A 288,358-nucleotide genomic window follows, 5' to 3' on the forward strand; every position below is an offset into this window, starting at 1 on the left:
AGGCAGCAAGCTTGCTTTATTTAAAGCAGGAGGGAGAGAGAGAAAAAGAGTGAGGGAGAGACACATAGAGAAAAAGAGAGCGACAGAATGAACACATGATATTCTGACCCGGTCATATAATTTTCATGTTCAGTTAAGTCTATTAATATTATAATTTACTTGTACCGTTCTATTACTGTACTAATATTATAATTTACTTGTACTATTCTATTCCGTGCTTCCATGATTTTTTCATCTTTGAAATATTTTCCTTCCTTTGGTTGTGCTCTCCTTGCTTACCTGGTCTGGAGAACACGGTGCCTCCGGTGGCAGGGACCCAAGGACATGACGATGTGGCTTTTGCAGACGTAGAACACTGTGTTACACGGTATCCTAATTACTGTCCCCCAAGATTCAAGTTCTCCCAGTCACATAGAAAATATCAATGAGAACATAAGATCAAGCTATGGTTGGTCTTCAAATGTATCATGCCCCTACAGGCAGGCACCGCCCCTGGGGGGCCAGTGCCTAAGGCCTGGCTGCAGACAGAGCTACAAGAGCCCTGTGACTGTGCCTCTTTTCTTTCTCTCGGCACAAGGTCATCCAATAAGGCACCTGCAAATCCAAAATGCTGCAATTCAGGGCTTTTCATGTAGTTGCATCAGGCTCTCTTGCTGTTTCAGGTTGGCACATTTACACTAACCTTCGGGGTAGAATTGTTGTAAGTGAGCCACTTAACACCTGTGCTGTGGGGGCCTGTCAGCAGGGAGGCTTTCATCCGGGCCATCATGTCTTTTACTTTGTGAAGACCCATCCACTCCACCAATTGTTAAGTGTTTTGTCGTGATTGCCCCTCTTTGCCACAGAGAAATATCCATCACACCACAAGAAAAATGCTCAAAGTTGACAGGAAATAAAGAAAGCAGAACTTCCCTCTGTTTCCACCCAAAGGGACATGTTTTCCAAAAAAAAAAAAAAAACACAGACAAAACTGAGAAAGTGATATGTCAGGAAGCCCATACTTCCCCTCACCCAGTGGAGAGCAGACGCCAGCACCAGGAGCCCAGACTCCATATCACATCAGCTTGTCTATTTTAAAGGCTTCCCCGTGGGAGTGTCCACTCTCTGAATAGCCACCTCACAGAGAAAGTGCTCCCTTTAAGAGAATGGAGCTAATTACATTCATGTCTTATTCAACTGACTTCTTTTATCATGATGACAGTGGACTTTGAAATCAGCCGCAGATTCTGTGGGGATTTTCCTAGAAAGGAGCATAAAAACCTGACGGAGAAGCAGACCTCATTTCTCTGTCCAAATGTTGCCCCCTCCCTCCCTTTACGTATTGGAAGCATTGAGAGAACTAAATAGAACACCTTCTCTGTAGAGTTTCAAATTTTCGAGGAAGTAGCAGGGACTCAGGATGGAATCCATCCTGTTTGGTCATATTTTTATATCTGGAGATTCTCTGACTTAAAGAATATAATAGAAAAAATTCAAAAGTTTGGATATGTGGAACCTAAGAGGTTGTTCTTTGTTTTTAACTGTGCCCTTCCGCTAAAAATAAGGTAACAAACACTTTGTTCATCTTTTTTTTTTTTTTTTTAACTCTTGTCTTCTTGCAGTGTACCCTCGGAGCACATGGTGGGTACAGAGCCCTTCTGTTTTTTCAGCTTTCCTAAACCTCTTATCCTCTGCAGCCACAGCAGCCTCAGGTATGAACACTTAGGAACTTAGCAGGGTGGGGTGTGGGCAACTGTCATTAGAGGGACTTGGCTGTGTGACCCTAGAAAGTGGCCACTCTAGTGTTGGTGACTCCATCCCTGTCCTCATGCTTGCACCTCTCTATCCCTGCTCACACCTTTCCCTGCCTCCTGCCCTAGAGACTATAAGAATAGGTTTCTCACAGGGCCACGTGTCACTCCATGGTACCATTCCCATCCTTGGCAAGGGAAAAAGATGGGGCTGATTTTGCACATAGGCAGTATGGGAGATGCCTACACGGCCTGATTTCGTAAGAAGCCCAGGAGAGCTAGCATTTTAAAATTCATCCATCCAATGGGTTCATCAGATATCTTAAAAGACATGCATGATGAAAGGAACTTGGAGAAAAGTGACAGGGACAGAAATACTGTTAATTCAAGAGGACAAGGATCCAGAATTTTGCTCCAGGCCATCTTTCAGAAACAGCTTTCTCTCACCTTTGTGTCTACCTGAGTGTAAGACAGCCTGCTCGCCTCCACTGTTCCAGAGAATCTTTCTAGGAAAATCTTGATACCTAGTTTAATATTTATTACTCTTGATGAAGGCAGGAAATATCAGAGACTTCCTCATTTACAATTCACTCTTGAATTTTATTAATTTGAATGAAATTCAGAAACTTTAACTTAATGTCATTGGGCTTGATTGATGGGTTTGATTTGAAGAAAATGCAAAGTAATACTTAATATTTATTTTTTTTCTTCGGTTAGTTATACCTAGAACTCTTTAGTCTATTTCCATATACATATAATAGTGATGCATTATGTATGCTTAAAGTTATTATGAAAATTTAAATACAAACATCAAGAGCTTCTTTAGTCAGCAAAAACACTTTGGACCTTAAAGCTTGGTAACCAGAAACAAGGGTTGGTTCAGAAAACCTTAGTGTGTCAATTGTCTGAATTAAATTATAAGTATTAGTAATAATACTTGGAAGTGGTGAAATGGTTTTCTAATATCAGAGATGTGACAAATTTGTGACTGAGACTTAACATTTCAGGATTACTCTGCCATCCCAACTGTCAGAGACCAAGCAGTGCACAAAAATAAATATTACAGTTGCCACGGAAACTGAGATCACCTTGGAGATGATTAATACCGGTAGGGCTAACAGTGGAGGTTGCAATCACATTATTTCTGGCTGAATTAATCATGACCAAACAAAGAGCAGCAAACATTCTTTTCAAGGCATAATAAGAGCCAAAGTCCTATTTTTCTAACCATTTCAAATGATTACTAAAGTTTGTTTTCTGTGAGTAAAGAAGCCTCCTAGTAAATGCTTATATTATCAATTACTGAACAACTTTTTACTAAATCAACTGTAGGGGTCTTGAATGACTCTCTGAGGGTGCAGTAGAGAAGGTTTGTTTGATAATGGAAGTTTACCTTATAAACTTATAAGCTTTTTTTTCTCTCTATTTTTTTTTATTATGAGTCTTCATCTTCTGAGAATCTTGTAACTCTTTGAAGTTTTAAATGTTCGTGGCTTTTACAAAGATGGCCTTGCTTGAGAGAGCTTTGCCAAACCATCAAATATATGATGCTGTTATCAAGAAAGTCTATTATTGGACAGGAATAAATTGCTATTGCTTAAACAAAAGAGTTCTTAATAGAATGTAGAGATAGAAAAAAATCTTTGTTACCCAGTGTGGCTGTGTGGAGATTAGGCTGTCCTGGTTTTAAAAGACAATAAAATCATTATCGACAAAGAGACTGTTCCCATCACATACTTCTCTCAGAAATTTCAGTATTAGAGGAAGAAGTAATAAAAATAGTCACACTTTTCAAGAGGGTTACATTATAAAAATGTTATTAAAAATTGAAAAATGTCAAAGATGATGTTTCTGATGCTTACAATTTACTTAGCAATACTTTCTCCTGGACAAAGTAATGTTATTATATGTTTATTAGTAATGATCAGTAAATTGGCTGCTGTTACAGAAAATCCTGGAAATCTTAGAGGTTTAATTCAATAAAGAGTATTTCTCAAACCCAACACAATCTAACATCCTACTTATCAATCTTAATATCACAGAAAGAGACCATGGGTATCATATTCTTCCTAAAGAGATCCAATGAGAAGTGTACAATATCATCTATAAAATGCTCTTGCCGAAAACCCAATCGCCTCAAACAACCCATATGCAGAACCCATGGGGCAGAGAAACTTACCAAACAACACCAGATGGATGCAATCAGCTAACTCCAGAATGTGGAAAATGACACAGGACAAAAAGGTCTGGATTTTTCAACAAAGAAATTTCAAAGAAATAAAGGAACAGGAGGAAACTCTTTAGAGATACATTAACCAATTGATCTAATTGGATTTTGTGTGTGTGTGTGATTCATGAATCAGGGTATTATCTCCTTTAAAAATTTAGAAAGGGTGCTCCCATGAGCCAAGCAGAGGAGGTTGGCTTTATAGGCAAAAAGGAGCTAAAGTAATCAGAAACAGAAAACAAACAGCAGATCGGTTATTTCAAAGTCACTTTCCTTATGGGGTTAAAAAAAGAGGAGATTTCCTTATCACACCGGCTAAAACTGGCCTCTTTCAGGATTTGGCTATTATCTCTGTCCTGCTTTCTCAGAAGATCAGATAAACAACTTAGTTTCTGTCTGTTGATTTGGAACTTTAGTATGGGTGACTCCATTTGGGTTTGGTCTCTTGGGCTCTAATTCTAGTGCAAGAGCTCAATCCAAATCAATGGCTTCCTATAAATTTTATTTAATATAACCTAGTAGCAAGGTAAGAAACCAGCTACACCCATCTGTAATTTTTAGTGAGTATTATAATCAACTAAAAAGAACCTAATGGTTATTTGTGACCAAATTGGCTTACATCACTTTGTACCAGAATGAAAACCATAAAGCATAAGCTCAAGAGACTTGGAATAGAGGGTTAGAAAGTGGAAGGAGAATTACACTAAAGAACCAGAAGATAGAATGGAGTCTGAGCTTTGGTAGAGAAGAGAGGAGGAGGGGCTGGGGAAATGTTTGGTATGGAGAAAATATACAGGTTCTAGGTCCTGGAAAAAGTTGGTGACATGAGACTTAGGCTCCTCCATTTTTAGCAGTTTCTGAAAATAGTTCTCTGGCAGCTGTCAAGGCCAGCCCTGGTTTCCCTTCTTGAGAAAGGGGTTTTCCAAAATGAAGTGGAACCTGCAGGGGTATAATTCCCTCACCTCTGCTTGCAAAGCCTGGGATGATTTACTGGAGAACAAAGACATTCATTCCACAGTTAGAGATAAAAGGCCTAAAATCAAGCAGAATCAATCCATCAGTTAATAAGACTGAGTGGTCATCTTAGATCTTTTTTCTCTTTGGAAGCTCAGGGGATGGAGGATGCTCTCAAAGAACCATGATAGAGAAAGGAAGAGGAGAGTAGCAAGGCTGTAGTGCAAATGCACAGATATTAAAATTGTCCCTGGGGCCTCCTCCAGGCTGGGTCAAGTACACTTCCTGGCCTGGGTGTTCTTTTTCAAATGTAGCTAAGAATATATGCCACTCTGCTTCTCAAGTTTTGAAAAGACTGGTTTAGCCTAAGGGAATTCTTCTTTCTTTAATTTTTTATTTATTTTTTTAAAATAATGATTTCAGTTCTCAGAAGATCTTTCATTGAGAAGGCAAAAGAACTTAGAATATACTCAAATCCATTCATTTACAGGTGACATGACTTAATAATTTTTGAGTTTCGGGATCATCTCAGAAACAGTCTTTTCAAAATTGTTCACCTTTGGTCTTCATGGCCTTATCCTGCCTCTTCATTCTTAGTCCTGGTCCCTCATGCTGTTGGCAGGGGGTTCTCTGCATCTGTGAGGCTGGAGCAGGCCCCTAAGGCAGGAGAATGACCCAGGCCAGTGTGGATGGGTAGTGCCCAGAGTGGAGAGTGAACTAACAGTCACAGCACAGTGGCCATGTCCGTGCAGTAGAAGAGGACTTGGTTATTTAAGTCTTGTGAGCTCCTTGAAGGACAGGGCAATGTCTTATTTGCCTTTGTTCTCTCAGCACCTTACATGATGCCTGGTTCCCAGTGGGTTCTCAAAAAGTGATAGTGACAGTGGCTATCAAGGGTGGGCTCACGGGTCATTTCACTTTCTAAGTCATACAGTTCCATTTTGTTTGAATGTGTTTTTTCCATAAGGATCGCATATTATTTCCATGACTAGTAAACTCATGCAAAATAATTTTATGTGTATGAATAATAACTGAAGAAAGTCTTGAAAGCAAAGATGAAGTAATATCTTGGGGCATCAAATCCAAAAGACACAGTTGAAAGACCAAATAGACAGGGAAGAGTCAATGGAAAAGATTGGATGTGGGAGGTGAAATAACATCTAGAGTCAATGAGGCAAAGGCTTTGGGGCTGAGCAATTGGAATGGCGGAACTGTCATCATTAAAATCGACCAAACTTAGAGGGAAATGTCTGGAGTTCAGTTTGTGATATGTTAAATTTCATTTGTCTATTAGACATCCAATTGAAAAAGACAAGAGTCTGGAATGGAGGAGTCATGAGCATTAGAAGGTTTTTAAAGCCATTAGAGGGAGGGTAGATTCAGAAGAGAGAAGCAAAGACTGAGCTCTAGAGAACTCCAATGTTAAGGAAAATACCAGCCATGGAGACCAGGAAGAAGGGATTTATAAAGTAGAAAAAAACCCAGGAGGATGTGGTGTACTGGAAACCAAGATGGAGGGACAGAAAAACAAAGGTAGTTGGTAGATTAAGTGAGATGACTGAGAATCAAGCATGTTTCTATCTTTCTTGTTACTACTTTAATCCAGGTCCCAACTACTCTGTATTTTTCTCTTTGCTTCCAATATTTCCCACATCACTGTTCAGATTATCACCAAGTTTATATTCCTAGAGAACCTTTCTCACTATATTTCTCTTATGCTTAGAAAGTCTCACCACTACCCTAGGGCATTGTTCCTTACCTGGCTTTTAAAGTTATTACTAGTCTGAACTCCAAGTATCTTTCCAACCTTATTTTACATTCCTCCCAATTCAAACTTGATACTCCAGGCAGGCCACATGTCCTGCAATCGGCTTTACTTCTTCCCAATTCTGGGTGTTAACTTCACCTGCTGTTTCCCTTCAGAAGATTGTCCTTGAAATATTTCCTTGATTCATAGACATCCTCCAAAGTTGACCTCAAGTTGCTTCATGCAGAGAGCATTACCTTCTTAATATTCCTTCAGCGTATCAAGGATAGTGCAGGTCTCATAGATGGTTCGCAATGCTATAAACAGAAGTCACATGAGTGTGGATAAGGTATTGAAAGTCTTTTTAAAAATTCAGTTCTTTACCTGTTTAATAAAATTAATAATGTCAAATTTTTTTCCTATTTAACTTGGAAGAGTGAATTTGCCTCTAAAATTTCTATATTCCCACTCTACTGGTATCTGCTGTTACCAGAACATGTAAATGTATAAAATTTCATTAAGAACAGGTTTCTATTTCAAGTTTACATCTAGGAAATGAAGATAATTTGCATGCACAGGTAATATTGGAATTCCTGGGAGACTAGAGAATGAAGAAAATGTGCTATACCATTTACCTTTGTAAATGGAACGTAATCTACAACTCTCAAGAAAATAACTGAAGATTATCATTTTGATTTATAAAGTCATGAAATTGAATTATTATGTACATCTGGGTAATCGTTTCATTGATCAAATGGAGATTTCTCCTTTATTTCAAATAGGACTTGGTCCTTAAGGTTAAAAGCCAAATATATGGGACAAAAAGATAATACAAAGTCAATGTTTCAAAAAAGGCCATTGGTCAATTCTAAATGTATTGAATTCTTTTTGCATTTCTGAAATAGCTTTTGTATTTCCTATGGTTTTGAAAATATATATATAGCCTCTGAAATTACTTTCCTCATTCACTCTAGGATCAAATGTTCACTATGCTTATCCCTCCTCTAACTTTCTGAAATTGGAATATAGCCCAGTAAATGCCTTACATCTTTGTAAAACTTAAAATTTTATAACCAGCCACATATATTCTCCCATTATTATAATAGCCTCTTTGGCAAACTGACCCACAAGAGTAGGACAATACAATTTGGCCTATATTTTCAACCATGAACTAAAAAGCAAATAAATTTCATCAACATTCATTGGGAACCCAATATGTACCAGCACTGTGTAAGACCTCTATATGTTAAAATTAATTCCAGAATTTCCTGGATTTTGCAGTATCCAAATCATTGAAGGACATACCTGGAATGCCAGTAACCTCCACTTGGACCAATGAGCCAACTCTTAGTGGATTATGGCAATGGGAGTGGAAGAACAAAAATAGAACATTTAAAGAATATACTTAGAAACACCTCCTCCGCCCATCACACCTTCTCACACATTTCTTTCTTCCATTGTAAGCCCAGAGCCAGCGTCACCATTACATTGCAGAAGGGCTAATAATCAAATTTATCTCTCCTTTAACGTAACAATCAGAGATAATAGCCATAAAATTAGGTTAACAAAACTATATAAATAAATAAAGTTGAAAGAGAAAGGCCTGAATAACCCACAGATTAAACACTAAGTATTTAAATATTTGAGAGCAGGCTGTACTTTCAGAACTAGATGATTTTGTTGGAATTTTGTAAGCATATAATAATTTTGTATCAGAATTTTTTAGTGTATAACATGGCCATAAGAAGTCTAGGGTAACAAAAGAATGGCTTATATTAAATTTACTTTGTAAGGTGCTAAACAATATAAAACACAATGCAGTGTTCACATGCCCGAGAGAATGTGTTTCACTTATTGAAATATTGGAAATGCTTTAGGGAAAAATACACACCTAATGAACATAGAAAATATCTGAGTACAGAGAGAAAGTAGTTTTATTTTTTAAAACAAGAATCTCTGAATGGCTTTGAGCTATTGATGACTTATCAGTTGACAACTTCGAATTAATGATTAATTCACTAACCCTTGGGGTGACTGACTCAAATGAGCTGGATAATAAACACTGTTAATACCTACTAAAATGTATTTTAAAATCAACTAAGAATATTTTCTCACTGCTTCAGTGATTAAAAATTGTAAGCTTGGTTTTATTCCAAAATAAAGTATAAATGGAATGCCTTTTGCTATGCATGGGTTTTCAATAAGCAGGAAAAACATATGGCATTCTCTCCTCCCCTCTTACCTCCCAAATACCACACTCCTCTTTGTCTTCCTGCCTTCCTTCTCGTACATGTGGTTTATTGAATATGGATGGATGTGTCTTATTTTAGTTCTGTAGATCTTGTTGAAAGAAAATATAATGGTTCAGGAGGGGTCAATGGCGTAATTTTGATGGCAGTGTTATATAGTCAGTATATTAAAACACAAGAAATCAATGTATAACATAAATACTAAAAAGTTCCATTCCAAGCTTCGTGCCTTCTTCAATGTCAGTCCCTAGAACACCTCCTTACCCCCTAACCTAATGTTTCTAAGATGTATTGGAAATTTTCACACTATTATTTCTGCCTGAAATTATATATACTTCTTTCTTTACTAGTCCTAAGAAACTCAAAATCTCATCATCAGATTGTAAACATGTTTTTAAAAACCTGGTTTGATTCTAATTGATGCAAATACTAAGAAACAAAAGTCCTGGATTCAGGTCCTGATTCTGCTACTAAGGTGTGTATTCCACTGGGTATCAGCTCTAACATCCTTTTCCTTCTAAATTCCAGATGTTTGTGTTTCTATTCACAAATTATTCCATCTTCTGTCCTATAAATACCATGGCCTTGTCTACATTACAAACAATTGCAGTGCAAACAACTCTCTAAAATAATTTGTAAGATACAAATGCTCCTGGGGCCACAATGTATACTAGTTGGTAAGGAGAGGGAACTGAAAACTTACTATAAATCTCAAACTATTAAATTGTGAATTAATAAGGGAAGAGACCAAAGCAAAAGTAATTTTTTTAGTTATTTCTGCAACAAAGTGACTAATTTTTAAATTACTGTTATGGACTGAATTATGCCCCCACCCTCAATTTCTATGTTGAAACTCTAACCCTCAGTACCTTAAAACATGACTGTAGGCCGGGCGCGGTGGCTCAAGCCTGTAATCCTAGCTCTTGGGAGGCCGAGGCGGGCGGATTGCTCGAGGTCAGGAGTTCGAAACCAGCCTGAGCAAGAGCAAGACCCCGTCTCTACTATAAATAGAAACAAATTAATTGGCCAATTAATATATATATATAAAATTAGCCGGGCATGGTGGCGCATGCCTGTAGTCCCAGCTACTCGGGAGGCTGAGGCAGAAGGATTGCTTGAGCCCAGGAGTTTGAGGTTGCTGTGAGCTAGGCTGATGCCACGGCACTCACTCTAGCCTAGGCAACAAAGCGAGACTCTGTCTCAAAAAAAAAAAAAAAAAAAAAAAAAACATGACTGTATTTGGAGATAAGGCTTCTAATGAGGTGATTTGACTTCTAAGTCAAAATGAGCCTGGTATGATGGGCCCGGATGCCATCTTACTGGTGTCCTTATAAGAAGAGGAAATTTGAGTACACAAAGAGACACCAGGGATGCCCAAGACCACGCAAGGACACATCTACAAGCCAAGGAGAGAGGCCTCAGGAGAAACCAATAACTTATTCTTGGACTTTCAGACTCCAGAACTATGAAAAAATAAATTCTGTTGTTTAAACCACCCAGTTTGTGGTATTTTGTTACAACAACCCCAGCAAACCAATCCACCTTCTTAAAATGACATCAACTATTAAGTAATAGACACTTCAATGAAGTAGGCCTTTTTTCTCTTGTGCCATCATCCTGGGAAAAACAGCACATAGAGAGAAATCAATGAGTTATTCAGCTGGATTCACATCACAAAGGACTTTAATCATCAAATTGGGGATTAAAGACAAAGTCTCCCAAGAACCCATCATCAAGGTTATACACTCTAAAACCTTGATATAAGGCCTAAAATAGGATTATCTGTCGGGTCAGGGAAGGGTGACAGGGCAATTCACTGAAAGTAAGAGACAGGATAAGCCATGTACCAATCTCATGGTTCCTACTTAGAGAACAAGTGATTAAGATCTCGGACAATCTGAACATGGCAGGCAGCTCTCTATCCCTGGGCAGTCTTTCCCTATCAATAAGAAAAGTATTGATAAGCTGATGGATCTTTTATTTTTGTTTTTAATAACATTTTACTTCTTTTAGTCATCCATGGTGTGTTTCTGGGGTGGCTTTAGAATAGTTAAATTTGAAGTATAATATCCATTTTGATATAAACGTGTGCTTGACAATGTTTTTCTTTTTACTTATATTACCATTGTTTCTTCTAGGATTACAGGATAGAAACATGTATTTGAACCTGAAAGCTTTTACAAGTGATGGCTGCTCTTAAGCCAACTATGAGGTTTTATATTTTTTATTCTCTATCAAAAATCAATATTTCCTGCTTCAAAGATGCTATACCTCTTTTTTATTTTTTAAAGAAAAGTTATTATATTTAAATTAAGATTATCAGTGCTTCTCTTCTCTTTGCTTGTGTGGTAATATATATATATATATATATTATATATATATATATATATATATCTCAGTTCTGGAAAAAAAAAGACTATCTGTGGTATGTGTTTATTATGTGTTTCCTATGTTTACTATGTATAAACTTCCAGTTGATCATATGTTCTGCTTTTGGCCGCCTCTCATCCCCCAGCTTGGATGCCTTTCACCCTCTTTCTAAGTTTGCTGACTACTGGTTCATTGTTCTGAAGAAGCTTCTCTGGTCTGGAGGGATGTATTAGTTTTCTATGGTTGCTGTAACAAAATTACCACAAATTTAATAGATTAAAACAATACATATTTATTCTCTTACAGTTCCAGAGGTCCACAATCTGTTTCACTGGGCTAAAGTCAAAGTGTCAATGGGGCTGGTTTTTCTGGAGGATGAGGGGAGAAAATGTTTCCTTTTCCAGGTTCTAGAGTTTTATTCCTTGCATTTCTTGCTATAGCCCCTCCATCCATCTGCAAAGCGAGGGGCTTAGTATTTCTCATTTCTTACTGTTTTGGTCACATCTCCATCTTCTTTGTCATCAAATTTCCCTCTTATAAGGACTCTTGTGATTACTCTAGGCTCACCTGAATAATCTAAAATAATCTTTCCATCTCAAGATCCTAACTTCATCACAGCTACAAGTCCATTTTGCCAGAGAAGGTAACATTCACAGGTTCCAGGGATTGGGACATGGACATCATTATTTATTCTATTACAGGTGATATACTTGAGGGTGGGTTGGGGTTGGGATGAAAGATGGAAAAGCTTTCAGTGACAATTTCTGACAGTAATAACACACGTATGTTGAATGCTCACTCTGTGTCCACCCTGGCACCATCCTGGACCCTTTACAAGCATCAGTTCATTTAATCTACAGCATCCTGGCTGCAGGGCTGGCACTTGTTGGCACGCACTGGTGGGCTCGCATCAGCATTCTCAGCATCTATGACAGGTGATTGCCCATGGTCAAGGCCACTCGACTAGAAAGTGGCAGAGCCAGGATTTATACCCAGGTACTCTGGCTCCAACATCCATGAGTCCAACCACTCTACTCTACTGCAGTTCCTGCCCCTCATCTGTTGAGAAGCAACCCGCTGTGAAGAGGTGGGTCTTCATCCAAGGACACCAAGAATGCTGGACCTTTAGAGCTGGAAAGGACTTTATAGTTTATGTCCTTACTCATCTCACTTCACAGTTGAAGAAACCAAGGCCTTGAAATTAAGAAATTAATCGAAATTGAGAGATTAAGTCATTAACTCAAAGTTATATAACCACAATGGCAAACCCACTGGGGTGTGTGCTCTCCCCTAGTCTAGGCTAAGAACTCTCACTCAGCTCTCCACACCCATGCTATGGACTGAATCCTGTCCCCCTAAAATTCATATGTTAAAGTCCCAAAGTCCCATCCCTCAGAGTAACCATATTTGCAGATAGAGACTTTAAAAAGGTAATTAAGGTAAAAGGAGGCTTCTAGGGTGGGTCCCTAATCTGATATGGCTGGTGTCCTAAAAAAGAGACAGGCAGCAGGGATGGAAATGCAGAGAGGAAAGGCCACGTGAGGACACAGTAAGAAGGCAGCCGTCTGCAAGCGGAGGAGAGAGGCCTTGGGAGCAGCCAGTCCTGATGACACCTTGGTCTTGGACTTTCAGCCTTCTGAGAACTGTGGGAAAATAAGTTTCTATTCTTTGAACCACCCATTTTGTTATCACAGTCCTAGCAAACTAATATGCCCCAGACAGGCCACAGGCCTTAGAAACTGAGCTGGAAGCAGCTAGACCATGGTTCAGATTTCTGGAGTTTCCCAGAAGAAAAAAATGAAATTTCTAAATAATTTTCAATATCATAAAAGCCCAAGGGAAATGTACAAAATACAGTCTAACTAAAATTCCAGGTTTCATTGCTTTTAGGTAGCATTATTACAAATCAATGTAGTAACATCAGCTATCTCATACTCATATGAAACTTTAATTAGCAATATATGCCTTTGATTAATTTAAAATGAGAAAATTATTTCTAATTTAATAAAGCAGATTTGTTTGATAAATCAAAACCTCAAGATTTTTCATGAAAAGAAAGTTGAGCAGGAACCACTGCTTTCAAGCCCCAAATTCATTTATGTGGATCATCCAAGACTCATGCTGCTTATTAATCCTCTTCAAACTTCTAGAGCTCTTTCAGGGGCAAACTGAGCAAAGTATATGGCTTTACCCATTTGTCCCATCAGGGGTGTTGAAAGCCACTGTTTTCAAATCTGGGAGTGCCACTGACATTTGCTGGATGCTGGATGTATTTGGTTATTTTCCTGAGAGTCAATGACATTTTAAGTGAAAATGATCTCAAGATAACAAAACATGAAAACAGTCTAACTAAGGAAGTAGATGGACTGAGCTCTTCTAACCTAACAGAAGCAAAAGCAAAAAGTCAAGATATTCAGTATATGTACTAGTGCCCTCAAAAGTGGGTATCTGAAAGTTTGAAAAACAGGACTTTAAAAATGAATTATTTATTTACTTAGAAATGAATTATTTAATTATTTAATTTAAGAGATAATAGCAAAGGTGTGAAAAACACAAGCTTCTATTAATAACAGAAGTTTATTAAATGCTTTATAGTAAAATAGTGAGCCCATCCTATTACAATACACAGGCTGGAGGTTCTAACAAGTAACACTGCGCCTCAGCTGAGAAAGCTTGTGATGCAAATGCAGGTGGGTCGTGGGGCGCTACGCAGCCAAATGTACACACCGCCTTCTGCTCGTCCATGGCAACCGCATCCTGATGTTCAGAAATGCTTAGGCATGGGGGAAAACCTGTAAAATTTCCTGAGTATTCCATCAAACAATTCTTAAAATATGTTACCTTAAGGGAAAACATGAAAATTTTCTGATAGACACATCCATTTTTAATATTTATTATCTTCAATAACTGAGAACCACAAGCCTAAAAGTGTAAAGTCTTTGGAGTGATCATAAAGCTCTCCAGCACAAGGTAAATTTCAAGGCAATTTGTCAAGGCCTGAATTTTCTTGAAACACCAAGCTAGTGGCATGTGAAGACTAAGAGAAACGTCGAGGTTAGCTGATTGTTTTCTAAATACCAGTACCTAAAAAATATTGGGGGAGAATAAGGATGTGGGAATGAGTGGATATTGGATGGTACCAGATGGCTAGAAAAAGGTACTAAGACTAGTTAGCATTAACTAGCAGATAATGTGTCATCGTTAATTGGTCAACATTTTCTTCATGTATATAATTATTTCAAGATCGCATTTCTGCAAACTATCTTGGTTCATTTACTTCTTCAAGTCAGTTTGCAAAGAAATTTTGATTCTTATTATATCTAGAGTTAGAGCTAATAGCATTTTGATACTTATCCCTAAATATATCTGGCATTCTCAGCCATGGCTCTTGAATACATTGTTTCTTGATAAAACATCACCAAAACAGAACTGATGTTAAAAAAAAATACTACCTACTTAAAGCTCAGGATAAGATTCACAACCAACTTAACCAATTCATATTATTGAGTTCATATAGAAACTAGATCTTTTTCCTCTTAAATAATTTAACCAATCCTATACAAGAGCAATTATTCAGAAAATCATATCCTATGATTTGCACTGACACTCATTTATAAATAAATATTGACTATTGGGCCGGAATTTGGTACTTCCGGTTCACACTTTGGAACCCAATGTTTTCCATACTGGACACTTCATTCTATGAATATAACAATCAATGAAAGAACTTAAAAGTAAAGAAAAGGAGTTTTAATTTGGATGCAAGTATTTTGTACTCATATTAATAAAAAAAAATCATGCTTTCAAAGGAATGGAAAAATAAAATCATATGTGGTAACATAAAGTACTGCAGTCAGAAGTAACCCAAACATATAACCATCTCCGTCACAGAACTAAGCAGCCAGTTCTAATACACTACAAACCATCTGATTAAAAAGGCTTCCGGCCAATGCTTTAAGAAGGAAACACTGTTGAAAAGAGTTTTAAAATATATACTCTTGTAAAATGATATGTTTTTCTAAACATTAAAACCTTGTTTCAGAAGTTCCCCGCTTTAGGTTGTTACTCAAAAACTCATCATGTTCAAAACTCAAATTATTATGAGACCTTGAAATCATAAGAAGCTTCTCCTTATTGGTAAAGTCTTTTTTGATTGCAACTTGGGGCACGAGCAACCTGTCCATCGGGTCCTCTTTGTTCTCTAGTTTCACGTATCCTTTGCTGTTGTTTCGATCCAACCTAGGCCAACTTGGATGTTTCCGTTGTTCCGCCTGAACAGTGAGGGTGGAGGGACCCCGGTCTAAGTCTAAGGATTTCGAGTGCGACGAGAGCAAATGCAACGATGTGTTGGACCCAAACTGTCTTCTAGCAGCTCCAGGAGACAAGAGCTGCCCAGGCCCAGGTCCAAGGGCCATCGAGGACTTGTACTGACTGGACAATGACTCCCCAACGGAATTATTCCTCGGGAGCACCATGCTGCCTGCAGCCTGGCATGATTCCCTGGTGTTGGGCAAAGGGACCGGAAGGGAATCCATTGACAAATTCCTTGACCTACTTCTGAGGTTATCAGCATCCTCGGTGATGTTGTCTATACTGGGCTCATCAATCACACAGTTATTCAGTTTGATCACAGGCAATGTGAAAGCACTGATGGACGATGACACAATTGACTTGGTTTCACATTTCTTAGGGCCACTGGTCTTATCATCGGCTGTCTTGGAAGGAGGTGGATAGAGGCCAAAGACAGAGACAGAGCTGTCAGAGAGCAAAGGGGGCATAAGATGCCCCAAACTTTTGCTTTCATTTAGCATAAGTTCATCCTCCTCCACAGAGCTGTCCATTCGAAAACTTCGAAACCCTGAGAAAGAGGCGATCGTATTTGCTGCCAGTCTTGAAGCACAGGAGCTCCCGTTCTGTTTCACTTCTGTTTCTCCCACCAAACCGGTGTACATGCCGTTCATCTGCTTCTGCTCCTTGAGTCTTAGCGTGTGGATGTCAATGACGGTGGAATAGATATCCCTCATGTGTATGATTTTGGTTTCTTTGTCACGGTTTTCATGAAGAATGGCATTAGCACAAATGAAAATGAAAATGCCAATCCCCATGGTGAAAGGGCCAAGCATTTTCATTTTATCGGAATGCAAATGCTGCTCAAAGAAGCGCACCACCACACCGCCCTGGTTCCGAATGACCTGAGTTTCATTTGTTGACAATGTTGTTTCGGCATCTATAAAGTGTTCTTTTTGGGGCCAATATCCAAGGACCGCCATTGCGATTCCTACGATGGAGATAAGCACTCCTAAAATGAGGAAGAAACCAGACGGGGAATAAAGCCGGATTTTGCCACGAACAACCACAACATCGGCCCGGGGCCGACGCCTGACTGGTTTCTTCTCTTGGGCGGCAGGTGACGGGCTGAGGTTGACATGCTGCTGTGACCTGGCAGAGTCTTGCCTTTTTAAGGCGGCCAGGCCGGTTATCACTCCACCAGTTGCTATCATAGCTTGGCCTTTTATTCTGAAAAGAAAGGAAAAAAGATGATGATCAAAATATGTTCCTAGAGTATGCTCATCAATTCAGTTCGAAATTTGCTTACATATAATTTTTGTTGCTGTTGTTTCATATGATGAAATGGAGTGGAAGAATATCTTTTTAATGGACATAGTTTTGGTAGAAGTTTTGTTTATTGACTCATGTAAAAATCTGGAGATTTCCTGTTTTAGCTGAGTGTTTCTATTATTGATGAACTGTGAACTCAAGGTATATTTTATTTAAATAATTTTATCACTTATTATGTAAAACAGTCCCCTGGTTACAAGACTGATTCTCTCTCTTTCTCCCTCTCTTTCACTCTCTTTTTCTTACACACACACACACACACACACACACACACACACACACACACACACAAACACACACACCATCTATGTTATTTTAAGGAAATGGAAAAATTCATAATACTTAATAGGTCAAACAAATAGATCCCAGGGTAATGAAAAGAATACTTTCTAGCAATTCATGGTTCTAAAACCTCTCTTGTGAAAGCCATTGATGAATTCTTCACTGCCACATTTAGTTTCCTCTCTCAGTTAGTATCTTCCTTGCCTCTCCGTTTCCATGGATGTTATTGCCTTTCCTTTGTCAACACTCTCTGTTCCCCAGTTTTCTATCATACTAAGTCTTCCTGGTTTTGCCCTGACCTTGCAGACAATTTCAATAGTCTCACCCCAAAGCAGACCACTGGCCCCTAGAGTCCTTAGCCATCTTCTCTTCTGTGCTCCCCCTTGGCATTCAAATCTCCTCCTACATCTCCACTATTTCCTTTATGCTAATAAGTCACACGTCCATATTTCAGGTGGTATCCTGAGTTTCAATTCCACATTTTCAACTGCCCACGGGATTACACATTCATGCACTGCTGGCAAAACTACACTCACCCTCCCCTACACACCAGCTGTTCCACGTGTCTCCTCTGACTTTTCAAATGGGTCACTGCTCGGGCTTGCTTCTTTACAGTTATCTTTAATTCCCCCTTCTTCTTTCTTATCTCCCAACCAGGTTCTAAATCCTAGATATTTTCACCAAATGATGTCTCTTAATTTCACCCCTCTGTTCCAGTCCTACTCTTCCCAGCTTCATGCAGCTCTTATTAACTTTTACTAGACCATGATATAACCTCCCAACTGGTCGTCCCAATTCCAATTTCTCTTCCTTCACAATCAAGCTTACATGCAGATGGCAGTTTAAATGTTCTAAAACACAGCTCTGAAGTTGTTTAAAGAGTGAAATAATAGATAAAATATTCCCCACTACCTACCAAAGTTTAATCTGGGATTCCAGACCCTTGGAGTGTAACTTTTTCCTCTAACTTTTCCTTTTAACTTTCATAAAACTAAAACCTAACAATTATTTCCTATTTCTCATTCATATTCCATACTGTGCTGTTTCTGAGACTTTAAGAATGTTTCAGCTGTCCAGAATTCCCATCCCACCCCCGACCCCAGTCTTCACATACTGGCATCTGGCTAGTGACCAAAGCTCATATTCCACTTCCTTTATAAAGCCTTCCCTGATTGATACACCACACCCCATGTGAGTGCTCATTTCTCAGAGCATCTTAGCAAGTTTTCTCTGGCACTTAATCATATTATAATGTCATAGTTCTTTTACTTCATGTGGTTAAACATCAAATTTAATTCATATTGTTATTACCAGAAACATTCACTATAGTACCCTCCACATAGCACAAATGCATAGAAGTATTTGCTAAAATGCTAAATAAGGGAGCAATTCTTCCCCTGGGATCTGATGGATGACCATTACATTACTATACTAACTTTCCTAGTTAAAAATATGAACAAACAAAATTGATACCCAAACAAAAAACAATATTTTGTGAGTTGGTAAAATACTGTTTTGATTTGTAATAAACAGTTCTTGAGCTGCCAAATCTGGCTGGTAGGAAAACAGAGGATATTTTAAGACCAGGGCATCGAATCTCATCTTGCAGCATTGAGCTCTCCTTTTGAATTTCTATTTATGATTTCTGAATTGTGTTTAAATACCAGGGTTGTGGATGACATCTACAGTTTTAGCAAGCTGGTGAGTAAATCCAGCCTTCAGTGAAATTATAACTAGGATTAAAATAGTTTAATGTTGGAAGCACAAACTAAATTGTAACCTGTAGCTCTAGTCTGTGAAAATTATCAAAGGGCACATATGACAGCTCAGAACCTCTCCCAAACCTTGGATAAAACAAAGCTTAGTGTCAACCTATGTTTTCTTGAACCAAAAACAGTTCCAAATCTTTGAATAAAATGCTTAGATTAGATAGCAGCCATCTAACCCAGTTATTTCCATATGGCAGGCTAAGGATTTAGTCTGAAATCCTGTTGAATAGAATAGAAACAAGGGCAAATGCCTTTCATTTGTTTTAAAAGCAACCAAGTGAACTGCATTCCATGCAGACTTCTCGTCCTCCCTCACTTTTTAAAACATTTTCTACAAGCACTGCCATTTCCTATCTTGAGGCTGATAGGAGAAAAGTCTAGAAGGGGGAAAAACATATTTTAAGAAGGATATGTACAGACAGAAGGGTGAAAAAGAGAGCTAGATAGCTGGGTTTCTGTGTAAGCATGCACAGTAAGCAGGTTAGACTAGACAGGAAGCAAAAGCCAAGGGTAGCTTAAGAGTGTGAACATTTATAGAAAACAAAGGGAGACAGAAACTTCTAGAGTAGCTTAGAAATAAAGAATAGAATTATGGTGGGTGGGGAGAAAGAGGAATCACACAGTTTCTTCAGCTAGTCTCCGTTGGTCAGTTCCACACAGGGCACCAAGACTCCCAAGGATGAGCAAAATGCCAAGGTCCTCTTTTATTTCAGTTCAAGGCAATTCAACACTACGTGAGCCTCTGCTATGACTCAGGGACCCAAAGTCGATCACGGGGTGGGAGAAGCAAAGGTAAGCAAATTCAGTCACTGCTTCCAAGAGCTTGAAACCTAATGAAGGAGCTAATATATCTACATAAAATAGAATGAGGTGACTCCTAGAATGGAAGTTTCCATTCAGGAAGGACAGGCTTCCTGCGGGAGATTGAACATTGATCAGTCTAAAAGCAAGTTAGCAGCATTTCAAGGAAAGTCGCAAGAAAGCAAGCAGGCTGGGGAACAGGAGCCTGGCCTGCCTTGAGTGCCTAGCTCAGCTCCGCAGCAGGTGAGCCAGGTGAGCCAGAGGGGGAGGGAGGGCCAGGCCTTGCAAGGTGCCATTCCTAAATGCTTGAACTTTACACTCATTCGCCATGGAGTTGGAGTAAGACACAAATACCATTGTCATTATTTTAGGAAAATTAATCTCAACTAGTAGATGAAAGCAGGAAAGAGGGACTGCTACTGGGAAGCAGCATGATAATGGTAAAGGCAGTGTCACAACAAGAAGGCAAGAGAAGCCAGAAAACCTAGAGTGAGTGAATCCATAGGGGTCCACATCTTCCAGCTGCAATGCCAATTGGTCCGAAGTGTTCAGTATATGCCAGAACAGCCCAAGTCTGCTTTTCTATTGATGCTGAAAAGCCACATCTCCACCCTACACTTCTGATCACTGTTGTTTTGGTTTTTTGTAGTGTGTGTGTGTGTGTGTGTGTGTGTGTGTGTGTGTGTGTGGCTTGGGAGATGTAGGGACCCTGTTGACCAGTCCCCTTATTGTAATACATTGTAACATTCATCTAAGTTTTAATAATAACAATAATAGTAATAATAGTTCTACAAGGAGAACTACGAAACACTAATGAAAGAAACTGTAGATGACACAAATAAATGGAGAAACATCCCATGCTCATGGATTGGTAGAATCAACATTGTTAAAATGTCCATGTTGCCCAAAGTGATTTACAGATTCAATGCAATCCTCATCAAAATATCAATATCATATTTCACAGATCTAGAAAAAATAACCCTAAGGTTCATTTGAAATCAAAAAAGAGCCTCAATAGTCAAAGGAATTTTAGGCAAAAGGAACAAATCTGTAGGCTTCACATTACCTGACTTCAAGTTATACTACAAGGCTATACAGACCAAAACAGCATGGTACTTGTATAAAAGTGGAGACATAGACTAATGGAACAGAATAGAGAACCCAGAAATAAAATCATATAGCTACAACTATGGGAGAAAATATTTACAAACTATACAATCTGACAAAGGACTAATATCCAGAATCTACAAAGAACTCAAATAAATCAAGAAGAAAAAAACAACCCCATCAAAAAGTGGGCAAAAGACATGAACAATAGTTTTTCAAAAGAAGACAGGCAAATGGCCAAGAAACATATGAAGAAATGCTCAACCTCACTAATCATCAGGAAAATGCAAATTAAAACTACAAAGAGATACCCCCTTATTTCTGTCAGAATGGCCATTAACAGAAAATCAAAAAACAACAGATGCTGGTGTGGATGCAGAGGAAAGGAACACTTACACACTTTTGGTGGGACTGCAAATTATTATAGTACCACCTCTATGGAGAATAGTATGGACATTCCCAAAAGAAATAAATCTAGACCTACCATTTGATCCAGTATTTCCACTGCTGGGTATCTACCCAAAAGAAAAGAAGTCATTTTATTAAAAAGACTCAAATGTTTATCACAGCACAATTCAAAATTGCAAAGATGTGGAATCAATCCAAGTGCACATCAATTCATGAGTGGATTAATAAAATGTGGGGTGTGTGTGTGTTTGTGTGTGTGTGTGTGTGTATATATACCACAGAGTACTACTCAGCCATACAAAGGAATGAAATAGAGTACCACAGAGTACTACTCAACCATAAAAAGGAACGAAATAATGTCTTTTGTAGCAACTTGGATGGAACTAGAGACCATTATCCTAAGAGAAGTTTCTCAAGAATGGAAAACCAAACACCATGTTCTAACTAATAAGTGGGAACTGAACGATGGGTACACACAGTCGCAAAGAGATCCAAAGGACACTGGAAACCAAGAAGGGGAGGGTGTTGTAGGGGGAGTGATGGATAAAAACTTACCCGCTGGGTACAATGAACACTATTCTGGCAGCAGGCATACCAAAAGCCCTGGCTTAAGTATTATACAAGGTATCCATGTAACAAAAACATTTGTACTCCCTTAATATTTTGAAATTAAAAAAATAGTAATAATAGCAATCCATACTGTTTATGGTCAGGCACTCTTCTAACTGCTTTAGGTACAAAATATTTATTCTCACAACAATTCTGAAGGTAGATGTAATAATTATAATATCTATTTTGCAGGTAAGAAATAGAGGCTCATAGAGCTTAGGTAACTTGCCTAAGGTCACTGGGCTAGTGGGTGGCTCTAGAGCCTGTGTTCCTATAAAATCTGAGATGAAGATGGGTCTCCAAATTTGCTTATACTTGAGGTTTTCTTTCCATGTCTTTTTTTCTTATTCTGATTCTTGTTATCATCATAACACCAGACCTCAAAGAATGCTGCTCTGCCTTTAGAAATATGACTACAGACCAATCAATTACCATTTTTCAAATCACAATGACCTCCTGAGAAAAGCCATTGGGAATACATAAGATTGAAGGTCCAGACTTGGGTGAGCATCTGGCCTCTCGCACCTGTCTAGATCCCTTCAGCAAATGAAGATGCCGATGCAGTACACGCTCCACCTCCACATCCCACCTCTTTGCTCTCTACCATCCTTGGTAGGGAAGGGCTGAGACTTACTTCCTCAAAGGTTCCAGTGAAGAATTTTACTACACTGAATTTCATTTTGTTAACTTGGGCAGAGTTTTTGCCTATCAATCTGTTTGGATCCTGAGTCTGTCTTCCAAAATCATGTTGTCCTTCCTGGTTCATATTCATTTGCAAATATTGTCAACCTGATTTCCAAACCTTCACCCAAGCTTTTGGAAATTGCAGAAAGCATAGAGCAAAACCCTGTGGTGTTCCACTAGAGACCTCCTCCTAGGTGGACCCTGTTAATTTGTTTAGATATTCATTTACTCATGTAATTTGTAAAAATGGATATCTGACATTGCAATAGATATTGGGCTCAAAATATATTTCCTGGCCTGAAGAATACAATGATCAGCAACTATCCTTTTGATAAGGCCATTCAGAGAGTTATAAATAAACCTAAGTAGAGAGTCAGCCACACTCAGTGTTTCCATAGTCCCTAAAAAGATGTCATAATTTTGTCGAAAGCCAATGTAAAAGACATACACACACACACACACACACACACACACACACACACATATATAGTTTTTCTTCTGCCAACAACAAAAAATAATAAATTAGTTTGGGTTAACTTTTGGCTACATATTGATCATCTTATTTTTCCATTCCCAGTGCTCATAAACCACCCACAATTTTGCTAAGCAACAGGCATCAAGATCACCAGGTTAAAATTTTCAAAACACACCTTCCTCACTGTGCAAACCAGCATACTTTGGGGCTATCTCCAGGCCTTTGCCATCTAGTGTGAATCCAAGATTCATTATGGATCTTGAAAATCATCCATAGAAATTCAGTATCATTTGCCACCTTTCTCACTACAGAGAGAGGCAGACTCTTATCCTCATTCAGACACTCCGATACTGTCTACTTGCCTGCCTTGGCCTCACTTTCCTCCCAACCACGTTTATTCTACCCTTTTCAGCTACAAGCTCTTTCCCTTGACTGAGATTTCTCCACTGAGATTTCTGCTTTGTGTGTCACATGGAACACTATACCATACACCAGCCGTTCTAATCTTCAGGCTTATCCTCTCCTGATCTTGCTCTGATTATAACCTTAAAAGCTTTGTTGTTGTTCTTTACCCTTTTTAGAAGCTTAAGCACATTCTGGAATTTTCTTTCTATGGCATTAATCCATACCAATTTCTAGTATTCTCACCCTCACAGAAGTGTATTTCTGTACATGTATGTCTTCCTCTGACCACACTGGCCTACTATTTTGACCACATTTTGAGCCTGTTATGATTTAGACATGGTTCACATACTTGTATCTGAGATAATGGTAACTAAATAGACTTGTGGAGTTGAGAGACTTTAGAAGAATTTTTGGATCCAGACATTCATTTTAACCAATTAAGGACCAGGAATGCCTTTGAAGATCAAACATTGAATTAGCATAAAGAACAGTGTTGGAATTCAAGTTTTCAGACTTCCAATCCAATGTTCATCGTCAGTTTTATGTTCTTTCTATTGTTTTCCATGCTATCCCAGTGCGTAGCAGAGTGCTTGGCATGTAATAAATGCTCAGGAAGTATCTGCTGACTGTGAACTCACTTGATGCTTGTGATTTGAATGTTCTAGGGACACAAGCTTAATCAAACTTGGTCTCTGATTTCAAGGAGTATGGAGTCCAGTGGGAAAGCAGTCAAAGTAAACGTTTCAAATGAAATAATGGCTATGATGGAGCTATAGGAGCATTGGAGAAGCTCTTCTACACTCTCTGGAGGAATCAGGAAAGGCTTCCAAGAAGGGACAGCAATAAATGGGGCTTGGCACGTGAGCAGGAATGTGCCATGCAGATGCATTCTAGCTCATCCTTGTTCCTGATTGTTTCACAAGAGTTATCGCCCTACCATTTTTCATCATCTTCCCAGATGAAGCATTCCTATTATTTTATATATATATATTTGAATACTGTCCTATATATATGTTTGAATTTTTATCCTTATCTGAAGGTTTAAAAATTCACCAGAATGTGGGACTATCTGCCCAAAGGAAGTAAAAATTAATCTATGCCTCTAGGACCAAACAAAAACATTATATAAAAACCCCATGTGGTATCCACAAATGTGACAGATGGAAATATTTTCTATTCAAGCTAGAACAGTTTTAGGACTTTCTTCCCAGTTGAGACATTTTAAACTTTTAGAATAAGATTTTTAATCTATATTTTTATCAGAGTTTGAGAGAGAAAATTCTTATGGGTGACTAATACTCCAATCATACAAAGTTTTAAAAATGAGAATAGAATAGAAATCATCTTTGAATTAAAATCATAATGGTTTTGCATATGGACATTGGAATCAGAGAGACAAAAGATCCATGTCCTTGCTTTATTACTTGATAGCAATGCAACTTTGGGCAAGTTATTTTAAACTCTTCTTCTCTCAGTTCCTCCATCTATAAAATGGCAAAAGCCTTCTTTAAACTATGGTATATAGTGCACTGGATGCAAAAGACCTAGGGGCTTGAATCCCTACACAGCACTTAATACCCACACTTGAACAATTAATCAATCTCTTGGATTCTCAGTTTCTTCATCTGTGAAATAGGTATAGTAACAGTACGTGTAGAATTGTGAAGCAAATGAGATAATGAATACATAGCACAGTTCAGTGTCTGGCAATAAAGATCTACATTAGTGCTGTCAGCTGTGTCTGATTGTAAGGTCTTTTGAAGGATAAAATGAAGTTATATCTAAAGCGTTTACTATTGTGTTGATTATAATAAGTTCTCAATAAACAATAACTATTACTAATTCTTCATGGCTTGTATTATTCTTCCATTGTTTAGCCAGGCAATTCAAAAATATATTTTAACACATTAAGTTAAATAATTAATGATGACTCACTGTGTATGTACGGGGAGGTAGTTATGATGGCAAGTTTACACTGAGACTTAGAATCAAAAACTATCTGAATGATATCTGTGTATTTTAGTGACAGAAGCAATAATTTGGTAGTTGCAAAGAACAATTGTGTTTATATAAGAGAGACAGTTGGGAGATATGTAAATCATCTCTTTCTTTTTAATCCATTCTATTTATTCAGATTTAGAGATTTGTCTTGTGACAAACCTAATAGCAATTACAAAAACAAGGTAGGAAAACCCAGACCAGTTCATCTGATGTTGTTAGTTATCTTAATGATGCAACTGGATCAAATGCATGAGTAATCTGACCAATTCTGCAAGCACCATTCTATTTCCACTGGGACACTTGAGCACAAAAAAGATGGAAAACAACGAGGAATATGGGGCTTGGGAATATGGGAATGAGAGAATGGCATTAGGGTGCTATAACATGGGAATCTACAAAATGTTAATTTTGTGGTAAGAAATTTAAACTATGACTGTATTAATATGTACATTCTAAAAATCTTTGCTGGTCTTCCTTGGAGAGAATGCTTTCTTACCATTGAGTATTCTGTAGTTCTACATTCATACACATGCTGGAAGTAAAAGGAAATACAGAATGTTTAGATAATTAGCAGAATTGATACTCAAGTCATTAAATATAAAATATCTCTCTTTATGGTCAAGTACATCCTGAGAATGCAGAAAATGCTAGAAATAGAGAATGCACTTGGAAATCTATACATGCTCTGCTAATAATGCCTTCAGAACCTGGCAGCCTGACAAACTTAAAATATCGGCCCACACCAATTATAAGCTGTGTGACAATGACACAGAACAACTGCTCTCCAAGGACTAAAAGCCAGAAGCCCACGGAACACACAAGTCTTCAGGAGGCCAAATAACAGATCCATAATGAGCTTAGAAAACACCCTGCTGAGACCCTGTGGGAGACATTTTCCCCGGGAACCAAAGAAATTAGAAGCCTATTTCTCCCAAAGTAGAAATATGCTTTCCATCCGGCATCCAACTCTTCAAATCTGGACAAGCTCTTCCAATCACTGTTGCGCTCTCCATTCACTGCATTTCCTGGCAGGAAGGACACTGGAAACTGGTGTAAAGAAGCTATCACTAAAAAAGTCACACATTTACTAAATTGCAGGAAATTAGCTGAGATATTCTCGGATAAAGACCTGAAGCATTTAAAATTGCAAAATTGGACTTTTTACAGAGATCCTTCTACCGCAGGAGAACAAACATAGTAACTTCATTTAGAGGTACAGTGACCATGTTTTTGGAGACACCTTTGGACAGTGAGACTCTAATAAGAATTAATATCCTTTCCAGTAATTTTAAATGCTTGGAAAATCCAAGACACAGTGTTGGCATTCTACAGGACAAGCAGGAAAGATGGAAAGCAATAGTAAGTTCAATTCTAGCCACTCCATTTACTATTCAATATCTTCTATAAGTCTAGCAGTTTTGCAAGTAACACAGCTGCATCTGTACTGTTAAGACTACCAATGGTCCTAAGTTCTTGTCTACTGAAAATAATGAACCATCCCTTGCCAGAGCAAAATCATCATCTCAATTAGCAGGCAGCTATGCCATCTTTTAATCCACAGTAATATACTTACTGTACATTAAGTTTCTTAGAAAGTTTTTCAACTGATGATAGCTCAATAGTAAAGCATTTTTTAAATCCTACAAAAACATTAGAAAATTGTTCAAATTACATCATTTTTGCTGAAGAATTTTACATTTTGTTCTCCATAAGTAAAATCTAATCAGGATCTTCCTTAAAGCAAGGTAGAAAGAACAGAGGCCCCCCGAGGGATGGCAAGACCAAACTCCCCACCACTCGCAAAAAGAATGAAACTATGAAGCTTGGAAATGTAGATGTTCTTTAGCATTTAAGGGACGTAAGGGTCTGTCAGAGAAGCCCCACTGGTAAAACCCCAATGGTAAACCTACTAGAAAAGGGCAAAGATGCATGTGACTATTTCTGTTTTCTTCTTTCCCCCTCTTTTCTACCTGTATAGATTAGTGGCAGCAAGGCGAATTGAGGAAAATGCAGATTTTTAGATTTCCAGTTTTAAAAAGTATTTGTCCATCAGTCTGTTTTACTCTCATCTATTTCTAGGTATTTGGAAACTACTTGCTATAGACAGAATGTTTCTGTCTCCCCAAAATTCAAATGTTGAAATTCTAGCCCCTAGGTGATGATTATTCGAAGATAAGGCCTTTGGGAGGTGATTAGAGCCAGCATGAATGAGAATAGTGCCCTTATGAAAGATCCCAGAGAGCTCTCTCCTCCCTTTTACCAGGTGAGGACACAGTGAGTAGACAATATCTATGAACCAAGTAGCAGGCCCATTCTAGATACTGAATATGCTGGTGCCTTGTCTTGGACTCTGTGGCTTCCAGAACTGTGAGAAATAAACCTCTGCTGTTTATAAGCCACCTAGTCTAAGATATTTTTGTTATAGCAGCCTGAACAGACCGGGACCCTCCTCCTGCTCATGGTAAAATCCCAACAGTACAAAGTGAAGAGGGAATCTCTCTGACCTCTGGTTTCCCAAGTTTCACTACCCAGAGGGGAAGCATGTTGTTGGATTTCTTACAGCTGTTCCTAGAGAAGAGAGAAGAATGTTTTCTCACTTGGCTTTTAGAATTGATTTATACAAGTTCTTTACGTATTGAAGGAATTGGTTTTCTGGTAGTGATAGGCCTGGCAAATACGTTTAATTTATATTTTTACTTTTTTTGACTGTATCTTTTATCATACAGAAAATTGCAGTTGTATGTGGTTAACCTTACCAGTATGTCCACTGATAGTTTCATGTCATCTTTACAAAGCCCTTCTGGGATCTAAGGTTATATATAAAATGTTCTCCCATGTTTCCTTCTAGTAATTTTATGGTTTAATTCCTTGTACTTAAATTTTTTGATGCATCTGGAATTTCTTTTTTGGGTAAGAATCAAGGTAGAGATCTAAATTTTGTTTACAGATAATCTCTCTCCCCTTAGTTTGAAATGTTACTTTTATTACATATTAATTTCATATTTGTGCTTTATAGGAAACAGTATGTAATTGGGCCAGTATTAAGAGTTACCATTCTCTTTCTTTAATCTGTCGATTAGTTTGCCAGAACCAAACTGCTATAATTACTATTAGTATTATAATACATACTTGAATATCTCACGAAGATTAGCCTATTCCCATCATTCTTCTTTGTCAAAAGTTTCTTATCTATTTTTATATATTTTATGTTGCATATGAAATGTAGACTTCGATTTTTTAAAATCTGGTTAGTTATTTTTTATTGTGATCATGCCACAACTATACATAAATACAGGGAAAATTGACATTGCTATATTGCTGCAGCATTTTATCTAAAATAAGTTTTATTTTTTGTCATTTTTTTAACATAGACCTCATTTCTTGTAACTTTTTATATCCTGGGCATTTTGTCATTGGGTTTCTATTGTATATTGCTGTTTTCTTTCACTATCATTTCTGTTTTTTAATGGTGGTTGTTTGGATGTAGAAAGGCTACTGTTTCGTGCACTAATATTATACAAAATGACTTTGCTAAACTTGCTCACTGTTTAAATAAAAACTTTCCAGTTCATTCTCAGGTGCTCTAGAAATACAGTTACATCATCTACATTCATTTGCCTTCCTTTCCCCATTTCAAAAACACAATTGCTAAGTTCTAACTGTATCACTTAGTACCTCCAGAACAGAGGTAAACACAATTGGAGGAGGATAGCCATCCTGGTTTGGTTCCTGAATTTCATGGAGCACCTATTGCACCAGCCCTGTAGAAATATCAATCAATGCCTATTTTATTGAGTTTTCACCTAGAATTCCAGGGGACAAAATTAATTGACTCAGAGTTGCTGCTGGAGAGGAAGACAGAAGGAGTTAAAGGAAAGAGCGGGAAAGGGCAAAGAGAAGAAAAGAAAGAAGAGGAAAAGGCAGAGGAAGAGAAAAAAAAAGTTGTGTTGGGGGAGAAAATTACAGATTATTAATGACAGTATTAAATATCTGGAAGCATGAATAACAACTCCTATATATTTTCTTAAATGACCTTACTTCTTTCATCTCTTCTTTTGAAAAGCATTTATCTAAGGGCAGAAATTTTCCTCCTGGAGTTTTGGGGATTACTGAATCATTTACCAAATATATTAGCTAAAAGGGAAAAACTGAGAAGAATGATAAATTACATGAGATGCTGGGAGTATAAAAAAGATTGGAAAGAATGCTTTGTAGTAAAAATGAGTTCCAGGGAAGCTTAACAACAATAACAGAGGATAAAACCATGTTTCTAAAAACTCTGTACATGCCCATTACCACTTCCTATAAGGATAGGGTATTTTTGGATGATGCTTGAGATATTTTTAGCTTCAGCTATCTTTTATACTTTATAATGGTTTGTTTCACTGGTAATATCCTATGAGAGAGAGCGGTCCAAGAAAAAAGTGGGCAAAAGACATTGTCAATTCATTAAAAAAAAAACAAAACACGAATGTCCAATTAACAAATGAAAAGAATAATGAGCAAAGAAATGCAAACTAAGGTTATTTGAAAAGTAAAAACAACTTTGCTTGCTAATCGACAAAACCCGGAGAGATTGATTATGCCCATGACTGGTGAGATCTAAGGAAATAAGCTCTAATAAACTGTCAATGAGAGGACAAATTAGTACTTTTTGAGAGATTAATGTGAGGATGACTTTCAAAAATTGAAATGTCCACTCCCTTTGCCCCACTCCTGACTGCTAATTTCCGTTCTAGGAATACGGCCTTCAGAGAGACTTGCACAAATATACGTGAAAGCAGGTATGAGGACAGTCACTTCACTATAGTAAAGGCAGCAACCTGGAAACAACTGAAATGCCCAGCAACAGAAAATCAACCAAATCAATCGTGCTGCATCTATATAATGGAATATTATATGATATTTAAATGGATTCATGTACACTAATTAGAAAAAATGTTCACATCATATTTTTGAGATTTCAGAACAGAAATGAAGAGTAAGATCCTGTTTATGGCAAACATACAGAACGTGTTTAGATATGCACATAAGTGATGTGGAAGGTGACATCAAACTGTCAGCACTGCTTATGCTTATAAAGTGAGATTGTTGCTGATATGTAACAGAACACTCAGTTTATCTATAATGGTATTGTACCTTTTTGCAAGGAACATGCACAGCTTTTGTTTCATTTCCACTATGGGACGCTAATGAAATACAAAGCTAAAAAGGATGTTGAAGCTTAGGAAATATGTGAGTAAGAGGCAGACCAATCTGATACATAGTAGGGTAATTAGGTGCCAATTTAAAAACAGGTGTAGTGTAGCCTTGGAAGCAAAAATGCAGGCCTGGAGAAACTAGAAAATGACTGAAATCACTAACCAGACTAAATGAGAAGTTTAGGAAAGAAAGGCTTACTTATGATACACCATAATCTTAAAGCACAGAAAACAATTCTACCTACTAGGACAATACCTGGATCCACTGGGTGTAAGGTAACAGAGAAGATGAATCATGAATTGGTAGCTGGCTTTATGAAGTTTATAATCTAGAGTCTGTTCAAGGCTAAGGCTCTGCATTGTGAAGCAGATGAGCAGTAGTTAGCCTTTATCAGCAACAATGAGCCTTCTCTGCATCTGGGTCATCCTGACCTACTTAGTCACAGCTTGGGGGGGGGGGAGGGGGGCGTGGCTTTCTTTCTTTCCCCAAAGCTCAGTCGACACTGTATAATGTCTACCTTCATGCCAACCCATCAATGATCTTTGGTTGCCCCAACCTAACAACTGTGTTTCACAGATGGAAACATCTGTAGATGTTTTGAGACCACCCTGCAACTTCAGAATGAACGCTGTCATGAAGCATGCAGCCACCGAAGCTGGACAGAGAGTTTCAGCTTTGTTAGAACAGGAAAACTGAGCTGGTGCTCCAGAAAGGTCTCTTCCACTTAGCCTGATTTACATCCAACTTCTCATAAGGATGATGGAGCAAGACTGAATTTTACTTAATGTTATGCCTTGAAATTAAATCTCCATCCCACCCCTTACATGTACCCATTTCATCTTTCCTGTGTAGAGCCCTATGAGTCATCCCAGCGGGTGAGGGTCTGGGGGTGGTGAGATGTGACTGTCCCTCACACTCAAGGGTTACCCTATTCTGGGAATTTCTCTGCTTAATCTCAACCTGCAGGAGGAATAATTACATCTGACTTTTCTTCAAGGCATCAAAATCCCTGGGGCTTATTTAAAATGAGTTTATGACAAGGAAGAGCAGTCCTATAAATTCAAGTCACTTCAACCAGAGTTTTAAAAATGCTTTCTTGGGTTGTTGTTTTTTCCATCAAAATCAACTACTAATAGTGTTGTGATGAGTTTTTGATATGTGTATGCTTTCTAAGCAAATACTTAGCATTTGTTTCCATTTTTTGATCCTCAATGATATTAACCCCACAGACAGACCACTTAAGTATAATGCTCTAAGTATCTTTTTTAGATTTGCTGTAGTTACATGCAAAACCACAGATTTTATTTGTAGTCTTTTGGAGATTAATCAAACATTTGTTGGGTGATGTATATATTGGCTCATTAAATCCTCACAATAACCCTGCATATAAACATCTCCTTATATCGATGAACAAAGGTCCAAAAGGATGTGATATTTGTATGTAAGTGGTATTTAATAGCTCTTCCAGCTCAAGTTCTGACTATAGAATTTTCTTAGCCACTACATTACTTCTGAACTAGCTGTGTCTTCAAACCGAAAAGGACATAGAGCATTGAAGTAATTACTAAGCTTTTTCAGGCTTCAATATCCTTTGCTTTAATATATTTATAGGGTGTCTGGATTACTTTTGTATTACTTTTTGAATGATGAAGAGGACTCTTCGTTCCTCCTAAATCTGCATAAGATAATGACATCAAGTAATTAGGCAAATCAAATAGCATTCCTAATTCTTTCAGAACAATGTTGATAATTGCTTCAAATTTCTAGTTCACTTTGACTGGAAGGCAGACAGTCCATCTTATCTCTCTTTGGCCCTGCTTATATTGTTTTTAACCCAGAGCACCAATTATAATTTCAACCTTCTATGCTCTTTTATCTGAGGGATCCATGACTTTTATCTTAACCTCCTGTGATGTTTAACATTTATTTCTGTATTCAACTGATATTTGTTGAACACTGACCATGTGACAGACTCTGTAATGGAATCTGACATCCTCGGTCCTCTCATGGGACTGAGTGCCTAGAAGCAGGGGGACAAGTGGGTACCAAGCATTTTAGGCACCATGATGGAAGTATTCATGGGGTACAGAGAAGGCCAAAAGGAAACCTTTGGGGATGGGGCAAAAGGGGAGGGAGGGAGCAGGAGAGGTTTTATAAAGGTGACCCTTGAGCTATTTTCAAAGAAAGAAGGTGAAAAAGCAGAGAGGCAGAGAGGAATTTCCAGCAGGGAAAATAGAGGGAAGATGAGCTACTAGTACAGCACAAATTGACTTCCACAAATTCAGATTGGTTGGGGTTTAGGCCTAGGAAGCATAACTTTCTATCAGCAATCCCCAAGCAGAGGACAGAATCCAGTCGTCACATCTCTAGGTTTTACCTGATGGGGACACCAGTCACCATGACAGCTCCCAGCATTGCCTGCTTACACTTGGTGGTCTTGGGTAGTCATTCCTTCCCATAAAATAAGTTAAGAACTATCTACTGCTTAAAAGGTCATTTCAGGATTTGTTAATATTTAAATGGAATACAGTTGACTAAACTAAGGTCTCCAGTCTTCTTGAGATCAAAGTAAATATTAGTGAAATGGTAATTTTTTAATAATGATGAACTCCATAAAAAAAGAAAAAAATGTTTTATCCTAAGTCTTTCCAAAAGAACTGCCAAGAAGCTCAAATTATTCATCTAGAGACTCTGGGGGAAAGTATGAAAAATAAGAAGGAAGAGTGAATAAAAAAAGAGAAATGAGAAGGGAACTAGTATTTATTGAGCCCTAATTATTTTTTTAGGTATTCAAATATATATATTATTGCATTTAGTCCTCGGAAAAATGAGGGAGGAAAAAATGTTCCACTTCATTGAGGCTCAGAAAAGGTCAGTAATTTTCTCAGTTGTCACACAGCTAGAAAGTAGAAGGGCAAAGTTTCAAATCCAGATCTATTTAGCTTAAAGAACATGCAATTTCTCCTTCATCATACTGCACCTTAACAGAAATAGGATTAGGAGAAGGAAGCGTAAGTGAAAATGTTGAGAGAAAACAAAGAGATGAGGCAAAGGAAGAAGAGCTTATGATTATGAATTTAGAATTCAGTGAGAAAAATTTGCTATTTAAAGAAAATATTAAAAAGATGTTATTTAAAGAAAGATATCATATGCATCTCTGAATTGCACAGCATAGAGCCCTGCCCTCAACAACTTGCAAACTGTTGGTGAGGACAAAATGAGTTCAACTTCAAACCTTTATAGGAACTAACTTCTATAAAAATTATCAAAACTGTATGTGAGAAATAATCAAACACTTCAAAACAAAAACAGAAGCAAATGCATACCACCCAAGGCATAGATCAAGCTCAAATATTCCAAAAAGCAAGTAATGGTGGCAAAACATAATTTATGTAGTTTTTTATGTATCTTTTTTCTTTTGAAGTTCCATTTGGGTTTATTTTTTATTTCAAAATATTATGGGGCTAAAATATTTTCGGTTACATGTATCAATTTTGTTATGCTTAAGTCAGGGTTATAAGTGTGCCCAGCAGTATTTTGAGGCACAACTTATGGTATTTTAGCTCTTTCTTGCTACAGATTGGACCATCTGTCTACAAAACCAAGATAATATTAAAAAAAATGACTCCTATCACCCCAAACTGATTGATAATATCTTTAAACCTAACCAGTTTAAAGATTTCATTTTTCCCCTAAAGTGTCATATGAGAATTACAACCTAAGGAAATATTAACAAACGGTGTTTTTGTTAGCAATGTTTGTGTAAAAGATTTTTCTCTCTTTCTATAGGGTAATCTGGCAACATGTACTCTTTTTTCCTTTCAATTATTTTAACACAATGATTTTCCATCTAATTAGGGTACATTCAAATAAAGAGATATTATGTAATCATTTAAAAATGTAGGAAAACATTTAATGACAGAAAGAAATGTTCAATAAATGTGTTAATTGAATATAAAAAACACAATGTGGTAATAAGCAATCTCATTTATTTGAGGTTTTTACACACACACACACACACACACACATAGGGCTGGAGAATAGATACCAAAATGTACACAACTGTCTGTATGTGGATTCAATAACACAAATGTTCCTGTTGTAACTAAAGGAACATGAAGAAAAGATAGACATAGAGAAAACACCCATTTGGAAAAGAGCTCACTCTATAGTCTAACTAAATATTATTTTAATTTCACTCATCTATTAAGAAACATCCCAAATAGGAGGTCACTTAAAATGTGGCGTTTCATTTCTTCAAAGTCATACGTCTTTATTCTAAAAAGTCAAATTACTTTGTGTCAAGATCAATTTAAGAGCTACAACTATGAATTTATAGCTTGAATCAGCCAATTAACTAAGATTTCTTGTGCAAAATTATATATCCACATTAATTTCTATCTCCCACCAATACAGCTGATATAACTCCTTTTTAATGATTTCAAAAAGGCCAGCTGGCTAACTGGCTAGATATCAGGACTAAAATAAAAACACTCATGTAAGTTTTTAAAATAGTTGGTTAAAGGGGTCCAAATGTCTTTGCTACAATGGAAACCATCCCTTTACTATTCCAACCAAACACAGCCTTCATAAGTACTCGGTAGGCAACTCTCTTGGCTTTCTCTGTAAGGTCTTCTGGTACAAGACAGTCCCCATGTTTAGGAATTCATAATCTGTAACAATCAAAACAATGTCTGTGCAGACAAATAAAAGACAGCACTACTGTTATGATATCAGAAGGAGAAAGAATTAGCATCATTCCGACAGTTCAAAAGCAACATTAAAAACTACAATGAGAGATCAGCTCACACCTGTCAGGATGACAATTATCAAAAAGACAAACGATAACAAGTGTTGGCAAGGATGTGGAGAGAAAGGAATCCTGTGCACTGTTGGCTGGAAGGTAAATTAATGCAGCCATTATTGAAAAAATATGAACATTCCTTAAAAAATTAAAAGTAGAACTACCAGCATGGGTATTTATCCAAAGGAAATGAAAGTATGTTGAGGAAATACCCGCACTCCCACATTCACTGCAGCATTATTTACAATAGCCAAGATATAGAATCAACCTAAATGTACACTGACACATGAATAAAGAAAACGTGATATATATGTGCGTGTGTGTATATGTGTATAAAAACGGAGTATTATTCAGCTTTTAAAAAGAAGGAAATTCTTCCATTTGTGACAACATGGATGAACCTGGAGGACATTATGTTAAGTGAAATGAGCCAGACACAGAATGACAAGTACTGCAGGATGTTGCTTATATGTGAAATCTTAAAACATCAATCCACAGAAGCAGGGAGTAGAATGGTGGTTATTAACGGTTGGAAATGGGAGATGTTGGTCAAAGGGTACAAAGTTTCAGTTATGTAGGATGAATAAATTCTAGCGATCAAATGTACAGCATGAATTATGGTTCATAATACTATGCTGTATGTTTGAGATTGCTAAAAGCAGATCTTAAGTGTTCTTACCCCCCCACACACACACATCCCCGCAAAGGTAACTATGTGAAAAAGAAATGGATATGTTAATTAGGTTGAATATAGTAATCAGTTTACTAGGTATATGTGTATGTATATAGAAACATCATGCTGTGCACCTTAAATATATATCATTTCAATTAAAAAGCAACAAGCAAAAACGCTAAGCGAAACCAATGCCTGAAAAGAAATTAGCATCAGGAGGTCTTGGGACATAAGGAGGGAGGAGAATGAGAAGAGTTCAGATGGAGTAACGCTGCCCAAAGTGATGTCCTCGGGCCAGCAACACAAGTATAACCTGTGAGCTTGTAAGAAATGCAAATTCTTGGGCCTACTTCCCTAAATGAATCAGAAATGCTGGACCAAGCAGGTCCAGGCAACTGTTTTGGTAAGCCCTCCAGGTGATTTGGACACCTACTGACGTTTGAGACTCACAAACCTGGAAGAATTTCCAGCATAGGTCCAGCCTCTGCTCAGATGAAACAGAGGGTGAGGGGACTGCTGACTGCATTTCTTCTTTTTAAAACAGGAAAGATTCTTTTTGGGTCACTGGGGGAGGTGGGGAAAGGAATGTTATCACTAAAGAAATACGGCTTGAGGCAACTGTCTCCAGCTGTGGGATCAGGCAGACTTCTCAGTGCTTCCCCAGTGGTCATGGCCTGGCCATGAAAATAGAAGAAGAAATGGAGTAGGAAGGAAAAGGCCATATGCAAAGGATTTCAGGGGGCCCAGCAATGAGAAAACATCCCCCACGTTCTCCCTATACCTGGAATTACTCTAAATGGGAGCAATGGTTTCTTCTTGGACGTTCATTCAGTTCTTCATTCACTGTTACTCAAAGACCAAGTTATAGACATTGCTGGGCACTGAGGACTCAAGGCTAATGAATGACAGAATCTTCACCCCAGAGGAGCTCATGGGGTGGAATAATGCATTAAGACGAAAATGCCAACTGAAGTGATATATTCAAAGTCCTCTGTGATAAAATGTAATCAACCATCAATCAATCAATCACAATGACTGATTCTTTTCTGTTCAGAAGAAAAAAGAGAGTGAAGAAGTAAGTATGAGAAAAGTCTCTTCCCAGGAGAAAAACGATGAAGAAAGAAGACTCTTAAAACCAAGAAAACTTATTTTTGCTTGAACTTCTTTGACTATGATCTGGTCTGCTCACTATCAACCTTGAAGAAACCACAGAATCCACAAGCCACAAGCAGAGTATTTGAGGCACCCGAAGGACCATGGGGTTTTCAGCTTAACGTTGTGCAAAGGAACATGCAGAAACAGGGTTGTACACTCCAAAATAATGAATTTGGATCCATACAATGAAATGTGTAAGTTCAATCCTTTTTGTTCTTTAGCAGTTTATAAATCACAAATTTCCCATCTGGATACAAAATAATAACTGACCACCATTATACGCAAGTCATCTGAGTCCCTCAACCATTTCATTAGGCTGTGTCTGGGTAGTACACTGGACATTTCTGTCATGCAAGGTTAGAAGTTATGCAGCCCTGTGGTTTTCTGTTTCTAAACACAGGCTTTATACTTCAGTAGTTGCATACTCTGAAGTGACACTACATGCAACAAGCTAAAGTAAGCTCCAAGTCATTGTTATTAATAAAGTTTATAACCAAAGTAAGTCATAACAATTCCTAACATTTACTTAGTTCTTGTAAGCTATCAGGCACTGTACTTAGTGTTTGACATTCACAAACTTAATTAGGCCTCCCAGAAATCCTAATATGGCCAGGTAGCGGTTATTGGGGCTATTCACCAAAATTCTAGTTCTCCTTCTGGGCCCATAGGTTCATTGTGTTAGACTGCAATTTCCTATCCCCATGAAATTAGGCATAGAGAGGTGACTTGCTTTGGTTAGTGAAATATAAGTGGACAGATGTGTGTCCCTTCCTGGCAAAAACATTTAAGAGCCAATGTGTGATATGTCATGATCCTTTCCCCTTGCGATGGATACCAACAACCTTGCAGATGGCAAAGAGTTAATCATCTCAGGCTCTCATGTAAGGATGATGTAAGGAGCTACTGCCCAAATCACAATGTACATAAGTGAGTGAGAAATACATCTTTGTATTTATTTGTTTTAAATCACCCAGATTTGGGTGTTGTTTATTATTGTACATAACCTATTCTGACTGATAGAGGTAGGTACTAGTATTGTTCCAATGTTATATATAAAGAAATGGAAGAGAGGTTAAAATACATTACTAAAATACAGAAAGGCTGTGCTATGGTCTGAATGTGTCTTCCCAAAATTCATATGTTGAAACTTAATCACCGATGTGATAGTATTAAGAGGTGGGGCCTTTAGGAGGTGATTAGGTCAGGAGGGCTCCACCCTCATGGGTAGGATTGTGCCCTTATAAAAGAAGCTTCACACAGCCTTCATCCCCTTTGTCCTCCCACCTTCTGCCACATGAGGATGCAGCAACATAGCATCATCTTGGAAACAGAGAGCAAGACTTTGCCAGACACTGAATCTGCTGGCATCATGATCTTTGACTTCTCATCCTCCAGAGATATGAGAAAAACATTTTTATTGTTTATAAATTACCCAGTCTGTGATATACTGTTATAGCAGCAAGAACAGACTAAGATAGGTGGTATCACTAGGTAAATGCTTTTTTGTTTGTTTTTAATGCCTGATCCTCTGGCTTTAGGAGCCAAAAGAAATCCAATTAGCTCTGATTCTACAAAGATTCCTGCTTGTGGCTCCAGGGCATACTTTGCCATGTGGATATGTGATAATATCACATGACTAATAATTGATCAGAATTGCCCTCATCTAGACCAAAAAATAACATGCTAGCGATGATGTGGAGTATGTAAATTACATATTACATGTACATGTTATACATGTTAGTGGGAATGTAAATTAATACAGCCACTATGAAAAACAGTACAGAGATCTCTCAAAATATAAAAATAGAGGCCGGGCGCGGTGGCTCACGCCTGTAATCCTAGCACTCTGGGAGGCCAAGGAGGGTGGATTGCTGGAGGTCAGGAGTTTGAAACCAGCCTAAGCAAGAGCGAGACCCCATCTCTACTATAAATAGAAAGAAATTAATTGGCCAACTAATATATATAGAAAAAATTAGCCAGGCATGGTGATGCATGCCTGTAGTCCCAGCTACTCGGGAGGCTGAGGCAGTAGGATTGCTTGAGCCCAGGAGTTTGAGGTTGCTGTGAGCTAGGCTGACGCCACGGCACTCACTCTAGCCTGGGCAACAAAGTGAGACTCTGTCTCAAAAAATAAATTAATTAATTAAATAAAATAAAAATAGAACTAACATATAACCCAGCAATTCCTGTACTGGACATTTATCCAAAGGAAAAGAAATCAGTATATCAAAAAGATACCTGCACCCTCATGTTTACTGCAGCATTATTCACAATAGCAAAGATATGGAATAAATCTAAGTGTCCATCAACAGATGGATGGATAGAGAAAATGTGGTAGATATATACTATGGAATGCTATCCAGCCATTAAAAGAATGAAATCATGTCATTTGCAGCAATATGGATGGAAGTAGAGGTCAATATGTTAAGTGAAATAAGCCAGGCACAGAAAGACAAATATTACATGTTCTCACTCATACATGGGAGCTAAAAATGTTGATCTCATAGGGGTGTAGAGTAGAATGATAGACACCAGAGGCTCAGAAGGGTATGAGTGAAGGGCAGGGGAACGATGAAAGGTTGGTTAATGCATACAAACACATAGATGGAAGGAATACATTCTAATGTTCAATAGTGGAACAGAATTACTATAATAAAAAACAATATATTCTACATTTCAAAACAGCTAGAAGAGAGGTCTTGAAATGTTCCCAACACATAGAAAAGATATATACTGAAGGTGACAGATACCTTAAATACCATCACTTGATCATTACACAGTCTATACATGTAACAAAATAGCACATGTGTCTCATAAATATGTATCAATAAAAAAGAAACTGCCCTAATCTAAAGAGATTAAGCATATTGCCCACTGTTACTCAGTATGTGAGCAAAACTCAGATTTTTATGACTATAAATCCTGTGATTTTATCACAATGCTACATTGTTTTTATAGCTTAATGTACCCTGAACCAACCTAGTACCAACTTCACTCTTAATATCTGCAACATTGAGGTAATAATTTAAGCAATGGCTTCAGGTTTTTATTTGTAAAGTGGGAATATTTACCCTCCCTTGCTCACAGGTTGCTATGAGCTAGGATCAGTTTTAAAGGTTTGCAAATGATACATCACTAGAATTAGAAACAGTAAATAGTAAAACTTCAGCTGTGGGACACTCCTGGGGTATGAGTAGCTCTAGAAAGAAGTAGTAATAACTTTGTATTCACCTCTTTTAGAAGAAAAGCTTTTTACTTTCATTATTTGGGATGAAAATATTTCTTAAATATAATTCTTCATTCTAGGTGCTTCAAACAATATTAAACATAATTTAATTTTCTCTTGATGACTCAGAGTTGCTTTGCTTTGTTTTGATTATGCATATCAACTATGACATGGTTTTGTGCCATACTCTGACAGCTGTGTGAAAAGCCCAAATCTTTCTTTAAGAAACTTATGATCATGAATGGGAAATGACTTTTTTAAAGCACAATGGTGCCAACAGTTGAATGTGGTTAGTATGTTCACACAAGCAAAGATCCACAGGAGACTGGAGAAGGGGGAGATGACCCCACTGAGCCAACACCACTATTGGTATTAGTGGGCTACTGAACTGTTCTTGATTGAGGGTCTTAATTTATGGTGGCCCCAGAAATGATATATTAATAATGAGTAAATAGGTTTGATACAATATGAAAATTAAAAGCAAGCAAATTTGGAGGGAAGACTTTATGAGTATACATAAGCTTTGGGCTTTATGACATTTGTTTGTCTTGTTTTTTGACTTTTTGTGTGTGTTTGTGTATCTACTTCTTGGTTTTGCTTCATCCTTTATAAGCAAATTTCTGTTGAGTGTAAAGTTACAATGTTGGAGTAGCCTTTAAGTGGTTACAGAGCTGTTTAGGTATGTTGCAGCATCTAAGTATAAAAAAAATATCTGTTGTAGATTTTACATTCCCTGTATGTTTTCATAAAGAATCCTTTCCACTTGTTCGGGGCTTAGCAACATGTTCAAATTGCTTCTCCTGAAAAATTCTTTCTATATAAATATGTACATTGCCAAATCAATTTAAACCCCAGGTAGACAAAATGATACTTTCAAATAAATTTTAAAAAGCCACAAATTAACTTTTAAAAACCACTCTTTTGTGCTGACATTTTCATAATTTTATTGTTTTCAAACTCAAGATTGTTAGAATAATCCAACACCAAAAGTATCTGAGTGACATTCAAATCAGTCTTTCATTCACTGACTTGTTTCATTTATTTATTTTCATTCATCTAACAAATATTAACTGAGCATCCACAATGTGTGAAGCACTCTGCCTGGGGACCAGACTTGGTCCTCACATTTTTTGATCTAAATCTTAAGTTGTAAAAAACAGACATTGAGTAAAGAATTTTACAATGTGGTATGTATTCAAAGAGCACGTAGGATAGCATAGATGTGATTATTAGGATAGCATAGAAGTGATTATTATCCCTTAAACTGAGACAGTGTAGGGAAGTGAGGGAAGAACAGCATGTGCCAAGATTCAAAGAGTACAACATCTTGTCTCAAACACATGAACAAAGAATAATGTGGCTTGGCCAGGGCAGTGAGTAAAGAGATGGCGGGGGCAAGAGCATATGAGATTTCATAGATCACAGTAAGGGTTGTAAACTTTATGTTAGGAGACACCATAAGTGGGCTTCAACAGAGACAGAACATGATCAGATCTTCGTTTGTAAAAGATTCTTTCTGCTGTATGCAAAGGGGCAAAAATAGATGTAGGAGGGCCATTTAAGAAAACCCTACAGCAATCCAGGCAAGAGGTGATGGTAGCTTGAACCAGAGTGATAGTCACGGGGGTACACAGGGTGGGCAGAGCAGACAGCTATTTAGAAGACAGAATAAAAATACCCTAACATTAGATGTGGGAGAAAGGGAGGGGGAAATCATCAGGATGATGTCTTACTGGCTTGAGGATAGATGACGGCACCTTTTATTGGAATAAGAACGAATGAAAAGAAACTGTTTGAGGAAAGAGTTTAGTTTTGAATATGTTATTGGTTCTTATATTCCTAGAGACTTACTGATAATTGACTGTATGTATAGACACACACACACACACACACACACACACACCCAGAGCAATCCTGTAATCAAAAACTAAAAATTTAATCCACTAATAAAATAAGCATGAGATTTAATAAATATGAATCATAATAATGTTGTTTTTCTTAGTGAAAAATAAACTTTGAATCTTCACAGAGTCAAATGCTAACTGATGAGTATGAATTGGGGACTAATTTCTGTTCTCTTATAGTATTATTTATTTTATACATTGAAGGAGAATTGCAGCAGCAATTAATATGGAAATAATTGTTAAACTTAATTTACTATTTAAGAAAAACAACAAAAAAGTCCTGCTTCCAACTGCTTCCAAAATAAGTGTCTTAATAAAAAGCAATGTAATTATGACATTGAAATTATAAAAAGGAGGAAAAAGCTGCTGTAATATTCAGAAAATATTTGGTATATGAAACACTAGGAAATCCTGGAACAAGAGGGATTTCAAAGTATTAATGTTACCAAATTATTTTGAGTTTAATTTTCAAATGACTCATTCCGGTAAAAATAATGAATTTTTGCTAATAATGCTCATAAATACTATGACAGCTCTTTACATATATACAGCACAGTAACTCATCTGTATATATCAGATCATAGCTTTTTATTTTAGATATGGGCATAACCTCAGACATGCTGCAAGAATTGTCTCGTGGGCAGCAGGAAAAGAAGAGTTTCATGACACTTCGATGGATGAAAGGCTATCTCATGAGCAGGGGAGGGGTGGGCAGATTGATTGTAACTCAGTAAACTATGAAAGTGGGACTCAAAGGGACCCCAATGTCCTTTCAAAATGTAGAAATCTATCATATTATGGAGGCTTTAGCCTTTTTTTTTCCTTCTAAGTACCTACATATAGTTCTCTTTTCATTATAAAGAGCTCATTTCTTCACCATGGAATGATGCAATTCATTAATAATCAAGTTTGCTGTTGGCAAGTCAAGCACACAGAATTGAGGAGAACATGTTAAACAGCGTATCCCTTCGGGTTTGAACTTTATCTTTTTGTCTCTACAGGGTACACAGGGAGCAATCATCCTCCCTCTGCCCATCCTCCTTACTCCTCCAGTCCTGACACCTTATTAAGTGCTCAGTAGAAGAGAAAACCCTCCCATTTAGGCCAAACCCTTCTTCCTTCTAGCCCCTCAAGGTCCCTAACTCCCCCTGGGGGAAGAGTGGGTCCTTCCTCAGAATAACCCCTTTCTTCCTATTTCCCCTGAGGCTAAAATTGCAAGTCCCTCCATTCCATGGAATTCTGCATAGGGTGGAAGGGATGAGTTTTCAGTCCTCCAGGGTAGATTATCTGCAAAACAATAAAACCTTTTATACCATCCCAAATAATTTACCTCCTATGAGTGAATGTGCTAAAGAGTCTCTGACTCTTCCTTTCTTTCTACTTCATATCCAAAGTTTGGTTTGAAGTTCAGTATGTTCCTGGCATAATAACAGTGTATGTAGAGCAAGGAAAAATATCCCTCCAACCAGACATGTATTTGCTGGTTTCCTTGTTTATAATGTGTCCCCTCCATTCGATTATAAACTCCACGGGAACATTTTTTTTTTTTTTTTTTTTTTTTTTTTGAGACAGAGTCTCGCTTTCTTGCCTAGGCTAGAGTGAGTGCCGTGGCGTCAGCCTAGCTCACAGCAACCTCAGACTCCTGGGCTCAAGCAATCCTGCTACCTCAGCCTCCCGAGTAGCTGGGACTACAGGCATGCGCCACCATGCCCGGCTGATTTTTATATTATATATATTAGTTGGCCAATTAATTTCTTTCTATTTTTATGGTAGAGACGGGGTCTCGCTCAGGCTGGTTTTGAACTCCTGACCTTGAGCAATCCGCCCGCCTCGGCCTCCCAGAGTGCTGGGATTACAGGCGTGAGCCACCGCGCCCGGCCCACGGGAACATTTTTGTTCACAAGTTCCTAGCACAGTGCCTGACACATAGTAAGCTCTGAAACAGTATTTATTGAATGAAGGTGGATTCCAGAGAACTGGACTTGGCCAAGTAATGTCATTTAACTTCTCTGTGCTCATGAGGTTGTAAATTTCAAGAGAGACAATGCATGCACATATTCTTGTACTGTATTATGCACATGTGACATATTATTATAGCATTTATAAGCACCACTAATGAAAATTCATCAATTTACTGAAACAAGTCATTTGAAAGTTAAACTAGTAATATTTGGTAACAATAATACTTCTTTTTCTTTTTATATTTTCAATGTCATAATCACATTCATTTTTATTAAGACTGTTTTGGAAGCAGTCGGAAGCAGGTTTTTTCTTGCTGTTTCCTTAATAGCAAATTAAATTTAACAATTATTCCACACTAATTGCCACTGAGATTCTCCTTCAAGTATAAAATAAATAATATTGTAAGAGAACAGAAATGAGTCCCCAAATCATACTCATCAGTTAGCATTTAATTCTAGTGTGAGGATTCAAAGCTTCTATTTGGAAGAGGGAAGATAATGATATTCTAAGCACGCCATGTTCAAAATCTCTCAGGCATCAAAAAGTTTGATATGGTCCAGGAACAGAAAGAAGGCCAAAGTGGCTGGGGCTCAGACTGTTGGAGTGAACAGCACTAGATGAGATTGCAGAGATGCACAAGGGGCTGCTCTTGCAGCCTACATAAGAATTGGGTGACTTGTTAAGTGTGGCTAAGCAGGTTAGTGATATGATTGGATACACAGGTATCACTCTGGCAGCCATGAGGACAATGGATCACAAAATGGCAAGAATGGAAGCAAGAAGTAGACCGGGTAAGAAATGTTGGTGGCTCAGTCTAGGGTTGTGACTAGAGATGCTGAAAAAAACAGAAGAGAGGACGAACTGATATATTCTGCATGGATGAAAGACAAGAATCAAGAACATTTCCAGAGCTCTGGCTGGGGGCATGGCTGTGCCATTTACTGGGATAGGGAAGACAGAGAGGAGGAAGATTTATCCTGGGGAGGGAATCACAAGTTCAGGTGTGGGCACATCAAGTTTGAGATGCTTGAGAGATGTCAAAATGGAGATGTCATGAAGACACTGGCTATAGGAGCACTAGGCCCAGCGGAAAGCCTACTTGCCATCTGTGTTGATATCTCACAAGCATCTCAATAACAAAGTTTTAACACAATTGAGATAAAAGGGCATCCATCCAAGTTGAGGGCTTGAAGGCAGTTCCAGGGCCAAGATCTGGGCTGGCATATAAACTCAGAGTCATCAGTGTACATTCCATGTGTTGAATGAGATGAGCCTTAGACCTTTGATCTGTTTAAAAGACCCTAGATACGATGGAATGTAAATGAGGAACTGCTGGTACTTGATTCTGAAATTTACATCATGGATTACTTTGGACACAAAATATCTCAAGACAACTTACTCCTAAATAATTTATGTACATATATATTTTAGATAAGATATGTTATAAATATGTGTTCATTTCTCACCAAATATGGAATGAATCAAACATCAAAGTTTTGCCTTATTAAAATATGTATCTTCACATTAAAAAATAAATCGATATGAGGACACTTAAGAAATCATTTCCCTTCAATTATATGTTCCAGAATCTTGGTTTAAAAATATGACCATAGATCTTTGGAGTTTGGCAAATCATTAGGTAACTTCTAAATCAACATTGAAAACAAGCATCCAGCTCCCTTCCTAAAGCCACTCTGTGGGGCTGAGCAAGGGAGGAACCCCACCAGAATAGGCGAGCCCTGGTGACCAAGAGTGGGGCATCAGAGCCTGGCTAGCATGAGGGAGACAGTCACTCAGAGGGTGGTAGACCCAACTGCAATGTCAAAGTCTGAGCAGGGTAAAAAGAGTGGGGAGCTGGGGTGTCCAGGCACAGAGTTTCACAGTCCAAGCTGAGTGAAGAGCACTCTCCCCTGGGGCTGTGGGCCAGCACAGGATGTTAGAACCTGAGTGAGGTGAGATGGGACTCCCTGTGGGAGGAGAGGAGGGGATCTGACATGGGTGTCAAGACCCAAGCAACACAAGGAAGGAGTGGTAGTGCAGAGCAGCACAGTGCAGGGAACTGGAGCTCTCACAGTGAGGCAGGAGGTCCTATGGGGGGCGGGGGGACAAGGTGGGGTTGGCAGTGAGGGGAGACTGTTTACATACTGAGAGGGCCCCTGAGTGGCAATGAGCACACCTATCATCCAGACCTTGGCTTCTAAATACCATTCTCCACTAAAAGGAATCAGGCTTCTGGGAGAAACGGTTAATTTCAGAGCTAGAGCAGGGAAAGTACAACATGAGCTCACAAAAACCTGTACCAAAAAACAAAACAAAACAAGCAAACAAAAAAAAGGAAATACTCAAAGAATGATGGAGTATATTTAAAGGACGCAAAAGTCAGCTTGAATTAGCTCCCACTGGCCAAATAGGTGACAACTGAGCATCAAAATAAACAATGATAGTATCAGATTATAATCTACTAAACCATGAGACCATAATAATATAAACCAACCAATGTATAAATCGAAGTTTAAGAAAGAACAAGATATTTTCATAAATTCAAAGCACCATCTCAGAAAATACTTAGAAATTAAAAATGGAAAACAACATGAAACTCTACAGCAGTAGACACCCCTTAATCAAGTGATCAAAGCGAACTTCACTAACATGGGCAAACTGAAACTACACAGTGACACAATGAGAATACAGTACCACTTCTGTAATAATCCTGCCAAACCCAGATCTAAAAACAAGGAAGCATCAGACAAACCCACACTGGGAGACCTTCTACAAAATAACTGGCCTTTCAATTTCATGAAAGTTAAGAAAAGACTGAGGAAACATTCCAGATTGAGGGAGAATAAAGAGAAATGGTCATTAAATCCAACACATGATTCTGGACTCTATCCTTTTGCTAGAAGACATTATTGGGGTGACTGGTAAAATTTGGGTGGGATCTGAGAATTAGATGGTAGTAATATACCAATGTTAATGTTCTGAATTTGACGGTTGTATTGTAGTCATATGGACAATGTCTTTGTAAGAAATGCACACTGAAGTGCTTGGAGGTGAGGACATGTTTACTTTCAAGTGTTTTAGGAAAACAGTTCTTCGTACTATACTTGCAAAATTTCTGTAAGCATAAAGACTAAAAAACACTTTTAAAAATGGCATTGGTTTGCCTTAATGCCCCATCCTACTCATCCCAATGCCGTCAACTACTGGTGTAAAACGAATCTCAAGTGTCAATGTGAGATACCATATTGGTTTTCCAAAACCTTTTTTTCCCAAAACTTCCACTTAAGGCAGGCAGCTTCCCTGCAATAGCTGAGTCTACAACCCACTGTGGTTTTCCTAAATCCACGATAACATTGATAATTTATTCTTAATTACATAAGAAGGTCATGCCCCCTAAATTCAATCTTATCAGAATTAAGACATAAGTCCATTAGCATTTCGCTTGGGCTTTTGAAGAAATCATTCTTGTCATGTTTGCTGATTATCATTTTGCTTTTTTTAAATGAGCGATCTGTCACACCCCAAAACAGCAGCATCTCACGTGTGCATGGGTTCTAATGACTACAAAGTTATGAAATCATGTGAAATCCTTTCACCAAATAGAGCACTGTTAGACAATTTCACAGCAATATGAGGTTTTTCTTTGCATGGTTCTTTTCACATTTAAGCAACTACTATGTATCCCTTTAAAAACTTTCTAGAAAATATCCACAACTACCATGAGATCATTTGAACTTAAAAAATATGTATTTTAAAAAATGAAAATGTTAATGTTAAAGGTCTATATATCACTCCACAGATTTTTCAGTTCATTTGAATTTTTCTTGACCTTTTAGTTATCTCTCACTGAAGAGTTTCTCATGTGTAAGAGGAGAATGAAAGAATGAAGCCAAAACTAGGAGGTTGGTCTTAGGCCCCTTCCTAACACATCCGGGCTGCACAGGAAATTCGTACTCCCAGAGAACTCCCAAAGGAACTCTGATTACAAGAACGCCCAAAAGTCTGCCCAGGAGATAAGACAAGGCTCAATTCCATAACTTAACTCAAATGCATTTATTTTAGTTCCAAAATACATAATATTCAACCCGGCACTGTATTTTAAATAAAAGTAGTGTGCAATTTTGCTGTTACAGTCATAAAAACAGCAATAAATACAATAGATCTTCTAAAAACTAAAAAATGACTTCCATACTTTTCTGACATTTGAAGATTACAACTTGCTTCAAGAACAATATGCACTGTTTTTCCAGTAAATTTTTATTAAAAAACAGAGAGGGAGAGAGAGAGAGAAATTCCCTTTCATACATAAGGCATAATATTCCATAGAGAAAAACTGCTTCAAAAGTCACACAGTGATTCACTATAATTAATCCTGGCCTTCCACATGCTAAGTCACTGGCTTTTAAGATGTTGAATTATCCTCCTCTTTCATCTAACCACCTGCTACTCATGAGATATCAAAATACTATGTATTATAAGAATGATAGTCAGAAAAAAAATCCTATCTGTCGGAAGCATTTCCTGTCCATCAACTCTTTGAATTTGAGCCAATTCTGTCACAGATAGGATGTGGGAAATATTGATATATTACTAAGTAGAACTGAGCAAGGCTGGCACCTCCACACTGTCCCCAGAAGCCTGTCCGATCCTAGGTAGTTGTAGTGATAAACTTGTGCCGAGAAGCCTGGCATGGCCCGGTGGTCCAATCTGTCCTGAGATCATTTATTTACGATCATTTCTGACTTGATAAAAAAAGTTCATTTTATATAAAGGAAGACATGCTAGTTCAAAAGGTAAAACATAAATAACCACTTAAAGATAAATACTAAAGTCTAAAAACAGACTTTGACATACTCTGGTTTTTCTTCAGATCGTATAAATCTTTTGCCTTTACTAAAGATTTCCATGGAGAGGAACAATTCTGAGCCTTATACAAATTTTTTGAGGCCTCGTTTCGGCAAGGCTCTATGAAAAAAAAAATGAAAAATAGACATTGAGGTATCATGTGTCAGTTCATGTCCTATGGGAAGCAGATGTCAAGACATAATTAGAAAAAAGAGATTATTGGGGAAACAGCTGTGACAGATAAAGGGTGAGGGAATAGGTAAAGGACATCTTAGGCCACCATGAAGCCTGGGAACCCGTGAAAGAAAAGGGAGAAAGAGGGAGTAGAAGGCACCTCAGACACATGAGGCTCTGAGAAAATGTCAAGCACAGACTGCCCTTAGAGAAGTCCCACGTGGAGCAGAACTGGCCTGGTGCTAGAAGCCCACCATGCTCAGTCATTGACTGGGTGCGCCCCCGGGGGCAGTGTGACCCTGTGCGGATCTGCCACCACTGGTGCATAAGAAGATGTGGCACCTGCAGGCTGTTGGCCAATGACTCCTACAGCAGTTCTCTTCCACAGGGAGCTCTGAGTAGCACCCCTCATCAGTGGCTTCAAAGCAGAAGTGGTCAAACTAGCAAAACAGTATGCATATACTACACAAGTCTTTTCGTATCATAATACTACATGAAAGCCTTTCAAAGTTCCCCATGACACAGATAATAACATCCAAATCCCTCAGCAAAGCACATACAGTCTTTCAGGCTCTGGATCCTGCTTTTCTGGTCAACCCCGTTTCCTACCTCTTACCCTTAAGCACCCTACCTATGTTCAAACCACGCATATTTCCTCATGCCTCTAGCCATGCATCATGTCTTTTTTGCTTCCCTGACTTTTCCAATGCTCCTTTCTTTGCCCATCCGTATCTGATTCCCCAACCCAGTCTAAGATGCAACCCTGCCAAATCCATTCTGGCCTCTGGGAAGAGTAGAGAGTAGGTCAGGATTAGTGGATGCAGGGTAGAGACAGGAGCAATGCCTAGAACACTCTCAGGGGCTGTGACAAGGTTTATCATAGACTTTTTCCAGCCCCACGTGTGGCTGGAGGAACAAACCTGGAAGGTGCCTACCTGGGCAGAAAACCCAGATGCTCTCCTCTTAGGTCTCCCTGGTAAATGCCTATTCATCCTTCAAAACCCATACTGGGGTCTGAAGCCCGCACAGTCTGTTCTGTGTGAAACATCAGGGTTCGTAACTCCCTCCTTTGGACCACTACAATCTTATGTATGATGGGAAACTTTTAGTACTGTCATGGGAATACCATTTACTTATCTGCTTCCATACTGCTCTGAACTCTTTGACCATGTCTTACCAATGTTTGTATGTACCACACTTTGTAGCTGGAGCATAGTAAGTACTCAACACAGGTTTGATGAGTAAGCTGCATTTATCACAAACGTGAGGATATAGATGGTATGTAAATAATATATCAATACAGTTGTTATATAAAAGTCAAAAAGATAGAGGATATAAAATTCAGAGATCAGGTCTGAGATGTAGTCTCTTAAAACTGCTTCAAAAGTTAATAAATTTCAAAGTTTGTGAGAGTCAAGCCATGACCCTTTATATACTTTTTCTTTTTTCTTAAATGTTATTTGTAGTCTGATTTGCAATATAAATTATTTGTTTACTTGCTTTTCCCCCTCTAGATTGGAGGCAACTTGAGAGCTATCTCCTATTCATTTCTGAATTTTTTGCAGTACCAGTAAATTAAAAATAGCAGGCATTTATGACGCCGACCAAGTATCCTCATGGGCATGGGTGTAAAGGGACATGGGTAAATGATTATTGAGAGAATTGTTCTGAAGAGAGATATCTGAGGCAACCAGGTTTGGGATTTGAATGGCCTGAATCATTATTTTAATTTTCTTTGCTGAATTTTGTAAATGCAGACAAAATACATCTCCTGACCGATTAACAATCCTACTATAGCAAGATCCTTGCCCAAATAGAAGATTGTAATACTGCTGCCAAGCAAATGTGGTATTTCACAATCTGATGCCTGAACCACATTCCAAAGTGAACTAAATCCCTGAATAAAAGAAAACATTAGGTTAGATTTCTTCCAATTAATTATGCTTCTATGACTGTATTTCAGAAGGTGCTTAAAATACAGTTAAGCATTTTCAGATGCAAAGTCAAGTTTCTCCGTCTCCCCTCATCCTCTCATCCACACAGTCTTAGTACCGCACCATGAGACTTGCAGAGCACAATTATAATTCCATGAGCTTTTCACATTATGTAATGTAGTCTTCACTCTATCCATATGAAAATAAAAGGAATGCTGCATTAAAATCAGGTACGTTGTGCTCAAAACCAATAAAACCAGATTATAAATTATTTGAGTCTTACACTTATTATAACATCAGCGGGGGAAGGGAGGAGAACCTGTCATGAGCTTTGTAAAAGAAACGAAAGAAGAAACTTCTAAAAACATGAAAAGGTCAGCTATCAAGAGATCAAACAAGGCCTGGATGGGGGACTAAGACATAGAGACAGTCAGTACAAACTACTCTCACTAAGATTTTAGTCTTGAAGGAAAGGAGAAAGAGCATTAGTCAGTGATAGATACCCAGTTAAAGAGAGGGGACTGGTCTTCTATTTAAGACAGAAGAATTTTGTTTCTGGCAACAAGGCTGACAAAGTGAAACCAAACAAACTATTTCCAGGTAGTGAAAACTGTGAAGTTCCTTTGTTTGGAATTCAGGACGTCATACATCAGGTATAGAGTCTACAATGGTGCAACTGGGGAAAATGGGGACCAGATAAGAGGAAACTACTGTCACACATGTTAACATAGACGAATCTCACAAACACAATGCAGAGTGAAAGCTAGTTTCAGAAGGTTCCACTGATATTTAAAAGCATGTGGGACTAAACAGAAGATTTTTAAGAGATACATACACATAACCAGAATGTACAAAGAACTCAAGCAAATGAGCAAGAAAAAAAACAACCCCATTAAAAAGTGGGTAAAAGAAAGGAACAGAAGCTTTTCAAAATAAGATGTACAGATGGTCAACAAATATATGAAAAAACGCTCAATATCACTAACCATCAGGGAAATGAAAATTAAAACCATAATGAGGTATCACCTTACCCCAATTAGAATGGCTTTTATTAAAACGTCTAAAAACAATAGATGCTGGCATGGATGCAGAGAAAAGGAATGCTCATACACTGTTGGTGGGACTGCAAACTAGTACAATCTCTAGGGAAAACAGTATGCAGTATGGAGATTCCTCAAAGAACTGAAAGTAGAACTACCATTTGATCCAGTACTTCCATTACTGGGTATTTAACCAAAGGAAAATAATTTAATCAAAAAGAGACCTGCACTCAAATGTTTACTGCAGCACAATTCACAATTGTAAAGAGGTAAAATCAACCCAATGTCCATCAATTCTTGAGTGGATCAACAAAACGTGGTATATGTATATCATGAAATACTACTCAGCCATTAAAAAAGATGAATTAATGCCTTTTGCAGCAATTTATGAACTAATGACTTTTGCAGCAGAAATTGGAGACCATTATCCTAAGCAAAGTATTTAAAGAATGGAAACACAAATACCATATTGGAGCTAACCGGATGAGCTCACATGTGCACAGAGGGAAGTAAACTCAGTAGAAATAAACCAGGGGATAGGGAGGAGAAGGGATGGGCAAAAACCTACCTAACAGATACAAGGAACACTATCTGGGTGATGGGCACACTTATAGCCCTGACTCAAGCATTACAAAAGCAATCTATATAACCAAAAACATTTGTATCCCCATAATATTTTGAAATAAAAAATAAAGATCCCAAAATAATAAAAAATAATGAATAAACTATAAAGAAAATAAAATGGGAATACAACATTCAAGATCCTGGAAGAGTGAAGGAGGAGTGACCACAACATATAAGAGCTTCAGACATGTTAAAAAGGATCTAGGTTTAAGCTGGATAGTATTTACTTCACTATTATTCTTTAAACTGCACATATATTTTTATATTTCTCCTTTGTACATATGGTATGTTTTATACATTTTAAAAACTCAAATATAAATAAGACAGAAAAAGACTTGGCTATGTTGTATGTTACTGGAAAGAAGCCAAGACAAAAAGTTAGATATTGAAGATATGAAAAGAAAAGGATCTGATGGGGCCAGATCCCAGAAAAGAAATAATTTATGAGTTCCTTCCTAAGGGACTGAATTAACTTTGGAGAAGAGGGTCATCTATTCCCAGAAGCCAGGGAACTATAGAGGATGAAGATAAGCCTGTGTTAGTTTGAAGTAGATGAAAAGATGAAATTGCTGATTTTGCAAATCATAGGCCGTGTCGTATGGGTCCACTGAACGTGTGGAGAAACAACCAGCCAGTGAGGTGTTAACCATGCACAGTGTCTGTCCTCCGGACTAGGAAGCAGCCCATCTATTGCAAGCCAGCGGAGAATCAGGAGGTCTGGGTAGGGCAGTGAGAGGCAGCATAAGGAGAAGGCAACTGCCGAGCACATGGGGCTGGAAACCAGGACTGTGTAATGGCACCAGTCAGCAAAGTTGCACCTTTTTCTCCAGCAGCACTGAGCAACCCGGTTGCCAGAGGCAAGTGAGGGAGGGTTTGCATGGATATGAACGCACTTAATTCCTCATTCTAAGTTATGACTCCCTACCACAACACAAAGTCAACTCATGGAAAGTGAACTGTAAGAAGAGACCAAAACAAAACTGCTGTCATAGTTGAATTTAAGTAATAAGAGCAATTCTTAAAAGTTTCTGGAATAAGAATTTACTCCAAAACTATAGAATGATCCATAGTTTTCCATTGTAAAAACACGTGTTATCAAAGATCATACATTTTTCATTCCATATTATGTAATTCTAAGCAAATAATTTGCTTATTCTAATAACACCCTGATTATATACATGATCACCAATGTAAATTACCAGGGGAAAAAATACCTCAAAGTTAAAATAAAGAACTAATTCTGGATAGTTTATCCAAATAATTACAATAATAAAAATGAAATTCATTCTTACAATATCTAGAATTTACTTAGTATGAAAGTGCTGTCTTTTCCGGTCATATATTCTGTCTGAACGTCTGGAAAGGAAACCTGTGATGTAGTGCCAGTAAAATTAATTATAAAATGGCATCTTATGAATGTCTTGGTACATTTATCAACAGAGCTCAATTTAGTAATTAGTGATAATTAATGTAGTCACATGTCAGATGCCTTTCAGAATGGAGGAGACGATTCGCATCTATCTATGCGATTTTCCACAGTGGTTTTACCTGGTGTTGTTGCACTTAGAGATATAAGAAAGAAGCAAGACTGCCAATGATGGAATTAATATTGAATTAAGCCAATGCAGATTCAGAGGATGGAGGGTGATAACTAGGACCAATATGCAAAAATTATAGTAAAAGTTAATGGGGGTATATGAAGGTGGACTCTTGCATACATATAGATAATTTAAAGAGGCTTTATTTTTACAATAACTTAAGATATTATATAAATAAAATTTCAAATAGAAGATAGGGGTATTTACTTCATCTAACATATGCACTTCTAATAAACTTCATATGTCAATTTTCTATAAAATTAGATAAATTGAAAACTAAGGATTTTTACACGTTCCTTGAGTTTGCTATCATTTGTTTAAATTACATGCAATGTTATATTTGTCTTTTGCTTCTGAAGTATATTCCATAGATAGAGAGACAGGCAGACAGAAAGGAAGAAAGAAAGGTCTGGGCTGTGTTATTAACATATGCTGAAGGCCTGGAGCCAAAGGGAAAAGGAAATATCTAACGTTTAGAAAAACAGAAATAATGAATGGAGTCAGGCTCTGAAAGAGAAGGGGAATCATGGAATCTGAAGGCAGATAAGTGTGTCTTGGCTTCTTCTAGCAGCTGGGGTGGGATGGACAAGAGGCAGGAGGAGAGAAGGGTGAAGTTAAATTGTTTGGTTGAACCAAATGAAATTGCTGATATTACAGGTCAAAAGTGGTGAAACCAGGAATTTCATATGAATCCATCTAGTAAGCCAAAATTACCACCCACAAATTATTTTTTTGGAACATAAATTAAGTTTATCTAAAGTTGAATAGACCTCCAAGTAACTCTCATAAACACAAAAAGTTCCTCTGTAGATCTTATCCAGTTAATAATAAATCCCTAGTAATGCATAAACAGAGAAATTTACTATGGTTTTTATACTTCTTTCCTTTAGATCCACTAAGTCTCAATACTTTTTCCATTTTTTGCTCAGCTGATTCCCATTGTCCACGCACAGTGCTGTAGTCTCTCCCACAGATATAGTGCTTAAATTTTTGTTCCTCGATAATTATTTGTTGTGTTTCACTTTAAAGTGTTCATCGTTTTAATTATTTTAAGCGTATAAGTTTTTTCCTTATTCTGGGAAATGTTATTTTTACATAATGCTCCATTTGTTTATCATATGAATTACTCTGATGGCAACTTAGAATTTTTTCCCCATGAATGCAATTCATAAATTCTTTCTTTTGAGTCTGTTAGTCATAGTAATAAAACCAAAAGCCATTAAGGTTTTGTTTTTTAAAAAGGTAGCTACAAATATATAAACTTTAAAGCTCCTGTAAGGCAAAGCCACCATAGTCAAATTTAGAGCACAAATGAATTTAAAGACAAACTGCAACCTACATGACCCACAAAGAAATACTTTCCCAACTATATAAAGAGTTCTTAGAAATCAACGGCTTAAACAAAATGGAAAAAAGGACATAAACAAGCAATTTATAAAAGAGAAAAATTGAAAAAGCTCATAAACATACACATAAAACACTTTATAAATAAAGAAATGCTAAGTGAAGCAGTGAGATATCATAAATAATAAATCCAAATACAACAGTAATCATAATATTAATAAAATCAAATATATTAAATTTGCCAGTTAAAAGCCCAAATTTTCAGATTGAATTAAAAATACTCCACAAACTTAAAAAGATAGACAAGACAAATACTAGCCAACAGAAAGTTTGTATGGCAATATTAATATCATACAAAATAGAAACCTAAGGAAAAAAAGACATTATTAAGGATGAAAAGAGTTTCTACATACTGGCAAAAGGAACAGTTTACTGTTAAAATATAGTAATCCTGCATCTACATTTATCCAACAATATGAGTTCAAAATATAGATAGTAAAAATGGACTAAATTACAAAAAACTGGTCCCTGTTAATATGGGGTATAAATTGGTATGATCATTTTTGAGTCCATATTTATAATTATTAGTAAATTTGAAACTGGTCTTAATCTATGATTCTACTTGTAAATATAAGTTCTAGAGAAATCTTACATATATGTACAAGGAGATTGTCCACTGCAATATCATTTATAATGTGGAAAACTGGAAACAAATTAATGACCCATCAATAGGGAGTGGATGATATAATCATGTAATCTAACACGACATAGCAGTCCAAACAATCAATTAGAGCTGCAAGTATCCATCTGGTTAAATTAAACAACAATATTTCATGACAAAATGTGCTAGAAAGAGCATGTGAACTACAAAACCATTTGTATAAATTTAAAAATACATAGACAATGCTCTAAATAATCACAGGTACAAACAGACATAGTAAAAGTATAAAAGGGAGGTGAAGGCCAAGTTCCTCTGCAGAGGAAGATGGAACTTGTGATGTTGGGGGATGGGTCTCCAGCAGTATTTTATTTCTTAAAAAGTATTTCTAAAGTATTTTTAATGACCAAATGTCAAAATAAATTATGTGTGGGTGATAGGTACACAGGTGCCTTCTAGTCTCTGTATATTTTTGTATATTTGAAGTATTTCATTATTAAATATAAAACATTAGCATATTAAAAAGGATGTGGTGACTCCATTGTTGTTAAATATATTAAGTATATAAACATGTATATATCATATGTGCATATATATAATGTATATGTTTTGGGTTTTTTTTAATCAGGAAGACTATGTTCAAAATATGGGTAATCAGTATCTCTGGAGAGAGACATTATTGCTTTTATTTATTTATTTACAGTTTTCTAAATTATCTGATTTATTTTTTAAGGAAAAAATATAATTTTCATAAAACCAAAACAACAACAAGAACAACTCCCTCCTTTCTCCTCTTGAGCAATTTTATTCTTTACAATCTTTATCTCACCAAATTGGAATATTGTTAGTGAAAAAAAACTAAACTGATCATAATCCAAAATAAGTGCTGAGGAATTTGTGAAAGTTCCAATAAACATATAAGCAAACAAAAATACACAAATAAAAAACTGGTGCAAAATGTTTTTCTTAAATTTTTTTTATCTGATGTATCATCATAATATATTTGCAGAGCACCCAATATGTGCAAGAAAGTGTTGGCCCCATAGTCATAAATGTTAGAAACGCTAATTTAATCAATAAGTCTGGAAGTTGAGAAATTTTTTAAAAGCTTTGGTTAATATTTTTAAGCTAAAAATTTAAACCATATTGGCTTTGCACACAAGTTCATAACTAAAGCATGTCCAAGACTTTTCATTGAAATGACTCCAACATCTAATATCCATTTCACTATTTTCATATTTACTCCAGGAAGATGGAGCTGTTTAAGTATTAAGTTTTAACTACTAGAGTCACTACACCAAGCTGTATATCCACGCCCTACTTAGAACTGCCATCACAAAATGGTTGTCTTAAATGACCATCATACTATGGTCTCAGTATGCCATTAGGTGTTAACACTTGCTTTAAATTCAATCGGACTTCCATCCAACTTGAGTTACCTTCTTGGATACATAAAACAATCCCATCAAGAAAGTGTGATGAGGCCGGGCGCGGTGGCTCACGCCTGTAATCCTAGCACTTTGGGAGGCCGAGGCGGGTGGATTGCTCAAGGTCAGGAGTTCGAAACCAGCCTGAGCGAGACCTCGTCTCTACCAAAAAAAGAAAGAAATTAATTGACCAACTAAAAATATATATACAAAAAATTGGCCGGGCATGGTGGCGCATGCCTGTAGTCCCAGCTACTCGGGAGGCTGAGGCAGGAGGATTGCTTGAGCCCAGGAGTTTGAGGTTGCTGTGAGCGAGGCTGACGCCATGGCACTCACTCTAGCCTGGGCAACAAAGTGAGACTCTGTCTCAAAAAAAAAAAAAAAAAAAGAAAGTGTGATGAGCCTGTTCTATCATCGTTACTGGCAAAACTTTCTTCTATGTGACCAGTGACTCTAAAAGCAATTATAGATACAAACTTAGTTCTTTAACATTTTAATTTTAAAAAATAACTTCCTAATTTCGGTTTAATAAAAGCTTTTTAAAAATTACTTAATTGCGCACTTACAATTATTCTCAACCAGAACCTGAAACATTTTCAGGGCTACTTTCACTAAAATTAGTTGTTTGGATAATTATTCCCTCTGAAGAGACAATTTGTGAGATCTGCTGTTTGTGAGCATGTCTTCACAGATCTGCTATATTAATGTTGCAGACAGTATAACAGAACAGACTGTCCAGGGCAGGCGGTTGGAAATGCTTTTCCACAGCCTCTGAAATTACAGATTGATTTTGACACATTTCAGCTGGCTGGGTTTCAACTAAGGGTTCCATCCACTTAGGAAAGGGAAAAACCACTGAAGTGACCCCTTTTCCAGGCAACTCAATCTAGCTGCAAGAATTATAACCAACCCAGCTTGTATGGCTATGGAACTTATTAGAATTTTTTTTGGAGGGGAACAGGGTGTGGCATTCTTTTCCATCCTATATGCAGAAAGAAACTATGAAAATAGATATTCAATATACCTAATGTATATTTCCCGAGTGCCTACTACTTTCAAAACCTTGCAATATAGTGAATATAATACAGGGCAGAGAGAAAAGACCAGGATCCTAGCTCTAGCACTGGCCAACTGGGTGGCCTTGAACAAGTCATTTAACTACTCCTGGTCTCAATTTGCACCGGTGGGAAATGAAAGCAGTAGATCACAGACTTTCAAATCCTTACCCTCATACAAGTTTTGGATTCTGTGAGTCGCTATGCACTAAAGGGCCTTGACACTTTTGCAAGAAAGCAAGTAAATCATGCTCACTCTCCTCTATTTACCCTGTACCATTCCCTCTCTTCCAAGGAGAGAGTTTCTAACATCTCATGTTGTCTACTGGAAGCTCCAGAATGTAAATGCAATCTTCACTTCAATACTTTGTATGTACCTTTTGACGTCTTAACAAATTCATAAGGGATGCCAAAAAATAAATTAGCAAGGGCGCTGTCAGCCAGACATGAAGAGAAGAGGATAGTCCCTGCCAAAAAATGTCCTCCCACATATAAAGAAACTGGTAATTGGAAGTAAGAGGAATCCCCCCACCTCCCGGAGCAGACTGTGCAGAGGCGGGCGCCCCTGCCAATACCTGAGCCTTTGCCAAAAGCAGAAGCAGCGTGGGGACAGAAGAAAGCTCTTCCACTCTGCCATTCTGAGTATTTACAGGGATGCATTCCAGTTCCCGACAGGAACCTGCTGGCAGAGGTAAGTATTCCCTTCTATGGGAGCGGAAAGGAGTTTCAACATGACAGTTGTGAAGCAGCAAAATCCTATCAAGCCTTGATAAAGGTTCTTTCTTGCATATCAGTTCAGCATTTCCCTTTAAGCAGTCTCAGGCTTATGGACTCCAGGCTGCATCCAAGAGAAGGGTGTTGACTCCTTCAACACAGAACAGTCAAGATCCAAATCTTCCAGGGTTGGTATAAGGCTTTTGAGAAGTGGACAAATATTGACTTCAAATCCTAACAACAAAATCACAAGTATAGTTTATTGAATCACTAACTACAATTGAGGATGTGACTCATTGCTGTTCCACCTCTACAGCAAAGCAGTGTACCAACAGTGGGAATGGAAACTCATTCATTATTCTAATCAAAGAGCTACATTCGATACTCAATCTTGTAGGATCAAGACAGGAAGAAAAGTCTTCACCCAGAAGTTGGGATGAGATGCCAAAAGATAAACCATGGTTAGAAATGTTTCAAATGTAATTTTTAAAAACACGTCATTGGGAAATGTGGAACATGTTTCCTAGACTAAAGGGAACAACATGGTTCCTTTGAAGAAATCATGGCTTAAAATGGTTACTGATGTTACTAAATGGTGTTTTGGTCATCTCCTTAGTGCTGAGAAAACGACATCCTGTTTCTCTGCTTTACATGACAGGCCTGAAAAATAATCTTCCCGAAAAAAGAATTCTTGAGACTATTGTTTTTAGAAGCAAGCTAGTCTAAAAATTATGCTTACATAGAAAATGACAAAACACTGGCACCTTCTGAGGCTGAGGCAATGTGATCTCAATGTGACAGCGTGTTTAGCAGTCTGACACGCTAGACATGATCTCTGGTCAGGGTCCTGATGTGAAGCTGTAGTGACACTAGAGGCCTTGAGACTGATGAAGATCATCTGTCCACACTACTCACTTCTGATGCTCCAGCTGGTCACTTCTGGCCCACAGGCAATGATGTGACTCCATTTGTTGAAAAATTACTTTGCTTCTATTGCCAAAACACTAGGTACAGAACTTTTTATTAATAAATAGCACTCTCTTATTAGAATTGATTTTTTTTCTTCAAATGTTTCTCTTGTGAGATCAAGTTCCTTAACGTTATTAGGGACAAATAAAGGAGACAGCACGGCTTAATACCCAGACCCACCTTCGTCTTCCTCCCTCTACCACCTATTACAGATTATCTCACTTGGCTAGGACCTCTAACTGGATTACAGCTTTTAGCTTTTATTTATGTATCTACCGATCTCCTGGTTCTATCCAATAGAGATGCCTGCATGGTTTCCTCATTCCTAATTTGGCTAGTTAATTCCATCAATTTATTCTGATTCAGTCTTGTTCCTATGATTTTGTAAGTCTATACTGCCTGACTCAATCTCATGGAATCCTACCTTTACTCACCTACAAAGTTATTAAACTCCTACTATGTGTCAAGAAATGTGATACCCACTGATGAAACCAAAACAAATGAGAAACCAAAATGAATGAGATGTCAAACACTCACAATTTATTGGGGACACAATTAAGAAACACAGATCATACACAGTATAAGCATCAGAAAATACATAGGTGCAAAGTGTTACCATGATGAGAAGATAGGCACAATGGAGCAATGACCTCAGGGAAGAGCGGTTAGGTGTTGCTTCTAAGATGAAAAAATGCTGGAGCTCTGTCTTAAAGTTGAGTAGATGTTAGCCCAACAAAGAGAGAAGAGAAACAAAGAAGAGGGCACAGCCGGCACAAAGGCATGGAAGCACACTGGGATCTGAGTTGCTAAGGGATGTTGGGATACTATGGATGGTGAGACTGAAGCATAAGGATGCAGGTCACAAAGGGCCAGGTACATCGAGCTTGAGAGGTTGACCTTCACTATAAAGGCAATGGTAGACACTAAGGAATATCTCTGTCCAGGCAGCAAGAAAATGGACAGGTAGGCCCATAGTGAAACTGAAGTGGAAAAGTTGGTTAAAAGAGTACTGTACAGACGGGGCAAGAATGGATCAAAGCCTGTACTGAAGCCATGCACTTGAAATGGCTAACAATGGGCCACACTGCATTGAAATGGGAGACAAGAGTAAGGACAAGTAAAGGGTGAGAGCAGAGAAACAATGAGGGCTGGAGTGAGACATTGTTCTCAAGCATCTGGTTAAAGCCCATTTTTAGATAATGGTAGCATCTACCATTTATAAAGCAGGCCAGGCAGTGTTTTCTAAGTGATTTACATACATTATCTCATTAAGTAATTTACATGCATTACCTAATTTGATCTTCACAACAGTGCTGGGAGATCAGTATCCATTTGACAGATAAGGAAAATGAGGCAAAGAGCGAATAAATAATCTGCACAAGGTCATGAGTTTTCAAACAGCAAAGTAAGATTCTGACTGCAGAACTTCTACACCATTCCTTGGGACAAAGAACCTTGAAGGGAGTTTAAAAGCAGCAAGGAAGATGAAAAGTTGAGTTTTACATACACTAGGTTTCTGTTTCTGGAGCCTGTGAAATATGCAAGAAGAGATCTCTAGCAGGGCTGGGAAATGTGAGTCTGGAACTAACAGGTAGGTTCCAACTAGAAATACATATTTGGGGATTTTTAGGGTATAGATGGTTGTTGGAGCCCAAGTATGGAAGTTATTACAGAGTTTAAGAGAGAGGGAGAGAGGACAGATGTCTTTAATTTCTGCCTGGAGCCTGAAGCCTAAAGTCTCAGATATCCAATCTCAGATTACCCTCTTCTTCGAGGAACACATTGCCTAATTTTATCAAAGATGGGGTATGGACAAAAGAAAAATCTGAGAAGGTGGTGGCATTGGTTGTTTCTGGAAAGAGACCTGAGGTTATAGTGAGTCTTTGCCCTTTAGGTCCAGAAGCAAATAAAATACCACTGCATATAATGAACCTACACAAGAGTTATTACTGATTACTTCCTTAAGTATTTCTTAAACCTTTTCCTCTTTCCATATTATTGCCCTTCCATGGTGAGTAGGAGCTGTGGCTACAACTCAGAGAAAAAGGTGCTGCCCTCTAGGGGCCAGCGGTCTGGTGGGAGGGGCACCAGGACACTGGTTTTACATCTCAAAGCAGTGTTATGCAGCAGTCCTCAACCTGGAGCAATTTTTTTTTCTTTTTGAGGCAGAGTCTCACTCTGTTGCCCAAGCCAGAATGCCGTGGTGTCAGCCTAGCTCACAGCGTCCTCAAACTCCTGGGCTCAAGCGATCCTCCTGCCTCAGCCTCCCGGGACTACAGGCATGTGCCACCATGCCCGGCTAATTTTTTCTATTTTTGGTAGAGACGGGAGTCTCACTCTTGCTTAGGCTGGTCTCGAACTCCTGAAGCTCAAACCATCCACCCACCTTGGCCTCACAGAGTGCTAGGATGACAGGAGTGAGCCACCGCACCCAGCCAACCTGGAGCAATTCTGTCCCCTGGAGGACACTAGGCCGTGTCTGGAGATGTTTTTAATTGCTGCCACTTGGGGTAGGGCACTACTGTCATCTAGCAGGTAGAGGTGACAGATGGACCTTAACACTGTGCAATGCACAAGACAGTCCTCCACAATAAGCAATTTTTTGGTCTCAATTGTCAACAGGTGGAGGTTGAGAACCCCTGTTGGAATGAAGGAGATCGGAAGGAAAAAAGACCACAGCAGGGGAGAACAAATTCAAGGCCTCCCGGGAGGATCAGAGCAGCCTCACAAACATGGAAGCTGATTCCCGAAGAAGTAACTGGCCGGGCTAATGCGTCCATGTTTGATTTTAGTGGATGTTTGTTCCCTGCTGGGCAGTATTTGTTTCTCATAGTCTCAATCTATTATCATTATTTATTAGGCAATAAACACTATTATATGCAATGGCTGCCCCTCTATGCCAGGGTAGAGAAATATTCATGAAAAAGACAGGATTTGCACCTTTAAGTTTCTACAGAATACTAAGGCTTGTCAAGCTTTTCCACCATACTTCATCACTTAAACCTCAGCAATTCTGTCAAGTAAGCAGTTGTAGTTTCACTGTGTAAAGGCAGAAAGGGCTTGCTGAGATTAAATGCCATGCTTCAGACCACACAGGTGGCTCTGAACCCAAGTCTCTCTCCTCCAGTAATACTCCAGCTCTCTGCAAAAAGCACCGTACATAACGTGTGTCACATTCGCATGACGTGGTAAAAGGAGGTGGTCATTTCACCAAATCGCTCTTCAGCTAGAGTTACAGAACTTCAGAATGCTTCGTGGTTACAACTAGACGACTGAGAGGCATAATGAGGTCTTATTTCTCCAGAATTAACCCAACTGAGATAAAATAAAATAAATTGTATGATTTATAATCATATCTATCTGACCCTGAGATTTTGTAAATCAAAGAAAGGTTAAATTACAGTCAAAAATAGTTTGGGGGCTGTTGGACATTCTATTTTTTATACTTTTTAAAAACAGATAAGAATTTATAGTAATTCTCAGTTAATCAGAACATCTAAAAACCCAAAATACTTATTTTGTAGCCATTCTTGACAAGTGCCTGATGCCCTTGTGAGCAAAATAACTTTTATTAGTAACTCCTAGGTGTCAATATTAGCAATTTTTACATGGCTATTAAACCTTCTTAAGTAAAACATTAACAGAGAACTGATGGAGACCCTAAATGCTTCTAACAATGGAAGCCCATGTCATAAAATGAGCCCACGGAATCTTGACTAACTCCCAACTTAGCACAAATGATTAGGAAATTTTACTGAGAAATTTTGAAATTTCTGAGGAAATCTGAAGTTCATTGAATTACTCAGAATCAATTGCTGGTGTTAAAATCTGGCCTTGATCTTTTGTATTAAAATTAATTGTTTCTCAAAATTCTAAAGAGCTATGTCATTTCTTTCCTCCTATTCAATCTTTTTTTTTTTTGGCAGAGGTTCCTGGGATCCATATTAACTTTATATATCACTTTCAAGTTTATAACCTTTTGCCTCTCAAATTGTTTCTTACATATAACGATAGAGTTACAGGTTTAGGGGAAAAGCAACATAGTGTTAAAAAGAACAAGAGCTTTGGTGACAGAAACTTTACCTGTAAGCTACCAAGGGCAAATTTCTTTCACCTTTCTAGAATATTCTTATATGGACTATTGTCACCTCACACAGTACAGTGAGAATCAAATGAGAAGACATGTACAAAGTATTTAGCAAAGTACACAGAGCACATACTAACAAATGTTAGCCATTTTCCTACGTAGAAAGATGAAATTCAAGTTCTAAAGTAACATTCTTATGATACTTCACTTAGTAGAATGGACTCCAGCTCCAACCAGGAAAATACAAAAAAATAAATAATAAATAAATAAACATTTACCTCACATAGCCCTTCACGTTGAAAAGTCTACCTTCCATAGTGGTCACACGGAAAGTAGGGTTGGCAGGTGAACTGTAGGTTGGCAGGTTGGCAGTTCCTGGTCCTCACTCTGCTTAATTCTTTTTGGCAGGGTCACGACTAGCTGCTTCTCTTTACCTCATGGTACAAGCAGAGTGAAGTATCTACTCCCTTCATCAGTATTCCCAGCATGCCCCTGCACTGGCTGTCTCAAAATCTACACGTGGCCTTCTGGTCAGTGCGCTACACTGTTAAGTGCCCTTTACTGAAAATTAGGAGAGCCCTCATCTAGTTCTGCTAGTATCTTGCTGTGTAACTGGTACCAATGCTGAGTCTTCATTTGCTCATCTGTAACATCAGGGGACTACATTCCAAGATCTTCTAAGACTATCCAAATCCAACAATCTATAGTTCTAATCTCAAACTATATTTTACAGTTCAAATTTGTTGAGTGACAATGAAAATATCATTGATTTATCTAAAGATAATGGAGCTGGAACATGGTAGTATTTTTATATTACATTTATTTTATATTTATATAAAATACATTTTATCTTATTTTTATATTCAATAAATCATTATTTGAGAAATGATGAAGGATTTTTTAATAAGTTTTCTTGGCTTCTCCTTAAACATAATAATTGGTGTTAAAATTATTGCCACTTATTGTTGTGCCAAATATCATGAGTTAGGTGGTTTTTATAAGCACACATACCTGCAGTGCTTGATGTAATTCCTATAAACTGCAGGAATTATACTTTCTGTAAGGATATTCTAATGCTTTCTTTTTTCAATCTTAGTATTTTAGTATTTAAAGTTGAGTATTACGTATATTTTTTAAGTGGTAGAATTATTTAAAAAATCAACCATACTCTTACAAATATAAAAATTATTAGTCTTTGTTTCTGGTGACAAGATTGAGAAAACATGTTTATCTAATTAGGCCACTGAGCACAAGAACCAATCACCTTATCAGGAATAGAAAAAAATAAGGACATATGAATTTAGATTATGCAGGCGTGAAAACATACACAAGTAAGAATGCACATGTAACATCAGCAGAAACAGAACTTACCTAAGCAATGAATTGTCACACCCTGAGGACAGGCTTCATGTTCTCTAAGGACAGATTTAATACCCTTCTTGATAATTCATTTGGGGGTTTATCAACTTAGGAGACATTTACATATCTGTTATCCTAATGTTATAGTTTACATTTCCTTTTAACTGGTTTTCCCCTAAGAAGGGAGATATTTGATTCCTACATTTGAAAGCCACTAATACAGACCTTCTCTTTTCCAAAATAATACTAGTTCCTTTCACATTTTCCAACTTCTTAATCTAAAAGACTTATTGCTTGCCTAAAATCTCAACTCCTTCATTTCCTTCTTTATTGTAGATTACTAAAGTAGACATGGTAATCTCCAAATGATTTCCACCAGTGCATATAATAAAGTTACTGAATTTTAAAATATTATTCTCCCCTTTCCTTTGCCATTCTCCCTTCAACTCCCACACTACTCATCATGAAAATTTCCACCTGTGGAAAGAAAACTAGTTTGAGAATTGGAAATACATTATAAAATTTTCAAATTCTCTAAGACATGCGAATACCTACACACTTTGGTCTTCTTTCCTAGCTCTACAAACACAAATGGGATTTTAAAAGCTTCTCAAGAGAAAAAGCCTGAGAAATTGGACAGAGTTCTACACCACTCTAGTCAAAACGTTTATACTTAAATATTCCTAAAGCTAGTTGCCAAAGAGCCTCGTGCATGACTATTTCAGGGAAACATACGTAAGGGTATAGAAACTCAGTCACAGTTCAGTCTAGAATTCCCTCTACAGATCTGTTGGCTCAACCAATTGCAAACAAACTTGAGAAGTCATATGGCCAAGTCCAGAAGATCACACTCAAACAGAAAATATACAGGGTTGCCTGCCCTTTTAAGAACCCTATCCAGAGAAAAACATCCATTCTACTACAAAGGAATTATGGGAGTTTTTGCAAAGGCCTTTATTGTTGTTATATTATTTTTTACTAGAAACATAAGTAAAAAACATTCTTTCTTTTTAAGCATTTTGCTGTCATGCACCACCACCTTTGTATAAGAAAGACACATTATCACAAAATGATAAAGTTGGAAAGGATCTTAAAGGTTAAGGCCCCTCAGCATTGATAATTAAAGAAAAGCCCTTTTCTCCCCACTCACTCAATTGGCATTAAAGGATTCTTACTGACAAATGAGCTGGGTGACCGCCTCCACCACAAAGGTTTAGAAACCGGTTCTCTATGAAGCAGTGCCTGGGAGTACTGAAGGAATACCTATAAAAGGACCTAGCTTTCAAATGCTGCCGGTGAAGGAAAAGGAACACTGTCTTTGAGCAAAGTTTAAAAATAGCAGTATGTTAACGCAAGGCAAATTTGTTTTATTTGAAAATGTTCCAAGTTCATATCTGTCAAAATGACATTCTTTCTACTTTCTTGGATTTTTGTTTTGTTTGGGTGAAAAAAAAAATATCTCAACGATAATCACCTAGACTGGTACCTTTTAAAGACTCGTGGTTTCCTTTCTACACTAAAGGCTGATGTCTGGAAGGGGTAAGGATTGGGACAAGTTTGCAACCATGAGAAGGAAAAAAATGGACATGTAAGATGAGGTGAGAAGGCTTTTCTAATCACTTCCCTAGATTCTCTCTGCTGGTCTAAAAAGGTCATCGATTCCCATGTGCCAGTCTTTATGGCTGACAATAACACAGTTTCCTTTAGTGACTCTAAGAGCAGCTTGTAAAAGATGCACCTTCAGGGTAATCATAGCTTGCTCGGACAGGCAGAACCGTGGTCCACAGCAGTTTATAGCCCTGCCCTAAGCAAACTCAGCAGCTACCCCTTTCAGCAGAGAAGATTTCAAAACACTCAAGTGCTGCACACCGAGGTCACTCCCAGTACTACCCCTTACCCTTCCTCTGAGCTTCAGTGAACAACACTGGCCCCCATTCAAGCTCCTGGATTTATATTAGAGATCATTTACCGTTCAGGTATGGGGCTGGGATTATCTCAGAGAATGAAAACCAAAAAGCGCTTTCAATACTATAGATTATTTTGCCCCCAAAGTGAATGTTACTTGTCTTATAAACCCACATACACAACTAGACACATACACACCAGTGAAATAAAGAACAGAGGAAAATTACAGAAAATTTAAGTTTAAGAGCTTACAATTATAAAAACAACTTAATGGGATTTTCTTCCTCAACTGAAAGATAATTTTCTCAGCTGTTCATTTTGCATTTCAAGGCCAGGCCAAGGGGCAAAAGGTAAACCCTAAAAGCTCATCTGAAAATTATTCCTGTGGTTTATTTATAATAATGTGAGATTACATAGCATTATGAGCTGGTTTAATGCTCAGCCTCTTAGAGGAGGTTTTCAAAAAGAAAAACGGCATGAAAGATTACAGCTTACAGAGCCATAAACCTCTTTTTTTCCAAGCAGACTATAATGTAATTTTAAAATTATAGAAAAGCAAAGAAAATTAATTTTTTCTATAGACAATGAGCTTCTAATTAAGGACGTTTTGCTTTGGGGATTTGGGTAAAGAGGGAAGAACTAGAAGAATGGGAGCAATCCTGTTAAAACAGCCTCCTCTACAAAGTGATCACAAACTTATTTTCACAGTGAACATTTGACCAGGGTAAGTGATCTACCTCTATCTCGATTTAAAAGTACTTATTGATGCCAGTGAGGTCTTTGCTTAAATAAAAAAAAAAAAAAAAAAAAAAAAAAAAAAAAAATAAAAGTACTTATTGCAAAGAATTCTGAATTGGCAAAATAAAACATCTGGTTTATTTAACCAAGGCAAAAAAAGAAATGGCTTGACAGAACCCCAACAATAAACTCTGTTTAGAATTTAAATGAACTCTCTTAGATCACTGGAAGAATAAACAGATTATAAAAATAATCATAAAAAGCCACCACCCAGGTGGCAATCAGTCTCCCAGGGCCCTGACATCATACCCTGCTGTCACTCACCTCCAGGGCCAAGGGTCCCCAGTGGAGAGCCCTTTAGTTCCTCACAGTGGTTCCACATGCTAAGAAATTAAGCATTTTTTATTATGTGATCTCCATAACCAATAATGCCTCAAATGCACACATGGGGCATAATGTTAACAAAACAAATCCCCTTTCTATTAAAAGATAAAGGCGGCTTTTTTCTGACTACTTTCTTCCATATATATATCCCAAATACTGTGTTAAAAATGACCAGCTGGTCATGTGTTTCTCTCTGCTACTAGATGACATGCTAGGAGAGAGATAAATCCTTTTGCAAAAAGACAATAAACAAATGTACTCCAAATGTAAACTCTTCTGTATTAGAAGACAAGCAATCCCAAATTAACACTCTCAAACTTCTAAAAAAGGGAAAATACTCCATCAGAAAATTTTATAGGAGAGTTACCTGTCCATTGACCAGTTCACTGCAGTGTGATTTGATCATCACCTTCAAAGGTTAAGTTTCATAGAAAATACTAAAATATCTGACACATCTGGGAAACATGCTATTCCTTTCTGAATCAAGGAAATTACATAGGAAAGTTCTAAGTGTTACAAGAGTTAACATTTCCTCTTTTATTAATTAAAAACAGTAATTAAAAAACACCGGTAACAGAACATCATTCAGCCTTTACAGAGGTATGCTTACAAAAACTTCAGTAACATGACAAATGCTTAAAATAAACTTTAGCAGAAGCATTTATAAAGAATAAGTTTATTTTGTATAAATTACTGATTAGAAACAACTTAAACTGTTAAGAAAATACTGAGGCAGTTATTTTTTCTTTTCTCATTATTTAAATAAATTATTCCCACAGACTTTTGAGTTTTAAAACTCAAAATTTTCATACTTGTTGGAATTCTTCAGTTAATTTAATACTCATCGGAATTATTCCAAAATTTTAAAAGGGAAAAATAATCCTTTATACTCATAATGAAGACAGTTTTCACCACTTCTTGATATTTATTTTTATCTCTATGCCAACTAAATATGATTTACTAAAACACTAAAAATTGAAAGAAAACTGAAGAGACTTATTGGATTCTAAGCATGACAGCTCATAATTTATTGATCAGTATTTTCAGAGACCCAGAAAGCAATTATCTGTATACACAGCTGAGTTACGATGGCTACAGGAACCAGATTATTTGCCACCTCCAGGCATTCAAATGCTCAACCTTCAAGTTTATTAAGATGACTCCATAAATGTTTCAAAACATCTAAATGAATAAGGTCAAGAAAGGGACTGGATTATCTACTCTCATTGAATACTCCTCACCTCACAGTGTCTCATTCTCTTCAGGATGGCATTTCTGACTTCCCAGCCATTGGCAAGAGAAAAATTCTAAGCCTAGGCTGGCTCTTCCTCTGAACTAGTTAATGCCCTTTGTTTCATGTGACTTGTTCCTCAGTTGAGCTGAAACCAGCCAGACTGATGCTGCAAGCACCTAATTAGAATCCCTTGGAGCTAATTCAATTTAATTCAACAAATTCAATAATCCCTGAGCAAATAGATGGGGGCCATATAGGAGGAGTCATAAACACAATAAAACATCACACCTGGCTTTGGGACCTCACACAATTCCACAGGTGAAGTGGTTTGCTTCCTGGTATAGTGTCACCAGGGGGTCAGAGCAGGTGCCTTGAGGATCCTGGCCACAGACGAATGACTTAACAATAGCAGAAATGTTCCTGCCTCGTGCAGCTACCGTCTCTCTGCCCCAGGAAGACGAGGAGAGAAGTTCTTGCAGGCAAGGGGAAGAGGGCTACATTTTGTGGGGCTGCAGTCTTTCTTCTGGACCCATCCACTGATCTTCAAAAAGTCAGCACAGAGTTCTACATCAATAGAGCTGATACAGGCTCTATTTTGGGACAACATTGCTAGTGGTACCATCACTAAAAGAAAAAGAAAATCATTCACTTTCCACTTTCCATTCAACCCTTTTTGTTGTCCTAAGGAAGATGTTAGGTCCATTTCTATTACTTCTATTCTACACGTGGGTCTGGGCTAGAGACAGAAGGTAGACCAGTCACTGTCACTGCATACAGGCTTAACTGCTGGCGTGAGCAAAGCACACTGGAAGTGCTGGAAGGTGCAACCAAGTCTCCCAGGAGAGACAGGGAAAGACTTCCCAGAAGAGATGCTTGAATTCAAGGTGAATCTAGAATAATGAAAAGAGCCTCCCCCAGTAAGGATTTCCCAGCCAGGCAGAGCAAACGGCTGTGTGCAGAACAGGTGCATCCAGGTGGGAGAGAATGGAGGGGCAAGTGGGAGCCGGAAGGGAAGGGGAGGGAAGGGACCAAGACTGGGCAGTGTCCACTTTGCGCTGTGCACTGTGCCGGATCATTTCCTTACATGACCTTTCATAACCCCCCACCCTTCTAAGGAGGTCTTGCTGTCCCACACTAAACTGCGGCTCAGTGAGGGGAAGTAACTTGCCCAAGGTCTCATAACTCATAGGTGGTCATGCTCAAATTCTCTCGTGATTTTTTAATTATCCCTGGCAATAGGATTCTTTTTTTCCAAACAAAATCTCACTTGAATCATAAATAGCCCAGTTAATCAAAGTTGACTATATATTTTCAAACATATTTTTGAAGGAGAGCTACTTGAGCAAGGTAGCAGACGGCAGTGGGTTCCGGAGGGAATGGAAGAGGACGCAACATATTAGAGTGGGGTCCCCTTCAGACGAGCTCCGGGCAGGTCAGTTAGCCAGCCTTTCAAATGTTAAGGTCAGTTAGCAATTTCTCAAGTCATACTAGATAAACTATGGAATTAAAAGATAAAAACCAAATAAATCTTTCAGGTCCCCCTATACTTAAATTTTTCACTTTTCTTTCCATAAACTTTTTATATGTGCATCTCAACAGAAAAAATTAAAACGGTGTCCCCTTGTCCAGGTGTGGTATTATTCCATCACGTCTGTCTGCCCTGATACAAGGCAACTGTGGGTCTGTCCTCAATGCCCCAGTTGCCACAAGAAGATGGCTGACATCCTCAGAACACTGTACTTGGAAAAAGGTTAGTAGAGTCTCCAGCACAGTAACCCAAGGCCGGTAGTTGTACTTCACTCTACTTCTCACTTCACATACATGTCCAAGGGGAAGTCAACTTCTACAAATACTTATAAAAGTCTTCTCTGAACAGGAAAATAGCCCCAGTCACCTCCTCAAGGGTCATCTTCAGAAAAGTTCACTCAAAGGCACAGATTTGGGGAAAATTTTTTTTCTTTTTGGTTGGGGGCAAGCAAGAGATCAGGCAAGATCATCAAATACAGCAAGCAGTATTTGGCATAGCTTTTTACGAGTCATTACCGATGAAGGTCTTCCGTTACTGATGGACTTTTATACCAGGACAGATAAGACCACTAACAAGTTCCCCCTCTAAGCATTCAGGTAAGAAGAGAAAGGAGCCAAAGGACTGACTGAAGGCTTCTTACTGAACAGGAGACCTTAGTGAGCAGCCCTGTGCTAACTCCCAAAGGATTCAAAACCCAGGAGAGTTCTCATTTTATACTTTTAAAAAATCATAATTTAAGAGAGTACTATGCACATAGAAACCACAATTAAGTGCTATGATAACTTCATTTTATAAATTATTTCTGAATCTTAATTTTTATTATAAAAATATTTAACCCTTTGCATTTGCTTGCTTTTTCTCGATTCCTTTATTCTACTCGGGATTTAATTTTTTAAATACCCCAGATTTTACAAAGCACAGCAGTAGAATAAAAAACTGGAGTTTCTTTTCATACAAACTTATTTATTTGGATTTTTTTTATATTTCATATTATTGATACATTCAAAGAGTAATTTTAATCTCTATAATTTTTGCTAACCGTGTCGAGTCACACTCGACATCCGAGTTCAAAGGGTTAAAAATGAAAACACTATATTAGAAGAATAGAGAAAATGTAAAATAAATGTACTTAATTACCTCTAATTTGACAACACTCACGCAAGGCTGATTTTCAGTTTTTCTGCATTCGTTTCATGGACTGCTGGTGACTCTCCACCGTGTCTTTCCCTGTAGGAAAATAAGAGCAAGGATATGAGGCTCCCTCAGGGTCCACCATCAGTACAGAATGGGCTAAGCTAAGCTCCCAAATAGACAGGCTAAATGCAACCTCCAATAGCAGGTTTCTTTTCTCTTCAATTTTAATGAGCTAAAATGCATTCATAATAAAAGCCAGGGTAATCCTCAGAGTCTTCTGCCAGCTGTTCAAGCACTCGTCTTTTAAATTATATACTCTCTTTATAGTGCCCTGGCAAATAAATGCTCTACTTAGAATAGCTTAAACTTCCACTTGTGTTTTTTAAAACATCTATCATAAAAATAATATATGACCTCGTAGTAAACCTGCAAATGCTTTAAAAAGTATAAAGACCTACTAAACAGAAAGGCAGCAGTGAAGTTGATAGTAGGAATAGATTAGTCATAGGCATGATCATGAAGTTGACCTTCAGATGTGCTATTCTATCATTATTTTATTGTGAATGTATGACTCGTTCTGTTCTAACAGCATCAACAACTATGACATGAAATTTCAAGACAAAGATTTTCAGTAACTTCTAAGCCATTTCACCCAAAAGTTTAAAAGCTATGCTACATAAGGGCTACACTGGTAGATTAAATTGGAAAAAGAAATTGAACCCGAGTCTTCAGAAAGGGCTCAGTAAGGACCATGTGCAAACAGAACTTTATCGCTAACATCATCAGCGACATCACACCCCAGCTTTTTTCCTACTTCTAGGGCTGCTATTTCGTATGCTCTCCCACCCCACTGAAATGCAGGAGTTCCCAAAGCTTGCTCCTAAGCCCCCTACTTTGCTCAATCTCTTTTCACTCTGTGGCTTTATTGCCAACTACATACTAATGAGTCTCCAATTTATGTCTCCATTCCAAACTTCTCATCTGTGCTCCACACCCATCTGTCCAAATGTCTTCTTCCCCCCTATGATGCCTCATGGGCATCTCAAATTTAATGTGTCCCAAACTGAACTCATGATCTGAACTTACCAAAAGGCTTCCTCATCTATGCAAATGCTACCACCACCCATCTACTTGTTCATGCCCAAATCTTGTTGTCTTCTGGACCACAATTTTCCCGTGGGCTTGCAGTTACCAATGTCCACTGATGCTGTCTGCAAAACCTCTGCCTACTCTGTCCACTCGGCTCCAGCACCACTGCCACCGCCAACCCAAGGCCCTGCTATCTCTTCCTTCACACGTTCTCACCTCCCCACCCCCTCACCACAAAACTGCCACGGTGGCGCTAACCATAAACCAGTTTATGTCATTCCTCTTTTTCACTAGCCTTATGTTGCTCTTAGGATCCAGTATCAAATGTTACTGTCGCCATCACGGCACTACATGAATGGGCCCTTCCCCAGACAATAACCTCTCTCCTTCCCCTGCTCTTTATGATCCAGTAACACGCCTTTCTTTCTGTTCCTCAAAAACACCAAGTCCTTCCTTCCTCAGCCTTTCCTCATGGCATTTCTTCTCTGACATTTACCTTCTCCAGACTAGCTGCTCTGGTCTCTGGTCCCATCTTAGCAGATACTTCCTGGGGAAGCATCCTCTAGTCATCTTTGTGGCACTAATCAAATGTATCATGTGGTTATTGATGGTTACCAGTGTTATTTATGCTCTTGCTAACAGATTAGAGGTTCCTTGCCCCTCTGTTCACAGTCTTTCTCCAGGATCACACACACTTAGTGCCGGGAACATAGTAGGTCTACATAAATGTCAACTGACCAAATGAATGCTGCTTCTAAGGAAGCTTTCTGAGCATGCTCCAAGTGTCCAACCCAGACAGCTCTGGCTCTTATCAGGTGGCTAATTCCAGTTCAAATCTCACAGCTCTTCTTTTCCTTAACATACATGTGTCACCCACGTTACTCAAGGACCATGACTGGAAGGAAAAGGGCCTGGATTTTAATCCTGTATCTGCACCTCACTTAGTAAGTGGACTTCAGAAAAGTGAACTGTCACTCTGGATCTCAGAGTTTTCACTGTTGTCTAAAAAATGCTCTTCACAGCTCTCATACTCTGATTCTGTGAATTCACCCCATTTTTAATGCACAACAAAATTTTGTTCACACCTGCTATGGTTTGAATGTGTTCCCCTAGGTTCATATGTTGAAAACTTGATCTTCAATGCAACAGTGTTGGGAGGTGGTGCCTTTAAGAGGTGATTAGGGCTCTGCTCTCATGGATGGATGAATGCTGCTATCACAGTAGTGGGTTAGTTATTGCAGGAACGGGTTCTTCATAACAAGGATGAGTTCTGCCCCCTAATTCTCTCATGCCCACATGCTTTGCTCTTCCACCTTGCACCATGGGATGATGCAATAAGAAGGCCCTCACCAGATGCCAACATCTTGATATTGGACTTCCCAGCCTCCAGAACTGTGAGAAACAAATTTCTGTTCTTTATGAATTACCCAGTCTGTGGTGTTCTGTTATAGCAACACAAAACAAACTAAGACACATCCAAAGTAAAACATCTCTCACCTGGCTTTGCAATTCTCTGGGCTATTCTTTCTTCAAGGTCTTTATATCCATGCCACTTCCATTTGACCATATGATTTCTAAGAACATTGAATGAGAGTTCAGGCCCATCAGACAGATACAGACACCTGGGCTTCCACACACTGCATATTTCCTTCTGAAACCAGTAATGACCGTGAGGACGGGGCCCAGCAAAGCCCACACCATAGGTTAGGGTTCCAGCAGGTGCTTCCTACGTTACTCAGAGTAAATCCAAAATTTCCTCGTGGTCCCAAGGCCCTCTAGGAGCCCCACTTTGCTCTAATCACACTGGCCTCTATGCCACTCACACATTCCAAGCCCACTCCCATCTCACACGCTGCCTCTCAGGCCATTTGTACCTCCTATACCACCACCTGGCACACCCCTCCCCATTCCAATGGCTTCTCCCCTCACTTCATTCTGGTCTCTGCTCAAATGTCAGACTCTCAGAGGGGCCTTCCTTGACCATGTTACACTGCCCACATCCTAATTGCTCCCAGTCCCTGGGCCCTGCTTTACTTTTCTTATTATTCACTGCAACAAATTACATGTGTCCTATCTGTCTCCTCCATCTGGAATATAAGGTTCATAAAGGCAGAAATTTTGTTTTGTTTCCTGTTACATTTCCAGTGCCCAAAATAGTACATGTTAAGTACACAGAAAATATTTATTAAAGGAATAAGTGAGTGATGCTCTACTGGAAACCAAGAAAGCTGCAGGATTGAGACTCTCCCAATCCAAAGCTGCAGGAGTGTGTGAAGGGCAGGGCAGGGTGGAAGCAGCTGAGGGGACTGTACCCCAAGGCAAAGGAGCCCAGGTGCAGTCCCACGTGCAGGAGGCTGAAGAAGGGAGGGCCGGGTTCATGGGGCTGCAGGTACAGATGCGTCCCGGGGGCCTGTTAGCTCTTCTCCTGACAAATGAGCAGATGAGCCTCTGGCAGGTGGGGCAGGAGAACAGGGAATGCCCTGGGCGGTTTGTGTAGAAATGAGAATCAGGACGCAGGTGGCCCTGTTGCCTAGAGATGAATGGCAAGTGCTGCTTTTTTCATCTTTGTCTTCGCTTTTGTAATCTGTTAAAATCACTTAACTAAATTCCAAATTTAAGGCATTTGTGAAATAATTCGTGATTTGACCCGCTACTGTCCCTCTCCCCAACATTATACTCAGAGAATGCCATGTATCATATTATTTCAAAACTCTTCCCCTTGCTCTAAGTACCCGATGGTTTTCTAGCCTGAGAGTTCCTTGAGAGAAGCCTGTTATGCCCTGGCACTTGCTTTTGATAATGTCTGATGATTTAATAAATATGTTTTGAATATAACTCCTGGAACACACTGAGCTAAATATTCATTAGCAAGCATCACTAAAATTATATGCTATTATTGTCTTATAACCAACTATGCGGTGTTGGCAGAAAAGTTCTGAATAGAGATTAGTTCAAGAATTGGGAAACTCACAAAATAAATAAGGAATTTCCACATGTCAAATAAGGTGTGCTAAGACCAAGTGATGCCATGGAAATCTTTATCTAAACTGTGGACTTTCCAGAGATTTCTACCTATACTAGGAGAAAGAATTGTATGCAGGGAAGATGATTACACCTATTTTTTTATTTTTAATAATTCAGTTTTTAACATTTGGAATACAACTTTAAAACTGCTATTTAAAGTATGGTTAACATCTCAGTTTGGTCAAAGAAATGGTTGGTCTTTTCATTAAAATTACTGTGTCTTAAATGTGATTTTATATCCTAGGATAATTTTTTTCTCACAATATAGAATGTTTGATATAATTAATTCAGCAATATTTACTAAATGCATACAATGGACAAGTCACTATGCTAGGCACAGTTCAAAAATATAAGCTTCACATAACAAAAAACTCTGTGGTGGACTTACTAAGCTATGCATATTCCACTGAGATTTATCTTTATTTACTTACTAACTATATTTATATATTGTATTTATATTAAGACCCCTTTGAAGGGGGACACACTATATATGGAATGTCTTTGGCACATGGTGACATATGGCGTATCTTGAGCATAACTACACAGGGAGCCTCTACCATGATTGCTGTTTTTGCTCCCAAGGCCAGTGTCATCATTACCATGAAATACTACTTTGCATTCTTAACCTCAGCTCCTATTTTTAATAAATGACCTCTAACATCATGCTTCAAAAGAACAACCTTCTAATAGCCTTCTAGAGCACTAGGAATAAAACCTACCCTACTCCCCTCTTTCCCAAATGTCCGAGGCTACCTCCTCATTATCTTGCAAGTCTCAGCTCAAATGCCTCCACTATAGAGAGGTCTTCCCTGACCATCTGATGTAAGAAAGCCAGAGCACTCTCTGCAACATCAGATTCCTTGACCTCTTTCAGCACTTCTACTGCCTGAAATTGCCTTGCTTGTGCATTTACCATCTGTCTGTTCCACCTACAATGTGAGCTCCACCACAGCCTTTGTTTTGATCCCTATCCAATCCTCAGCTACCAGCCCATAAGATATATTGAGTTCCTCATTAATTAATAAATTTGCTACCGAGCCGAGTTTACTTTTATATGTATGAGAACTTTGACACGCCTTATCCATAAGCAAATAGTAAATGCATAGGTCATGCTTTCTACACAGTGTTCTGCATTACCGTTGTGTAAGAAGACATGTGTCACATTTGACAAAATGAGTCACAAGTGTAATTGAACAGTAACTACTGAATAAATCTCCCTACATAATTACTTGTTGAACCAATGAATGAAAATAATTTCGTTCTCAATTATCGACTGATATTCATAATAAAGAATGGAGTTACAACAATATAATAATATTCTCCTTCAACTTTTAGAAGCAAACCAAACTCTTTTTTATTTTAGTTATGAATTATTTTTGTGGAAAAATAGTAGTTGTGGAAAAACTGAAATTGGCACTCAGAAACCACCTCAAATTGACTGTTACAGTAAGTTCAAGAGTTCTCTTGTAGTCTCCAGCAGTGTTTTTGGACAACAAAAAACCCTAAGGTGGTTTAAGGAAGATCCAAATTTTTCCTTCTTCTGGAATAAGTCAAAGGTCATCACTATGACAACAAGATACTATGATGTGGTTGGCTTTTCTTTGGAAAAGACAGTAAAAATCAAAAGGTCCGAAATTCAGGACCTTTGTTTGATTCTGGGGAATCAGTGATAATAGAGCAGAGGTTCTCGAGGGAGAAAATCTCAAGCATTTTCACATCCTACCTCCCAGCACAACCTGGTCCTGGGTCCCCTGCTGAGGACACAGCCATGGAAAGAACAGGTGCAGGCCTGCCCTCGCCTGTGCACAAGGCCAGCTGAGCACAACCTGAGCACAACGCCAGCTATAGTTAGAACCTTCCATGACCACTGGGACCTGATCTCCGAGGCTGGGGGGGGGGGGGCGCCGGTTGTCAGAAGGCTAGCTCTGCAAAGTGGGGCTCTCTCCCTGCACCACTGCAATTGCAGGTTGTTCCACACTAGGGTCTGAAGAGTCCTCTCACAGGATAACATTGGCTTTCAAAAAAATCATTCACAAGCTAATTTTCTCTCTGTAAATGGGCCCCAACCTGCATACTCAGGAACTCTTGTAAATAAACTTTTTCAATGGAGTGAATGGCTTGCCACAATATTTTACCTGTCTACATTCTAGAAGAGAGTTTTTGGTAATAAAGGAACAAGATCAACAGTAAGCATAAACTATTCTTCACTTTGAAATGGGAGCTTTTCTTATTTAAAAATAAAAAAATAGCTAGTGAGGGCACAGTGAGGGTAGTTCCATGCACCGTCAGTTACAACTTCACTTTTTGCGAAAATCAGTTTGTCACTACATACCAAGAACCTTAAAATGCTTATACCCTTTTAACAAGGAATTACCCTTCCATGAATCTTGCTTAAGAATTAACCTGATACAAATATATAAAATGGAACACAAATAAATTTGTAACCGCTATTAAAAAGTAATCTGTAATTTGAACAAAAATCAAAGTGCCATTTATGATACCAAATATTTGGAAATTTCCTAAAGTTCTAATATTAAGGGAATAGTTAATAAATTATCTATGTAGTTTATTACGTAATATCCATGTAATCCAATATTATACAGACATTAATGAAGCTTTCCTAGAAGCTGGAAAATATTTAGGACATAAAGTTAAGTAAATAGATAAGGTTGCAATATGTTATTAACTATGTGAAAAAAATTATTATAAATAAAGAAGAAGACCATGCCAAAATGTTACGGGGCACCTTTGGGTTATAGGATTATAGGCAAATTTTCTCCCTGACTTTTTATACTTAATGTACTTCCAAAGTTTGTATTGGGAGCATGTATTGCTTCATGATTAGAAATAATAACCTCTGCAGAAATGCTAAGTAACTCTATTGTATTACAAATTCTCCCACATGTATGTTCGCTGAGCCAGCTGACTCACTGTGCCACGGAAGCCAAAATTTGTGTCCCTCCTATGCCAACGTCAGCTTAGAGAGAGTATTGAAATTCTTCAGATTCACCCTAAATGTAAGCCCAAAGATGCTGATTCTTACAAGGAAAATATTTTCTTTTCTCCCCAGCAGCTGCTAATCTATCAACACCTCTGTGATTCACTCTCTGTTTGCAAAAGAGCCTGCTCCTTCTCAGCAGTACTTTTGTTTCGTGAATCTCTAATATTTTTTTCATATCTCTACCAGCTTTATTTCAATGTATTACCACCATGTGTTTACATCTGGCTCTATTATTAGGAGACCTGATCCCTACCCTCAAGAATCTCATAATATAATGGGAACAAAAGCATGAACATTGACCCCCCAAAATGACCAAACATCCCCCAAGTCTGGCTAATATGAGTAAATAAGGCCTCTTTATCAACCATAGCATTAGCCTCCCTTGTCTTATCTCCTTCTAGATAATATTTATTAACATAAAAAAACAAGATCTTAGGATTGCCCCTACTTCAATCCAGAGCAAAGCCCTGCTTCTTTAAACCCTCTCCCAAATCACCTAACACAAGCCCAAATCCTATAACTCATTGCTAGCACTCCCTTACTGAGACACCTCATGTTTCCCTGTAGTGTTCGTTCTCCCTCACTGTAATGAGTAGCAAAGGCAACTTGTTCAACTACAGGTGAAGTTCCTGGTGGTCTCTGGCTGGAAGGCATTGATAAGTTCTTGGTTCTACCTGGAATGCCCTCTCTCCTCTCTGCCCGTACGTATTCACGAGAACTCACCTCCTCCTTGGAAGCCTCTCCAGTTGGCCTTAGGCATTTTAGATGGTTCTATTCCTGTTAGTCTCCATAACATTTATGTTCAACTGCTACTGTTAGGTCTGGATTTCATAACACTAGCTAATACTATCATCTTGATTACTCTCTAAAAGAACCTTCCAACTCTGAAATCATGTTATTCTACTGTGGTGTTTTAAAAGTGTTATACATGGTTATTTTACCTCCCCAAATAGACATGAGATTCTCACAAATATGTCTATTTTCATATATTTTCTCATTCCTCTTCCAAGCACACATATATACACAGTCTATTGCATATACATCTAGTCATATATGTAAGCAGATATAAATTTGACCTTGAATTTGTCAGGGAAGGATATGAGGTCACTCACATTCCATTAGTAACTGTTTCATTTAAAGCATCTTCAAGAATAGACCTTTATAGCCAGAGAGTGTTCCACAAACCAACTACATTCAGCATGCGCTTGTGCACTCTCTCTCTTCCTCCCTATATTGATCTATTTCTTATTTTTCATATTTCAGGGCAGAGTACCTGTATATATAAAGGTAAATTCAGGCTGTGGCAGCTGGCAGAGGTCCCTTCTCCTTAACTGAAATCAGTGAATAAAATTAAGCCCTCCAAACATCTGCCTTGCTGACGTATCTATCCCAGCAATGACAGAGATCCTGCACTGAATGTGGGGGGGGGGCTACTAGATTACTAAATTTTCTGCCAAAGCCGGCTATAATCCTACTAGACAACTCTCTTCAGATGGCCTGCCCTTATCTTCCACTCAGATGTCTAACAGTGAGCTTACTGTCTTCCTTCACAGCCACACGCCCCTGCTCACTTCCCCACTCCCGTCACTCAGACTTGAAATTGACCCTGTCCTGTTAGAACCCAGGTGACTCCCTGAAGATCCAGGTTGGGTTGAGCTCTGGATTCAGCTAGATGTGGGTTCCAAGCCAGCTCCTTCACCTTCCAATGAAGGCTCTAGGAGCTCAGGCAAGTAATTTAACCTCTCTGAGCCTCCCTTGCCTGGCTCAGAAAAATGGAGGCATACTATTTACCCTTCCAGGACTCTAATGAAGCCTTAGTGAGATTATGTTCCTAAGGCACAAGGCAGGCACTCTGCAAATGTTAGCTCATCTTTCCCTGATAGTGCCTCACAACCGATAGAATCCTGTCTCCCTCTGAGAAGTGGCCCATTCCATAGTCTTATTGACTTACTCCAGGAAGGATATTTAAAGCCAGGGCAGATGGTAGAGTTCCTGTTCTCAGATCAACAATTCACCAGTTCTATTGATCTGCCCACCTGTCCTTCAGTTTGGCCTGATATGGTGGATTCTGACCTTGGGCTTGAGATCTTGTGCTTCAATTATAGCTCTACCACTTAAGGACCTCATAATCTTTTCTTTTCTTTCCTTTTCTTTTCTTTTCACACAGAGTCTTGCTCTGTTGCCCATGCTAGAGTGCTGTGACATCAGCCTAGCTCACAGCAACCTCATACTTGCAGGCTCAAATGATCCTCCTACCTCAGCCTCCCAAGTAGGTTGGACTACAGGTGCACATCACCAAGCCTGGCTAATTTTTCTATCTTTAGTAGTGATGGAGTCTTACTCTTCCTCAGGCTGGTCTTGAATTCCTGAACTCAAGCGATTCTTCCACCTTGGCCTCCCAGAGTGGTAGGATTATAGGTATGAGACACTGAGCTCGGCCAAGGACCTCATAATCTTAAATAAGTTATTTGCCTCCATAACTTTCAGTTTTCTTCTCTTAGAGTTCTGTTATGAGGTTTAAATATATAATGAATTAAAACATGCAATATGGACCTGTCATACTAAGTAGATCCTCAATAAACGTCAGTTCCACACATGCCCCTAGGACTCCTTTCTACTCAATCCAGCTACTGTCACCCTGTCAACCATGCACAGCCATTTTACCTGTGGGCCCAGGCTGTCTTCCTTATCTGATCCCTTCTGATCCATTTCATTTCACAAATTCTTCTGTCAACACAGATGCTCCTTCACTTTGACATATAACCTCACTAGATTTTATATTATTGCTCACACATTCTTGCTGCCAATACTCTAATTGGAGACTTATCATCTTATCCCTCCTAATTGAGAACCCTAACTTATGCCTGCTGCTCCCCTCTGCCAATCTCCAACAAACCCAGAGAATTGCATAAATAATAGTTATGTCTTCATCACTTCACTTCCCTGTTCAAACTTTCACTGACTCTATAATGGCCAAAGTGAAAAAGAAGGTCTCTAATCTCATGATCACCAGATGAGCAAGGTTTTTGAAATGAAATCCCTGGGCTGAAAATAAGGCACAGGGATATTTGCTAAAAGTACACACATATGGATAAATAGTGGGTTCTTCATTCAATAATATTCCAGAAACCATACTCCTTTTGGCAAAGTTTGGACGTGAAGGGATGTCATCACTGGGGTTCACCTTGGTTGATAGGCAGGTCCCACTTCTAGAATTTGCATGGCCTTAGGCACTTGAGCTGTATCCATGTGCAGACTCCACACCATTGTACAAGGGCTATCCCAAAAAAGGAGGGAGCAATTATTCTGGACATGCTGTTTTTGATTGGCATCATCATTCGCTTGGGAGAAACACACCTCTATGTGACAGAACTGCCCATCACGGTGCCCTACCAGCCTTTTCCTTATCCCACTGCCACATCCACACAGAGCTGGGCACCAAGACAATCAAAGGGGCACTCTGCTAGATTTAGTGACACTGACACTGAGCAGGACCAATCAGAGCCCTTCAAGAAGATTTATATAAATGAGACCTGAGGCCAGGTACAGCGGCTCTTGCCTATAATCCCAGCACTTTGGGAGGCCGAGGCAGAAGGAGCACTCGAGCCCAGGAGTTGGAGACTGCAGTGAGCTATGATTGCACCACTGCACTCTAGCCTGGGTGACAGAGTGAGACCTGATCCTGTTTCTAAAAAATTAAAATTAAAAATAATAAAGAAATAAATGGGACCTGGAAGGGATGGGACCTCTCTTTCTCATGTATCAAAAGCCTGGGAATGTAGGCTTAGAACTACCCACAGTCACCTTTCTCCGTACACAAAAAGAGGGCTTCAAGCATAAAGCTGAGCTGCAGAGAGGTGCAGCTGAGAAACGGGGGCACAGAGAAGGAACCCTGACAAAGTGGTGTGAGTCTCTGGGTTCCAGCTGTGACTGGTGCAAGTCCCACCTTTGGACGACCAGTCACATGAGCCAATAAATCCTTTTTTGCTTAACCCACTTAAATGTAGATTCTTCACATATGCAATCAAATGAATCCTAAGTAACTCTCTTCCACAGGAACACACGGTGGGGTGGTGGTCGGGCGACTTCTTCTCTACCCTTGGTGCTCTTACTGCTCAGGGTGGAGTGAAGAGGGAGCTGCAGGAAGGAAGGTAAAGATCCACATCTGCACACCTTGATACACTCCTGCGCCTTCCATGTAATTTCATTTCTGGTGACAAAGTTTCCAAAGCACAACTTGCTACTAGAACACATTCCATCAATTAATAACGCAATGGCCCCAGAATCCTCACCTTTATATGAGAAGTAGATATTTCCTTTTCCAGTCACACTCAAAGCTCTTGTAAGAGTCTTATCAATGACTATGCAATCTTCAAATCCCCAGAATTCCTGCTTCCTGCTGGGGAAGGGGAAGGAAGTGGGTGGGGAGAAAGAACAGAACAGGAGCAATCAGAACAAACATCGGTCATCAGAATTCAAGATTCAGGAGGTAACCTATATTTTCACTCAGAAATTCAACCTCAAAATCTGAGGTGTTCTCTCTCTCTCTCTCTCTCTCTCTCTCTCTCTCTCTCTCTCTCCCTCCTTTACTTAGGTTTCCAAATCATGCTTCAGCTTTCTCCTATCTCTACAAATTTTGCAGAAAGGCAGTATTTGCACAAACATGCTTTGCAGTATTACTGCTTGTTTCATCACCTTTCTGCTCTAATTCACTGAGGGTTGTTATAGAAATCAATTGCCATTATTTGTGAAAATTCATGGAAAACCATCAAGCACTAAGTAAAAGTTGACATTTATTATTTTATTATGTTTTGCCCATTCAGATAATCAGTGATGGGTCAGATCTCTTTTACTTCCATTATCATAGCCATTGCCCTTTTCCTGTACCTAGCAAGGTCTGGAGCCTGTCTTCCTCCAACAGAAGCCTACAAACCACCCTCCCACACACACATTTCTCCCTCTCCTTATTTCTGCCAGAACACATCATGCAGCATTTTAAAAAGAAAGAACATAAAGATCATCCGCTGAAAGCCCTTGTTTTACAGATGAGGGCACCAAGGACCAGAAAGGCCACATAATCAGTGGCTCCGTCGAGATGACAACTTCCCATCCAGTGCCCTTTGCAACCCACCATACTGGCTGCACCAGTCCCCTGGTGCCCACGGACCACCGCAGCTGCTAGGTGATCTGTGGCACATTTACCAGTCCCCTCCCCACCAGCCTATAAGCTCTCATAGGAGAGGCTGAAGGGGTGTCTATCGGCCTGCATGGCACCCCAACAAATGCTCGTCCATGTTTTCTGAGTGCTTGGGCACATATCACATCTTAGCACATAAAACGTATCTTAAGGTCAGGAATAAGTGGATTCACTTGACTAAACTGCAAATTATATATTCCTTAATAAAACAACGGGTCCATCTCATTGCAGGTTTGTTTTTCTGTTTCCACGCAAGTTCTTTTTTCAAAATGTGTTTTGTTTAACAAAGACTCCCCCATCCTGGCTCCTATTTAGGGAGAATAATACTATATGAAATTTGTTTTTACATTGCCTCCTCTTTTAAATTCTACATTCTGTTTGATAAGTAATGTACATTACTGATGACTTATTTTTTTTTTATCTTCTGCTAATTTTGTTTAGGAAATGTAAAATGTGACATTTGCTTTTATGTTTCTTCTTGTCTACCTTCCTAAGCTAAATATGAATTTCTTTTCCATTATGCTAAGAGTCATGATGGGAAGGAGAGGATTTAACCAATCAGTTCAGATTCACTCCCCTTATATGTCAGTAGTTATCTTTCTCTGTCCAATGAGCTGTTGTCAAAATTCCGAAACTACACGAAGTCCAAATATAGCAATCTAACTCTTGGAGCATTCAAAGGCTTCACTAAAAATTCCTCTAAGTTAAAATAACGAGTGCAGCCATCCTTCCTGACAAGGATCTTTCCTGAAGAATCTCTTCTGATGATGAATGTCTTTTGCATACTACAAGCATTTACCTAGACCTACCTCTGAAGCAACAGGTGAAGCCTTTCTGTGCTGTCTGAAAACTATACACAGAGACTTCCCACAAAGCAACTCTCTCTCTTTACCCAAGGCTTTCCCAGCCTAGATACAAAGCCAATTATAACCAGGGTTACAAATTATAGCTAAATTATCTCATAATCATGAGCTGTTTAGTAGGGCTTCATTAAAGAAAAATCATTCAGTATATATTTTTATGAGTGAAAAAAATCTAATAACATTAAATTGTTAAAACATTTAACTATAGTTTCCACTTAATGGAAGCATTATTTCCTGGTCAGAGGGACTCCTATTCTTCACTTGAGCTGTTTAAAAAGCATGAAACCACAATCGGAGGCTCCTACATGGGTAAACAGTAATGGGCAAATAAAACAAGATTCAAAAAGTTTCCAAATGTAGTCTACTTTTTACAAAATAGTAATATGCTCTAGTATCAGTAGCCAAATAACAAACTGAAAGTCATCTTAGAAGTATTTCCCTAATGCAAGAAATGACAATTAAACAGCTTTCACAAATACTGGTAATCTTTATGCATAAAGCACTACAGAAAGTATGCCTCTCAACTGGGTCTGATTGCAAAACAGAGTTCAATATTCTTTCTGACAAATAATAATATTTATTGCTTCTTGATATGTTTTATATGCAGTTGTCTTTAAGTACTTTCAAAGGTTTTCAGAAGGAAGGACAAGACATTTGAGACACTTTAGTCCATCCTATGTAGTTTTGAAATCCACCAGACTAAGGTGTACAGGAACTGATTCCAATTAGTCAATTACATATATGTAAGGCAGTTGCTTTTCTCTCTGACATTACCAATGCTTGATATTGAACAATGAATTGTTTTTATTATACACACACACACACATACACACACTTCTCTAAATCAAAGAGCAGTAAATACACACAGAGAGCTTGCGCCTACACAATGTGAAGTGTTGGCTTGAACAATTAATTATGGCAAAAGAATGATTAATGAAGCAATCTTGCAAGCCCTCGGTCCTTTCTCTTAAGGACAGACTACATAGAGGGAAGAGTAGTGCTGAATTTCGCACATAATTGCTTCGCCCCTCCATTTTGCCTATGCAGATAGTACCACACACAGACACTGCTCCAGGAAACCCCGACCGCACTTTGCTCTACCATGAATTCACGCTGTGGACGTCTTCACAGAGAATGCTGACTCTGGAGCCGAGACAAAGGAGGGTGTTGCTTGGAGCCAGGCGCTCCCACACTCGGTTCTCCGAGGCTGCCCCGCGCGGCTTGTCCTGCGCCCCGGGGACCGAGGAGTCCGGAACCGATGGCGGACTTGGTCTATTTCCCAAACTTCAGGACTCCGCGTTTACCCTAACTCCGGAGGCTGAAGCGGAGCGGAGGGGACGGGGCTGCGGAAGAGCCGGTTTCGGCCGCGGTGGGTGCGCAGCCACCTCTGCCCGGCGGCGCCGTTTCCGCCCCTCTCACCTGTCGGGAGCGCCGGGCCTCGCGGTCGGGCCGCCTCTCCCGCCGTCACTCCGGCTCCCACTCCGGCAGCTGCCGGGACGTCGGGCGCGTCCGAGAGGAGCGAGGGAGGCGGCGGGGTCCCGGGCGTCAGCGGGAATCTCGGCAGCCGCGGGCAGCCGCGCTCTCCCTCCCCATCCCGACGCGGCGCGGCCACCGCGGGCGATGAGTCAGGCGAGGGGGCGGGCGGAGGGGGTGGGGGCGCCCCTATCCCCGCGCCGGGGGGGCGCGGGCGGCCTCGGGGCGGGGGGCGCGTGGCCGCCTGTGCCCGCCGCGGGCTGCGGGGCGGCCGGCCGCCGCCATCGGGCTCGCAGAGCCCGAGCGCTCCTGCCCTCGGAGGGCGCCGGGCGCCGCGAGCCGGGCAGGGCAAGGGACCCGCAGCTTAGGCGTCGCGGCCGCCGCACCCAAGAAGGACAAAAGGGACCGGGTGCTAGCACGGGAAAAGTTTTCTGCAGGGCTCCAGACGGATCCCAGCCCCGAAACGCCCAATGAGGCGGATTGGGGGCGGGGGCGGGGCGGGCTTCCCGGGCGTCGCGGAGCGGTAGGGACCCCGGACCGCGTCAACCTCGCGGCCGCCCCAGACCCGTGGGAACTCCCCCGGCCCTGCCGCCCCCCTCCGTCTGGAGGACGCAGACAGGGTCCGCTCCTTCCCCTCCAGGACCCCCAAACCGGCCGATCCGCGCCTTGGCCACAAAGTTGCACTTCCAGAAGCTGATCACCCGCAGACAAAACCCATCATTGGAAACAAAGTGCCTGCTTGCCGGCGCGCTCCTCCCGGCTGGAAGGCCGGCGCCAGGAAACGGACACGCCCACCCGCGGCCCGCCCGCCGCTACAGGGGGACCCGGGTTCCGGAGCCGGGGACCCTGGCCCCGCCGCTCGTCCGCAGCTGGGGGGGCGCCCCGGCCGACTGGGGGTTTTCGCGGAGCAGGTGCCGCAGGACCCCGGGCTCCACGCCCCTCCGACGCTTTCTAATCGGATGCGGCCCGGGCGGGTCGGGGTCCCCCTGGCGGGCTGCGCGGGCGCTGCGCGAGCGGAACCAGAGCGGCCGGAGAAGCGCAGCCAAGGCCGGCTGTGTGGGCACCGCTCTGGGGAGCCCCGCGGATTAGCCGCGCCCCGCCCACGTCCCCGGGAAAGGGACTCCGGGACAATAGTTTAGGGGTCAAGGATCGTGGCCAGGGCGTCGTGCAGAAACCATCTAGATCTTTGAGGGCTTCGATTCAACTCCAAACACCAAAACCAACGAAGGGTTCAAGTTAATCCTCCTTGCCCTCAAACGTCCAGTGAGTGGAGACCGCGTCACGTTCAGAGAGTAAAATAGGATAGATGCCTCTGATTTCGCAGAGACAGAAGTGATGACTGAATACATGAAAGTCCATTCAGTAAGTAAAGTTCTTGTAAAACTCAGACTACAGGATGTTCCAACCACCTCCCAGACACGTGCAGAGCAGACCACCCCCTGCTCTGGGGTGGTGACATACCTGTGTGTCTGTCCCCTGCATGTGTTTTAAGTGGTGGACTTAAAAGGCAAGTATGGTGTTCTGATGCACTGTATTTGTGTATTTCAGTGTATAATCGACCTGCCAATCTATTTTCAAGAAAAGTTGGTTTCTGGGACTAGAAAATGTATCCGTCAGAAAGAGAGAGAGAGAATCATGAAAAATATTCCACATTAAAAAAAAAAATCTGGGAAATCAGATATGGCACTAAGGAGAGACTGTAGAAATGTGATACAATCCTTTCCTGCGATACAATCTTCCTGAATTTGGAGATTGGGCACTTTTAGTAGAAATGTCACAATCAAAATGTTTCTTTAAAAAGAAAGAAAAGAAAACTAAAGGAGCTGGGGGGGGGGGATGAGTCACCTTTATAAACCATCTGTAGTTTTATTTTTACCCCACCTGCGTATTCTAGCCTACAGCCACCTGCTCAATTCTTTTAGGTTTTCTTACATGTGTTTGTCAAGGCGCCCCATCAAAAGAGTGCGATTCCAGTGGGCCTTACATCTAGCTGTTGCCTCTACATTTTATAAGGAAGCACCCTGAAGCCATATTTCCCTAGAAAGTTCCTAAGAATGGACACAGCCTTGTTACCCTCACTCGCTTCCTAAGGAGTGAGTAATAGGCTCTTAGTCCATAGAGATCATTTAACACGACATCCTATCTAAGATACATGGTGAAACATTTACAATGGTCATCTGGCCATTTTAGTTATTGAGTGACTGAGCCTTCCTAAAAAAGGGATTTATGTGGCCATGAAAAAAGAAATCAGCACATTCTTAAGGCCACAGATATTGACGAGTCCTTGTTTCTGAACTTAGATTTTATTAATTCAACCAAAAGAAGAGGAAAAAAGATAGACTAAAATGACCAAAAGGGAAATGGTTAAATTTCTTTTTTAAAATAGTTAGTATTAGTCTTAGAAAAGACTGAGATATAAATGTTCTATAAATAGAGTATTATCTGCACTTCAGTAGTCCAAGCAACTCTCAAGATATTAGTTATAAATTTTTCCCTGACATTGAGTACCCAAGGCAGTCTCAGGTAAATTATTTAATCTTCACTAATGGCCAGTATCTTTCTATCTGAAAAGTGAATGTGCCAGGCCAGTAATGGATTTGAATGTAGCTGCATATCCGCTTTTGATATAATGGATGGAAGTCAACTATTTTCTACTTCTCGACATCAAGCTGCACTGCACTTCATGCATTTTTTTTTTTGGCTGTGTCCTTGAGATGTGTAAATTTCCACTAGAGCAAGCCTATTTTATAAGAGTGCATAGTAGAAAGAGAGTAATACAAGCTCCCTGTATTCCAAACTCAGCCATCTACCAACAGAAGGACTTTGAACCTCATTTCTCGCATCCCTTACGCAGGAACAAGGTGCCTATTTCACAGTACTGTGAAAATTGAAGGAAATAAAATATACAGAGAGTCTTCTTACCTGTCACGTAGATCCTCACCCATATTTAGTTGAACACACACACACATTCACACCAAACTTGTTTTTAGTATTATTAACATAGTCAAAAAATAAGACTTTTCCTCTGGAATTAAGAATTAACTTGAGAAAAAAAAAGTCAAAATACGACACTATAAATGAAAGTCTAATGGATGGCAAAGGATTTTTAATGAATTAATTTTACAAACATACATTCAAATGAAAAAGAATGAGTATCCTTAAGTAGATCAGATAATAAGGCTAAGGGAAGGCCTGTTAGAAATTTTATGTGGGATTATATTCATTTTCTTTTGCCATAAATGTAGCCCCTAGAATACCTACATTTGAGAAGGGGTCCTCAACCAGACAAAAAATGCATTCAATGGAAAACAAATGAGATTGTTTGCTAGCCTTTTATCTGAATAACTTTGCTCTAGCTGTGAAATAGATTGATGGTCTTATCAATCTGAAGTCTCTCTGCTGGCAGCCATGCCTGCTTTTTCGAAGTAGGGGGTAAGAACAAAGTTAATAAGGAAAATGATCTTTCAGATTTTATCCTTACAATAAGAAAATAGATGGAAGGAATACAGGAGAAAGAAGGTAATGGAAATACATTTTAAAATAAAAATTTAAGGTCATTTTTATTCCACTGTGATTTTGAACAGTACTTTGTTATCCTTTTTATTTTTTCTTTCCCTTTATGTACAATTGACTAATAGTTCAGCGGATTTTGCAGCAAAAAGATATTGCTCATTTCTTTTCTGTTAATTAAATATGCAAGTAAGAGTGCTAGCCCATCTCAAAAAGATGTCTTATAATGTTGAGCTTGATACTACTACTTAAATATTCTATAAATTTTGTATTAGATACTTCCTTATTAGATAGTAAACCTGATTAGATTATTTTTGCCTGAGGGGCACTGGCAGCATACCATTTAGAAATGTGAAAGGAGGCGCTCTAAAGCCCCAGGTTTTTCCCTTGTAAAGCCCCAGGTTTTTCTTCTGGAAAGATTTGTGGCAAGGCTAAGGGAAGACCATTAGGACATTTGCGTAGGATTACACCCATTTTCCTGCATGAAGAAAAGGATCTAGCCATGTATACCTGATTGAAGGGAAGGATCATCAAGTAGCTAATAGCAATCCAAGAATTATTATTTTAAAAAGATTCTGTGTGTTCTGTTACAAGAGTCTACCCATAAAAGACATTAGAGATTTGACTTAAATGACAGATGATGTAGTGATGTCACCTGCTCCACTGTCCATGGTACTGAATCAATCCTTCCTCATTAGCACCTGACTATTCAAAGTGCGTCCCAGGACTGGCAATATTGGCATCACTGGGGAGCTGATGGAATGACAAGATCTCAGGCCCCAGCCCAAGCCTGCTGAATTATACTCTGCAGCTCAACAACTTCCTCAAGTGATTCGTCTGCACAATAATATTTGAAAAGCACCACACTAGGACACAGTTCATATTGACTGCTGACTTCCCTGGTGTTCTACTTATATAAGTTCTCATTTCAGTTCCCTCCAAAGATGCAGCCCAAATGCTGCCTTTTTAGCTGCATTTCATTTGGTGATGGTGGGTGTGTGTTACATGGGAAGCTTAGACTTTGAATCAAACATCTAGCCTAAAATCTCAACTTTACTATTCTCAGCCTCACTGTCATCAACCATAAAATGCCAAGGATTATGACATGTCTTTATAATGTTATTCTAAGTATTCAATGATAATAAAATTGTAGTTGTAAAACACTTGGCCTGGCACATAGATGTTCAACAGAGATTTCTCAACTACTTTGTGAGTGATACATCTTCAACCAAAGAGGGGTGCCTCTCAGCATAACACTCTCAGACACAGTGAAAATTTATCATAAGACCATTTAATCTCTAATATCTGCTCAATCAAGTGAACAATACAGACACATTACATTACTGGATAAAATAAAATTGTAAAACACACCAAATTTTCTTTCAATTTGGGGTTTCTTAGCCCTTAAGTATGATCTGAAGTAAAGAAAGATAAGGAATTTTGACAATTTTATTAGATTCATTTTTATTAAATTAGAACATAATGACTTGGCATCCTAAAACTCTAAAATGTTCATAAATATCTGGATGTCTCAATTCTATAACCAGCAGACATTTGTACACACATACAGCTGACTTTGTAAACAGTAATCATTTACACTTATATATAGATCCAAATTAGGCCACAATTTTGGTAAAATAGAATGCAATTTAAGTTGTGCTATTAGGAGTCCTGGGAATACCATTTTACACATTTATTTTAGAACATCAGAAAATGTTGACACAGTCATTTTTCAAAAGAAACTTCAATCCTGATCATCTGTTTTATTAAAATTGTCATTAAATGAATTTTGACACTAAGGGTCATTGTTCACTGTGTCACTGCTGAACTGGAAATACCCATTTTTTATAAATGGGAATGACCTATAATGAACCTGATTATGCCAGATTTTTCTCATAGGCATCATGTCTAGTTTTTAAAGGTAAGTGAGGAATACCATTCTTTGCCATACCCCCATTTTTCAGTTTATGAACACAAGTCAAGTGCCTGGCTCAAGATCACATAACCAGAGAATGGTAGGGACATAACTATCACTTAGAATCTTCCTACTCCTAGTTCAGTGCTTACTCAACTCTTATAAAACATGACTCGCATTAGCGTGCTTTAAAAGGCCCAAGTGATTGAAAGATTTTAGCATATCCCTGGAAGCATGTGCATTTCCCTGGCTTTACCACCCCTCCACACCTAGGGAAACAGGCTTGTGGTAAACTACAAGCAGAGCTTCAGTTTTAGGTTGCTCACTTATCAACATGGAAAGCATTCACATGATGTATTAAACATTACATTCAGTTAGGGCTATATAGAAAAGAGTGAGTCATGGCCCTTTTCCTCATATTTATCGTGGTCTGGTATGTTTGGCACTTCCATCAGCAAGTAACTATAGCATGGAAAGCCCCCTAACAGGAGTACAAAATGGTAATATAAAGTGGGGTCATCAGAAATCTTTTGGGGAGCTATAGTTCAAAGGAGATTTCAAAGACCTAGGGATATAAGATCTTGGCTTTGAAAGATGGGAAGGCTTCAAAAGGTAGACAAGGATGTAACAATTCAAAGAGAGGGAAATTTGTGTGCAATTTCCAGAGAAGAAAATGGTGTTGTACATTCAAAGGAGTAGATGCAAATCAGTATAGCTGGAGTGCAGGAAGTTAGGTTGGGAGCTATGAAAAGGAGATTGGAGAGACAGGCAAGGAGCAGCTCACAGAGAACCTTGCATTCCAGGTTTGAGTTTTATCCTGGAAAAATTAGGGAACCATTGAAATGTCCCTTTGGCAGCAGTGGTAGAGGTTGGATGGAAGGAGTGGGGGAGGATAAGAAGCAGGAGGCAAAATTGTTAGAATATTTTTATAATAGTTTAGGTGAGAGAAGATGATGAACTGGGACACTGGGAATAGGGATGAAGGGGAGAGATACCTACAAGAAATACTTAGCATTTGCTGATTAGAGGGTGTGGGATGATGCCCAGGTTTCTAACTTAAGTACCTACCTGGGGTTTTCCTCCTCATGTAACCAACCAAATCCAGCAATTCTACACAAGTAAGTAGAATCAAACCATGAGGTTTATTCTACAGTAGTTCCATGGGCAGTGCATTACAATGATCATTTTTATGTTTAAACGTAAAAGATATAATTGATAGTTTAAAACTTCCAGTAGATTGAAGGCTTCCCAAAGTTTACCCCATTCTACTCTACTCATTCGAATCTCAGCATTGGCCATCTTTCAACATGTGCCATCACTGTCTCTGAAGAACTTTATATTTTTCATTATTAATTCTCACTGTGTATATGTCGCTATTGTGTTCAATAGTAATTTTTATATTTTTTTCACTACAATTTGTTGGAGGTAAACCCCATGTCTTCTACTTCCCATGTAGCTTAAAATAGCACCTGGGTTACAGCTTTTGCCTGAAGGTGTGGCCCCACCCTGTACCTGTATAAATTCTCTTTTTGAGAAGTCATGGAGGTAACATACTGGGACTATATAAAAAAAGAAGTTTGTATACATGTGGTAGAGTGAATGTGACCTGGAGTGCTTCTCTGGGCCAGAACCACTGTCTAAAAGAGACTGAACCAGGCCAGACATTAGTGTTATAGGTGCTATGACAACATATTCCAAAGCAGAATTTATTATACAGGGTTTGATGTTAGAACCTGATGACTGTCCCAGAAAATCCAGAAATGCCAAAATTTCAACTCCTGGTGATGGGCAGAGCACAGAAAGTTGCCTTTTAAAATAAGTAAAGTGAGGGGGTGGGTGGAGAGAGATTTGTTAAAGCATACAAAATTACAACTAGATAGAAGGAATATGTTCTAGCATTCTATAGCACTGTAGGATAACTATAGCTAACAAATAGTAAGTTTAATCAGCTAAATAATTTCATATCAATTCAATACAGGGGTAATCATTGAAAGTAGTTATTTTGTCTTATCTAGGGATGAGCTTAGAAAAAAATTTACAAATTTGTTGTACTTAATTTTCAAAAAAGGACTCTTATGTACCTTTTTCAAAAAGCCTAATCTTAGAAATATAAATTAAGTGGAAAAAATACTTTGTTATTAAAACACAGACATTTAGAAAATAAGTATTTGTATTTACAGTTTCTGATACCAGTATTCAATGTACAGAGGGATACACTGCCTTTTAAAATCATCTATTTCTGCTAAATAAGAAATGAACACTAAGTGTTTATTGGCTATTTTCACCAGTCTCCTCCTGTGTCCTCAAACACATTGGATCTATTCAAAAGTTAAAATTCAGATCTATATAAAAACAATGGATTACAGTATTATCTACAGTAACAAAAATATCATATCTAAACTTCATATAGTACTTACTGTGAAGTAGGCCTCATTCTAAGCATGTTATATCTATGAACTCTTCACGGTAATCTTCTAGAGTACGTACTAAATTTTTTCCATTCCAGCGGAAATAAGTGGGACTACAGGAGATCAAGTAATTTACACAAGTAAGTAAATGAAGGAATCGGGCTTTTGAGCCCACACAGTCTGACGCAAAGTCTATGTTTTCAAGAACTATGTTAGCTGCCTCTGAGTGAAAACTGGAAATCATCTTTGTGACCATAAATAGGAGACTAGTTAAATTTTGATATGTACATGCAGCATTAAACAGAAATACCTGTATCCACTGATACGGGCAGATGTCAAGGAGACTCTGTTAAGTGAGAAAATAAGTTGTAGAACATCTTGTATAGTGTGATCTCATATTTTTTAAAGAGAGAGAGAGAGATGGCAGGATACATACCAAAATATTAAGAGAGGCTATCAGTGGAAAATGAAATTAAAGAGTTAGGAGATTCTTCTAGTTTTTATTTTAGACAATTTTTTTCCTTCTAATTTTTTTATATTGACATTGTATTATTTTGATAATGACCATTTTTTAAATAATGTTCTTTCCCTCCTCTGTTAACTGTGGACATAGCAGTGGGATGGATCTTGCTGATAAATGACAAATTTTGAAAGTTCACCTTCACATTTTTAGAACTTCAAATCTGATGTGTATACACAATTTTAAAATCTGGATGTTACCTTGTAATTCGTCAGCTAAAATACAAAATTTTCACATTTTTACTGAGATGTACAATAGGAATTGAAAGCTTCCTGAACTTTTGTTGTGTCTAAACAAAAGTTTTAAGGAATTTTCTAGCAAATGTAATCAATGTGCAGCTTTCTTTTAGATATGTGAGAGAATAATTTACTTCAAAACGTGGGGAAAGACAAAGTGATAGTTGCTTGGTTTTTTACTATCTTGCTAGAAAGAACATTGCTTAGACTCTTCTGCCTTTATGGTGAAGAAAATGCAGCTTTTTATCACAGTATTTTGGATTAGTCACCTACAACTGCTAAAAGAACAGAAATAAAATGATAATTATTGCTATTAAGGAAATTAACCCTAATAACTAGTCTTATACCCAATTTAGCATTCTTTTTCCTAGCGACAAGATAAATCTTTATTCCTCAAGTGCTTATCAAACCAGCTCTTTTGTCTTCCTGTCAACTTCCTTATTACTTGTTTAAACAAAACTTTGTCATGTGCCAACAAAAAAATTGAGAACTGTGCTTTCACAAAGTTTACCCAAACATGCTCAATAACAATGCTTTTCTATGATATTTAAAGAAGTGAGTAGTATACCAATAGGTTTTTCCTTCACAAATGGATCAATCACCTTCTAGAGTATTTGAAATTACTATTTATTTAACCTTGAGAGAGAAGATACACATTGGAATGTTGAAGCTTAGGGAGTTTAACTTCCCCAGGATTAGTAGCACCTAATAAATATCAGGGCTAGGACAAGAAGATAGGTCTCCTGTCTTCTTGCTAAATACCCTCCTATGCAAAAATTCTCTTTTCAGGAAAATGGTTATAATGGAGGTACAGGTAGTTTTCCAGGTGCTACTTCAAGCCAAAAGGCCCAAAGTTAATGTGGGATAAACTCCCACATCAGTAATTTTGCTAGATGATTGAAGGAAGATTTTTTTAAACTAAAATAAAAAAAAAAACTTGCCAAAAAGATTTTTAAATCACATAGATTTTTAATGATGAAACACAAAATATCAAAGAAATTCTGCATTCTCATAGGTTTGACCTATGTGCCCACCTTGTAGCACAGTAAATATGAAGATGAAAGTCTACTTTTGTCATCAAAAGGGATATTTTGATGAAAGTGTTTATGAATCTCTTGCAACAAGGGAAGCCAAGCAATATTAGGTCACTCAGACTTGAAAGCATATGAAATATGAATTAATTACTGCAAGCCAGTTGCTACCTGATTGTCCCCTTATTTCTTTTCTGTAGTTCCAGTGGAAGAGTGACTTCTCTACAAAAAGGTGAACCTACTAGGTCCACAAAAGGGCAGAGGATCGAGGACAGAGCACATTTCATGAACTCCACCTTCAAGGGAAAAAAAGAGGAAAAACAAGAAGGCTGGGCCCTCCGGTACTAACCACCAGAATGTCAGAAACAATAAACTTGGGATAGCAACTATTTGTTCCTGTATTCAACACATTTTTCATCAGTTCCTACTACTATGTCCTAGATCATAGTTACCACCCTCAATGACTTAGATGGCAGAAGAGAAGGTATTAATTACATACATAATATAACCTCTGGAAGTGATAAGTGCTATGAAGAAAAATAAGGTAGGGTAAGAAGCTAGAGAGTGATCCCAGGATGGGAATACGGTTTTGTGTAAAAACACCAGGGAAGTACTCTCTAAGAGGTGATGTTTGAGCAGATTTCTTCAAGGAATAAGGTAGGACCTTGCGAATATCTGCAGCAGGGGCAGACCAGGCTGAGGAAACAGCAAATGCAGAAACTCTGTGGTAGAGTGTTCTGGGCATGTTTCGGGACCAACCCAATGGCCCGCCTGGCTGAGCAGATGAGAAAAACGGTGCATGGGGAGAGGAAGAAGAATCAGGTCGTCTTGGTCATCCAGAACTTTGTAGGACTCAAGCTTCGATTCTAGGGATGATGGGAAACCCAATGAAGAATTTAAAACAGGTAAGTAACGTGATCTTACTTATGTGTTATGCAATCTGATTTGCATCTTCACAATTCTGAGAATTTAGGAAGATTTTTCTAACAATGATGACAACTCATAAAAAAATGCAAGGAAAACGGATTGCACCTCTGAAAGGATATGACAAGGAAAAATGGAATAGATGGGAATGTGCCTCAAAATGGAAAAAATTACACAGAATTTTAATTGGCATAAATCTTTTGTGGTTTCTCCAATATTCGCCACATCATGCTGCACTACACCTTGCGGGAGATGCTTTTCTAACAGCCACCAGGCCGGAGTTCTCCTCGAGGTGTTTCTGGGCTGCCCCTCTTGTCTTTCACCCCTCTGGCTCATATTGCTCCTCCTTCCCTGTGTCTGTCACTCCATCTGGTCTCAGTGAGGATGGATCCCTGGGCTGCCCCACTAAAGCACAGTGTCCTTTCACTGTCTGGTGAACTTAGCATTTTTCTTTTTGAAAATGGAATTCCTTGGTAGTAATTGTGTCGAGTAACCACAAGCTTTTTCCAGTAGGAAAGAGGTACGTGCCTTTCCAGTCTTTGAAACCACATGGACAAGCAAGAAGGACTGGATCAAGGAAGAATCGTGCATGTCATTCAAGACTACAAACACAGGTGATACTAGTAGAGGTCACGTACCCTTTGGAGACATATGCACCCTGGTGTGGGGGCTGCTGATGATGGCACACAGGGTACAAAGTTCTCAAAATAAGTTTACCTGGGAAATCTACACCTCACTGATCGCCAAGGAGACCAGAGTCATTTTTTAAGTTTCAAAATATTAAGGGGTACAAATGTTTTTGGTTACATGGATCACTTTTGTCATGCTTGAGTCACAGCCATAGGTGTGTCCATCACCCAGATAGTGTTATTGTACCAATTAGGTAGGTAGGATTTTACCCCTCCCTGCTGCTTGATATACGCTGACTCTTACTTCCCTCTGTGCACATGTGTGCTCATTGGTTAGTTACAATTTAATAGTGAGTACATGCAGTGTTTGCTTTTACACTATTTAGATACTTCCCTTAGGATAATGGTCTCCAGTTCCATCCAAATTGTTGCGAATGGCATTAATTTATCCTTTTATATGGCTGAGTAGTACTCCCTGGTATACATATACCACATTTTATTTATCTACTTATAAATTCATGGGCACTAGGGTTGAGACCAGAATTTTTAAAGATAAACTTCTAGGTTTTTAATATTAAGTTTAATTCCTAAGGAAGGTGGGATTCTGGAATACCATACTTTTAAGGAAAATTGGTGTCAGAGAGACAGCTTGCAGCCTGTGGATCCGGATGTGTTGGTTGATTTTATATACCTCTATGAGTCTCAGGTTTTGAGGACAGATATTCTGACTTCTTCTGACCTCATTTACCTTCTCCCGCTCTCCCCTTTATTCCTCTACTCCCTAAAATAGTGTATTTCAGATGGCTGACATACAAGAAGTCAAAGCTCACTTTGGATAACTGATTTTATTTTTGTAGTAAATTTGAGGATTACAAAATCTGGACTAAACAGAGGGCAGGAAACCCCGGGTGACACCCTAATTTGTTGCTGAGAGATGATTATGAATCATGTCATTTGGAATTGTACATTTATTTCCTATAATAAGTACAATGATAGAAATTGAGATTTTACTTCTGGAAACCCATTTCAAACCATAAAAATACCAAAATTAATAACCTAAGCAAACAAAAACATATGTGTTAGGTGCTTATGTCCTAAAAGGTTCATCTCCTCCCCTCTAGGTTTGACCAATTGCATACACACAAAAAGAGTTGATAGCCAAGTAGGGATCAGAGTATCAGCTTTTATTAATGGTTATACAAACACATTAAGTAACCTCCAGAATGCAAAGCTATCAACTAAAAGCTGGAATAGAAATACTACAATGATCCAAATCATTCTCCCCGTCTTGGACACTCTGTCTCAAGCAATTAAGCTGGAATAGAAAAAAAGGCCGGCTGCAGAGCAGAGTGCTGGCTTTCCTGACTAGTAGTGAGTTGAGCATTTTAATGGTGAATGGATGTGGACAAGAGGAACCTTTATCAGGAGACCCCAAAGGGAGTCAAGAGGACAAGTATTTGCTCCAACACTTTACTCTTTGCTTTTTGCCTATAGAAACATGAAGAAGTGGAAAATAAATACTTCAACTTCCTCCAATGTTATGGTTATAAACAATTATTAATTAGATAAAACCAAAACTACGTATGCTATGTCATGAATGATCCTTGCAGCTAACTAAGGCTCATTGATAGAAAAGCTCTGAGAATTCAGAATGAAGACACACCTGTTACAGGTAAAGCTCCCCAGAGCAGCATGTGTTTTCTTTGCTGCTCATAGAAACTGTGAATTCCATTCAAAATGGAATTCACAATGTTTAATTTCTAACTCAGTGAGTGTGGAGACCCCAGACCCATTGGAAGGTTAAGTTCTGGGAAAGAGAAATTTTCATATGCTTCAATGCTCTTTACTCTAGGTACCGCTACACAATGAGCTGAATGGTCCTATACTTGACTCCGTATTAGTACTTGTGTTGACAGGATGGTTATTTGGGCTTCCTTTGATTGGAGATAATTTGTAATCATAAATAAGAGAATCAGCAGTTACTAATGGCAGGGGTGATTTTTTTTTAACGATAACAAAAAATCATAAAGTGAAGAGGTTTCCATTCAAAATCCCTTAAGCTGTCAGTTATACTTTGGTTTTAAAACATGATGAGGGAAACTGCTGAAATAATTTTAATAGGCTTTTCTTCATAAAACCTTAATGTCTTGAGTTATTTAATATAGCTCCTTGACCCAAGTTGATCCCCCTTTTTATATAAAATAATCATATTAATCTTTCATTAAGGATTTTCTTGCTTAAAAACTTCTGTGGCTGCCTGTTGCAACAAGACAAAATACAAAATATTCAGCTTTTTATAACAACCTCATATGCCTTTCACCTGGCTAGCCTTACCTAAAGGTCCTCTCATGGGACTAATAGAACCACCTTACCTGGATGTCCTAACAGTTGACTTGGGAATAGGACACAGTGACACATGACCCATGACAGATACGGAGAATTTCTTAGTCCCAGTTATGAGGCTCTGTTCTCTGTCATTTTCTTCTTAAGCTGCCTGTGTTAGCATGTGAAGTCAGGCAGTCTGACTTCTTTTGTACCACTTGGGGACAGCTAACAAATTCTCACCTCCCTGCTGTGCGGCAGGGCTTAGAAGCTCAGTGTCTGTATTTACTCATTCAATAAACAGGTGCCAAGGGCCTGCCGTGTGCCAGGTACTAAGGCTCCAAAGGCACTCCAAATCCTGCTGGCTCTCTGGGGTGTTCCAGGAGACTTGGACGCTCTCCTTATCCCCACCTCGCCCAAACTAATCTCGTTCATAATTTTAACTAAGACTTGTTTTAGCCTGGAGAATTCTTATTCCCCAACACAAATACGCTTCTATTTAGATTAGCACAGCTTCTCCTGTTTTATTCAAAGCACTGTTTTGGGAGGAGTATCACCCTCACAGGCAGGAGAAGCTGAGGAGTTGTTTACTCAGATGCCTGACAGGAAATACCTCAGCAAATGGCATCTGCTCATTTCTGCTTGGTTGAAAAAAGAGCCTATGAGTTGTTGAGGTTTGTCTTTTTCCTCTCCAGGTTCCTTTTTTGAACATCTCTCTCCATTGAGTGAAGCCCTTGCCTCTACCTCCACCTCCACTCAGGCACCTAATGCCTTCCTATTCTGTACAGGCTTCCCCTCCTCCCCCATCCCCCATACCGTGCCCACAACATAAAATCCATCCGACTCAGTGCAGCCCTCGCTTATTAAGGACTCATTAACTGTTGAGCCGCTTGCTCATTGGCCCTCCTTAAGAGGTTTAGAGTATTAACAAATTGATAAATTTGACAGAAATTTATTTACAGCCTAGTTTTAGGTCAATGAAGCATCTCTTTTTCTTTCATTTGTTTACTATTCTATGTGTTTCAGATATAAATAAGTTGTACAGAAATTTTGGTAGAGGAGAGGGAGGGATTAGGTTGAGCATGATAGGGACAGGTGTCCTAAAGTGGCATTAGGAAAATTTCCTAGGGTGAAATAACTAACACAGCCTCTTTTCTCTCCTCTCCTCCTCCCCTGCCCTCCCCTCCACTCCTTTCCTCCTCTCCTCCCCCCTCCCCTCCTCTCCTCTTCCCTTTCCTCCCCTTCCCTCCCCTCCCTTATTCTCCCTACTCACTCTTTCTCTTTCTCTCTCTTTTGCTATCTTTTTTCTTGGAAAATATGTATATAGTGGGAGTGGTGGTATCTTCAGGGAGGAATTGCCCGTTACGAGCCAGAGAAAGTCAGAAGTGAGTATCTCTGGAAAAAATGGTTAAGCATAATACATTAAGAGAATAAATTTGGATTAAAAATTGGATTCCAGTGTACAAACAGATAGGTAGTGGCATATATGTAGAAAAAATAACAAAATGCCAGTAGTAGTTATTCTTACTGGCTGGGATGGTTAGAGGAGAATACTTTTTTATGTGTTATCAAATTTTCTGCAATGAACATATATTAATTTATAATAAGAAAAACAAATTGGTAATAAGATGAGAAAAACAAAAACCAGAAAACTTTTTGTCTCTGAATGTTTCCTGCTGTCTTGGGGGGTCCAGTGGGCCCCCCTCTCATGGGAGCTATTGAGGTAAAAGAGGTGTCCATGACTCTTTGTCAATGATTTCTTCTAGGACTAGTACCTTCTCTCCCGCCATTTTCCTCCACTCCATGGCCACCTCTCAGTTCACCCAGCCCCTAGCTTGCCCAGCCCACACAGGTCCTTTGACCGGGGACTGAGCTCTTCCCTCAGTGAATCAGTTCTCTTGGTCTGACTCCGAGGAGAGGAGTATGTGGACAATGTTTGAATCAGGACAATAATGGAGAATTGGGCCGATAGGACACGTATAGCTTTGATATAATACTATAGAGACGTGCCTTTTATTATGTAAATACTTCTTTCAACTATGCATAAGTACGTCATTTTTGTACTGACCATGAAGTTTGTGACAAAGTTCTGTGTGACTAAAAGGCATCTTTTTCACTTTCGTGGTCATGACTTATGGTACAGGTAGCTCACTTAAGATCCTGAATTGTGGAGATTTAGGGTTGACTCAGGGGACCTCAGGGAGAAAGTCTGAGCTTTCTCAGAAAAATGAAATCTTTTCTAGTTAAAAAGGTTGTTTGAAAAAGATTTCTGAGTTCTATTGATAATGCTTTCCTGAAATTGCCTTCTATACTAGGTAATATAAAATTAGACAAAAAAACTAAAAGTACATAAAAATCAGTAACAATAATCCAAGAAGTGATCAAATTCCATTTTAATGTCCAAAAAGTTGTCTTCTTATTCCAGATGTTTTTTAAAATGATTTACTTGATGCATTCTAGAAAGATCAAGTTTTGTTCTTTGTACAGTAGAATCGAGGCCCCCCAACATGGTCAGAATTTCCTAGGTTTGCCATCTACACTGCTTACTAAATTATGGTCAGTATTTCCTTTCCTTTTGTACCCTATAGTGCCTTTAATAATTTTATAAGATTTGAATAATGTTTCTTAATGCTACCTTCCAAAAAAGCTACTTAGCTTCTTATTGTGGGTCAAGCACAACTAAAATATTGACTTACATATGAAATTTACTATATAATTAAGTGTTGGGTTAATGACTTTTCTTTCTTGTTTTTATTTTAATAACAGAGTCTCACTTTGTAAGCTATAATTAAAGAAAAAGAGGTATTTATTTCTGGTATTATGGAAGCCTGCCTAGATGGTATGGTATTTCATATTTTTAGAAGGGAAGAAATTCTTGAAAAAACAAAAACATGCTATGGTTTACAGAGTCTTTAAAGTAAGTTTTAATGATATCAACTTTAATTATGAATGTGATTATGAGATATTAAAATTAATAGTCCAATTCTTAGCTAAAATTAATTGAAAATGATGCTTAATGCACAGGTTGCTTAGCAATTACATTTTTATATTTTCACATTAATTTTCCAAAAAGCTGCTACTCGGTTTATGCATAATATCTAAAAACCACTCATTATGATTCCAAAACAAATTTTTCTGAGGTTTGTAAGCAACAGCTTGTTAAAATAAAAAAGAGAATCTAAATTTATAGTTTATAGTCATTTTGTTGCTTTTTCATTAGATATTTATTAGGTCTTTTGAGAATCTGGTCAAAGCCATAGCCCCTCATCTCAGAAAAAGACAGATGCAATCATATTAACAATTTTCTCCCACGTTTATGGAGGAGAGTTCACTGACAGTCTGGTAGCTTTCCATGGACCACCCAACTACCCATAAACCCAAAGTTAAGAACTACTTTTCAAAATCCAGGTAAATAATTTATGTTAAAGTCGAGAGACAGATTGATATTTTAGCTTTGTAGGAATTCTTTATTTCCGTACTAAACTTAATCTATTGACAAGAACGACAAGAATAGTTTATGAATATCTGAAATTTATTAGCTAAATATACAAAAGTATTTGGATGTAGAAAGCACATGGTAACACATTTTAATATTTAACTAGTTAGCAGGATCAGAGAAAGTTGAGAAGACAGTGAAATGCTATCCTTTTACCATTTATTTTCTGAAAGGCCTCAAATGATCATGTTTCCATGTGTTTAACAACCTACTACAATAACAACAAACTTCCCACTCACAAGTGCTGCCATCAACACTACTCGTAGTTCACCAATTCCAAGATGCTGTCCAGGTCCTCATATATAGACAAAAAAAGCCACTCCTCCCTAATGAAGTTCTCACTGCAAACACACTTCTGTTGCATGTGCTGTGGACTTAACTGACCCATAATACTCTCATTCACCTTTATATAATGTAAATTATTGTAATTTTAAGCCAGGATGGGCTTCAACTAACTAGAGCAGACTTCATTTAATTTTAAGGCAAGCAAACCTTGATTTTATCCCATTTCTTAACTCAACAAATCTGCTCAGCAGATTCTTAAGTGAGAGAAAACAACAAAGAAACAAACTGAAACCTGAATTTTAAAAAACTAAGAACTAGGCATTCCTATGCATCTATATTCTAAAAGCAATTAAAGTTTGACCTTTTTTGATTGTACATAGGATACTCGAAATCATCAATTAGCTAAAGAATTCTGAATTCATGTGATGTCATGTGTCACAGCAAATTAGGGGCTCAACTTTTGGTTCCAAAGTGGTAGCACAGAAGCAAGCTGGTTTCATTCCCCTCAACAGAAAACCAAACCAAATATACATTGCCAAGGTTATCACAAGCAATATCCCAAAATTCAAACATGAAGATAAGCTGGTACTTAAGGCCACAGAGAAGTAAAAAACACTCTGAGCATAAGGTAAAAGAATTGGATTTCCACATCCACAATGCCTCTCACCCCATTCTGCCTGGCACCAAGCATGCATAAAACTTTCCCCAAACTCATGGTTTCTCTACTGGAAAAAGTGAGATCAAGGTGAATAACCAGCTTGTGTTTCCTGGCAGGAGACCTCTCCTTGTCTTAACCCATGGGAAGCATTGCAACTAAAGGGAGAAATATCCCCGAGGACAGGCAGAAGCAAAGGTGGTAGTCAGGTGGTACAAGGTCTGGTGAATATGATGGATGACAGAATTTCCAAGTCCATCCTCTGTAGTTTGAGCAGCATTGTTTGTATGACATATAGTCTAGCGTTATCTAGAAAGATGATTGGCCTGTCCCCATTGACCAATCTTGGCTGCTTAATTGCAAGCATCCTCATCATTTTGTCCATTTAGTTGCAGTAGACATCCGCTGTAATCTACTGACCAGGTTTCACGAAGCCATAGTGGATAATACCAGTGCTGGACCACCAAAAAGATACCATTGGCTTTTTTTGGTGACTATTCAGTTTTGGGCAGATGAAGTATTTCAGCACATCATCTTTATCCAACCATTGTGCCTAATACTTGCAATTGTCAAAAAGAATCCATTTTCATCACATGTACCAATATGATATAGAAATGATTCACCTTTATATCATGACAGCAAAGAAAGGCAAGCTTCAGGAAGATTTTTCTTCTGACACTTGTTTAATTCATGCAGAACCCATCTACCCAGCTTCTTTACTTCTTCCATTTGTTTCAAATTGTCCAATATTGTTGGGATAGTAATGTCAAACCTTGCTGCTAATTCACTGCAGCTTGAGGTGGATTCGCTTCCCCTACAGCTTTCAGCTCATCACTATACACCTTGGTCTCTGAACACCTACATGGCTCATTTTCAAGACTAAAATCATCAGAACGGAACTCATCAAATCATCAATGTACTGTGTGTTCATTAACCACATCTTTCCCAAACACTTTGTTGATATTTCGAGCTGTCTATGTAGCATTGGTTCCACAATGGAACTCATATTAAAAAATAACATGAATTTTTGACTTGTCTGTAGTTTCACAAAAATTGCTCTGAAAAAAAATTTGAAAGATAATCACAAGCCAAACCATGCATTTGAACAAATGAGGATGTACCTTCACAATAAAAATAAAACAAGAAGTGTCAAAGTGAAATGTCAAAGATAGCAACTGTCAAACAGTACTGAAGGAAATCTGACATTTCATACTATTAAGTTTATATCTTTCTCAAAACTTGAGAAAGATATAAATATCCAGGTACACAGAAAAGTCAAAGAGCAACAAACAGATTCTACTCAAATAAGACTACTGCAGGACATATAATAACCAAATTCTCAAGATCAAGGACAAAGAGAGGATCCTAAAAGCGGCAAGACAAAAGATGCAAATAACACATAAAAGAGTTATAATTTACCTGGCAACAGACTTCTCAATGTAAACTATACAGGCTGGGAGGGAATAGAATGACATTTTCAAAGTAGAGAGAGAAAGAAACCCTGCTGTCCAAGAACACTTTATTCAGCAAAGTTATCCTTCAAACATGAAGGACAGAGAAAGTCTTTGCCAGACAAACAAAAACTGAGAGAATTCACCACCACAAGACTCATCTTTCAAGAAATGCCAAAGGAAGTTCTTCAGTCTGAAAGAAAAAGACACTAACATGCAAAAAAAATTTTTTGAAAGTATAAAACCTACTGATAACATTAAGTACAGACAAACCAAGAATACCCTAATACTATAATTGTATGCAATCCACTTCATAATTCTAGTATTAAGCCCCAATGACAAATCCATCAAAGATAATAATAGCTAAAGCAATGTATTAAGAAATAGGTAATATAAAAACATGTAAATTGAGGCAACTAAAGTCAAAATGTAGGGGGATTGAGTTAAAATGCAGAATTTTCCTTTCATTTGTTCTTTGTTATATTTTTGTGATCTAAGGTAAGTTGTCATCTCTTTAAAATAATTTGTTATATCTATGAGACATTTTTGTAGGTCTCCTGGTAACTACAAGGCAAAAACTTGTAATAGATTCACTAAAAATAAAAAGTGACAAATTAAAACTTACTACCAGAGAAAAATCACTTAACCACAAATTAAGATAGTAAAAAAGGAAGAAAGAAAGAGAGTAGTTACAAAACAACCAGACAAAAAGCAACAAAATGGCAGTAGGAACTCCTTACTTATAAGTAATGACACAGAATGTAAATGGACTCAATTCTCCAATCAAAATGCATAGAGTGGCTGAATGGATAATAAAATGCTCCAGGACATTGATCTGGGCAAAGATTCTGAATGTAAGACCTCAAAAGCAAAGGCAACAAAAGCAAAAATAGACAAATGAGATCACATCAAGCTAAAAACCTTCTGCACAGTAGAGGAGACAATTAACAAAGTGAAGAGACAACCCACAGAATGGAAGAACATAAATATGCAAACTATTCATTTGGCAAGGATTAGTAACCAGAACATATAAGCAGCTCAAACAACTCAATAGCAAACAACCAAACAAATAATCCAATTTAAAAAATGGGCAAAAGATCTCAATAGACATTTCTCAAAAGAAGACATGCAAATGGCCAACAAATATATGGGGAAAAATGCTCAATATCACTAATCATCAGAGAAATGCAAATTAAAACTATAATGAGATGTCATCTTACCCCATCCTTCGGCATATAAACAAACAAAAAGGTTCAAGAAGAGACTGAAGCACAACTTGAAACAACATAACCTTTAATTTCATCACACAGGATTCCAGATGACTGCCACAACAGCAGGAAACCTCACCCAGTTAAATTGGCTTTTTATAAACAAGGCAATAACATATGCTGGCAAGGATGTGGGAAAAATGGAACCATCCATCATACACTGTTGATGGAAATATAAATTAGTATAGCCACTAAGAACAGTATGGAGATTCCTCAAAAAACTGAAAATAGAACTACCATGTGACCCAGCATTTCCACTACTGGGCATATATTCAAAAGAAAGAAAATCAATATATTAAAAATATATCTACTCTTCCATGTTTATAGTAGCACTATTCACAATGGCCAAAATAGGGAATCAACCTAAGTTCCCATCAACAGATGAATGGATAAAGAAACTGTGATATGTATACACAATTGCACATTATTCAGCCATAAAAATGAATAAAATCCTGTTCCTGGCAGCATTATAGGTGGAACTGGAGGTCATTATGTTAAGTGAAATATGCCATGCACAGAAAGACAAATATCTCATGTTCTCACTTATACATGTAAGCTAAAAAAATGTGGATCTCATGAAGACAGAGATCATGAAGACATGAACAAGACTGGTGTTACCAGAGATCAGGAAAGTGCAGGGAGATGAAGAAAAGTCGATCGATGGGTACAAATGTATGGTTTGATAAGAGACATAGGACCTAGTGTTAGATAGATCAGTAGGCTCACTATAATTCACAACAATCTATTATACATTTGAAAATAGCTAGAAGAGAATAAATTGAATATTTCTAGCATAAAGATAAATATTTAAGATGATGCATATTCCAAGTACACTGATTTGATCTTTACAAATTATATAAATGTATTAAATTATCACATGTTCCCTGAAACTATGTATGTCTATTATGCATCAATAAAAATATAAAATAATAAAATAAATTTTTAAAAAGCAAGATATAGTGATAGATCATATTAATTATTATTACCAAGCTTTTCCTTTCTTAACAGCAAACTATGAAACACACACACATTAACACTGAGACTTTGTGAAGTCCAATGTCAATATAGCTCAATTATTAGAGGTACCTAAAATTTCATGTTCCCTAAGTGTAGTGGAAAACTTTAGTGTTTTGGGCATTACTTTTTGCTTCCAGACAGATTTCACTCAAGGATGACATACACTGACTAGAGTCCTCGCCAAATCAGGAAAATCAAATATCCTCAGGTATACAAACAAACAAAAAGTTTCAAGAAGAGAACGAAGCACAAATTGAAGCAACATAACCTTAAATTTTATAATAAAGGATATCAGATGACCAGCTACAATAGCAGAAACCTCACACCAAGGTGTTTATGAAAAAGTCTCAAAATTATATCACCATAAATGCATGATCAGAATGTCCAATTGGATCAGACCTACCTAGTATTTTCCTCCTATTAGAGTTTCCAAGGAATTTTTTTAGAATTAAATGGTGAATTTAGAGAATTCATCCTGATTTCACCTTAACCCCTTTTATTAATATTTTTACTTAATTGATTAGTACTTGTGGTTGTCAGAATAATAGCACCTCAGAAAGGTCCATACCCCAACCCCCAGAAACTGTGAATATGTTAAATTGTAAAACAATGGGGACTATAGATGAAATTAAGATTACTAATAGTTGACTTTAAGATGGTAAGATTATCCTGAATTAGCCAAGTGACCTAAGGTAATCATCGGGACCCTTATAAGTGAAAGAGGGAGGCAGGAGAGTGAGAGTAAGAGAAAAATTTGAAGATTCGATGCTACTGGCTTTGTAGATTGAAGATGGGGCCACAAGCCAAGGAATGTTGGAAAAGGCAAGGAAACTTATTCTCCCCAAGAGCCTCCCGGAGGAACCAGCCCTGTGAATACCTTGACTTTTACCCAGTGAGACTCATTTTGGACTTCTGGATCCAGAACTAAGTAATAAATGTGTGTTGTTTAAACACTAACTGTGTGGATTATTTGTTACACAGCAATAGAAAGCTAGTATAGTATTATTGAATGTATCCACATTATAGATTAGGCATAAGTCATGGCCCCTAACCGCAGTAAGTTTAGTGGAGGGTAAGGTTTTCACTTCTGCATATCACTGAGTAAGTCCTCTGGGGAACTTTCACAATATTAAGAGTCCCCTGACCTCTTGGGGGCTACATTAAGGGGATATACTTGAGCATGGACTGGAAGAAAATAGACTTAGAAATGTACATAGAATATTCAAATTGGAAAGGCAATGATCTTATATTGAATCAGGACTGGTACCCCGATATCCAGACTACCGATGTTATTTCTTCTACACCTAACCAGCTGCTGTAGAAGGTAATTAATTACCATGAGCCCTATTTTCTGACAGTAGGGTCTAGAAAGAGGATTTAGAAAGGAGAAAGAGCAAGGCAGCTATGGTCACCACTATACCACGAATGCCGGCACATAATAACAAGAATCTATCTAGAACTCAAAAGAATTAACAAGAAAAAATCAAACAACCCCATCAAGAAATGGGCAATGGAAATGAACAGACACTTTTCTAAAGAAGACAGAATAATGGCCAGCAAACATGCAAAAAATGCTCAACATCTCTAATCATTAGAGAAATGCAAATCAAAACCACAATGAGATATTACCTAACCCCAGTGAGAATGGCCTCTATCAAAAATCCCCAAAGAACAAAGGCTGGCAAGGATGTGGAGAGACAGGAACACTCTTACACTACTGGTGGGACTGCAAATTAGTGCAACCTTTCTGGAAAAGAATTTGGAGATACCTCAAAGAGCTAAAAATAGAAATACCATTCAATCCAGCAATAGCTATTAGGCATCTACCCCAAAGAGCATAAGACATTCTATTATAAAGACATCTGCACCCGAATGTTTATGGCAGCACAATTCACTATTGCAAGGATATGGAAACAACCCAAGTGCCCATCAATTCATGAGTGGATTATTAAAATTTGGTATATGTTTACAATGGAATGTTACTCAATTCTAAGAAACGACAGTGAGTTAGCACTGCTTATATTATCATCGATTGAGCTTAAGCCAATTATCCAAAGTGAGGTGATACAAGATCGGAAGAATGGGCTCCACATGTACTTGCCATCAAATTGGTACTGACTGATTAACACTATGGTGCTCAAATGGTGGTGGTGCTCACCAGGGATTTGGGAGTTGGGGGGGTAGACTCACATCTGAGGGATGTGGTGAGTATTGTGGAGGGGAAGGGCATACCTCTAACCCTTGCTAGGGAGAGGCAAAGATATAAAATGCAACCAAAATGTTTGTACTCTCATATTTTCTTGAAATAAAATTAAAAAAGAAAAGAAAGGAGAAAGAGGAACAAAGAACAAGGAGAGAAAGCATAATCGTGGGTTTAGGGGCCCAGGTACACTCAGTGCAATGGCAGACGTCGAACGCTGTGGCTCTGGAAGCCAGTGTCGCCCAGCTTGTGGTTTGTGTCGGGCTAGTCTTACAGTCTTTGCTGGTGGTATTAAGCATCTGATGGTCTAGGTAAGCTTTGGTTACAACTTATATTCAAGACTTTATAGCTGAGTCATATATAACACTTTATACAAGCCTTTCACGAGTATACACGTTGACTCACCTGTGAGCTGGCTGGAAACCAACCCTGTGAAAAGATCTTCACAGGATTATCTAGCAAGGTGCAAATTCCACATCATGCATGGAGAGATTGAAATTCGAAAAATAGCACATTGTACATTCAGATTCTGACTTAAGTACAAGGAAGTGATACCCTTCCCCTCAGAGAGCCACAGCTTACAGCAATTACTTTTCCCTTCTGGCATAGAGACCCAAAGGGTCACCGCCTAGCTTTCTGTCAGGCACGATATACAGGTGTGAAGAACAGTGCTGGCAGGTGCTCCCCCACTGCTAATGAGAACAGATGCATGTGCAAGTGCTACTCACACTTGACAATGAGCAGCATTTTAGATAATGAGTTTTCCAGCTTCAGATTCAATACATTTGCATTTTAGAACATTGTAGCACATTACCTACTGTAGCAAAAAAAGCATCCAAAATCCATGAGTACATTTTCAGATGGGAAATGACTATATTATAATCAGTGCTCCTGTAAGGCTAGGACTTTGCAGCATGTAAGAAAAAGATGGTGACTTTTTCCTCTGGATATTTCTGAATAGAAATCATTATGAGGTGCCCATTTCACTTGTGGAAAAAACGTAAATATGGAACCAATTATCAAAAATGTTATTTCCACTCACCCACTATATTCTCCACAGCCGCAATTAGTACTCTCCTTCCTTTCTTAGAAGGAAAATTTCCCAGAAATGATCCCATGCACTAAGTTGAAGCCCTTAAAAGATAGTATTACATAGTTTTTCAGCGCAAACATTTCAGGGTTGAAATCCTGGCTCTGCCACTGTGTGTCCCTAGCAATTGGAACATCATTTTTCTTATCTGTAAAGCCGGGATGCTAGAAAATATCTCATAAGCGTTTTTTGATAATTAAAAAGATAATTCATGTAAAGTACTTAATATATTGTGTTGCTAAATGTTAGCTTTTATTTTAACAACTGAAGCACAGTCATCTACTGACATAGAGTATGTGTTCAATAGTGTTGGTTTACAAAAACTCAGGGTTTGATAATATGGATTGAGTGAATAAATGAATTAATGAGCATGTCTCTGATTTTTTTAAGTCTTAACATGTAATAATAATGAGTACACAGTCCTATGCTTAGCAGGACATGAGTGGCCCTCTATCAGGAAGATCCACTAACGCAATTGTCTCCTGGGTGATGATTCGGTTGAGCTGATCCATCACATTCCTTGGCATGATTGTCCCGGTGGCAGGTCACACACACGGGGAGTTGGTTGGTTGGAATCAGGGCTAGACTCGTTAGTCTTGGCACATTGTTTTTCTGTTTGGGAAAGGTACTTGCCCATAAGAGGAAGCCACAACCTTGGCCTCGTTTCCGTTCACCCTGGAGCATGACAAATCTGCTAATTGGCTGCCTGCTGACCACTTGGCTCATCTGTAGGATTTGGAAAGCCAACTTGAGAAAATAGCAGCTGGGAGGCTGGCCCTTTGCTACTGTCAGGTCTTGGCCCATCCCCTGCATCCCAGAGACAAAGGCGATTGATGTTGCCAAGTGTTTTCGCAAACATTATAAATCTTTCAAATGAAAAGGGTTGATTGGTAAATGACATGTTGTCCTTTTCACACTGAGCACACATGCCGCCCGTCTGCTGGTAACAGATTTGTCTACCGGAAATCCGATCCAGCCATTTGCATTTCCCTGCCTTTCTCAGATAACCACACTTACGATGGAATATGAAAAGAACTGCACCAGAAGTGGGGGAACCTGGGCTTTCGTTCTGGATCTGCCACACATCTTGTATATGGCTTTGAATAATGGGGACGAAACTAGCATTGAGTTGTTGAGTGTCTTCTGTATACTCATGCCTGGGTAAGACACCGTACATGCATGTAACCTCTTTAAATCCTCCCACAACCCTGTAAGGTCAGTATAATGATCCCCATTTTACAGATGAAGAAGTTGAATCTCAGAGACATTTTGTAACTTTGCCCAAGATCACTAAGTTAATAAGTAGCAGAATCAGGAAGCTAACTTGTTTCTACTCATTCCAAAGTTTTTGCTGTTTCCACTATACCACGTGGCCTCTGGAACTCAGTTGCCTCATCTGTAAAATGAAGGAGACAATCAAACAAGCATCCATGTTTCTTTGGTAGAGGAATACACAAGATCAAAATCCAATGCCTTCCCTTTTTTTGTTGTTTTAATTATTTCTCTGATAACATGCCCATGCCTCATGTAGAAGTGTCACAGGATCTTTCATTGAAATAGAAATTTGTTTAAATGTGTTTCGCTCCTCTCTCCTCCCATCACCAATTTCAATCAGTAGGCAGAGCTGTGCTCCTTTGCCTCAGAGGGTATTTGTGGCAGGATGGGACACAAATGCCACTTGAATTCGGAGACTTTTCCTAGTTGTTGTAAAAGCCTAAACTCCTTGATGTTATTAGGATAAGTGTCCCAGGAGAGGAGGAAGGAGAAAGCAGTGGCTTTGGGGTCAACAGAGGGAGGTGGAAAGATTTCTCCAGAGAAGAAAAAGAATGGTGTTCTGTGGGCAGGAATGTAAGCACAGCTCCAGGGCAGAGCCCAAGGGAAATGGCAGTCCTGTCCTACAGAGGGGTCTAGAGAGAGAGCCAGGAGACACTGGGCTGCAAGCACAGACTTTGCAGCCTTAGACAAGATTCCTGGGCCTCCATGTGGCACAGAAGCAGAGAGTGCACAGGCTTGAGGCATGACTACGGATGAGCATGATGAACTAGAGACGGAATGCTCTTCCTTCCATCTGTCAGTACCATGAACACTTCTGTGATTCTTGTGCAGCCTTAATGACTAAGACTCAATTTCTCACCTATCAAATGGTATAGGAGCTTAGATCAGATTTTATGTGGATTTAAAATAATAAATAAATGTGGTATTTCCTGCCACCGGAGCTTGTAGACTGAATCACATCTGCTCCACAATATTGGATGTGACTCAAACTTGAGTCAGGTGCATATGGAAGCTTTATTGAAACCGATCTGTTTATAATCTCTCATAAGGCCCCATTTTCAGGCTTTAATTTTAAAGGAATTAAATATGAGCTACTCAAAATTCTATATTAAATTAGTCTCAGCTTCCAGTAGAATTTCTACTCGATCCGCTTCTATTTAATGATATAATAGCTAGTAGCCAGTACTCATGCAGAAAGTGGTTACGAAGTACTGGACCACCAGTTCATACTGAAGGTAAAAGGCACATCTCAGAATCTCAGTTACTCCTGAGGAGAAGGTAAAGCAACGAGGTCAGGGAGGGCCACAAGGGACATGGGCAACTGTGACTAAGGTCTAAAGTCTAGATCTTGAGTGGGTGGTGGGAGCACCAGTCTTTGCTTTATTATGTAGACTTCATGCCTTACAAGTACACAACAAGTACTCTTTAGCATGCATCAAATATTGCAGTAAAAATTTTTTTTAATGCTGAAAACCTCTAGCAAGCTCAAGGTCATAATCCTAATGCATATCCCCAGCAGATTTGCTTGCCTGCCCTACCAGAAGGCTGATTCACACCGTATCACTCCTCAAATCTGTCACCCCCTTAACACACATGTGCACACACATGTGCACACACACACACACACAGGAACACACTCAACTTTGACCCTGTTTTGGACTTTACTGAGGAAATAAATTATGTTCCTCATAACACAATGATTATGTTCCAATCACAAAATCTACCAGGCTGCCTGCATCTGACTTCACTTTCTCCCTCTCTTCTGCTACAGTGGGAAAAGTGTAGCAGTCCTTCCACACGTCTGAACCCGGCGCCCTCGGCACACAAAGATGTTTTTCCCTTGTTTCAGGTTGCAAGGATGCTCTAGTATTTCTCCCCCACTAAACCAATCACAAGCAGACTTCTAGGGCCTCCCGTCCTCCCCAGCTAATTCTCTTTGTCCTTCACAGCAAAATAACTTCTTTCTAAAAACCCTTCCACCCTCACAGTTTCCATTTCTGCTCTCCTGGTTTCTCCTCAGCCCACCTGGTCGCATATGTCCACTCGAGCCACTTGCGTAGAGATCACAAATGTTACCCATGTTGTCAAATCCAGTAGTCACTTTTCTGCTTGCTGCTTTCTTGATCTCTCAGCATGTTATTCTATACAGTGCAGTACTCCTTCTAAACCACCCACTGCCATGGTCTGCCAACCACCTCAACTGGTACCTCCCACAGTCCCCTTCCGATGCCTTCTCTGGCTGATCCTAAATGTTGGACTGCCCAAGACACTTCTGCTGACTCCACCTCTGACCTCTGCCTTTGGCTCCAGACTCTTGTGTACAGTTGACTTCTTGACATCCCCATCTGAATATGTAATTTATGTCTCCAACGTAACATGTCTACAACATAACTCCTGCTTTCCCCTCAATCTCACCCAATCTTATTCCTTCTCAGTAAGTAGCACCACATCCCAAAACCTTAGCCACTCAAAAGAAAAACCCCTAAGAACTGTCTTTCATTCTTCTCTTTCCTTCCCTTCCATGTCTAAATTCGCAAGTCCCGCTGATTCTACTCCAAAAAGATCCCCAAGTCTATCACCTCTGCTCCCTTTCTACCACTACCATCCTAATTCAGTCACCATCATATTCGTTTTGGCTACTGCTGTAGCCTCCTAACTCTTCCCTTGCTTCTGCTTTCACATCTCCACAAACCACCCTCAAAATTATAGAGAGACTTTTAAACATAAATCCGATCACACCATTTCCATCACCAGCAAGGCCCTCTGGTCTGCTTCTGATCACCTCTGCAACTTCAACCCACTACCCTCCCCAAACTTACCCTGCTGTTTGTTTGGGGTTTTTTTATTTGTTTGGTTGTTTATTTTTCCATTTTTTAAAACCCACTAGGCATTTCTTACCCGTAAGTCTTTGTTCTTACTATTTTCTCTGCCTGGCGTGATCAGCCCCTAATCACTGCAGGGCCTACTTCACCTTGATGTCCAGGTATTGCCTCAAATGTCACCTCTTAAGAGAGGACTTGCCTCTGCACGCTATGTAAGGTTATCAACACATAAACATTTTCATATACATACATTTTTATTTTTTACCTTTTTTTTTTTTTTTTTTTTTTTTGAGACAGAGTCTCACTTTGTTGCCCAGGCTAGAGTGAGTGCCGTGGCGTCAGCCTGGCTCACAGCAACCTCAATCTCCTGGGCTCAGCGATCCTAATGCCTCAGCCTCCCGAGTAGCTGGGACTACAGGCATGCGCCACCATGCCCGGCTCATTTTTTGTATATATATTTTTAGTTGGTCAATTAATTTCTTTCTATTTTTGGTAGAGACGGGGTCTCGCTCAGGCTGGTTTCGAACTCCTGACCTTGAGCGATCCGCCCGCCTCGGCCTCCCAAAGTGCTAGGATTACAGGCGTGAGCCACCGCGCCCGGCCTTATTTTTTACCATTTTTTAAAGCTGGTTATCGTACTATGTTAGTACATAGTAAAAGCTTATACATTTTATATATTTACTTTGTATCCAGTCACTAATATGAATTCTCTCATCAAGTCAAAGATATTTTAAAATAAGTTCTCGTGAATTTTCTAGGAAAAAGTTTTTTTCTGGATATAATATTAACATTGTCTTCTCCTTTATAATTGTTGTATGTCTTATTTGCCCTTCTTATATTACTACATTGGACAGAAAATCCAAAGCAATGTTGAATGTTCGTGATCACAGCAAACAGCAGACTCACAGTTCTGACTTTCGTGGAAATAGCTCCAGTATGACATTTATGGTGGTGGGCTTTATTTGTGGGCTCTTTGCAAACCCTATGATCTCTACTAATGCATTTAATATGTTAATACCTCTGATTTAGTTACAAATTTCTTTCATACTCAATCATGGCTTAAGTTCATTTTTATTTCCTGTTACTACAGTTTATATTCTAAGAAATAGCCCTTAAAATGACTTCTGCGGATAGCTAAACTCATCCATATTGCGTTACTTTTTTAAGTTATCAATGTCAGCAAACAATCTTATTTTCAGATTCTTAAGATGGACAAAGAGCACAGAGGAGTCATTCTGGTACCCAGTGATCTCGAGTTTCCATAAGTGGTAAAGATTGTGATGTTGCTATTTCAGAACAGTTTCTTTTCCTAATTCTTCCAAGTCTGATCAAGGGAGCAGGCAGCACCTGAACAGCCAACAAAATCCAGCTCATCAGAAGAAAATCCCAAGTCATCTCAAGTCCACCCTTTCTGCCAAAGACGTTTGGTACCCCCAATTTGTTGCTACAAATTCCTGGATTTTTAATTCTAGCTCAGGAGGAGAATTACATAATTCTCCTTTAACTACACTTGCCCAATAAATATTTATATGTTCCTCCAACTCAGTGGTCACACAATTTAATTTTTTTCCCTTTCCCTCTTCTAAGCTGTAAACCATCCTCCAAAGACATAGCTACATAACTAAATTTCACTGTTTTTACCCTTTGAGGTCCTCATATTGGTGACTTATGACTATTAATGTAGATTTAAGGTTTGATAGCAACATAAACTCATATATACTATTTAAGTGGAAATTTTTATCACAAAATGTAGCCATTTAAACTGTATCCTGAGTCTCCCATACCAATACCCCAATGTGTCCTTGCATCTTAATATTATACTCCCCATATCCTGCAAGTCTCCTTCTGGTGTCCACCTCAGACCTGGACAATACCTCCCATCTTCTGGGCCTGTCTTCTAGGCAACTGTCCTTACTTCATCATACATGAGATGTGTTCTCCTGCAAGTATTCCTCTTCCCCATGCTTATCAGAGTCACTGGACTGTTTTCATTTGACTTTTTAAAACTTCATTCTACTACCATCCAGGATCTCATTTTGGGTGCTGTTTATCTGAAAGTGGATGGTAAAGATGTCAGGCAGATGTCATCAGTCCCCAAAATGAATTTGGTTTCAATACTAGAGGCAAGTCTAATTAGCAATGCTAAATTTTACCAGGTTTTTTTTTTTTTTTTTTTTTTTGGAGATTTATTGATTCTGTTAATCTCTCTATTTGGCTACTAGAAACAAGGCAGTGGTGATAATGGCAGCCACTATGTCAAATATAATTAGTAAAAATATGGTGTGTCAACTTCAAACAGAAAGCAGAAAAGTGCATTAACAGTAACCAAGGCATATAAATGTAAGGCAGACAGATAACAGATCCAGGTCTAGATCCCCTTCCTCTCTTACCTATGCCCACCTGAAATCAATCCCTTATATTCTGATTTCTCTCTGACACTCTCAACCTTGTCTCGACATATTTGCCATCTTTCCTTTACACTCTTAAACCTGACCCTTACTTATGTCCTTTCCACTTAGATTTTTCCATATTACATCTATCTTCTTTGGATTCCAAATGATGCTCCATGTTTTTTATCCTGAAGATTCCTTAAAGTTGAAAATAGGTAGATGCTATGAATATAAAGTTCTAGCAAACTTGGTCTATATCTGGATGACTGAAACAGATGGAAAACATTCTCAAGGTTCAGGAATTGTAATTGGCTAAACAGGCTTAGTCTTGAGTTATCTATGGGCAGGTGCTATCCAATCCATTGAGGGCCCAGATAGAACAAAAAGGCAGAGGAAAGGTGAATTTTCTGTCTTTTTCGGAGCTGGGACACTCATCTTCTCCTGCCCTTTGACAGCAGAACTCCAGGTCCACCTGCCTTCAGACTCTGGGGCTTGCACTAGTAGTCTCCCCAGGTTCTCAGGCCTTTTGTCTTTGGACTGAATTACATCACCAGCTTCGTTTTTCTCCATCTTGCAGACAGCATATTGGGAAACTCCTTTATCATGTAAGCCAATTCCCAAAATAAATACCTTCTTACGTATCTATGTATATATTGGTTCTGTTTCTCTTGCGAATACTAATACACATACATATACATAAATACATAAAACAGCAATGCAATTTCAGCTGAACTAAAAACCTGCTAGATAGAGCTCTTGTTTATGAATGGGTATAGTTCTTCGGGACTGAATGGTATGTGCAATATTTAGTTTAAGGCTATGCTAATATTTATGGCAATAAAAAGACATTTAACTTAAATATGACAAAATTATAATATTTTTACAAAACAACAACAAAAAAAACCCAAAAACCCCACAAGACCTGAGTCCTTGGCAAGCTTGCACTGTATCCTTACAGTGTGAGACACAAGGAAAGAATTAGTTCTTGTGCGTAGGCTGAACCCAGACCAGTAGGTGATTGCATCTGGGCAAGTTCTATGAATGAATAACATATTTCTATTCCAAAAAATATTCTCCAAAAAGATAGTTTTTGTTATTTTAGTTCCAGCTATTTTCAAGGATGGTGTTCAGATTTCTTGAATTTAGGAATTTACTTCATGCATTTAACAGATCATTTGGCTTCCTCCAAGCCTGCTTTTCCTAATAAGTAGAGTTTTAACCTACTTTCTTCAAGAAAAGAGAAATAACTTTAAGGGGGAAGAAAGCACTCAGTAAAATGGTACAAACAGTCCAGAAAGTGCTTCATAATCTGAAAAGGATCTAAGAACAAAATTTTACATTTTGATGGTAAAGAAACTAGTTCCAAAAATAGTTATGCTTTAATATTACATAAACTGATACAACCATACCAAAAATACAGACTATCAAAAGTATTCCTCACATACATTTCTAAGCAGCAAAATTGACCATAATTAACATACTCATCATGCATATATGGCTTTTGCTAAACTGGGTAGCAGTGTACTTAAAAGAAAAAAGAAAAGCACTGAATTTAAACTCCTGGTTTCTAACTTAAAAATAAGAGGGTTAACCTAACTATCTCAAAGTTAACTTCTAAATTTAAAAGTCCACTATTTTAAATCAGTATTGTGGGATTCAGATCATCTTTCTAAACTAAACTTTCTAAACTCTCTAAACTTTCTAAATTATCAACAATAATTTGCTCTATTTTAATGTTAAGACATATTTTGAAGGCTTATTTATACTTAAAATGTTCTAATTTCCAATCATGCAAGATTAATATGCTATAAAAAATGTTCCAAGACGTTAAATGCCAGAGTGTATTTATTAATTCATCCCTTGTGACTCTCATGTGCATCATCATACTTAGCCATTCATTTATTCATTCTTTGATTTGAATATTTATTAAGCATATGCTGTATATCCAGCACTTAAAAGACACTAATGAAAGGGAACCAGAAGGTATATTTTCTTCCCTTTTTCCCTCACAATCTGCTTGGAGAGCAACTCTTACAGAGTGCTTTACCATGTACAGCAGTAGTCTAAGCACTCTTCCTATATTAACTCCCTGAAATCCTGCAATAACTTTATGAGGTTAGCACTATAGTTAACTCTTTCCACAGATAAAGAAAATGAAGCACAGAGGGGTTAAGTAACTTGTCCAAGGTCACACAGCTTTGAAGTGGTGGTCCCAGAAGCAAAAAGAACAGGGAAATTTTACAATGCAAAATATTACTGTGTCTATGTCCACGATTTCGGGGGAAATACAGATGAACAGAGAAAAGTAAGGTAATTGGATGAGATGACTTATCAGAGATTTGTTTCCAATAGTGCTGCGCAAAGCAGCAGGGAACGTGGATTGGTACAAAGCAAGTGGGGACCTGGGAACTGAAAACCCCAAGATGGAGGGAGCCTGGCTTTCGTAGGGTCTGGGAAAGAGGTATCTGTTGTCCTATTCTCTCATCTGTCTATATTCTAGATCTTTCCAACGTGCACCGATCAGAAGAATCGTTTAAAAACATTGTTATGTTTGTTGTGAACAGCAGACATTATTCGCTATTTTGAATTGTTATAAAATGCTCCATGGTAACTGCTTGCAAAGCTGTTTTATTTATATGTCAATAGCTCTCTGCATGATAGCCATTGTTTGACTTTCCATCTATTATTTCATGAACATTTTCTACTGTAAACTTCTAAATGTCAGGGGAAAAAAAGAGTAGCTTGAAATTCAACTCTAGTTATTCCATTTTCTGTTTACCAGCAAATCACGACCACACTGCCACCTAGTGGGCCACAGCCGCAGCCTCCGCGTTGACAGAAATTGCTCATTCAAGTATCTCAAACTTAGGATTCTTCAAAATTTCTGTTTTTGTATTAGTTGCTTGGAATACTCAATCACCTTAGCATACAAATAATATCGTGAGTTAGGTTTCCAGCTTGTTCACAAAATCCACAAAATGTACTTTGAATGAACACTTCCCATTTTTGTTGACCCATCTGTAGCTACAGTTCCATGGAGTTTTCTCGCATCACGGTAGGTACACGTTCTGCTCTTACTCTCCCTCCAGTCTATGAGAAAATGCCTGACTCTCGGATTGCTCAAGGTCAGGAGTTCAAAACCAGCCTGAGCGAGACCCCATCTCTACTATAAAAAAAAAATAGAAATTAATTGGCCAACAAATATATATATATATATATAAATTAGCCGGGCATGGTGGCACGTGCCTGTAGTCCCAGCTACTCGGGATGCTGAGGCAGTAGGATTGCTTAAGCCCAGGAGTTTGAGGTTGCTGTGAGCTAGGCTGACGCCATGGCACTCACTCTAGCCTGAGCAACAAAGCGAGAGACTCTGTCTCAAAAAAAAAAAAAAAAATGCCTGACTCCCAGCCTGCTACTCCAGCTTTAATGGTTCAACCTGGACTCTGGCTTGGGCAGAAAAGGAACCTCTTTGGAGTCAACCTCTTTCTCTCGGCCTGCTGCTTTCTTGATGCTGTGACTCAATCAATGGCAGATCCAGCCTCTGTCCCCTGCCCCAGCTCTGCATCAGCCATGGTGTCCTGCCTCCACTCTGCCCTTGCCTGCCCCCCTCAGACTCCTCGCTCCAGCCTTGCCTTGCTCATGGTCAGTTAAACCTCACCAGTGAGTTCCTGTTAGTGATTCTCACCCTGGCTGGGTCATGCCCTCACCACTCCTCTCGGCCAGAGAGGTGGTTTTCTCAGCTGCTTAGTCTCCTTTCCAAATATTTCTAAGAGCATGATGAATTAATACCTTGGTTGCCTGATCCTAGGGGAAAAGGGACACAGCGGCTTAAGGTATTTCTCATTCTTCTGGTTTCCTGCAAAGGCCTCTGTCCTTGAGTTGCAATTTGTATGTCCAGAAGACTATAGCTAAGGAAAACCTGCCCTACAGTCTTTGGGAATTTTCCCAAATTCTATGTAAAGGTGTCAAATATGTAATACAAATATATGTAGTTTGGCCAGGCAGTGTTTCAGGCCCCCAATGTACGTTGCTGTTCCCGTGAAATTTACATTTTAGTGGGGGAAAGAGGGACAGATAACAAATACAGAATAAATATAATAATACTTTGGATGGTGAAAAGCATCTTGAATAAAAAACAAGCTAAGGGAACAATGAATACTGGGAATTGTTCGTGTTGGCAGCAGAGTATTTTACATAAGTGTTCTAGGGAAAGTCTCTGGATTAGTTGTCTATTGCTGCATAAAATTACCCAACAATTTAGCATCTTAAAACAACAAACATTTATTCCTTCACTGTGTCCACAGGTCAGAAATACGGGTGCAGGTTAACTGGGTACCTGTGAATCCAGGTCTCTCACAGGCAGCCGTCGTCAGGGCTGGGGCTGCTGCTATCTTAAGGCTCAACTGGGATCTGCTTCCAAGCTTACACGTGTGACCAATGACAGACCCCAGGTGCTCACTGGCTATTGGTCAGAGACATCAGTTCCTTGCCTAGTCCCTATAAACCTCTCCATAAGGCAACTCACAAGGGCTCCAGGAAAAACAGAATGAGAGAGAGTTCATCATGCATGCAAGATGAAAGCCAGAGGCCTTATGTAAACTCATCTTGGAGGTGACAGCCCATCACTTTGGTGTATTCTATTTGCTAGATGTGAGTCACTAGGTCCAGCCCACACTTACAAGGAGGGAACTGCACAAGGGCAGAGATCACTGGGAGTCATGTTGGGTAAGGTGATCTTGAATGAGAAACCAGACTGAAGTAAGGAGCAAGCTCTCTGGGAGAAGAGTGTCCACGTCAAGGGAGCAACATAAACCCTGAGACAGGAGCGTTCTTGGTATGCTCAAAGAACAGCAAGGAGGCCAGCTTGTCTGTAGCCCAGGAAGCAAGGGAGAGAAGCACAGAAGACGAAGTCAGAGATACCTGGAGGACAAACACTGATCTTTCTATCTATCACTATAGATCGGTGTGCATTTTCCAGAATTTTACATAGCTGGAATCATACATCTAAATAAATAACATTCAGCATAATTATTTTGAGATTCATCTATGTTACTGAATATATCAAGAATTTGTTCCTCTTTATGTCATAGCTTGATTGTACCACAGTCTGTTTATTGATTCACCTACTGACGGACATTTAGTTTGTTGCTACTTTTTGGCTATTACAAGTAAAGCTGCTATAAGCATTCATGCCCAAATCTTTGTGTTGTCATTTATCTTAAATAGTTCCACATAGCAGTGGAATAGCTGGATCATATAGCAGGTATATTTATCTTTTTTAAAACTGCCAGACTGCTTTCTGAAGTGATGGGACCATTTTACATTCCCAGTGTTCAATGTGTGAGTGTTCCAGTTGCTCCACTTTCTCCCCCAACACTTGATATGGTGAGTCTTTTTAATATTAACTATTCTAATAGGTGCACAGTGGCATTATGTTGTGGCTTTAATTTGCATTTCCTTGATGACTCATGCTTTCTAACATCTTTTCATGTGCTTATTTGCCATTTATATCTTCTTTGATGAAGTTTCTCTTCAACTTTTCCCCACCCCAATTTCTTTCTTTTTCTTTTCTTTTCTTCTTTTTTTTTTTTTTCCAGTGACAGGGTCTCACTCTGTCACCCAGGCTGGAGTGCAGTGGTGTGATCATAGCTCACTGCAGCCACAAACTCTTGGGCTCAAGCAATCCTCCTGCTTCAGCCTCCCATGTAGCTGGAACTATAGGCCTGTGCCACTACACCTGGCTAATTATTTTTATTTTTTTGTAGAGACTGGGTCTCACTATATTGCCCAGGCTGGTCTTTAAATCTTGGCCTCAAGCAATCTTCCTACCTAGGTCTCCCAAAGTGGTGGGATTATAGGCATGAGCCACTGTGCCCAATCCCCATTATTTTTTGAAGGAGAAGTTGTTTGAGTTTTTAGATTTCTTTATATATTCCAGATTTGAGTCCTTTAACAGATAAGTATTTTTTTCCATTTATTCTTTATTACCTTTTTCCTTTTGTCATCTTGTTTTAGATTAATTAAATATTTTTTATTATTTCATTTCCATATCTTCCCACAATTTTTGAATGTTTTGAGGGGTGTGTGCATGTGTGTGTGTATTTCATTCTTTTTTACTCTTTGCATTTCAGTTTGAGAAGTTTTTACTGATCTACTTCAAGTTCACTGATTCTTTTCTTGGCCATGTCAATCTACAGACATTTTTAGTTTTCTCCTTCTGGATTTTAAAAAAAAATTTTTTTGCTATTGCTATCATACATTTTACTTCTATACATGTTATAACCCCATAATATTTTTTGTTAATTTTGCTTTAAACACTTGATTATATTTTAAAGATACTTAAGTAATAAGAAAAAAGTCTCTATATTTCATAGTTACCATTTCTGATGCTCTTTATTCCTTTGTGTAGAGCCATTTTTCCTTCTGGCATGATTTACTCTCTGCTTGGAAGCCTTCCTTCAACATTTTTTGTAGTGCGGAGTCTGCTGGTGATTGATTCCTTTGACTAAGATGTACCTTCATTTTTGTAAGGTGTTTCCCTGGGCAAAGAAATTACAGTTGAAAGCTTTGTTTATGTTTTTGGGATTTTGGGGGATACTTTCACAATGTTGCTCCACTGTTTTCTAGTTTGCATTTTTGTTCCTTTGTATATAATGTGTCTTTTATCTCTGGCTGCTTTTAAATTTTCTCTTTTCCACTGGTTTTAAGCAATTTAATTGTGGTATGCTTTTGTGTAGTTTTCTTCATGTTTCTTATGCTTGGGGTTCTTCAATTCTTAGACCTGAGGGTTTACAATTTTCATCAAATGTGGACACTTTTTCAGCCATTATTTCCTACATTTCTCTCTCTCTCTCTCTCTCTCTTTCTCTCCTTTGGAGATTCTAAATTCTCATATATTAGGTTGCTTGAAGTTGCCCCACAGCCCACTGATGCTCTAGTAATTTGTTTAGGAATTTTCTTTCTTGCATAGTTTCATTGTGGATAGTTTCTATTACCATGTCTTCAAGTTCACTAATCTTTTTTTCTGCAATGTCCAATCTGCCATTGATCCACTCTGGTTTTTTTTTTTATCTCACACATTATAATTTTCACCTCTAGAAATTAAATTTGGGTCTTTTTTATATCTCCCATATCTATAATTAACATGTTCAATCTTTCCTCTAGTTCCTAAACATATGGAATGCATATGTTCTGTTTTAATAGCAGTATTGCTAGCCTTATCAGTAATGTTTAATGTCTTCAATTACTAATTGTGTTATTTCTGTACTAATTTCAATTGATTATTTTTCACCTCTTTGTGGACCCTATTTTCCTGTGTCTTACCATGCCTAGTAATGTTTTATTATATGCCATACATCGTGAAATTTACCTTGTTGGGCATTGCACATTTTAAAAATTTCTATAAATATTCTTGAGATTTGTTCTAGAAGACAGTTAATTGGAAACCATATGATCTTTTTGAGTCTTGCTTTTACGCTTTGTTAGGCAAAAACAGAACAGAGCAGTAGTTAGTCTAGTCCTGATTTTTGTCTCACTATTAAAGCAAAATAGTTCTGAGTACTCTACTCAAATGCTCGATGAATTATGAGGTTTTCTGCTCTGGCTGGTGGGAACAGTTTCCATTCATGGCTCTATGTGAGTTCCAAGGATTTCCCCCTCTAATCCTACGGTTTCTTTCCCCCAGCCTTGGGTAGTTTCCTGATATGCATGTGCTGATCTGAACTCAGCTGAATGCTCAAGAAAGACCCTCTGCAGATGTGTAGTTTTCTCTCTATATAGTTCTCTCTTCTCTGGCATTCTGCCCTGTGACCTCTAGCCACCTTGGCATTCCTAAACAACTGACTTTGTCTTCTCAACTCAAGAAATTTGCTCTCTGCCTGCAGTCTTGTTACTCTCTTCAGGCAGTAAGCTGAGACACTTGTCGGGCTTACCTGATTTCCCATCTCTCTAGGATCACTATTCTTTGTTGCCTAAGTACAATGTTTTGAGAACTGCTGGTACATATATTTTTTCCCATTTGTTTAGGTGGGAGAAAAAATCCTGTCCCTGTCATTCCATCTTGATCAGAAGCAGAAATTGAAAGTACATTTTTAGAATAGCCATTCCATGTATTCTGCCTTTTTTCTATCTACAAAAACAACTTGTCCTTCAGGTCCAGATATAATATCAGTTTCTTTGAACAAGACTTTCCTGACATTCTCCTATTTCCTGACAAATTCTATTACAGTATGTTTCACAGTATATTCTAATTATTTGGTTATATGTCTATGTCCTCTAACAGGGTAGAGACGTTCATATATTTCATTGCATTGCCAGTGCCTAGAAGAGTACCTAATACATAGTAGGTCTTCAACAAATACTTTCTGAATATTCAGTGAGCTTTTTTTGATTTCTTCTAGAGAAGATGCTCATAGACTGGCCACCCATTCATCTAAATCTAGAGTATCAGCCTTCCATCAGCATTTCAGGATTCTAGGAAAGTGTTGGGCTCTGCCACTGTCTTCCTTCTCCCACTCCCTTATCATCTATTATAATTGCTCATGGTCGCTCAGGAAAATAATAATCCATAGTAACAATAAGAGCAGTTAGGCAGATAGATAGCTGATGGTGGCTGTGAAGTAGAATGAAATTGTATCTCTTAGGAATTCTCATCATTCTAAAAATGCAAATTCTAAAAATACAGACCAGGAGGCAGGAGGCCTGATATGCAGTCTGCTCTGTCACCTGCTGGCTGTGCAAACCAGGGCTGTTAACCAACCTCCTGAAGCCATTTTCTCGTTTATAAATAAGAATGATAATAATATGGGTTTACAATCTCTTGTCTGCAATTTTGAAATCCTAAAAGCTGTGAAAACCAAATGCTTTCTCATAACTCATTTGGCATCAAAATCTGACCTGTATAGAATGAACTAATGTGAAGCTCTTTAAAACTTTTATTGATCCCATTATGATAAACTCTGACTTGCCTGGTATACTGTATAATGGATGGTAAAGGCACAAACTTGTCTTTCTAAAAACTGAAAGATTTTGAGTTCCAAAATGTGGCCCCAGTTAGATAGAATGAACCATCTTTGATAGCACAACAAAGTGACTATAATCAACAATAAGTTAGAGTATACCTTAAAATAACTGAAAGAGTGGAATTAGAATGTTCCTAACACAAAGAAATGATAAATGCCCAAGGTGCTGGATACTTTAATTACCCTGATTTGATTAATTCACATTGCATGCCTGTATCAAAACATCACATGTACTCTATAAAGATATACAACTATTATGTACCCATAATAATTAAAAATTTAAAACAACAATAAATTCTGGTTACAGTATACACACCTTAATAGAACATGCACTCAGGGCAAGCATTTTCTAAAAGGGACTGTGGTTCTTTTCCTACCTCATGGGGTGGTTGTAACGTATAGTACTAACATGAATGAAAGCTGTTATCATAGTGTTGGATGCATTAAGCCCTCAGTGGATATAAGTTATTTTTTATTTTAATTCATTTTACACAAAAATAAAAGCATTTCTCAGTCCTTCTGGCAGGGCACAAACAACCTATAGCACACTCTTCCAAGCAATGTGTTTAAGTTTTCTATTCCTTCTCTTCTTTTTCCTTTTTCTCATGTTTTATTACCCTCTCTTCTTCTCCTTCTAATATTCCATTATTTTAATCTCTTTGAGAATGTGATGAAAGATGTGGATCTTCTTCCCAGAAAATTGCTCTTTAGCACATACACACATACTTTTAAGGAAGTCACAAATTCCCCCAAGTTCATCAGGGGATCCTACTTTGTGGAGTTCATCTTTTTGGAATTAAGTAATAGCCTATGTGTAAGAAAAATACCAATCACATTGTATATTATTGTTTACCAATACATTAAAGTTACTTTCAAAATTATTTTTATACTATAAAAATACTATGCAATATTTGGGGAAACTGGAAATACCATGAAAATAGAAAGAATAACATATAAGTGACTACCCTGAATAACTTAGGCAGGTGAATGAACCAAACAACTTCTTATGGACATTACCAGTTCTATTTTTCTAGGATTCTGTTCTGGTCAACAACTTAAATTCATGTAGTACATGTAGCTTATAAAGTACTTTCACATATATTATCTTCATAAATCCTCATAAGCCTCTTGAGAGATAGGAAAGACAGATATTATCTTCATTTTATAGATAAAAAGTGTAATTTCAGAAAGACCAATGACTTTTATCTGCAGTTACATAACTGGATCTCCAAATGCCTAATCCAGTGATTCTACCATTTTATTTCATTGGCTCTTATGGAAATTATTCCCACAAATAACTTTTCCATTCCAACTGTTCATTTACACTCTAAACCAGCAGCCCCCAATCTTTTTGGCATCAGGGACTGTTTTCATGGAAGACAATTTTTCCACGGATGGGGGTTGGGAAGAGTAGGATGGTTTGGGGATGATTTAAGCACATTACATTTATTGTGCACTTTTTTTCTATTATAATTACATTGTAATATACAATGAAATAATTATACAACTCATCATAGGTTGGGGATTCCTGCTATAAATCTTATTTGCATTCGATTTATATATATTTATTATATTATATATATTCATATTCTATTTTTCCAACATACTATAAAATGGTGACTGTGACCTCTTCTCTGCCCTCCTACATTTTTTGTCCACATCCTTTTAGCGCATTTAGGTTACACAACATGCCAGTGTAAGTCAACAGATATTGCTGTAAAACTCAAGGACAAGCATGCCATAGTATTCTTGTCCTTGAATAATAGGACAAGCTTGTTAGTCTAAAAGCACAATATAGCATGTAATTTTAGCAGGGACCTTGTGGTTTTTCCATATACTAAGATAAAAATAAGTCATAATTCCATGGAAATATTAATTTATATTTAATGAGTATGTGATGACCAATAAGTTTTAAAGTGCACTCAAAATGCACTGATTATTCCTAGGAGTAGCTTAAGAGAATTTTTTTAAATCACATATACTTTTACCTGTAGAAAGCCCAGAAGTCAAATGCCAGGCCGAAGTTTCATTCATATGATACTTACTCCATTTCAGCTGCAATGCTTGGATAATTCCCTCATTTGGGGCATTTTATTCCTGAGACATCTGGTGATTTTCCCAGAGCCAGATGTTTATCTGTGAAGAATTTCCACCTGTCATTTTTATCAATTATTGAATTTAAATTCAATATCCTCTTTGGATACTTTTTATGGCTAAATCGCATCTGATCCCCTGAAGTCAGGAGTTGGGCTCTCTGGACAATAACAGGAGTTACACATGAGCAAGTATGACTAATACCTAAATAACACTTTCAGATTTCATATAAGGGCAAATTGTTAATATTTGGAGAAGCAGCCAAGTGATTCTACTGACTAGGATATTAATAACAACAGTAAACAAAACAAAAAAATCTCCAAATTCTTCAAGGGATTTTAAACTCGCTTTCAAGCTACTTGGATTAATGCCAGTGTGGTTTTCTAAGTAGAGAGCAAGTCTAACTGTAAGAATGTATGCATTTGATTTTGTGGGTAAAATTAAGACCAATAATCTTTATGTTTTTAAGTGAGGAATCACAGCCCAACATAAGTGTCTATTTGAAATTTATAAAGGGTTTTAATAAATACTGTAATGCTCAAAGATGTTTACTTTTGAGGAGGTTCCTTTATTTCAGTGTCTTAAGAGCTATATTTTTGGCTTCAAATGTTGCTTTTATTGAACAGATGATAACAATATAAAATCATGGCTTTAGGCAAAAAATGAATATGAAAAGAATGTTCTGTACCTTCAAATTTCCATTCTTCATCTTCAACCAAAACCATTTATAACACCTCTCCAGCTCACATACTTTCATGCCCTTTCCACTCTCCCTCTTACCAAAACCTAGGTTCAAAAAAGCAGGTTGGAATTCTGTCTACACACAGCAGATTAAACACATATGTTTATTGTTGCTCCTTTGTAATACTCCAAAATGAAAATTAATGCACAAAACAGTATAAATCTAAAAGAACAAAGAGAATGGGAGAACAGATAACAGCAGATGAGAGATGTCAACAAAACTTTGGACTCAGGAAAGCAGATGGATGAATAGTAATTGATTTGGCAGATCAGAGAAAATGCAACTGTGAGCTTGCAGGAGAGGAAGCTGCTTAGCCCTGCTAAATCTCAGAAAGACTTAAATCTTAGGGACAGTTGGTACCTCTGAAAGCAGAACGTCAGGGCAAAGCAGCAAACTGGAGGACAGGTTGAAAGTTTACGTGAGGGTCAGTTAGACCCCAGATCCCCTCCCCAGGAAGCTGACCCTCCTCGGCCTCTAATGAAAAGATTTACCTTTCGGGAAATTTACAACCAAAAATGGACAGTGGAGTGGTATTGGTTAAAGGCAATACAGGAAAAAGGAATTTAATAGAGTCTACCAAATGAATAGTGAGACTCTCAAGCTCCTTTTTCCTTTGTCTCTCAGATTGCTTACAGCTGTGCTTTTATTTTCCAGGCAGGAGTTAGAAGAATTCCTTAAGGCAGACACTGGTTCTCAATCCAGAGTGATTTTGTCTTTCAGCTACAACCCACAGAGGCGAGACCCTGCTCATTAGGAGGAGGCGCTTATTCGCTGTGGCTTCTTTCTCACTCTGCTCCTCCCATCTTTGCTAACTGCGGTTTCAGCCCTTAAGCCTAGGCAGTGGGGAGGGAAGAGGGAAAATGATGCTCTCTGGGCTTGACGGATGCCTCAAGCGTGTTCCTCCTGTCATCGGGCACTTCCTGTGTGCATCGGCGGATCTCCCCTGACAGGAAATGGAATCTTCCTGTAGCTGCCACTCTGCCCTCAGTTCCTGGTTCTCTTATCGTTCAAGCAAATAGAGACCCTGTGCTGAGGGAGTTCCTCTGGGACAGGACTTGAAACTGCCCCAGCCCAGCTTGTGTGGCTCTTCCTCCCGCTCTCCCCAGCATGTATGGCTGTCATGCGGCCACAGAAAACTCTCCCACAGCCTTTGCCCCGTACATGCAGGGCACAGACATGGCGGCACAGCTGCCTCCACTCTGCTGCACGAGCCTCTAAACTCTCTCAGCCACCGAGACCAAAAGAAAGCAGTGGTCTCACAGGTGTCTTTACACATTTTATTTTCAACACGTAAGGTGTTCCCCTTGCTCTAAGTCTCAGCCAATTTTTTAATTATTTTTTTTTATTTCAGCATAATATGGGGGTACAAATGTTAAGGGTGTATACATTGCTCTTGCCTTCCTTCCCCCCTCAAGTCAGAGCGTCAAGCGTGTCCATTCCCCTGACAATGCACATCTCACTCACTATGTATGTATATACCCTTCCCCTCCTCCCCGTCCCACCTGCCGACACCCAATAAATGTTTTGTTGTTGTTATTGTTGTTTACATTTAAGTTAGATTTTAGAACTTTGCCTTTACCTAGCAAGGGTTAGAGGTATGCCCTTCCCCTCCACACTGTTCGCCACATCTCTCAGATGTGAATCTATCCCCCCCACCCCCCAAATCCCTGGTGAACACCACCACCCTTTGAGCACCACAGTGTTAATCAGTCAGTACCAATTTGATGGCAAGTACATGTGGAGCCCATTTTTCTGATCTCGTGTCACCTCACTTTGGATAATGGGCTTAAGCTCAATCCAGGATAATATAAGTGGTGCGAGCTAGCTGTCATTTCTTAGAATTGAGTAATATTCCATCGTAAACATAAACCGAATTTTAAAAATCCACTCATGAATTGACAGGCACTTGGGTTGTTTCCACGTTCTTGCAATAGTGAATCGTTGAGCCAATTTTTAAAAAGGTGGTATGACCGCCCTCTGGAAGATGTCCCCAGTCATTGTTCGAGGAAGGCTCAGAATACCATGCTGTGGGCACGCAGTACCGTAAGAGTGGCTGTGACAGCATCCAGGAAAGGACAGGGGCCTGGTGGGACCCGCCCCCCTGCCTCTGGCCTGTGGGAGGCACACAACTTCTCTGGGCCCCATGCCCTCATCTCACATAAAATGCATCTTTCCTAAATTTCGAATGATTTCTAAATAAATTTCCAGTCCCAATGTGTGGTGATTGTGGCCATATAAATAAAACACAATTTTGGTAACCAGAGGGTAAAATCTATATTCAAAGTAGAAAAGAATTATATTAAAAGACTCCAGATTCTTTTCTTTCTTTTTTTTTTTTTTTTTTTTTTTTTGAGACAGAGTCTCCCTCTGTCACCTACAGTGGTGTGATCATAGCTCACTGCAACCTCAGACTCCTGGACTCAAGTGATCCTCCTACCTCAGAGTAGCTGGGACTACAGGTGCACGCACTACACCTGGCTAATTTTTTATTTTTATTTTTTAGAGATGGGGTCTTACTATGTTGCCCAGGCTGGTCTCGAACAAGCAATTCTCCTGCCTCAGCTTCCCAAAGTACTGAGATTACAGGAGGGTGAGCCATGACACCTGGCCTTAAATCTTTTTAAAATACAGCTCCTCCCCTCTGTTACTGAATGATTTGGGGGGAGGTGGCGAGGCCGCACACAGAGTGCTTGTTCTGTGTCAAGGCTCCTGGCTCAGCTTTATTCATTTGATTCATTCTGGACCAGCTCTTGCTCAACCCGGAGTCGTATGTTGGAAGTACATCTCCACAGTGCCCCAGCATTGGGTTAACTCTGACAGACCCTCCTTCTCAATCACCAGAATATTAGCTGTGATTTTAGTTTATTTTTTTTAAAGATCTAAAAACATACTAGGCCGGGCACGGTAGCTCACGGCTGTAATCCTAGCACTCTGGATCGAGGCAGGCAGATCATTTGAGTTCAGGAGTTCAAAACCAACCTGAGCAAGAGCGAGACCCTGTCTCTACTATAAATAGAAAGAAATTAATTGGCCAACTAATATATAGAGAAAAAATTCGCTGGGCATGGTGGCGCATGCCTGTAGTCACAGCTATTCGGGAGGCTGAGGCAGCAGGATCACTTGAGCCCAGGAGTTTGAGGTTGCTGTGAGCTAGGCTGACGCCACGACACTCACTCTAGCCTGGGCAACAAAGTGAGACTCTGTCTCAAAAAAACAAAAAAAATAAAATAAAAATAAAAACATACTAAATCCAACATATTGCTGTTGAGGGCCTCATACTGGAAGATCCATTTATTCGGTGCAGAAGAAAAAATTAGTGGCTATGTTAATAAATACACATTTACAATCAGTCTTCAACTCATTATTTTTGCAATATAATTCAGATCCTAAGCCTCTGAGATAGGCAATCTACGACTGTAGGGCATGGAAATTCACAGGTGTTAAATTATCTGCATAGAGAACATTTACTATAATTTTGAACTCAAAAGATGTACATTATTTATTGCCAGGAAAAATCACAGCACTAAAATAGAATATAAAAACTATAATGTTCAAAGAAATTGTGTTCCTTAGCTCATAACCAGAACTATATTCATGTAAATGTAATGAAATTGTGTTATGTGGTATGTTATCCCTTGCTTTTTTAAAACAAAAAAGATTTAAATATTTTCACTAACCAAAAAATATTTTTAGAAGACAGAGATAATTAACCTTGGAAAGCTAATCATTCCTTTGGTTAATGATGAAATAAAATATATAAAGTATTTCTATCAATAAAAATTCTACCCATGAGGGTTCTAAAACTCATTATATATGAAATGAAATCTTCTCAAAAGGCAATACAGTATAGGTTTTACTGAGATTACATTCACATTACAGATATTACAATATTCATAAAGATATGGAAGCAATTATGGTGATGATGTTTTGCATTCTTTGAAGCAATTGCAACACATTGAAACTGACCCTATGACCCAATTTTCTGGCATACCAGAAAATTCTGGGAGAATATTATTCCCTAATGTAAGAATGGAGAAACCACATATACACTATTTTTCTCTCATTTTTCTATGCTTCTACAGTCTATTTGGGGTTTGGATTTAGGACAGGAGGTTATGTTTAGAAACAGGTATTATCTTAATTGAATAACAGAGCTGCCTGCAATTTTTGTAAATTGCAGAAAGGTTTTTTTCCATCATATGATATCACTAGGTGATTGCTTTTTGAGCTGGAAGGAGAAAACTGGGAAGGCTAAAGTACACAATTAAAAAGGTGTTAGATATGGGGCTTTGACCTCCCAATGGCGCAGGAGCTTAGCAGAGAATGATCACGGACATTGGTTAACAGATGCAATGGCAGTGAAAATGGATTCTGACTCCCCACTCAGTACAATAATTGGTGTCCCAAATCCCTGGAGTCTCCCTCTTGTCTCTCATATATTATATAAATCAGAATGAACCTGTGAACTTGGTAGATCGAGGAGGTTGACATAGAATGAGGACCCCCCCTTGACCCTCTCCAGGATTCATAGATATCTAAAAAGCTTCTGAGACGATTTTGACTTCTGGAGAGAGAAGCTCTCTCTAATCGCCCAGGAATTTGTTGGTTATGCACACCAGTTTCTGAATGATCAAGACTGCCATAGAGGTAAATCAAACAAACCCAAACAAATAAAGTAAAAAACAAACAAAACCTCGCTTGATAAGAGAGGCCAAATATGGAACAGAATATGAGAGAAACCTCCCACGATTATATCTTATGAAATGTAATCCAAATGGTGTATGTTCTCTAAAAAAAAGTTTAAAATATTTGAAGGGAAGCCCTTGGACTACCTATGACATGAAACTCTTCTGGCTCATGATCCGCCACATACATCTATGTCCAAAGGTGTGATGAAAGCACAGGCCTTAATTGGCAATGCAAAAACTGACTTTTTTACAAATCGTTCGTTCTAAAATAACTGTCTCAAATTTGATGATTCTAAGCCCTTTTAGGCCAGCATCTATCTTCTCATACAAAAAAAAAAAAAATTGGTTAGAATGATTAAATTAAATAAAGTATTGGCCTGCTACATTTTGTAACCAAAGCTTTTTAAAACTTTTTCTAACTTGAAGACATAATCATTAACAACCAATTGACCAAAATTAATTCTCTAGTAAAATCCTGTAAAAATGAACTGATGATCATGGTTATTCAATTTTAAAAGTAAATTTTCTAATGCCCTTGTTTTTTTAAATAGTCCACCTAAACATTTAGCCCTATTCCTCTTTATTAAATTGTAAACCTGGGTTTCCCAAATCAATATGCAATACTCTAATTCCTCTCTTAAGGAATGTTTGAACAATATTTTAGTAAGGTCTTTGAAGAATACTTACTTTCACAGTTAATGAACACTTTCTAGTAATTACCAAAAAAGAAAAAGAAAAACAAAGTAAGAAAGAAAAGAAAAAGAAAACGTAAATCTATCTCCCAATATCTCAACAAGACCACCCACATAATTTTAAGGAACCAGTGCAAAATAAAAATCTAGGACATTTTATTCAAAAATTACTAAGAATTTCAAGACAGTGACAGCAGAGAATTAAATCAAGAGTGGCCTTTCTAAGTATGGAGCCCTGTGGACCCAAACCAATCGCATGCTGGTGTGAGCTCTGCTCACAGCTGCATTCACTCATTTATAATCTCTCCCATTTAGTAAATGCCTCCTTTTTCACTGCATGTGTAAGTTTAGATACATATATGAAGTTTGATCTTTATGAATTCATAAATATCATAGAATACTTCAGATACATGAGACTATGTCCAGTAGCACAGAAAATGCAGGAAAAATGTATTAAAAATAATTCCAAAAAGCTAGGAAACACAGAGAATGAGAGAATAAGTCAGAACAATAGCTAGATCGTCTATATCCTTTGTCACATTACAGAAATAGAACCTCAGTAGTGAATCAATATTGAAAACATTAATCAGTAGTTTAAAATACCTTTACAGAAAGAAAACACCAGGCCAGATGGTTTATCAGCTGCTTCTACCAAATATTTAAAGAACAAATAGTCGATGTCATGAACTCTTCCAGGAGATGGAAAAAGAAAGCATATTCTCTGGCTCATTCTATAAGGTTGGCGTAAATCCTAATACCTGTGATGGATAATGTTCTTTCTCTACTCCACACTTTCCCTCTGTACATTTTCCTATACCTTTGGGGCTGGAAGTCTGCAAGCTATATTTCATAGTCTCCTTGTCATCTAACTTCCTATTAGTTTCTCCTAATACGAGGCACTGCCAAGAGACTGGAAAATCAGAGGGATTTAGAAGCAATTTGTTTCTAATTTCTGGCAGCTTCATCAGCAGTGGTAGGTTTAGCTGTGGCAGCAGCAGCCACCTGTGAGAGTAGGTGCTTAGTGAGAGAGTAACTGTTTAGCTCCCAACTACAGCAGCCTCAGAATTGTAGCAATTGTGAGCACTAGGTAACAACCAATTTTCTTTTGCTTCTTAGCCCTCATTTACCTTTGCTGGGCAACACATTTTTCCTTTTTTATTCTTCTAACTCTTCTAATAACTTTGTAATAAATTTAATTCCTTGTATTAAATTTTCTCTTCTTGCAATGTGTGGAATGGTCCTCTATTTTCCTGGTTGGACAATGACTGATTCAGTGTTTAAATCATACAAGTTTATAGCATCTTATTATAGAAGCCCAAACAGACTAAGACAAGTACTAAAAAAAAATGTTAGCAATTCAATTTGGCAATATATTTAAAAAGATAATATGAGATTGTCAGACTGTGTTTATTCCACGATTTCAAGGTTGTTTGAATATTGACAGATCAATCAACACATTGCACACCAATAATATTTGAAAGGAGAAAGACCATATTTCTTTATAGACTCAGGAAAAATATCTAATGAAATTTAGTATCCATTCGTGACAAAAATTTATATCTAACTAGGAATAGAAGACACTTTCCATAACCTATAAAAGGAATCTACAAAGACCTTATTGCTATAATTTTTCCAAAATGTTATAAATATTCTTTGTAGAATCAGGAAAAAATATCAAAATTTCTATTCACAATTGTTCTGGAGATCACAGCAAGGACATTAAGGGAAGAAAAATAAGTAAAATAATTATGCATTAAAAATTAAGAACAAATACTGTAATTTTTTAGATGATATAGTTGAATGTCTACACAAAAAACCCAAACAATCTGTAAAAAACTTCTTATGATATATTAGAGTTTAGCAGAGTTGCTGAAGATAAAATCATTATAAATATATAAGTTTTATTTCTATATGTCAGCAATAAATAGAAAATGTAATTTTACTATTTATAATAGCAACAAAAAGAGCCATAAAAATATGTAAGCACTTTGTAAGAAAATTATAAAATTTTATCAAAAGGTTTTTTAAATACCTAAATAAATAGAGCAATATGCCAACTTCCTGGAAAGAAATAGCCAATATGGTAAAAAATCAAAATCAATTTTAATCTCATTTACTTAAAGTTTGAATGAAATTCTAAGTAAAATTTCAGCATGATTTTTTTTTTATGGAACTTGGCAAAGTGATCCTATGCATTTAAGTTCAAATAGTCCAAAGAAGAGCCAAAACTCTCCTTAAGCAAAATAATATGTTAGGGAGATCTGCTCTAACTGCAGTAAAAAAGATATAAAGCTCTAGTACATAAGAGGTAAGTATCATGCAAGCATAGAGATGGAGAATTTGCTCAAGGAAACTAAAGAGAGAGCCCCCACAACTAATCCATACATTTACAAAAACTTGATTTATGAACAAATCTGGCATTTCACATCAAAGGGGAAACAAGGGAGTATTCAAATATGTTCAAAGATGAAACAATAGTTTAATCATATAAGAAAAAATTGGTATGTATTCATATAATACACAAATATCAATCCCAGAAGGTTTAAAAACTTAAATTTGGAAAGGAAAATATTTCAACTTTAGGAGAAAATATGGAAAAATATGTTTAGACACTCAAGTTAGAATCTATGAAAGAAAAAAGAGAAATGAAAAACTTTAAAGGGAAAAAATGTATAAACTCAATTGCTTTAAAATTAAAGCCTTATGTTAATCAAAACATAATAAAAAGATGAAAAAGCAGACAGAAACTGGGAGAATATACTTGAAACACACATAAATAATAAAGAATTAAAATGCAGAATGTATTCAAGAGGAAAATGACATGATTTTACATATGGTTTTAAAGGATTACCAGGCCATCATTTGGCCAATAAATTGTATAGGTGCAAAAGTGAAAACTGGGAGAGCAGTTAAGAGGCAAGTTAGGTGAATGATGATGGAATTTTGGACTGAGTAGCAGAGCAGTGGAGAAAAAAGTAGATGGATTCCAGATGTATTTTTGCATGTGTGGCCAACAGAACTCACTGATGAATTGTATGTGAGTTTTAAAGAAAAAAGAAAAAAATCTTCATTTGATTCCAAAGTTTTTGGCTTGATCAACTGAGTAAATGGGGTTCTATAAATAAATAATTTTTTTTCTATTTATGGGGAAAACTAGGAAAGGAAAAGTTTAGGGTTGAAGAGGGATCTAGAGTTCCCTTTTGACATGTTCCATTTCAGTTACCTATTAGGTATCTAAATAGAGATATTGGCTCCTTTAAAACAGACATCAGCTACTTTAGTTTGGGCCTCAACAGAGAGATCAGACTTAAAACATTAATTTGGAGCTCACTAGCCATATATGGTGTGAACGTACCTATTTTTTTCCCCCTGGACTGTGAGCTGAAACAGAGATGTTTGTGACCTCAGACTCTGGAGAAGAAAGACAAGGGAAGAAGACCCCTACTTGGAGGAGACAGGCTGCCCTGGATACTAGAGGCAGGAAAGGTGCTGAAGAGAACAAGGTCCAGTAGGGTTCCCCAGGGGAGGCACTCAGTTGATCTCTTCCAGGAACGGTAATACGTGGTCGTCAGTTTTAAGTTTATTTCCCAAGTTGCAATCCCCTAATGTGTTCACTGTTATGCCTGTGTTTGGGAGACTCGAGCTTGCTGTTATGTCCATGGCTAGAGTCAAGCAGGGGGCAGGGAAGCAGCAGTGGCCTGGAAAGCAGGTATAATGGGTAAGTGACAAGAGTAGAAGAGTAGAAAAGCCCACAACATCAGTCCATAGCAGCATGATATGGGATGACTGACTTCCCAATGCCCACTTTCTACCCTATCTAGGGCTGGAGTAGGGGAGACAAGAATCGCCGATTAATATGGACCCATTATGATAATCCTATTCCCCTTGCTGAAGATTGTTGGTGGAAAGGCCTAGGCTTGTTTACACCGATGAGAAGTGAGGAGAGTTTTGCTGTGATCTCTAGAAAAAGAAATGTCTTAACTCTTAAGGGAAAGCTACAAAAAGTCAAGTTCCTTCTTCCTAGACTTGAACATGGAAGTCTGTGGTCATAATTGCTACTCACCATCATTCTGTGACAATGAGAAAACTGATCCAGTGGATGTAGTGGAGGAGAGACAGAAAGAACCCGTGTCCTTTTCATCAAACCGCTACCTCTGAAGCATGCCTTTCCCTGGAGCACCTTGATGTGAGTCAATACATTCTTCATTAGTTAAGCCCAGTTTGGGTCAGGTTTTATGTTAGTTGAAACTGAAAACATTGTAACTGACACAAACTTTGTTATACAATGATCAGAAGGATTTATTGAAAAATTAAACATTCCTGGAGCTCAAAAATATTACAAGAAGGAAATTCAATAACAAGAAATGAATTGCCTACAGATACTCTGGATGAGTGATTGGGCTGTAATTGTTGCATATTGAAGGGAAAACTGACCCTAGAGGCAAAGGACTTCAAGACATCCAGGACATTCAGGATACTCAATCACGTACAAATTTCTACACAACCAAAAAGCAGGGAGTTATATAACTTTGAAGTCACTTTAACAGTCATATTGTGTAAAAAAAAAAAGAAAGAAAGAAAAATATTGAAAAATGAAAATAAATCCTTGGAATTAGAAATGTTAATAAACATGTAATGCTAATGAATATTTTCTTCACTTAAATGTAATATAAAAATAAAAAAGAACATTTTTACCTTGGCTATTAATCATTAATTCTCCTTTCTGAAGAGTCTAAAGAACTTCACAAATATGATAAATATTAATAAAATATTAATAAAACATTAATAACTAAGGGCTGAATAGCATTCTTTTTTAAAAAAATACAAAGTATTCAAGCAAAGATTCTCTTAGATAGGTTAGTCCGAAATACCCTAAAGAAAAGTTTTTTCAAAGCTCTGACGTGATTTTCAAATTTGTGTAGGTTTGTAAGTTTGTTTTGCTTTAAGCAAAACCTTTTGAAGTCTATTATATATACACATGGCATAACACCCTTAGGGTAACTTAAACTGAAATTATAGAAGAAAAAGAGCAAAAGAATTAAAATTTTCCTAAGTAAGCAATTTCCTAAAAAAAGAAAAAAAAATGAAGCTATGTTTTAAAAATTCATAGTTTACTCTTGCTTACCAGCTCTTCAAATCCATACATTTCAACCCCACTGCAACTCCCAAAGAAACTCTTGGGAATGAAATCTGTGTTCTTTAGAGACTAGGAAAGATAACTTAAATCAAGGTAACCCAAGAGGTTGTCTGCCCTCTTCTAGTCAGTGTTGAAGCCTGACCAGGCTGTGTTCCCACTATCCAAAGTGAATATTTATGGCCGGGCAAGGTGGCTCACGCCTGTAATCCTAGCACTCTGGGCGGCCGAGGCGGGCGGATTGCTGGAGGTCAGGAGTTCAAAACCAGTCAGAGCAAGAGCGAGACCCCGTCTCTACTATAAATAGAAAGAAATTAATTGGCCAACTAAAAATATATATAGAAAAAATTAGCAGGGCATGGTGGCACATGCCTATAGTCCCAGCTACTCTGGAGGCTGAAGCAGGAGGATCGCTTGAGCCCAGGAGTTTGAGGTTGCCATAAGCTAGGCTGACGCCACAGCACTCACTCCAGCCTGGGCAACAAAGCGAGGCTCTGTCTCAAAAAAAAAAAAAAAAAAAAATGAATATCTAGAAAAGTTTGGAGACTTAGGAAACAAACTGTGAAGTCTTTCGCAGCGTGAACCACTAAGAACAAGTTTTCTGGGTAAAGTACTTCATAGAGTACCCCTAAACTCGGTGATATCATCAACTCACTTCTGGAAATAAAACAGTCAGTCTTTAATCATACATCTTTAGGGAATGATTTTTAAAACTGTTCTTTGTCAGGACCATAGAAGCATCACAATTTGGGGGGACTATTCTTAGGACTATAACTAATGAGAACTATATCCTTTTTAAGGATATTGTCACCTGCCAGAAAATTGTGGTCACAGGAAAGCGGCTATCTGTGGAAAAGAGTAGTAATTTGTTGGATAATAATATTGTTGCAATATTTACCTAAGGGAAAGGGGCAATGTATCCTGATGTATCTGGAAACATAATTTTAAATACTAAGTGAGGTTTTCAGAGACTGTGATATCAAGATGAGGCAGTATGGTAGATTAATCTTTGCATGGAAGCAACCTCTAGTGTAACTAAATAAACCAACATTTTGAGTTACACAACAATCATTCCTGAGTTTGAGGCTTGAGCTGTTTCTAAGAACTGAATCACCTAAGGACCTGATGAAATTGAAATTGAGGTTCTAAACGTGAAAAGCCAGGATCCACAGCCTGGGTCAGCGTGGCCCTGCCAACTTACCGCCAGCCTTGCTTGATGGCCAAGTCTTTATCTCTGTTCTGTAATTACAACAAAAATGGACTTCCTACGCATTCATTATTTAGTAAATCTACAGTCTTGAAAACAGACAAGGTTAACTTCAATGATTAAGGTCACCTAATTGATCTTTTATATTTTTAATTCCTTTTTTAAATTTCTATTTTAGCATTCTGAGCTAAATTATTTTTCATCTAAATAGATCTGATGTAGAGACACATTAAAAAACCCACAGATCTGCCCACAAACAGTGATTCTAATGGAATTGGGAACTTTATATATACTTATGTGACTAAAGAAAAACCCACGGCTAAGCAAGTAATTCTGAAAAACCAGTAAAAGTTTGAAATGGTAAAACCACATGAGTGTTAGCAAATTAAATTACATATCAACAAATTGTTTTAGATAGTGTTGGTGTGTTTGGATGCACAGAAATAAATAACCCTCTGAGATTATGGCAAAGAATTAATGAATAACTTTGCGTAATATTAGGAACTCATTGCCAAGATATCACCTACAAAGCAGCAAGGCTTTTCAGCTAACAGATGGCTAACTAATTTGCTCGCTCTCCGTCAAACTACGGAATAAACCATGAGCCTGCGCAGTAAGACTGAGATACCATCTTAAAAAGGTCAACTGTCTTTAACATTCATGGCATGCATACTTTGCAAACCAAACATTAGAGTGAAAGGTCTGACAAATAGAGTGTGCTAATGGAGAGAATGAGGCAGAATACTGAAATTGTGACTGTTCTGGTAAATCCAGGATGATTGGTTATTCTCTTTATACCCAAACCCTGAGAGGAAGGAAAACAACAGACCAACAAACATAAAAAATTGTTTTCCATTAAAAATTTTCATATCGTATTTTCAGATTTAAAAAGAATAATAATAAAGATATATATTTAATAATAGCCATAATTTACTACACATTTATTCTGTGCCTTCCTGTGCCAAACACATTACATGTATCCTCTAATCTCACAACTCTGTAAGGTGGTCTAACTGATGAAGAGAATGAATCACAGAAATGGGGCAAGAACTTGCTCAATGCTCTTAGCTCCCAAAAGGAAGAGCTAGGATTAAATTCAGATAGCCTAAGTCAAGAGCCCAAGTATTAATCATAATGCCGTATTGTGCTGATTAATTTTACATGTCAACTTGGGTAGGCAATTGTATCCAGTTTGTGGTCAAACATTTGTGTAGATGTTGGTGTGTTGGTACTTTTTTAGAGGTGATTACCGTTTAAATCAGTAGACCTTGAGTAAAGCAGATTACCCCGCATAATGTAGGTGAGTCTCATCCCATTAGACGAAGGTCTTAATAAGCAAAGACTTCCCTAAAGTTTCCAAAAGAAGCAAGGTTTCCCTTAAGCAACTTCCCTTAAGTTTCCCTAAAAAGAAGCAATTCTGCCTCAAGACTGCAGTATAGAAATCCTGCCTAACTTTCCAGCATACAGGTGTGGGAGTCAAGACTGCAACACTGACTCCTTCCTTGATTTTCTAGCCTGCTAGCCTGTTCTACAGATTTCAGACTTGCCAGCCCCCATAATCATAGAAGCCAATTCCTTAAAATAAATTTTTCTCTCTCTTTCTCTCCACACACATATATCTCCTCTTGGTTCTGTTTCTATGGAGAGAGAACCCTAATACACGTATATTTGTATAATCTGAAGATTCTATTATACAACATTATTTTATTTAATTTTTATCATAACCCTATGCCCAAGGTAAAACAATATTATTAACACTTTACAGATAAAGGAAACAAAGCCAACAGAAGGTGAATTATTTATCCAAATCATAGCTCTAGTAAGTGATAAAACCTGAACTGAAACATAGATCCAAGATTACAAGAACTGCCAACACAAATGTTATGTTTGGCTGTAGCAAATGTGTTATGATTCTGTAGGGATAGGAGTTTGCCACTGCCTACCTAGGTCTTCTGACTCCATGGTCTAAAAATCTTTTCTTTACCTCTTATTACCTTTTAGATAAACAAATACCCCTTGTCAGATCATTCCAACAAATGCAGGAAGAAAACACTGAATTGAAAGCTGTAGATAAATTCTGTCTCCTAGCCACTTTCTGGGGCTAATATAATAGGCAAAAAGGCAAAGATGTAGAAAATGGAATCCATAAAATCAACATCTCCATTGGTTTATTCAAATACATATGGAGTCTGTATGGCACAGTGTGTTTGTCCTTTGAAAGACAGCAAAAGGAATGAATTATTATTATTGAGTCGCAGATCTATGCTAAAAGCCCAGAAAGTACTTCTAGCATTTAGAAGAGTCCCAAGAACAACATCCCTCTCCTTCAGCTGACTCACCATATCACTCGTGCACCACCTTAAATATTATTAGTTATTATATGTATAGTATTACAAGGCAAACAATAATAAGGTCTCCAAACAAGTATACCACAGTTAACATTACTTAGATCTAACAGATGGAATAAGAGATTATAGGTAGGGTACATAGTGGTTAACTGAAGAATGGTTTTGCCAGCTGAAAGTAAAGAGCAATACTGTGTAAACACTTTAAAAGATAACATCTTAAATAAAGTGAAATAGCTGAGCAATGAGCGTTTATTAATAAGATTGCACCACTCTTAAGATTATAATCGCCAGCCCTTAACTCTGCTCAGCAATCTGACTCTATTTCACTTGACAACTCACTTTCCCACTCACCTTGGTTAATTTTGCAAACCTATGTACTATTTTTAAAACGTCAGTCCCCTCCTCCCATCCCAGAAGTTCTCATCTGCTTCACAGAGGAAATAGAAGACATTGGCTTGGAGCTTCCTAACCACCCACTTCCTAACCACCCATCCTCATTTCCCCATTGACGCTGGCGGAGCTGACCTTCCTCCTGTCCAAGGACAAACTTTCATCTAGTTCTTTGGCTTCCATCCCGTGATGATTAATTTTACATGTCAACTTGGCTAGGCTATGGTACCCAGTTGTTTGATCAAACAACTAGATGTTGCCTCAAAGCTATTTTTTAGATGTGATTAATATTTAAATCAGTAGATTTTGAGTAAAGCAGATTACCCTCCACAAGGTGGGTGAAAGTCGAGTTGAAGGCCTTGAGAGAAAAGACCAAGGTCTCCCGAAGAGGAAGGAATTCTGCCTCCAGGCTCAAGACTGCAACATTGACTTGCCGAAATTTCTAGCCTGCTGGCATCCTTCCCTATAAATTTCAGACTTGCCAGGCCCCACAATCTGGTGCACCAACTCCTTAAAATCAATCTCTTTTTCTCTCCCTCCACCCACTCCCTCTGTGTGTGTGTGTGTGTGTGTGTGTGTGTGTGTGTGTGTGTGTGTGTAGGTTCTGTTTCTCTGGAGCACTCTTAACTAATACCATCTGCTTTCTTGATAACCTCACACCAGGGCTTCCCAATATTTTTCACAAAATGGTCTACTTAAAAACAATATTTGTATAACACACTGGCTGCTTACGGCTGGAAGTCCCTACACCTGAATCTGAAGACGTCATGGCTTAGCGGTGGCATCATTCTAGGGAATCCCTGCTTAACCCCTGGCTTACTTCTCTCTGCCCTCCTTGTATATTCTACCTCTCCTTGGCTTTTATCCAAGACTATGGGTTAAACAATAAAATAAAATAAAATATAGATCTCCACATCCTTCTCAAATTATCACCTTATTTTTCTTCTCTGCTTTACACGTTTTGTGATTATTTATTCTGCTTATCTCTTTTTTGTGCCTCCTGTTCATATATTTCTTAGATGAATGAAGAAATGAATAAATGAATTGTCTACTGGATGCAAGAAAGCTAGGCACTATGGGGACTACTGAGAGACATAAACATCAAACAAGGCATATATTGGTACAAATCAGCATATGTATACAATGCCTTGTGATAGTTATAAGCAAAGACGTAGAAGGATAAAGCATAAAAGGTAAGCATTGTTAACAATATTTCTAGGAGAAGACAAAACTTAGATAAAGATCATTGGCGTAAATGACATATTTCATGAGTTCATTTACAAGGCAGGTGGGAACAATTGGAGCCAAGTAATAAGTGAGGCATCCAAAAATAATTCTGAAGGTAGGCAAAAGGTTGGGAGAGGGAGAAATTTTAAAAGTAAGAATGAATTTCTTTAGGGTGAAATCCAGTTTTGTGGAGAAGCCATTGAAAGAGAAAATTTACGGAAAATGCAAAAGCACCATGGAGAATAAAAAGAGATATATAGATATCTCTATGTATATAATTTTCATTCAGTAGAACAAATATTTGAGGCAGAAACGAGATGACCGTGTGTTAAGGAGGAGATGAGGAACAGAGGCAATACACATCGGTATTCTTCCAAGGAAGGGAAGCCAAGCAGGAGCACTGACATCTGTTGATGCTTTACCACCCTCCACCCTAGTCTGTCACGAAGGCTCACTGTTCCTGTCACAAATACCCACCATCCTGACCCTTTCTTTTCCCTTTCCTCTTGCCTGAATTGGTCCCCTGGACTCCCACTTCTCCTCCCTCTAGGAGAACCATCCTGTGTTGGTTCAATGCAATGGGAACTATTGAGAGCCATGAAAATTAAACAGATAAGGCATATATTGGTACAAATAAGCATGTGTATAAAATGCCTTGTGATGGTTATAAGCAAAGAAAGGATAAAGGCAGCAGGTGCCACAGGAGAGACGGCATAGTGCAGGAGAAAGTGGGTAAGAGCCTGGCCTCTTGAGTTCAGCAAACCTGGTTTCAATCATATTACTCTCTGATCTTAAGTAAATTATTTACATTCCATAAACCACAGTTTCTTCATTCCTAAAACATGGACAATACCTTCCTTATTGATTTGTTATAGGGTTCAAGTGAAGTAAATCTGTTCAATAGGTAGATATATACACCCAAGGTGTTCAAACATTTTTATTGTGATACCAAAGTGATGTTCCTAAAGCCCTGTCTTACTATCTTGTATCCATGATCAAAAGTCCTCAAGGCTCTATGATTTCTTACAGCTTTAATGTAAATGTCTCTTTCCTAGACTACGAATTCTTATGCTGGGACTTGTCTTAGTCATCCTTGCAGTGAACAACTTAATACATTTATTCAACAAACTGCCTTTAATGCAGAAAAAGATGGACTTAAATTGTCACTAGGACAGAATAAGATGCTTTGGGCTTCAAGTAACAAAAAACACAACTAACAATGACTTTACAGAGTAGATGCTTATCTCATATAACGAAATTATAGAGATAGTAAGTTTCTGATTAAACGACTCAATAATGCCAAGTTCTTTCTCTCTTTTTCTACCTTCCTTAGCATTTTATCCTCAAACTTGCTCCCTCCTAGTTCCAAAATGACTGCTGCAGCTTTGGGCATAAATGACCTCATCTGACCACATTCGAAGTGGGAACTAGTGAAGACAAGCGACACGAGTGCTCTCCTTATTTCTCTCTCTTCGCATCACTAGGGAGGCTGCTTTTCTGGATTTTATGTGCTTGATTCTCTTTCTCTCAATTTGGTATGTAATTGTTAAAGAGCCCCAGACTTCTAAATTGGGCTTTCTTCACTACTTACTCTCTTCGCTGACTATGTATTTTCATGCTTTAAAAAGATATATTCAGGCAACTGCCAACTCTATATATTGAGCTCAAATCTCCTCTTCAAACTCCATATTTATATATCCAATTCATATATCCACTTGGTGTCATACTATATGTGTTATATACGTGTGTGCATGTGTATAACATTTTTACAACTTTCTTTTGTCATTCAACATCATGTTTTTGAGACTTATCCTTCTTATCCATGAGATCTAGTTCATTTGTAACTGCTATATAGTAGTCTATGGATAAATAAGCCACAATTTAGCAATCTCTTTCCTTGACTTAGGCGGTTGTTTCTACTTTTTGCTATTATAAGCAGCTGCAAATAAAGAATATTTACATGTCTGCTGGATCTACTATTATGGAATGGGGAGCATTTATCTTTCCATATAATTGTGAATTTGTCCATTTCTCCTTTTAATTGTGTAAAATGTTCTTTCTACATATTGTTGGAGGCATATACATTTTGAAATGTTATTACTTCCTCTTGACTTGAAATTTTGATCATATGTAGTGATCATCTTTATCTCTAATAGTGATTTTCTTCTCAAAGTGTATTTTTTATAATAATATAGCTATACTAGCTTCCTTTTGATTATTTATCTGGTCTACTTTTTCTCATCCTTTTACTTTTAGTCATTTTGTGCCATTATGTTTATATTCCCTTATAAAGAGAATTTCATTGGATGCTTACAACCTAATTTATGGCCTTTAACTGGTAATTTTCCCCATCAACATTCTTGTAATTACTGAAATATTTGTATTTATCTTTGTCTTCTCCTTTTATTTTGTAGTTTCTCTTTAAAACCAGAAATCTTCTCCTGCCTTCTAAAAGATTGACTAACTTACCTTTATTCCCTTTTATTTTCTAGATATTTAGATATAATATAATCAATATTTATTATTTAAGTGATTAGGTTGAAATTATTAACATATATAGTTGATTAAACAGAGATTAAATTATTAATTCTATTTGAATAACTCAATGTTTCTTTAAGGATTCATATCTTTCATAAATTCTGGAAAGCTCTCAGCAATTACCTCAACAAATGTAACTTCTCCTTTTTTCTTTCAATCACCTCTTTCTGCAACCCCTACTATACTGGTGGCCTCATTCTAACCTTAGTGTCTCTTAATTTCTCCCACCTACTTTCTAAACCTTTATATCTCAGCACTGTATTCTGAGTAATGCTCTCTAAATTAACTCTTTGTTCACTGATTATTTAGTTGTACCTTATTTTCTATTTAGTCTATCTATTGATTTTTATTTCTAGAAATTCTATGTCACTCTTTCAAATGTGTCAATGTTATAGTGTCTTATTTTTTCTTATGATTTAAGTTCCAAATTTTATGCTTTATTCAAACCTATTTTATATGCTTTACCAGAGAATTCAAGGAACTAAAATTCCTGGGATTCCAATCCTCCTATCCTTGTGTCTGCTGACTTAGGGATTGTTGAATAGCACGTGTTACCGTGTTACTGGCATGCCTCTCTGGGAAAGTTTTGCATTTGCTTCTTTCATACACTGCAAAAGGACCATCCTGCTGAGTTCAATTTTTACATAACCTTCTTTCTTCTTTCTTGTAGATTTCCAGATTTTGTAAGACCTTATTATTTTGAATCCCAAGTTTGCATGAAACACAAATTTGGAGTTTGGATTCTCGGAAAATTCTCTTTTATTTCAACTGGTACTTTTAACTTCCTTTTCTTCTTTCTACACCAGTGGGTAGATTTTTAAAAAAAGAATACCCTTTCTCTGAGGGTTTCTCTGAAGTTTAGCACTTCTGAGGGGCCCATATTTATTCAGAGGTCTCCATTTCAACCCCTCACCTTTCTTTTGAATACAAAGCTTCAATTTCTATCCTCATAAGGATGTTAAACTCTGAGCCTCTGGACTGTGAAGACCAAGAATACTTCAGGGCAGCCACAGAAATGTTGTCTCATATACTTGACTTTGCCACTAGAGTAGCCTCTGTTCTTTGTTGTATGCTCAGCTATGCATTTAGAGTTGCATATATATATATATATAGATAGATAGATAGATAGATAGATAGATAGATAGATAGATATATTTTTTTTTTTTTGAGACAGAGTCTCACTCTGTTGCCCAGGTTAGAGTGAGTGCCGTGGCATCAGCCTAGCTCACAGCAACCTCAAACTCTTGGGCTCAAGCGATCCTCCTGCCTCAGCCTCCCAAGTAGCTGGGACTACAGGCATGCGCCACCATGTCCAGCTAATTGTATATATATATATATATATATATATATGTATATATATATATATATATATATTTTTTAGTTAGCCAATTAATTTCTATTTATAGTAGAGACGGGGTTCTTGCTCTTGCTCAGGCTGGTCTCGAACTCCTGACCTTCAGCAATCCACCTAACTCGGCCTCCCATAGTGCTAGGATTACAGGCATGAGCCACCGCGCCCGGTCCAGAGTTGCTTATATATTTAACATGTATAATATATATTCAATAGGTATCGGCAGGAGGAGAACTTTCTGCTTCTCTTTGTACTCTATTTATCACATCTCTTTAAAACAGCTGTCATCTCTTTATGGCTAAAACACAAGGCCATTTCCCTAGTCATAGATGCCAATTTTAGGGCAAAGAGCAAACCTTTGTATGTGTGTTTTTTTTTGTTTGTTTGTTTTTTGTTTGTTTTTGTTTTTTGTTGTTGTTGTTGTTTTTTTTTTTTTGAGACAGAGTCTCGCTTTGTTGTCCAGGCTAGAGTGAGTGCCATGGCGTCAGCCTAGCTCACAGCAACCTCACACTCCTGGGCTCGAGCGATCCTTCTGCCTCAGCCTCCCGAGTAGCTGGGACTACAGGCATGCGCCACCATGCCCGGCTAATTTTTTATATACATATCAGTTGGCCAATTAATTTCTTTCTATTTATAGTAGAGACGGGGTCTCGCTCTTGCTCAGGCTGGTTTTGAACTCCTGACCTTGAGCAATCCGCCCGCCTCGGCCTCCCAGAGAGCTAGGATTACAGGCGTGAGCCACCGCGCCCGGCCTGTATGTGTGTTTGTGTGGCTTGTGTGAATTTGTTAAGTATGCGAAGCAAGGCCTCAGTCAGGTAAAACTTTCCTCAGGAGCTATTTCTTGAAAGAAGAAGAATTTACTACAGAGGCAGAGGATGCCTGTTCCAGGCAGAGGGCATGGCATGTGCAAATGCTCAAAGGTTTGAAAGAATGTAGATGATTTGGAGACCTGTGAGTAGATTCATAAAACAGGAACAGAAGCTTAACATGGGGAAATGACCAAAGTCAAGGACTAGATCATGGAAATCCATTTTAACTCCATGCTAAGAAGATTATATTTTATCCTTAAGACAATAGAAAGCTCTTGAAGAATTTCAAGCAGAAGAATAGCATGATTAGATTTCCTCTGCCTCTGTAGAGTATGAAGGACAGATGCAGGGAGACAAGAGGCTGTTGCACTAATCCACATGTCTGATTTTCCATGCTGTAAAGGGTCATTTGGGGGCAGATGATGTCAGGGTGGGTTGGGAGTGCAGAGAAAACTGTCCAGGGGCAGACCCCTGACACCAAAGACATAAGACCAAAGGAAGATTCAGGTGGGAAGCTGGACAGTGTCTGATGTTCAAGAGCATAAAAAAAAAAGGACTCAGAGCCAAAACTGGATCAGAGGCCAGTGTTCACGCCTGGTTATCAAGCCAAGAAACCTAGGTTGGGAAGATGCAGGCTAATCTAAATTAATGGAAACAACAAGGACGAAAGTTTGGTACCGTCAGTTATAAAGCCTTGTGGTCAGTAGTGGTAAAGCTTTTCAATATGTCTGTTTTCACTGGTTCACATAACAGGTATGCATGCCCAGTGTTTATTGTTATTGCCTTTCTGATGGGGTGTACTTGATCCATTAGCATTACTAAAAATTCATTTTCACATACAATCAATGATAAAAAAGATGAACAAAAACAATGATGTGTAAATAATGGATCGCACTGCTTTGACTAGAGAAAAACAATTCTTTAATATAGCTAGAGCTGTGTCTTCATGGATACAGAGATACACCTATCACATGGGCCAGCTGTCTTGCCAGAAGAGGCAATCTGGGCTGTCTTGATTCCCCATTTTCTTTGCAGGAGGAATCTGGCAAACCTTTGGGTGCCCAGCAGGTGTTTATCACTCTATTCCTACTCCAAAGGGAAAGAAACAGCATGACGATGTGACGTTCCAAATTTACAACAAAACCCACTTTGTCCCAGCTGATGAGCTCTGACTGGTGATGTTCCAGGGAAATGACTGCTGTTATCGACCTTTCATGTTCTTTCGGGAAATGCAGGCTGTGTCTTCCCCATCTTGGCAGCAGCACCCCTCGAACCCTAATTAAATATCCACAGTGGTGCACGCTTGATGGCCCTGAAATCTAAATAAAGGGGAAATAATAACTTTATACTGTAAAATCAATATGTGAGAGACTTTCCCCTTTTTATACAATTTGAACTATGGTGATTCCTAATACACTCAATTATGCTATACAGTAGTCCCCTCTCATCCACAGTTCTGCTTTCCACGGTTTCAGTTACCTGCCATCAACTGTGGTCCAAAAACACGTGAGTACAGTACAAGATATTTTGAGAGAGAAAACACATTCACATAACTTTGATTACAGTGTTTGTTATAATTGTTTTATTTTATTAGTAGTTATTGTTGTCAATCTCTTACTGTGCCTAATGTATAAATTAAACTTTATTGTAGCTAGTTATGTGTAGGAAAAAAATAGTATACATAGGGCTTGATACTATCTGTGGTTTCAGGCATCCACTGGGGGGGAAGTCTTAGAATGTATCCCCTGTGGATAAGGGGAACCACTGTGCTACATTTTTAATGTGAATGGTTATATTGAAGCATATATTGCACATGTTACAAATATTTAATGCTTGATGGTTAAAATGAATGATTACTAAATTTTAATACAAAAAGAAAGAGAGGAATCAAAAGAGAAGGCAAAAAGATAAAGAATATACAACTACTGCCCCAAGGAATTTGCAATCTGCTATACAATGTCCCAAATAACTACAATATAAGACTCTGCGTGTACATGCCAAAATAGGGGCATGAACAATGGACAAATGGGCACCGAATCCAATGGGGACACAGTAAATTTGAGTGCAGAAACAAAATTCATGTAAAAATGTGATCAGGCAATTGGGAAGCTGGAACAGAGCTCAAATGAGAGGTTGGTGTTGAAGGTTAGACATGGAAGATGCCCATCGAGAGGTGACATTTTAAAGCTTTGGGAGGAAATGTGACTGTCAAGTGGAAACATGTGAGAGAGGAAAAGAGGCCCAAGAAGTGAACCTTCTAGAGACCCTCTTGGAGGGGACAGGAAGAGGAACTGAATCAGGAAGAAGGTTTGGGAATGGTGAGAAGGGGAAGAGGCATGAGTTTATGCGCCACCATTAAAGGCAAAGGAAATGAGAATGTCAGGCCATAGGAAAGACCTGCCGTGCAAAATGCTGTGAAGTTTAATAAGTTAGTCATAAGGAGGCTGGTTGTAATCCTCAGGAGAATGGCTTCAGGAAATAGGAAAAGAAAAGAAAAATTAGGGTGGGCTTCAAAGCTCTGCACACTGAAGTGAAAAAAAGGGAAAAAATATAAAATTAGGGAGGGTTGAGAAGTGAATAGGAACTTGGGAACTTAAAGAGTAGAAGCAACTAGTAGAAAACAATATAATATAAAACAAAGGTTTGAGAAGTTTGGTGATAAGAAAGAGGGAAATGGAAAAACAGCCTAAAGGGGCAGGGGATTTGAGAGCACGGTTTTTAAGTTTGTTTTTATTGGTTTGGTTTTATTTTTAACTTAGAGAAGATAATTATGATTTGCCACTGAAGAGTCAAAGGGGAGAAGGAGATTAAAATTTGAGAAGGAAAGGGAAAATAAAACAGGGTCCCTGAGGGATGGCAGCTCAAATACTCAGATAATAATAAAGGCTCCGTTTTTATTTCGCGCTTACTGTATGTCAGGTGGAGTGCCAGGAAATTACATCCATTAAATAATGTAATCTTTATTATAACACTATTAGATATTGTTAAACTCATTTTATGATTTAGGAAACTGAGACTCAAAATGGTAAAGAGTGTGCCAACCTCACATAGTAAGTTAAGTGGTATGGCTAGGATTAAACTTAGATCTAATTTGATTTTTAAGTTCATTCTCTCACACCAGGTTGATCTAACATAGGAGAATGTTCAATAGAACTGCAGAATGTACGTCTTTTTCCCACCTCTGTCTAACTAGAGTACACTGCAGCAAGTGATATGCTCGTGCTGAGATCAGAGCATGCAGTAGGCACTACTGTGGTTCATTATCATCCAGTTCTCCTTCCTTTCTAGGCACACGGAAGAGTGAACCCCTCTGCTCCTCATTGTTCAGGGTTACATGAATAGTTCAAGCCCATGACACGTGAGCAAAAGTAGCGCTGCTTCTGGACTGAGGCAATGAAAAGCGTGATTCTGCAATTTCTCCCTTCCTCCAGTGGGCCAGTTGTGAAGGACCAAAGACTGAGGCAGAGTGGATTGCTGAGTCACTGTGTGGAGGAAAACAGCTCTGAAGAGTGAGCCAGGATGTGCAGTGGACTTTGTGTTGTTACAGCAAGTGTTATAGCAGGTGGTTCTAAGGACAAACCAAACAGCACACAGAGAGTTCGAGAATCAAAGTTTATTCACCAGCGGGCTCAAACGGGTCTCGCCACCAAATTCTGAGCCCCCGTCTACCTGATTTTTCCCACTTTTATTAAGTTGGGGTGGTCCCAGGGGTGGGGTATCAGGTGGCTAATGGCCGCCAGGTAATAGGTTAGTTGATGTGTCAGGTAATAGGTTAGTATTATGTTGATGCAACAGATGATAGATTAGTTGCTGGGCCAGGTAATAGGTTAGTATTATGTGAGCAAGAAATATTCTTTTATTGTGCTATGTGGCTAATATTTAGAGATTTTTTGCTGGCATATTATAAACCAAGCCTGTGCCTCAGCAGAACCAAGGAGGAACATCCTATCTGTACCTGGGGAGTTCAGAAAAAGATTCTTGGAAGAAGTGACAACTAAGTTATTCCTAAGAAGGAACAGGAGTTATATAAGCAACAAGGAGGAAAAGAAATAGAAAAAGAAGGAACAGTAGAGTTCACACCATTTGTGAATGTTTAGAGGGAAAAGATGGCATGTTCAAGGAAAAGTATGACAGGTCAATCAGTCAATGGATACTATCTTTATCATAATGCAAATGTGTATACACATGTAAGATTTTGTTCTCTGTCTTCTATTCTGTTTCCTTGATACATGTGTCCAAACTTGTTTAAATAACACACTTCTTACATTTTATAGCTTTATGATATATTAATATATTTAATATCTGTTTTTTAAGACATTCTCTCTTATCATTCTACTTACTCTACTTCAGCTATACTTGTTTATTCTTCCAGAGAAACTTTAGGAGCTAAAATTAGTAAGCTGATAAAAGCTTTATACTTGTGTTAGTTTCATATTCCTGCTGTAATTTATTACCATAACATTAATGGTTTGATATAACATGAATTTATTATCTTACTGTCTGAAAGTAGAAGTCCGGAATTAGATTTTCTGAGCTAAAATGCATGTGTCAACAGGCCCAAGTTCCTTCTGGAGGCTGTAGGGGAGGATCTGCTTTTCACCTTTTCTGTCTTCTAGAGGCCACCTACATCCCTTGGTTTATAGCCCCTTCTTCTATCTTCAAAGTACATCATTCCAACCTCTGCTTCTGGCTTATCTCTGATCCTCCTGCCCCCCTCTTTTAAGAACCTCTGTGATTACATCAAGCCTGCCCAGATAATCCAGGAAATCTCCTCTTCTCAAAAATCTGCCCCAGTGACCCAGACACCTTTCACCAGGCCCCACCTCCAACATTGGGGCTCAAATATCAATGTGAAATGTGGAGGGAAAACATCCAAACTATAATAGAAAACAAAAGCAAGTCTACGGTGAAGGAAAGTAGATCAGTGGTTGCTGGACAATGAGATGGTGGGAAGGGTCCTAATGGAAGGTACAAAGAAGCACAAAGAATCTTTTCTGTGTGATGAATATGTTCATTATCTCAGTTGTGGTGATGATGTCACTGGTCTATCCATATGTCAAAACTTTGCAAATTGTGTGCTTTTAAATATGTGTGGTCATTTTTACTTCAATCAAGTTATTTTTAACTAGTCAATTTACCCAATATGAGACCAGAAATGAACAAAATCCAGAAGGGATAAGTGGACAACAATTAACAAGTAGAAGATTTAAATCATCCTTACTAATAATTACACAAATGTAAATAGACCAGACACGTCAATGAAAAGGCAGAGATTGTCAAGCTAGATAAAAAAGGAAACACTACTGTAAACCCCCTACAAGAAACCAACTTTAAATATTCAGAGAGATAGGTAGTAAAAGGAAGGAAAAGAATATACTATGAAAACAATAAGAATAAGAAAGCCGGCATGACTACATTAATATCAAAGTAGACAAAACAGCTTTATTCATAATAGACAAAACATGTCCTTTAATAGTAGTATTAAAAAATTATTGACTATTCATTCCATGGAATATTCATAGTAATAAAAAAAGACAAAACTACTATAATACAATGCATAATAACACTATATGAACATGAACAAACAATAACATGTATTTCTACTAGCAATAACATAGATAAATGTCACAGATATAAGTGTATGGATTGCTTAATTCTATTTTTGCCTTAAGAAGAGTCAAACTAATCTATGGTGACAAAATAATGGTTATCTAGCCAGGCGCGGTGCCTGATGCCTGTAATCCTAGCACTCTGGGAGGCCGAGACGGGTGGATAGTTTGAGCTCAGGATTTCGAGACCAGCCTGAGCAAGAGTGAGATCCTGTCTCTACTAAAAATAGAAAGAAAATTAGCTGGACAACTAAAAATATATAGAGAAAAAATTAGCTGGGCATGGTGGCACATGCCTGTAGTCCCAGCTACTCGGGAGGCTGAGGCAGAAGGATTGCTTGCAACCAGGAGCTGAGGTTGCTGTGAGCTAGGCTGACACTGCAGCACTGTAGCCCAGGCAACAGAGTGAGACTCTGTCTCAAATAATAATAATAAAATAACGGTTATCTCAGGGGTATCAGTGGGAAGGGGCACAAGGCAATCTGCTAGCTGGACATGTTCTATATCCTAATCTGATTGCTGGTTAGCTGGGTGTATATATTTATATTAAAATTCATCAAATTGTACACTTAAAATATGTACATTTAGCTGTTTATATGTTATAACTTCAATACAAATTTTTTTAAGGCAATAAGATGAAAAAAATAAAAACTCAATCCTATAACATTTTGAGTAAATTACATATGAATGATTACCAAAAACCTTGATCCACAGGAGAGAGTTGGTGTTGAGAGGTGGTAGGAATAGCAGTTGAGGGATAGGGAATTAATGGCCCCTGGCTTAATGTTTTTCTTAATCTGTTAACAGTTAAATTATTCTTCCAACTTATTTTAAAAATAAATTAAATTAATGACAGTTGTTATATGAACACAATTTCTCTATTATTCCTAAAATGCTTTAAATCAGGCCAGTGCTGGTTGGGACCAAAAGCCATGTACACCAGGACTATCTTAGTCTTCCTGGGATGCCATAGCAGAACACTATAACTGAGCAGCTTAAACAACAGAGATTTATTTCTCACAGTTAGAAAGGCTGAGAAGTCCAAGATAAAGGTGCTGGCCAATTCAGCTTCTGATGAGGACTCTCTTTCCTACTTGCAGATGGTTGCTTTCTTGCTGTGTCCTCAGGTGGTAGGGGTGGGAAAGAGAGAGAGAGACAGAGAGAGAGAGAGAGAGAGAGAGAGAGAGAGAGAGAGAGAGAGAGAGATTGTGTCCTCAGGTGGTAGGGGTGGGAAAGAGAGAGAGAGACAGAGAGAGAGAGAGATTGTGTCCTCAGGTGGTAGGGGTGGGAAAGATTGAGGCTCCACGTTTACGACCACATTAAACTTCAATTACCTCCTAAAGGTCTTGTCTGAAGATACAGTCACATTGTGGGTTAGGAATTCAACATATGAATTTTGAGCGGACACAATTCAGTCCATAGCAAGGACAAAGAAAAGATCTTCACAGAATTATTAACAGAGCAGCTAACTTCAAAAGAATGTGAGATAGCTAAATAGTGATTTTTGAGTGCTTGTAAAATACCTTTGTTTCATGCCATTTCATAACATTGAATTAAATGTCTTACAAAATGACAGAAAATTGAACTCACCCATTTAATGACATCTGGATAAGCTGGAACATCTGGATTTGATGTTTAAAATAAATTTAAAACCAGAAAATGTTTTATTTTTTATTATAATCCTGTTTCATTTATTTCACTGGGGAAAGAGCTTAGGCAACAACATCTGTTTCCATGAGCATTGGGAGAAGAGTGCATATATACAAAACATGAAATCATAAACAGACAAGTCAGGGAACAAAGACTCTTCTAGCTTAAAAATGAAATGACATGCAGCAGTAAAAACTAGAGGGGTCTCTGAGCAAAAAAAAAAAAAAATGTTTCCAGAAGAATCATAGCAGGCAAGGAAAGAGTCTCCAAAGGATGATAATGCTTAGGAATTTTCTTAAAGTCATTTTTCTTACATGGTAGCAAATAGTCAAGATTTAGTGGACAGTCATTATTGGTCTTGAAAGCTCTCTGGAGTACAATAACAAATGGTTGTCTTAAATTCCATCATAAAGGGCATACATAGAGTTGAAATAGCAAATTCTTATATGTTACAGTGTTATAACTACTAGCTACAGAAGAGAATCTGGTGTGAGGATCTCATTCCTAAACTGTGCCAAAGTGAAAGAAGCCTGGAGTTCCATGGTTAATTAAGTAGCTCATCAATGAAATCAAGGGCCAAACCCTGTCTGTCTCTCCAGTGTGTATCTTCAGCTCATCTTCATGGTTCTTTTGCTTGTCCTTAACATTTCAAGGTGGTTTATATGGTCCCAAATGTGGAGAGACACATTTGGCTTAAAAAAGAGGAATATTTCTTACTATGCATCATTTTTTGTTGCTGTTATTAAAGAAGATAACCTTTCCTGGACACTTCCCAGCAGATTCCCCCTTAGTCCCCTAAGGGGTTACTGAAATTAGTCACCATGTTTTTTTCAAGAGGAGAATGGGCAGGAAGGGAAATATCTGACATTGTTAGCCTACCTAATAAGAGGAAAGCCCTGTTCTTAAGGAGCAGAATCGAGGAGAGAAAATAACTGTTGGGTATGTGACCAGTGATAACCACTATACCCTCACTGTAAAATTTGAGGAAAGGAGTAAGTGAGAAAATTATAGAAAATATAGTAGAGTTAATAGGCACAGGTATGGTATGCTGCAGAATTTGTTAGAATCCTGGCTCTGCACCACATGTAAGCTTAGGCTAGTCATTCTGGTCCTTAGTTTTCTCTTACATAAAAAGAATGGATAAGTATAAAAATTGCTATGATTTAGGGACAAAATATATACAAGCCTTGTATTTATAGAATATACTCAGTAAATGATACCCATTATTACATTAAAACAGCTCTGCCTATTACTAACAGAATTTTACACTTAAATGTTTTCTTTTTCTTTATAGGTTCATCTTCACATTCTTTTCTTTCCTCATTTCTAGGGTTAATGTTTTTACAGATCAATATGTATTTTAAAATTAAATTGTTTAATGGTATAAAATGTAAAGTGGTAAGTAGATATATCAAAGAATGGCAAAATATTAGTGCTTGAAATTCAAAACTTCATTTACTAACAGAAGACCTAATACACGGGTCTTCTCTGTAATAAAGAAAGAGAGTCCAGTAAGTTAAAGTGAATTACCTATGGCTAGTAGCTGGATACTACAGTTTAAGGAGAAGAATGACTTCTTCAACAAAATGTTGACTTCAACAAAATGTTGATTTAACATGTGAAATTTTATTAATAAACTTCTAGTGTGTGTCATTAATTCAAAAGGCCTCCTTTTTATTCCTAGAAATCACCTTAGAGAAGGAAATAAAAGGCACCCAAATAGGAATGGAAGAAATGAAATTGTTGCTGTTTGCTAACTACATGATCTTATATAGAGAAAACTCTAAAGATAGCAACAAAAAAACTGTTAGAACTAGCAAATGTAGTAAAGTTGCAGGATACAAAATTAACAAACACACACACACACACACACAAATTAAGTAGCATTTCTATATACTAACAATGAACTATCCAAAAAAGAAATCAAGAGAACAATCCTATTTACAATAGCTACAAAAAATTAAAATAGAAATCAAGAGAACAATCCTATTTACAATAGCTACAAAAAATTAAAATAGAAATCAAGAGAACAATCCTATTTATAACAGCTACAAAAAATTAAAATAGAAATCAAGAAAACAATCCTATTTATAATAGCTACAAAAAATTAAAATAAAATACTTAGGAATAAATTTAACCAAGGAAGCACAAGACCTGTACGCAGAAAAACTATAAAACATTAATGAAAAAAATTGAAAAGACACACATAAATGGAAATATATCCTGTGTTTATGGATTAGAAGAATTAATATTGTTAAAATGTCCATATCATCCAAACTGATCTACAAATTCAATACAATCCCTGCCAAAATTCTCATGTCATTTTTCACAGAAATAGAAAAAAATGATCCCAAAATTCATATGAAATTACAAAAAACTCTGAAAAGCCAAGGCATTTATGAGCAAAAAGCTGGAAGTATCACACTACCTGGTTTCAATAATACTATAAAGTGATAGTAAATGAAATTGCACGGTACTGGCATAAAAATAGACTCATTAACCAATGGAATAGAATAGAGAGCCCAATAATGAACCCATGCATCTATGGTCAACTGATTTCCAATAAAGGTGCTAATGTATACACATTGGTAAAAGGACAGTCTCTTTGATAAATGATGTTAAGAAAATTGGATATCTATATGCAGAAGAATGAAATTGGACCCTTATCTCACATCATGTTCAAAAATCAACCCACAATGGATAAAAGACTTAATTTAAACATAAGACCTGAAACTATTAAACTACTAGAAGAAAACATAGGGGAAAACTACATGACATTGGTCGGGGCAACAATTTTATAGATCTGATCCCAAAAGTACAGGCAACAGAAGCAAAAATAGCCAAATGTGATTGTAGCAAAATAAAAAACTTCAGCACAACAAATGAAACAACAGAGTAAAGAGACAACCTAGAGACCAGGAGAAATTGTTTGCAAGCCATATGTATGATAATGAGTTAATACGCAGAATATATAAGAAACTCAAACAGCTCTCTAGAAAAAACAAATAATTCTATTTAAATATGGGCAAGGAAACAAATTACATAGAATTAGCAAAAAAATATGGGCAAGGAAAAAATAATAAATAAATAAATATGGGCAACAGACATGAGTAGACATTTCTTTAAAGAAGATGTACAAATAGCCAACAAATATATTAAGAATGCTCAACATCACTTATCATTAGGGAAATGCAAGTTAAAACCACAGTGAGATATCACCTCACACCTGTCAAAATGGCTATTGTCAAAAAGACAAAAACTTGCAGGTGTTGGTGAGGATGTGGAGAAAAGGGAGCACTGACACACTATTAGTGGGAATGTAAATTAGAACAGCCTTTATGGAAAACTACATGAAGATTCTTCAAAAAACTAAAGATAGAATTACGATATAATACGACAATCCTCATCTACTTAGTGCCATATCCTGCCAAACTAGGAGTGACTTCCTTGCCCTTTTCTTTCTGCTGAGGCTCTGCCAGGACCCAGGGCATGGACAGGCTGGATGGAGCTGCAGGTGTAGTGAGAAGACTGGCAGTCCCTGAGTGGAAAGAAACAGTGCACTTCCTGTTTGTTTCTCAGACACTGAATATTTTTTCTTATTAACAAAGTGGACTCCCAACTCCTCTAAGGTGATTTTGTTTCTGCACATTTTAGAACTCTCAGGAGCGTTAGTAAGATAGAGAAACCAAAGATTGAGACGCTGAAAAGACAGGACCAGAGGAGACATTGTTCCCTGCAGCCTGGCTTTGATCCAGACATTAAGTGGTCACTCGGTGGGTCCATTGGCTACAGTTTGTGTGCTAGAGTAAATTTTGAAATGCTGTGAGTAACTTTTTGTTAATAAAGGCAAAGAAGCAAACAAATCAGAATTTTCACATTGGATTACAAAAGGCAGTTAAAGCAAAATGATTCAAAACAGTTCAAAATACCAGGGTGATCAAAAGTCTACCAGATGAATACTCTCAAAGGGAAAGCAGATGTATGAATCTTAAAATCAGTAAGATTGAAAGCTGGCCAACAATATTAAATAACACAATTAAGGGAAGTTTATAATGCTATGGGGCACACTGCACACTAAGTACAGTGTGAATACTTATGAGCCAAATGATATAACAACAGCAATCTAAAAGAAACAGAAAATACCAGCAGAAATAGAAACACACTAGATAGAGGTAGACAGTTGTAATGCCCTACACTCAGACTATGATGGATGCAAGGGGACTTATACAAAAAATCAGTAGCAGCATGGAAATGCTAAATAACCTAGTGATAATGTTGCTCTAATAGTAATCTAATTCTATCATTCCTTTTTCATAGATTAGCCAAATATTCCTGTGAAAAGAAACTTTTCATCAACTACATGGTCAGCCCAAGATATTTTTCATAAAGAAAGACAGGATGCATAGCTGACATTGTTGTTGTTCTCTTATTTATCAGTTTCCAAAATTATGGTTGTTCACTGAGCATCTTCCAGTGGTGGCAGTGGCCTTATGGTTGTGTTTTTGTGTCATCATGAACTCCTGGTTTTATATATACTCGCTGTGGTTTAATCCATTACAGATTTTATTTATATTAATGTTTAAATTGTCCCATCTCTGTCCACTAGGAGCATTTTCAAAGTGATTCTTGAGTCCTTTTGACATGACAACAGTAATCTTTAATAGCTCCTTCAATTTCTGACATACAGGATGTCTCAGGCTCATTTTATTCATTCTTTCCCTAGGCTAGCAATCAGTCATTTCTCCAAGAAGAGCTGGTTCCTTTGGAAAAAGTATTTAGAAATACTAGGATGGGTTCCAGGAGTGCTCACTGTTTCTAGTCCTTTTCAGTAGTTAAAATAATATATATATATATATATATATATATATATATATATATATATATATATTTAAAATAAATCATGAGTTCATAATGGCATTTCCAACTCAAATTTATAAGTAAAGGAATTTTACTTAACCTTTTCAATTGCATATTTTTATATGCTCTTTCCCACAACTAAAATCTTATTTTTTCAACATCAACATAATTACCCATTTAATATACAACAGTCTCAAAAAAAAAGTAAAAACAATAATACCAACACTACACCAAATACATGATTACTGGGGGAGGGCGGGTGGGCTTTTGTCTTTAAGGTGTGTCCACTAGTCATATATGGTCAAATTAATGTGTTTTAAAACTCTTTGAAATAATTCCTCTTCTGCATGGTCATGCCACCAACTTGATATACTGTTGTGTTCCTTTGTTTCATTTTGCTTCCAGTTTTTAGAGATGACTTTTTAAAATGTTTACTGTTTTATAATCATGTAACATATTTACATGATTTTAAAGTTAATTCTATAAAACAAGGCATATATATTTTTAATATATTTTCATATGTTTATATGGCATAATTGTTAATACATTTCTGGAGGCTTAGCTTTGATCTTGCTTCTCCAGGATTCCCTATGGTTCTGTGAGCTACTGAATGTCTTTTTAATAACCCTTTTCTGCTTAGTCTGCTAGAATTGGCTTCTGTTGCTTGCAAGTAAGAACCTTGACTGACACTGAGAAATGGCTACTGGGTGGGCAACCAACTCCATTTGCAGATTGATCTATGCTTCCCTGGGACTAGCTTTGTATGAACAAAATCTCAGTAAGTGGGAGATTTGAAAGTTTCTATTGCACCTTTCCCACCCTCCTATCTTGTCCTACATTCATGTAACTAAGGGAGACCACAAAATAGATCTTAAATAGATTTTGTGATTTGCCACAAAATAGATTTTTAAAAATATTTTGGGACAACATTTGAACTCCACCTCTAGACACGGAGATACTGGAATAAATTTTAGGTATCTGTCTCAGTTGGCACCTCTTACAATTTCTGCCTTGCCTGGTATGCATAGTTTTATACACATTTCAAGAAGGTCATTATAATCCCTGAGGCTTATTCATGGTTCTGGTCCAAAAGTAGATTGAGAAGTTTCTGTTCATTAAGAGCCTCTACTTATTGTGTGGTGGCCACCACTGTGCTCTCAGAGAGTATTTTCCTTTATTAAATAACAAAACACACAGTTCTACAGTGCCCTTCCTCCTGGCAAGTGCCAGTAACCTCTGATTTAAGTGGAATACCAATGTCTCTCTTCACGTCCAATGTAAATCTGAATTGAAATTGACGTTACAGAGAAGTTGTGAGAGAGCCCACTTTCTCCTATATGTACTTGGGAACACATGGTACCCTGAAAAAAGTGGGAGGTTTAATCTGGCAATGAAATATAGAAGTGGCATATTAAAATAGCATTACTTGCTCTTTTTCCATGCTTACAGTTGTTCTACAAACTTCTAGACATTTCTGATGATAGCATATTTTCTACTTGTTCTTTGGCTGCAGAAACACCTTTCAGTCACCATTCAAGTTAGTCTAGCACTTTCCACACCACTTTAGTTCTTATAGAAGCTGGCAGTGCCTTAGGCTGTAATTCTCAGTGTTCTATGGAACATTTTCCCAGGGGCATTCATAGGTTTGCACACAAAACATTCCTCATTCAAATGAATTTTATAACCTCTTCAGAGAGTTTGCCCTAGATGGGAATTCATACAGCCAAGAGCATGACAGAACATTTCAGTCACAATACTATTATACTTTCCATGCATGTATCCTAACATTCTTCTTTCTAGTGTTCCCCTAGAACTGTGGTCCCCAACCCCTGGGCCATAGACTGATACTGGTCCATGGCCTGTTAAGAACCTGGCTGCACAGCAGGAGGGAAGCCAGACAGCGAAATTTTCGTCCTATTTACAGCCACTCCCCATTGCTGGCGTCACCACCTGAGCTCCGCCTCCTGTCAGATCAGCAGTGACATTAGATTCCCATAGAAGGAAGAACCCTACTGTAAACTGCACATATGAGGGATCTAGATTGCATGCTCCTTATGAGAATCTAATGCCTGATGATTGAGGTGGAGCTGAGGCCATCATGCGCTGGGCGGCGGCTGCAAATACAGATTATCATTAGCAGAGAGGTTTGTACAATTGTTTCATTATATTTCACAATGCAATAATAATAGAAATAAAGTGCATTTTAAATGTAATGTGCTTGAATCATCCTGAAACCATCCTCCCCTCCCCCAGTCCGTGGAAAAATTGCCTTCCATGAAACTGGTCCCTGGTGCCCAAAAATGGTTGGGGACTGCTGCCCTAGAACATGTCTTGGAAGTAAAAATACCATACCTTTTTAGGTATGAACTATGCACCCTTCTGCAGCTTTGTTCTGCACAGTTCTACAGCATTATCTCAGCTAATTACTACAGCAACCCAATAAAATCTGTGCACTGTTCTGCTATTAAATATTTTACAGGTAAAAAAAAAAAAAAAAAAAACAAGGCACAGAAATATTAAGTACTTTGCTTGAGATTGCATAGCTAGTGATGAGCTATGTGTAATAAAATGTATGATGTAATGAGTAATGTGTACAAAGTGCCAAGAATCAAACCCAGACATTATGACTTCTGAGCTCCTTCTTAACTACCACGCTTGGTGCCTCCCTAATGGAAAATGCTACCAGAGAAGTATCTCAATCATTTATATGCTTTTATGACACATCTTATGAGGTTAGTGGGGCTACAAATTGTCTTTTGTATAGAAGTTTTATTTGTCTTTGTCAAAGGCATGAAATATTTTCCTTTAAATCAAATCACCCAATAAAACTAAATTATACAGCCCAGTTAAAATATATGTTCAACTTACTAGGAACAAATTTAATAGTCATACTTATACAGGAAAAGAACCATTATTTGAAATCTATCTTCGTTTTTGTATGTGCAAACTGATTAAAATTTTGTTAGTCATTTATCTAATGAGAATTTAATGGGTACCTCCTCTTTTTATCTAAGATCATAAACAAGAAAAGCAAAATCAAGTTGCAGACATATAAATTCATGAGACTATTAGAGAACAAAGCCACATACAAGTAGCAGCAGATGAATTTTTAAATTTTTATTATATAGTTAATGGTGTGTGGGTGTGGGTGTACACGTCTGTGTGTGTGTAACACAGATAGGAGACACTGCTCTCCCCAACTACTGTGCCTTTAGGGAAATTACTAAGGTTCATGAAGCCTCATGTTTTTCAAAAGGATTAAATGGAATTATATACATATGCTGTCTAGTACACAGTCAGTATTTTCCAGAGTGGAAAGAGCCCAGAATTTGGTAAGAACTCAGTTCAAAATCTAGTTCTGTACTTCATAGTTATGTGATTTTGTGCAATTTATGAAATCTAGCTAAGCCAAAGTTTCTTAACCTGAAAAAATGAAAACCCATCTCATCTTGTGAGGATGTTGTTCAGATTAAATGAGGTCATATATGCAGAATACACCGTGTCTGGCACTTTAAAACATTAGTTCCAGTGGCCTTCAGTGTGGGCCTTCTTACTGCATCCTCACACGGTATAAGGGCAAGACTGTGTCCTCACATGGCAGAAGAGCAGAAGAGAGCAAATCCACTCCCTCACACCCTTTTATGACAGCATTAGTCCATTCATGCGGGCTGAGCTCTCTTGACCTAAACACTTCCCAAAAGTCCCCGCCTCCCAACACAGTTGCATTGGGATTAAGTTTCCAACACGTGAATTTTGGGGGACACATTCAAACCACAGTATCTACTCTAACACATTGTTATTAACTCTTCATAAATTAGTTTAGATTGTTTTTAAAATCGGTGTAAGGCTCAATCATTTATTAATAAAAGGGTAGAATTTTCCTTTGTCTCTGCTTCCACAGGTATTTATGATCATTCACCTCTCTGACATTTTGCCATCTCAGCATTGCAGCTTATTCCAGGTGGTCTGTCTTTGACCCTGTTTGGTCCTGTGGATATTTTATTAAGACAGTTGGGGGTTGGGTGCTTATTATGAGATTGGGATTCTCAACAGTGGTGCCCTAGAGCACCAGAGGAATTCCACAGCGTTCTACAGAATGGGTTAAGTAAAATTTTGTGTGAGGGAAGAGGAAACTTCTAGAGCCAAGGTCAGTAAGAGAAGAAATTCAGAGAATCCTGTCCTCCTCCCATTTTCTCCATGCAGAGGCATGCTAAGACCAGGCACTGTGCTGATAACATGTATGGCTTGGGTTTGCATTGCAAGAGAGGGACCCAATTGTTCTGTGCTCTGCCTTTTCATGGGGCTTTATAGGGAAGGGATTTGCTAGCTATTTATGGGATGCTGGCTGCCCAGCACCATGGGAAACCCCTGGGAAGCTGAGCTTGGGTACACTTGTCCTATTAGAAGAAGGTAACCCTGGTCTCAGCTAGCTTGTCATCCAGGTAACTCACATTGAGTATGTCAGGTGGCATGTCACATATTTTTCAGATCCAGGACCCAATTGTCTGCATAGTGGGAAGGAGAACAGAGAAGTCAAAGCAAAATTTTCCCCCTCAAAACTCAAACTAGCCTATAATGTGGTGCTTGTAGCATTTTTTTCCTGCCACTAACTGTGAGATATTACACAGTCACCCAAGTGCTCACTTGTTCTTTCTCTCTCTCTTTCTCTTACCTCCCCCAGATGGTGTTCTTCCCTACAATAAAGGTAGTTGACTTCATACTTGTTAGGCCTCTTCTTGCTCTTAACTCCTTTAAGTCTATATTTATAGAGTTAAATATAGATACGATTTGGCCAGTCAAAAACTGCCTCAACTGGTTGAGTTTTCTTTAATTATGTAATATTCAAAAGATTTTTGTAGATTTTTTTATAACAAATCAGACTAATCTCAGAATGGCTTATAAGTACTTCAATATATCTGCTGACGGGTATTTGGTAAGCTGCCACTTGGGCATGGCAGTGTGATAGCTGGTATACAATTTACTCATCTTTAGTTCATGGCTGCAAAGTAGACCCTAAAAAATGGTACACCCATACCACTTAGCAATATAGTGGAAAGAGTAAGAAACTAGGAACCAGGAAATGGAAGCAGCTTTACCTCCATTTGCAAGGTAGCTGTGAAGCCTCGGGACAGTCAATCCACTTCTCTGATCCTCTGGTGGATATATGAGTCCTCCCTCTCTGATATCATCTCTTAGGTGTTTTCCAGTCATTCTCTTCCTCCTCTTAAAGTCTGGGAAATCCAGGAAACATCTACCTACTGTACTCCATCCCTTCATGGTCCAGATATGACCAATCAGTCATGTGCTCACTGTGTCCCTATGTGTGTGAGGACAGCATGGGCTCAGGTTCTCTTCTTGCCCATGCCCTTTCCTATGGTCCTTTTAGAACCATGTATTTTCTAAAGCAAATTTTTTTGCCTTTTCTCTTGTTTTTTGATCTTTCCTCACAAATGCTAAGGGACAATTCTCTCTCTCTTTTAATAATTGAACATGGTCTCTTGCTATTGTTCCTCTTTACTCATACTAATTATTTTAGTTGAAGAATTGGCTTGATGGAACCAAAAGTAAATAATTATTCTTGATTTCCAAATATCTTCACACACTATCTTTTATAGAGAGAGAAGGCAATATAGCTGTTAAAAGATCTACCTGCCATCTTCCAAATATTGTTTTCCATTTTTAATGTGTATCAATTATTTGGCTTAACTGTTAACTTTGATCACAGTAATAGTAAGTCCCCAATTATAAGACTGTTGGGGTTTTGTTTTTGTGCGCATGGTTTCAGCTGAATAAAATTAATTTTCCAAAGTATTGAGAATGCTGACAATTTGGTTTTTCATACATTATATATGACTATAGTACACTTTAAACTGAACAATAAAACAAAGTAAAACTTTGATGATTTAGAACATTCAGCATCTTTAATTGTAATTAATTTTCATTGTGACTTCAATTGGCAAAATCAGCAACTAAACTGGGTTTGGGATTGTTTTTAGTTTCCTAGACTTGGAATTAAACTTTTGCTAAATAAATACTTTTAAGCGCTTAACATTTGCATTCCTTTTAATGAGCACTTTTCTAAACATTAAATCATTTAATACTGAACTGCTTGAAGATAGAAAAAACATTTTTTTAAAAAAGCAGCATTTTTTAACTTTTTATTTAAGTGGGGACATGTTTTATTTATTACAATAAAACCATTATAAATTTAAGAATGTTGATAATTTTTTTTAAATATTAAATTTGAGTTTATGTGTTTTCTATTATTAGCAGGTCTGGATAAAGTCAGGCAATATTTTTATTAATTGAAATGTAAAATAAATAGTTGGATCTTTGTGTCCATATCAATTGATACAAAGGAAAAGTTTTTCAAAATAAGAATAAGTCTACAATCAAAAGGAAAATTACAAAACATACAAAAATAGATAAAACATAACAGGCAAAAATTATTAATAATGTAAATGGCACAACACCAATATTTTCATCTGATGAAATAAAGTCACCAGAATTAATGATTTCATAATATAAACTGGCCATAGTTACTCAGGTAATTTTAAAAGTCAATTTTCCCTTGCTTACTTCTTATCTGTAATTTGCTTGGGGTGAGGAAAGAGACCTGAGGTCTAACTTCTACTGTCTTTGTGAGTTCAGGCTGCTATAACAAAATAGCATAAACTATTTTTCAGAAATTAACACATGTGCAATCCACCATATTTAATTGACAGTTTCTCAACATGACTTTTAAAACTAAATTGTTGGAAGTGTTTTCTATTAAAGAAAATTCATAAATAACTTGTATATAAAGACTTAGAGAAATAAAATCAAGTCATTCCTTCAAAAATCTGCAAAAGATGTGTCTAACCACTAATTTTGAACATTTTGAAAGTATAATTAAAATCTAATGATTTCACTGTTTAGGTTATGGGTATTGGAGATTTGACCTCTGGGTTCAAAAACCAGCAGCTTTGTTTATTGACCATTAAGTTGTTCATCTACATCTCTACTACAAAATGAACATAAGAATAGTGCTTCCCCACAGATGATTAAATGTTAAATGATATAATGCAAATCATTTTGTAGTTCTTAGAACATAGAAGTTTCTCAGTAAATGTTACTCCTGTTATCATTATTCTTAAATAAAAATTTAAAAAATTAGTGTCTACTACATAATTTGAAAATAAAGCCATATGTTATACTTGTATGTATTTTAAACATTTTCAAATACTGTAGAAGCAATTGCTTTACCCTTTAACTTTTGAGGAAGCCACTGACTTAGATTCAACACAAATGTCTTTTTACTGTTTGAAAATCTAAACGCACACAGTTTTAGCTGCATGTTTTGCAACCTTCAGGCCATAGTCCAGCTGGAAAATCTTCCTTTTAATTTTTTTGACGGCTGATATTTTGTGTTCCATCTAACGATGACCTTATACTGAAAGATCTAGATTTGAAATCAATGAACAGAAATTTAAGAGAAAAACTATATCATTAAAGAAGCCACTATTAGATTCGAAACTCACCACAATTCTTAAGCTCAGGAGGAAATCAAATTATTGTTTCAAACTAAGAGCAAAGACTTGGAATTGGTTTGTAAAAAGCACTTGTAAAAATAAGAGCCCCACATTAGAGTTGAGTGATGAGACTATCACACACAGTATGATTTAGCTCTGCCATAAGACAATATGATTACATTCAGGTGAGTTATATAGCTTGAATAAAAATTGTGTTTCATGGTATCAAACACAGTGTTGCTAGACATAAATATGTGTGTGTATATATATATGTACATATATATACACATATCTATAATACATGTATATGTATAATACATATTTTTCCATCACTAGCTTATTAAACTCATCAGAGAAAAACTTAGCTGTTTCCTTATCATTATAATAAAGTCAAAATAGAAATTCAATTTGTCAATGTTAAAAACTATACTTTCTCCATTTCCTTTTAAAATGTATTGCAATTTCAAATACTATCAGAAAATATAAGGATTACAGTTCAAAGAAAAACTAGTTTTCAATTTCTGACATGAAGCTGAGTGAATATTGAGGCTTTGACTATCCATTCCCCATCCCTAGGGCAGGAGAACCAGAGGTGGGGTAGGCTGCAAGCAGTGTTCTCGTGTGTGTTCAAGCACAACCATCCTACATCTTAGCTCAAGTGTGCTGTGCAGGAAGGAGGGGGAAGATGGCTGACTAGAGACATCAGGTCTCAGATGGTCCCAGAGGGAAGGAAGAGTTTCAGATAAAGGGGAGGAGGAGTGGGCACAGCTCAGGTGTAGTTTGGAGGGGAAGGTGCCAGAGCCTGACAGAGACTTCATGGAAAGAGATTGCAAAGCAGAATAGGAAGGGAAAAAAAGAGATATCAGCAAAGATCATCCCCAGAGAAGCCCACTGAAAGGGCAGATGGGGGTTTCATTTCTCTTTCCCACAGGCCTCCGGTAATCAGTGGCTACTGAGTTGCTTAGAAGCTTTTCCACTCTATGAGCCCAAGCACTGCTGCAACCACGGAACCTTCTTGAAAATAAAGCATCATCAGTCTTTCAGCCCCTGGGGAATCCCCCCACCCTGTGACCACAGCCCAGAGCACAGAAGGTGGTTGGCATCCTGCTTCTCCAACCATTCCAGGGAGCTCAGCCCTTCCGTTTTCATGCCACCTGTTCCCACACAGGCAGTTCCTGATGCCTGCCGGGACTGCAGGGGCTCTGGAGTTCTTGTGTCATCCCAGAGCTTGGTCATTCGGTGTAGGCTTCCTTCCAGGAAGACGGACCAGAGGAGCTGGAGTGCTGGCTCTCTTAAAGTCAGACAATTTTCCTCCCCTGCCCCTCCCGGGCCCCCTGCAGCTGAGGGTGTTGTTTGAGACTTTAAAGGGAAGCCGCTTCCCCTTGGCTGGTGCACCCTCCAGTCTGAAGTTTCCTCCGAGAGTGGGGCCCACACCTGTCCCCTTGAGGACCTGCAGTGGACGCAGGGGTGCTCAGTCTGGGAGTTCCCCACCCACAAGCTCTCCACAGAGACATCTACTGTGTTTCCCGAAAATAAGACAAGCTCTTATATTTATTTTTCCTTATTTTCAGGGGATGTGTTATTTTTTTTAAGTGCAGCACAACAATCTATGTTTATTCAAATATAGTTAATATCGTCTTCTTAACTCTCCAAACCCCAAATTCCATCCTGAATTTCTTGCGACTCTATTTCCTTTAGAACCATTGGCCCCAATCTCTCATGTTGAGCAATAGAGCTCTCATGGGGCAGATGAGAAGGGCTGCTTGTCTTCTTTACTGCTCTGGATGAAATGCATGGGTTGTGCAGATGCGCTGCACAGCCACGCCCATCACTAGGTCTTATTTTAGGGTAGGGTTTATATTGTGCAAATGCTTAGAAATCCTGCTAGGGATTATTTTATGGGTAGGTCTTATTTTCAGGGAAACACGGTCTCAGCCTACCAGCAGGACAGACAGGAGGACCGGATCCCATACCCTCAGGACTAAATCGGGTTGCACAAAGGGGAGATTTGGGAGCTGCACTTGGGAGGTGAAGGAGCCCACATGGGTGGAACTGACAAGAGAGTGCAGTGTGGGTCCAAGCTGTGGTGATCCGGTGGAGCCCCCATTCCCCCACAGAAAAGCTGTGCATTCAGACTGGGGTGGGTCTTAAGGAAGTGTCCAGCTCCTGGCACCATTACTTGGTGTGCCTGTACTGTGCCTATGCTGTGGGTGCCTCTTGGTAACCAACACCGGAAGGAAACTGTTAGAGGAGGGGTACTGCAAGAGGGACAGAGCTCACTCGCAATAGCCAATTGGTGAATTGCAGAGGGCTTCTTCCTCTCAAGCAGACTTCCCAGTTCAGTGAGGCCACTTCAGCTTCCTCCCCAGCAACTTTCCCCAGCAGCCTGGGAGCAGAACTTTGATCTCCACTGAGACAGTTGTAGGACCTACATTTACAGAGCCTGAAGGCAGGCTCCCTCACCTCACCTGCTTCAGCCTTGCTCCTCCACCCACCTCTGCTGCCATGGAGATCAAGCAATTCTCTGGGAGCTACATGGCCCCTCCCACTGCCTGGGGCGTAGAAGTGCTTCTCCTGAGGGGCTAGCTACCTATTATAGAAACAAGAACATCACTGTGATTGACTGTCTACTGCAAGAGCACCAGCTACTGACAGGGAGAACAACCTACAGCTCATTACAGCATCTACTGACTCAATCAAACAGGTCATGGCCAATTCTTCCAAGAACCACCCACCATCTCAGAGATTAAGCTGGGGGCCCCAATATTGATAGAGCACTGGGGTGCTGAGCTCACTCCACAGGTACTGTGGCCAAGTTGTGAGACAGCTCCCTCCACCACCACTGGTCTCTGGCTTGATGGACTGGGACTTGCCTGGTGTCTGTGCAGAGTCATGGCACTGGATAACAGGATCGACTGGCAGCTGACACCAAGTTTCTGCAGCTGATGCAATCCTGTGCTCTTATGTGCATGATGCCAGCTAGGCACAAGACTCAGCTTTGCTACAGTGCCCTTCACATCACCCCCACCAGGCTGAGGGGGGGGGGAACAGAGTAAATGGAGGATCCTCTGAGCCCTACCCTGCAACTGGAAGACAAGAACCCCTCCCCAACGGTGTAACAGGATCTGAGCACACGTTAACTGAGGCACTTCAGGCTCTGACCTGGGAGGCTTTGGGCAACTGCTTCAGCGGGCCCTGAGAGGGTGGGGAGAACTCCAAGGTCCCAGGCCTCTGGAACCAACCTCTGCCCACGTGACCTGGCATCTGTGTGGTCCCTGAGCCTGGGGAATAGCCTATTGCCTGCTTGGCCCTGACTCCACCCTCCAGGTTGGATCAGCCCACCACCTATGGCTCTGCTAATGGCTCTGAGGCTCTGCTCAGAAGCCCTGCCTCTGGCTCTGCCCCAGTCCCTGCTCTGAGGCTCTTAAGCCGAGAGCCTGAGGCTTCTTACCTATGGCTCCAGAGTTCTTGCCAGGCCAAGGACACAGCCCCAAAGATTCCAGCACTGCACCTGGACCCCAAGACTCTACCCCTGAATCTTCACCACTGCTTCAGGGCTAGAGGAACTGCTCCAAGGTCCATCGCCCCAGTAGGATCCCCCCAACCTCCAGCCACTAGTACACTGGAAACTGGTTTATGCAAACGTCCACAGCCCAGGAACCCATGACCCCTGCCTACATAGCCTCACCCAGGTGCCACTGTCACACCTGCAGGAAAACCTCAGGCGGAGCAATCCACATAACACCACGAGCCTCTGTGGAAAGTGTCTTGCCCAGCTCCTAACTTGAACTTTCTACAACTATCTGGTGAACAACCCAATACCTAGCACAAAGATCATCCAGCACAGGCTTGAACTGTGGCAGTTACAGTTGAGCAGGACAAATCAGAAAAGCTGCAAAATAGGCTTCGAGTGCACATGCCCCTCCCCTGCCACACCAACATTCCAGAGTAGGAAAACAGCACCATCTAGAGATCTCTCCTTATTCTAATTAAGCAAGAAAGTTCCCTGTAAAGAACAGCTGCCCTGCAAACCTATTCACTCCAAATCACGAAAAGAAGTTTCAGATGAGAAGAAACCAGCAAAAGAATTCTAGCAACATGAGAAAACAAAACAGTTTGGCATCCCTAAGGGATCAAAATGGAGCTATAGTGGGGAACGTCAACCCCAAGGAAATTGCCAAAATGACAGAAATGGAATTCAGAATATGTATGGGAAAAAAATGAATGGAATTGAAAAGAAAGTTAAAAATCAGTCAAAAAAGCCCCCAAAATTCAGGAAATTAATGAAAAAGTCACTAAAGAGCTAGAGAACATAAGGAAGGATATAATAGAACATAGACAAATGAAAGCATCATTTAGAGAATTTCAAAACACAGCAGAAAGCTTCAGCAACAGACTAAACCAAGAAAAAGAAAGAATCTCAGAGCTTGAAGACCAGGCTCTTGAGCTAACCCAGTCGTTTAAAGAGCCAGAGAAGAGAACAAAAAAGGCAAAGCAATCATTTAAAGAGATATGGGACTATGCAAAGCAAACTAACATATGAATTATTGATATCCCTGAGGGAGAAGAAGAAAGAGCTACCAGCATGGAAAATCTATTCGAGAGAATTATTGAGGAAAACTTCCCTGGTATCACCAGACATCCAGACATCCAGATACAAGATGGTCACTGAACACAGGGAAGATTCACAACCAACAGGACATCTCAAAGGCACATAGTAATGAACTTGGCCAAAGTCAAAATGATAGACAAAATTCTATAAGCAGCTAAATGTAAGCAACAACAGACCTACAAAGGAAAACTCATCAGGCTAACAGCAGACTTCTTAGTAGAAACCTTAAAAGTCAGAAGGGTGTGGGCCCCCATATTCAATCTTCTTAAACAGAATAACTATCAGCCTAGAATTTTGTGTCCTGCAAAACTAAGTTTCACGGCCAGGCATGGTGGCTCACACCTGTAATCCTAGCACTCTGGGAGGCTGAGGCAGGAGGATCACTTGAGCTCAGGAGTTCAAAACCAGACTAAGCAAGAGTGAGACCCTGTCTCTATTAAAAAAGCAAAAAAAGAAAAAACAAAAAATTAAGTTACACAACTGATGTAAATATTAAGTCTTTTCCAGACAAGCATACAATGAGGGGATTTGTCATGACCAGACCTGTCCTTCAGGAAATACTCAGAACTGCATTATATATTTATCAGCACAATAGACTACCACCCACCAGTGTAAAATCACTCAAAAAAGCTAAAGCTCATATCTCTTATAAACAATAGCAAAAGAGGAAAACAATGTAATAAAGTACTACCCAACATGATGAACAGAACAGCATGCCACATATCAATATCACTCAGTGTTAATGGTCTGAATGCTCCACCTAAAAGACATAGACTGGCTGAATGGATGAAAAAACACAACCCAAGTATCTGCTAGAAGAAAATTTAGGGAAAACTCTTCTAGATATCAGTCTAGGCAAGAATTTATGACTAAGACCCCAATGGCAATTACAGCAACAACAGTAATAAATAAATGTGACTTGATTAAATTTAAAAGCTTCTGCACAGCTAAGGAAATAATCAACAGAGCAAACAGATAATCTACAGAATGGGAGAAAATATTCACAATCTACACATCCAATAAAGTACTAATATCCAGAATCTACAAAGAACTCAAACAAATCAGCAAGAAAAAACAACCCCATTAAAAAGTGGGCAAAAGACATGAAGAGAAGCTTCTTGAAAGAAGATAGACAAAAGGCCAAGAAACATATGGAAAAATGCTCAACATCACTAATCATCAGGAAAATAAAAATTAAAACCACAATGAGACATCCTTAGTCCTGTTAGAATGGCTTTTAGTAAAAAGTCAAAAAACAATAGATGCTGGTGCAGATGCAGAGAGAAAGGAACGCTTATGCACTCTTGGTGGGACTGCAAATTAATACAACTCCTATGGAAAACAATATGGAAATTTCTCAAAGAACTAAAAGTAGACCTACCATTCAATCCAGCAATCCCACTGCTGGGTATCTACACAAAGAAAAAGAAGTCCTTTTATCAAAAAAACCCACCTGTACTTGAATGTTTATTGCAGCACAGTTCACAATTGCAAAGATCTGGAATCAACCCAAGTGCCCATCAATTCATAAGTAGATTAACAAAATGTGGCATATTTATATATTTGGAGTATTACTCAGCCATAAAAAGGATGAATTAATTTTTTTGCAGCAATTTGGAATGGATTGGAGACCATTATCCTAAGTGAAGTATCTCAAGAATGGAAAAGCAAACACAGCGTGTACTATCTAATAAATTGGGACTAACCGATGGGCACACAAGTGCACAGAGGAAAGTAAAAGTCATTGGAAATCAAGCAGTGAGGTGGGGAGGTGCAAAAACCCACCTAACAGGTACAATGAACACTATTTGGATGATGGTACTTTTATAGCCCTGACTCAAGCCATGTAACAAAAGCATTTGTACCTGCTTAATATTTTGAAATTAAAAATATGAGTTTGCTATCCAAATTTGGTAATAATCTGGGATATGTTGCTTGTAGGGTGATAGAAATGTTTATTATCTTGATTACAGTGATCGTTTCTCAGAGATATATTAATAGATGTAGATAGAAATGGATGAATATCCATATATTCATGGATATATGTATGTGTGTCTGTCAAAGTTCATCATATTGTGCCCTTTACATATTATACATTAATTAAGCTTTAATAAAGTTGCTTACAAAAACCTCTTTGGTATTGAGAAGAAATAATCAAACAACCTAATAACAAAATATAATATTCATATAAAAATAAATATAAATGTATCTTGAAAATATGAAGAAATGATTAACTTCACACATAAGAGAAACAAAAATTAAACCTCAGATAATTACATAACAGTCACAAAAATCCCATAGTTTGCCAACTTCCAATGAATGGGAAGGAAGGAAAAGGATTAGAAACCACTCTCCTACATTGCTAATAGTAATGAAAAAAACGGTAAATCCCTATTGAGGGCACTTTGTCAATTTCTACCAAAAGGACAAACACATTTAATTTTGGTCCAGCAATCATTTTCTGGGAAATTCATTCTGCAAATTCTCATTTTTGCAATAAATGATATATGTAGGATTGTATGACATATGTAGGTTGTATTCATGTAGTGGAGGCATATGAAAAGATTACCTATAAACCCACTTTTTAAAAGGAAGTAATTCAGTCTTAACTGCAAAAGCAATTAGCTCACATTACAGAGTTATGTTCCATAAAATTCATTTTTAAAATAAAGTCGATTTTTATATCTTGGACACTAGATTAATCTTCTACTCAGCAAGTCAGCTTCCATGGTGATAGAATTCAAGTGATCTACTTCAAGGTTTTGACTTAAAAAAGAAAAACCAACATACCCCACAGGCCAAATATCACCTTTCAGCCAGTCTTGCTTTTTAACATGATTCCTTCTTAAGAAATCACTGTTGAATAGAAACTCAACCAGATGCTTGACATTTATTCCTCCATTCAGCTCGGGATCCTTGATGACCTCATTTACTTTTCATTTACATTGCTGGCTTGCTGGGAGGACAGTGTGCAGCTCTTGTTAATCTGAAATTTAAATCAAATCCTTTCCATTTTTAGCTTGAAATTTAAACCGTCAATGATCATTAACAATCAAGGCAGAGAGTTAAGGTTGTCTAATACTCAAGGACTTTATACCAAAATGACAAATCCATCTGGGGACAGTTTCTCTTTCCTAGTAGCTTTCACAGGTGCTAGCCCCAAATAAGAAAGGTGACTCTGGGTTTCCTATGAAGGCAAATTACCCCATTGATTCATCTTATACTCCAGTTTGATTTTAGAAATGAATACACAGATTTTGGTTGCAGGTATTTTTTTCTTTGAAAGAAGTCAAGGAAACAGAAAGATTTCAGTTTTGTTCTCTGCCCTTTCTGTTCCTCGCTTTTCTGTTTTTCTTCCTTGGTTGTAGAAAAGTTCCAGTGAAAATTGGGATGTGGCATCTCAGTGAATCAGATTAACAACAGCTGCACACCATCCTCCCAGCAAGCCTGTAATGCTAGCACTCTGAGAGCCCAAGATGGGAGGATTGCAAGAGGCCAGGAGTTCAAGACCAGCCTGAGCAACATAGTAAGACTCCACCTGTACAAAAAAATTTTTAAAAATTTGCCAGGTGTGGTGGTGCACACTTGTAGTCCTAGCTACTCAGGAAGCTGAGGCAGGAAGATTGCTTGAGTCCAGGAATTTGAGGTTGCAGGGAACTATGACAATACCACTGCACTTTAGCCAGGGCAATGAGTGAGACAAAAAAAAAAAAGGCAAACTTAGATTATTTGGGGAAGTTTGTGAATAGTTCCATGGCTATACTCTGTTGTGACTGTGATAGAGTTTTCCTCATGTTTATGTTCCTTTTAGACTTTGAAACCAAAAGTTTCCAGAGTATTCAGGGAAGACAGGGCACTGGGCCCACACAGCATGTTCTCTTTCCCCAGAGATTATGGATCTAATTGACCTACTGCCCTTCAGTCCCATTGCTGTCTGTGTTGTAAGGAATTTGGCTGGCCTTTGACCCTGGAAGATAATTTCTAAACCCTTGGAATTTCCCAAGTGATAGGACTGTCTTCGTTGTGATTCAATCAAAAATGACTACATAATGGCATCTCAAAAAAACTCTGGATGGGAAGCTCAAGTGATTCAATACTCTTTGAGTATTGTCACACTTCAATAACAGAAGGGGACCATGATCCAAGGATGACAAAAGATTTGCATTTAGAAACTTCCCAGACTTTGCCCTCTGTGGCTCTTTTATTTGGCTAATTTTAATTTGTTTCCTTTTCCTGTAATAAAATTGTAATTGTAAATATAGCACTTTCATTAAGTCCTGTATTTCTAGTCAATTATCAAACCCAAAGGTGGTTGTGGGAATCCCCAAATTTGTAGCCAGCCAACCAGCTAGATGTGAGGGGTAGCTATTGGAGAACCCTGAACTTGCAGCTAGTATCTGAAATGAGGGCAATCTTGTGGAGGACTATGCCACCAGACTTCTTTTCTTCTGCTGACTTTGGGTTTGGTTTGTTCTTTTCTAGTTCCTTGAGGTGTGGCATTAGGTCGTTAATTTGTGATTTTTCTGTCTTTTTTATATAGGCATTTAAGGCTATGTATTTTCCTCTTAGCATGGCTTTTGCAGAGATTGTGGAAGTTTGTGTCATCACCTTTGTCATTTAATTTGAAAAACTTTTGGATTTTCATCTTGATTTCTTCATTGACCCAAGGATCATTTGGCTGCTGCCAGCAGAAGAAAAGAAATAACAAAGTACAGACCAGAACTAAATAAAATGGAAACCAAAAACAAAAAAAAAGGATTTATGAGACAAAAAGTTGGTTCTTTGAAAAGATAAACAATCAATAGACCACTAGCTAGATCAACCACAAATAGAAGAAAAAGGATTTAAATAAGCTCAATCAGAAATGAAAACGGAGACATTACAACTGATACCACAGAAGTAATATAAGATATATAATATAAATATAATATAATATATTATTTTTATATTTATATTATTTTTATAATATATTAATTTATATTATATTTTATATATAATATAAAATATAATATAAAATATCATCCAAGATTCACAAACTAGAAAATCTAGAGGAAATAAATAAAATTTTGGAAACACACAACCTCTCAAGCTTGAATCAGAAAGAAATAGAAGTCCCAAACAGATCAATAATGAGTATTGAGACTGAAATAGTATTCAATAATCTCCCAACAAAAAGAAGCTCACGACCAGATGGATTCATATCCAATTTCTACCAGACATACAAAGAAGAACTGGCACCTATCTTACTGAAACTGTTCCATAACATAAAGAAGGAGGGAGTGCTCCCTAATTCATTCTACAAAGCCAATATCACCCTAATGCCAAAGCCAGGAAAGGACACAATAATTAAAAAACTAAAAAACAAACTACAGACCAATATCCTCATGATCACAGAGGCAAAAATTCTTAACAATATACTAGCAAACCAAATCCAACAGCACATGAAAAAGATAATTTACCATGATCAAGTGGGTTTCATCTCAGGGATGCAAGTATGGTTCAATAAACACAAATCAATAAACATGATTCACCACCGAAACACAATTAAAAACAAAACCATATGATCATCTCAATAGATGCATAAAAAGCATTCAATAAGATCTAGCACTCCTTCATGATAAAAAAAAGAAAAGTCCTCAACAAACTAGGCATAGAAGGAATATACCTCAAAATAACAAAAGCCATTCATGACAAACCCACAACCAACATCATACTAAATGTGGAAAAGTTGAAAGCATTCCCCCTAAGAGTTGAAACAAAAGAATGTCCATTCTCATGACTTCTAGTCAACATAGTACTGAAAGTCTTAGCCCAGGTGTCCTCAAACTATAGCCCGCAGGCCACATGCAGAGGTTTTTGCCAGTTTGTTTTTTTACTTCAAAATAACGTATGTGTAGTGTGCATAGGAATTTGTTCATAGTTTTTTTAAAACTATAGTCCAGCCCTCCAACAGTCTGAGGGACAGTGAACTGGCCCCCTATTTAAAAAGTTTGAGGACCCCTGTACCTAGCCACAACAATCAAGCAAGAGAAAGAAATAAAGGACATCCAAAGCAGGAAAAAAGAGGACAAACTATCCTTGTTTGCTGACATGATTTTATATCTAAAGAACCCTAAAGACTCCACCTAAAGACTCCACCAAAAGACTCCTAGAAATGATTAATACATTCAGTAAAGTCTCAGGTTATAAAATTAATGTACACAAGTCAGCAAAATTTCTATACACTAATAACAGTCAAGTTTAGAGTCAAATCTGCTGGGCGAGATGGTTCACACCTGTAATCCTTGCACTCTGGAAGGCTGAGGCAGGCGGATCACTCAAGGTCAGGAGTTCAAAACCAGCCCGAGCAAGAGTGAGACCCCATCTCTACTATAAATAGAAAGAAATTAATTGGCCAACTAAAAATATATAGAAAAAATTAGCCGGGCACATGCCTGTAGTCCCACCTACTTCGGAGGCTGAGGCAGAAGGATTGCTTAAGCCCAGGGGTTTGAGGTTGCTGTGAGCTAGGCTGACACCACAGCACTCTAGCCTGGGTAACAGAGTGAGCCTCTGTCTCAAAAAAAAAAAAAAAAAAAAAAAAGTTTAGAGTCAAATCAAAAATGCAATACCATTTACAATAGCTACAAAGAAAATAAAATACCTAGGAATATATTTAACCAAGGAGGTGAAAGAGCTCTACAAGGAGAACTATAAAACACTGATGAAAGAAGTAATAGATGACACAAATAAATAGAAAAACATCCCATGCTCATGGATTGGTAGAATCAACATTGTTCAATTATCCATACTGCCCAAAGTGATTTACAGATTCAATGCAATCCCCATCCAAAATACCAATATCATATTTCACAAATCTGAAAAAATAATTCTATGCTTCATTTGGAACCATAACAGAGCCTGAATAGCCAAAGCAATCTTAAGCAAAAAGAACAAATCTGGAGGCATCACATTACTTGACTTCAAATTATACTACAAGACTGTAATAACCAAAACAGCAGTGTGCTGGTAAAAAGGTAGACACACAGACTCGTGGAACAGAATAGAGAACTCAGAAATAAAGCTATATAGCTACAACCAATTGATTTTTGACAAAGTAGACAAAAACATATACTGGGGAAAGCACACCCTATTCAACAAGTAGTGCTGGAAAAAAATAACTACGTGCAGAAAAATGAAACTGGATTCCTATCTCTTACTATATACAATAATTAACTCAAGATGGATTAGAGACTTAAATATAAGATGTGAAACCATAAAAATCCTAGAAGAAAATGTAGGAAAAACCCTTCCGGATATTGACCTAGGCAAAGAATTTAAAACCCCCAAAAGCAAATGCAGCTACAATGAAAATAAATAAATCGGACTTAATTGAACTAAAAAACCCTTTCACAGCAAAAGAAATATTCAACATAGCAAACAGACAACCTACAGAATGGGAGAATATATTTGCAAACTATATATCTGACAAAGGACTAATATCCAGAATCTACAAAGAATTCAAATCAGCAAAAAATAAATAAATAAATAACCCCATTAAGAAATGGACAAAAGATATGAACAGATTTTTTTCTTCAAAGAAAGCTAGACAAATGGCCAAAAACATATGAAAATATGCTCAACATCACTAACCATCAGGGAAATGCAAATTAAAACCACAATAGGATACCACCTTAATCTTGTCAGAATGGCCATTATTAAAAAATCAAAACACAATAGATGTTGCCACAGATGCGCTGAAAAGGGAACGCTTATACACTATTGGTAGGAATGTAAATTTGTACAACCTTTATGGAAGACAATATGGAGATGCCCCAAAGAACTAAAAAGTAGAACTACCATTTGATCCAGCAATCCCACTACTGGTTATCTACCCAGAGGAAACTAAATCATTATATCAAAAAGACACCTGTGTCAGAATGTTTATTGCAGCATAATTCATAATTGTAAAGTTGTGGAAGTAACCTAAATGCCCATCAATCCATGAGTGGCTAAAGAAAATGTGGGGGTTATAAATATATGCATATATATATATATAGTAGTGTGTATACACACACTATGCACACACACACACACCCCCTATAGAGAATTACTCAGCCATGAAAAGGAATGAAATAATGTCTTTTGTAGCAACTTGGATGGAACTGAACTCCATTATCATAAGTGAAGTACCTCAGGAATGGAAAAACAAATGCCACGCATTCCCACTTATAAGTGGGAGCTAAATGAGACGTATATATGGTCATAAAGTGTTGTTATAATGGACGTTGGAAACTAAGAAGAGGGAATGATGAAAGAAGGCTGAGGGATAAAAATCTGCCTATCCAGCACCATGAACACTATTCTGGTGATGGGCACACTAAAAGCCCTGACTTCAGCATAATACAATTTATCCATGTAACAAAAAACACCTGTACTCCCTGACTCTACCGAAATTAAAAAAAGAAAGACTCGTGGCTCATGCTTGTAATCCTAGCACTCTGGGAGGCTGAGGCAGGCGAATTGTTTGAGCTCAGGAGTTCGAGACCAGCCTGAGCAAGAGTGAGGAACCATCTCTACTAAAACTAGAAAGAAATTATCTGGACAACTAAAAATATATATAGAAAAAAAAAATGAGCCAGGCATGGTGTCTCATGCCTGTAGTCCCAGCTACTCGGGAGGCTGAGGCAGGATGATTGCTTGATTGAGCCCAGCAGTCTGAGGTTGCTGTGAGCTAGGCTGATACCACGGCACTCTAGCCCAGGCAACAGAGTGAGACTCTGTCTCAAAAAAAAGAAAAGAAAAGAAAAAGACCATAAGTACATAAGCTTTCAGTCTTGGGGGAAAAAATAATGATAATGTTATTCCTATAATCATAAACAATCAGGAATAGGAATCAAAGTTATTCCTATAATCATAAACAATATAAAAATATATTATACTGATACACATGATTTTAAAGTCCATGAAATCTTTATTTCATCTAAGTCATTGATAATGCTACAGAACAGAACATGAGTAAAGGCCAAATTAAGGAGCAAGACAGAGTTTAAATTTAGCCTTATCAGAACATTTCAGGTATGATTATTCACCCAATTTTTAACTTTTACTTATTATCTTAGCACCCAACCCAATTTCTTTATCTTGACCATAAGATGTTAATAAGACTTCTTTAACGAGGACTGAATTGCTTTGGTTATTCAATTTATTCTACAAATAAATATTGAAGAACACTCCTGTCCCATGCTGAACAGGAAGGGTCCCAGGTTGTGCACACAAGAGACGAACGAACCTAGCCTCACCCATAAGTACAGCAGACCGCCACATCCTGGGCATGATTTGAATAGCACAACAAAGTCCCTGTTTCAGCTGTGCCTGCTTGGCCCCAGCCTGCTGAGCATTCGGACCATATACATGTTTGGGTCGTGACGCAAATACTCTAGGTTCAAAGAGTTCCAGTATAATATCATTCTTCCGATGGGCTCAAAGCAATAGCTTCAATGTTTAGGAATTCTTAAGAGAACTCTATGGAAATAAATCTGCCGTATTTTCTTTAGCAATTTAATCACCAGCACTTTTCTACACCACAATTTATACTGCAGAAGATGTAATACCATCCATCACAACTTATTGTAAAACATTTGATGGCATTTATATGAGCAGGTAATTGTCTTATGAATTACAACTAGAGAAAAAGAATTTCTCCAGCTGTGAAACTTGCCTACATTTCAGAGTCTGCAGTTGTCTATTTGATAATCATTAAAACTGTCACTGTGGGAAGATTTGCTGACTTTTTTTTGCTTCGAACTTCCTCTCCTAGCTCCTTCTTATGCCATTCATTTACTTATCATTGATTGATGGCTTCTGTACTACGCATAGCACTAAGTCCTAGAAATAATAGAAAGTCAGATAAGAAACAGTCCTTGCTCTCAAAAAACTCAAAGTCTAATGGGGAAAACACAGGTCTATAATCAATTTCATTTCTATGTGATGAATGTCGTAATAGAAGCATAGCATGATGCTATGGTACTCCTAGTTCATGTTTTGTTACCTCCAATTTCTGTTAATACTTATGAATTAATTTTAAAAAATTATCAGCACCCAGGTATAAATCTCAATCTAATAACTCAGAAGCACAAGACAAGAATCTTTCATTGTTTCATAGGAGTTTAGCATCAGGCTCTGAGTCCCAGTTCCACCAGGGTAAGAAGGAAAATAAGCAACCTCAGTTCTTCCTGGGGATCCCCCACTCCTACTCACCCCCCACGGCTGGGTCATGAATTCTATGCTCTGGGCACTGCTAAGGAATTGGGAATGGAGGGGAGGAGGCAGGGAGCAATCTGGCCTTTGGACATCAGACACATAGCTTTCCATCAAAATATCCACTGTACCTTACGACATGGTCCTCAGGTCCACTGCTACATCTGGGCCTCCAGGACTCACAGCATTGTTGTAGGCTCACAGCACAGCATCTCGGGTGTTGCTGCTTTCTTGGCAGTGCTGCCAAGAAGGACTCTCTCTCCAGTCTGGGGAAGTCCTTCTCTCTTTATGTTTTACCAGAACATTCTCTCTAAGCCTGAGAAGTACCTAAACTCCCCTTAGGGCTCAGGCTTTTGTTTATAAAAACCAGAAACACCTGTAATCATTTCTGGTCCACCCTAGTGGCGATGAGCCCAGAGCCCAGTTGGGAGCAGGGTGGTAGTGAAGAGGAAGAAATGTAGGCTTGGAAATGATCCCAGACACACACAGAAATGCCTCTGCCCAGTACTGTCCGCCCACACCTCCCATCTGCAGGCTTCCAGGAGGTCCCCCTTGAGTTGATTGTGCACAGTTCAGGAGGCAGCTCAAGAAGGAGGTCCTTGCATGGCAGAGTCTTTCCTTGTCTCTGGATGTCTGTTCTCCTGTCTGCCTTGCTTAACACCCGTGCTGGCTTTCAGCCCTGACTGCACGTTGAAATCACACGGGAGAGCATTAAAACATACTAATGCCTGTGATCCACCTTCCCCAAATTCTCATTTAATTGAACTGGCATGGAAGCTGGACATCAATTTCTTTTTCTATAAGCTGCCCTAGAAATTAACATGCAGCCAGAGGTAAGAATCAAACCATGGTTGTATCCATCCCTCCCTTGTTCTCCCAAGCTCCATTATGCCAGCCCAGTCCTGCACTTTTCAAACCTTTTCACATCATGGCATACAGGGAAAAAAAAATGTTTTATTGCCCAACAGGCTAAATGAATGAGGCTGCTGGAAGCCTCTGGGCATCTGGAAGAGGCTCTAGCTCCAGCTAAGAGCAGAATTCAGTTCTCACAACAGACTGGAGCAAACCAGTGTGCAGAGGCACTGGGGTTGGGCAACTCTGAGTTAAGACAAGCATCTGGCCCTGTGTAACATTGTTGTATAACACATGTCACTTCCTTCAGAGCATATTCATGCAGCCACTGCACATGTATCTATGCATCGGAATATTTACCAAATAACCTCCGAAGGCCTGGCATGTGTTATAGAGCTAAGTACAGGGAATACAAAAATGAAAAGATACAGTTGTCAAAAGTGCCTTACAGGCTGGTATCATTAAATATAATTCATTTTACTTGCCTTACTGGGCCTGATAAAAAGTGAATCCTTGTTCAACTAGCTGTGTGTCCTTAGGCAAGTCACTTAGCGTTTCTGAAATTCTCTTTGCCCATCTGGGAAATGGAAGGATTTTCCCAGGGCTGGAAGGAAGGTCCATGTAGGTTTCCACGTCTGCTAATGGTGTATCAGAAAATCAGAGTATACTGAATGATTCCTCTGATTTTTGTAACTATCAAAATCAGATTACTAAAGCAGGGCCTTAAGCAGCTATTTGTTACAACTATGTTCATATAATAATCATTATTCACAATAGCCAAAAGGTAGAAACAATCCAAATGACCACTGACAAGTGAATAGGTAAACAAAATGTAGTCAATACGTACAGTGGAATATTATTCAGCCTTAAAAAGGAAGGAGATTCTGACGCATGCTACAACATAGATAAAACTTGAAGACATTATGCTAAGTAAATAAGCCAGATACCAAAGGACAAATATGTATATGAGATACCTAGAGTAGTAAAATTTATAGAGCTAGAAAGTAGAATAATGGTTACCAGAGACTAGGGTTAGAGGTAGATGTAGGAGTTATTGTTTAATGTACACAGAGTTTCATTTTGGGGGTGATGGAAAAGTTTTGGAAATGGATAGTGGTCATGGTTCCACAATTTTGTTAAATTGTAGACTCCAAAAGGTTAAAATGGTAAATTTTATACTATGTATATTTTAGTACAATTTTAATGTGAAAAAAATTAGGTTACTACATTTATTTTACATTCTTAGCTTTATGAAAAATCCTTTAAAATACAATACTACTACATTAATTTCATTGACATGTACATGATTGTTTTTATAAAGTGCTATAAAAATTTCTCAATGGTATAATTTGTGCATAATGACATTTTGGAATGGTTTGTGAACTTTGACATGCAGAGCCCTATAAACTGGAGATAAACCATAATGAATCTTTCAATTGCTTCTCACACTTGGCTGATCATAAGAATCCCTGGCAATGATTAGAAATACTTATTATGGGGACTCGCTCCAAACCCCTTGAATCAGAATCTTCTGAGAAAAGGCTTAGGAATCAGTATTTTCATGAAGCATACTCCTGGCTGATTCTTATATTAGCTAAGTTGGAAAAGATATTTTTTAAATCAAATTCTGAATTCAGAGTTCAACAGAGAGAGAAGCAGGGAATGAGCAGCAATCTCAGCACCCCTCAATAGCACCTGTTACCCCTCTCAAGCCCTGGTCTGCCCATTAGGCCCTCCAGAAATGCAGGATGTCAGCTTCTCAAAAACCCTTCCCTGGGAAGATTGGTGCTGCCCTAAATTTCTGCAAAAACTTCTGCTACAGTAGGTAGAAATCTGTGCCAGAAAGAGAAAAACCTGATGGGAATAACTCAACAAGGGATCAAGGCAATTGGATTAAAAGGATGATGTGATCAGATGACAATGAAACTAGAATTAAGCCAACAGCAAGCTGATCACTTAATTCCCTTAGCATCTGACCAGGAACAGGTGCCCAGACAAGCACTTCTCAAGCTGCCTTCTAAGTGCCAAGGAGTTCGAAATGACAAGTTAATTTTCAGCCTGGTTCTAGAAACACTGATTTTTTTTTTCATATTTCAAGCTTTTTGGAAGCTTTAATTTATGAATCGAATTTCTTTTTCTTCCTCTCCTTCCAAACTATTCTCAGCTTTATTCTGGTACACCTCATTTGTTCCCAAATGTAATTGAAGAATAGTAGAAGTGAATAAGGTATGAGTTAAGACTAAAATGTAAAGGTTTTAAAAAATTTGTGTACCACGAAATAATCTAAAAAGGCAAGATATATTTTATTACAGTCCTTACTGTCTTTATTTCCAATATGATTATCTTACTTTTTATTTGTTATCATTCACATAACTTTTTCTTCTCCTCTCTCTCTCTCTCTCTCTCTGTCTCTACACACACACACACACACACACACACACACACACACACACTCATACTCAGTAATGGACTATTGTCTACCAATTGATACCATTTTTTTTTTTATGTTGGCCAATTTTTAAAAAGCATAGCTTTGTATCAACAAAAAGTTTGAACATCCTGGCCTGTCTTCAGACAACCCCAGGGCTGGCAGAGCATGAATGTTTGTCGTTCTTCCTGTACCAAGCTTCAGGAGAACCACAGGGTCCTGTGGCTTTTTTTATCTCCACACCTCCCATCTGGGGTTTGAGTCACACTGCATTAAGAAAATCCACCACTTCGTGTCCTCTTCTTCCTGAAGGGGTCTACAAAGTCAGGCCAACACTTCGTGTAAGAGATTAAATGAGCCCAGCTTGACTCGACCAGCTGAGCATTATAGGCAGATGCAGAAATCACCTGTGTCATGTGTTGTAACAAATGAGTGGCTCCAAAGAAACAGTTTAAAAGCTGTAATATTTTAATATTGTAAGTTCTTGCCACCATTCATAGCTATAAAACAAGCAATTCTCACCTGCACTATCACGCACACATTGAGCTATGTAACAGGAATCACGTTAAGCCAGTATCTACACTAAATAAAGGTTTATGTATTTTAGTTCAAGAATGTAGCTACCAGGAAAATGAAAGCTGTAAGACACTAGAGCTTTCTGAGATGCAAAGCTTTGAGTCCTTGACTTTTGATTCAACAGCCAAATTCTAATACAGGTATTACTATCTCTGTCTTAAGGTTGCTCTAGCAAATGTTTTTCTGATCGGTATTATTTCTTTCAGGAGTTAAAAAATGTTAATTAATAAAGAATTGAGTGTATTCAAACATATATTATTGTGTACATATACATACCTGTGTACATACATAGGTATTTGTCACACTGCTCAGAGCCTTCTTCTTTCAGGAGTTGCAAACATTAGCTATCTGAGAGGCAGCCTGTTTCAAACTTACTTTATGCTTCCTGTACACTGTGGGACCCTCAGGGTCTCGCTCATCTTTCCATGGGGCAGCCACTGCTCAGTTGTTGCCATTCATAAATATGAACCCACTATCACTGAAACTTTTTATTTTTCAAGAGAAACCAAGATTCTAGATTCGTAGGGGAGATCGTCCCTTGTTAAAATAAAGTGGCCAAAACCACTTCCACTGGCCATCTTTGACTTTGTGCTCCCTCCTTTGATCTTCTGGTATAGAAGAACAGATGGACAGGAACTCTTTCCACCAATAATCTATAAATATCACTTCTTACATTTTCTTTATAAAACTCTAATTTTTCTGAAAATAAAGTAAAATTATTTCATTGAGAAAATTTTGAGAGTGGCAAATTAGAAAACAAAAAGCGCTCGTTCCCTCAAATGAGATAACCTCTTGGTACATGCTTTCTCAGTCTTTGTGCTACCCATATATTTGGTTCTACTTTTATTTTATTTTTCCCACAACATTTGAATCCTAGTATTTTAAATCTATTTTCACTTACCTACATTTCTTGACTATCTCTCTATATTTTTATTTATCTAAAGCACATTGTTAATCACTGCATACTACTCCATTTTAAACACAAATTATCATAATTTATTGGTCAATTCTTATTGCTGGAAAATTAGGCTGTCAAATTTCTTTGCTATTCTAACAATTGCTATGGCATACATCTTTGTATTCATTTCTGCTAATGTCCTTAGGTAAATGCTTATTTTGGGGTCAAAGTATAAAAATATTTGGAATGTTTTCAACGTATATTAGTAGCCTTTAACGTTGGATAGGTTGGATTCAGATCACTCTTCTTTATAAGTAGGTTCCCTTACAAGGAACCTTAGGTGAGTTACCTCTATAAACTTCAGGATTTTCATCTGTCAAATAAAAATAATATGACAGAAAAAGTTGTATCAGTTTATATTCCTCTTAGCAATGTGTAAAAGAATATTTCATCTTACACTCCTGTTAATCTTTTTTAAAAGTTCATATTTTCAAATGGAGTAAACAAAAACAGTATTTAATTTAATTATTTTTATTACAAAGAATGTGGTACATTTTTAGATACTTATTTAAAATTTTGGTCACGAATTGCCTATTCTTATGTTTTTTCCTATTGGTGTGTTTGTTTGTTTTGGTTATAAAGAATATACAATTGATCCTTGAATAGCATGTGTTTGAACTGCATGGGTCCACTTATATGTGGATTTTCTTCTGCCTCTGCCACCCTTTAGACAGCAAGACCAACCCCTCCTCTTCTTCCTCCTCAGCCTACTCAACATGAAGATAATGTAGATGAAGACTTTCATGATGATCAAATTCCACATAATGAATAGTAAATATATTTTCTTTTTCTTGTGATTTGCTTAATAACATTTTCTTCTCTCTAGCTTACTGTATTGTAAGAATACAGTATATAACTCATAGAATACAAAATATGCATCAATTGACTGTTTATGCTATCAGTAAGGCCTCCGGTCAACAGTAGACTATTAGTAAAGTTTGGGGAGACTTAAAAGTTATATGTGAATTTTCAATGGTGTGTGGGGTGTCAGCACATCTAACCCCTGAGTTGTTCAAGGTCAACTATAATATATACATACACATGTATTTTCATTTTTTTTAGTCAAATCTGTCAATCTCTTATTTTTATTAAATAATCTTTTTAAGATTATTTTAATGCATTTTATTTAATTTTTCATATTTACATATTCAACTCATCTGAGGGATTTATTGTGTAGGTCAGGGGTGGGGAACCTATGGCCTTAAGGCCACATGTGGCCTTTTAGGTCCTTAAGTGTGGCCTTTTGACTGAATCCAAATTTTACAGAACAAATCCTTTTATTTGTATTATGTATTTGTAGATGAACATTTTTGTTCATCTTTTATATTTTATTTTATTTCTAAAATGAACATATTTAAAATACCAAAGAATAAAATAAGTTTCAATGAAATAATCTTCACAGCTTGACTGACACAATTAGAACATTAGTAAGCCATAAGGGCTAAATTGAGGGCTGCTAGGCTCATGATTTAGTTCTCATTTCCCCTGCCTGACTGGCGCCACCACTGCACCAGACTGGTTGGCAAGAGTTTATGGCAGTCAAGTGCACCAGTCTGTTATCAGCTTTTGGCAACAGTGCACTGTGTTTCTGTTTGAAGTGGAATTTGTGATTAGTTGCACAACTCTACAGTATTTTTTTTAATTTTGTCTACTTAACAGCTCATTATGTCAAAGAAGATCAAGAGAACGCTGAAAGAAGAAAGCAGATTTTTTAATGAGAATTAGGGATTACAATATTATCTTGTTTCTGCTAAAGGTAAGATGATTTGCTTGCTTTGTGATACTGCAATATCAACATTAAAGAAATTTAATACTCATCAACATTATAACACTCATAAGGGCCACAAATATTTTAAATTAGAGGGAGAGGCATGAAAGGTTGTATTGCAGAAATTAAAACATGAAAAGCAAAAGCAAAGACATTTCTTTCAAGCAGCAATAAGATCTAGAAATAATGCCACTGAAGCAACTTATAAAGTAGTTCATATACTCAGGGAAAAAGGGAAACCATTCAGTGGTAAAGAAATTGTTGAAAGAATGCATTGTCGAAGTTGTAAAATGCTTAGACCTCAAAACATTTCAAAGTACAAACAACTACCTCTTTCAAGGAGAACCATAACTGATCAGCAGCATGAATTAGCCTTCAAGTTATCAGAACAACTTCAAGCAGTACTTCAAAAGGAAAATATATATTATTCAATCACTTTGGATGAATCAACTGATACTACTGACTCAGTGAAGGCTTTATACTTCATTAGGGTCATAACAGAAGATTGTCTTTGCTATGAAGACTTACTCACTTTGCACACTCTTGCAAACAGAACACAGGGAATAGATATCTTCAACAACTTTCAAGAAAAATGTTGTGAAGTTGAACTGAATTTGGTAAATTTTGTGAGCATATGTAGATGGTGCACCTTCCATGACAGGAAAACATGAAGGGTTTATTGAACAGATTTTTTAAAAAGTATTAACAAATCCAGATGCTCTCTTTTATTTTCATTGTATCTTGCATTAGCAAAATCTCTGTGCTAAAGCTACTATTTTAAGTGCTACTTTGCAACAAGTTATAAGTATTGTTAACTATATTCATGCAAATAAAACACAGCATTATCAGTTTCATAACATGCTAAAGCTGAATGATGAGGCATTCAATGTGGATTTACCATATCATTCTAAAGCACATTGTCTATTGCAGAGACAGCTGTTAGCCAAAATTTTATATCTGTGAGAACAGATAGTTAAATTTTATGAAGAATAGAATCAGCAATGTGAATTATTGAAAGAAGATTTCTATAAGAATGCGGCATTTCTGTGTGATATCATGTCAAATCAAAATGACTTGAATATTTCTTTGCAAGGTAGAACTAAGTCTATATATGATATGTGGCAAAAAAAAATCCAAGCATTTTGAAAAAGGCTATGTTTTTTCAAACAGTTAGCAAAGGTCATTGATGAACATGATGATATATTTGAAGAATACCCAACTGTAATAGATCCATTAATTGGAGAATACAATGAAAGGTTCACTGACTTTGAGAATCATGACAGCATTTCAGCCTTACCTAATTGATATCACAAAGGCACCTAAAGAACTACAGATGGACTTGACTGAGCTCTCAGTAGATGGCAGGTTAAAATCATTGTTCAATGCTAAGAAAAATCCAATTGAAATATACAAAAATGCAGTAGAATACCCACACTTTTGGCAACACGCACAAAACATGCTTTCTTGCTTTTCAACCCCTTACTGTGGCAAATCTACATTCTCCTACCTAACCCAAATCAAGGTGCCCTTAAGGTCACAAATGACTAATTCCCAGAGGATCAACTGACACTGCAGACCTCTATGCTGCAACTAAACATTCAAATGCTTTCCAACAAATAGCAGACACAGCAAAGTCATTAAAAGGTTAACTTTAAAATTAATAGTTTTCATTTTTTCATTATTAAGTACATAGTAGTTACATTTTTATGAAATAATGTAGATTTTTTAGTATATCTAATTGAAATTTCTTGAATGCAGCCTTATTTGATTATAGTTAACTTGGCTTTCCAACATGAAAAGTTTCCCCACCCCTGGTGTAGGTGATATGAGGTATTGTCCCATCAAAGTGTTGATTTTCTTTTTTGTTTTTAAACAGGGTCTCACTCTGTCACCCAGGCTGGAGTGCAATAGCATCATCATAGCTTACTGCAACCTCAAACTCTAGTGCTCAAGGGATCTTTCCACCTCAGCTTCCTAAGTAGCTAGGACTACAGGTGTGCACCACCTCACCTGGTTGATTTTTTATTTTTTGTAGAGATGGGATTTTGTTATTTCATCCAGGCTGGTCTTGAACTCTTGGACTCAAGTAATCCTTCCAACTCAGCCTCCCAAAGTGCTAGGACTATAGGTGTGAGCTACTGTTCCTGGACCCCAACAAAATTTTTTGGATATCCCTTCTTTCGTCACCAATTTGAAACATCTTTTTAATACTCCCACATAAATATTTCTGTTTCTAGGCTTCTATTCTGTTTCAATGATCTGTTCTCTTTGCTCTAGTTCTGTGCTTTTATATTTATTATAGTTATATAATACTTTTTAATATCTGGGAATGCAAGTCATTTTGCCAACCATTTTTGTCTCTTTTTACCTATTTTTTCTTCCACATGAACATTAGTACCATAGTAAGTAAACATATAACCACACATGAATATTAATTGTATAATCATAGTCAATATGAATGATAACAATTTATAAATTAATTCTGAGAGAACTGACATCCTCAAACTATTAAGACTTCTCAATCACACATCTAGCTTTTGATAAAATTTAACAGCACAGATCATAGCTACCACCTCTGGCAAGAACCCCGAGGGCTGTAGTCTGTGCTACTGAACCATAAACTTTGACAGTCAACTAGGCAGAAGCAGGAATGAACCATAAGTTTGACTCCGAGGCCAAAAGACCTGCATGTTTGTGACTGAAAAGTCCCAAAAGACCTGGAACCCTGGCCCACTGCAATTTTCGTTAGTTTAATTAAACCTCCCAGATAAATGGCTCTCTAGTTTCTTTGTAAATGTAAAAAATATTAAATTTAAGTTACTCTTATTGTGTTTACCACTTCTCCTCTTCCTCCAACTACTTGGGGATGTTGTGTGATAAGTTTTGCTGGGAAGAAAAAAACCAGTGAAGGCTTATTAGTGTTCACAAAATTAAGATATTTTTTTCTTACAGCAATCCCTTTCTGACCAATAACATTTTAATCAACAAGTTCAACCATAAGAAATCACTAAATTCTTATATGTACAAAAATGGCAATTTCATATGGTTCAGGTTAGTGGCTAATGACAGCCCCTTCCGGCATGTTTCACTTGCTTGGTGTCTGCTTGCTTTTTAGCTCTCACTCACTTTATGGCCATGATGTGTAGAAAAAAATTAAGTTTTGTTTCCTAAGGTATTTAAAAGATTAACATAAACATCTATGTTTTCTAGAATGAAAATTGGTGCATATATGAATGTTTAGTAAAGGCTAAAGCCTTCCGTCTCATATACAGTTTACTTCGTGAAAGAAGCCTTTCCTGTAATTTATTTGACTTAGCTGACTAAATAATCTTTGTAAAGCGTGTAATATACTGTCAGTTCAATGACCCTCTCAAGTTTAAGTACATCTGTAAACTCTTAGCTCAGTAGTCTAATCCCATCAGTGATCTCCCAGTGATCTCTTGTTATTCTCTACCACGTGGTCACCATGCCAGGCTGCATGGTCCATGCTGAGGTTCCAAACATGACTTAATTCATTTTTGGCTTTTTATTTTCAGTTCGTTATATTGATCCTGCTTCCTCCAACTCCTTCACTATCATCTACACTATCTATGTCTATCATTCTCAGATTCCAAATCAAGATTCTGTCAACTGAAAAGAACCCAAACTTTGTAAAATAATTTAAAGAGGTTTATTCTGAGCCAAATATGTGCAATTATGGCCCAGAGGGTTACACTCAAGAAGCCTTGAGCAAGTGGTCTCACCATGATTGGGTTATAGTTTGGTTTTATACATTTTGGGGAGGCAGGAATTACACATTAAGTCATAAATCAATACATGGAAGGCATACACTAATTAGTTTGGCTTGAAAAGGCAGGACATTTAGAAGCAGGACATTACAGATTATAGGTAAGTTTAAAGATTCTTGGATTCGTAATTGGTTAAAGAAATAAAGCTTTGTCTAAACGTTTTGGAATGCTTTAAGTTAAGATAAGGAAATCTATTAATCAGAGACAAGCCATGGGACATATACAGGGCTTATACCCAAACTTAAGTGATCTGTTCTGTAAATGGATGACCTGCAGGTGTGACTTAAGTGTTGTCTTGTGTAGCCTGAGGCCTGTTAATGAGTTACAAAGAGTATCTCTAAGAAGGGAAGAAAGGGGCAGGAGTAGGCATGTCTGACCTCCCTTCTTGTGGCCAGCAATTCAGCTTCAGGTATTTCTGGGGTCCCCTTGACCAAGAGAGCCCCATTCAACTGAGGGGCTTACGATTTTATTTTAGTTCACAATTCACTCACTTCCAGGAGACTGTGGAAAAATCCAGCCCCATAATACTTTCTAAAGCACTTGTCATAATTGGCTCTATATCATATTCTGCTTATCTATGCGTCTTACCTTCCTAGTAAGGCTTCTTTAGTGCAGCATAGTTCACTCAGCTTTGGGCTATCTAGGCAGTATACATCTTTATGATTGCAGTACGCAAGATATTTTAGTTGGTGATTTCAGTTTTCATTCCACCTGTAATGGTGATGGTTGGAATGAATACTGGCCCAAAGTGGATGAGATGTTATGCTCCGATAGAGTATCACAATGCCATTGCCTCATATTGTACCAGCAAAGCCTCTACCCAAGAGAATAGCCTAGATGTTGTTCTATGGGCCCACCACATTCCCATTTTTGTACCTCAATTTTCCTTCTTTTAAACCATCAGGACCTGACTTTTGCTAAATGGTTTGTTCCTTCAAGTACAGCTATGGTAGACGTTCTTTCCCAGGGCAGGATGAGGTATTGACCCAGGAGAGGGCATTTGATGCCAGCAAAGCTTTTAGAAATCTTTTTGTTGGCTCAGCTTTTGACTTCAGGAAAAAAAAATGCAGACAGAAAAAAAGTGACAAGAAGTTTTCATATTTTCTTAAAAAGTGCTTCTTTGTGGTTGATGTTTTTATATGTTACATTGTTCCCTTGAAGATTATAAATCACATTCACAGCAGTTTGCCCTATTATCTTCCTTTGGAGTTTTAACAAATTTATTAAATAAAACTTGCATGTATTTAGGGTGTTTTAGCTAAAGTTTTACCTTTATCTGGCTTTAGTAAGATGAGATCATTTAATATTTAATATAAATTTATTTTATTGTAGTATAATTTAGTCAAACAATGAGAATAGTTTGGCTAGAGCATTCACATAATGTTATCTCAATTCGTTTTATTCTTTCTTTTATTATTGTATCTTAAAATATTTAGGGATAATACTGTTCCTCACAGTTTGAAATCTTTTCAGATGTTTCTGAAACTCAGAATAAAGCTACCAGATACATCTTTTCTCATTTGATGTATTGTTTATTCCTTCATGGTGTAGAAGATCACAAATACTATAATCCATTATTTATGTGAGAGGAAGTTGTAAGGTTACTACTTAAATATGTTATATTGTCTCTAGGCAGTGATACTGTTTTATTTTCTTAAATATTTAGAAAAACTAATGGGCAAAAACTATACTATTATATATTTTTTTACTGTGTTTATATGAGGTTATAATTTGATAACTGTTTTGTTTTTCTCAGAAGTAGAATTGGGGTAAAAGTCTGCAAATTTTAAAATATGTGAGCATTTCCAAATACTCATTTTATTTTTAAATTTCCTTTTATCCATCCATGGCTATGAGGCATTATCTTCTGCTCTGCATACCTTTTAATCTTAGAGTTCAGAGAATTATTTTCTTTTTTTTTTTTATTTCTTTTCTATTTTTTTCTAAGTCCTAGTCTTCACAAGGAAGCTAGAAGTGTGACAGAAAGGTGTGATTTTTAATTTACACCAGAATCTCGCAAATAATGACTTTTCACACCCTGCTATTGCTGCTTAGCCTAGGGGAGGAGTTCTATGGCTACTGTTTGTCATAGCAAATTAAATCCACTGCAGTAATTCAGAAAGACGTTTTTTTATATTTAACCCTTGTTTCAATTTTTCATCTTGGTGTTTGTGAATACTTACGAGTATGTGGCTTATTACTTTGAAGTGTACTTATTTTCTAGGAAATGATTTTTGAAGGCTATCTTTTCAAGGTTGTCAAGTATGAAAGGTAAACAAACACCTTTCCCCTGTCCACCATTCTGTGATGCTGATAACTGTTAAATTATTTAAAGATACAAACATGAAAAATACAGTAATATTTATTTTAGAACTTGCAGCAATAAAATTAAAAAACATGAGCTCATAAATAGTTTTATCTTTCCTTATGATTCCATTTCTCCAAGAGTAGCTTTTCTCCTGTCTTTATAGAATATCTTACAGTATAAGTAAATGTATATCATTTAGTTTGAAAGCTGAAATTGCAAATAATATTAAAAGATGAAAATTTTTAAAGTATTTTTTTTTCAGTTTCCTCCCAGTCCTTTGGATTGAATTATAAAAGCAAGGAATAAGCTTCCTAATTGGAAAACAGGAAAAATTATTAAACTAGGTATACTTGTTTTAAGTTTACTAAGTGGTTAGGGAATAGTGGCATGTACAAACAAGTAAATAGTTAAAGAATATATCTTGCAAACTCTGTATATGCTTCTTTCACTTAGACAAGTATTAATAATATTCATTGTCCAATTTTGAATTTGCCAACTAAGAAAAAAAAAAGTTTTCAGTTAGCATGCTAGTTTATCCTAGTTATCTTACCAATCATAATAGTGACCAATAAAGTTCTAGAACTGAGTGGAATGTGTACATGTATTATTGAAAGGAAAGACAGAAATGTTCAGAGTCTTCTGAGATATTTGGGTCCTACTTCCTCCTCTTGTTAAACCAAAGCAATGATAAGCAGGAAGTTAGAAGCTCTTTCTCCTAGCTAGAAGCAGCAAGGGGTTAACCAGTCTTGGTTTACTAAGTATCTGTCAGGCTTTTATCTGATCCTTCCTCCCTTCCTCCCTTGCCCACCCCTTTTGTAAATGTCAACCACTTCCTGAAGAGCTTGGTAGTGGTGAATTTCACACCTCTCTTTTCTTTGTGAAGAAACCTGGGTGTTAATGGTACAGGATTGGGTACCATTGTGTATCTCTGGCTGTTAGTAAAGCCCAGGGATGCCTGTGGGGAAAAAAGTAGGAGAAGGTGAAGAAATTTGAAAAATGAGACTAGGAAATAGGTTTAAATCGGTCTTCTTTTTAAAATGAGTATTTGTTTCATTAGCTACTTTTAAATGTGTATTGCAAAAATAGTGATTCTGAAAAAGCTTACCATTGAGAGTCCAAAGGAGTCTAGCAAAGGAAGGAGCTGATTAAGAACAACAATCAGAAAGAAAGGCTGGGGAATCTTCTGCTTTCTTACTCTACAGGTGTATTTACAGGATACAGCAATGGAAACTTGGTCAGTTGATCAGGTCTGCAGTTGGTTGATGGAGAAAAACTTAGGAGAGCTAGTTCATAGGTTTCAAGGTGAGTTGTTTACATTTTCAAGAAATTTTAATTGAGCAGCCCAGATATTCTGATGTCTTCTGTTATTGAAAATTACTTTTATTGCCCAATGTTTGTGTGCATGTGAATGTGGATAAGGAGCTGCTGCAATAGGGGACTTTTCATTTGTTTATTGACTGTAGCAGTTTCCATTGGAACCTAACATCCACAGGAGAATATAATATTTCAAGAAGAACTCAAGTAAAACAAAGTCTTAAGAGTTAGTTAAACTATATATTTGACATATGCATTTCATATTGCTTTTGTTCTTAAATAATGCTGCATGTGTTTTGAGCAGTGTTGGGTTTACATGTATTGAGTAGTAACTAGAAGATATTACTGGGAATAATTTCCTAGGAATATTTTTTTCCATATAAAAAGGATGCCTGTTAGAGAGAATTAGAATGGGGAGGATGTTAATGTGGAAATTAAAAGTTTTTTTGTGACTCCATGTTCTGATAACTTTCTTAGGAGCAGACATCAATTTGGAATTATTATCAGAGTTCTATCTTTGTCAAAAATATGAATAATTTTATAACTGCAGAGGACAAGTTTAGATGATCTTTTAAACACCGGAAATAATTTTGCCTATTCAGAGTGCCTGTGTTTCACAGGATTTTACCAGGAAGCCAGATAGAAAACTAATGTTTTCTTTCTTTTTCCCAGAGGAAGAAGTAAGTGGAGCTGCTCTTCTAGCACTTAATGATCGGATGGTTCAGCAACTGGTCAAGAAAATTGGACACCAGGCTGTTCTGATGGATTTAATTAAAAAATATAAGCAGAACACTCAAGGAGTAAAGTCCTCTGGAAGCCCCAGAGAGACAGCTCTGGTCACGCAAACAGAACCAGAGTAAGTATGTTCATAAATGGCCTTATTTTTGATTCTGTGCTTTACCAGCAATGACTATAGTATAATATTTGGGGATTAAAACTCTTTGAAAACTATGACCATTCTCAGCTACACTGTGTGTACAATATTTCGAATATTTGAGTAAAGGACATTCTGCAAAATTTTATGAATCAAGATACATTTGTTTTAAATTCACCACCTTTTAGACACTGATTTCAGTCATTAGGGAAATCCCATAGCAGGGAGTTCCTATGTAAAATGTTACAGGACAAACAGTTCAAATGTATGTATGACACAAGTAGAAATGGACTCCTGGAGCTCAGGTTTTAAAATTAGGGTTTAGAAAAGGCGTCTTTTTCTGTTGCTCCTTTGCTTTCCCCAAAACTATTTATTTATTTATCTATTTATTTATTTATTGTCCCAAGATTCCTTACAGTAACTAATTTATAATCTCATCTGAAGGTCTTCATAACAGATTTTGCTAAACATTCTTGCCACATGAGTTTTCTAAATTTTAAATAGTATCCTGAGAATAATGAACACTATGATAGCAACCCAGGAAAAAAGTATGTAGAAAAATTTGTGGTGGCAGATAAAAGCTCTGAGGTTTGGGGATGGTTTTATTTGTTTGATTTTTAATCACTGACTTCGGCAATGAATAGGAATGATAACAGGATTTATAAAATCAAAAATATCATTTTAACAAATCTCTGGCACTCTGATTTGATTTTTCCATATTCAAGACTTTTTGCAAGGTTTCTACGGTTAACTATTTGCTGCAGACCAACCATTCATCGATTTTAAAAATAAGAGTATGATGTTTGATAAAATGTATTCTGTGTTTTCGCTTTAATAAATATCTCTCTCTTTGATGAGCAATATGTTAGAGAGACCCGGCTAAGGTCATTTTATTTCTAGAATATTTGGAGATTTGGAACATAGAGGGAGAAAGGTAGACTTGAAGGGATGGTGTACAGTTGGACTGGAAATTCTACCAACTGATTTATTTGAAGGATTTCTCCTGAACATTGTTTTGGCATATCTACATAAAAGCATACTCTTGGACAAGTGACTTTTGATAAAGTTCCCACTGCAGGCTTTTACTCCTTCCCAGCAAAAGGAGGGTGTGAATCTCAAAGAGAGATCAAAGTAATTTCCAGGCGGTTTTGGATGAGTAGGACTTTTGAGCTGGAAGTTCCCTTCAGTTGACTGGAATCTTGATATTGCCTTGGGCACAGCTTACAAGAAAACAGGCAGCCTTGTTTCCACTGCAAATCAGTTTATAATGTTCTCAAGTAAATGAGAACTGGCTGGACTGCCAGGAAATCTGGGCTTTGTTCCTGGTTCTACCACTGACGTGGATTGATTATATTAAATGTTGGCATTCCTGTTTCTTCATCTATACATTGTGAAAAGTACTATGGTACCTAACTCCTTGTCAATGCACACTGATGTTAGGAATATTGTAATCTCTGAGCAAATCTCCCTCTCCTAGACCAAAATAGTCCTGTGTTAAATAAGAAGCTTTGTTAGCCTGTTAAGAAAGCTAAATTTCAAATATAGCCGAGACTGGGAACACTACTTGTTCAAGGATTTATGAGTGAGGACTTTTCACCCTACCCAGTAAGCAGTTGACACACTTTAAGGATTGTGCTGTTTTGGATTTAGGTTAAATTATTCTGGTGCAGAATCACAGTTGCATGTGAGAAGAGAATTCTGATTGGTTATATTTGGTTAAAAATGCTTATCTGTTATATTTGCTTGCTGTCAAATATATTGTCACTTGGAAAAGATATTGTCAAGTGGGAATGATAGTAGAAAGAGGCATGAGAATATGCTATTTAATTAAACCTTTTAGAAGTGCTTAATAAAGATAGAAAATTTGGTGTAAGAAAGAACCCTGAAGCTAAGTATCAAAATACTTGATTTCAAACCTCTGTTGTGATATTAGTTACTCATCTAGCCTTAGAAATTTGTTTGAATTTTTTTAGTTTTAGCTTCTTCAACTGTAAAATGAAGTGAGTAGAATAAATAATGCATTAGGTCCCTTCTAAAGGGTCTGTAATGGCATTCGAGAACAGAGATAGCAGATGGGTTTCAACTTGAGTGCAAATTCCACTAAATGGCTAATGATTGCATGGTATGTTGTTTTGAAAAGGATTTTTATGCCACATCTGGGCAGGATATTTGGCATCCTGTTCAGACATAAGCAGGTGATAGGCATATGAAATAGGTGGGAATCTGTGCAGTTGCTTTTTGGTTGTTGTTCTTGTTGTAGCTGGTAGGAAAAAAAAAATCACTGGACAGGAAGGTGGAAAAACTGAGTTCAAATCCTGGCACTGCTACTGAGTAACTTGTGGCCACAAGCAAGTTACTTTGCCTTCTGGACTTCAGTTGCATCACTCAGAAAATAAAGAAGTCAGTGGAGTGTGCTTCTCAGATCATGAGATTACACAGGCAATAAAATATCCCCCAAAACGGCAAGCAGCAGAGAAGGAGATCTGAGAGAGTTCACCATTTTATTTTATCAAAGAAGAATATTAAGTTAAAAAGGTACATTCTGTGATCCCCATCATTTCATAAAGGAAAGTATTATCTTAAAACCGTTTGAAAGGACAACAGATGGTGAAAACAGCACCATGCCCTGGCATCAGTCTACCTCCTCGCAGGTAGGAACCACTGGGGGAGATAACACCAGAGGGTCTTCCTTTCAGTTCTCTTAAGTCACGAGTCTAATGTGGCACTTGGAAGTGGACATAGACCATAATGTTCACCATGGGCTGACTCTACCCTCAGCGGTGCTGCGAGAGTATCTCTGATGATGAGTGGTTATGGCTTCTGCTGAATGAGCCCCTGACACACCTCTTCTTTCTTGGTTTCAGAGATGAAGCATCCTCCAGTCCAGCAGGCCTCCAACTCAGGCCTTGCTTAGGTCTGAACAGGACCCAGGGGGAGCAAGCACCATCTTTCTACCCAGTCAAAAACATTGATAATGGACAAATTGACCAAAGAGTATTGAAACAGAGGTGGGAGTGCCAACTTTAAGACATTTTAAAGCCAAATAATAATGTTATTTTTTTTCTTTTTTTTCCTATCCATATCTCAACTTTTATTAAGCAATAATACTTATCTACTTTATTTATTTATTTTTTCTTTCGGCATATTATGGGGGTACAAATGTTATTTTTTTAAATGAGATTTCATGTGTTCAAATGTATTTCTAATTTAAAACTTTTTGTTTTCTTAGAAAGGATTTTTTTTTAACCAAGTGATGAAGATATTTGGTAAAAGAGAAAGATTAAATTTCCTGGTTCTTGTATTGGAGAAGTATAGTTTTGAAATGTTATGATACATCTTTCAAGTATATATTCTTAAGGAAAATGAGCATTTTTCTGGTCATAAACTGTTTAGGGTGATTGGCATCGGCCACAAAGATGGAATTTATTCAGTGAATAATGCTCTATAGGATATGACTCTGGGGGAGTCTTTGGTTTTGTTTTGAATTTTGTCTTTAACTTGATTGTTCCTGACAGAGGCACTGTTTTAGTAAATGTTTCCTTTATGTTCTTACACTGGGTTTTATATGGTGTAATATTTCAGTATGTGGATTACAATGGAACAAACAATGGAAAACTGTAGATGGAAAGAACCACACATAGGAACGTGGTGCTGAGACAAAGTCCTGAGGACTATGGTGAGACGTGACTGCAAAGCCTAGAGTATTTCATGGCCACCTGGCCCAGGCAACCTGTGCACCCTTAACTCATAATACATATTGTCTCTGGTCGCTAACAAGTAAATGCTCTTCCTTAAATGTGCTATCATTGGAAGGAGAGGTTATCAGTTTGCATGGGGAATAGCCAGACAATAGCCAAGCAGGGGTGTGGTCCTTTACAGTTTGCATGACCCCTTTACGTTGTCGTCTCATTTACTCCACACAGCAGTCCTGCAAGGTGGGAATTACTCTCTCTTTTTTGTAAATGAGTAAAACTGAGATTTAGAGAAGTCCGGGGGTTTGGAGCTAGTTTTTCCAAAAGGACTGTTGTCACCTCAGCACAGGATCCGCCACCATCAGGGTGAGAGCTAAGGGGACCAAGGATAACAGCCTCTTACTCAGATCTGCAAGAGCCCAGCAGACCTGAAAGTGCAGGGAAGAGCAGCACCTCCGATGAGGGCCCTGCAGATGGCTCTGGCTCTGGGCTGTCCTCTCTGTTCTCCTTCCCTCCCTGCCTCCTGCACCCTCGCACCCACCCCCAGCTGCAAGGCCTCAGCTCCTCAAGATCTCCCAGTGTCAGGCCGGTCCTCCTCCGCACCACTGACCTGTCCGTGTTTGGGGTGGGGAAGAGGAGGGTGGAAGGGGATGTCTAGGTGAGGAGTTGGTTCCCTTAGTCTTCCTGGTTTGAATCATGGTTCTGAAAATGGAAATACGTTTTTAAGGTGGCTGCGATCCCCTCCTTTCTGCTTGTGGGTGCTCGTTGATTCCTAGAGCGCGCCTGTGATTGGCTCCAGGTGCATGGAGTAAGCCATGAGCTCTCAGCCACCCCTTCCAACATGGAGGGAGCTGCCCACAGTCAGTCCTGTCTGTGACTGCAGGAGTGTGAGTAGAGACCGGGAGAAGGATCAGTCCCGGTGGTGCCCACCATAGTATCCTCATCTGCAAAACAAAAATAATAATGACAGTTTCTCATGGTGCTCCTATGAGCCCTAAAAATAGATAACGCCTGCTGAGTGCTAAGCAGAGTGGAAGCACGTGGAAGGCACAACATGTGCAACCGTTTCTCCAGCCCTGCTCCAGGTGGTATTTCTACTTCCCTTAGGACAGCGGTCCCCAACCTTTGTGGCACTGGGCACGGTTTTCCTGGAAGACAACTTTTCCACAGAAGGTGGGGTGGGAGGGGGTAGTTTCTGGATGATTCAAGTGCATTACATTTATTGTGCACTTTATTTTTTATTATTATTACTCTGTAATATATAATGAAATAATTATATAACTCACCATAGGTTGGGGACCCCTGCCTCAGGACATCTCTTTTCTCCCTACTTGATATCAGTGGGAGATGAAGATACAACCTTCTATACATGCAGGTCTTCTCTCTTTCTAAGCCCTTTGGTGACATTTGATCCTCATAATGGCCCTTTGATACAGCAGGGCAGGGATATTACTCACAGGGCCTCATCAAAGGGACAGCCCCTGTGCTTCATGGCATTTCTCATTCTTAATACCACCTGGTGAGGAGGAGGAAAAAGTAGGACTGGCTTAGCAATTAAGAGAAACAGTAGGGTTTGGACATCAGTACCCTATCTTTATGTCTAATCATAAAGTCCCTCCAAGGCCCTGCACTTGTCTGTTGGCCACCAGCTGCCTGTCTCTGCACACAGCATGTCAGAGTTAACATGTCTAAAAATGAACTCTTCCCCCAGCCTTAGTATATATTTGGGGGTAGAAAACAAAAATCCACTCAAACTAAAGATAAGATTTTTTTTTTTTTTTTTGAGACAGAGTCTCACTCTGTTGCTCGGGCTAGAGTGCCATGGTGTCAGCCTAGCTCACAGCAACCTCAAACTCCTGGGCTCAAGCAATCCTTCTGCCTCAGCCTCCCGAGTAGCTGGGACTACAAGCATGCACCACCATGCCCGGCTAATTTTTTCTATATATTTTTAGGTGGCCAATTAATTTCTTTCTATTTATAGTAGAGACGGGGTCTCACTCTTGAGCTCAGGCTGGTTTCAAACTCCTGACCTTGAGCGATCCTCCCACCTCGGCCTCCCAGAGTGCTAGGATTACAGGCGTGAGCTACTGCACCCGGCCAAAGATAAGATTTTATTGGAATAAAAGCTTTCCCTGGCATCTAAGGGCGGAACACATAAGTTTCCCCAGACTTGAAGGAACAGGTGCTGGAGGTGGTGAAGCTGCCCCTCCTTTTCACACAGGGCCACGCAGCCACCAGCCACCATCTCTGTCTCTGCTCTGCTGCCCTGTCTGGTCTGCCCTGTGTCCTTCTCTTCACAAGGACGGATTTATCCTACTGCTGCTGGCTGCCCTGTTCTCCTTAGACTGCTTGGCATGTGACTGGTTTGCCACAGCACTAACTGCAAAGGAAATGCTCCCTGAGAACAGCTCAGGTCTTCCCAGTTGCTTCCTTCACCAGCCCAGTGTGGGTCAGGTGTCCCCTCCCGGACCATCAGCTGTGTGGGGGAAGGGCTGATGAGGGCAAGGCAAGGGCACCTATTTTAAAATTTCCCCTCTGGCCCTGCCCTTTATCCTGTGTCTTATCTCTGACAGTGACTGCACCATCCAGCCCTGTGGGCTATATCACTGGAGCCACCCTTGATCCTTTCTTCCCACCCGGGTGCCTGGTTCTGCAAGTCATTCAAGTTATTGATAAGGGGCTGATTGCATGACTTTTGTGTCAGGCTGCTTAGTTCCACATCCTTCCCTAGCAAGCCTCCAGTGACATTCCAGGCCAGGCAGGGAGCCCTTCTTCTATGCATAGTAACTTCTAAAGTGTATGGTTCGCAATACTTATAAAACTAGGCAATGATCACTTTAAAGTCTCTATTCCCTCATTAGCCCGTAAGCACCTCAAGGACAAAGACCGTGACCTTTTTGCCATTGTAAACCCAGCATTTTAGCTCAGCCACTGGCTCACAGAGGCTCACTAGGAGTTTTAAAATTAAATTGAGCATGTGTGAGCCAATAAGAGACTGGATTATATTTTCATGGGGCAAGATAAATATTTGAATAGCATCAATTTCTTTTTAGATCTTTTGATGTAATCTATACTAAACATGCTAATTTTCTTTTAACAGAGCCAAACTCCCAAGGGTTTGTAAGCCATTCACCCGTAACAGGCTAGAAAGCTGAAGGTGTTTGGCCACAGGGATGTCACAAAGCCAACTGCTTGCAAGAGGTAGGGCAGGATGCAGGAGCAAGTGCTTTGGGATCTCAGACGCTGGGTTCAAATCCTGACTCCTCCCCTTGCCCACCAAATTGTCTCTGCACCTCCTGGGATGGAAACACCCACCTTGGTATATAGCCCATGAGGTCCTAGTGAGATAGCATCCAAACATTTGGCCACTGTCACCATACCATACACGGTGGCAGTTACTATTCTTGTGATATTTCCCCCCATATTCCCTAAAATGAACATATGCTTTCCATCCAGATTATTTGCAGACAAAAAGAAAAAGAAGATTTTAAAGGCTGGAAATTCACCAGACTATGGTTCTTAGAAAGCCTCCAGCAGTAATGAAAATGAGCTGTGTGTGGCCCAGTGGATGAACTGGCTGTCCCAAGGAAACTCTAGGGTGCTATAGCACAATGCAATTTTCTTCCCTGACAGCTGATACTGTGCTTTTTACTGAATTGCTTGAACGCCCTTTTTAGAAGGATTATTAAATTCTGTCCTCATTATATGTTATCGATTTTGGGGAGACGAGTTTTTTTTTTTTGCAATGTTATTTTTTGTTTTTTATCTACCCTATTTGAAACTGTTTGCTTCTCCTTTAGTAGCTAATAAGGCATGAAATCAGATAAACAGGTAAAGGTTCCCTAAATGTTATTTTAAAAGCATTTCACTTGAACTTGAAATATATGTGTGCAGATGTTTTTGCTTCTGCCTTTGGGCATAATTATAAATTAGTCATGGTTTCACGCATATTTAAAAATTATTTTAATGACAGACTTTTTTTTCTGGTCTGGCTACTGCTATGAAATGGTATAGAATAAGCTTATCCTTCTCCCTGCACTCAGTAAGAAAGGCAGATGTCAATGGATTTGCAACACTTTTGATGTATTATTTGCAAGCACTTTGACATAGTAGCTCAGGGAAGGGGGCGACACAACTGTGTGTGCATGCTATCCTAGCATATAATAAAGGGGAGGCTCAATGAAGTGTGCTTGTCTAGTTATAAGTCTTATCAGTACAAGTTCTAGTTAGATGTGTGATTAGTCTTCTCAGATTCTACATCTGTGTCTTCTATGGGCAAAGAGGGCTTGGCAGGGGGAGGATGTCAGGGACCAGTCTATTTCATCTTTGCAGTGCTTGATACAGTAGATGATTAGAAAATGTTCTTTACTTGAAGGAATAGATGTATTAAGCATTTTCTGTGGTCTCAACTTAATTAAATAAAATATATGTAACCATAACAGAAAACAAAAGAATCTTGTAGGAGGATATTGGAGTGGGATCTTGAGATCCATGGCCACACGTGGTAATCCAATCATAGTGATAAAAGGCAGATGGGGCAGGAGAGGGGTAAGTATTGGTGTCAGACCACAACTCCAATCCGATAATGGCCAGCATTGGTAAGTCTGGAGACGTAGGAAAAGCAAGTAGTTGATAGTTTCGTTTTTTTGTTTTTCTGGTTTTTTTTATAGATAAGAGCAAGATCTTGGAGTGTGGTGGTGTAATCATAGCTCACTGTAACCTCAAACTCCTGGGCTCATGCGAGCCTCATGTCTCTGCCTCCCAAGTACAGGTGCACGCCACCATGCCTGACTAATTTTAAGTTTTTTTGTAGAGACAGGGTCTTTCTATGTTGCCCAGGCTGGTCTTGAATTCCTGGCCTCAAGTGATTCTCCTGCCGTGGCCTCCCAAAGTGCTAGGATTACAGGTGTAAGCCACCATGTCAGGCCAAGAATTTAGTTTTCAATCCTAGCTCTGCCATTTACCAGCTGAGTAACCTTGGGCAACTTATGTCACCTCCATAGGTCTCATTTTTTTATAAGCTATAAAATAAACAGAATGAGTTAAGTAAAATTCTTGGGACCTGGCACATAGTGGGAGCTCATAAATTTTACCTATTGTTTTAAATTATCTGGCCAGTCACCAACACACAGGGTCCAAAGAGACTCAAAAAATTCTCAATTCTAAAAAGTGGTCCCCAAGTAGAGGCATCAGGGTTTGCACGGGGAAGTGTAGATAGGCCAGGGGTGTCTGGAAGCTTCCCAGGTCCAGGGCTCCAGGCAAGGGGAGGATATGCTCCCATCCTCCCACAGGCCGGGGACATCAGTCAACTGTTGCAATAGAAAACAAAACAGGGACCGGGCGCGGTGGCTCACGCCTGTAATCCTAGCACTCTGGGAGGCCGAGGCGGGAGGATTGCTCGAGGTCAAGAGTTTGAAACCAGCATGAGCAAGAGCGAGATCCCATCTCTACTATAAATAGAAAGAAATTAATTGGCCAAATGAAAATATATGGAAAAAATGAGCCGGGCATGGTGGCCCATGCCTGTAGTCCCAGCTACTCGGGAGCCTGAGGCAGGAGGATCGCTTGAGCCCAGGAGTTTGAGGTTGCTGTGAGCTAGGCTGACGCCACGGCACTCACTCTAGCCTGGGCAACTAAGCGAGACTCTGTCTCAAAAAAAAAAAAAAAAGAAAACAAAACAGAAACAAGTCCCATGGACCAGTATGTATAATGACAGTATGTATAATGAGAAGGGAGAGAGGCCTTCAAGAATCTGGGTGAAGAAACCCTGTCACCACTGAGAGGGCATCAGAGGCAGCACAGGAGCTACCCTGGCACATGTAGATGATGGTCAAGGGCAGTGGAACAAGGGTCTCAGAGTGAAATGCAAGAGCCCACCATTTCCCCACCATTTCCTACCACGTGAGTGCGCAGAGCCTCATACCTAAAGCTCTGTGTTTTGGCGGTGTCACATACTAACTCTGTTCCTCAATTAGAGGTCCCAGCCTATGCAATGCAGAGAGGAGTCCTGCAGTAAGAAAGCCCATTTGACTTTGTCTAACCCAGAACTCTTTCTTTGTGTAACATCTACAAACATTACAGAAAACACCGTAGGCAATACTGATTTAAGGATTTTTGTAACCGAAGTCAGGATTCATTCATCCAACATGTAAATATTGAGTGCTTACTGTGTGCCGTGCACTATTGTAAGCACTGAGGACACCACAGGGGGCAAAGCAGACCAAGCTCACATACTAATGGGGCAGGAAAATAAATACGACGTTAGATTATAAATTTGCTTATAATCTGCTTATAAATTTGCTTCCTCATTGGCACTTTGCCAATGAGGAAGTGCTATGAAGACCAGTAATGCAAAAAAACGGTGGGGGGAAAAAGAGTGAGTGGCGTGCATGCATGTGTTGGTGAGCAGGAGGGTTCTATTTCAGATGGGGTTCTTGGGAATGTCCTTTCAACTTTGACTAGGTGACATTTGAGCACAGATCCAAATGGAGTGAGGAATATTGGCTCACTGAGCTAGAACCAAACTGTCCCTCGTTGGAGGCTATCTGTGGACTCAGCCAAACAGAAATTGCAGAATCAGGGAAATTGGGCCGACATGGCTGATAAATAACTTTCTGACTCATGAACATTTCCATTAGATTTCATATTAAGTCTTTAGAGAGATCCAGAGCATTCTTGATTTCTAATCTGTTTTCCCCCTTTTGTTCAGTCCAAGTTACTGGCTTTACACCAGGAGCTAGGTATTATTTAGACACGGGGGAGGGGAAGGACAATTTAGTTCTTGCCTTGGGGAACTCAGAGTGTAGTACACAAGACAGATATGTAAGCAAATAACTGCAACATGGAGAAAATATGTGGAACTAGAAAGGCACAGGGTACAGAAGGAGCACAGAGGGAGGAGAAATAAGACTGTCAGAGAGGTGAGTGTGGAGGTGGCCATTGGCAGAAAGCTTCACAAATATTGAGGGAGGATTTTGAAAGATGATTTGAAATTCATCTTAAGGAAAATGAGGCAGGAGAAGAAAAGGACAATTCATTGTATGTGCAAAGGTACAAATACCTGAGATAGCATGGAAGATTCTGTTTGGAGTATGTAAGTATTTTTGGAATGTGAGAGATAGAGGCAGAGAAAATGGAGTTGCGGTAAGTGGTGAGAGATGCTGTTAGAGAGGTAAGGAGGGGGCTTCTGTGCTATGCTAATGAGCAGGGCAGCACTTCTTAACCTTGACTGCACGTTAGATTCACCTGGGGGACATAAAAAATATCAATGCCCTGACATGGTGCTTCTCAAACTCTAATGTGCTTATAAATCACTTAGGAATCTTGTTAAAATGAGATTCGGATTTAGTAGGTCTGGTCTGGGGCCTGAGATTCTGCATTTTTTAATGCCAGTGTTATTCTAGGACCACCCTTTGAGTAGCAAGGCACTAGACCAATAAGAACTTCTGGGGGTGGGACTTGTCCATCAGTATTTCTTTTAACCTTCTACAAATAATTCTAGTGTATAATGAGAGTTGAAAACCACTGTTGTAGGTTATAGGGAATAATCAAAGGGGTTCAAGCAATGAAGTGATTTGATCAGGTATAAAGAGTTGTCATTTACCGTGTGGCAGTGATGAGAAGACCCATCAAGGCACTAAAGTTCAAGCAGGAGATGATAAAGGTCTAAACTAAGATGGTGATAATAGGTGTGAAAAGGGTGCTTAAGTATAAAGTCAGCAGGATTTGAGGATCCCCATTAATGAGGGGGAGGGTAGGATTTGATAGGTGTAAGTTTTCTCCTGCATTTCTGGCTTGTGTAATTGGTGGTACTATGAACAAAATGAGAAAACAAATATGAAAATAGCATTGAGAAGTGTATGTCCAACAGCTTATTCAATAGAACTTAGAGCTAGGGCTTCTTCTCACTGCTTTACATACCAACATTCCATATATGAAAACATACAACAGGAGTCAGCTCGAACAATAGTTCAATAATACAACCTCCAAAGGAGAGAGAGGGCCTCACCATCTTTGTTCAAAGGCCCAGTTTTTTTCATTACTCAGTAGCCACAGAATGTCCTTGCCCACTGTGAGAGTCAGTGATCCATCAGATTACTTGAATCCTTCCGAATGGAAGACTTTAAGAAGCTACACGTAGAGGCAAACCATAACCTGGGCAGTGCAGGATGGGAAAAAGACCAAGTCACTGAAGATTTTGCCCCGTGAGGCATATCAAACCAGCACTCTGGGCCAGATTTAAGTAGTGACTTTTCTACTATACACCCCCAAGATGCTCTGAAGATATATGCTATTCTCTGTGAGGTCAGGATCCAAAAGCCTAGCAATGGGAAAGTGGATAAAAAGAAAGCTGCTCTAGATTCACTTGTCCCTGAACCAATAGATTTTGATACCTCTAAACTACAAAATAGTAGTACTGAACCATTTTGCAACAACTCAGTAGGTCACGTCTCATTCGTTTTTCTTATGTATGAATGAAGAAGAAAAAAGAAAAAGGGACTTGGACATGACAGCTCTGTGAGATCTGTTTATGTGAATGGTAGTAGATAAAGAAGATAAAAGCTGAGTTTTTGGGACTTTGCATTTCTGTCAATAGCAAGAGGAATTGGGGAGTGGGAAGATATAAAAGATGTATTTATTTTTTCCTTCTTTTAGTCAGAGCCTTTGATTAGTCAGAGCCCCAGAGACTCCTGAGTCACTTGAATCTCACACTGGCAGCCAAGAGCACAGAGGGTTGGGAGGCATTTGTCTGACTGTGCCACAGCGTGGTGCGTGGTGCCATTCACATCTCTCCCGCCTTCTTTCTGCTCGATGGTAGGTTCCCGCATGCATTTCAGACACTGTATTCCTCCGGAAGTCTCATAAACTATGATTGGCAGATGTGAAAGCCCAGAGCTATAAAACATAAATTAAAAGCAAACATCAATATTCTGAGAATGTGGAGCAAACATTTTCTGAATTAGTGGTGGGTACCATCAGTAGCTATCACAAAACAGCATTTCCTTCTGGGTTCATGTGTGCCCTGCAGTGACCTTGTTCAGTGTTTTCAGAGATGGCATCTCACCTTGTTCATGGGTGTGTGTCTCTTTACTGAGCTTTTCAAAACTTCTTGTTCACTTTGTTTTCTTAGCAGTAGAAACTCTTGCCAAGGTAAAATAAAGCAGGTAATCCCCAGGTCACTGGCCTAATGAACACAGAAGCAGGATTTCTGCTTCATTTGCAGTTTGGTAAAGTTCCTTATTTTGAAGATATGAATTATAATATCCTAGTCTGCCCTAGAGTAAGATGACAGGAAGTTCTTGAAACAGAAGTCCACCTTGGTTCTTTTTCTTCTTCTGTGTTCCAAAAACATTTAAGCCATTAGATGTTGCTGAGATCACATGCTATTTAGTTTCAGAATTCATAATATTAAAAATCCCAATCTATACTATTCTCGGTGTGTAAAGTCTGCAGGCTTGGGTGTAGAGAAGAATGAAACGAAAATGGGATGCTAAAAGAGAGCGGCGTGTGGGACACACTTTCAGTTCAGTCCCTGGAGAGCATGGTATTTTGTCACTGCTTTCTCTTCCAACGGTCAGGGCACCACAGCTGGTGGTCCTTCAGAAATGAAGACCAAGCCCTGTGGCCAGAACGGCTGTCCTTCACAACAGAGTGCTGCCCTTGCTCTTCCCCCTGGAGGGCCAGAAAGCAGTACCATTTTATAGGACAAGAAAAGCATCACAGTTCCTCAAGTAGCAGATTATCTCCAAGTGGGTTGTCTTGGGAAAAGGTGTCATTTATGCCCTGAAATTTGTGGAAATAGCGATTATTTATAAGCTGACTAGGACTCCAGAAGTCAACCAGGGTTGACTCGAGTGTGATGTGAACTCTGCCCTTGGTCCCATAAAGAAGCCACATGGGGTGCAGCTGTAGCCTGGTGAGATGCTGAGAAAACAGCATTGGGAGGGTTTGTTTTTGGTGTGTTTGATCTCTTTGTCATTCTCTACAGGGGCAGTCTAGTTCATATATACTTTTTGTGTTTCTAGAGGACTCCACCCCAGATCTGCCTCTGTGGCATTGGTGTCCCACTGCTTTTTGTATTTCAAACTAAAGGACTTAGTGACCTACAACTTCTTTTCACTGGAGATTGGCTTGGTGCCTTGCTAGTCAAGGGTTTCTTTGTCATAAGTGGGTGGACTGTTTTAATATAACAGAACTCTTGTTTTTTTGAAAGATGTCAATTTTGTGTACGAAAACACAAGTTTGTTGAAATAAAGAGTTCTTTTGTCTGTCATAGGATATTACATTATATATTTTTTATCTCTCTCAAACATTCCTCAACCTTTCTACAACATTTGTGTCACAAACTGTTCCACTCAACAAGGACATAGGAAAATCAAAACCAATAAGGAGCTAAGACATAGTTGAGTACCCACAGGGCTGGTGTTGGACCAGGCCTTGTAGGGGATTTGGACAAGGAAGACCACCTGAGGGCCAAGAGATTGGGGATAGGAAGAGAATTCACTAGAGGAGAGGGCTAAAGACAAGCCTAGAAGCTTGAGGGAAACTTACGGCATAGTGCATAGTGCACTCTAAAGATTTAGTGACACTTGCATCTTGGCTGGATCCAAGAAATCACAATGTGTGGTAGTTGATAATAAGATAGCACTCAAAATCCTAATTATTAAATATGAGGAATTTAAATTGGAGATGTTAAGAAGTTACAAATCATTGAATTTCATTTTTTTCTCATAAAATTTGAAAATCATATCACCTATTTTATTTGTGGAGATAAATAAAGAGAGAATGAGAAGATTCCCTTGAACTTGAAGAGTCAACTAAATTGGAAGCAATTCTCAAAAAATATTTTTTAAAAAAGGAAACTAAGTTTATCTTACTAAAACAGGCAAGACCAACTAAATTAGGTGGCCCTTGTATTTCACTATAAACAACAGCAGAATAAATTAGAAGAATTTTCTTAATCAGGTGCTAAGACATTATGGTACACTTCATTTGCTTTGCTGAATTGCAACTTATTTTCTTTTTGTTAGGTATCTCGTCTAGTTTTGAGCTATGTATTACACGTTACCTTTTTAAGAAAAATGGATTAATATTCTTTCCAACTTCAGGCTTATTCTAAAGTCTATTTTATTACAACATTTTTTTTTTGGAACTACAATTATTTAAGTGTACGTGAAGAGACAGATACAACGAGCCTTCAGACATTCGTGGATAGGCACATGGATGGAAGATGGCTTGATGCCTTTCACATATTTAGGTCTCAGGAAAGTTGTTTATGAGTTCTCAGAATGTAGAGAACTAACAAGTTACATATATTTGGAATAGAATTTCACTTTTTTTGTGTGTGTTTTTATTTCACAGAAGAAATGTAAGACATGTTCTAGCAAGGAACAAAGCATTACAGTGGACAAAGTCGTATGTTTTACCGGAGTTTCCCTATGATGTCAAATGCATGTTGGCCGAGCAGAAGTGTCCCGACCACAGCATGAGGATAAGGATCATTGAGTTTCTCCAGGCCGACATGACCAAGTATCTGGAAGGCTCGCTGTGAGTAATACCAGTGCAGACTATCTGCTTGGGGAGAGAGTCTGTTTCCAGAGTGGAGTAGAATTCACTTGGAATCAACTCTTTTCAGATTGGGGATGGCATAGTGGTAATATGTCCAACATTGCCCAATATTTGAATGTCTAATTTGTTACATAGAAAGATTTGAAGAAAAACTGAGTATAATTTCGACTCATCTTAAAGGAAGGGACATGGGAAGCTTGAAGTGAAACATATCCTCCTTGTTGCGGTTAACAGGTACCCCACCACCCAGCAGTACAACGATGTGGTCAGCGCGCTGCTGCGGGCCCACCCTTTCCTGGACGAGGACGGCTGCGGCTTTGTGAGTGACCCGTCGCCCCATCTTGATAACCTCAGCCCCTCTTAACACTCTAAATAGCCTCGAGCTGTCCAGTAATTTTATCTTCAGCCCAATTTTCTTAGCTTCTCTCCCTCTTCGGTCTATCTTGGTCTGTCCGTGTTTTTTTTTTGACTATTTCTTGACTCTTTCTCTGTCTCTGTTTAGTCTCTTTCTGATTTTTTTGTTTCTTTGTCTTTGTGCCTTTCTGTCAGTTCCCGCTGCTTCCTTCTTGGCTTTGCGCATGCGCGCGATCTCTCTCTCTCTCTCTCTCTTTCTCTCTCTCTCTCTCTCTCTCTCTTTCTCTCTCTCTCTCTCTCTCTGTCTCTCTCTTTCTCTCTCTCACTCTCTCTCCTCGTTTTGATAACTTCTCTGTCTCTCTGTGCCCTGTGTTTGTCTTCTCTGTCATCTGTCTACCCTTCTCTCCAGGCTGTTTGGAAGCCCCGGTGTACCGATGAGTCTCTAGGAGAGTGTGATTTGTAGAAAGAGAGGGGAGTGACCACACTTGCATCAGAGCTGTCATCAGTCAAACGTTTCTTGCCTTCTGATTAGACCCAGTGGGGAAGTTGTCTGGCTTTGAGGCCCTGGTCCCCAGCCTCAGTGCAGACTTGGCCCTCTCACGTCTCTGCTGCCCTGACAGATTCTAAAGATGCTCTGGGGCCGCAGTTAACTCGGGCTACACAGTAGGATTCTCAGAGATGCTGAGAATTTAATTCATTTGGGGATGTGTCATTAGTATTTGAAAAAGTTCCCAGAATCATTCTAATGTTCAGCTAGGGTTGAGAACCACTGCTCATTTGAGGCATCAATACAAACTTTGGATCTGCCTTGTCTCTTTGATGTAAGAGACTGGTGACTTTATTGTATGATGATGTGAATATACTTAACACTATTGAAATATACACTTAAAAGTAGTTATGATGGAAATAAAAAATTGAGAGTTTATGACACCAGAATGATATGGTTTAAAGAACAATTATGGAGAAGTATAGCTATGTATACATAAAAATATTTATTTATATTTATTATTCCCTGTTTCTCTATATGCCACATACATACACATTGGTAGTCATATCTAAATAAGATCAGTGGTTTTTTTTGTACCTTATCATCTCAGATATCCATGAGAAAATATTTTTTGCTGTGTTTTCTTGAAGATACAGGATTTAAGCAATTAGATTCAATTGGGTCGACAAAGGATAAATGCCAATATTTATGAATACAAAAACTTTTAAGGCCTCTGTTCTCCTCCTCCTCCTTCTCTTTCTCCCTCCTCTCTCCTCTCTCCCTCCCTTCCTTCCTTTTTGGTATTTTCAAGAAAACGTTCATTATACATGGACAGAGTCCCAGAATTTTCCGAATAGAGAGGGCCTTAAAGATTCTTTTTATCACTGAGACTCAGGAAAGATGTTATATCCTGGTCTGGAAATAGTAACTCTTGAAGCCAAGACTAGAATTCAGGTATTCTTGCTTCTAAGATGACATCCTTTCTAAAATATGCTGCTTCATATAAAGCACACTACAAAATAAACCAGATTTTCTCTGTCACAAAACAAAACAAAGCAACAACAATAAAAACAAATAAACAAACCTTCAATCTTAACATTGACAATCATGCTAATATGGCTGACAAAACTATTTCTCAGAATTCCTTCTGAACTTGCGATATAATATCTACCAACGAATCAGTGTTATTGTGAATAGAACTTGTGTTTTTGAAAAATAATTTGATGGAGTACAATGGCTCACACCTGTAATCCTAATACTTTGGGAAGCTGAGGCAGGAGGATTGCTTGAGGCCAGGAGTTCAAGACCAGCCTGGGCAACATAGCAAGACCTTATCTCTACAAAAAATATATAAACAAATAAATAAAAATAATGTAAGTTTACTGTTTGAATAAATTACACATTCACATAGCTCAAAACCCCAAAATTCCAACAGGGTATAAATAGAAAAGTCTCCACCCACCCCTGCCCTTCAGCCACCAAATTTTCCTCCCCAGAAGTAACCAATGTTATTAAAGTTTTCTTCTAGAGCATTGTTGCATATAAATTAATATAAGCAAATACATATCTATCCAATTACATTTTGACCTTCAGTTTTATGGTTATCAAGGTGAAACACATACAAAGTAGTAAATAATGCTTTCTTTGCTTTGTGTGCATTTTACCCACACCTCTTTCCAGTGGCATTAACTAGATATGGTTAACTGATAAAGACACATGCAAAATTGCTTAGCAAGTTATGGTCCATATTTGCACCTGTACAGTGAAAAGGGAAACTCTGGTGCATGGAGAGATAGTTACCCAGATTCTCCCTGTAAGCATGTGAGAAGTTGAATTTCTGACACTACATTGGAAAATGTATAAAATGTCAGAGAACATTAATGTGTGTGAAAGAGAGAGAGAGAGGGAGAGAGAGAGCATTTGGTTATTTTTAGGGAAAATTTTATTTTCAACTTTTTATTTTGAAAAATTTTAGATCTACACAAAAGTTGAAAGAATTGCTACGGTGATACTCACATACACTTTGCCTAGATCAAGGTTTCTCAATCTCCACACTATTTACATTTATGGCTGGGTAATTCCTGTTGGTGGGGGCTGTTCTGTGCATTGTAGGATATTTAGCAGTATCCCTGGCCCACTAGGTGTGAGTAGCACCCCATCCACCCCAGTGTAACAGCCCAACATGTCCCCAAACCTCACCAGTGGGAGGGGAGGGGCAACGTAACATCTACAGTTGAAAATCACTGATCTAGATTCACTAGGTATTGACATTTTGTCACATTTATGTCTCTTCTCTCATATTTATTGGTTTGTTTTGGCTGATCATTTGAAAGCAAGCTGTAGGTGTCATTCCTAACTCCCTCAGCAAACATCTTATAAAGATAAGGACAGTACCCTGTATAACCATGACACCACTTTTATACCTAAGACAATTGACAATAATTTCATAATGTCATAGACAATCCATATTCACATTTGTCCAGTTATTCAAAAATGTTTTTAAAATAGGTTTTTTGCTGTAAAATCTAATTGAGTGTTGTGCATTGCATTTAGTTATTATGTCTCTTTAATTTCTTTCTGTCTAGACAGTGTCTCCCTGCCCTTTTCTGTTTTTCCTGATACTTGCTTTTTGGCTAAGTCTAGTCCAGTTGCCATGTAAGATGGTGCACATTCTGCAATTGTCTACATCCTAAGGATTATATTTGGGATTTAAATACTGGGCAAAGACCTGCTTGTGATGCCATGGACTGCTTCACATGTCACTGCGGGAGGCCCATAATTTCAGGGCTATTTTCTATGTCAGAGTGATTGGAGGAGAGCTGTATCCATGTAGCACTTTTCACAGCCCCTCTAGCTGGAAACATATGGAGAAGAGGGATGACTTTTCTATAACACAGATATTTTCTCCTGAGTCTGTCTACCTGAGGCATCGGTGTAAGTAATGCAGAGTGCCAGGCAAATAGCAGATGCTCAGTAAATACTCCCTGATTGAACACTCATGTGGAAGCTTGTATCTGATTCATCTTTTTTCTGTTTTCTATCAGGCAGTTAATCAGGGGAGACGGAAGAGGCCGGGGAGACGAAATTGGCAATTTAAAGATGTCCTGGCAGTTGATTGCTGTAATGCCTCCCTCCAGGTTCAGCAGGCTTAGAGGCCCTTCAGAGCTGTAGGAAACATGAGGCAAAAAAATATATTTGCACTAGTTAATATTTCGGGGCTAAGAAAAATATAAGCCACAGTTTTCTCTGTGCTATTGTAAAATGGCGACAGCAGAGTCCAGGCCCCCATGCCTGTGGGAGGTGAGGCAGCATTGCTGACTCGCGCACCTCCAGGAGCTTAATCAGAGCTGAGGCCAACCCCCAACCCCCTCCCTTCCTCGCTGGGGCTGTCGGAGGGTTTTATGAACAGCACTCTAGTTTACAAAAGTCTTCCCCGAGAAGCTACTTATTTGATTTTTTCAAAAGCTCGGTGCATTTGACAGGACAGATTTTATTCTTCCATCTTATAGTTGAAGAAACTAAGGCCAGGGGGCAGGGGGAGGGCGGTTACTTTTTGAAGGTTACTTGGCTAATAAGTTCTCAAAGTAGCCCTGGGTCTTCCCAGTTTAGACCACGGTGCTTTCTAAAGAATACTCCTGTTGGGACTTGCGTGTCACCGGGAATGGCAAAATCTAAGTGCCAAACACTTGACTGTTATTTCAGTGGCGTTCTCGTTTTCCTACGAGGAAAGAGAGCTTAGAAAACATGGCCAAAGCCACGCAGCAGTTTACCACCCTCTCTAGTGGCAAGGGCTGAGAGGGAAACGTGGCCTGTCTGACTGCAAAGGCTGTCTTTTGTTCCTGCACTCACTGTGGGAGTCTATTCAGGCACATGGCGTTGCAGGGAAGTTGAGTGCTAAGAAGCAGTTCTGAGGTGCAGGCTTTAAGAAGTGGTGTGCTATTATTCACACAGTAAGTCACTTACTGAGCAAGGCTAAGACTGAAAGTCTTGCTTCTAGGCTGTTGCACTGCCACCTGAATCCCCCTGCCTCAGAGAGGAGTGACACACGGCAGCATCAGACATTTCAACGCCTCTAATTTGCATCGAGCACTGTGCTTGGCTTGGTGGGCAAAGCAGGCATGAGCCTGTCCTTTTGTGCTCATAGCCTAGAGGAAAGGACAGAGGGAGGAAAGGAGAAAAGGAAAAAGAAAAATAGAAAGGAAAAGAAAAGAAACAAACAAACAGAAAAAGTACCCCACAGTTGAGGGTAAATGACCAGTGTGATAAGTGCTGACAAGGAAAGGTGAGAACCAAACGGAGGGAGATGAGCTGCTGGGAGGCGGGAGGGAGCTTCCACAAAGCTGAGCTGTGATCTGGCGGCAAAGCAATAGTTAACTCAACGACACCAGCCGCACTGGGGAGGAGAAGGGTAGAGCTTTGCAGGCCCAAATGGAAGCCCCACCAGAAGGGAGTGTTGAGGAAGAAGCCCAGGTGTGTTCCCCAACTTTTGGCCATGTCCAGATAGATTCTTCCAGAGCTCCAATCTGACCATGCACTCTCCTGACTCAACATGGCCTGGGAGGACTTCCTGACCTCGCTCTGCAGCCGAATTATCTATAAAGCTTTAAAAAATACAGACATCTGGGCCCCACTCAGGTCCACCAAACCAGAACCTTTAAAGTCTGGACCAGCGGCATCTGGCTCGCCAGGTAACTCGGGAAGAAATGCAGATTCTCAGCCTGTCCCCTGACCCAGGGATTAGAGACACTGAGGAAAGACCCAGCAACCTGTGCTCTAACAAGTCCTCCAGGAATTGTGACTCAGGCTAAAATTTGAGAACCATTGCTTTAGAGGAAGAGCCAAGGGCAAAAGTTCCCTATGAGATTATGATGCGGCCTGTCCACAGAGAGGGATTGGAGATCTGGTTCAGGATTATGTTGCAGCTCCTTAACAGGATAACCATGGTCTTTTGGGATTGGGCTGGCTTCTCTCCCCCATCATATTTTCTACTCCATCCTCTGTCATTCCCACATCCTGAACTCTGTGTGCCAGTCATGCACAACTCTTGGCAGTTCAAAGGGCACCAGCTCTCTACTTCACTGTATATGCTGTTTCATCATTTTGGAACTTCTCTCCACCCACCCAGCTGGCATTTCCCAGTGCTATTGCCATCCTCTAATTCCTCGGTTACCTGACCCTGAGACCTAGGCTCCGGTTTAGATGCACTTCCTACAGGAAGGCTTTTGTGATCTTCTAACGTTGTAAACTAATGCTGTCTCTTCTCCTATTATGACATGTTCACTGTATATTGAAACTATTTATCCCTCTGCTAGACTAAAAGCAAGGTCCACCTGCACCCCTCTCCCTCCCAGAATAGGAATTTGGACTTTATGTTTGAAACAGTAGATGCACCACCAATATTTGGGGAGTGAATGCCAATCGTACTCACCAAAAAGAATTTCAGAATGTGAAAGAAAAAAAATAGTTAAAGAAAATGCATCAATCTGTAAGCCTGTATCAGGTCTTTTCTAGAACCCACTAGAAAAATAGAATGGGTTGTGGAGACTGCAGAGTATGGTAGGAAGTATCCACTTTTGATAATTAGAAAATAAAGGCAGTATATTTACTCAATAACTATATGACAGTGGGAAGATATTTTCATTTGTCTGGTTCTGTTTCCTTAGCTATAAATTAGGGTTTATAACTTTTATAGCAATGTCACAAGATTGTTGTAAGGATAAATGGAGAGATAGGTATATTTTCTATTACTGTGATATGAAAATAATTTCAAACCCAAGGATGATAGACAAATAAAGATTTTATTGTAAGTGTAGGATTATTAGATTAACTGGCCTGTTTTGCTATTTTACACAGTTTTTGTGGAAACGAGCCCTCAAAGATCGTTTTAAATATGTTCGAAGACCTATAGAAGATGACGAACAAGTGATGAGAAATAAATGTAAATTTGGACATCGAAGAGGCCAGACAAGGAAATCCCTTGCTGATATAAAATTTGATGAAATTAAGCTTGTCCAGATAAAAGTAAGATTGAATTTTTAAATGTTCTGATGACTTGATTGATTGATTAAGGAATAATAAATAATAGTGTTTAAAATCATTAAAACAAAATAAGATACCTTTTTAAAATTTGAGGTGTGGACAAGAACCAAGAAAATCTGTGTTTTGCATGGCTAATGATATGGATAATATTTCCACAAGAGGGCTTCTGAAAACGGTTATTGTTTGTTTCATGTTCATTTTTTCATGACTTTCAAAGAACCTGGAAAAACCCGTAAGTTCTCAGTCTTTGAGTAATTTCTCTTCCTTTCTTCCTAAAATGCATCCTGTGTTCTTGATGCTCTTATTGCTACCGGAAGTTTTTACTCCTTGTGTTGTAGGGGTTAGGTAGCCTCCAGTCCCAAGGTTTCAGGGAGGAAAGAACCCACATACATGGATACAAAACTTCACACTGGCCTTCCCCTACCTGCTGATCCAGAGGGCCTCCCACCCAGTCCAGAAGTGGCTGTGGGGAGCTCTAGGCTGAGGACCTCTGGCAAGGCCCAGAGATTCCTCCTTGAGCACCCAGAAGGCCATGTGGGTTCTAATCATCTGAAGTCCTATAAGTATTCTTTAATTATCTCAAAGCACCCAAATGTCCTCAGAAACAAAAATGTCTCCAGCTATTAAAGTGGACTGAACTCCTCAGGAAAGATGTCCAACCCACCAAGTATATAGATGCTAAATCTCTTGTCTTCCCAATTCTATTTCCACATTAATCCAACATGAATATATAAGTACTCTTTGCCACAAACATGTTTGTATTAATATTAGTGAATACACTTGTAAATATTCAATTATCTTTCTCATCTTATATATTTATTTGATATTAAAACAGCAAACTATTTGGTCACCTCAATTTTATTAGTACTAGTTATAAGATCCAGGGATGGGAATATTTATGATATATTTTATAAATTATTCATCCCCACATCTTGCATAATGCAAAATTTTGGGTGAAGATGTATATTTTAAATGTCTTTATTATAATTTTCAATGAGATTGTCAAATGATAGGACAGTGAAGACTAAACTTCGATCTTTTTCTTTTGTCTAAATTCCTTTCTAAAGGGGCCTGGTGACTCACACCTACAAATGATAAAATCTCACTAAATAGGCTTTATTAAGCCAATATAATGTGTTTTACTTCCCGACCTGATTCCAGTATGGCATCACATGAAAGACTGAAGACCCTTATCTTAACTCTTTTCCACTGACTCCTGGTCTTTTAGACAAAGCCTAATTCTTACAGCCAATTGTCAATTAAAGAATCCCTAAAACCACCTATGATTAGTAAGCCCCCACTTCAAGATGTCCCACTTTTTTGGGCCAAACCAATGTATGCATTCCATGCATTGATTTATGACTTTACCTGTCATAAATTATAATTCCTGTCTCCCTGAAATGTATAAAACCAAACTGTAACCCAACCATAGCAAGCCCACTTGCTCAAGGCTTCTTGGGTGTGGCTCTGGGCCATGGTCCTCAAATTGGGCTCAGAATAAACCTCTTTAAATTATTTTACAGAGTTTGGCTTCTTTTCCATTGAAAACAGTTAAGATACCCTATATCTATATCTGCTTTTTGATGAAAAGGTAAGATAGCTGAGAGGTACCCTAAATTTAGTGGCATAACTTTTTAGGGACTTTGACTTCAAAATTCCAATTATAAACTAGAATCACGATAAGATGGAATTGTATTTATTTTAAAATATCTTTTATATTATTAAAAAGTCACTTTGTAAATGAGCATAATTTATCAATAGTATGCATATATTGATTTTCTCAAAAATTTGATTTTCAGTACTCTAAAAATGGAGTTCCTTTATAAATGAATTAAAATTTTACAAATTCAGTTTTCCCTTTTTTTCTATGATGCATGTCCCACCAAAATTCATTGGAAATGATGAACGGTAAAAGCAGACATTTAGCCATTGTTCCCAGCACTAGACTTCAAGGGGAAGGAAGTTCATGGGATCAAAGGACACCAGGCTAAATGGAAGCTCCTTTCTTGTTGACACATCATCTTTGAACCAGTTTGTACACCCACGCTTTCTGTTTCTTCTCAAAACACCTAAATTCTGCGTGGAGCCACGTTCTTCATGGTGGCTATTCCCTTCTAGTCCCCTAGACATGCCTGCATCCTTGGATGAATCCTGCTATATAGCCCATGCAGGAGCTTTTGCTACAAAAAGAACAGGGAATTGAATGTTAGGTTAGGAGTTAATTTGCAATGGAATTTAGTTTTGACCTTCCTGCTAGATGGGGCTAAAAAAGAGCTGTTAGAATAGCCATTGTTTATATCTGAAAAGACATTTTTCCTGGCAAACAAATATAATTGGTAGGGATTTACTTTTCTCTCCCTTACAAATGGAGCTTGCAAACTGCTGATTGTTTAAAGACTGTTGCCCTCCTGTTTATGATCTTGTATTTTGTAAAGCCAAAAGCTTTAAAAAGATAGGGGCAAATTTACACTAGAATATTACAGAAACATAATATTTCTCTATTTTGTACACTCCATGATGATTAAGCAAATGTAAAAACACTAAGAAGAGAAACTCTCCCACCTTTTAAAATTTCTTGACTAGGCACAATATTTTTGTAATATAGAAAAAAAATTATTTCATGTGCTGCAGAGGTGTGTGAACTAAAGTAGGCTCAACCCCCACTGGCTGACTGAATGGACTCCCTGGTGGCCAAAGGAATATCCTAAAATTAAATTGTCTACCAGGAGGAGGGAGGTCAGACATGCCTTATCATGTCCCCCTCCCTTCTTGGAGACTTGGAGACTTCCTTTGTAACCCATTAACAGGCCTAAGGATATGCAAGACAAATCTGCAGGTTCCCAATTTACACAACAAATCTATGTCTGGTGGTTTATCTCTGAGAACAGCTCCATATGTTAAAACATTCCAAGCCTTTAGACAAAGGTTCATGTCTTTAACCAATTAATCTTTAAACCCACCTATAACCTGTAAGCTCCCCACCTCGAGATGTCCCACCTTTTTGGGCCAATGTATGCATTCCATGCATTGATTTATTACTTTACCTGTCATATATTATAATTCCTGTCTCCCTGAAATGTATAAAATCAAACTGTAACCCAGCCACAGCGAGTCCACTTGCCCAAGGCCTCTTGGCAGTGGCTTCGGGTCATGGTACTCAAATTTGGCTTAGAATAAATCTCTTTAAGATTATTTTACAGAGTTTGGCTTTTTTTTCCGTTGACAAGTGGAAAACTTTGATACAGGCAAGAAGCAGGAGTCTGGCCTTATATTCAAAGGCAGGGAAGTGGGTTTGGCTAACTGGGGGAAGGTCTTGGAGGGGATGAAGGAGGGGAAGAGATTTTCATTTGTTTTGCTTTGTTTTGTTTCTGTGGTTGCTTTTCCTTTGGTGGTCCGAGGTAATTTACAAAAAAATTAAAGGTAGACATTTCAGTGAAGGAAGGTAGATTTCTTAGTCTATCGCATTGGCTTCTGCAGATAACCTAGCAGCTGCAGACCTTGTGTGGGTCTGAGCAAAGGCCACAGATCTCTTGTCCCCCTTCTTTTTCAGTAATGACTCACAACATTCTAAATGATGGAGCCATGTCCTTGGGTAAGAAGGAAAAGGAGTAGAGCTCCAAAATGGACATGTCAATGCACAATGACCTTTTGTTGCTGTAAGGTGTAGGGGTTGTTAGGTAGGTACAGCAGCATAATCTTGCCTATCCCAAGTAGTACCAGGAACTCCAAGCACAGTATATCAAGCTTTGGGTATGTTTCTTTGTGATTTTCAACCCTGTGTCTCCTTCATGAAGTGATGGAGACATTTTTTGAGGATCTGGCTAATTCTGTCATCCTCCCCAGTGATTTCATAATTTGTGTCCTTGTACTATCTCCGGAGTGGGGAAATGTACGAGAAGTAGTGCCATAGTAAAAACACTTGTGCTATAATAAAAATACTTAAAATACAGGGAAAAATTATTTTGCTTTAATTTTTTTTTTTTTTTTTTTTGAGACAGAGTCTCGCTTTGTTGCCCAGGCTAGAGTGAGTGCTATGGCGTCAGCCTAGCTCACAGCAACCTCAAACTCCTGGGCTCAAGCAATCCTCCTGCCTCAGCCTCCCGAGTAGCTGGGACTACAGGCATGCGCCACCATGCCCGGCTACTTTTTTCTATATATATTAGTTGGCCAATTAATTTATTTCTATTTATAGTAGAAACGGGGTCTCGCTCTTGCTCAGGGTGGTTTCGAACTCCTGACCTTGAGCAATCCGCCCGCCTCGGCCTCCCAGAGTGCTAGGATTACAGGCATGAGCCACCTCGCCCGGCCTTATTTTGCTTTAATTTTTATTTAGAAAGATTTAAAATTTTTTTAATATTTAAAAATAGTTGTAATTAAAAATATCTAGTTTTCATTTTTACAGATAATTCATTTGGAAATTCTTTCCTGGTCTTCAATACTAGGAATCGATTATCTCCATTGTGACCTTTATTTTAAGGACATTTCTCTGTGTCTGAAATATAGAGAAAAGAAACCTAATATTTTTCTCCATTCTGATGTAATATATCTTATCGGGTACATACATACCCCATAGCTTTAAAAGCCATAAAGTAGTTTCCTATGTTAGCTTTCTTTGGCTTAGAAATAAGATGGAATCAAAAGTTGTGCAAAAACTGCCTAGAGAGTCAAATGTTAGGAATATTTACTAAGTTCCTGTGGATTTCTCTTATGGCATTTACTGTTTGCTTTTTATTGTACCTGACACATAATGATTTATTGTATAAATACTAATCATTTTTATAGCCTTTTCCACAGATGTTTCTCTCATGGTGCAAAAATGATCAAGACAGCAAAAGTTGGAGAAAAATCTTGACAGTTAATTGCATTCTACCCAGAATGCAATTCTGGGTAGAATGCAATTACTATAATTAGCAGGTGGCAAATTTACTAATACTGTGAAGTTTTACAAGTCAGCTGTGCACTTGGAAACTTGAGGCAAGGTTGCATAGGTGAAACTTTGCCCACTGATTGACTGAGACACGTGCCTGAATGCTAAGCTAAAAGACTGTTCAAGTTCCATCATTTCCAAAGTCAATTATGACAAGAGAAATGAATAGGAGGCCAGGTGTGGTGCCTCACGCCTATAAAGCTAACATTCTGGGAGGCCAAGGAGGCAGGATCACTTGAGCTCAGGAGTTCCGGGCCAGCTTGTGCAATAGCGAGACCTCGTCTCTACTAAAAATAGAAAAATTAGTTGGTGTCGTGGTGCACACCTATAGTCCCAGCTACTCGGGAGGCTGAGGCAGGAGGATGGCTTCAGGCCAGGAGTTTGAGGTTACAGTGAGCTACATACACTGCACTCTACCCTGGACAACAGAGTGAGACTCTGTCTCAAAAAAAAAAAAAAAAAAAAAAAAATTGAACACGAGGATGATTGGAATGTCACATGAAGAAACCCTGAGTATCTAAAATACTACTGTCCAATAGAAATATAATAAGAACTACATATGTAATTTTTAATTTTCTAGTAGCAGAAAAACTTAAAAAGTAAAAAGAAGCAGGTGGAATTAATGTTTGATAATATATTATGTTTAACCTAATATATCCACAATATTATCATTTCAATGCACAATCATTATAAAAAATTATTAGTGAGATATTTTACATTTTTTTGAATACTAAATCTTTGAATTCCAGTGTTTCCAGCACATATCCCAATTTGGGATATCTCTAAAAAATAAAAATAAATTAAACACACACACACACACACACACACACACACACGCACACAAAAGCCAGCCATGGCGGCATGCACCTATAGTTCCAGCTACTCAAGAGGCTGAGGTGGGAGGATCAGCTTGAGCCCAGGAGGTTGAGACTAGCCTGGGCAACACAGTGAGATCTCATCTCTTAAAAAAAAATTAATAAAAGTATTTTTTAAATTAAAAAAAATCAATTTGGGCTAGCCACATGTGGCTCATGGCTACCATACTGGACAGCTCAGCTAAACAGACCCTTCAAGGAATTAGAGCTTAAGTGAGATGACACGCTAGAGAACACCACAGTTAGCAGGGAACATGACCCGTTATTTGCTGATGATATTCAGAAGCCCCAGTTCCCAAATCTCAGGTATGGGACTTTTATTTGCATTGTGCCTTTAAAGTAGATTTTAATAATGTACTTATAAGAATTATTCAGTTTTCATATTTGCTATATTCTCCTCCTTACTTCTGTTTCAGCTATCAGCTTGGACTATAAGTTGGCTAGAACTGAGCTCTGCTATTCCAACCAGCTCCCTAGGAGCCGTAGGCCGCTGTGGTGGAGCAGAGGCTGCCCTCTGTTGCCAGAGCTGGTGTGGGAAAGGAGGCATGGCAGAAGCGCTTTATCCAGTTTGCACCCAACTCGAGTTAATGTCCTGGTTAATTTATGCTGATTCCTTTGATGTCATGAATCTCACTGGGTGACTTTTACACTCCCCTTCAGTGTTCTCCTTGGCCAGGAGTGATCTCTTTCCCGCTCATGCCTTCTTCCTTTGATTCCTTCTTGGGTATGCCTACTGAGACATACCCAAGTTGTTGAGACAGACACCTGCAGTTGACTTTGTTGTAGCTGCTCTTCTGTAAGATTCATGAATTTCTTATCCACTAATCCCCTCATTTCAATGTGCACTACCAGGAGCCTGTCAGAACAAGGCTGTCCTTTTCCTTAGAGAAGTAGGGGGCTACCCTAACAGGAACCCCGCACTTAGTCATCTCTGTACTTGGGAAAACCATTTGCCGTTTGAGGGGCTCAATTTGCTCATCAGTAAGAGGCATGGACCAGATGATTTCTAAGTTTCTTCCAGTGTTAATAATAAATAAATCATTAACAATATATCTAATAATATATAAATCTAACACTATATAAATCGTTAAAAGGGTGAGAATTTTAAATTCTGATGCAGCCTTCTAATAAGGAGGGTCACTTCAGTCTAGACTACAACTCACCAGCATCGTGTCAGTCTCATCAGCTCAGTCCAGTCAGGTGCAGGAGGCTCCCTAGAAACTTTACTTTCAGCTTTCATGACTGCGTGATAATTTGGGGGGAAGCAGTTCATCATGCATACAGGAGTCTCTAAATGTCAATATCAGCAATTACAGAACTTCCACTACATTTCAGTAGGGGAAAAGCTGTTTATGATAATGAATATATGTTTTCCTTTACTTTAAAAAAATTAGGATGTTTTCTTTCTATTTAAAAAATTGTTATTCTATAGATTTGAGTCATACAAAGGAATATGTATGTAGCATATATGTAATTTATGGAGACAAAATGAACACTGTGAGCCCAACATTCAGCTTTAGAATTGGAACACTGCTAGTACCACTGCATGTGCCTCCCGTCCCCATCGCCTGCCTTCCCAACACTATTGGCCTCTAGAAGTAACCACTACTCTGAATTTTAGGTTTATCATTTACCTGTTTTTTAAATAAATGACCTTGTCACAAATGCATGAATTCTTAAGGAATATATTGTTTAGTTTTGCTTGTCTTTGAGGCTTACAAAATGATATGAAAACTATATGTTGTCTTTGATAACTTCCTTTTTTTTTCACTCAACGTAATGTCTCTGAGATTCATCCAGGCACTTAAGCTGAGCTGTGCAGTTTATTCATTTTCCTGGTGGTTTAATAATCTGTTGTGACAGGCAGCACAGTCTATTTGGCTATTCTCCTGTTAAGGGACATTTGATTTGTTTCCAGTTTTGGTCATTATGAACCATGCTGCTGCAGTCATGTTTGTATGTATGCCTTGGTGCATATGTGAAGCTTTTTTCAAGGATTTATACTTAAGAGTAGAATTGCTGGCTTGTAGGGTATGCAAATATTCAACTTTGTAAGACAGTGCCAAATTATTTGCCTGGATGATTATAGCCACGTAAGCTCCTTGAGCAGCACTTGTTATGATTTGATTTATTCTCTCCCTACCCCCAATTCATTGGGAATAAAATGGTATCTTACTTGCTTCTAATTTTCATTTTAATTATTTATAAGGTTGATCATCTTTTCGTATATTTATGAAATATTCATGTTGCCTCTTCTTTAAAATGTTTGTTCATGTCTTTTGCCTATTTTTCTATGAGGTTGCCCTTTTTCTTTGTAGAAATCCTTTAGATACTCTGTATTCTGAGCCTTTATAAATGATGTCTGTTGTAATATCTTCTCCCAGTTTGTGCCTTCCTTGCCTTTTAAATTTCTTTCTGGTGTCTTTTGACAAAGAAAGACAAGGTTGTAATTTTAATGTAGTTACATTTGCCACTCATTTCTCTTATGATCAGAGCTGTTAGGAAATCCTTTCCTACCTTGGAGTGGTAAGAAATATTCCTATATATTCTTTAAAATTTTTTCAAAGTCTTTAACATTTAGGTTCCCAAACCTGTGGTTTAAGACGCTTTCACCTTTTATAAAATAGTCCTTCTCCAACCCAGGGATTTGTGATACCATCTCTCTTGTTTCCATGGCTGTGTCTCGATATTCTGCTGTGTTCCACTACTAACGTTATCTATCTCTGCATGCATACCAACTTTTCTTACTTTTATAGAAAGTAAAATATATTGCTATTTCCCATCACTACTTTATTATTATTCTTTATGAGTGTCTTGGTTATTTTTGAGTTTTTTAATATTTCATATAAATTTTAGAATCAGCTTTTCAAGTTCTGATGAAAATTTTTTGGCTTTTGATAGGTTTTAGATTTTGGTAGAAATATTGTTGAATCAATAGCTCCACTTGGAGAAAGGTGACTTCCTTATGATTTTGAATCTTTCTAACTGTGAACATGGTTAACCTATCAATTTATTTAGGTCTCATTGTTTTCTAATAATTTCATAATTTTCTTCATAAAAGTCTTGCACATCTTTTGTTAGTTTTCCTCCTTAGGTACCTTATAGTTTTGGGGATTTTTTTGCAATTGTACAAAACTATATTTTCAGTTCATTAGTATGTTTTAGTATAGTGATCTTATTATATTCAGTTGCTCTGAAAAACTCAATTATAAAAAATTATGTGTGCATCATTTTGAAATTTTTCTTGAACAATTGTGTTGTCTATGAATAATGACAATTTTGTTTCTATCTTTCCAATTTTTTTTTTACGTTTTATTTCTCTTTCTTATCTTACCTACTCTGTCTAGGAATCTCCAGGATAAGGCTGAATAAAAATGTAATAAAGCATCTTTATCTTGGTTCTGATTTTAAAGAGAACTCTTTTAAAATTTTACCATTAAAAATTATGTTAGCTCTAGGTTTTTGGTAGACAGCTTTATAGGTTTTTAAAATGTCTCCTTTTATTTTGACAAAAGTTTTTTTCTTTAATAACAGAGGCATGTTGAATTTTATAAAATGCTTTTTCTATATTATTTGAAATAATCATATGTTTTTTATCTTTTTTTTTTTTTTTTTTTTTTTTTTTTTTTTGAGACAGAGTCTCGCTTTGTTGTCCAGGCTAGAGTGAGTGCCGTGGCGTCAGCCTAGCTCACAGCAACCTCAAACTCCTGGGCTCCAGTGATCCTTCTGCCTCAGCCTCCCGGGTAGCTGGGACTACAGGCATGCGCCACCATGCCCGGCTAATTTTATATATATATATCAGTTGGCCAATTAATTTCTTTCTGTTTATAGTAGAGACGGGGTCTCGCTCTTGCTCAGGCTGGTTTTGAACTCCTGACCTTGAGCAATCCGCCCGCCTCGGCCTCCCAAGAGCTAGGATTACAGGCGTGAGCCACAGCGCCCGGCCTGTTTTTTATCTTTAATTGATGAATACAGTATATATTTACACATATTTAGATAATCCAAGTAAATCATAGAACTGTTAACACACCACATTTCTCAAAAACAACTTCTTTTCTGCCCCTAATCTTTCTATAAGAGTGGCCCCAACATTGAGATTCAGTCTGGTAGTATGTGAAATGTAAAGGGAAAATCAATTATATCTACTGCTAGTTGACTTTAGTTCCCTTACCAATGCCAAATCACCATTGCATTTCTGGGGTAAACTCAAGTGAGTGGTTCCTTGTTCCTAATATTTGCAACTTTATTCATGAGTGAATATTTTAAAAACTTTTTGTCTCTTCTTAACATTCGATCTTTTAAAACATAAATGCATAGAAATAAACAACATTCCTGTTAAGTGTGAACCTTCTGGATAATCTAGGTTTCCCTATAAAAGGGTAATGTAGGAATTAAAGTAATTCTTTTAGATCTGGCAATAGAACAGATTGTAACTCCATAGTAAGTAATTAACTATCTAATTTGTTTTCATGAAAGACTGTCCATTTGTTGACCATGTTCAAAGCCAAGTGTAGCCACGCATGGTGATGCTCACTTCAGGAGGATGGTCATGCTGGAAACTCAGACTTGTGGGGGGAGGGGGGGAATGGGCATTTATTGAAATCTTAAAATCTGTACCCCCATAATATGCCGAAAAAAATTTAAAAAAAAAAGAGTGTGCAATAACAGCCTGTAATTCCAGTTTTCATGCAGTATCAAACTACCACTTGAAACATGGAATTCATTAATATTTTAAAAATGTTTTGCAGGAAGAAGCTGTTTGTTTAGATTCTGAGGTAGATGAACATATTAACTGGTTCCAGCAAGAATATATGAAAACAGAAAAGGACTGGACAGAAATTGACAAGAGGATGAGCCAGACTTTGGAAATAAGAAGAAAGATGATTGGCAGCAGAACACCTCTGAAGGACATTCTTAAACTGTTTCCTTTCTTGAAGTGCCCTTATCAGGTATCTTTTTTTTTTTTTTTGAGATAACTTCTCTCTCTGTTGCCCGGGATAGAGTGCAGTGGCACCATCATCATAGCTCACAGCAACCTCAGACTCCTGGGCTCCAGCAATCCTCCTGCCTCAGCCTCTCAAGTGGGGACTACAGCTGTGTGCCACCACGCCCAGCTAGTTTTTTTTATTTTTTTTTGTAGAGATGAGGTCTGACTGTTGCCCAAGCTGGTCTCAAACTCCTGGGCTCAAGCCATCCTCCTGCCTTGGTCTCTAAAAATACTAGGATTACAGACGTGGTGAGCCACCATGCCTGGCCGGTATCTTCACTCATTTGTAATTCTCTCTGAATATAGTGTCCAAATTGACTTTTTCCTCTTTCCTCTAGAAGTGGTAACAGGACAAGTAGCAAGACAGTGGGCATGAATCTCAGTAGGGTGTGAGGCCCAAGGGGCTACAGCTAAGACCATTTGGTAAGAATTTCCGGAAGCGTATTCAGACATCAGGCACAGCTGCCTGCAGAACTAAGGAGTTCCCTGTTATTGGACAGATTGCAGAGGCTGGAGATCATTACTTTGGCGTATTTTGACAGTATGAATCATTTTCCCTTTGCATGTTTTTAGACAATCAAACTAGGAAAGTTTATTAAGAAGCTGTTAGTATGCAACCTTACTCAAAATCTATTTCCTTTAGGATTTCAAATCATGTCATCAAGTGGTCTTAAAAATATATGAAGTTTAGTGGGTAAACCAAATACCTTTCTATTTAGTTTACTTAAGGTGGCCATTTAAGGGTCTTAGCATAATTTTAGCATAATTTTAGCTGTGGCATATAATGAAAGATTCATCAAAGTTTTTCCCTGAGAACACATTTCATAGAGGAATTCTGTGGGTGCAGTCAACCAAATTAAACATGAAACATTTTACATTTATCTTCCAAAAAAAAAAAACTGGAATAAGAATTTGCCTTAATAATAATGTCAATAGCAAACATCTGAGTGCTTACTAGGCTACCGCACGTTCTAAGTGCTTTACATGGATTAATCTGTCTAATCCTCTCAGCAACACTTCCTTGGCTTTTGCTTGTTTTCTCTTAATCTTTGGGTTGCTAGGAACAGTAATAGCCAGCAGCCTCTGGATATGAGAAAAATATGTCCAATCGACACACCTACAAAATACAGCTTTGAAGCAAAAACCTGTCAAACTGATAGTTTATATACTCTGTAAATGTATGTAGGGAGCATGTGTTTTAAATATCAATAGTTTGAAAAGTGCCTAGCAGAGTACTGTGAGGGACACAGAAATGCAATACTGATTTCTGGGTGCTCAATGGATTAGGGGACGGTTGGTAAGGCTGCTTTGGTTACTGATGTCTCAGCCTTAGGGGTCTTCATTGGAGTGCAGCCTACAAAGGAAGGCCAGGAGTTTGAGACCAGCCTCGGCAACACAGTGAGACTCCATCTCTAGGGAAAAAATACTAATATATGGACTACATTAATCTGCCTTTCAAAGAACCAAAGGTGGGGTGAGGTCCCTTCTGACTGAGATCCTTTGTGGCCTGAGTGAGAAGCAGAGTTTCCAGAACAAAGGCTGTGTCTCTATGCTTTGCCTTGGTCTCTCACGGTGGCATCTGTAAGGCTTTTCCCCCCATTCCTCCAGGTGTTTCACCCTTCATATCCAAAATATGGATTGGAGTATGGGTTTTGTAATGACTGTACTTATTGAATAGAGGTGTTGTTTTAAAACATAAGAATGAAACAATTTTGGTTTCTCCAGGAAGTACTTTTTTAACTCAGCCCTATCCAGCTGGGATTTCCAATTTATAAAACCCTTGTTTTGCTTCTTAAAAGCCAGTTTGACCTTACTTACAAACACTCAGTTAGCAAACAGTCCCTGGAGGAGGGCAGTTGCTCCTGCACCAAACCACTCTTATCACTTACTGGCACTGCCATTATGAGAACAATGGGCACGTAGGAGCTGGTGGAGACAGCGGTGGCCGCTGAGAAGCAGCTGGGTGGGGCGTGGTCCTAGCCTTAACATTGACCCTCCATCACTTTCGTACACACGGAACCTCCTCCCTCTAAAAGGTTTTTCAGGCTGGGTGCAGTGGCTCACACATGTAATCCTAGCATTCTGGGAGGCCAAGCTGGGTGGCTTGCTCGAGGTCAGGAGTTTGAAACCAGCAAGAAACCTGAGCAAGAACGAGACCCCGTCTCTACTATAAATAGAAAGAAATTAATTGGCCAACTAAAAATATATAGAAAAAATTAGCCGGGCATGGTGGCGCATGCCTGTAGTCCCAGCTACCTGGGAGGCTGAGGCAGTTAGGATTGCTTGAGCCCAGGAGTATAGAAAAATGATATATATAAAAAAAAATTTTTTTGAACAGAAAATGTAAAAATTAAAAATGTAAAAACCACTTTATTAGACTGTCTAAAAGATTATCAACTAGGAGTTTATTACTAGGATCTACTGCATGTTGTACAAGACAAGTAGGAGGGAGCTGAGGAGAAAGGAGGAAAATACCAAACACAAATTTAAATGCTTCCCTATATTTTCCAAAATATCCTTTGAGTTATTATAAGTTTTACCTTCTTGAGAAACTATTTCAACAATCATCTTTTAAAACTTAAGTGAATTATAATCAAGATCCCTGCTGATAAAAAAAAAACAAACAAAAAAACCTTAAGTGAGGCACGTAAAAATTGCTTGCTAATAAAGTCTCAAAAAAATAAAAACATAAAAGAATCCCCACAATGGAGCAGGTACTGGACTCCACCATGGCCGCTGCTTTCAGGCTGTAGACAGCAGGCATCGTGGGCTCTGATCCTTGGTAAAAGGGAAACACGTAAGTGGTGCTTCAGGGTTACTTTCTAGCTCGTCTTACAGAATGGTGGGAGACAAACAGAATATGGAGGTGCCACTTAGCTGAGCAGGAAAAGATTGGTGTTTGGGAGCGAGGAGGCAGCTGGTATTTGCAGGACAGGGCACTGGAGGACGTGGTGGGGCAGAGTCTGCACAGGGATCCCCAGGGGTCCTGGGCTGAGAGCACCGAGATTTCCCACAGTGTTGACAGTTAGAATTCTGGCCTAGAGTGGACAGACCCCACTGAGCACCGCGGGCACCCACTTGAGCCTTAGGAAAGTCAATGCAAGAACCATGCCCCCAAGCTCTAGCCAGGGCCATCCCCTAGGACTAGGACAAAAACCAAAATAGAACTGCCCAAACAAATCATAAAAACAATTCTGACAGGACCAGAGGATGGACCAGTGATTTAACTGTCAGAACAAAATTGAACACCCTTTAAACAACACAATTAATCCAGACACCCTACTAAGTGGGTCACTAGGGGCAATAGGGGTGCCACTCCTATTTCCACCCCTTGATCGCTGGGCTCATGAGTCCTGGCTGTGGGAGAAACGGCACCATACGTTAGATGCTGATTCAGAGATATACAGTCCTGGAGAACCTTGCCCCAGCTCAGCAAGGTACTGCGACCTAGCTGGTGCTGTAACTGAGTCTTCATCAGGCCAGTCCACCATCCTGTCCAGCCAGCTGCTCCGGGATGGTGAGGAACATGGCAAGACCAGCGAATTCAGCAGAGAAATGGAATATGTGTAAAGAAAAAACCAAACTGAAATTCATAACTGAACAAAAAGGTTTATCTGAAATGAAAATATCACTGTATAGGCTTAAAAGCATATTGAACAATGCAAAGAAGGGGTCTGTGAACTCGAAGCTGGATCAATAGAAATTATCCAATCTGAGTAATGAAAAGAAAAAGGATTAAGGTTATTAATGTGTAGGACAAAATCTGAGGTTGTGGAGAGGGTGTTGCTTTTCTGTGGCTGACTTGACCATTCATAGCTGAGAGTCTGACTACATGAACACAGGGGAGTTTGCACCAATAAGGAAATACATTGGGGATAATGGGAGGCAGGTTTCTCACTGTTGCAGAGTTAGGATGGAAAGGGTAAGGTTAGAAAAAGCCCTGTGGTGTTGGACTGGAATTGAAAGTATCAATGTGAATGCATGATTTTTAATATTTGTGTGTAGATATTTAATACTTATAAAGAGATATAGAAAGTTACAAATGTAGGTCTCTGTGTATTTATGTATATTCAAATACTATTTCCTAGATTTGTTCTATGTGAAAGTCTAGAGCAAGGAGCACACCCAGGGCTGAAATCTTAGTTTCTAAATGCCATTCTCCATAAAAAGGAACCAGGGCTCTTAGAGAAATAGCTGACTACAGGCCTGGGCCAAAAAAACAAACAAAGAAAACCCTCCCCACAAACCCAAGATAAGCCTGAAATACTGTGTAATGCCAGACATTTAAAAAGTATTCATAGACCAATGGGATGTGTCAAGAGAACACAGCAGTCAGCTTGAAGTAGCTCTGACTTGCCAAATCTGGACAACTAGAGCATTAACATAAATAATGAAAGGATCAGATTCGTAAGTATTTGGGTAAAATAGTTATTAGTCTGTACTGATATAAATAAATGAATAAGTAAATAAATGTGGAAGAAGAGAACACTCTATCCTACACTAGAAAGCCAACTAATACATTTAGAAAGAATGGAATTAGAATTCTAAGTCACCATTTGTCAACTATCCTATTGATATAGGATTCAGGCAAGAATCATCAATGGATGCTCAATCTCCTGGAAGAAAGTTATTAATACACGAGGAACAGATATTTACATAAATTCAAGGTATCTCCCCATAAAATATGTACTATATATTATTAATAATTAATTTTACAGATTTCATCTTAACCAAGTGGTAAAGTTACCATCTCCAATACTGGGGCCAGTTACCACCTTGTGCTTCCTGATGCAGTGAGAACTGCCAACATTCTTACTTATTCTTGCATAAATCATGAGGAAACATCATACAAACCTAGACTGAGGAAAGTTCTACAAAGTAATTGGCCTTGACTCTTCAAAAATGTCAAGGAAACTAAGAAGCTGTTTCGTTTTAGGCAGGAGACTAAAGACACATGGTATCTAAATCTCTCATGTGATCCTGCATTAGATACTATAAAGAACACGATTAGAACTGGGAAATTTGAATGGGATCTGTAAATTAGATTTTCCTGATTTTGAGTCTTTGTACTTAGGAAATACATAATGAAGTAGTAAGGGGTAATGGGATGTCGTGTCTACAATTTATTTTCAAGTGGATCAGAAATTGGGGGAAGTTGCATGATGTCAACTTGAAATTATTTCAAAATAAAGTTAAAAAGAAATTCTTAGGTTATGGGCCCAGAAAAGTGGAATATTCATCACCTTCTTCACTCTTCACTTCTTGTCTTCCTGCTGAGAAAACTGTTTTCTAAAGGTATTAATCTAGATTAGTCGTCCACTGAGGGCTGCCTGGTAACAGAGCCACTGTGCCTTTATGGGAATGTGCACTTCAGCTTTCTGATAACTTCACTTTCAGAACTAATCTCTGGGCAATTTATGATCTACTAAAATATTGCAAGAACAGTGAGGCCCCGTGGGTAGTATGTAACTGTTCTTTATAGTTTTAGGGAAAGCAATGATTAAATTAATTCATATTAGCGTGGAGGGCTAATAATCTGTTAATGACACTCTGTCAAAATAAAAAAAGGGGTGGTGGTGGAATTCTCTAAGGGGGAAGAATTCAAGCAGTGTTAGAAAAAGGTAGTTTTGAATACAGGGGCTTCCCTAAAGCAAACCGATTTTGCTTTGACCATGTAGTCAAATCTCCTGTACATGTATTTTTTCACTGTTTACCTTTGTCTGATCTTACAGTCTAAAATCACTTTCCCTGTAGGATACTATGGTTAGCTATCTTTCAAGGGTTGCTTCCTAAAATCTAATAGTTTTCTTCTTTATTTCTTGTTGGATGCTGCCAAAACATAACAATGTAGTTTACCTAAAGAAATGTAAGATCTTAACCTAGAATCTCAGCTGGGTTACCCAAATAGTCAACATATGCATATGTACTTTGGAATCAATCCTCATTGGAACTTAAATCCAAGGTTTTAATTCTATAGGTTTAGAATTCTGGCATGTCCATTATTTTTCTTTTCCCATTCACTTTGGGCTTTCATTTGTTTTTCTCCCCCCCCCCCCCCATCTTAAGTCTTTACTTCTCTTCTCTAAAGCTTGGAAAAGATTTAGCATGTTTTTTAAACTAGCATTCAAAGCTTAATAGAATTCTAAAGTTATTTACTTTTTTATATTCTATATATTAGCCTCTCTTGTGATCTAATATTTATTTCTTTCCTCTCTTATCAGATGTTCAGAGAATTCCAACTTCTTACAAGAACAGATATTTATAAGAAAACAAGACACATTTTGGAATCCTATTCAGAAAATATACTGACTTCTTTTTCAGTGGTGGACAATCCAATCAATATTGCATTGCAAGAAAAAATGAAACAGTACACAGATGAAGACATGTTGAAACGTTAGTAAACCTGAGGGGCAGGGTGATCTGGTCTCAGTTATATGTGTAATTCAGGATATTGAGGAAAAACTCTGCTTTGGTAATAAGTTTAATTCTGGAAGACAACAGGTGAGAAGAAAAAGAATTGTTTAAATAGGGGGAGGAGTAGAGGTATAGATTTAAAAAGTGTACCTGATATTGTAAAATTATATTTAGGGAACTAGTAACCTGTTAATTTTATCATATAAATCGCAAGGTGAAGCAAAATAAAATCATCCTGCCTGATGGACAGAGAGTACAGAACTCTTGTCTTTTGGCAATGATCTGGAGAACAGACATGAAATTTTGAATGTTTTATTAAAAAAGGATGCAGTTAATAAAGGCTGTGAAACACTAATCCATGAAGGCTAGTTTGTTCTATGTAGAAGGTAACAATAAAAAAAATCCAGATGTTTTAATACTGGCTTTGCTTACAGTTGCTAAAAGCTTACTTTGACTGTAAACATGTTTGCTTTGACAGATATGAAGATGACAGCCACATGTTTACTCCTCCCAGATGTTTTTGGGGATGACCCCAGTCTTTTTGCCGTTGTGAATGAGAAGGTATGCAGTATGTTAATAGCCATTGGTTTGACATTTTACGTCTTCTTACCATAATTTATTAAAGAGCAGGATATGGTGGTCTATATGGAAGTATGTTTTGCCATACTTACAAATATACAAAATTACAACAGACTTACTTATTGTAATATCATGATTAAGTTCAGGTGTGTTTTATTACTTAGCTATGTTGCTTATCACGACAGTGACTCCGTTCTTTCTTTCAGGTGCAAGTGCCCACGCCCGTGTTAGAAGTTAAAAACCCTTTCAACATTGAGGTCTGTGAATTTTCTTTGTATTTAGAAAAAGAGAGGCTCACCAAGGTGGACGACTGTGTCACAGCTTTGGCGGTTCTAGTGGCAGCTTTTCATGTATTTGGTATCGAGTGTCCAAGAAGACTGTCCCAAACCCTCAACTTTCTAGAGACATTGATTTTTGACGTGCACAGTCCCTATTTTCCCTCTTTGAAAGAAAAGGAAAGGGAATAGGATTTCAACATCTAGTCACTTAAAAGCATGCCAAATATTGTATCAGAATTTACCTGTGGGAAAGCTGAAACTTAATAAAAAATTGTTTTGATCTACGGTTGTGGTAAGAGGTAGCTATTAGAAAATCATTGTTATCATAGAAGCTAATGAATTTCATCAAGGCCTTCTATCTTTACACTTAGCTATTAAGTTCTTTGTGAAATTTTATAATAAAATGCTACTTAAAGAGCTGTTACTGTATTTTGATTTGAGTTCTTAAAAATTCCATAGACAAGGTTATACTTTCAAAGGTAACTTAGTTTTTTAAAAGACACTGTACTTCACATTTACTCCAATCTTTCCGATTAGGGTATGACTTTACACTTGGCTCATGGTGCTCGCTTTTGAAAGATTTAAAGCCCAGGAGCTGCACACACTTGTGACCTGTGGGCTGCGTCTTTGGTCTGGACATTTTGAACTTGAACATTTCAAGAAGGAGCACATCTTTCTCTTTCCCTCAGATGACGGGCCTGGCCCTAGGAGACTCGGTCTCTTTGAATCAACTGTTGAAAACGAAGGCTAAATTCCCGAGGTCTCCTCTTTGCTGGCTGGTCTTGCTGACACATGTTCTCACGTCTGTGACCTGTGTTCATCTGCTACTACTTCCTGCCCTGGGGAAACATGACTTGTCCTGCATGCCCGACTGGCTATGCCTAGAGTCCCAGGCTATAATTCTATTTTTTCAGCCATAACAAATGGCTGCACAAGTACTTTTTGAGTTCAAGAAGACTCAATGCACTTGCACACTTTTCCAAGTATTTCACAAGGAAAAAACTACAAAACTATAGTTTTAGGGTATCCTTGATGTTACTATCAAAATATCCATGTTACTTATTAGTTTTGAAAGATAGAAGTCTTTTGGGGGACTGAAGAGAGATTTAAGTGCTAATGTCTACATCACAATGGGATGAGCATTTCCTAGATTATTCCATCAAATTTTTTTTAAAAGTTCAAGAAGAAAGAGGTCACCCAAATTATTGAAGAAATACTTTTTACCCTACCTATCTCTGGAAATACTGCAAAATATATGCTATCATTGAAATAATATCCTGCTAGATACCTTTCTCTCTATAAGGACTGTTCATTAGATGCTGATGTCAGTGAGATAACAAGAAATCCTGTAATCCCAGCACTTTGGGAGGCCAGGGTGGGAGGATTGTTTGAGGCCAGGAGTTTGAGACTAGCCTGAATGACACAGCGTGACCCCCTCTCTACAAAATATTAGAAAAAAAATAGCTGGGCATGAGAACACCTACATATAGTCCCACCTACTCAAGAGGCTGAGGCAGGAGGAAGCTTGAGCCCAGGAACTCAGAGCTGCAGTGAGCTGTGATTGCACCACTGCACTCCAGCCTAGGCAATAGAGCAAGACCCTGACTTTAAAAAAGGAAAAGAAGAAATAAATTGAAGAACAGTTGCCTATCTCTACAATGACTATTCATTAACTACTTGCATACAAATGGACAAGCAGAGTAAATAACAATTTGGCATGTTGTCATTCTTTGCATAAACTAGTTCGCTTCCTACAGTGCCCATTTCCTTTTCATTGGAGTATACCTTTAATTCCCTACAAACCTTCCTTTATTTCCCCAAATTACCCTCCACATCTTTTTTAGTTTTCTTCTCCCAAATGAATTTACCAACTTGTTACAGATTCTTTTCTTTAAGGGGACACACATCTCAATGGCTGAAGTTTAATGACAGCCTCTCTTTAGCACGGGCAGAGTGACAGGGTTGCGGACCCAGAGGAACTGCAGTGAAGTTTGGCTCCAAACATGACACAAATAAGAGCTGACCTTGAGGGTGGGTTCACGTCTGTTTTATTGTCTTTTTTTTGATGGTGTATACCCAATATTCAATATTGCTTGACTAACATACTTTTTTTTCCTTTGGGGTCTGAGTCCACTGGATCTAGAAGTAGTAAAATGGCAGCCAGGGGACAAATACCAACCTACAGATTGGTTTCACTTGTCTTGTTACAGTGTTTTCAATTAAAAAAACCCCCTTTAAATGGGAAGATCCTATCAAAGTCCACATTTCCCATCCCTCCCTTTTGTTTTACCCCACGCCTGTTTCTCTCATTTCAGGGAACTTCCTACCACCATGGTTCCCTATTTCCTCTGCTATAACTCAGACTATATCCCACAGATGGAGTGGTGAATGTTTTCCCCTTCCTGAGGTACGCTGAGTGCTATGCCGCCCTAAGGATGCTTAATGTCTTGCTTGTAACACGTAACATGTGGCTTAGAGTGAGTGGATGCTTTCAATAAGATTGAAAAGCCTCTTTCCTTACAGTATATGCTTTAAAACAGGAAAAATTTCCAATGGGAATGAATCCTACATGACGCAACAATATAATTTTTTAATTTTTTTATCACATCATCTTGGGATACAGTTTGACAAACGATTCTGAATCCTACAGATTCATTACATAGCTATCCAATGCCCGTACACTTGATGTCGTTCCTGTTCTTGTCCTGCCTCTTCTATTCGACAAGCTTTCTTAAGAATCATACATATGTAAAAAAGTATCTGTAATTAAGATTTTATTTCATTCATATCAGATATAACAAGTGCAACTTGAATGTACAAATTATAAACATAAAAAAAGAAAAAAAACAGTAACAAAAAACTTATTTAAGTAGATTCATGCAAAGAAATGTATGGGACACTTCAGATGTCACTGACCCTGTTTTACCTTGAATTATGACAAATGCAAAGGACTGCTATTAGACTCCCAACAGGGGACATCAAAGGAAGTCCTACATCCAAAAAAATGAGAGCAACTAAGGAATGAGGTGGAACTTTCCCCAGAATTCAGACAGCATGCTACAAACTTACTTTCTACTTTTAAAATAGTCCTCGAATAAATATCCAATCCTGGAAATAGAAAGTACATCAAAAGACTGACAAAATAATTTACCTTTTGCCTTAGAAACGCATTCTTGCAAAAGAAACACTACCAGCTATCAGTTATAATCAAGGGTTTTCATTTAAAGTGCATCTGTATGCTTATATATTGAGGCAAAGTATTCTACAGAAAAAGGAATCCTTCCAAAATGGAGGTTCTTGAATAATTAATTGCTTTGGGAAATCACCATCCTGATCTGTGAGCATTTAGGATTTTGTGTCAATTGGTGTTGTTCCTTCACACCTTGTCTTTCTAGTAAGATCTAGATACTCCTGGAAGAAAACCTTTGGGTTTGGAGGACAATGCCACACCTGAGACAGAGCTCTTTACAGATTAGTGTTTCTGTCGACAGAATGAGCCTTTGGTCTCTGTAAAGCACCCCAGTTACTTCAATGACAATTAGAGGAAAAGCTCACGATCATCTCATAAATAGTTCAAGATCCTCACAAAATACCCAAAACGTAACTGCATATTCCTCTGACACCATCTGACTCTTGTAAACACACGGGCACCACGATGCATGAGACTGATGCCACTCAAATACACTACCTAATTTATTTATGTTTATATATTTTATTTTTTTGATTCCATTCTTTTATATACATGTTTTTGGTAATTATAGTAAAGATGCTGGTGAAAAGTAATTTGTTTTAACATTTCATAATGCGTGCAAAAGTAAAAAACACTGATTCAAAGAAAAGTCATTTTACAACTATTCAGCCTCAACAAATTATGACAAGCAGTTAGGCAATATCATGACTTGCAAAGTTATACTTAGCATAATGTTGCAATTCAAAATATGGCACAAAATTAACAATACAGATAACAGTCCCACTGGCTAAACTTAGCCAGGTTTTGACCAATTTGGTTTAATTTGAAATTTGATTATATAAAAAGGTTTCTGAAAGTATTGAAAAAGAAACAGTGTACATGAAAGAGAATTCAACAATGTTTACAAAATGCCAAAAGTTCTTACTTTGCCCCCCATCCATAAATAATTAATGAAGTCCCTCTTCCCCCCACCCCCCAGCCTCAAAAAGATTTACAAAGATAAATTTAGCTCAGTGAACAGAACCAAAAGATGACTGTTGTTAGACAGTACCTGGTTAAAAGCTCAAGCACTTTCATAAGAATTCATATATATTGTCTCTCGAGGAATATAAATAATCCGATAGTGTTGCTCTTTTGAGTTTTGGAGAATTCTCACTTAGGAGTTATAACCGTCCTTGTGCTTTGAATAAAACATGAGCTTTAAAGCAGAAAGCTGATAGTATTCAGAATCACTATCTTCAAAGTTCATTATGAGAATTCTTCTCTGCAGCTTTAAACATCAGGATAGAATTGAAAATTTTGAGAGCAGGGCCCAGCTTAATACTCATAATTTTAACAATGTCCGTTTGAGTCATGAGTAGAAATGCTTCTCCATCAATTTGCTAAAATGGGGAGAATAAAAAAAGAATGTGGATTAATCACATATAGTATTGGTGGGAAATATCCCAAGACAAGTTACCAGCTCCCTTTTCCATAGCTACACTAAAAAGGCATGCATAGGAGCTCATGTGTGCAACAATATTTCCTGATATATGAGCCTTGCTTTTCTACAACACCACACCCAAATATGGATTCGGAACAAAGTAATGCATCCATCTGAAGAAATCAGCCCCTAGGGAAATGGAAGTGCTCACACCTACTGTGATTACCCCGAATAAGGTGTGGAGTCAGAAAGAATATGGAAAAATATAGGGTGAGTGCCCCAAATCCTGTTCATACCATGGTAGGTTTTTACATTAGAAAAGATAACCATGTACACAAATGTTTGTAGACATAAAAGAATTCAGGCAAATACATCAGCTACATGCCAACAATTATTTTTTTGTCTTTTTTCCCCCCCAAAATTAGCCTTCCATCATGCAGGAAAAAACCCAGAAAGATAATATTTATTTCTAGTGTGGCCATAATTAGTCTTTACATACAGAAGAAAAGCATTTACTCAACAGTGTAGCTGGAAGAATGTGTGACTGGTGTTAAGAGTTCCAGACTCTAGGCTGGTTCTACTACTTGGGTAAGCATAAGAAAGACCCTTCCTCTCTCTCAGCCGCCTTTGAGACAAAAAGCCTGTTTCTTGAGAATATAGACTACTATTTTCTAGAAGTTCAAAGGTAAAACAAACGTTTGAGTTTCAAAGACAGAACACTATGAAGATGATGTGTGGTTTAGTGGGCAGAACAAAGGAACAGAGTCTTTTTATATGATTTTCAGCTCGTGGGGCACCCCACAACCTTTAAAAAGTTAATTCACTTCTCTTTTCAGTTTTCCTACTTTGAACAAAAAGTAAAACACACTTTTGTTCTCTGCCTTACAGAACATCGGAAACCTGACAGCAGTGTACTCTGTTATGGGTTGAACTGTGCTTTCCCCACCCAAATTCGTATGTTGATGCTCTCACTCCCAATACCTCGGAATGTGACATTTGGAAATTGGGTCATTGCTGATGTAATTAGTTAAGATGAGGTCAGAGGGGAGTAGGGTGGGCGCCTAATCCAATATGACTGGTGTCCTCATGAAAAGGGGCAATGTGAACACAGAGTCAGATACACAAAGAGGGATGACAATGTGAATACCCAAAGAGGGAACACCATCTCTAAGTCAAGGAGAGAGGCCTGGAAGGGACAGATTCTTTCCTCACAGCCCTCAGAAAGAAGCAACTCTGCTGACACCTTGACTTCCATCCTTCTTCAGACTTCCAGTCTCTAGAACTGTGAGACAATACATTTCTGCCATTTAAGCTACTAATTTGTGGCACTTTGTCATGGTGGCTCTAGAAACTAATATGACTCTAAACTCTGCCAACAGTTCTCTAAACAAAGGCTGATATAATTAGGCAGCTATTTAGGATTTTCCTCTCCCTTCTATATAAGAAAAACCTGTAAATAGAAATTGCCTATGAACTTAGTAAGAACTAGAGTCATCTTATACAACTTCGGGTAACAATCGTGGGAAAAAGTCTTCTAACTTGAGTAAAAAAGAATCTTGCTAACTAGAAGGAAAGATATTCCAATGTTAATCTTCGAGTGTAACACAGTTAAATGGCAGGTATGTGAAATATTCTGTTGTTGTTTGGAAACATTTGCTCTGGTCTCATTTGCTAGACAGCCCTCTGATAAGGCGAGGTCAGGAAGAAAGGCAGATCTATGAACACTTCATGTGACCAAGGCAGGCCTTAGTAGGATGGACAGACTGGTATTAGTCCTCTAAGTCCTTAATGAAAACAAAAGTCAACTAACACACCCGTTCCCAAGGAGCTCACTACAGAGACTGACTGGTTTATTATAACCTTGAGCCCTACTGAATGCGTGCGGCAGCCAACCAAGTCTCCTTCTGAGATTATGTAACATGAAAGATGACTGATGAAATGGAACATTCATAGAATTGAGAGGCTGGGCTTTGAGGCTAAGCATGGGATGAGAAGGATATAATTTTTGGTAGATTATTATTTATAAAAAGGTCACATTATAAAGAAAAAGTCTTGAGGTTAGCGCCAAACTCAGTTTATTTAAAATGTACAGTTTGCTTTGATGTGTGGCAGTAAGGACGAGCCTGGATTGGAAGGAAGTAAAATTTACAAAGTACATTCTAAGACCACTGCAATGTATTACTAGGCGTACTTTTTGTTTGTGTGCTTCTGTAATGCATATACACTAACATAACTCCACAGATTAGGTGTCTTGCTAAAGGCCTAAAATGAGGACAAAGAATTTAGAATTGAGGAGCTCTTGCCTTCCATTTCACTGACCTTTCCCCCTGTGTACTTTTGGTTCTTTTCCAGTGCTTCATCTCTAAATCACAGTGTTGTGCGCACTTTGTCTGAATGAGTCTTTCTCTGAGTGTAAAGGTATTCCTCAACAAAAACGTACTAAACATCTATTATATTCAAACACTCTTCTTGGGCCTGGGCACAAGCTGAGAATAAAACCAATAAAACAAAAACAAGCAAGCAAGCAAACAAAAACTCTTTGTGGAGTTTACATTCTAGTAGTGGGAGATATACTAAGAGCAATAAACGCAATATACAGCCTATTAATTAGTACACGAGAAGGTGGTTATTAGTGTTGTGAAAAGACAGCTGGCTGGGCAGATTGGTGGCAGGGGGCCACCTGAAGCAGGACAGTCAGGGCTGGACTAAGGGAGAGGTTGGCATGTGAGCAGAGCGACTGAACCACATGAACATCGGGAGGAAGAACACTGCAGGTGGAAGGAAGAGCTGGAGCACCCTGGGACGATCTGAGAGCAGCAAGGAGGACTGTGCAGAACTCAACAGGGCAGCGTAAACAAGGAGGCAGGAGAGCAGGGGAGGGATGAGGTCTCAGACTATAGGCCGTCATGAGGACTTCCAATTTTCCTCTGACTGAGACGTGAAACTACCGGGAGGATCTGAACAGAGGAGTGACATGATATGACTTCTGTTTCAGGAGGATCCCCCAGGGCTATGCTGGGAGTAGATTGGAGAGGAGCAAAAACAGAAGCAGGGAAGCCCGTCAGGAGGTTATGTGTTCACCCAGGCGGGAGATGCGGTGGCCCAGACCAGGCTGGTAGTGGTGGAGGTCGAGCACTAGTCAGAATCCTTCTATGTTTTTAAAATACACCCAACAGGGGCCAGGCGTGGTGGCTCACTGCTAGGCCTGTAATCCTAGCTCTCTGGGAGGCTGAGGTGGGCGGATTGCTCAAGGTCAGGAGTTCGAAACCAGCCTGAGCAGGAGCGAGACCCCGTCTCTAATATAAGTAGAAAGATATTAATTGCCAACTAATATAGAAAAAATTAGCCAGGCATGGTGGCGCATGCCTGTAGTCCCAGCTACTCAGGAGGCTGAGGCAGCCAGGAGTTGGAGGTTGCTGTGAGCTAGGCTGACACCATGGCACTCTAGCCTGGGCAACAGAGTGAGACTCTGTCTCAAAAAAAAAAAAAAAAAAATACACCCAACAGGATTTTCAACAGATTAATGTGTAGTGTGTAAGAGAGAATTCAAAGATTTCTCATAACAGCCTATCTGAATACCTGTATTTTGCCTTTTAGAGATAATTTACAAGACTTCAGTTAGATTTATATCATTGTTTGCTTCTAAGACTTGAAACCAGTATCCACCCACCTTATGAGACACATGAAAGCAATGATTGTTTTATTATTTTTGAATCATCCTTCTTATCACAACATTACAGAGTAACAATCACATAGTGGGCATTCAACAAATGTTTACAAGATGAATGAATAACATGTATCAGACAGAACATCAACTGTTCCACTCTTCCAAAGAAGGATCTAACTTTGGGGATATTTGGTACCTGAGAAGCACCTCCAAAGATAATATGCTATGAAAAAAAATTATTCAAAGAAATAGCATATTATTTTGAATTTGAACTTCAATCTTACTTAATCTAAATAATATAGCAAACCTATAGGGATTATCTAGATATCAACAGAATCAAAAACAGAACTTATAAAACAGATGGACTATGTGTTTATTTTCAAAAATCCTTTATCATTTTCAAAGGTAATGACTATAAGACTCTTTCCAAGAAAAAGTAACATTACCCCATGTGGATCTAAGTCTGCTCAGGAATAGAAAATTAATTGAGAGTGGTCCATGAGGATATTTAGGACTTACAGAAAGAAATGTGAAGTCTGAATAATTGCTAACTAACACGCTGACTGCCACAATAGAAAAAACATTTTTTTTCCTTGGGGTCACAAGTGTTTTATCATAAAAACAGAATAAAAACTTTGAAAACAAAATGATTCTAATTTAATGAAAAATTTGTTATATTCTATTTTTTCTGTGTGTGAGTTACACACAACTTGAAAAATAGTTCACACAAGCTCAATGTGTGAGTCACACATGATTCATGAGGCCCTGGGCTCAAAACTAGTGTGAGTTAAATACAACTCGCATGGCAGTTAATATGTTAAAGATAGACTAGAAGAAGATAAAACATCTCTGCAATAAGAACATAAATCAGAAAAAGGCTGTTGTAAATCAGATCCTGGTACATTTTATCAGGCATTCATCTGAAGCATAAATTAGACCTAATATCATAATGACATTGATGACTGCCGCCTGGATTCTTAGCTTTGTGTATACTCCTGCAATGAAACTGAAAGTGTGCTGTTTCTAACAGTTAAGGTTTACACGTAGGGCAAACAAGGTATGCATGTGTGTAACTGCAGACAGCAGATGTTGGAGAAAGCCTTTCTGAGATTACTTTCCACCTACTTTCTGCCTTCTGGCGGTATGACGCAGAGCCAAAATCAGAGTGATAATTGACTGCTCGGCTTGCAGGAGATGACAGGCAAGTGGCTTATTTTTAAAGCTCTCAAGTGAAAAGGGTCTCCTGCTATACTACAACAGCATATTCCTTCTAGTGTAGTTAGAACCATAATCCTTTTTATTCCCATTAGAAAAATGTAGGTGACATCATTATTAATCACGCTTTTTTGTCGAAGTTTTAGAGAGGTACTTGAAAACAACTAATAAAATAATTTTCCCAAAGCAGACTATAATAAATATCTGTTGTTATAAACATTACTAAGAAATATATAAGATTCAAGGGATTGTTTTTTAGTAATATTGGCAATATTATTTATTATAAGCATCAGATGGAATTAACCTTGGTGTTAAGAATGATGTTTGAAAATAAAATAATGGGAACTAATTTCACTTTATTAAAAAAATAAAATGTTGCTTATTTCTTTGGTTTCTTTCTGTCCTATAAACTACATAAAGGCATGCTGATAAGTTTTGTGAGTTTTTTTTTTAATAAAGAGTCTGTGTCACTGCTATGGGGCATCATAAACTAGTATTTAAAAAGATTCCTTTGCATCTTGTCTTATACAAAGACATTTTGATACAACTGATTAACACTGCCTGTTAGACCACTATGCATCAATTTATCAATTTCAACACAGCCTATCTTTTCCTGGCTCTGACAATTCAACACATGTCACCATTCATTACATTTCAGTGCTTTGAGCCCCTTAAGTAACATATTGCAGTTTAGTGGAACACTTACTTCATCTTTAAATACCTTTCCATGTTCTTCACACCCAGGTAAGCTCTGTATGAATTCTGAAACCTGTCAAAAATAATATCACAATTTCCAGTTACAAAAAAAGTCAGAATCTAAATGCTACAGCTTCAAAACATTTAACCTCTTATGTTTTAGGTGTTTTTCTCAGAATAATATCTTCTCTCTCACACACAAAAAGATTAAACCCTACATATGCTCAATATGTCCACCACTCCCTAAGCCAGTACTCCTGTGTCTGGTGCCTGACAGAACAAAGAAGATAAAATATACCTCGTCTGTGCTCCATTTGGAAACTCTACTGGCAGGGATTCCAGCAACAGTTGGAAGAAGTTTGCTCTGCTGCTCCCAGCGCAAGGGCAGACATGGAATTGGGGACTTAAAGGACAGAAAGACAGCCGACCGGCGCTGTGCCTGCTGGACAGTGGGTTCTTCCCGGGCACCTGGACAATTGAAACAAACGGGACATCACTCTCTGAAAAGTAGTGCCCCAGAGGCCATGCACCTCCCTCAGAGAATGAGACTGGGGTAAGGTTAGTGAAAGCATTGGTTCCTTTCAGCATTATATTCATTGCACAGATGCCCATCTCCTTTCTTTCCTGAAGGTGTATGAAAAACAAGCTGTAAATTCAATTCACCTGTTTGCTACAACACCAGTGTTAAAGATATGCTGCATCATGTCCTTCAATGTTGCCTCCTTAATGCTTCAGATAAGAAATGTGCCTCAAAAAAAAAAAAAAAATAAAATAAAATAAAATAAAAAAAGAAATGTAACTTTCATCTTAGGACACTGTTCTCATCTGCTTTGACTGTTGTAAAGGTAACAGCCAAGGTGTGTGCCAAAGTCCAGCAGCTGTGTTTAACAATTAGTTACGGTACGTGTTCTCTCCTTTTGTCTTAGGCATGGCTTGTTTTTTCAATTTTTATTTACTAATCATATTGACTTTTTAAATAGCCTAGTTAATTTTTTTAAGGGATATGAAATTATTGCAATAAAGATAAAACAGCAGAAAGGAAAATGCTTCTGTCACTCTTTATTTTTGCAGATCAAAATTAAAACTACTGACTATTCATGTGTTAGATCTTCTGAATCCAAACCTAGTTAATTGTCACCTTCCTAAAATAGCCATTTTCTAGCAAATGATTTTTGTCCTTGGGCTGTTACAGCTTGTCAATAATCATCTCCTTCTGATCCTTCAGAACAGAAGCCTTTTCTGGAAGCCACTTACTCAAAGCACCTCACAGGAAAGGCGACTCCCCACATTTACTCTCCCCTCACACACCGGCTCAGCTACAGTGACGCTTCAATTCCTTCACAAATCCTTGCTTTTGTATCTCTAAGAATATTTTAAAGTAAGCCTTTTTTCTTAAAGAATAAGTTTAAGGAAAGGTGCACAAATCAAATAAGTATAAAGCTCACCGAATTTTCACAAAGTGAACACATCCACATAACCAACACCCTGACCAAAAACCAGAACATGGCCAGCACACCCTCCCAATCACACCCCATCTGTCTAAGGTGACCACTTTCCTCACTACTAACACCACATACTCATTTACCCTGTTTCTGAGTTGTATTTAAAATGCAAACTTTGGTGTCTGGCTTTTCTTTCTCTCTACTGCCTGTTTCTGAGATTTATCCACATTGCTGTGCATAGTTGAAGTGCACTTTCTCTTTGTTGTATGGTTTTTTCATGGTTATCAATATTCTATAATTAATTTGGAAATAATGGGCATTTGAGTTTTTTAAATTCTGGGCTATTATTATACAAACAGTGCTATTACAAACATCCTTCTACATATCTTTTTAAAAATTTTTATTTATTTTTTATTTTAGTGTATTATGGGGGTACAAGTGTCAAGGTTACATATATTGCCCATACATATCTTTTCTTAAACATATTTTTGCATATCCACTGCATATATACCAAAGAATGAAACTTCTGGATCACAGCATTTGTGTTCATTAAGCTCTGGCAAATCCTGCCAGTTTTCCCCAAACTGTTGGATAATACTGCATGCATGTGAGAGTTCTAATTGCCGCACATGCACATCAGTGCTTGGTATTGTCTTTTTCGTTACCATTGTGGTGGGTGTTCAGTGGTATCACATTGTGGTTAGCACTGCATTTGATAACTAATGAAGTTGGTAACTTCATTATGTTTATTGTCTATATAAAGAGCCTCTTTTGTGAAGTGTTTATTCATGTTTTATGCCCATTTTTCTAGCAGGTTGTCTTGCCTTTTTCTTATTGATTTATAGATAGTATGTATATATATCCTGAGTAGAAGCCCTTTGTTGGAAATATGTATTACAAATATCTCCTCCCACTCTGTGTCTTCCTGTGATCCTTTTAATAGGATCTTTTGAAAAACAGAAGTAATTATAATAATGTGTGATTCATTTTTTCTTTTATGGTAAATGCTTTATATGCCTATTGAAGAAATCTTTGTTTACCCTAAGATCACGAAGAGAGTAGCATTTGTTTTCCTCTAGATACTTTATGTTCTACCTTTTATTTCTAGATCTACAATTCATCTGAAATTTATTTTTTGTCTATGTATTAGGTAAGCATCAATATTCAGGTTCCCCCCCCCCCCCCCCCCGCATAGATTTCTAATTGCCCAGCCAGCTTGTAAAAAAAAAGCTAAGATTTAGATTAGGCTCTCCACTGTTAAATTTATTCCTATGTATCTGATATTTTCTGATGCGGTTATAAGTGGTACAATATTTTAAACATTTATTTCCTACTGTTTTGTTGAAGTTCTCTAATAACTTTACTCTTAAGCTAGCCTAATCTAAAGTTTAAATTGCTCTGAATGTTAGAAATTCACTATGCTGAGTCAAAGATCTATCTTACTGGAGCTAACACCCACTTGGTTCTGGTTCTACCCCATTGAGCTCACACAGAAAAATTCTAGGGTCTGCTCCCCATGAAACATTTCAAATCTTCAAATACTTTTTAAAAAGCCATCATTATCCCTCTTTCCACCATTTCATTCAATCAGTCTCAAGGTTATAGGTCCTCATCTTATTTTACTGAATATCTATTATGAACCAAATACATAAACTGGCACCAGTTTGTTTTTATTCTTCTTTTACCTTTTAAATTGGGCAGAGTTCAAGGTACTTTTTTTAGCAAAATATGGGGTAACTTAAAAACATTCCTTTAAACTCAGATATTCCCAAGAGTTTAGCTATTATTTGAAATACAATATTTGTACATATTTTTATAGGATAGGCTTTATAAGAAATGGTAAGATTTCTAATTCCACACTCGAGTAAAACAAGAGGGCTTACTTTATAATTTGTATCCTGATTGCCTGCCACATAATTAGTCTTTTCCAAAGCCATAGTCTTTATCCTGTATCTGTTTATGTTCCATTAACACTTGGCACTGTTCACGCTATCATCGTAGCTCCATTCTACTTCCTGCTAAACGTTGCATTACTCATAGTTGATTTCTAATGCTCCTATATTGCTTCTTAGAAAAATAACTGACCCCTTTCAAAAAAATGAATAAAAAACTTTAAAGCTCCTCTATGTATGGTAGCTCCTGCATGTCTTTGAACCTGATACTATAAACAGCCCTGGACATACATACCCCTCCAATCCTAGTACCAACTTTGTACTATTCACTTTAAGACTCTCCTTCCTTTTGCTGTTTTGTGCAGACTGATGCCCTGAGGCCCAGTGATGTTTTCCGACAAATGGGGTAACTGTAGCGTACCAGCCACAGAACATGCCATCTCCTATGATTCTAATCCAAAAGGGATAAATAAAGCAACTTTGAGTGAATTCATATTTGATTCCTTGAATTGCACAGAAAAGTGACTCCAGGTTTTTATTTTAATGTGATGTAGGCTAAAATAAACTCAGATAGACTTTGGCTCCAGTAGCTGGTTCAGTGCCAAGAGTAAGGAAGGGCAGGTTTTATCTTTCTTTTTTTTTTTTTTTTTTCTGAGACAGAGTCTCGCTTTGTTGCCCAGGCTAGAGTGAGTGCCGTGGCGTCAGCCTAGCTCACAGCAACCTCAAACTCTTGGGCTCAAGCAATCCTGCTGCCTCAGCCTCCCAAGTAGCTGGGACTACAGGCATTCGCCACCATGCCCGGCTAATTTTTTGTATATATATTAGTTGGCCAATTAATTTCTTTCTATTTATAGTAGAGACGGGGTCTCGCTCTTGCTCAGGCTGGTTTCGAACTCCTGACCTCGAGCAATCCGCCCGCCTCGGCCTCCCAGAGAGCTAGGATTACAGGCGTGAGCCACCGCGCCTGGCCGAAGGGCAGGTTTTAAATGTGCACACTGAGCTTCAGAAAACACAGCCTCTTGCTCTGGAAGACATTTTTGCCACTGTCACTTCACTTACTACCCCCCTCTCCAACCATCTACATGCATAAAGAATAAACTTTTAAAGGAGGCTTCTATATTTTTTGAAGTTTCCAAAGATGAAAATTTACCAAAGGTATCTAGTCCCACTTATCTCGCCTGCCCCACTTAGAGTCAGGTAGGGTGCTCCCACAGTTCTTTGGTTCTATTCAATTCTATACCATTGGACAGAGGACTGACAGGGGGCAATTTCCAGATCTAGCACTCGCTAATCCTTGCAAAGGTAATAAATTACCACTTAGAAACTTTTTACTTTGTCTAGAAATTGTCTGAATGACCTTTAATGCGATATAAGTATCCAGGATACTTATTTCTGGTGGAACCAGAGGAAATGAGGAAGGATGAATGGGGGTTAAGAGCATTCTCAACAACAGTAAGGGAGATGCTGAAATTCTTTGATTGTGATGGCTTTTAGGCAGGTATGATCATAAATGCTTCCCTACCACCAATAAAAAACATTATTTTTCTGTGTCACTTTTCTTTCTTCAAAAAACATTTTTATTCTAGTTTTCTTAGAATATGAATAAATTAGGACAGAAATGGTTAAGTAAATGTGGATAAAAATATTTTAGGCTGACCAAGAATAACTAAGATTATTATATAGTAGGAATGTTCACCCATCATGACTCTAACAGTTCAAAAATTTTACTTGTAGAACTAGAGATATCATCTTCAAAAGTGGTAGGATGAGAAGAGAAAACTAATAGTACATTAAAATGAGACACAGTATAATACAGAGAAAAATAATATGCATTATGTTCATGAACAAATCGATCTACTCAGACTAATATTCAACAAAATAATCAGTATTTTCTTTAAAAATATCTTACTGAAACATATACATACATATGACAGAGACAGACACTAAAGACACGATGCGCAGGAGGCAAAAGGACTAGAATGTTTTATTAGAAAAAAGACGAAAGAAGACTTTTCATGCCAAATTTGAAGAACCAAATCCACCTAGAAGTCAGACACAGCCAGTTGAAAAGTAACTTCCAGTCTTAGAACACAAAGATCCCTAGCCCCGCAGGCCATGAGATATTACATAGTATAAGGACTGTACTGTTAGGGTCTCTTTTTACATTCAAATTTCAAACATTCACTCCCAAAGCCCCAGTAAGATGCCTACAGAACCTGCACCTGCACACCCGCCAAGGGCAGCAGGTCAGCTCTCTGGCCAGATAAGATGTCACTTTCCATTGAGATATACAAATGTTTCCCATTCATCATGCATTGGTATGCTAAAGAAACCAGAAAGACTCCAAGGAAGAAGTTGTTTATTACCTTAAGACACCCCCTTTCCAAGGAATCTCATCAAATAACCAGGAAACATTTAACCATTAAAAGTAGTCACCACTCCAGAAAGACTTTTCATCCTTTCTTCTGAGAGATTACCTGGGAGACTTCATCTGCATAGTAAAAACAACCTTTGTTCCAGGTGAAGTTCTGCCCCTCAACTTCCTCCAGAGAAGGAAGGGAGGAGGGAGGAGAAAGAGGAGAAAAAGGAGAAGGAGAAAGAGGAGGAAGATGCAGAAAGTCACAAATTATATTCAGTGAAAGTCCCCAGATGTCAAATTCAGCAGCACAGAAGGAGTCATCCAAAGAGGCTCATAATTACATATATTGTACTGAACTGAATTAACTGCAGAAACAAGAGGGGGATCCTTTACTAAGGAGAAGTTTGTTTGTTTTTTTAAAATCAATTTGTTCCAAGACTCCAAATAAAATAGTCCTCATGGGCTGAAAACCTGCCCATAGGTCTGAAAACCTATGGACCTAAAGAAACTCAGGGGGCCTTCTCCTTAAGTCTCCTCTATAGTAGCTGCTGCCCACACCGCAAGGGGCTTTCTCTCCTTCCCTCTGTGCCACCCCCCCCCTGCCAGGCTAGATTTGGAAAGGCTGCCTCTGCCACTGGAGGAGCCCACTGTGAACAAGCACTGGTGAGCACCTACAGGCTCAAGAAAGTGGGCTGAGAATGGAGCACATCTCCCCAGCCTTTAGCTTTAGGTCTGAAAGGGGAGTTGTGCCAGGACTCAAACGGGACTGTTAAACACTAAGTATTCTTCACAAGAGCCCTGGGGAAACTTCTCTGGACTCAAAAATGATAAAATAGAAAACAATCACCCTGGGGCCTCTGATAAAAAGTTCTACAAAACATCTGAAGAACAGCATTGATTTATTGACAGAAGAGTTTCATGATTTTAGTGAGGCACAAAGGGAAATAGCCTCTACAAAACAAACACGAGATGTGAAAAAGAACAAACCAATGTAGGAAATCATAGGAAAATGAAAGACACTGCTGTTAAAATCCATGTTAAAGGCAGTAAATAGCAGACATGACAGAACAAGGGGTGGAGTGAGCTATTTCAACTTGAGAAACATGTCTAGACACCAAGAAATGTACAAGTTATTAAGTACTAGAATACTTCCATACTGGTTGGTGATAATCACCTCCCCACCATGCAGCTGGGCTCTTGTGGGACCTCCCAGGATCTAGGATCTAAGGGTGACTCGTGGAACAGCAGTGAGCCCCCAGGACCCTGGTCCAGCACTAAGACCACTGTTTGTATTTGTCCTGTGCAATGTTGGCTGCCAAACTAGCTGCCAAATATTTTGAGTGTCATCCCTTAGATCTAACCTAAGGATAACAGATTATTACCAGTCAAGAAAGAGACAAATGAAGCAGAAGTAATAATCAAAAGTATAACTGAACGAAGCTTTCTGGATTTAAAAACGACCCGGATCTAAAAAAATCAAAAAGGTTCACGACTTGCCAGGCAAAAATCACGAAAAAAGATTGAATTTAAAGAGCCAGGTTCATTTTTCAAAACCAAAAGACTGGACTGAATTGAGCTGGCCTAATCTCACATAGATGAAAGGCTATTTTGGTTTGTTTCTTTTCTGTTTTGTGTGACTTTTCTTAAAGGAAAAACAGAGACCAAACACCTGGCTGGACAGAGTGGCTATTGTGGTAGGCCAGTGCTATCAGTCTTCAGAGCTAGGGCATTTCTTCTCCTACCTGTGGGACGCCAGTGCTCAGAGTTGCCCCCCTCTCCAACAACTGTCCTAAGCCAAAGAGAGCTTCCTTGCAAAGGACATGTCCCCCTCCCAGCCAATATCCGAGGACTGGTCAATTCAGAGATACAAAGGCCTGGTTCCCTTGTCTTAATGTAGGATAACTCTGAAGAGCCACTTCAAGCAACTCATGGGATCAGCTGAGCCTCTGTCGTAACAACATCACAGCTCAACCTCTCGTTCTGCCCAGTCCTGCTTCTCTCACTCATTGGTGCTGCTCCCAGGAATACCACCAGCAAACCTCCTGCACACGACACTCTCAGCGTCTGTTTCCAGAAAGCCCAACCTAAGACACTAGGTCATGGCTCTATTATGAATTGAGGGGCAGAAGGACACCCACTGACTAGGGTCTGAGACTACCCCGATGTTACCTAGGAACACAAGTCCTCATATAACATAAGATCTGGTTTGGGACCGAGGGTCCCTGGAGTTCAGGTGAAGACAACTAGCAAACTATTAAACAGTGAGTTCAGAAGTTGAAATCCAAATCTCTTCTATACAAAATGAGTCTAGAAAAAAAAATTCAAAATGATAAAAGAAATCTAAGGCTAAGAAAGACATTAAATGAAAGCTAAGAATCATATGATTTCATTACAGTATATACAGATAAAAGAAATTTTATGAGACAGTCTTAGTCAAAACTTTTCAAACATATGAAAAAGAAGTTAAGCTCAGGCCGGGCGTGGTGGCTCACACCTGTAATCCTAGCACTCTGGGAGGCGGAGGCAGGCGGATTGCTCAAGGTCAGGAGTTCAAAACCAGCAAGAGCGAGACCCCATCTCTACTATAAGTAGAAAGAAATTAATTGGCCAACTAAAAATATATAGAAAAAATTAGCCGGGCATGGTGGCGCATGCCTGTAGTCCCAGCTACTTGGGAGGCTCAGGCAGGAAGATTACTTGAGCCCAGGAGATTGAGGTTGCTATGAGCTAGGCTGACGCCATGGCACTCACTTTAGCCTGGGCAACAAAGTGAGACCCTGTCTCAAAAAGAAAAAAAGAAGTTAAGCTCATTTTATGAGGCTAAAACTGATGGGAGAGTAAAGGAGAAAATTTCAGGCCAATCTCACCTACAGAGATATATATAAAAATTCTCAAAACAACTTATTTTATAAGGCTCCCTTTCACTAATAAGAAGACAGTAAAATATGCATATTAAACTATAGGTTTTACAGGTAAAAATAATAAAAATAAATGACTTCAGAAACACCAAAATTAAGAATTATATATGAATCCTAGCAATGTTTCTTCGGAAAAATAGTAAAACAAAAACTCAGGCAATTCAAATCAAGAGAAATAAAGAAAAATATATATACAAAATTAGAAAGGACACAAAAGTACCAAAAAAAAAAAAGAAAGAAAGAAAAGAAAAAAGAAAGAAGAGAGAATATCATGCATAGCATAGGTTAATAAATCTGAAATTCTGTAGTGCATGAACAATTTTCAGAAAAAAAAATTAACAAAATTGGCTCAGCAAACAATATGAAAAGTTACAGAGATCACTAAGAAACTGAAAATATTATCAAATTATTACTTCCTCATAAATCCATCAGAACTTTCAATAAGATAATTACTCCACAATACTACTACTACTGTAACTGGCTACAATTTCAATGACCCCTATATGTTTTTCATAATCCTCTCCCTCTCATGTTTTAGATTCTCAAGCCAGTAGGGCTTGATGGTCATTCTGAATTGTTTACTCAAAATAATGAAATTTCTGGAAGACAAAGGAGTGGAGATTCTCAAGGCCCCTGGGCAGACTTGCTGACACCAAGACTCACCATCCCTCACTGACATGCCCCCACCATGCAGCTCCTCCTTAAAAAAAAAGCCTGCACTCTCTAGTAGCCAGGGAGAAGGATTAGAAGCAGTTTCTCCTATTTTCCTGATAAGATGTCTTTGGCATTCAAAAAATTCCTTTCTTCCTTGACAATTCCCATTGTCTCAGTAATTGGGTCTCTCTTTTTTTTTTTTTTTGTATATTTATTTTAGTGTATTATGGAGGTACAAGTGTTAAGGTTACATACATTGCCTGTGTCCCCCTCCCCCCTCGAGTTAGAGCTTCAAGCGTGTGCATCCCCCAAATATTGCACATCTTACTCGTTGTGGTTGTATATACCCATCCCCTCCTCCCCCCTCCCACCCTCCCGACACCGGATAAATGGTACTTCTATATGTCCACTTAGGTGTTGATCTGTCAATACCAATTTAATAATTGGGTCTCTGTGGCATGAGCAAATGGACCTAGGCCACAATCCCCTTGCAGTTTCAATAACACTAATAGTGAAAACTTCAGCCAATGATGCATTTAGTCCTCACGAAATCCAACGATATGGGTACTATTACTATAGCAATTTTACACAAGAGTAAACTGAGGCACAAACAGGCTAAGTACTTTGCTCAGAGCCAGCCACACAGCTGGAAGTGGTGGAGCAGAGATGTGAATGAAGGCTGTGCTCTTAACCTCTCTGATAAATCCCCATTCACAAAGAAAGGCTGAAGCATTTCTCTAAGAATTCAACATAGTCCTGATGACAAAACATTCATAAATTTTTTTCTTCCTTTTTAAATGATCAGAAACATTTCAAATAATCAAATACTTACACAGCACTTTCTGTGTGCTAATAAGCACTGTTCTAAGCAAGTTACAAATGTCATTACAATCTTATGAGGGAGCTATACTAGCATCATTCCCCTGGATAGATGAACAGAAGCACTGAGAGGTGTTCAGTGACATGTCTCGGATTACACAGCCAGCAGGTAGGAAGCAAACCCTGGATATTTGTAGAGTCTGTACACTGTGCGACATTAAACACCATAAAATACGTTGAAGAGAGCACTGACTATAACTTGTAAGGTAATCATAAATTAGTGCTTTATGAAAATCAGATATGGAAATCAATGCATAACGTATACAATAGGTCACTACAGGCAGTCATTAGGTGCCATTCCCAAATCTTATATAATAATCTAAACAAAACTATGCACATGAAAAGCAAAATCCCCAGAGTCAATCATTGAAATCATAATCAGATTGATATTTTCTTATAAAAAACAAATAATTATATAGTTATATGCAAATTATAAGTTCAATCTACACCATGACTAACAGTCATTATGACTTCATTGCTTAATTAAACCACTGTAATATCATTTTAATAAAGACAAATTACTTTCTCCAGTACAACTTAAAACATTTTTTCAAGTAATTTTCTTTGAATTTTGTGGTATTAAATTAAGATCATATTCTATTTAGATTTCAAAACACATTGTGAATTGAGTTTTAAACATAAAAAGCAAATGACACCAACAATACTAAAGAAAATGTATGACAAGGTCCAAAGAGAATGTCTTACTAACAGCACTCTAATGATATGTGAAACAGACTGTTAATATGGGCCACAAATGAATCCATATCATTATGAATCACATACTACATTTACCCTGAACAATAAACCTTTATTGCCTGCAAAAAAGAATAAGTCAACCAAATTAAGTTTATCTTTGATATAAAAGTGACTGTTCTATTCCAGTTAAATATTTGACTGTTGAATATTAACAGTAATACCTATCGGTAATATGAAAATATTATGGCTACCTCTGGCTTCTTGTGATGTCCTCATTTCACTTTCTGTTCTCTCTTCAAAGTCTTTGATATCATCAGCATGCTGGTCTCTGGGAAAAATACATGTTTCAATATTTTATAAGAGAAACATTTTTCAAAGAATGGTTCAGAACTGCATCTCAACAACTTTGTTTTCTTAATTTAAAAACAAATGGTACCGCTAAAATGTTAGAAAGGACATGGAGTTCTCCTACAAAACAATTAAACTAATAACATCTATAAATGCCCATTTTCCTCATTATCAATTTTCATTTACTATTCAGAAAGAAGATTTTAAAAGCGAAGAATAATATTAAGATGAACTATTCTGGAAAATGTAGCTACTGAATAATTCAACTACAATTTGGGGCATGTATTTATGAGAAATTTTACTTGTACTGTTTGGTAAGACTCCTATTTAAAGAAAGAAAATGTTTTGAAAGTCCATTTAATTAAAACACTATATACTATTCAACACTTGGGATTTGGGGCTGAGGCTAAGATTGGCCCAGAGGAATCAATCCCAATTCTAAGGAAGCTTTTCCTGGTAATCAGGTCAAATCCACAGGCTGAACTGATTCCAGCTCTTTGGCCAGGAATGACCTAATGCTAAACTAAATATGCCAGGCATGCTCTCAAATGGAATGGACCCATTACGACATTAATTCAGAGTGTTACCCGGTAAGTCAGGAACAAACATGGCTCTTAAAAAAGGAACCAGGTACAGGCTCCAGACTACTTATACTTTTCTTAAAGCTAAGTTTCAGGGATTTAAACATTTTCAACACAAGGTAGTCCATTCTCAGGGTTCAAAATTAACCACATTTTGCAATATCATCTGACCATCTAGGATATGCTATCTGGCCTCAACACTTAAGTGCTTTATTAATACTCTGTATTTATGATGTTCTATTGTTTCGTATGTGTTTTACCCTTACAAATAAATTTGAGTTTCTGAAAGACTCAGATCATATTTCCATTATTAAGTTTTAATAACAGGACAAATACATTTGAAACAAAATATCCCAACAAAATATAAAAGGAACTCTGTAGATTTAATTACAAAGGCACTAATTTATTTTCCATTTGAAATTATAATAATTTAACACAATGATACTAACACAGTAAGCATGCAATAAGTAAATGTTCATTATTTTTTAGAAAGATCATTTCCAAGGGCGAATGTGAAATTTCATTTGAACTTGAGCTCCTTGGTTTAGTTCATACTAAAAACAACTTATCACAACTGCTGAAGCATACTTGTTTGTTTGAGAATGGGGAAGATTCACTATAGTTACGCAACACAAAAATATTTTTTCCAAGAGAAACCAATTAAATAGCTATAGGGGCTTTCATTTCATAGAAAGTAGGGGATGGAACTCAAATATAAGAATATCACCAATAATTGAAGAAAGGACATTAGTTGAAGTGTTGGTAGAAAATGTTTTCTTCTCTATAAAAAGAGTGCTAAAGTTATACTTGGTATTTATAATATGTTAAAATCAGCTTACTATGTCAAAATTAACTTCTATGAATTTACAAACTTGTTTTATATTAAAGCAGAAATAATACTGAGTCCACAAATTTTAGCCTAGTAAATATTGTGATCAATGAATAAAGTTGTTCATGGGTGGCTAATATTAATATTTATTAGAAAGAATAATTCCCTGCAGTGATATAGTTTAAAATTGGCATTTCACAGTCAATAAAAATACATTCCATATTAGTTACTGTGACCTTCCTAGAAACTATGATGGTGACTGGTTTTTTAAAAAAGAGGCTAAAATTAAGTCATAAAATTTTCTATATATTTCATCATCAGAATTATCCACTGATAATCAACAATTACCCTTTTGTGGTTTTAATCAATGATACTATCCCTTTAAAGTAAATTTTGTTAAAATGAAGGCATATAATATTTAAACATGAGAAAAGTTCTTCTGTATCCTTATGCTCAAATACAATGCCAATTACTTACTTCCTGAAATGTAAGAAAAAGATCACTTTCTAAGAGGGCAGAGATAGAAAATGAAAAGAAAATCTTTGACCCAAAAAGTTTCTTTATGCTGTATCTACCATAATCCCCAAAGAGAAGCAAAATGGAAGCTATATGCTCTTACATTACTTACGTTGCTTCATTATAGAAGCATGTTCAGTTTTTACTTTCCCAATTTAACTCATGACATTTCATTAAATTGGACCCATACAAACCTCGGTATATAAAGTTGGATATTTATCTTTTCGAACACAATTCAAATGAAGAACTCCATAAGAAATGTTTATTGAATGTTTTATTTCAGATTAATATAGTGATTCTGCAAATTCCTTAAGATGAAAAGTGACTAAGCCCCTTGTGTGTTGTTTCCTTTAGCTAGAAAGTGAAGCGGAAGAAGGGGTCAATCTGCGCAGTTTGTGAGACCAGGCATTATGAAATAGATGGGTGAACAGAACTGCTGGAGTGAGCAGAATCCTAACTGAGCACATGCAGACATGTGGAAGTAGTTAGTATTAGTAAGAAAAGTTAACATTCTTAATAATATATTATGAGCCAAAGACTGGCTGAGCACTTTACATGTCCAATATTCCATAACACTCCTTGGAGGAAGATTCTATTATTATGTCCACTGAAACATACAGAAAGAAGTTAATCCCAAATTCACAGGGCAAGTATAGCACCAGGTCTTCCTGACACCAAAATCCACAAATACATTCAATTACTCTTTGATTTTTACACCTGTATTTTTTCAAAATAAAGTAACCCTGTTATTTGAAGTTAAAGGGTACAACAGAATGAAGAAATTTGACTCTGTATTTTTATTTGTTTTGTATTTTCTTTAAAATAAATTTTTTTTCCTCAATCGGGCAACCATTACTTCTCTCTCTTACGATGTTAGGAATTTTATTACATTAATTCTGATTGAATAGGTGTTGTGATGAATTTCTTTCTCCATACAAAAATGAAATCCTTGTTCTATAATTTCAACTTCCTAACGTCCTAAGCAAAAAGTTATTCTAACTGCACAAGTCTTCCTCTTGACAGATTTTTTTAACCCTTTGCACTCGGATGTCGAGTGTGGATAATGTCCAGTGGATAATGAGAAAAAAGCAAGCAAGTGCAAAGGGTTAAAATGCTATATATTTTAGTATTATAATATTGCTCAACATACAAACTTCTTGACCTGCTCTGCTTGATCGACATTTTTCATTATCAACAATTTCATTTCAAAAAGGGGTAAAAGCTGTTGAAACACAAGTGTGTGAATCTTAACATGGAGAAAGCAGCCCAGCAATAGTGATTACACGTCTGGTCTTTGGAAGTGAACAGGCTTGGTTCAAATTTCAGCTCTGCTGCTTACAAGTTTCACATGACCTTCAACGTGTACTTACTTAATTTCCCTAATTCACAGTTGTGTCATCAGTAAAACAAGGATAATAAATCCTTTCTTTACCTAATATGGCATGTTAAGAAATGAATATAATAATTTATAGAAAGGGCTTAGCACAGACAGAGCCAGGCACTTCAGTAGGAGCATGATGCATGGCAACTATTCCTATTTATGAATTACTTATATTTTAGGATAAAATGATCCGCTCATTTTTTTTAAGTAACCTGCTTTCTTCAACTATTAAAACAGCATTTATTTATTTACCTATTTATTTTTTTATTTACATTCCCAAGGCTGGAAATAAAATAGCTTTTAGAGAGGAATGGTTCCAAGCACAGACTGCAGTCAAACTGCCTGGGTTATTACCCAGGTCTGCTACTAACTAGCTGTGTGGGCTGTAACCAAGAGAGTTTGTATGGTTGTAGAATAAGGATGTATTAGTAGTAATAGCACCTCTATGACATAGGGAATTTGGGGGATTAAATGAGCCAATGTAGGTAAAAGCACCTAGAAAAGTACTTGGAATATAGCAATTTCTCTTGGGATTCAGAATTTTCAAGAACCAATTTATTTCAGTTCAGGTCATTTCTTTAGCCTGAACTGAAATATAATCATAGTGAAATCTTACTAGAGAACACTGGACTTTTAATTAAGACAGTGGAATCCACTCGAATGGAAACACGTATTCTTTATGAGTCGGCATTCTCTCTTTCTCTGTAATTATGTGTCACGTTTTAGATGTCTTACTATCTTACTCTAATTATGCTTTGTGGTAAATATTAGGGAAACAAACATTAGAAGAGTAAATATATAGTAACACAGCATGGCAATTGATGCATGCAGCTGTATTTTCATCAAGTTTGCTTATTTTTCATATAAAAACAATCCCTAACCAATTATATTTCAACCAGTCCCAGTCTGTTAAAAACAGTATTGAAAAAAATATGAAACAATGAATTATTCTGCCTTAGTTCAGGAATTTATTGATTTCAGCACGGAACTCTAACTCTAGGATGAACGGAAGCTGTAGAAGGTCGGGAAGCTTGGATTAACAGTCACGGTAAACCCAGCATCAGAACGATCTTACCATAGCTCAAGTGCAAAAGCTCACTACTTAGTTTGGCTTAGCTTAAAATAATCCCACCTCTCTCTTTCCAAAACAGCTAATTCTAGTCTTGTAGGGGCCTCGTAGGAACTGAAAAGGAACTTGTACTTCCCAGTAACAAGCAGGGAGACTGAATCCGAGGAAGAGCTATAAAAAATGCAGGTTTTTCTGTTTTAAACATCAAAAGGATGTCTCTTTGCATGCTCCTGGAATTTTTTTTTTTTAAATTTCTGGGATGTCAATCACTCACAGGCAAGAAATCAGTGAATGAGAATCTTAGGGGTTACACGTTATAGGAACTTTAAAAGAATACTCAAACAGCCACTAAAATGCCACTTACGAATGAAGTGGGAACTATACTTGAACAGCTTCAGGACAAGGAGGTCACCACCTTCAAAGGGACTCAGAAGATGGCAAATAAAACTTTAATGTCTACGTTTAACATTCGAATAAAGAGTTTTAAAATTAAATTCCTTTTGAGATGATATAATAGAAACAGTTTTACTGAATGGTGTTTTCATAAACATGGCCCAGGAGAGGTAAACTCGGTTTACCATTTATCTAACGAATAAAAACATTTTGCTTAATCAGCCTATTAAATTATAATTTAGCATAAGAAACATATGCTAGTGAAAGAATATAATAGAAGGAATATAATGAATAAATACAATGGGTATTATCAAGATCAAGGAAAACCCCTTCAGAAAAACTCATTCAGCAATTCATCAATCTTTTTATGAAATGAAAAGCCCTAACCAAATAAAGTGAGGTTTGGGAACTAAAGATGATGTATAAAATAAGAGTGAGACTCCACTACTTTTTTGTTGTTGTAGAAAAGAGAACAGATGTCACTGCTTTTCTACTCTATATAAGTCTCCTGAGTCAGGAATTGATGATATTCAAAGAGATAAAATAAGATCTTGATACAATATTGTTCCAACAACTTCACAGGCATATAACAATAACACAGTCATCTTTTCCTTACACTTTGAATAGTTGCCTTGGTGTCACAGCGGTTGGCATTAGAATCGTGAGTGTTTTAACTAAAATTGAGCTTCTCTTTGGTGCACACAAACAACTACAGAGATTTGACTCAGATTCCCAAGGGTTGGAATATTTAAAAACTTCCACAGCTCCTAATTCACACCTGGCAGCCCACAAGCAAAAAGGGAAAACAGACTTTATAATAGCCAGAGACTGCCTAGTCACTGAAATTACTTTCTCCAATATTCAACACTAAGCTGATCCAGAAAACCTTAGGAGGCAAAACCAAGTTCCCAGAGATTACTAATCAACTTTTGTAATCATTTAGAATCTTTGGCTCCAAATTTTATTCTGCTTGATGTGATAGTTTTGCAAAGTAAATAGATTTATATATGCTTATAGTTTCATATTTTATGTTAGCTTGTTTTCCCATCTGTTTAATAGGGTACAGAGACTTGGTTTTTGGTGTGACTGACAAAATTAAATTCGTGCTAAAAATATAAATCAATTGATGGCTGCAATTCCTGCCACTGCTCTATGCAATTCTCATAGTGGAAATGCTGGTCCTACAACTTGAGAAGCCACTTTAATAGCCTGTAATGAACTGAACATACTGAATTTTGTCATTAGATCAGTTTAGCAGTGGGCATTTGCCTCGCAAGGTAATACAAGCATTTGGCAGGCATTTTAAAGATGCTTTATTGTGTTTCAGTGGTTATGTCTAAGCAGGCTCAAACAACTTGGGAGCTTAAAACAAGTGATTTTTATAGAGATAGCACCTAATTTAGAACACAATTACAAGCAGCTGTAGGACAGATTTCATGAGAGTAAGGCTGTGTGGGATAGATGCCCAATGTTTCCCAACTGATAATTCACTGTGAATTATTACTTCAGAGGAAGGTGTTTACATGCAGTAGTGATTCCCAAAGCTTGGTTTATAGTCCACTTGCATCTGTCACCTGGGAGTCTTTGTTAAAAATGAAGATTACTGGATGCACCTTCTATTTTCCAAATCAGTATCTCTGGGAGTGGTGCCTCAAAAGTCACATTTTTAAATAAGCATCTCAGATGATTCTGATGCAAGTCAAAGTTTGAGACCTACAGTTTTATTAAGACATACAGAGAAACACACATACTCTTTTATTCGCCTGCAGACATGAGTCACCAGTCCCCTGGAAAAGCTACGCCACTCACTGGTAGAGCCCTGCCCTCCGTCTTGCTGCCTGGAGCACTGTGATGAGCTACACTGTCCAGTGAGGGTAGCATCTTCTCACTGAGTGCACTAACCACACCACAGACACTCCTTAGGCTTCTGATGAATGAATGGAAAACTGGGACAGGGTTGTGTACCCACATTTCTATCCAGATAGGCACTGGGAATTCAATCCGCCCATTTGACAAGTCTCTGTAGGAAAACAGATCCAAGCAGCATTCAGCACACCTACAAGCGGACTCAAGGTGGGAGCCATCATATGTGGGGCACAGCTTCCCAGCGGAGGATGCCCTGAGCCCTAGGGCACAAGTGCTCTGAGACGTTGAGCCCTGCAGCCCTCCCACGCCCCTCTCTGGTGGCTGGGAGGCAGCCTCATCCATTTCCTTGGTGTGTGATGTAAATGTTGTCATTTCTTTGGTATCATTTTCTGTGTGGGTCACCAGGGAGCTAAACAACAGTTTGGGAAACACCACCCTAATTAATAAAAGAGTGCAGGTATGTATTTGGGAGATTTATCTCATCATTTCATAACCACTCCTTACGTATCTGGTGTGGTGATCTCACAATGTTGAAAATGCAGGAGTGAAATAAAAGCATATGGCTACTGCCTCTTAGGCTATATAAGTGATACGTCTCCTTTGAAGACTGATGGATGACTCAAGGTCACGGCTGCAAGCAAGGTAGTATGCTGGGTGCTACAGGTAACTCAGAGAATAAGGTAAGATGTGGCCTTTGCCTTAAGAGAGCGCATCATCAAACAAACAAAGCACATCGACTCTGAAGAAGTGTTTACACAAAAATATCAAAGGCCATCAGGACGTGTGACATGAAAGCAAGGAATGAAGGACTTGGATTATAGTCTGGAGCAGGGGTCCTCAAACTTTTTAAACAGGGGGCCAGTTCACTGTTCCTTAAACCATTGGAGGGCCGTTGGAGAGTGCGGCGCACATTCCACACATGCGCACTGTGGGCCCGGGACGAGTCAGCTGCCAACAGGACAGGCAGTGGCAGCAAAAACACCTGGTGGGCCGGATAAATGTCCTCAGCGGGCTGCATGTGGCCCGTGGGCCGTAGTTTGAGGACCCCTGGTCTGGAGGGTCAGATAAAGCTTCCCTGAGGAAAGGATAGTTTATCTGAAGCCTGAAGATGAGAGATTAGCTAGGAGAGGGCAGAGTTGGAGGTTCTATGCAGAGGGAGAACAATGCCTGAGGACCAGGGTGGTGAAAGCGTTAAGTCGAAAAAAGAGCCTGCAGAGACAAAGCTGGAGAACTAGGCAGAGGCCACATATTACAGTCTTAATTCTACAGTAATGAGAAGTCACTGAAAGTCCCGAGTGGACTCCAGGAGTCTAGCCTGAAGAATCTGGTAGGTGGAGGCAGGCCCTCAAATCTGAAGTTTAAAGAAGCCCCAGGGAATCTGATGTGAAGCCAAGTTTGGGAATGACTGCTATGAAGATTAGTTTCCCGGCAACTAACTGTCCAGCAGGGTGGCCTTTACAATAATGTTATGGCGTGAAGAGGATATACATTCCTTGCAGTGTTTGTTTATTGTAGCCCATTTAAATCAGCTCCTGGATCAAAAGCAACACCAGTAGATCCCTCATTCCGGGAAGTATCCGGCATCTGGAACAGAGAGTGGGGAATGGGATGGTGCAGCAGCCACCTGTTCTACTTGGGCACACCTGGAGGCCTGAGGTCCACCTGTTCCACCTACACTGCTCTCCTGCAGGGCCTCCCTGGCCCTGGCTGTTCTGCCTGCTGTGCAGCGGGGCAGCGTGCTGGGGAAAGAACACGCACCTCCCTACTGGGTGACAGAAGGGACTGGTGTTTAAGTAGATCAGCTCCCACATCCCTATGGTGGGCCACCTCTGAGAGGGGTGGTTTACATGCATTCCCAGAGTTTTCCCAGCAGGTTTCTGTTGTCCATGGTGGCAACCAGCTTGACAACTAAGCTTTTTCTGGCTATCTTCTCTTCCCCGTCTCACCTTCTCACTCAACTGCTAATATTTTCTTGACCTCCCAAGTAAACCACTAGCAATTAAATCATTAAATTCTTGTCTCAGGGTTTGTTCCCAAGGGGTGCAAACTGTCTGTTGCTTGCCAAAGTGCATAAAGAAAAAAAAGTAAAGTCTGGCAACTAAATGATTAAGAATTATTAAGAACCAAATTATTAAGAATAATGCAAAAAAAATTGTTAAAGACTGAGTGGGAAATTATATCCAAGTGAGCAATGATTATAGGAAGAGAAAAATGTAATTCCATATTATAAGAATTATCTTATCTAAGCAATCTATTCAAAGTTTAACCTAGGAATATCAAAGAAATGGTCCAGCCATTCATTTACTCTTAAGGAATAAAAGAAACACTATGAAACAAATAGGTAATTCCTCTTTCAACAACGTTAATACAAACTAACATTTATCGAGGGCTTATTACTTATTACTCACTACTCTAAGAGCTTTCCATTTGCATTTTTCATTTATACAATCCTCACAAACCATGAGGTTCGAAGCAAACAGCTATTGAGCAATTCATCCAAGATCACATACTGAACATGATTTAATCCAAGCAGTGCCTCGTGCTCCTAACCACTAGGTTGTGCTCCTCCACGGAGGACAAGCAAGCACTAGGGTGTATTCCTGCAGTGCTGGGCCCTAACTACTTATTCATCTGATCCTTGGGTCTACATCAGAGAAATAACTAATATTAGGAGCTACATAAGAGACCAGATGGCCATGCTTGGAGAACGATGGCATAAAGCAAAGCATTAAAGTTAGATCCCCAGTTTATTTCTATCAACTTTCTACATCTAAAGTATCTGTGTCTCTCACTGGTTAATGTATCTTAAACTGTAACTAAGAAAGTATTAAACACAAAAAGGTTTGCATCACTGACAGTGTTTACTCAGGAAAATAACATTAGAGGAAAATACCTAGAACAAACAAGAATCATCCTCGTATAATACCTAGTATAGCACCTAGAAAATGCTTAATAACTATTTTTAATATATCAGTAATACTTTATTTTCATTTAGTTTTACTTCTCTGTCAGAAATTAAGAAATATGGGATTATCTACTACCTCTAGGTTTTAAGTGATTAAATTCTTTTTAAGCAGAAAGCTCAGAATCTTCCTCATCTTTTTTTATTCTTTGGCTTCTCAGTATGCTGTTGATGTATTGCTCTGCTTCTTGCTTATGTGGGAAGAAATAAGAAGAAATATAGAATTCTATATAAACAGTTGAAAAGTCTAAGTTATAGCTCTTTTACATTTCCTACATATTAAAACCACAGCTCTGGCCAAAGCTGGTACAGAAAGTGAGAGTCAAGAAGATGGAATTAAAGCAAATGAGCACCTGCACAGAGACTTCAGCCCTGAACCCTCAAGAGCAAGGCTCCGGGGTTTCTATGGAGAGGTGTAAGTCCTCCCCAGACACTTCCAGCTGAGTCCTACCACTGCGTCTCAGTCCTGGCTGACCTCAGGCCAAAGGCAGGTCCCTGCCGCTCTGCCAGGATCCTCCCAGGAGACAGATATGGACACCTCTGACCATTCATAATAATAAAATGAGACACTCTGAAACTAAATCATTCATACATACACAATTTGAAATGTAATACTGGTAATCATGTAACATGCTCAGGATTTTCCTGAAAAAAGGGAAACCCACTGGGAAACAAGTGGAAAGACTTTTTTTTTTTTTACCTTTAGAAGATATCAGTTCCAGCCTTGGGTTACACTCAAAGTCATGGTTTATAAGAAGAGACCAAAGAGAAGAAGATAGAAATGCTCTCTGTCCTCTTGGGGAAACATGAGTTAGGGTGGAAGATGGAGCTTCTAGGATGGGGAGGAGACGGGTGGGAGAAGATTTCTAAGACCACTAGCAAACGGGCTGCTTCAGACATTTTCATTCCCTGCTGGACTCCTGGGGCCAGCAACAGGGGAAGCGGCAGCAGGCAGGCTCAGCTGATAAGTTCAAGTACCGCTTTGTACACACACATGGTGACATATGGCAGGGCCACACATTTCATTCTACTGTGGACACTACAGTTGACAATCCTAATTGACAGTCAATTCAGGGTCTCAGTAAGTACAGGCTTTGGCTGAATTCCTAGAGAGAGGACGGGTCTTTTAGAACCTACTCATTTTTGCAGAAAATGTACAAAAAAAGTAGGGGGAAAAAAAGGAAGAGTAATGGCAGGCAGAATTGACTGACTCAAATGATGGTACAGGATAAAAACACATATAATTTTAAAAAGATTAAGATATGAAACGTGCAATGGGTTACTATAGAAAACTTAAAATATCTGAGATTGTTTCTTTAGTCACAAATGATGAGCACGAGGAAGAACCCTGACCACATCCAAAGAGAAGACTGAACGTTGGAATGACCCACTCTGCCATAAAAACTACTGCATTCTTACATGGAATTTAGAGCTAAAAGGGAACCCAAGAAATAATCCAAACCAACCACCCCTTTGTGCTGTGAGGAGACTCTGGCCCCAGGAATCTGGCCAGGAGCCCAGTTATTGAAAAGCCCAAGAGAGGCACCTGCCAGCCCTTGGAGTATTCTGTTGATATTTTAAACAATATCTTAGCTTTTGAAATCTAAACTCTAGGTAATCTTAACACCTTTTTAGTCAATGAACTCTGTGTCTATAATTACTGCTAGGTAAATTGCTAATTTTTATTTGCTTTAAAGTTAAATTTCTTCAAGCAATTCTCATTTTGGGGTGCTGTGATTTGATAAATGGGTTTATGTTATATTTGTCATGGTTTCAAGAATTTTAAAAATCTGGTCAGGCTCAGTGGCTCACATCTGTAATCCTGGCAATTTGGGAGGGCAAGGAGAGAGGATCACTTGAGGCCAGGAGTTTGAGACCAGCCTGAACAAGAGCAAGACCTCATCTCCATAAAAAAAAAAACAATCCAGAAAAATAGTGACATGAGCTTATAGTTCCAACTACCCAGGAGGCTGAGGCAAGAGGATCACTTGAGCACAAAAGTTTGAGGTTGCAGTGAGCTATGATGATGCCACTGCACTCCAGCCTGGGCAATAGAGCAAGACTCTGTCTCAAAAAAAAAAAAAGAAAAAAAAAGAAAATTTTAAAAATCACCACTGCTGTTAATAACTAAAGAAGTAGTTCCCCCTCACCCCATCCATAGGGCAAAATGCTTTCCTGTAAGGATAGTCATTATAAGGATAATGATACTTGACTCTAAATGTTATTACTCTGATAACATTTCTGTGAATTTAGAAGCATATTTATTAATTCAAATGTCTACCTGGTTTCTCCCAAATAATGGAAGTTATAAAATATAAAGAATTATGTTGTTTTAGATTCCAAAATACTTTATAAAAGAGACCCCAAAACCTAAGCATCAAGAAGCATCTTTTTCTGCTTTCTTTATCTTCTGTTAATATAAGGGCATGGAGCACTTACTTAAAAATATATCAAACCAACTTGGTTCTTTATTTAATAATTCACTGTGGTTAAACGTTCCAACTCAACTCTACAAGTGAAATCAAAACTAAATGGCTGAGCTTATAATACAATTAACATATTAACAATTAAATGAAATATTGTATGTGCAAGTATGTGGAATAAAATTAGCACTAAAAAGAAATAATGTCCAGTTTTCATAAGGAGTCTGCCACCTTTCTAATAAAAGTTGGCTCCATATAAGTATTGATTAATTCATACAGAAATATGAACTGGCATGCAGTAAAAATGGCTGGAATCTTTAAGCCTCAAATACCAAGCAGTTTCAAATAAAAGAAGAACAAGTGGAGGGTGCAGGGGCAGAAAAAAGAAAAAAAAACAGAAAAAAAAAAGTAAGAGAAAACTCTGCCTTATTTGGACATGCATTTATAAACCCTAATTAAAAAAAAAAGTCCAAGTACCGATCCATACCATCATTTCACATTAAATTAGGTACATTTTTAACAATATATAAGAAAACATTGCCACAGAACACAAAACATCTAAGATAGAAACCTCTTTCAATCAGAGTGCTTTTAAATAATTCTAATATTATCGCTTTAATTACCTGATTTCTGGTGATGAAGAGCTTTCATTTGTGTCCGTCCTTTTATTTCTTGGAAATGATGGACTGGCTGGAGGCATCTCACCACTTAAGCGATCAGGGAAAATACGGTCTTTATTCAAATTGATTTCTGAATAGGGACAGTTGGCAGCACTAACAGATTAAAAGGGAAAAAAAAGAACATTTCCATTAGACCATACTTAAACTTCTTCCAATCAAAATGACAGGCTACAGAATATAAAATTCCAAAATTCACCTAATTATATTATACACATTTATATATGTGTGTATGTATCATTAAACATATGCTAAGAAATATTTTATCGTTCAAGCATAAGTAATATTCTGAAAGAAAATATGTCTTTGCACTAGATTTTAAGAAGCAATCCACTGCAATCTTTGGAACTGAATAATGGTCACTGAAGGACTCTCTCTGTGAGTATGTCTAGGAATAATCAACTTCAAGAAAGAAATGCTTAAGACATTATTGTAGGGTTGGTGGTAGAGGTGGGAGAGAGAAAGAGATTGATCAATGGAATAGATCTGTCCCTAAGGGGATCCCAGGATGGTCACAAGCTATTTAATTCCCTTTATTCAACAGCTACTGCCCTCCAAAGAAGGAGGTTCCCTCATAGAACATTCCTGTCTCTGGGTCCAGATCTATGCCTAATGTCCTAGAAAAAAAATTTATATATATATATATATATATATATATATATATATTTATATTTCAATCTGTAGCTAATCCTGTCCCTAACATGAAAAAGGACTAAAGGACAGCTTGCAGATGCACATCCAGAGTTCTCATGGTTTAAAATATCCCATAGACTTCATAAATATCCTTTAGAGATTGCTGGAAATACCCTCTGTTTTGTTCTTTTCTTGCTTTATTTTTCCAAGATAAAAACCTCACGTAGAACAAACTTACTCCTAAAGGCACTAGATATGTAGAATATCTACTTTCACATAAACACTTAAGTTTTCCTTTAATCTCTTCCCATTCCCAACCTCTCAGTTGGCCAATTGACAAAGGCAAACACCACGGAACAACCAATATTAATCCTCTCTTGCTATAGAAAAAGAATTTAGCAATCTGGCTACCGAATATCCCTAGAGATCCAACTCTTTCACTGATCATTTATATTTCAACATTAAAACAAGAGTCACATTCTCAAATGTCATTGTTCAGAAACACATTCTAATTCTAACACTTATTAATTAGATCAAATCCAACTACAGCAATCTTCAGAGAAAGTAACAACAAATGCTAGTCAAAAAGTCTTTTGCTTATATGTTCATAAAACTGATTATTCTTGCTACAAGAGAAAGTTTCCTTGTTATCTAAGCAAAGAACGCATGTTGTAATATATGTAGTTTCTCAGTAAATTAATCCAAAGAGAATTTTCTCATTATGTCTTCCTAAACACAACATTCTCAGTAAGAGCAAAAATAAACGCCAGTGAAATGAACCTTTCCAAGAATATCCAGGATGTGGCAAGCTATTCCTCAAGTCTACTAATGAAATGGAAAACAGGCTGTGCCTGTTAAGGATTAATATCATGCCAGAAAAAGAGCTTTGAGTGTTGTAAATAGGATCGCATGTCTAAGAAAACCCAGTTCGAAGGCTGAGGAGTAGGCAAGATAGCACTTGGGCAGAAGTTGGGACCTCCCACAAGTTCTGTGAATTATACCTCTCTGTCCAGAGACCCTTATCAATCAACAGCTCTTCCCAAGGCACAGAATCTGCTTAATTATGCCCTCTATTTGACAAGAAAAGGAACATGGCTTCTTACTCAATGCTTGTCTTTTAAGCCATAAGGTGTATGTACTTCTGCCTCTCCTTCCAAGAAAATGAGTAATTCTCTATTATAGCTCCAATTATCCTAAAAGAGTTTCTCTACCATATTTCTCCATTAACTCTTTTCATGAATCTTTCTCTTAACAAGCACAACACTGGATCCATGAAGAAATGCCCCAAAGATAACCCCTGACACTTGGTGAAATGGGTACAGCCCAGCTGAGGGACCCTCAGGGGTCCACCTGCACCCTTGGGGAAAGGTGGTCCTGATGAACAGCCGGGCCACCAGGGAGGGGAACGACTGTCACCGCAGACCTTGCTGCGAAAGGCGAACCTCTTCCCTCAGCCCTGAAGCAGTCCCAAAGACACCACAGACATTGCCGTAAGGTGTGTCATCCTCCCAGAAGACCAAAAAAAAAAAAAAAAAAAAAATTAAAAAATGTTAAGCTTTCAACTGTACCCCAACAATGTACTGTCAGTATTCACTTATCTTAAGAATTTCTATGTTCTCTTCCTTCACAATTTTAGCAAAGTGCCTTTAGTGCAATGTTTATGGATTGTACAGTAGAAAGGAACCTGTGTCAAAGTTCCAATATTAGTTATTAATTTTGTGTCTTATATTTTAACTAAATTATGTACAGCTTTTATAGTTCCATCAGTCCATGAGTTCTCTCAAGGTTGGTCCGTGACTACCTCGTGGAGCACAGCCTGGGGGGCAGTTAGAGGGCAGAGGTCCAGAGCACAGACCCGTGAGCTCGGCTGGGCTCCCCTATCATCAGCTGTTAAGTGAGGCCAGTCACTCACCTCTCCAGTGCCATGGTGGCCTCATCAAAAACTAGGGGGGGAAACCCCGTTCTTATGTGATAGGGTTGTTTGAAGGCTGTCCAATACATATAGAGCAATTGGAGCAGTGTCTCATACACAGTAAATAAATGCTCAATAAATCTTATTCTTATTGAAAAATCTGCTGCTCAAAAATACTTACTGAATGAATTTCTGAGTATATTATTGTCATGATTTGAATGTCCCCTCCACAACTCATGCTGAAATTTATTGCCATTGTGATAGTACTGAGGTGAGACCGTTAAGAGGTGATTGGGCCCCACTCTCATAGATGGATTAATGTTATCTCAAGAGTGGTTCATTATCACCAGAGTGGGTTGTTATAAAAGTGAGTTTGGCCCTCACTTGCTCTCTTGCATGCACTCTCTTGCCCTCCCCCTGTGGGATGCTGCAGTAAGAAGGGCCCTCACTAGATGCCGGCCCCTCAGTCTTGGACTATCCAGCCTCCAGAACTGTGAGAAATCCATTTCTTGTCTTTATAAACTACCCAAGCCAGGCATGGTGGCTCACTCCTGCAATCCTAGTGACTTAGGAGGCTGAGGCAGGAGGATCACTTGAAGCCAAGACTTCGAGACCAGCCTGGGCAGCACAGCAAGACCCTGTCTCTAAAAAAATAAAATTAAGTAAAAAATAGCTGGGTATAGTGGGGTGTGTCTGTAGTCCCAGCTAAACAGGAGGCTGAGCCAAGAGGATCACTTGAGCTGAGGAATTTGAGGCTGCAGTGAGCTATGATCGCACCACTGCACTTCAGCCTGAGTGATAAACCAAACCTCATCTCATTCATTCAATCATAAATTCATAAATAAATACATAAATAAATATTTAACAGAACACAACAGTCTCTATGGTGTTCTTCTATAGCAACACAAAACAAACTAATAATGTAAATTTAGCATGCTCATGAATTATTTCTGGCATTTGGACTTATATAGTATCTGAAAAATAATCCAGCTGCCTTCACTAGGCAATATTTAATAAATTCCAAGATATAGCATTTTTAACTTTAAGTTTAAATTAATCATATAACTTTTGGTTTGCAGTCATACAAACAATGAAAAGGATTTTTAAATGGATATTTGCAAATGGAATCATCCTGTCTATGCTCAGACTTTTTACTCTGGAACAAACTGAACCTCATAAAAACTAGGGAGAAGTGTTGCAAAAGGGAGATAAGCAGGATTTGAGGTTGCAGAGATGAAAGAAAGAGGAAACTATATCCAGATGAAAATAATCACACCAATTCTGCAATTCCTATTAACTCTTCTAGAAATAACTCTTCCAGGAACAGGTAAAGCAATCTTCACATTTTTTAAAACCTAGATTCACAACCTGTACAAACTAGACAAACAAGGAATCATTGTTCTTACCAGGCAATCCTATTAACACATAGTTAGAACATTATACTGACATTTATTATTTTATACTGGTATTTATTATTATACTGGTATTTATTATTTTAAAATACACCTAAAATAGGTGATGCTTTTGTTCCTTATAAATCCCAGTTATATCACAAGAATTTCTTATTATTTCAGTAATATTTTTTAGTGTTGACAAAACACCCCCAAATCACCTAAACAATACATCAAATTTCAAATAAATTGGGTTTCTTTTTTAAGTTACCTACGAGTAAGAGAAAAATATTAAAAAAATGCTTCTCTGACCAATGCAGTCTCATGTTTGACTATTTATATTGTGCTTTTTGTGATCTCTGCTGCTAATCCACAACGCTCTCATCTCTCATTATTCAAATTATTGAGTCACCTAATCATATAATATTCTATCAAATGTTTTCAACAGGGCCTCCTCTCTTCTCATTATTAAGGGTCGACTCAAAATAACTAAACCTAGTCAGGTTGCCAAGAAAAGCCACACAGAGTAAATCTACTTTAAATTGTGAATGCATTTTCTCCCAGGAAGATTTAACTATAGATATTCCCTTCATTTTTACATGGTCACCATGGTAACCACATTTCTTATGGATCTGAATTTAAAATCAGTTCACATCAGTTTAGTATACATGGAAGTCATTATTTTATACATATGGGATAGGCACCCTGTATTTGACCACGTAAGAAATCCTCATGTGAGTGGCAGTCACCACTTACCTGTGCGGGCCCAGATGCCTTGCTTTCTTAAAATGGCCAATCCCTTTACATCCTGGGGTCGAGCACCCACCATGTTCTGAAGCTTCCATTAATTCCAAGGGGCCTACGAGAAGACAACAAAAGAAGAAAAAGGGGCAAAATGTTAAGAAAAAGCTGTAAGAGTCAAATGTCTTGAGATCAGAATAAGGAAGAAGAAACTCCCTAAAAATTCAATTTTTGAACCAACATATATAAAAAGAAAGAGTAGATCCTGTAAAAATGAAAAAATATCTTGAAAAGTCTCTACTTCTAAAGGGTTTTCCCTATGACTTTGTTCACACTATTTGCTTATTTTTCTCCAATAGTGAAATGGTAGACTTTGATCTAATACTATTCAAGATAACTAAATGTAAATTAATGAGAAAATGCAAACAATTTTTATAAAGTAAATAACATAATTAACACATGAATACTCACATACTATGAAAACTTCCAATACTACAGCAGAGTCCATACTAATGTTCCAGATCCCTTATGTGCTCTTTATATGCACTTCCTTCTACATTTCAGACCCTCCCTCATCCTGACCACTGAAGCTAATGTGTATCCTCCTGGATATCGTTCTAAGCATTCAGATACAATCAGTTTTGTTTTATTTTGCCACATAAAAGAGGCGACATAGCTCTGTATTGTTCTGAAACATTCTTTGAGTTTTAACTTGTCTTACAAATGTTTCCTTTGTGATGTTAATATTCTTTATGACTGTTACATAGTATCTATAGTATAATGCACCATAATTTATTTAACCAATATTTACTTGGAAGTTTTGTTATTTTAAACATGCTGCAATGTTTATGCAGTTTGCATGTAGCATCCAGAAGTAAAGCCACTAGACCGGGAAAGTACACTACATTTTTAAAAAACCTGACTATAATTTATTGTATTTCCTTCATTTTTTTCCTATGATGTATACATTTTCCTTCAAAATTCCGATCATGGTGCACTAAGTTCCTAATGTACCCTTTTCACTGAATTTAACTGAAATTTTTATTGAAATATTTATAGATTCACATGAAGTTGTAAGTAATAGTATAGAGGGAGATCTCTTTTACACTTTGCCCAGTTTCTCCCAACGGTAACATTTTGCAAAGCTATAGTATAAAATCACTACTACACTACTGATATTGATGTGATAAATTTTGAAAGTCTCGAAAATTGTCTTCCGAAAATTCAGTACTAATTTTAAAAGGTGATGTTTACTTCTCAATAGAAGTGAGAGAAAGTCTATATACACTTTTTCAGGCACTGCATTTTTTTTATATATTTTTGTGACTATGGTAATTAAATTGAAAAATATAGTAAAAGGAAAAAGATTATGTAGAGAAGAAATGTACAGTAGAGAAAGAAGGAGAAGGGAGGAGGGAAAGATGAAATATTAAGCATGCTACATAACAAAATGGAAACATTTATTTAAGTTGTCCTTGTGTCCCTTACTCAAAGGAGGCTGCAGAGCATGTCCGGTTTTTGAACACCAGCCCACAGGGTGAATATCAGGAGAGTCTGCATCTATCCAGTAATCATAGCAACTATTCCAGCCATCAAAGTGAACCTGGATAACACAACGAAAATAATATAGTATGAAGTAACACTCACAAAAATCCCTACAGTAAAAGTTCTGCCCACAGCATAACCATTTTCATTCTCTTCTAACTTTTATAAAAGATTTAATACTCACTCAGTTGTGAGCAACTTGAGTACAAGAGCTGTGTTATAACATCTTCATACAATCAATATCAAACACCCAATAAATATTACTGTAGTAATTAAAAATTCCAGGAAAGGGAGGGAAGACAGTTGGGAGGTTGACAGTGGAAAGGCAGGAGAGGAGAGCAGGCCATTCCAAGTAAATGTCAAGTTCCTAGAATTGTGCTGAAAAAGTTTTTTATATATATTTTAAAAAAAACAAATTCAATGCCCTACCAGAAAAGCCTTCAATATACAAAATATCTCTCCATCAAATGCATTTTTAAGTATCACTGGCTTTCTCATAAATAATTACAATATCTCTCAAAGACATGTTTTATTTTAAAGCATTCAGTGCTACCATCTTTATTGGCCACCATGTGAAGAAGGGACATTTGGTCTTCTAGTGAAGGCTACTAGGTATCCACTACATGTCTTTTAGGTGTTACCTATTTTTTTATTTAGGATGAAAGGGTGTACTAAAATGCTTTACATATTTTACTTTTAAATCAAGTTTGCCAGTTAGATTTCTTTTTTAAAGTCTGTGAATCTCTCACTCCTTACAAGACAATACATGCCAGACAGATGAAAAATTCAAACATTAAAAAGTGAACAACAAACATTCTAGAAGAATGCACGAACTTATATGTAATCACAGAGTGACATAGCTTTTGTAACTTAAGACATCAAATTCAAAACTTACAAAGGAAAAGACTGATCAATTTGATTATACAAAAAGTTAAAACTTCAGTATGGCAAATATTATCATTAAGCAAGATGGAAGACCCACAATAAACCTGAAAGACACAAGGGCTACATACATGGCAAGGAACTCCTTATCTCAATTTATAAAAATATCAATTCAAAAAGATGAAAACCCCAGTAGAAAGATGGAAAACAGATACATATGGCTCATTATCGAGAAAATAAATATAAATGACTAGTAAACATATGAAAGGACAATCAATTTCACCTATAACTAAAAAAAGTGCAAATTAAAATCAAAAGATGCAATTATTCTCCTGTCTGCCAAAAATACTCACATTTTGGTGATTCCTACAACTGCTAAGTATTAGATTAAATGGGCATTCTCATAGTCTGTTGACAGGAGTGTTAACTGGTGAGATATTTCTGGAAAGTTATTTGGCAAACATTCAACATTTAAAGTTGAATTACCTCTATAAAGTCAATTATCTTTGGCTTCATAATCTTAATAACTCATTGTAGTAGAAAACAATTAGAAGTAACCAGAGTGTCCATTATCAAGAGACAAGTTAAATAAATTATGGTATATTCATAGGATAGAGTAATATGCGGTTATTAAAAGTACATAAATACAGGCTCAAAATAATGTGTTTTGTAATGAATCCACTTTCTCAAACTCAGAAATTAATTAATCCTGGATTCAAAACCCCACAGAAGACATGAAAAGATGTGTTTCAGCAAGATAAGATAATGCACTAAGAAAAAAACAAAGTACGTGACCCAGGAAAGCAAAATACAACCCAGTCTGTCATCAAAGAAAGTCTCTGATAAAAGCCCTGTACAGGCTTAGAGTATATCCATCCAGACTGGAATAGGTGGCCACTGAGTGTGAGAAAAAGAGTTCAAGAAAAAAGAAGATACAGATAGAATGTTGAAAAATATACTCAAGCTTTTGACTCAAAGATACATCAGATCTATTGGAACATTTGTAAAAATCGAATAAGACCATAAACTAAAAAACCAAACTATGAACAAATTATTGACTCCTGGAAAAACAAAAGTTATAAGGAAAAGGCCACTTGGCTCAGCAGTGAATAAGATTTACTTACTCGTAACAAGAATATGAAAGATGGGGGGAAAAAAACAACCAATGTGAAGTAACTACTGAAAGGGTAAGGGGAAGTGCAGATGGCAAGATCTAAATCCTGAACTACCATAACATGAAGCAAAAAAATCATTGATGAATTGAGAAATGGCACAATATAGACAATATTTTAGAGATAAAATGTCCTAAGCAACAGCTAAAAGCTGACCGTTCTTAAACTGTCACCAAAAACATAAAGAGAGCAAAAACATTCTGGCCATTTTTCTTCCCACAGTAACTGATAAAATAGACAAAAGTTTTAAAATTTTTACTATAATAGCTCAAGGTGTAAAATATATTATAATTTTAAAAGTTTAGTTTACTTAAGAGTTGATTTTTATGCCTGAAAAACTTAAAATACTATAAGCAATAATAGTAACTTAGTCTTTATTTTCCTCTTCCTCCTTCTTAAAAAAGAAAAATGAGCATTCCTGCTGTATAATCTCCCATTTATTAGAAAAACTCCTACTGTTGCAAGCTTTTTATATTCTCAGAAGCCTCTGATGAATTCTGAAACAGTCACTGTTACCTGTTTAGAAACCTTTTGTGGACTTCATAAACACACAGATGTTTGGTTAGTGGTTTATCTTCAGCTATAAAATTCATTCTGTTAATAGTAATTATGAAAAGATGGCCATCAGTGGTACACCTCATACCCAGCTCTTTCTGGGGTGTTAAAGATTGACCAGGATGTTGTATTAGAAAGATAATTCAGCTGGCAGTTAAGAGCTGGGTTTTAGTCTACTCTTCCCATTAACTAACTGAATCACCCTTATCAGTGTATTTGACCTGTTTGGGCCAAAATCTTCTCACATGTGAAATCAGAGCACTAATCTAAATTCTTTTATTACAAAAGTAATATATGTTCCTAAAACCAAACAATTAAAAATGTAATCATTTATAGTCCCAGCACCCTGAGAGAAGCACTGTCATTAGCTTGGTATGTTTCTTTCCAGAATTGCTTATGTATATATTCTTTTAAAAACAGAATATAATTGTATATGATGTTAAATCCTAATTTTTCACTTGCTGATATTCAATAATCCTGTAAAATATTTAATTTTAACATCATGTAGTTATACAGTTAATTATTTTACCCATTAGCTACTGTGATTTTTTCCCCATGTTAAATATTATAAAAATTACTGCTATATTTTCCTTGGAGCTTTTATCTTTGCATATTCCTTTTGGTTATTCTCTTAACATAAATTCCTAGGACTGAAATTTTTGAAGGAAAGAAAAAACAACATTTTGATAACCAACCTGTCACAAAAATGCTCTTCAGAAAGGCTGAAACACTTTCCCTTCCTACCAGCCATGTGTGACAATAAACTTTTCATGCACCCGAAACAAAAGTAGTATTTTTTCAATTCTGAGCAATTGGATTTATAAAAATAATATTGTGCTTAATTCTATACTTTTTTTGATTATTAGGCTAGGTTACTTTTAAAAATACTTCTAGTTCTAAAATATTCTGCTTTATGACTTATATTACTACCAAGCACAGTTAAGGAGAAAATACACTTGAAAAAAGGTTAACACAGATCCTGCAGTATTTATGACATTTTCTAGAGTGTTATATGATTATATAATTTTAAAAATGGCAAATTAAATGTTAAAATTTCTATTCTATAGAAATATCACATTTGTGTAGTTTTCATGTTATTTTATAACTTATCTTGTTATATATTATCTCATTAGAGATAGCTGAGGATATAATTTTTTTAAAAAAAGAAGACAATAAATTTAGACTCCTATAGGCTTAATACTGAGATTTAGCTCTGCCATTGCCAGTAATTACTAAAGTAATTAATTTACTCTTTCTATGCCTTCACCTCATCAAAAAGTGATAATAACATACACCTCCCATACTGCAATGACCACAAATGTCAAATGCTGTGAGAACACTGTTACCCTATAAAACATCTTGTACATATAATGTCTTGCTGTTACTATAACTATTATTATTATTCCTAATAGAAATTCAAAACAATCCTATAAAGTAAGCAGAACAGGTATTGTTTTGGTTTGATAGTTAAGTTCATGTGGAAGCCAGAAACAGAGCACAGGCCTTCTGGATCGTTACCTGAACTGCTGTATTTCACTTCATCACACTAGGATGTAACAAACTGGACTCATCTTCCCAAACATTTGCTTACTTTATGAGAGGTATTTGTCTTTTATTAATCTAATTCTAATTAAAATGTGATTTCATTTATAAAATTATTTTTACTTATCCTATATTAAAAGACAGGATATTCTTCTGAAAACACTATATATCTAACACATACCACAAAAAAAATTAACTGGTTTTTTTTTTAAAGAGTATATTATCAGAGAATGAAGTACTGTATTTTCTTCTAAACAGAGTATTACCTTAAGGTGTTGTATCTACTTTCTTTCTCCAAATACATACTGGAAAAATTTAAAAGTCACTCATAATTAAAGAGAAAACGTTTTATGCAGATTAAAGGAAAAACCTGGATGCATGCTGACTTACAAAGGCACAGGGCTAAACACTTTGTGTATTCCCATGATTGTACTAAATTTAATTAGAGGACTTTGCAAGTTAAATATCTACTAAAATTTCTAAATTTCCAAAACATCTTAAAACAAAAGCCAAAGCCAAACCACAATAGAGAACACTTACTTTTATTCGGTGATCATCCGTGTCTGCAACAGTTGCTACTCTAATAAACATGGGATTTCTTTTGTCTACAATCTCAAGCTTCATTTTTTTCTGGAATCCATGTGGAGGTTTCTGCCGGAACATAAAATTGTGTATAGTGAGATTTAAAGGAAGAGAATGTAGAACTGATGTTACAAAGAAGAAGAATAAGAAATAGAGAAGCTACTTAGAGAACCAGCCTTTCAAACTCAAGTTAAACAGAGTGGCACCGGACCTCATCCTCCCTAATAAAAAACACCAGCCCCGCACACACGCACAAGCAAGGGGAATAAGACTAAGTGCCTAGATTAGAAGCAAATAAGAAAGGTTAAAGCAACAATCTTAAGATGAAATTTAAAATTTTATAGTTATTTGATTAGCTATAGGAACACAAGAAATTTTTCTCATTAGTTGGAGGTGGCAAAAATCAACAAGCATGAAATTTATTTTTAAAACGAGAGAGGAAGAACATTAAAGTGGCTGAGATGAGACACCAAGATTGTAAGTGGTAATGAGGGCAAAAAGCAGAAGATTATCTTTTAAAAAGAACATTAGCAAACAAAACATACAAGATGGAACCATTTGTACAGGAATAGGAATGAGAAAGGGGGAGCTACAGCTACCTACAACCTCAGTACTCAAAAGAAACCAGTAAACCTCTGAAAAAGTTACAGGCAGTGGAAGGCAGAATGATTGTTTGCTATGGTGTTAGGCAAATTAATTAAATTTTCTGAGCTTCAGGTCCCTCTTCTGTAAAATGGGTATAATAAAAGTATTGCTATGAAAATTCAATGTGAAAATTATATAAAAGATATAGAACAGTCTATCCTTTCCAAAAAACTAATGAGATGTCAGTTTTCTCTCTGATGTGGCACTAGATGTGTAGATTGGTCCTGAGGTAATTTTATCCTTTCAAAGCAAAGGGTAATGCAGCCCTGCTTTGTATTAGATGAGATGGGGTAGTATAGCTGCAGACTCTGCTTTGTATTAGTTAAGTTAAAGTTAGAGAGGGCAGATAAAAATTCACAAATATGGATGGCGTAACTCTAAACAGTATTCTTTTTTAAATCCTAAATTTACTATCAGATGGAATCATGCACATTCTCTGACACAGTTTCTCTTCACATAATATGGTTTTGCTCTTAAAATTTTTTGATGTTCTTTTCTTCTTCATCTGGTACAATACCTACTAATTAATTCTATAATTAAAAATTCTAGTAATTTTTACATAAAAGTATCATGTAAAGAAAATATTATTTCTGACAGACTAATCATGCCACATTTTTAAAAATTAAGTAATTGATATATCTTCTTTTCCTTTAAATGTATGGGAAAATATAAATTACAAAGCAAGCTATTTGATGTAAAAAAATAAAAAATATATTTCACTTCTTATTCTTCCCGTGTACAGAAATGAAGCTTACTTTGAATATTAATATGTTACATATAAGAAATAATGACCCTGGGTTAGAAAGACATTGTAATAAAAGCAGATGATCTTGTAGTTTGGTAATTAAACATGCTGATTTGTAGCAATAAGATAAAAAACAGCCTCTTGGCTTGCCATAAACAAAACCAAAGGAATTACCAAATATAACTTTCATCAGAAAACATTTTCCTGTCCTGTTTTCCTGTCTTTCAGAGTATCTAGCTAGAAAAACATGTTTTCTGTAAGATTTCAACAACTCACCCCACACAATGTTGAGTAGAATTATTTTCCAAGGAGACTTTAAAGTCCAAAATTAAAGTATTTTTAGATGCCAACAACAAAAATCCCAGTACCAATTTTGATTTCCAAAATTGTAAAAATCCAAAAACATATTATTTGCCTTCCTGTTTTCTTTTCATTCCTATTCTGATTCAATAGTACCATACCTCTCTGTTCTTAATTTTCAATGAATAAATAATATCATCAACACAAATTAATCAAACAGTGTGAAATGTATTATCTTACCACTTTGAAAGCTCTTGCAGGAGCAGGTAAAGAATTGGTTTCTTCTAAGTATTTATCCCAAGAAAAATGTTTCACATTTGGATAACCTAAGAAAGGAAGAAAAATGTAAATCTTATGAGGTTTAACAAAAATTATAATGAGAATAAACTTTCCAACAAAAATTATGAGATATCATTATAATCTAGGAAAATATGTTCATATACATGTAACTTTACAATAATCACACATTGTGTATTATCTGTAATAGCGAAACTGTTTTCATCTTGATCATTATTTCTCTACTACTTTTTAAATGAAAATTTTATACAAATATGTATAATTTATAATCTCAGGTAAGGATAGTATTACAAGACAGACATACACACACACACACAAAAAAAACCCTTTAGTAATTTTATTTCTAATAAT

The 288,358-nt window shown here is 38.1% G+C and overlaps 3 protein-coding genes and 1 non-coding gene across 14 annotated transcripts in view; 2 read left to right on the top strand and 2 right to left on the bottom strand.

Moving 5' to 3' along the window:
* Window positions 1-13,826: 13,826 nt before the first annotated feature.
* Window positions 13,827-186,136, bottom strand: TMEM200A (transmembrane protein 200A). 3 transcript variants are annotated; one of them, XM_076002965.1, is made up of 4 exons: window positions 186,055-186,136; window positions 84,521-84,624; window positions 73,118-73,207; window positions 13,827-16,794 (listed from the first exon to the last, which is right to left on the bottom strand). In XM_076002965.1, the coding sequence occupies exon 4, from the start codon at window positions 16,776-16,778 to the stop codon at window positions 15,303-15,305; it is 1,476 nt and encodes a 491-aa protein (XP_075859080.1). In that variant the 5' UTR covers window positions 16,779-16,794; window positions 73,118-73,207; window positions 84,521-84,624; window positions 186,055-186,136; the 3' UTR covers window positions 13,827-15,302. The 3 variants fall into 3 exon arrangements, with proteins under 3 accessions (XP_075859080.1, XP_012592053.1, XP_012592055.1); XM_012736599.3 differs by lacking the exon at window positions 186,055-186,136 and adding an exon at window positions 87,390-87,784 and having other exon boundaries at window positions 84,521-84,627; XM_012736601.3 differs by lacking the exon at window positions 186,055-186,136 and having other exon boundaries at window positions 84,521-86,418.
* LOC142871185 (U5 spliceosomal RNA) lies at window positions 49,214-49,328 on the top strand. The gene has a single exon (XR_012919449.1). It is a non-coding gene; the product is annotated as a U5 spliceosomal RNA (small nuclear RNA).
* A 13,355-nt stretch (window positions 186,137-199,491) lies between the features above and the next one.
* On the top strand, window positions 199,492-241,402 carry SAMD3 (sterile alpha motif domain containing 3). Its single transcript, XM_012736596.2, has 10 exons — window positions 199,492-199,903; window positions 200,588-200,771; window positions 203,654-203,797; window positions 215,843-216,028; window positions 216,284-216,368; window positions 222,744-222,911; window positions 233,480-233,680; window positions 239,940-240,111; window positions 240,611-240,693; window positions 240,918-241,402. Exons 1-10 carry the CDS (start codon window positions 199,825-199,827, stop codon window positions 241,176-241,178), a joined length of 1,563 nt encoding a protein of 520 aa, XP_012592050.1. The 5' UTR covers window positions 199,492-199,824; the 3' UTR covers window positions 241,179-241,402.
* A 2,348-nt stretch (window positions 241,403-243,750) lies between these two features.
* L3MBTL3 (L3MBTL histone methyl-lysine binding protein 3) overlaps window positions 243,751-288,358 on the bottom strand; it is a 108,098-nt gene continuing 63,490 nt past the window's right edge. For all 9 annotated transcript variants that reach the window (XM_012736588.3, XM_012736587.3, XM_012736585.3 and 6 more), the window contains 9 exons: window positions 287,951-288,036; window positions 285,979-286,089; window positions 281,231-281,345; window positions 279,758-279,860; window positions 275,012-275,161; window positions 262,272-262,348; window positions 251,479-251,648; window positions 251,191-251,253; window positions 243,751-245,561 (listed from right to left, as the gene is read on the bottom strand). In XM_012736588.3, the coding sequence (XP_012592042.1) occupies window positions 245,418-245,561; window positions 251,191-251,253; window positions 251,479-251,648; window positions 262,272-262,348; window positions 275,012-275,161; window positions 279,758-279,860; window positions 281,231-281,345; window positions 285,979-286,089; window positions 287,951-288,036 (1,019 nt within the window). In that variant the 3' untranslated portion in view covers window positions 243,751-245,417. The remainder of the gene's footprint in view (window positions 245,562-251,190; window positions 251,254-251,478; window positions 251,649-262,271; window positions 262,349-275,011; window positions 275,162-279,757; window positions 279,861-281,230; window positions 281,346-285,978; window positions 286,090-287,950; window positions 288,037-288,358) is intronic.

Source organism: Microcebus murinus, chromosome 5 (genome assembly GCF_040939455.1).
Source record: "Microcebus murinus isolate Inina chromosome 5, M.murinus_Inina_mat1.0, whole genome shotgun sequence".
NCBI lineage: Eukaryota > Metazoa > Chordata > Mammalia > Primates > Cheirogaleidae > Microcebus > Microcebus murinus.

What these genes read in the sequence shown, in the direction of transcription:
- SAMD3 (XM_012736596.2), top strand. Translation starts at nt 199,825, where the DNA reads ATGGAAACTTGGTCAGTTGATCAGGTCTGCAGTTGGTTGATGGAGAAA. An exon ending in AAGTATCTGGAAGGCTCGCT is followed by an intron (nt 216,029 to 216,283) that starts GTGAGTAATACC and finishes TGCGGTTAACAG; the next exon opens with GTACCCCACCACCCAGCAGT. An exon ending in AGATGAAGACATGTTGAAAC is followed by an intron (nt 240,112 to 240,610) that starts GTTAGTAAACCT and finishes TTGCTTTGACAG; the next exon opens with ATATGAAGATGACAGCCACA.
- TMEM200A (XM_076002965.1), bottom strand. Translation starts at nt 16,778, where the DNA reads ATGATAGCAACTGGTGGAGTGATAACCGGCCTGGCCGCCTTAAAAAGG.